This window comes from Narcine bancroftii, chromosome 3 (assembly GCF_036971445.1).
Source record: "Narcine bancroftii isolate sNarBan1 chromosome 3, sNarBan1.hap1, whole genome shotgun sequence".
NCBI classification, from domain to species: Eukaryota; Metazoa; Chordata; class Chondrichthyes; order Torpediniformes; family Narcinidae; genus Narcine; species Narcine bancroftii.
Genome location: NC_091471.1, coordinates 34,405,055 through 34,638,429, shown reverse-complemented (window position 1 = coordinate 34,638,429; position 233,375 = coordinate 34,405,055). Strand labels below are relative to the sequence as shown.

At 44.2% G+C, this 233,375-nt stretch overlaps 1 protein-coding gene across 7 annotated transcripts; it reads right to left on the bottom strand.

The window, feature by feature from the left end:
* Positions 1-14,026: 14,026 nt before the first annotated feature.
* On the bottom strand, positions 14,027-179,037 carry LOC138757061 (fibroblast growth factor receptor 3-like). 7 transcript variants are annotated; one of them, XM_069923764.1, is made up of 19 exons: positions 178,350-179,037; positions 144,468-144,616; positions 140,395-140,630; positions 99,463-99,732; positions 85,940-86,002; positions 65,234-65,403; positions 61,703-61,826; positions 59,612-59,802; positions 52,992-53,142; positions 47,779-47,966; positions 46,516-46,664; positions 46,290-46,411; positions 37,511-37,621; positions 35,329-35,519; positions 30,243-30,365; positions 29,297-29,367; positions 27,880-28,017; positions 25,358-25,463; positions 14,027-16,771 (listed from the first exon to the last, which is right to left on the bottom strand). In XM_069923764.1, exons 3-19 carry the CDS (start codon positions 140,564-140,566, stop codon positions 16,607-16,609), a joined length of 2,505 nt encoding a protein of 834 aa, XP_069779865.1. In that variant the 5' UTR covers positions 140,567-140,630; positions 144,468-144,616; positions 178,350-179,037; the 3' UTR covers positions 14,027-16,606. The 7 variants fall into 7 exon arrangements, with proteins under 7 accessions (XP_069779865.1, XP_069779863.1, XP_069779864.1 ...); XM_069923762.1 differs by lacking the exon at positions 144,468-144,616; XM_069923763.1 differs by lacking the exon at positions 144,468-144,616 and having other exon boundaries at positions 178,279-178,367.
* Positions 179,038-233,375: the final 54,338 nt, after the last annotated feature.

Genomic DNA, 233,375 nt, shown 5'->3' with positions numbered 1-233,375 from the left:
AGTAGTTGTGATTACAATTGTCAAGTGTCAGCCAAAGATCGTGATTATCTCATCACTGACAGCACATGTTGGCTGCTCACCAGTTGTCAGGCTCCAGTGAAGCGGAAAGCATTGCCAGGTTCCAGCGCAGGGATGCTTGTCATGCAACATCCCCTGGCCTATACAGATACACATGTACATACACTGTAAACACACACACCATACAAATTCATGCACACACACAGATACATACTGAAACACACACACAGACACACACACACACACACACACACACACAAACACTCATGCGCACGCACACACACGCTGAGGCGTATGTATGCACACACAGTTGGACATATTCACACACACACTCAAATGCAAGCACACACAAACACACACAAAGACACAAACATATACATACCCACATAAACACAATCAAACACACGCACACACACACATACATACTGAAACACACAATCGCACACACAGGTAAACTCGCACATGCGCACACATACACATGCATGCACACACATACTGAGGTACAAACACACATATTCTTACACAAGAACACACTCACACACACACACACACACACACACACACACACACACACAAGAGCATGCATGAGGTCACACATACAAGCGCACACTCATACAAACACACACACAAACACATGCAAATATGCAGATGTATAAAGGAACATACACAAAACACACACACACACACACGAGTGCACGTGAGCACACACACACAAACACACACAATTAGTATGCATGAGCATATACACACACACACACACTCACTCACACACACTCGTTTTGGGAAGAGTATCAGGTTTGGTGGATTCACAGAAAGACAAGTCTGGGCACAAGTGTTACAATCACACAAAATTTTAATTAACACACAGGGTACAAGCAGGGGAGAACTTTAAACAGAACTCAATTATTATTTCACTTAAGCACTGATACAAACATTCACCTCGGGCCTAGGTTGGACTCTGACAATAGTGAACCTATACTCAACACGCTCACACACTTGAATGCACACACTACAAACAGGGACTCTTACACACACCTGGTTCCCTGTACCAATGCGGGGTGCGGCTCTCTGCAAGTATTGATCTATCACAATTCTATAACTCAGCTTCAGTGTTGTGCACACTTTCCCCGTGACACTTTCAGCGATGACCACAGTAGTGACCTGGTATAGAGCAATAGCCGGGTCTTGGACCATGAGGCAGAGAGAAAGAATCTGCTGTGCGTTGGTATTATATACAGTGCTAATCTGTGCTTCTAACCAATAATGACCTGAGGTGATTTTAAATTAGCAGCTGGCAAGGTATGCACTAATGTGTTGCTGGAGTCTAACCTTGACAGGTGATATGACTTCTGAATAAGTTTCAGACAGGGAAGACACATGTCCACCCACAATACACAACATTCCAGAGAGGCAGAGAGGTCACGCTTCCTCCACACACACACACATACACACACACACACACACACACACACACACACACACACACACAGACATGCATGGACACCTACACACAAGCACTAGCACACACATGGACACATAAAGATACACAAACACACACACACACACACACACACACACACACACACACAGACATGCATGGACACCTACACACAAGCACTAACACACACACACACACACACACACACACACACACACACAGGTTATTAAATAGCCAAAACAATAGGGCTAAAATTTGCAGGAGGTGATCAATTTTTCTATGAAAGGAAATTATGCTTTCATGACCTTTGACCATCTTTCTACTGGTGAAGAAGGATTTATTTTGAAGTGTTGTCATGTCGAAGCCAATAGCCAGTTTGTGGATTATTTTATCTACTAGTGTTGACTGAGGGATGAATATCACCAGGGCATCTGAGGTAACTTACCTTCTCTTCTTCAAAATGGTGTTGCGGAACTTCTTAATTGCCCAAAAGAATAAACTTGACTTAATCTCTTGCGTGAAGAGTGAGGGGGTGAAACATTACTAAGATATGTAGGAATGCAGAGTTTATGATCTTGTTAAATGCTTTCATGTGGTTTTCACATTGCACACCCCAGAGAGATTAATTTGGAGATTGGAAAGGCATGTGACTGTTAAAATTTTGCACCTTTCCAGAACAAATCAGGAGATTGCAATGGAGAGTAATGAACCAAGGTAATGAGGGGAGAAGGGTATGGAAAATGTGAACAAAGGGAGAGGACGACTGGAACACAAAGGAGTGGGTTATTTGACTTTGGAAAATTCAGTGTTGTGGGCTACCTAGATAGGACATGAGGTACTGTTCTAGTTTGGGTACAGCCTTACCAGAGTTGTGGAGAAGACTGAGTATGAACAGGTTGATGTGGGAATGGGAGGGCATTGAAATGACATGCAACTTGAAGTTCGAGATGACCATTGTGGACAAAGTGCAGTTGCTCTGCAGTCTCTTGTATCTCCAAGGAAATGGTTCAGCTTTTTGGTTTTTTTGATCCTTCATAATGTAACATTAAATTTGAGGTAAATTGAAAGCACAATACTTCCTTTATTCTCTGCTGACCTGTAAAAATGACATCACTTGCAAAAATGACTCAATGTGATTAGAAACAGATCTTAACAGTAAGCATTCCAGTTCCATAATCCCAGTAACAGAGGAAACACATATAGACATGTTATGAAGCACATAGGTTCTTAATAAATTCCATTGCAGCTACCGTTTAGCAATGTTCAAAATAGATTAAGGGGATTAATATGAATGAACATGGGGCAGAAGTATGCTTGATGCATAATGAAAGCTACTCTTTTAGTTATTGGAACAAGCATTAAACCTTTGCATTTACGCACTTAGGGTCTTTTTCAGAGACCTGCACTGGATTTGGCTTAATGCAACAGATTGCACCACTTGTCTCGACCAAAAACTAACTTCTTTCCTACAAAAAGATTTGTTAAAATGTTCCTTTTGAAGAAGGGCCTGATTTTCCGTCATTGCTCATATTTGATAAAGGAATAAGCTGCATGATACTAGACAGGCAAATAAATAGGACATCTGCTGCTCTTCATCCCTTCAAGGTTTTTCAATGAAAAGTCCAGCCAAATTCTGTGGTAAATTAATGCAGAAACTGTATGCAGTAGGTCCAGTGTTTTGTGGCACATTAATGAACACTTATCTTTATGTTCATGATAGAATTGATAAAAACCTCACATGTTCAAATAGAGGTGGATGAAATACAATCTTCTGTCCTGAGCAAAGAGTGAACATCATTAAGGGCATTACTTATCTTAAGTAAGTGGACTCTGGAAATTTGTAACCTAGACATGAGACATGAGGAATTCAAACAATTACCGTAGTGCGTAGTTAGTTATTCAAACGCTCTACAAACTGCCTCTGGAAGTTCCAATAGCACATTCTTGCAACCCACAAAGTGGTATACCATGTGGCACAATCTTTAAAGGCACAATCATCTACTAGATTCAAGATTCAAGATTCCTTTATTGTCATGTAATAAAGACACGGAATTTCCTTGTAAGAGAGACAGACTTGCCATCGGCAGGAATTGCCTGAAGCGCCTTTTACAGTTAGAGTAAGAGAAGCAAAAGAAAGCCCTCTTAGAGTCACCGAGTGCCCACGGATTCACGTCCAGTGCTGCCACAGTCCCCGCAGCAACACAGAGTTCAGTCCCAACCCTCAGCAGCCAGAGAGATCCAGATCCGAACCTCTGACGCGGTCAGGGACCCTTCAGCGCCCTCGGGACTCTCTCACATCCCAGTTCCAATACCTGGTACCCCTTCAGCCTGTCTCTCCAGCCAGTCTCCAGCAGTCTGCAGCCTGGTGTGAAGCCCTTGACTGTAGTCACCAGCCCCAAGTTGGCAACAGCCTATGTGTTCTTCAGCCACAGAACCCCGCATTGGTTCACTGCCATGGTCACCATCCCATGGGTCGTCTCACCTGCTTCTCCCAACCAAGGGGGTGTTCTCCCCATTTTCTGGTGCCCTGCGCCAGCCATTTGCTTCCCCGGAGTCTACAACTCATTGTGGCTGCTGCTGTACATCGGCACCACAATTTTGGTTGCAGACCCTATGGTCACAGAATTTTAAAATTCTCTGCTCCATTGTCACATGAGCCTCTACTGTTCACATATGATACTGCAATGTATTCTCTCAACTAACACAAAAAGTAGATTGTATCGGTACTGTAATTATATGGCTATGGTATTATTGTGAATTCATTGGGTGACATGTTGTGTAGAATTGGGTGCTAAGTGTCTCTTTGACTTTACAATCGTGACTGGGGTTCCAAATTGTGCCTCATTAGCTTCAAGATGATTTTTACCAATATGCCCGTGATAGTTTTTTTAAATGTTTCTTGTTCTTTCCTTTGCTGACTCAAAGCTCATATTGTAAAGCACAGCATCTCCCTTTGAAATGTTACGTAAACCCCTCCCCCCACTTTTGTGCTTATTTCAAACAGAGAGCAGACAGAATTTTTTCACCAGTAACACAGTCAGCATTATGAAAAATTAAGTGGTTGTAAAAAACACCACGAAGTGCAAAAAGAGCAGAGCGTGCACCAGGGGTGTACTCTTTTACTTCAGCAATTGATGTGTATGCCCCCTTAAAATTGACTGATTTGTGACTTGTCCTTTTCCCATTCCCCACATTAGTCTCCATTAACAAAAATACATCAATCTTTAGTTTAAAATGAACAATTGGTGAATCATCTGTTGTCATTTCCAAATCTCTGAAAGATTAGACTCTAGCATGTGGGCAATGTCTGCTAGCAGAACTAATTTCTCTCCATCCATTTTATCAATTTCTATTAATATTTTGGAAATTTTCATGAAATTACACTTCGCCTTCCAAGTTCAAAGGAAAGCAACTCTAGCTTCTGTAACCTTTCCTTATACTGTCCTTCCAGGGGCCAGGTTTTATTTGTCTTATCCATGGAACATCATAGAATCATGGAGTTGTATAGCATTGAGGCAGGCCCTTTGACCCATCGATCCATACCAACCATCAAGCACCTATTCGTATTACTTCTCCACTGATCCCATATTGCTTTCTGAATAAACCCATCAACTTCTCATCTACACTCTGGGGGCAATCTATAGCACCCACCCAGCAACCCAAATGTATGTGAGGAAACTGAATCTTAGAAGATAGAACATTACAGGCCCCTCGACCCTCTACATTCCTACCAAAAAACTAAACCCTTCCTACCCTGTACCTTCTATTTTTCTTTCAGCCATATGCATGTGTAAGAGTCTCTTAAATGCCCTCAATATTCCAACCCCCACCACCCCGGATGATTCCCATAAACTTTTCTCCCTTCAGTTGTACAGATGTCCTCTGGTGTTTTCTACGCACACCCTGGTAAAAAAGTGCTTGCTGTCTACCTTATCTATGTCTCTCAGAATCTCATTCTTCTCCACTCCAAAAAGTCCCAGCTCTGCTAACCTTGCCTCATAAGACTTATTTTCCAATCCATGCAACATCCTGATAAATCTCCTCTGCACCCTCTCCAAAGCTTCCACATCCTTCCCATAATGAGGTGACCAGAACTGAACACAATAAGTATGGTCTCACTAGAGATTTGTAGAGTTGCCACATAACCTCTCGACTTTTGAACTCAATCCCCCATTAATGAAGTTCTGCATCCCATAGGCTTTCTTTTTCTCAAATATTTTATTTTTGCTTTTTATTCATCCTTAATAAGACTATATCTGCCTGTAATTTTTTTAGGTGTGCCAAGACTCATCTCCTCTTCACAGACCCATCACTATTATGTTATCCCATTAACATTAAGACTAATAAATTTTAACATTCTATCCATATTGATTTTTTTAAACAAATATTGTTTAACAATAAAACCTTTTTTGATTGTTTAAATAATAATGATCTTCCCCCTTAAAAAAAACACATACAATGTCCCTGTCCTGACGGTGACGTAAACAGGAAACCCTGAAAGCCCATAAAAAAATCTCTTGAGGAAGAAGAACCCCTCCCTTTAGCGCCATCTTCTATAGATACCCCTCTCTGGGCACCATTCTCCCCTTAGACCAGAGTATCCACCTTGCTACTACTTTTCCCAAGTTTTCTCTCTTTTCTGAGCTCTCGTGAACATTTCAATAAAATCTACTTTTCAACAATAAATGCGACATTTAAAAAAAAATGCAACTTTTACTTATTCCCATTGTTAACGTTCTGTTTTTTAAAAAATTTTATTTTTCTGTTTTTTAAAATAAACATAATCTCATGTTTGAAAACAGAATCATTTTCAACATATTTACACATTCTTTTAGTACAATTCATGTTCAAAAAATACAAATACAATGTCAGTTTACATGCAATTTCTATCCCTCCCGCAAATATCAAAAATTAATCAAAACAGAACCAAAGAGAAGAACTGGTAAAAGTAAAAAGAGAAAAAAAGAAAAACTCACCATACCAGCATACTCAGCATAGTCTTTCTGATCTATTTTCATTCTTTGAGGTCCTACACTGCTGTTGTCCTACATATTTTATGAGCTCTTTAGAGCTGTGTGTTATAATTGGGCACCAAAGTGTTCAAGATATAGTTGCCATATAAGTTCATAGGCATCAACTCATTGCACATCAAGGGTGCTTTTGGTGATATTACAATGTCTTTACCAATACAATTATTAATTTCCTTTCAGGTTCTTATAAGCTGTTTTAGAATGGGGTTATGTGTTCTTTTACCTATTAATTTGGTTTTTGTCCTATAGATGAAATCCTTTGCCACATTCTCCCCCTAACTTTGTAGTCCTATGTTAACCCATTTTGGTGGGTCACCTTCAAATAAAGATGCGAGGAACCTTGACTGGGCTGGTAAATAGTATTTCCTAAAATCTGGTAATCATAGCTACACCCCCTCCCCCATGTCAATTTGTCCATGGAGATTCTGGAGACTTTTCCATTCCAAAGAAAAGATCTTATATTTCCATTCAGTGTCTTAAACATTTTCCATGGCAGGTAAATGGGAGTGGACTAAAAAAGATACTGCAATCTCGGCAACACCTTCATTTGGATGCAGTTCACCTTGCCCATCGGGCAGGCTTCTCCATCTATTTAAATCGTCTTCAATTTTATGCAAGGATAAGAGGGTAATTTAGTTCATATAAGTTTCCCAGGTCTCTATCCATCATTATCCCTTGGTATTTTATACTACTCGCCTGCAGTTTAAATCGACTCCTTTGTTAATATCCCCCATAATCTGAATTAGTTAAGGGCATTATCTCACTTTTTACTCAATTGACTTTATATCCGGAGATTATATTGTATTCTTCCAGGGTGGCCTATAGTTTAGGCAAAGCTTCAGCTGGTTCCCTCATCATCTGAAAATAAGTTTATTTTGTGCTCCACTTCTATTCTGCTAATAATTCAATAGCCAATACAAACAATCCTCGAGACAGCAGACAATCTGTCTGCTAGACCTACTTAAGGCAAATGCTGACAAGATTTGTCCATTTGTAATAATCCTTGCTTATGGTTTATAATATAATGTTTTCATCCAATTGATACATATTTGTCCCAGTTCAAATTTTTCCATTACTTTGAATAAGTATGGCCATTCTAGTTTATCAAAGGCCTTCTCTGCATCCAGAGATATTGCCACACTGGGATCCTCTCTGGACTGTGCTAAATGCATTATATTCAGTAATCTTCTCAAGTTGTCAGTGGAATGTCTTTTCTTTATAAAACCTGCTTTGTCTGGATTTATTAATTTTAGTAAATATTGGCCCAATCTCTCAGCCAATGCCTTGGCTATTATCTTGTAATCTGCATTTAGTAACAAGATGGATCTATAAGAAGAAGGTTCTAATAGATCTTTATTTTTCTTAGGTAACATCACAACTATTGCTGTTGAAAAGGTGTCAGGGAGAGATTTTGTCTCTGCCACTTTCTAAACCACATCCATTGTGAGTGGCATCAGCAAATTTTTAATTTTTTAATAAAACTCGGGTGGAAAACTGTCCTCTCTCAGACACTTATTGGTTTGCAACAGTCCCAAAGCTTTTTCAACTTCTTCCCTAATAAAGGGGGCATCTAACTCTATCTGGTCCACTTGGCTCAATCTCAGCAATTCGATTCCATTCGAAAAGTCGTGTAATTTTGTTTGGTCTTATGGTAATTCTGATTTATAAGTTCTGCATAGAACTGTTAGAAAGTATTGTGAATTACTTTTGGATCATGAGACATTGTGTCTGGTTCCAATTGAACTGTGCTAATTGTCCTCGAGGTTTCCTCTACCTTTAATTCCTTTGTAAACATTTTTCACAGTCTTCCTCTTTGGCAACCTTAACCTCTTCGTAAATTTCACAGGAAGTCTCCCACCTTGCTCTTAATCTTGAAAAATCGTTGATTACTTCTGCTATTTCGACCCTCAGGGTCGTGGGGTATATCATTGAATATTTCAAGCTTTTGGAACGCAATTGTCTTTTTACATCATCAAGCTCTTTCCTTTGCTTCATTAAAGTAGGACTAAAATCTTGGAAAAATAGCACTTTTTTATGGTCAATCTCGGGCAGACCATTATTTTGCTTAAGAGTATTCATATGCTGCTCCCAGAATTGTTTCCTGTTCCTGGTAACTCAAAAGTCTTACTGGACCGGTCATGGTCACTGACCACCAGCCCGCTTGGTTCCAAGGACCAGGGAGTCTTTTCAATATGTAGTTTTTCTCTGAATTTGTCTTTTCCCAGCACTCACGGGACCCATGTTTTGAAGAAGTTCATCCCTCGATTCCGTCTTTCAGTTCAATAATTTGGACACTATTTTGTCTGCTAAAATTCTCCATGTGGTTATTCTTGTCCAGCAGATCTTGTCTGTCCAATTCCCATTGCTTCGTATCCTTCTCCAAAGCTTTTAGCTTATCTTGTGTTTTTACTTCTGCTTGGGCCATTCTTTCAGTTAAGTCTTCAACAATTTATTTAATTTCAGTCATGTCTCTCATTACATTTTCAATGCCAACAAATCAGTTGCTCAAGTTTTCCATTTTCTCCAGTCCTTTCCTGACTCCCCAGCTCTGCCAGGGTCCGCCGGTCCTGAGGTCACTCTTTTCTCCACTCCCTTTAGGACTTTCACTCGATGTTCCTGGCTGAGTATCTTCATTATTTGTTTTCAGCTGCCCTGGTTTCTTAATAGCTGTTTTGTCCATTTTTTTAGTGGAAAATTCTTAACTTTAAAATTTTAACCATCTTTTTGATACTCTTCACGGAGAGCTCGATCAAAGTACTTCTGCCCAAGTCCTTTATTGACCATGCCCCCTTCCACAAGCCTTAACTCTCCTATCAACCTATGCAGCAACCTTGAAGGATCTATAGATATGGACCCCCAAGGTCCCTCTGTTTTTCCACTCCTGAAGCTACTTTGTTACAGGAGGAATGTGCAAACTCCATTCTGACCGTGCTGAAGGTTGGGAATTAACCTGAGTCACTGACTGGTGTTGTTGAGGCAGCAGTTCAATTAGCTTCTCCATGGCTCTCCCCTTTCTAATCCTAATGGGAGGTCTTCTCACCATTCTGGTCCTTGGATTGACCCTACCAAGAAAGTGAAGTGTGGCATGACTTCTTCTCCCTCACACTCCAGTTTTCAGAATATGAAAATATGCGACATCAGCTTGAAGCTGGTCCATATGCACTTAATCCCATGGCTAGATAATACATTGGGTTTGAAATGAATGGTTTTGCCTTGTTAATTTTCTTGCCTCATCTCCCAAAGTTCTTGATTAACCATATAACCAGAGTCCACTGGTCTCTGGGTTATTTTCTGTATCCGTTCACATCATTTTAATGGTACGAACTACTAGGGTCACCAATGCTCATGATTTAGAAAGTACACATCTTTTTTTTATCCTTCTTCGCCCCAAAGTACATTTGCCTCCATTGAAATTCCAGTTTCCGCAGATAAGCCCATCCACTTAATCTTCAATGCCTTCATCCACACAGCCCACGATGCTGTCTATCCATGGATATAATGTTTCAGTGCCTAGATCCTCTGTCAATCTTACATGATATTCTTGTTCTGAAATTCAGAAAACATTGGAAAAAAATCAGAGCAGACCCAATGGGCCGATTGGCCTACTTCTGCTCTTATAGCTTGTGATCTTCTCTTCTTATAATTTAGCTTTTCATTTATGAAGATTAGCCCATTGGTAATGGCGGAAATATATACACATACGTGCTTTTGAAAATTTGTGTGTCTAACTCACGACTGGTTTCAGGAACTTGTTCTGTTTAACCTCCAATCCTTGGTTAAGCTGAAGAACAAGGTTGATTGGGCTCTGCGCAGTTAGTTTATTTTGTTTGCCCAGGGTCACCTGCAAAGCCTGGAAATATTTCTTAAACCAACACTGCAATAATCACCCCAAGGTGAAGCCCTTTGTATTTAAAAAGGACAAGCATTTGGCATATATGGAATTAAAGTCAAATATTTACATATATCACAAAGCTATATATTTAGCACCTTCTGCTTGACTGTTAAAGTGCATTTCCTTCGGCCTAATCACCTACATTATTTACCAGTCCTGTCACCGAAGTACATTTTCTGTTCTCTTGTCAGCTCATTTTTCAGCAAACACGTTTGAGAAGGGAACCCATTACCCCCAAGAATAGGCTCATGCACGGCCTCTGCACATGACTCCCCTTAAAGTCCAATCGCTAAGTGATAAAGGAAGTCACACTTGGAGACAGGAAATGGAGGTCAGAGCATTTCTCAGACAGGGTCAAGGATAGTCACTGTGACACCAGCTTGAAGCTGGTCATATGCACTTAATCTCATGGGTAGATAATACATTGGTTTTGAAATGAATGGTTTTGCCTTGTTAATTTTCTTGCCTCATCTCCCAAGGTTTTTGATTAACCATATACAGCACAGAAACAGGCCAGTTTGACCCTACTAGTCGGTTCCAAACAACTTCTCCCTCCTGACCTGCATTTTGGCTTATAACCCTCCAATCTATCCTTGAATATTAACATCGATCTCGCTTCTACCACTACTGCCAGAAGTTCATTCCATACCCCCACCATACTCTGCATGAAGAAATTCCCCTTATGTTTCCCTCAAGCTTCCAGTCTTGAGCTTTGATAATCCCTCGAGAGTGGAGATTTCACATCCAATGAATGTGCACTGAAAGGCTTGCATTTATAAAGTACCTTTGATATCACTCCAAACTGTATTCAATTTGTGCACAGCAAAAAAAGCCCCAGAATTTTGATAGAATAATCTGATTTAGAATTGTGGGCGGATGCCAGGTTCCTCCAAAATGCATGATGCACCAGGAGGACAGAGCCTGTGTCACCCCTGCACTCAAGTATCTATCCAAATTTTATCCTTGCAACTCTAGATTAGGACTTGAATCCAACCTGCCAACTCCCTCATGAGGGAAGTAGCAAATGAGCAAAATCTGCAAACGTATCTACTTTCCAACAGTTACTGGATGGCCATGGCAAAGAGATATCTTGGCCCTCTCATGGCCAATCCCAAGTTCAAATGCAGCAGTCATACTAATATTTTATTAATTTCACCTATCTCAGAGCACTCAGGATCAACTCAATGTGTTCTTTAGTATGGAAGGCTTGACTCTAGCAGAACGAACCTGCTGTGTTAGGAGAACAGGGCAGATTCATTATGTGGATAAGTGAAGTGTTTTCAAACATTAACCTGCAACAATTGGACAGGCAGAGGGAATTTTGAACTGCCCCAAATCTCTCTTCTTCTTTACCCATTGTTGATGTCTTGGTGATGCTCTAATAAATTGATCGAGATTTATTACTGTGATAATTAGTAAAAGGTGAAAGATTTCAAAATTATGCAGGATGGTAGAAATACAAGGAAATGTGAGATGGTGAAGATTTTCCTCCAAGAAAGACAGGCAACCCTAGGTCAAGACTTACATCCCCTGATACGGTGCTAGCAATTGCAAACCTGCATTTGTATAGTGCCTTCTTTACAGATCATTCTTCCCATCCTGGGATACAAACGGCCTTCGGAATGGGGGATGGGTCGGGTGCCCAATGATCACCTGGATCTTGGCAGCTTTAATAATATTGAGACGTCAGTTAGAAAATTTACCAAAGACTTTTATAAACTATTTTTGTATGAGTTAATTTGTATTTTGACTTTACCTTCCAGATTGTTTTTTTTATTGGCAAGAGCCATATAAATAGTTTGTATTGATCTGTTGTAGTGAACTCTCAGTTCAGGCTGCCCAACCTTTTCTTTTCTATTTTTGTTTGTTTATTTTGGTGGGTTAGATGGGGCTTTAACAATTATTTTTTTTCTCTTTTGTGAATAATCCAAATTGAAGAGAAAGGGACAATATTGTTCAATGCAATAATGTAATACGTTGTATTAAGTATTGCAATATATTGATGTTTCTGGTTTTACTATTCGATTCTGCATTCTAATCTCCTCATGAATTGTTTACTTATATGCTTAATAAAAAGGAAACAAAAAATATTTACCCAAAAAAAGTATAACGGGCACACACCAAAACGTAGAGTTGGTGGGTTAATTGGGTGTAATGGGGAGCATGGGTTTCATGGGTCGGAAAGGCCTTCTATCCTGTCGAATCCTTAAAAGTTAAATTTTAAAAAGGGTAGTAGGTTAGAAGTCAGCTGTTGAGTTAAGTCGGGCAGGTTTTCTGCCATTTATTGCTATTTAACCCTACTTAAAAGTGAAACAAGGAATGGACAAATGTTATTATCATCCTATAGCCTGCCATATTCAGTCAAGGTTCATGGATGAAGAATAGGGCAGGTATCAAGAGCTCCTGGATGGTGCGGCAGCAGGAAGGCAGGAGTACTACATGGATTAAAAAGGGGAAAAGGATGCAAGGACGAACTTAGCAAGTGTAGCCTGGACACTATCAGTCAGTGGTGAGAATGCAATCAGAAGAAATAATGCTTAAGGAAGTCATGACTTGGATATGAGCACTTTAACAAAGGAGGCTCAATGCCCATTTGTAAGGAGCAATGCTGACAATTTTAGACCATAAGGCATAGCAGCAGAATTAGGCCAATCGGCCAGTAAATTTGCTCCAGCTTTAGAACCTGCCATTTGAATTCTTCTTCTCAATCCCATTCTCAAGCCTTCTCCCCGTAATCTTTGACACTAAACAAGAAATTATCAACCTATACTAAAATACAAAAGTCTGCAGACACCGTGGTTGAAGTAAAACACAATGCTGGAGAAACTCAGCAGTTCAAGCGGTGTCCTTTATATAGCAAAGGTAAAAATACATAACTGACGCTCAGGCTTGAGCCCTTCCATCAAGGTATGGAAAGATGTTGGCAGGTATTAGAATAAAAGGGTATTGGGGATGCCTCCAAATAAAAGAGGAAGGGATGGGGGGGCGGGGGGGAGAGGCCCCAAATAAAAGGATAAGTGGAAGAGGCCCCAAATAAAAGGGTAAGGGGGAAGACAGCTGATGTTTGTGCGAGGGTTATAAGTGAGGAAGACAAGAATACAAAAGGTCAGGGACAGGGTGGCAGATGGACCATTGGATATGCATGTGGTGGATGAAGAAAGGGACCAATTGCATTACACGATAAGGGTTTAAAGGATATGCAGGAAGGAGACCCAGGGTCCATGCTAAGCATACGCAAATCTCAGAAATTGGGAGATTGTCAATAAATAGTTAAATAAATTAAAACCAGAGGTGGGAACCCAATGATGTATGGGAGGATTTTCCACCTACTGTATTCCCTCTTGCATTTGATTCCATTTAAATCAATGATTCATATATTCCTTAAATTCCACTTTGTGAATGAATGTGGCCTACTTTTAAGAATTTTCAATGACCCGATCTGCACGCTATCGGATTGGTCCCCCTCACACTGACGTGAAGGCTGCAGAATGGATTTGAAATGTTTTAAATGCAATCTTGTCTTCAATGCATGCTTTGGGATTGAAATTGCTCCCAAAGTTTGAGCATTACAACCTTTAGCTCTCAAAGCTAGTCAAGGCATCAAGGAAAACACGGATAAAAATGTAACAGAAGAACAAGAACTAGCCATTCTTGTGATTTAAAACAATATCTTTTTATTTTTGTGGAATGAAACAGTTCCATGTTAATAACAAAGCTTTGTAAAGGCAGACAGATATTGTTCAGTGCTAGTTATTATTTAACTCCAAAAAGACCATCTGTGGCCTCTTACAGGCTTCAGGCAAGCAAATTGGTTGAACGGGTTCCTTTTATTTGGAGCTCACTTCTGACCACCATGAGTGTGGAATGCGACAGGCAATGGTCCAATCTAACCATGGAACATATATCGACAATCTCAGATATTGCAAGTATTGCTTGACATAGTTAAATCTACAGAAAAGGGAACTGAATATCAAATGTTAAGTTCAGTCAAAGCTACTATATGTATATTTTGTAAAAAAAAACTCAATAAATTAGATATATATCTAAGTTCTTTTTTTGTAAATCATGCACAGATTTCAAATATTGGAAAGTTGTTTTTATGCATTAGGTACCTGGAATGTACACATCAACAGTGATCGGTAAGAAAATAATGAAGTGTCTTCTCACTTTACAAAAATTACATCACTATAAATCTCCTATGTTTGTATTAGAGTTAATAGATAACTTCAATCTATTAAATTAACTTTTCTACTGAATAAGAGCTTGATGGTCCTAAGAAAGATTAAAGGAGATTAGCAGAATTCTTGTTGATTTTAATAGGATTCCTGCCTAAATTCTTATTTGCATTTTACCTGTGGAATCCTATTTAAAATCAAACCGGACTTTATTTTTGATTCTGGATTACGTTTTTATTCTGCTTCAGACGGCTGCCTGCTACCTATTTGGCCATCCGTTTCCCCTTTTTTCGTTGTGTATTTTAACAAAAGAGGGTTTACCTCAAATGAGTTCTCTGCAAAATTGCACGTCACATTTCAATTGCACCACCTAAGTTGTACTTGTGGCACTAACCTGCATAAAGAGAAGGGAGTGACTCGCACGTCACTGATATACGAAAGGCAACAGCCGTTCTTTCTTGCACAAGTCTTCTGCAAACATTCACTATCATTGCACCCTCTCATCACAGCATTGCAAAAGTGGCAGCACAGCGATGCCCCTCTCGCACATTTGGTGCTGGCACCAGCTGTATTTAGTATCTTGGTGCCAATATACCAGGGGAAGGGGTAAGAAATAAGCAAAAAAAAACACTAAGCCAATGTGCTTTATAATGTGTGATGTGCTATTTAAGTGCGACGCACTTGATTCATTACCTCCAATTTCCGCAGGTGTGACCAGCACCTGAATCCAACCCTGTTTGCTGGGAAATGTTGTCTCGGACACAGCTCAGTTCTTGGTGGCCAAGATCTTTCACTGTGTCCTGTTCCAATGGCACTGAGCAAAAATGTCACTAATAGCCCAGCAACAAAGCCAGCATTCTTTCACGGGGCCGCTACCTGCTATACAGATACAGTGCCAAGCTTTTTGGACAGCTCCATCCAAGACATTGTATCCATATAATAGACCCACTGTTATTCACAGCCAGCACCCTTCCCTGTTGTGTCCTCATCACAGGTACAGCACAAACCTTCATTTGTTAGGAAAAGTCAAGATCTGAATACTAAACAACAGGAATAAAAAAAATCATTGCAATCTAAAATAAGAAAAGATGTGGTTAATTTTTATACGATGTTTGAAAGCTGGATGGGCTGGGCTGAAAGGTCTGCTTCCACGCTGATAACACTATGTCTCGATGCTAACGTTGTTTCCTCATTAACCTTTATGTCTAATCAGTGGGTAATAAATTAAAAATTATCACATGTAAAACTGAAAATTAAGAACCTCAGTCACTAAAGCTGTGTACAGTAATTAGTAAATAAGCTATATACTTATAAATCTCTTAACCAAAATGATATGTTAAAGCCTATGAACTTTACAAATATACAACATGCGAATCAGATTGCAAATAATTATTGATTTTTGAACTATTTTACCCTTGTTTACTACACAATGAGTTTCTTTAATAACTTCCAGATTAATACTGAATATCCTAGACTGCAATGATTTTAACTTCCAGATTGATCCTAGACTGAATATCCTAGACTGCAATGATTTTAAGGTTTTGCCTCCTCATACTTGTAATTATGTTTATATTTTTTGCTTTTTTTCCCTAAACAAGCAAATCATGACTATACAACGGTTTTTAACATTATCATACATTATTTATATATTTACAACTCTTCCAAAATCTGCAGCTTCACACAAATAAAAAGTATTTAAATGCTCTTTTGTAAAGAAAAATAATTGTCTTTTATGTCACTCCTTTCTCAGCACAACTTAGGCACAGAATGGTTCCTTTTGCAGTCAGAATGCCAGAGGTCAAATGTTTATCACATCTGGATTTCTTTTTTGCAGAACTTTCCATTTCGGTTTCTACGTTACAAAGTTTCTTCATGCCAAGCAGTATTTTTGTTTAGATGGGTACAGCACTTGAAGATATAAGGCTCAATAACGGTGGGACGTATAACTGGGAGTGAGAACCCCTCCCCCCCCCCCCCCACCCCGTAGGTGGTACAGTGTATTTCCTTCAGTGTGAGTTTTCCAGAGTTCAACAGCCCAGACTTGTGCTTTTTCTCATGTCCTGATGACACCGTTACACTGCTGGTGCTTTGGGAGGCATGGCTCATCAGGCAGAGCATCATGGGCAAAGACAGAATCGTCCCCAGAGGAGCAGGTACTGTGTGTGTCTTGGCAGGCTGGGGAATACTGTTCGAAAGGCGCCGACAGGTCAAGGTACTCCTGAAATACAAAGGAAAGGAAAAACGTTGTGAGCTCTCTGTGCTACATCTGCTGTAAGAATGTCATAGGGCTGTTCCACAAGGAGCAGGCCCTTCGGCCCAATATGTCTACCACAGCCAAGTTGGTCCATGTCCTTCTAAACACCCCCCCCCCCTTCCATTTATATAACTGTTCAAGTAAATGTCTCTTGCCTGAGCATCAGAAGATTGATAATTGCAGACCTGCTCCTGAGACCTGGCCACAAAACCAAGGCCGATCCAGCAGCATCTTACTGAGGAGGTGATTGACTCTGGGCATCATTTCACCTCATGATCCCATGTCATTAATTCAATGGGCAAGAGAGTTTTCCTGAATTAAAGCCATTGGAAAATTTCCGCAATTCAGGCTGCTTCCTTGGAGAACTGATGAGGTTTCTCTTTCCACAGATTCTGTTGAACATGCAGAGAATGCATTTAATTACAATTTCCAGCTGATGCCCTATCTTGCTTTTGGAACTTTCCAGGGTCCTGGCCAAAATTTATCTTTATGACTGGCCATCATTGGACTGAGTTTTGTTTCAGCTCCATGTGTGTAAGTCACTGTCCGAATTTTCTCTGTAACAACGGTGACTCAAATGGGTGAAGATTTTGATACTGCACCATATGATTTTAATCTCCCACTCCCTCATTCATTTCCGAATAAACTGTTCCTGTCTTGCATTCCCATGAACACCTCCTCACCCCCTGCTGATTCTCTTACACACATGTACAAATGTGGGGCAATATGCAATGGCTCGCATATCATTGGGTTGCAGGAGGAAATAGGAGCATTGGGAGAAATGCTCTTTGGTCACAGGGAAAATGTGCAAACTGTACACAGGTAACTCAGGATCGTACCCAGGTCGCTGAGGCAGCATCACTAGCGCTGGGCCACTTCATCAAAAACAGCTGAACATCTTCCTTACTTGCTTAAATCACTCCCAGATCATCAGTTAGCCTGACATGGATCAAGTCTGATGAAAGATCAAATTGACCCGCTTTCTCTCTCCATAGCTGCTGCATGCTCTACTGAGTACTTGGAGCGATGCTTTTGCTTTTCGGATTCCAATGAGCCCCTGGCCAACCCTCGGCACCGATCCTCCCCGATGATTCTGCATTTGCAGCTTTGATGATGAACGGAAGTTATTGCTGTCGGGATGCAGATTCTGCAGGCGATCTGCATCCACTGTTACTGAGAAACCAGAACCGAACATTTACCCAGAATGGGCAAGGCAGAAAGCATTGGCGGCATCGTTTCTGTTCAGGAGACATACTGGATGATTAGTCACGTGTACTCCAGAGTGACACTGTGGATCTGGTATTTACCAGGCATAACCTCATGAAGCATTCATTCTCTACAAAACTGGGGAGCTTAGGTCTAGCTTTTCTATGTTTCATCAGATTGCTGAATGGACAATGAATCAGACACTACCTCACTCTCTCACCAAATTTATTTATTTATTTATTTAAAAAGTGCAATTTATAGTAATTTTGCACCTGTAATGCTGCCACAAAACAACAAGTTTCGTGGCATGTTCAGGATGATAAATTCTGATTCTATCTGGTATTGAATGGAGGTGCAATTTTATTAAATGAGGCTTAAATGTAAAGTGGAACAGGGGAGCAGGAGTTAAAGCATCACTCGAGTGAGGGAATGAGATGATCTGCTCCATTTCAGCTACACAAGGAATCCCAAGCGGAGAGGGTGGGGTTGAGGTAGACCTGATAAGCCTCCAATTTCCCACCCCCTCACCCATCTCTTTGCTTATTCACAGAAGGTGGATAACTCCGGTCAGACCAACGTAGTCAGCACAGGCATGTTGGGCTGAAGGGTCTGTTCTTGTGCTGCTCTGCTCTTTGTTAATATTTAATGCCCATCCATTGTAAGGGGCAGCCCAACAAGCGGTCTCTCTAAACACTGCCCCCTGCTCTGGTTCTCCCGCGAACAGATGGCAGCGGCTCAGTGACAAGCATGTCGGACGAAGGGTGTCCAACCTGAAACGTTTTCCCTGCTTCTGTTGGGCTGACAAGTGTTTCCACCATTTTCTGCTTTTATTTAACATTTCCAGTGTTTGGAGGTTTTTAGGTTTGGAGCGGGATGGTGGTGGGTCTGAAACAGGTATCAGGTTGTTGCTAAGACCTGGGTAATGTGTGCCGACTCTTTGAGCTCCAACGTAAGATGAACCTGCGATTCCTGTCTACTGTTTTATTGGGCTTAAATCAGCTCACAGGGCCCCAAAACATGGAGACTGCCTGGTCAAATTATGAGCTCCCATCATCTAACATCTGAAGGAATGACAGACCTGTACTTTCTCTTTTTAATTCAGACAAACTAATATAACTCTGAGCAATTTTTGATTAATGATAGTAATTTTAGGAGCACGGCCTCTCTCCACCATAAGTACCTGGGATGTACCTTGTGACCATGAGCCGTACAATGACCATTCAGTGGGATCAGTAATAGATTTTCCACATAGTGCAGTTTGAACAGTCACAATGATTTGCATTGTACAAAATCAGGAAATTGCTTTTTTAAAAAAAAACTAACCTGAAGTGAATCCCCCAAGGTAACCACTTACTTTCCAAATTATAGCAATTAATGGATTCCTTATGAGAACCATAATGTTAAAGAGTTAAGTGTGCTGACTACAGTTCTCACATTTTACTGCCGAGTGTCCCATCTCCACCCCTACCCTCCCCCGTGTCACATGATAGGGGCAGCCCTGCAACGACACCATAAAAACACAGCAGCACTGATTACAAATGGAGTGATCCCTGTTTCCATTCTTCTCACGCCGTTAGATCAGAGTGAAAATCAGACCTCCTTTTAAGCTCTGGTCTTGGCAACATTCCATCTCAGTTTCTAAGGTCACAGGTTAACTATCCAATTGGGGCAGGTTATTGGGGGCAGGAGGGACACTGCATAAATCCTGGCGATAATGTTTTATGATCGCTAGCTGGAGATTTGGTACTGTCAATCATTTTCAATAATTATCTGTCAGGAATTTGAACAGCCCACTAAATCAGTTAGGCCAGTTGAATGCCTCTCTGTGTGTGCCTGAAACATTTTTTTAAAATTTAAGATATACATTAAACAATGTGCTTAGTGTGTTGAAGTGAGAGGCTGCACAGATTTAAAACAACTGTAAATACTGGAAATCAATAAGGGGAAAAGTCAGACCTCTGGAGCAGGAACCAGGGTGGCTGTGAAGAGGGCTGTAATTCGGCTCCTTCCCTGGGATCCAGTGAAGTGAGGACAATGGAAGGTCAGAGGCGGGGCACCTTAAGGTGAGAAACTACCTCACGTTCCCCCACGCCTTTTCTCCCATCTACAGAGTCAGGAGTAGCAATAGGGAATAGTGTCCACTGCCCGGATGCATGCAGCTCCCACAATTCTGAAGTAGAGTAATTCAATCCAAGACCAAGCTGCTGGGTTGACTAACACCCCGTCCACCATGAGAGCATTTATTATTTATTCCCTCCACACAGTGGCTGAGCTGTGAGACATCTACAAAGCTCACTGCAGATACTTGTCTCGGCCCTTCAGTAGCATCCTCCAATCCCACTACCACCCGCCCACCACCAAGAGTGCGGGCAGTGGGTGCAGCGGAGTACCACCCCTCCAAATTGCCCACCCCCCCCCCCGACTCATTACCACTGAGCTAAAGCTTGGAACTCCCCTCCCAACAAGACTTCAGCAGAAGGCCTGCAGAGGTTCGAAGAGTGTTACTTACACTGATGAGGGCAATTACAGGCACGGAATAAATTATGAGCTTTTCAGGGATACACAGATCCCGAAACAGGAATATCAAATCTTGCCCTTCACTGAATGGACAAGAATAAATTCCATCCTGTTGCCTTTCAGCCAATTAACATTAGTTGGTGGACGGCATCCAGCCCTTCTCATTTCAGCAGAACGTAGCTACTGTGTTTCCAGAATTTTCCTATTCCTTTCAAAATCAAACATGTTCCCTAAGGCAATTTCCGATTTGCTATCAGATACTATTATAAATAAAGATTTGTACAACCTGCAGCCCAGAGAAGTTTACTGGGATGGTGACGATGTGTGAGGGGGTTGCTGTTTTATCTGAATCACAGTTAAATTTTCAAGAAGTAAATATTTGATGGCTGCTTTCCCCAATTTCCTGCACCGTGCTAGTGGACTCTGGGGGACAATCTGCAGCCGTTTCCAAGCAGAAAAGGTCACCAGATAGTTTCAATGAGTTCATCTGGTGTGCAGCTGGTATGAATATGCCTTGGTTGTCTTGCATTCGGCACCCAGCCTCCACTGATTCAGCTGGGCCTTGCTTGAAGTGCTGGAGCAGGATACACGTGGATGGCTGGTACCCTGGGTTGGAAATGTACCCATGAACAGTGAGGAGCGTTAGATTCAGCTGTAACTCCCTTACAGTTCTGGACACCCAGATGAAAGAACACCACATTCACTGGGGTGACTCGGGAACAAAGAGGTAAAAGCCAAAGAGGTTCAGTCTTCTCAGAAAGTTAGTAGATGAAGGGGTAACCTGGATAAGATTTGACAGGCTAGGTAGACTGGGACTGGAGGCAGAATCCAAACAATGAGGAGGCCTCTCCTTGAAATTAGATACAAGGCAGGTGTCAGGGAGCAACGGTTTACATAGAGGCAAAAGGAGATCAGCCGCAATGGCTGAGAAGTCCTGGAGAGGATTGGGGGAGGGTGAGGGTGGTGGCCAATCAGTCCTCCATCGACTCTTATCTCCACTTCCTGCTACCTCAGGAAAGCAGCCAATGTTTTAAAGGCCACATCCCACGCCAGTCAAACTCTCCTCAACCCTCCTCCAGTTGAGAAGATACACGAGTTTGAAAACACACACCTCCAGGTTCAAGGACAGTTTCTATCAAACTCTTGAACACTTGCACTTTTTGTTTGATCTGACACTAGTCACTGGATTTTTGTTTATGTTTTTACATTACCTGTTGTGCTATGTCCAGCTAGCAAAAGGTTTTGCAGTGCACCTGACAATAATTCAGTTCAGCTCAGTTCATTCTGATGGATGACTTGAACTGTGTTAGGATGCACATGGCGGGTTGCGTCAGCACAGGTTTATGGGCAGCAGGGAGGATTATGAAGGCATATGTTAGAATTAGCAGATTGGGGAGTAAATTCACCATCTGCGAAGAGAGAAGATTAGTCTGTTTCCACAGCATTGTTTCCAAGTCAGCAAATCACACCAAAGCTGAAATTGATAGATTATTGTTGGGTAAATATATTCAGTGATTTAAAATAAAAATAGGTAGAAGGATTAAACGTTTTTCTTTGGCTTGGCTTCGCGGACAAAGATTTATGGAGGGGGTAAAAGTCCACGTCAGCTGCAGGCTCGATTGTGGCTGACAAGTCCGATGCGGGACAGGCAGACACGGTTGCAGCGGTTGCAGGGGAAAATTGGTTGGTTGGGGTTAGGTGGGTTTTTCCTCCTTTGTCTTTTGTCAGTGAGGTTGGCTCTGCGGTCTTCTTCAAAGGAGGTTGCTGCCCGCCGAACTGTGAGGCGCCAAGATGCACGGTTTGAGGCGATATCAGCCCACTGGCGGTGGTCAATGTGGCAGGCACCAAGAGATTTCTTTAGGCAGTCCTTGTACCTCTTCTTTGGTGCACCTCTGTCACGGTGGCCAGTGGAGAGCTCGCCATATAACAGGATCTTGGGAAGGCGATGGTCCTCCATTCTTGAGACGTGACCCACCCAGCGCAGCTGGATCTTCAGCAGCGTGGACTCGATGCTGTCGGCCTCTGCCATCTCGAGTACTTCGATGTTAGGGATGAAGTCGCTCCAATGAATTTTGAGGATGGAGCGGAGACAACGCTGGTGGAAGCGTTCTAGAAGCCGTAGGTGATGCCGGTAGAGGACCCATGATTCGGAGCCGAACAGGAGTGTGGGTATGACAATGGATCTGTATACGCTAATCTTTGTGAGGTTTTTCAGTTGGTCGTTTTTCCAGACTCTTTTGTGTAGTCTTCCAAAGGCGCTATTTGCCTTGGAGAGTCTGTTGTCTATCTCGTTGTCGATCCTTGCATCTGATGAAATGGTGCAGCCGAGATAGGTAAACTGGTTGACCGTTTTGAGTTTTGTGTGCCCGATGGAGATGTGGGGGGGCTGGTAGTCATGGTGGGGAGCTAGCTGATGGAGGACCTCTGTTTTCTTCAGGCTGACTTCCAGGCCAAACATTTTGGCAGTTTCCGCAAAACAGGACGTCAAGCGCTGAAGAGCTGGCTCTGAATGGGCAACTAAAGCAGCATCGTCAGCAAAGAGTAGTTCACGGACAAGTTTCTCTTGTGTCTTGGTGTGAGCTTGCAGGCGCCTCAGATTGAAGAGACTGCCATCCGTGCGGTACCGGATGTAAACAGCGTCTTCATTGTTGAGGTCTTTCATGGCTTGGTTCAGCATCATGCTAAAGAAGATTGAAAAGAGGGTTGGTGCGAGAACACAGCCTTGCTTCACGCCATTGTTAATGGAGAAGGGTTCAGAGAGCTCATTGCTGTATCTGACCTGACCTTGTTGGTTTTCGTGCAGTTGGATAACCATGTTGAGGAACTTTGGGGGGCATCTGATGCCAAAGCCCTTTCCTGCTCACGGTGTCGAAGGCTTTGGTGAGGTCAACAAAGGTGATGTAGAGTCCTTTGTTTTGTTCTCTGCACTTTTCTTGGAGCTGTCTGAGGACAAAGACCATGTCAGTAGTTCCTCTGTTTGCGCGAAAGCCGCACTGTGATTCTGGGAGAATATTCTCGGCGACACTAGAAATTATTCTATTTAGGAGAATCCTAGCGAAGATTTTGCCTGCAATGGAGAGCAGCGTGATTCCCCTGTAGTTTGAACAGTTTGATTTCTCGCCTTTGTTTTTGTACAGGGTGATGATGATGGCATCATGAAGGTCCTGAGGCAGTTTTCTTTGGTCCCAAAAAAGCTTGAAAAACTCATGCATTTGACATGCAGAGTTTTGCCGCCAGCCTTCCAGATCTCTGGGGGGATTCCATCCATACCTGTTGCTTTGCCACTTTTCAGTTGATCAATTGCCTTATATGTCTCATCCTGGGTGAGGACCTCATCCAGCTCTAGCCTTAGGGGCTGTTGAGGGAGCCGAGCGGAGAGAAGCAGGGCGCCCTCGGAGCGGGAATGGGGTCAAGGAGCGGCCTCTGGTACCGGTACCGAGCAGCGCCGGCTCCCCGCCGTCCGAGCTCGCTGCGGAGCAGATAACAGAGGATTAAACGTTTAAACAAGTAGTATATTCCTGAATGGGTTACTCCTGTGAGAAGTCTTCAGGCTCAGGGGAGGAATGATGACCAAACCAGACAGGAAGCAGAGGAGAAAATTTACTGCAGTCCATAGGACTTAGGAGCAGAATCGGGACATTCGGCCCATCGAGTCTGCTCTGCCATTCAAATTATGGCTGAGACATTTTGTTCTTTCAACTCTATTCTCCTGTTTTCTCCCCGTTCCCACTAATCAGAAGCCTATCAACCTCCACTTTAAATATACCCAATGACTTGTCCTCCACAGCTGTCATGGCAACAAATTCCACTGATTCACCACCCTCTGGCTGAAAAAATTTCTCCTCATCTCTTTTCAAAAGGGCTGCCTTTTGATTCTGAGGCTGTTCCCTCTGGTCCTAAACTCTCCCGCTAGCAGAAACATCTTCTCCACGTCCACTCCATTTGGCCCATTCAACATTCCGAATGCTTCGATGAGATCCCTCCTTATCCTTCTAAACTCTAATGAGGACAGGCCCAGCGCCATCGAATGCACCTCTCATCCCTGGCATCATTCTCGTGAACATTATCTGGACCCTCTCCAATGCCAGCATATCCTTTGTTAGATATGGGGCCCAAACCTGCTCAGAAGTCATTTCATTGATGGACTCAAGTTGAGCTCATGGGACTGAGGATAGAGGTGGTCAAAAGCTTGCTGCAACCTGCAAGAGAACTGCTTCAAGGACATGGACTGACAGCAGTAGGTCATTCATCTTTATCCTGCTTTGCAATGAAATGAGAACTTTATTTCTGTAGCATGCCTGACATGTCAAAACATTCAAAGGCAAGTTTAACCTCAGTAAGGAGCTATGAGGAGATCATTAAATGTTTGAGCATCATGAAGTAAAAAAGCAGAGAGGTTGTGGTGAAAAAAACATTCTGCAGTTTAGGATATTTGCAGCTGAGGACAAGGATGCCAGCATTAAATTTGGGGTCAGAATTTGAGGGGTCCAGAATGACAAAGGGGTTAAGATCTACAGGGAAATGGAGAGGCAAGATGACAGAGAACTGGAACATGGGATGGATGTGTTTGCAGTTGATGTCAAAGCAGGGCAATGTGAAGGTGATGGTGAATAGGACTTAGTGTGAATTAGAACATAGGTAGTAAGTTAGAGGAACAAAGTTTGCAGGAAGGCTGGGGGGGGGGGGGTGGGTTGTGTGGGAATTAATTGTCCAACTGTAGAAAACCCGGACTGTTCTGACTACAGCTGTTATTTAAAGAATGCACACATATCTCTTAAAATTCACTTTAATTAACCCACTCTCCCAGTTCCTTATGGGTTAACTGACCTCGGTTGATGTCACTGTCAGGACCCTGTCGAGATCCTCTACCAGCTGTTTGAATGTTGGCCTCTGTGATGGGATTGCATGCCAGCATTCTCTCATTATCATATACCTAGGGAAAGGTCACAGAGTGAGCAATGATTCAACTAATGTCAATTTTCTTCATTACATTACCAGCACCAGGGTCCCTGGCTTAATCCTGGAAACAAAATAAATAATAAAACAATTGGCCATTCATGCAAGGCAGAAAGCAATGCACCATGTCAGGGACTGCAAGATGCCACGAACCGAGGCACAATTCACCAGACCAAAAGAAGCAATGCATCATAGCAAGACACAATGCATCAAAACAAGGTCCAATGCATCACTGCAAGAGACCCAATGTATCGCACAGGAAACCCAACATATCGCAGTTAAAGTTCTCGCATTCCAGCAGTGCAAATCCCTGCTACTTCCTACACAAAGGATGGGACCTGCAATCCCAGTTACTCCTGCATATATCAGTGGCTTAATATCAACACCTCTGATTGAAATCTACACACAGTACCCAGGAAACAAACCATTCCATCAAATCAGGGAGCAGTGGACAGAAACAGTTCATCGATTAGAGATGTGTACGAGACACAATTTCCTTTCCAGGAACAGTCAGATATAATAGTTGATTATGCTGCAACATCAATCTCCAATTATAAAGCTCCTTTAACACAGAGAAATAGTCTTGTTTCCTGGAAGTGATAACAATCTGACTCCAAATGATAGTAGAGTTGTCTAAAATCTTAAAAACAGATTGGTTTTATGGAATGCCTAAGGGAGAAAAAAGCTGAGAGCCAGCAAGGCTTAAAAAAAAATGGATTGACCTTTTATCGAGCAGCTCAGGACACATTGCTAGGTAGTACAGTGGTGTATATAGTGGAGTTCACAGCACCAGAGTCCCTGGTTTAATCCTGACCTCAGGTGGTGTCTGTGTGGAGTTGGCACTTCTACTTTTTGTGAGCATGTGGGTTTCTTCTGGGTTCCCCAGTTTCTTCCCACAATCCTAAAACATACTGGTTGGTAGGTGAACTGGCCCTCTGTAAGTTGGTAGAATTTAGTGGGGGCTGATGAGAATAAAATAAGATTAATATAGGATTGGAGTAAATGGGTGGTTGGTAAGGACCTGGCCGGTCTACTGCCCTGTTCTGTGCTGCATCTCTCTGTGACTCCAGAACTATTAAAATGTACTGAAACATTTTCGAACCATTAAAGCAGGCCTGATAAGAATGGAGGGAATTCAGAGCTTAGCGTCTCAGAAGACATGGTGGGAACATTTGAGGTGCAGGGTGGAGACCTGAGGCCAAAGCTGGTTGTGAAAACACTCTAAAATAAAGATCTGTGGAAGGCTTTCACCAGAGTGCTGGCTTGGAAACAATGAAAGGAAACTTTTATTGTAATAGAGAATGAGGTCCTTTGAATATGGAGGAAGCTATAAGGCTGTGTCATCAAACTGTGGCTGCAAAACCATTTATCTATAGTGGGGCATTTATTCCTCATTTGGGGGGTGTTTATCTATAGTGGGGCATTTATTCCTCATTTGGGGAGGTTTTTATTTATAGTGGGGCATTTATTCCTCAGTGAGGGGGGTGTTTATCGACAGGGGCATTTATTCCTCATGGGGGGGTGTTTATATATAGTGGGGGATTTATGCCTCAGTGGAGAGTATTTGCAGTACAGCAGAAATCCAAAAATCCGGATGCCAAAAATCAGGACCATCTGAGGATTCGGACTTTTCAAAAACTCTCAAACTTTTTAAACTTAGCAGGTTTTTGTGTGCATGCGTAGTTTTTCCCCCCACCCCCTCCCCCCACCAATGGAAACAACTTACCTACCTCCATCTTATCTATGCCTTCCATAATTTTACAGGTTTCCATAAGATCCCCTCTCATTTTCTAAATTCCAGCGAGTACAGTCCCATACGACCTCATTCTCTCCTCACAATTATTTTTCTTTAAAACTTCTCGTTTTGATAAATGCAGCGTGCGGTATTTGCTAATGAATAAACTATCAAAATTTACCCGTTCATCTCTTCCTCCTTCAGTTTGAATTTTAAAAGTACTGCCTGAGAATCTGGGGATTGGTCTGGATTTTCGGACTTCCACTGTTCAAGTTGGCTATTTGTAGTGGGGTGATTGTTTAAGCGCAGCCTGAGGAATTTATCCATTATGGGTACATCATTATGTTCATGGGGCTAGAGAAGTACTTTTCTGTCGTAGGGACTCTAGGCTTTCAAGCTCCTAACAGATGGTCACAGAGGGAGGAAACTGGAAAGAGAACTCCTGGCTTAATGCTGTCCAGGGAGAATCGGCAATTCCTGCCACAGTGTGTGGGGTGGAAATTACTGGGTGGCTCTAAGCAAAGTTTAAAAAAAATCCAGTGTGGAGCCTAAGTGAAGCCAGCCATGAGCTACATCTTCTTGGGATACGTCCGACTGCTTTACCCGACTGCAGAGAAATACATAATAAGGTAGGACACTAATGCCAAGTATTGCTTACAGCTCGTGGGTGCAGTTGGCGGGCTTGTCCATTCGATGGCCTTCTTTCAGCAGTTTAAACAGCTCTTCCACTGGGATACCGGGGTAGGGCGATCCACCCAGTGTAAAGATCTCCCATAACAGCACTCCGAACGACCAGCTGCGAAGCAGGAAAAGCATGGAAACCTAATTCACTGAAGCCTTTTTAAAACCGCCCTATTCTCTGGGTGCTGCCAACCGTGTCTAACATAGTTATCAACGGCGTGACTTAATTGAATAAAGCCCCTTTTCTCTTCCAACGTGAAGTTTGGTGCTGATCCCTTCAATCACAGCATCTATGAGCACAGGCCAGTGCTGGAATTAAAATGACCAGTTAATCAGATAGCTGACAGACCGTTTATAACCTGTTGGCTATTCTGCCAATCCTCTGGAGCAGAACTAATGACTTTTTTCCCTCTCTATGCTCATTTTCTTTGTCCTAAAAAGCTTGGAGCTGAGGCACAGTTTCTCTGTCACTGACCTCCTTTAACAATAGATCTGTATTTGGCGGAGTTCAGTTGATTTAAGAAAGCCTTGGCATTAAGGGTCGTGCTTACACACCACGTTGATGGGTGTAGGCTCTGGGGAACACAGCCTCCAGTTCACTCCGATTCAATACTTGTACTCGGCTGGTCCTGCTGGGAGGAAAGGAGCTCGAAACAGGAGCATCCTGGGCTGGAAATGTATCCATGGACAGTGACAAACTGAGCGCAGGAATGGTCACCCAGCTAAACACATGCAATATTCAATGGAATTGACACTGGAATTAAAGGGGTAAAGGTCAGAGGGCAGATGGCACAGTCTTCCCTGGAACTTAGCAGGTGAAGGAGTGACCTGGATAAGATGTAACAAGGGTAAGCACAGGGGGACTGGTAGGGAAAACGAGAAAATGAGGAAGTGCAGAGGCTTCAGAATTAGATGCTGGATTGACTTCAGGGCATTCAGTTAGAACATAAGAAATAGGAGCAGGAGTAGACCATCCAGCCCGTCAGATGTGCTCTGCTATTCAATACCTGTCTTTCCTTCCCATATCTCTTAATTCCCCAACTAAAATCTACCCAACCATGTCTTAAATATATTTACTGAGGTACCCTCCACTGCTTCAATGCAAATTCCAGATTCACCACTTTCTGGGAAAACCAGTTCCTTCTCATCTCTGAACTAAATCTAGTAGCCTGGATCTTGGGGCTATGTCTTTTTGTTCTAGTAACCCCCCCCCCTCCCCACCAATGGAAACTTACCTACCTCTATCTTATCTATGCCTTCCATAATTTTACAGGTTTCCATAAGATCCCCTCTCATTTTCTAAATTCCAGCGAGTACAGTCCCAGACGACTCATTCTCTCCTCACAGGGTAACCCCTTCTGAGCTCATTTAGAGGCACTACTGATCATACTTACACATCACTCTGGTGGGTGTAAACTCTGTCGAATAAAGCCTCCGGGGCCATCCACTTCACTGGCAGTCTACCCTGTAGCCAACAGCAAGAGGGTATTTTTTATTTCAAATTGAACTGTTTTGAAAACAGGTGCCAATTATCATTGTTCACAACCAGGCCATCTAGCCCATTCTTCTGCATGAAGCACTCCACATCCCTCCACAGTCATTTTACTTCAACTCTGAATCTTTCTCATGCATTCTGCTGACCTTTCGTTAAGGGCACTATTCGGGTCACCAAAGCACAACTTGGGAGAGTGTGCCCACTTCCTTTCTGAATTGATTAGTGACAATCTTTGCATCAACGGAGTACAGTTTGAGGTCCCCAGGCCTCCTCAATTACCTGGAAGATGATTTCATGAAAAGTCACCTTATTGCTTTTTCCCCTTGGTGATAGAATAGAATTTTGTCTCATTTTTGCTCGCAGGCTGTTCAGCTTATGCTAGGATCCTCAACAGTTATCGCATGTCCAGGATCTTCACGGCATTGCATGCACAGTGCCCCAGTATCTGGTATGTGATCACACCTTGTAGTTTTAGACTGAAGTCTCGTTGCGATGCCACTTACCCTCCTCTCCCCACTCCCATTGGGCAGATGATAAACGAGTTGGAAAACACACACCACCTGATTCAAGGACAATTTCTTCCCTCCTGTTATCAGACTCTTGAATGGACCTCTCATCCATAAATTAATGCACTGTTTTAACTGACCTTTATCTCAGTTAACACTGTACTCTGCTCTTTTATTTTACTTAAAGACACACTGACCTGACTGGGTAGCATGCAAAACCAGGTTTTCCAGGCCGCAATAAACAATTTAATTAGTTTCAATTCAAAGGTTTCCCCTTTGCTCGGTATTCAGTGGGTTGGTCAGCCTCTGGCCACTGGGCTGAGCTGAACAGCCACTTACATTTGTTGTTTTCTTGTAGTAGTCAATGTTGTGCACATCCCTGGCGAGGCCGAAATCGGCAATCTTCATCACATTGTCCTCTGTCACCAGTACGTTTCTGGCTGCCAGGTCGCGGTGGATGCACTAACCGGGACAAAAAAAAAACCCATCAGGGCAATGAAAAAGATGGTCAGCAAATACCTCCACGATGTACATTTATCTGAATGTTATACCTCAACTTGTTAAATAACATGAGAGCAATTATTTATATTCTGCTACATTAACATTGAAATTACTCGATCTTTCCCATTTGTCATCAGTTCCTTGCAATTGTTGTTCTATGTCATCAACATTACAATGGATTCGGGAGGAGTCACGTGATGGAGTAGTGGCCGGACGGTGAATTCCAGCCCTCTCCAGAAAAGTCGGGAAAAACAAGAGAAAATACAAAGGCACAGAAATACAAGTTAAAGAAAAGTGAGTATAAAGGTGGAAAGAAGATGGAGACAAAAGGAGAAAAATCAAAAGCAACGGAAAGAAGAGAGGAAGAGAAGACAACGGAGGAAAAAGGTGAAGGCCTTACCTGTCCGAAGAGGCCCGCTGTGGAGAGAGGAGCCCACTACCTCAGGTCGGTAGAAAAAGAACTACAACAATGGCTCACAGAGCCGAGTAAAAGTGCGCAACCGCGCATGAAAAAAACACACCGACGGGAGGGGGGACCAGCTGGGGAGTCGATCTCCACAGCCGGCAATGACAGCTGCAGAACACCTGCAGCAAGAAGAGACCACAGAAGACAATGGAAACAAGAAAGAAGAGGAGGAAAGGGCATCAAAGAAACAACAGATGGCCAACCCAGAGGAAGAAGAAGAGGAAGAATACAGTGAAATAGATAAAGGGAAAGGCAAGGTAAAGGATATACTTGCTCTTGTTAGAGGATACATGGAGTCATTTAAAGAATGGCAAACACAGGAATTCAATGATTTAAGAAGAAGAATAAACAACACAGAAAAGAAAATAAATAAAATGGATATGACCTTAACTTAAATGGGGAAAAAAATGGACAAGATGGAAGAACGGGCAGTAGCAGCAGAAATGGAGGTAGAAGACTTAAAAAAGAAATTGGAGGAATCTAATAAAAAAACTAAAGAGACACAAGAATTACTAGCTCAAAAAATAGATATAATGGAAAATTATAACAGAAGAAATAACATAAAGATAGTGGGCCTTAAGGAAGATGAAGAAGGCAAGAATATGAGGGAGTTTATAAAAGAATGGATCCCTAAGGCCCTAGGATGTCCAGAACTACAGCAAGAAATGGAAATAGAAAGGGCACATAGAGCATTGGCCCCTAAACCACAACCACAACAAACACCAAGATCTATTGTCGTAAAATTCCTAAGATATACTACAAGAGAAAAGGTACTGGAGAAGACAATGGAAAAAGTAAGAGAGGGCAACAAACCACTGGAGTATAAAGGGCAAAAAATCTTCATTTATCCAGATATAAGTTTTGAACTCCTAAAGAAGAGAAAAGAGTTCAATACAGCAAAAGCGATTTTATGGAAGAAAGGATATAAATTTACACTGAAGCATCCTGCGGTATTGAAAATATTTATTCCAGGACAACAAAACAGACTATTCTCGGATCCAGAAGAAGCACGAAAATTTGCAGAACAATTACAAAAATAGACTGAGGGATGAAAACGGGTAATGAGAGCAAAAATGATCACGATTGATATGTATGTGGGTAAAGACAAAAATAGACTGAGGGATGAAGACGGGTAATGAGGGTAAAAATGACCACGATTGATATGTATGCGGGTAAAGAGGTATAAGAGTGAATAGAGACAATGGGCATATGTGAAAGTATCTGTAATTAGAGGAAAACATAGATAGTATAGACAAGAATTAATAAGGGAAGGTAATGGAATAGAGAGAATAAGGAGGGAATTAAAAGAGTGACCTTTGTGACATAAAAAGCGAAATCTTTTCTGGGGGGGGCTGGGTGGGGGAAAAGAGCGGTCACTGCAAAATCAGTTGACGCTTGCGAGTGGATTCGCAAATCCAAATGGAGAGGGGAGATGTGGTTGTCCGACAAGGGATAAAGGACAACTCAGGAGGGGAAGGGGAGATTGGGGATAAAGAAGATAGAAATAGGAGAATAAGGAAAATGTTGGATGTTGTAGGAATGTTGTCTGGTAAAGAGTTGAAAATAAGAAAACAGAAATGGAAAAGGAGGAAAGGTAATGATGGAAAAACGGAAAGAGAAGATAAACAAAATATAAAATGGCTACGCTGAACTATATGACTTTAAATATTAATGGAATACATAACCAAATTAAAAGGAAGAAACTACTAAATTTACTGAAAAAGGAAAAAATAGATATAGCATTTGTCCAAGAAACACACTTAACTGAATTGGAGCACAAGAAATTAAAGAGAGATTGGGTAGGACATGTAACAGCAGCATCGTATAATTCAAAAGCAAGAGGAGTGGCTATATTAATTAGCAAAAATGTGCCATTTAAAATAGAAGAGGAAATAATAGATCCAGCAGGGAGATATGTTATGATAAAATGTCAGATATATTCGGAGCTTTGGAATCTACTTAATATATATTCACCTAACGAAGAAGATCAAAAGTTTATGCAAGATATCTTTTTGAAGGTAGCTAATACGCAAGGGAACATACTAATAGGAGGGGATTTCAATCTGAATTTGGATCCAAATATGGATAAAACGGGGAAAAAAATTAACAGGAAGAACAAAGTAACCAAATTTATAATTAAATCAATGCAAGAAATGAAACTTGTGGACATATGGAGGAAACAAAACCCAAAAGAAAAGGAATACTCATACTACTCGACTAGAAATAAAACATACTCAAGAATAGACCTATTTTTGTTATCAGCTAGTATGCAGGATAGTGTAAGAAAAACAGAATATAAAGCGAGAATGCTATCGGACCATTCACCCTTAATACTGACAGTAAAGCTAGAGGACATCCCTCCAAGAATGTATAGATGGAGATTAAACCCCATGCTACTTAAAAGACAGGATTTTAGAGAATTTATTGAAAAACAATTAAAAATGTACTTTGAAGTAAATACGGAATCAGTGGAAGATAAGTTTATACTATGGGACGCAATGAAAGCATTCATTAGAGGACAAATAATAAGTTATGCAACCAAGATGAAGAAGGACTATAATTAGGAAACAGAGCAGTTGGAAAGGGAAATAATAAACATAGAAAAAAAACTGGCAATAAAGGAAGATACAACCAAAAGAAGAGAATTGGCGGATAAAAAAATAAAATATGAAACATTACAAACATATAAGGTGGAGAAGAATATAATGAAGACAAAACAGAAATATTATGAACTAGGTGAAAAAACACACAAAATCTTAGCATGGCAGCTTAAGACAGAGCAAACTAAGAAAATGGTATTGGCAACAAGGAAAAAAGACAAACAAATTACATATAATAAACATTACAATGGATTCATTACAATAGCAGTTGCCTTACACCCAATCCAGGGTCCCCCAAACTTCAATTCTCACTTCGAAGATAACAACTGGCCTTCTTTTAGAGTGAGGAGGGCCTGAAGTGGATCCCCAGGTTTCTGGATCACAGAAGGAGTCATTTTTTTCTGAAGCAGGACTGTGGCACAGAATGACTCTAAACACAAGAAACGGCAGATGCAGGAATTTGGTGCACAAGATAAACTGCTGGAGGGACTCAGTGGGTAGAGCAGCATTTGTTGGCGGGCAGGGGGGAAGGAAGGAATTACTCTGGTTGAGGCCCAGCAGCAGGACTGAGAGTGAAGAGGGAAGATAGCCAGTACAGAGTTCAATAACAGATCATTGCTGGGTTCCCCCATGCACTGCTCTAATACTGGATCATCAAATTCAAAATAACACTGGGTCACTGCAAATGGTGCAAAATATATTGCTGAAAATGTGGCTTGACATCTCTGCGTCAAAGACCAACTAAGACCCTCTTAACAGGGCCTGAATTATAAACAACACCCTGGACTTCGAAGTTAAGAAGCTGGTTTGAAGCAAGCTGTTTCACCTCTGGGTGAATGGAATTTTATGATTTTTGTGCATTGACTGTATTGGAGTGAACGGGGACTTCCTGTAGCTGGGAGGGCCTTCATCAAAGAGCTGACAGGTCACCACAAAGGTTGGATAGGCGAAACAAAACAAAGTATTCAGTGGGTCGGTCAGTATGCACAGAGATAACAATAGTCGATGTTCTGGGGATAGGTCTTTCCAACCAGAATGCGACGACTTATAGGTTTCCTTCAAGTCGCATCATTATGGGATTGTAAATGCATCTCTGACCCTTGACTAGTGCTAAATAAAAGTTTCTACCTGAATGACACTACGGGAGAACCTTCATTATAGAGATTATAGCACTTCAATAAGATAACGAGGGCATTTAATGATTGTAATTTAAAATGTAATCACAACATTTCCCAAGTTCCTGCAAAACATAAAATGGAGGCTTTCACAGCCCTTCTGGGATCCAGTATGTTTAATAAGTACAATCTCATCTGGCTTTGTTAAATGAAGAAGGTCCTTTTTAAATTAATATTTGGGCTGTGTTCAGATGTATTCTGAAATCGCTGCAGTTTGTCTGGTGAGTTCCCACAGCGTTCCAGACTTTAGATGCAGCAACATCAGTGGATGGGTGGACTATATTTCCAAGTTAGGATGGTGGTCACTCAGAGTGGAACCTGAAGGTGGCATTGCTCCCATGCACCTGCTGCTTTGCCCTTATTGACAGCAGAGTTTGTGACTTTGTGCAGTGCAGTGGGAATAATCTGGGTAAATGGCTGGAGCACACTGCAGTCTCCACGCTGGAGGGAATGAGTGGGGTACCGATCGATGGGACTAGCTGGTGTTGAGCACCTTGAGTGTTGGAGCCACACTCACCCAGGCAAATGGTTTGTATTCATCATGCTCCCTGGCTTGTGCTTTGTAGATGCTCGAAAGGCGCTCGAAATGTTAAGAGGCAGGTTTCATTTGGTCAAAGTCTGCATTGCATATAAAATCATTGCTCGGCAACACTCCTGTCCAAGACAAATTTGACAGAGTTTACCTTTTGAGAAGCCAGATATTCCATCCCACGTGCCACCTGGTAGGCACAAGACACTAGATCCTTGAACGTCAGCTGCTCATCTGGCACCTTGCAGGTGTCGAAGGAATAATCCATGCCCGGAGGCCGTCGTGCTTTGAGGTATTCCCGCAGGTTGCCTTTTGATGCAAATTCAACTATGACGTAGAGTGGACCTAGGCAGGACACAAAAGGCCACAGGCAGCATTATTGGGAGGAAACACGTGTGACAGAGTGACGAAACCTGTGCTGGTTCCAAAACATGCTATCCTTTAGAAAATAGACCAATGGGATAGGGATTCATACTAGGGGAGTGAACAACTAGTATCAAACATTAGGAAGAAAAATATAAGCAAATTTCAACCCCTCCACCTTCCCCACCCCAGCTGTTTCTCCAGCTCTCAGATCAACAACTGCTCCTGGGGTGTGGGGACCAAGCATATGAGAAGCTGGGCTGTGAAGAGCAGGGCAGAGGTGGGGTGTGAGGGTATTCGGAGCTGAGGTGATGAATTGGGGTATGAGGAGATAAGCTGTAAAGAGTGTGGGAATTGGGATGTGGGGAGCTGGGGTGGAGGGATATGGGAAGCTGGGGTAAGGAACATAGGAAGTAGGAACAGGAGTAGGCCAAAAATGGCCCATTGAGCCTGCTCCGCCATTCAATAAGATCATGGCTGATCTAATTTATGACCTAACTCCACCTACCAGCCTTCTCCCCATATCCCCTAATTCCTCTATCATGTAAAAATTTATCTAACCGAATTTTAAATATGTTTAATGAGGCAGCCTCAACCACTTCCCTGGATAGAGAATTCCAAACATTCACTACTCTCTGGGAAAAACAAATTTTCCTCCATTTCTGTCCTAAATCTACTCCCCCGAATCTTGAGACTGTGTCCTCTCATTTTAGTTTCACCGGCCAGCTCAAAAAACCTTCCTACATCTATCCCATCCATACCCTTCATAATCTTATATGTTTCTATAAGATCTCCTCTCATTCTTCTGAACTTGAGCGAATACAATCCTAGACGATTTAATCTTTCATCATAAGTCAACCCCTTCATCCCAGAGATCAACCTAGTAAACTTCCTCTGGACCATCTCCAAAGCCAGTATATCCTTCCTCAAATATGGAGACCAGAACTGGACACAGTTCTCCAGGTGTGGTCTCACCAGAACCTTATACAGTTGCGACATTACCTCCCTACTCCCGAATTCAATTCCTCTAGCGATGAAGGCTAACATTCCATTTGCCTTCTTAATAACCTGCTGCACCTGCAACCTAACTTTATGCGATTCATGCATAAACACTCCCAAGTCCCTCTGCACAACAGCATGCTGTAGTTTTTTACCTTTTAAATAATATTCAGCTCTTTTATTTTTCTTGCCGAAGTGGATAACCTCACACTTACTAACATTGTACTCCATCTGCCAGACCTTTGCCCACTCAGCCAGCTTAACTATATCCCTCTGCAGACTCTCCACATCCTCATTACAATTTGCTCTTCCACTCAATTTGGTGTCATCCGCAAACTTGGCTACACCACATTTTGTCCCCTCCTCCAAGTCATCAATGTAAATGATGAACAGTTGTGGACCTAGCACCGACCCCTGCGGCACCCGACTTACCACTCTCTGCCAACCTGAAAAACTCCCACTTATCCTGACTCTCTGCCTCCAGTCAGACAACCAATTTTTGATCCATGCCAATATACTTCCCCTGACTCCACTTTCCTGTAACTTACTGATAAGTCTCTTGTGCGGCAGCTTATCAAATGCTTTTTGGAAATCCAAATATACATCAACCTGTTCCCCTCTATCCACCGTACCCATTATATCCTCAAAGAATCCTAACAAGTTTGTCAAACAAGATCTTCCCTTTCTAAAACCATGCTGCGTCTGCCTGATTGAACCCTTACGTTCCAAAAGTTTCACTATTTCATCTTTAATGACGGCTTCAAGCATTTTTCCAACTACAGACGTCAAGCTAATTGGCCGATAATTTCCACTCTTCTGCCTACATCCCTTCTTGGGGTGTCAGGAGATGGGATGTGGGATGTTGGGGTGTGGGGAGCTGGGCTTAAAGAGTTTGGGTGCGATGTATGGGCATTGGGAGCTGCATGTAAATACACTTTCTGAGACCATGCTGAAATAACACCCCTCGGACTTACCATCCTGTGTGCAGGCTCCCAGTAAATTAATAATATTTTTATGTTTTCCAATCATCTTCATCATTTCCATTTCTGACACCAGGTCAGACAAGTCTTTGTCAGTCGCATCGTCTACAAAGACAGAGAATAGGAAGCACTTCTGGTTAAAGAGTAGTGAAGAGGTTAAACACACAGAGAACCCCTCAGACCCAGCCTCACTGCTCAATGCTGCTCGTGACAGGAACGTTCAGGGTAGCATGTCCTAGCTGACATCCTGACAATGCCATCCTTTGTGACTGGCACCACCACCTCCAGGTTCACCTCCAAGTCCCATGATTCTGCCATGACCTTCATCATCACGGGAACCCAATCCTGGTTGGTATTCCCTCCCTTCATCAGAGGGACTCCAGTGGTTCAAGTATGCAGCTCAGCACTACATTTTCAATTTGCAATTAGGGATGGGCAATGAATTAGTGGAATGAGATATAGTTTGGTTAACTGTCTAGAAGAACCTTACTGATAGTAACCTGGTGTGAAAGCATCAGCAAAATTGGTTGTATAACACGTGCCTGTCATTATTATCAGCCTTTACCTGAAAGATTTTAGTTTAAATGAGCTAACAAACACACAAATACTTTTGCAAAAGGATTCAACGCATATGTACAAATTCAACAATTAAAAAATTCCAAGTCCATATGATTAAAGATGCAGAACTAAATCTTGCTCAACATGTGCACTTCCAATTGAAGGATTGTAAATGGTAATGTCACCATTTCCCATTCATTGCGACTATGTCAACAATCACAATGTAGCTTTAAGTCCTGGCAGTTGACAGTGTGCAATAACTCTGGAACTGCCCCGCACTGACCACTCCATCTTAGCGGGTTTTTGATGATGTCGGCTTCAATGCTTGTTGCTTGCCTGCTGTACTCAAAAGTAAAACACGAAAATCTGCAGACTCTGTGGTTTCTATTTATTTATTTTTCACACTGTGAACCATATCAATCAAAATACATACAAGCATTTCCCTCTTAAATATACACAGTGGCATTTTCTCCCCTTTCCCCCCCCACCTTACCTTCCCTCCCCAATTCCCAACCCCCTCAAAACCCATTAAACATTCAACATATACAATAAAATCATTAAAAAATGTCATCACACAATGAAAATAAACAAGAAAAATGTGTCATCTACTTTTACACACTGGATCAAGTCATTTTGTCTTCTTATCATTTTAGGGGGTGGTGGTCCGAGGCAAGCCCTCTCTGTTATGTTCCATGTACGGCTCCCAAATTTGCTCAAATAATGTGACTTTATTTTTTAAATTATATGTTTTTTTTCCAATGGAATACATTTATTCATTTCCATGTACCATTGCTGTATTCTCAGGTTCTCTTCTGATTTCCAAGTTGACATTATACATTTTTTGCTACAGCTAAGGCTATCATAATAAATCTTTTTTGCTCTTCATCCAGTTTGAGGCCTAATTCTTTACTTCTTATATTACTTAGAAGAAAGATCTCTGGATTTTTTGGTATGTTGTTTTTTTGTGATTTTATTTAATACCTGATTTAGATCTTCCAAAACTTTCTCACATGCCCAAATTGCATGTACTGTTGTTCCCATTTCCTTCTTACAGCGAAAACATCTATCTGATTATGTTGGATCTGATTTTTTTTAAACTTTTGGGGCGTGATATATAACCTGTGTAACCAATTATACTGTATCATGTGTAACCTTGTGTTTATTATATTCTTCATAGATCCAGAGCATAACTTTTTCCATGTTTCATTTTTTATCTTTATGTTTAAATCTTTTTCCCACTTTTGTTTGGGTTTATAGCTTATTTCATCATTTTCTTTCTCTTGCAGCTTGATGTACATGTTTGTTATAAATCTTTTAATTATCATTGTGTCTGTAATCACATATTCAAAGCTACTTCTTTCTGGTAATCTGTCTGCTTCCCAATTTGTCCTTTAAGTAGGTTTTCAGTTGATGGTATGCAAACATTGTACCATGAGTTATACCATATTTGTACTTCATTTGTTCAAATGATAATAAATGATTTCCCAAAAAACAATTTTCTATTCTTTTAATCCCTTTTCTCTCCCATTCTCTAAAGGAAAGGTTACCTATTGTGAAAGGGATTAGTTGATTTTGGGTCAATAATAATTTTGGTATTTGGTAATTTGTTTTTTTCCTTTCTAAGTGAATCTTTTTCCATATATTGAGTAAATGCTGCAGTACTGGTGAACTTTTATATTGCACCAGCTTTTCATCCCACTTATAAAGTATATGTTCTAGTACCTTCTCTCCTATTTTATCTAGCTCTATCTTAGTCCAATCTGGTTTTTCCCTTGTCTGATAAAAATCTGATAAATACCTTAATCATGCGGCTCTATAATAATTTTTAAAGTTTGGTAATTGCATCAATTAGCCTGTTAATTTATCTAATGCTATCCTCGATTTCCCTCCTTTCCATAAAAATTTCCTTATTATTCTCTTTAGTTAATTAAAGAATTTCTCTTTTAAGGGAATTGTTAACGATTGAAATAAGTATTGTATCCTTGGGAAGACATTCATTTTAATGCATTTACTCTCCCTAGTTCTTTTTCTGTACTTACTATCTCTCTTTCCAACTGTTCTATTTCCCGATTGTAGTCCTTTTTCATTTAGTTACATAACTTATTATCTGCCCTCTGATGAACGCTTTCATTGCATCCCATGATATAAATTTGTCTTTCACTGATTCCGTATTTATTTCAAAGTACATTTTAATTTGGCATTCAATAAATCTTTCTTTGGCTTGGCTTCGCGGACGAAGATTTATGGAGGGGGTAAAAAGTCCACGTCAGCTGCAGGCTCGTTTGTGGCTGACAAGTCCGATGCGGGACAGGCAGACACGATTGCAGCAGTTGCAAGGGAAAATTGGTTGGTTGGGGTTGGGTGTTGGGTTTTTCCTCCTTTGCCTTTTGTCAGTGAGGTGGCCTCTGCGGTCTTCTTCAAAGGAGGTTGCTGCCCGCCAAACTGTGAGGCGCCAAGATGCACGGTTTGAGGCGTTATCAGCCCACTGGCGGTGGTCAATGTGGCAGGCACCAAGAGATTTCTTTAGGCAGTCCTTGTACCTTTTCTTTGGTGCACCTCTGTCACGGTGGCCAGTGGAGAGCTCGCCATATAACACGATCTTGGGAAGGCGATGGTCCTCCATTCTGGAGACGTGACCCATCCAGCGCAGCTGGATCTTCAGCAGCGTGGACTCGATGCTGTCGACCTCTGCCATCTCGAGTACTTCGACGTTAGGGGTGTAAGCGCTCCAATGGATGTTGAGGATGGAGCGGAGACAACGCTGGTGGAAGCGTTCTAGGAGCCTTAGGTGGTGCCGGTAGAGGACCCATGATTCAGAGCCGAACAGGAGTGTGGGTATGACAACGGCTCTGTATACGCTTATCTTTGTGAGGTTTTTCAGTTGGTTGTTTTTCCAGACTCTTTTGTGTAGTCTTCCAAAGGCGCTATTTGCCTTGGCGAGTCTGTTGTCTATCTCATTGTCGATCCTTGCATCTGATGAAATGGTGCAGCCGAGATAGGTAAACTGGTTGACCGTTTTGAATTTTGTGTGCCCGATGGAGATGTGGGGGGGCTGGTAGTCATGGTGGGGAGCTGGCTGATGGAGGACCTCAGTTTTCTTCAGGCTGACTTCCAGGCCAAACATTTTGGCAGTTTCCGCAAAGCAGGACGTCAAGCGCTGAAGAGCTGGCTCTGAATGGGCAACTAAAGCGGCATCATCTGCAAAGAGTAGTTCACGGACAAGTTTCTCTTGTGTCTTGGTGTGAGCTTGCAGGCGCCTCAGATTGAAGAGACTGCCATCCGTGCGGTACCGGATGTAAACAGCGTCTTCATTTGACGAAAACAGCCAGGAAATCCAGGAGCTGCTGGCAAAGAAGCGAGCTGCCCACCAGGCTCACCTTACAAAGCCGTCCTGTCCAGAGAAGAAACAAGCCTTCCGTCGCGCATGTAGCCATCTTCAGCGCAAACTCCGGGAGATCCAAAATGAGTGGTGGACTAGCCTCGCCAAACGAACCCAGCTCAGCGCGGACATTGGCGACTTCAGGGGTTTCTACGAGGCTCTAAAGGCTGTGTACGGCCCCTCACCCCAAGTCCAAAGCCCGCTGCGCAGCTCAGACGGCAAAGTCCTCCTCAGCGACAAGATCTCCATCCTCAACCGATGGTCAGAACACTTCCAATCTCTTTTCAGTGCCAACCGCTCAGTCCAAGATTCCGCCCTGCTCCAGCTCCCTCAACAGCCCCTAAGGCTAGAGCTGGATGAGGTTCCCACCCTGGATGAGACATATAAGGCAATCGAACAACTGAAAAGTGGCAAAGCAGCAGGTATGGATGGAATCCCCCCAGAAGTCTGGAAGGCTGGCGGCAAAACTCTGCATGCCAAACTGCATGAGTTTTTCAAGCTTTGTTGGGACCAAGGTAAACTGCCTCAGGATCTTCGTGATGCCACCATCATCACCCTGTACAAAAACAAAGGCAAGAAATCAGACTGCTCAAACTACAGGGGAATCACGTTGCTCTCCATTGCAGGCAAAATCTTCGCTAGGATTCTACTAAATAGAATAATACCTAGTGTCGCCAAGAATATTCTCCCAGAATCACAGTGCGGCTTTCGCGCAAACAGAGGAACCACTGACATGGTCTTTGCCCTCAGACAGCTCCAAGAAAAGTGCAGAGAACAAAACAAAGGACTCTACATCACCTTTGTTGACCTCACCAAAGCCTTCGACACCGTGAGCAGGAAAGGGCTTTGGCAAATACTAGAGCGCATCGGATGTCCCCCAAAGTTCCTCAACATGATTATCCAACTGCACGAAAACCAACAAGGTCGGGTCAGATACAGCAATGAGCTCTCTGAACCCTTCTCCATTAACAATGGCGTGAAGCAAGGCTGTGTTCTCGCACCAACCCTCTTTTCAATCTTCTTCAGCATGATGCTGAACCAAGCCATGAAAGACCCCAACAATGAAGACGATTCAATAAATAGCATGGAGTTTAATCTCCATCTATATGTTCTTGGTGGGATGTCCTCCAGTTCTATTGGTAATAACAGGGGTGAATGATCAGATAGCAATCTAGCTTTATATTCAGTTTTCCTAACTCTCCCTTGAATATGGGCTGACAACAAAAACATATCAATCCTTGAGTATGTTTTATGCCTACTCGAAAAATGTGAGTATTCCTTCTCCCTTGGTGCTGCCTCCTCCATATATCCATAGGTTTCATTTCTTGCATTGATTTAACCATACATTTGGCCATTTTATTCTTTTTGCTAGTCTTTTGTCCAGTTTTATCCAACATTGGATCCAAATTAAGGTTAAAATCCCCTCATATCAATATATTCCCCTGTGTATCTACAATCTTCAAAAAAATATCTTGCATAAACTTTTGATCTTCTTCATTAGGTGCATATATATGGATCAAATTCCAAAATTCTGAATATATCTGACACTTTATTATTACATACCTCCCTGCTGGATCTATTATTTCCTCCTCTATTTTGATTGGTATATTTTTATTAATTAATATAGCTACACCTCTAGCTTTTGAATTATATGATGCTGCCGCTATGTGTCCTACCCAGTCACTCTTTAATTTATTATGTTCCACTTCAGTTAGATGCATTTCCTGCACAAATGCTATGTCTATTTTTCTCTGGAAATTTAATAGCCTTTTTCATTTAATTTGGTTATGTATTTCATTAATATTTATAGTCATATAGTTCAATATGGCCATCTCATATCCTGTTTACACCTCATTTCCACTTCCTCACCACCACCATCCCCCTTTTCCCCATTTTCATCTGTTTTTCCCTTTTGAACTCAATGTATGACAACACATTTAAAACATAAAATACTTTAACAACTCCCACATCCAATATTCCCTTAGCCCCAAATGTCCACCCCTCTCTGAGTTGCCCCTTATTCCTTGCCGGGCAACAACTCCCCTTTCCATTTGGATTGCGAACCCGCTCGCAAGCGTCAACTGATTTCGCATTGATGGTTATTCTTTCCCACCCAACCCCCTCCAGAAAACTTTTTTCTTCACATATAACAAAGCTCACCCTCTTTTTTTTCCCCCCTTACTTCCTTTCTTCCCTTTTCTTTCCCTTCTCTCGTTCTTACATATATATTATTTTTACATCTTTATATGTATTTTATCGTTGTTCTTCATTCTTGTTATGTCTCTTCATCTCTCCTTCTGTCCTGCAGGTATTCTGCAAATTCTCGTGCTTCCTCTGGATCTGAGAACAGTCTGTTTTGCTCCCCAGGGATAAATATTTTAAGATTAGCTGGATATCTTAACATAAATTTATAATCTTTTTTCCATAGGATTAATTTTGCTGTATTAAACTCCTTCCTCTTCTTTAAAAGTTCAAAACTTAATGTCTGGGTAAAAAAAAAATTTTTTGACCCTTGTATTCCAATGGTTTATTGTCTTCTCTAATTTTATTCCTTGCCCGTTCCAGTATATTTTCTCTTGTTGTATATCTCAAAAATTTTACTAAAACGGATCCTGGTTTTTGTTGTGTCTGTGGTTTTGGGGCTAATGTTCTGTGTGCCCTTTCTATTTCCATTCCTTCCTGTATTTCTGTCATTCCCAGGACCTTTGGGATCCATTCTTTTATAAATTCTTTCATATTTGTGCCTTCTTCATCTTCCTTTAGGCCCACTATCTTTATATTGTTTCGCCTACTATCGTTTTCCATTATATCAATCTTCTGAGCTAACAACTCTTGTGACTCTTTAACTTTTTTGTCACTTTCACTTTTCTTCTTAAGTCATTCACTTCCATTTCTACAGCCATTTCTCGTTCTTCCACATTTTCTAATCTTTTCCCTATTTCTGTCATGACCAGCTCTATTCTACTCACTTTTTCTTCTGTACTTTTCATTTTTTTTTTCATTTCACTAAATTCTAATGTCAACCATTCTTTTAATGCTCTCATTTGTTCTTGAAATTTTTAAAAATCTATATTCTGTCCATCTATTTTACCTTTCTCTGTGCAAATCTTGGTCTTCTTCTTCCTCTCCTTCTGTGTCTGCACCTGTGTTTGTGTCTTCTTCTTCTCTTCCTTGAATCTGTGTCTCTTCTGACTTTCCCGATGAGTTGCTTGCCTCATTTTGCTGGGCTTCTTCTTGCTTGGCTTCTTGCTGTTGGTCCTCTTCTTCTGGGCTAGTTATCTGTTGGGCCTCCTGCTGCTGCTCTTCTTTCCTTTCACTCCCTTTCCTGTCGCTTTCCTCTTCTTCCAGCTGAGAGCCCTGGTGTCGGGCATGCCTCAGCTGGTCGCGTTGTGTTTGCCTGCTGTTCGTCTTTTCTTAATAAATCCAGTTTGATCTTGTTTTACTATTTTTGCCAATCAGTTTGCTAATAATCTTGCTATTAACTTATAATAGGCCCCCCTCCCGTTGGTGTTCTCCTTTTCTTTAGTGTGCGCACTTTTGTTTGGCTCAAAGAGCCATTTTTGCAGTCCAGCGGCCGGGACTCTGCGGGGTCGTCACCAACCTCGGAGAACGGGCTCTCTTCTCCACGACGGCTCCCTGTTTCTTCATGGAGGTAAGGCCTTCTCCTTTCTCTTCCAGCATCTTTTCTTCTTTTTTTTTCCCATTGTTTTTACTTTTTCCTTCTTGGGTCCCATTTTCTTTCTTTTCTCCACAACTTTATCTTTTATTTGTTGTGTTTTGTGTTTCTTGAACTTTGTGTTTTCTCCACTTTATTTCTTCTTTTCTGGAGAGGGGTGGTTATCTCCTACTGGCCACTACTCCATCACGTGACTCCTCCAGACTCTGTGGTTGAAGTAAAAACACAATGCTGGAGAAACTCAGCTGGTCACTGTTTACTTCATGAAGTGCTCAAGCTCAAAACATTGCTTATGTATCTTTGCTACATAAAGTCCACTGTTTGACCAGCTGCGTTTCTCCAGCATTGTGTTTTTAACCTGCTCTACTCTTAGGTCGAGCTCCTTTAATGACACTGTTCAAAGGGCCAGTAACTGAAACACAGAGCTTCAAGATCAAGATTCCTTTATTAGAACACAAAATTACCTTCTTTCTGACACAAGGCAGACAACATTGCCGCTTGTGTCCCCTAATCCTATCCCCTTACAGTATGAGAGAAAGAGAAGCAAAAGAGAGTTCCCTCAGAGTCACTGAGTGCCTCTGGATTTGCGTCCAGCGCTCCCACAGCCTCTGTAGCTGTATAGTTTCTGACTGATTTATGGGCAATCTGAGCTCCAAGTCGAAAGCTCCGACAAGATCAGGAAGCCTTCAAGGCCAGAGGCCCTTCGAGAGCCTCTAGTCATCAGCACCCTCTCGAATAGCAGTTCCAACACCTGGTCCCCAAGAGCCAGTCTCAAGCAACCTGCAGCCTGGTGTGGGTCCTTCTGTTGCTGAGCCCCTTGGTGGTCCGCTGCCGTGGTCACGATCCTGTAGGAATGTATCCTCTGCTTCTCCTTCTCAACGGTGGGGGGAGGGGGGGAACGGTGGTTGGGGGGGGGGGGGGGGGGGAGGGTATGTTTTCACTGTTTCCTGTGCCCTGTCTGCTACTCTTTGGAGTTTGCAACCCCTCGTAGCTGCTGCCGAGCACAAGCACTGCCATCTTGGGCACAGACCCCACGGGTGTAGGATTCTAGTTTTAAAACCCTGCCTGTATGGATCCACTGGTATTGGCCCGGGCAGTACCTCCGCTCCTCGGGGTCCACTCCAGCTTCACACAATGACGCAGCACTCACATGCCCTTACCTTTCAGCATTTTGACAGCGACGGTGACTGGCTTGTTCACTTTGTCTTTCTCAATCCCAATGGCTTCTGCCATGACTACTTGACCGAAACAGCCCTCACCCAGGGGTTTTCCCAGAGTTAGCCTAGGAAAGAGAAAAGATCTGTTCAGGATAAACAAGGAAGGAAAGCCACAGCGACAGTCAATACAGGCTGTTGCGGAACGGCACAGACCGCCACTCAAAGTCACCTTGGCCGTTGAAACTCCCACTTAGGATCGGCTGGGAGTTCTAACTCAGAGACGTTGGCCAACATTGGAGAATCGCTAGAAGACAGGCGGGCAATCCTCACCAAGGGTGTGTTGGAATTCATTGAGGAATTTGACTCCAAGGACACCTGCTTGAATGAAAAATGATTCAGATTTGTTACCAACTACTATAAGGTGCTGAGAAATCTCAGTATATAACTGTTGGAGGATGCAGACAGTATAAAATGCTGCCACTCTTGGGCTGTTTTTTTTATTCAATGAAGTTCCATTTCTCATTTTATTACTTGGTATTCTATCATTACTTGATTGCAATTGGAGATGCAGATAAAAGCTTGAGGCAAAGCATTCTGTTTTATAGAATAATGTCTATTGTTATTCAGTACAGTTTCTGTCATTCCATGATGATGGCCTTGAGGCCTGGTTTGCTCCAGCTGCCATATTAATCAGCTGTAAGGAGGGGGCTGGCATCAGCATCACAAGTGCCATATTAAGCACTTTAATCAATCAGATGGGTGCATTTCTGTGCAGCTTGAATGAGTGGATAGTGGTCACGCAAGGCTCAGAAGTTTGAATAACTGGTATGTTTGGGCCAGTCTTCAACTGGAGTCGGCAACCCAGACATGGTCAGTAAATCTCAGCTCCATTCATCCTACATCTGACAAGATGCAGCAAAGCCTCAGACCAATACTGGAAACAGAGAATGCTGGGAAAACTCAGCACGTCAGGCCGAGGGTAACAGCATTTAACGGCTGCAGAACCAAGAGTGAATCAAGTCAGAAGGTGAGACTAACTTGTTCAAAATCCGGATGCCAGAAATTCGGACCAGGTGAGAATCCAGACTTTTCAAGAATTGCCAAACTTTTAAAATTTAGCATGTTGTTGTCTGAGTGCATGCATACGTAAGCGCCACGGATCCACAGTGACAACAAACCACCACCCTTTTTTGTCAAGCATTGACTGTTTTTCTTTAAGGCTGCTCGTTTTGATAAATAAAGCACACTATATTTACCAATGAATAAACTATCAAAATGGACCTGTCCATCTCTTCTTTATTCCTCCTTCAATTTAAATGTAAAAAGTACTGCCCAAGAATCCGGAAAATCCGGACCGAACCGATCCCTGAGCAGTCTGGATTTTCAGACTTCTAGTGCACTCTCTTCCTGGTTCACAAAAGCTTAACTGAATTCACCTTCAAATGGCCCGAGTTACAATATGCTCTAAACTCTTGTATCTACTTTCTGTTACCTGTCGCTTCAAGGGGAACTTGGAGAGTTTTTGCACCGGGGGTGGGTTGAGAGTTTTCTTTGAGGATGTTCGCATTCTGCACATGATTACTATAATAACAGTCAGAATAATAAGGACACAACCCGTCACATAAATAAGGACGTCTGCATAGACTGAACCAGAGTCATCCTCCTTCACCAAGTCTTCAGCTGCAAGGAAAACATTGTGAAAAAACAAGTTACAAGGCTGTTTCATGGATCTTTCTGCTTCACACAATGATCAGCAATACTTGGGCATGGAAAGCTCACCTCTTAATGTCTCATTTTATAGGCAAAATGTAGCTTAATAATAGCAACCCAAAATACATTTGTACCTGTGGTCCAAAGGAAATGATGCAAACATAGTCTAAAAAAGTTGGAAATTTTTAGCCTTCTTGTAAAAACACAAAGCTGGAGAAACTCAGCAGGCCTTACAGTGTCCTTTATATAGCAATGGTAAAAATACATAACCAACGTTGAGCTTGAGCTCAAGGTATGAAAAAAATGTCAGCAGGCGTCCAAATAAAAGGTGCAAGGCAGGACTTAATAGGTGGAGAAGGGAGGGAGGAGGGCACAGTGCAAGCAAGGGGAGGGAGGGATGGCTGGGTGAATAGAAGAGGGAAGGGGGTGAAGAGCTGAGGGAAAGCAGACAGGGAGAAGGGAATGGAGGGGGAAAAGGAGAGTAGTTAGCAGAAACCGGAAAATTTGATGTTAATGCCATCCAACTGGAGAGTGCCCAGATGGAAAATCAGGTGCTGTTCCTTTAATTTATGGGTGGTGCTCAGCAAAACGATCTGCCAGTCTATGCCCAGTCTCTGTGATGTAGAGAAGGCCACAAAGGGAGCACCGGATGCAGTAAATCAGTCCTCCGGATACACAAGTGAAGTGTTGCTTCACTTGAAAGGCCTGTTTGGGGCCCCAGACTGTGTTGAGGGAGGAGGTGTGGGCACAAGTGTGGCACCCTCATTTAGCCACCAGGGAAGGTGCTGGGCCAGGGGTGGGGGGGGGGGGGGTTGGTGGGGGATGAGTGCACAAGGGAATCACAGAGGGAGCAGTCCCTATGGAAGGCAGAGAAGGGAGAGGGGAAGATGTCTGGTAATTGGATCCTGTTGTAAGTGCCAGAAATTCTGGAAGGTAATGTGTTCAATGTGGAAGCTTGTGGTGTGGTAGGTGAGGACAAAGGGAATCCTGTGTTTCTTGCATCTGGGGCCAAGGCAGATGAGTGGGAAATGGAGGACGTCCGGGTGAGGGCTGAGTTGATGATGGTGGAGGGGAAGCCACGTTTGTGGAAGAAGGCAGACATTTCAGAAGATCTGGACTGGAAGACTTCATCTTGGGAGCAGATGTGGCGGAGATGGAGAAATTAAGAAAAGGGAACAGAATCCTTGTAGGGGTCAGAGTGTGATGAAGTGTAGTTGAGGTAGTTATGTGAGTTAGTGGGTTTTTAATATATATTGGTGGAAAGCTTGTCACCTGAGATGGAGAGAGAGATCCAGAAAGGGGAAAGTGCTGTTGGAAGTTGGCCACGAAGTGAATGAAGTTGACAAGCTCATTGCGGGTGCATGAGGCAGTCTTGATGTAGACATCACTTTAACAGAGGAAGAGTTGAGAGGCATTGCCTGTGCAGGCTTGCATTCTCTTCCCTGTTCTCTAAAGTTGCTCTTGATTTCCTGGGATGTTGGAAGGGAGTGGGGTTTTCTCGGGGCAGGTCATCCACAGTGGCAAGAGTAAGATGGAGTTATTTTTGGCTCTAGAGCATATCACAGTTGTCTTGTGATCTTGTCCTCCATGCATGTATGCGAGCACGCCATATTGCGCAATGATCAGGATAGCAACTCTGGGCAACATTCACTGAGCCAATTCTACCATGACTGTGGTCTGATTCAACTCTGGTTAACAAGCAGATCCTGACTGTTATTTTCACCAGCTGCACCTGGAATATTGTGTAGAGATCTGGTTGCCAGACTATAGGAATGACATGATTAAGCTGCAAAGATTCACACATATATTGTCAGGATTACAGGATTTGAATTAGGATTGGCTGGGACTGTTTCTGCTGGAGAATGAGGGTTGACCTTGCAGAGGTTCATAAATTCATAATATTCATAGATGAAATGGATGGTCCCAAGGCAGGGGAGTTGAAAGCTAAAGGACCTAGGTTTAAGGTGAGAGGGTGCGAGAGTTAAAGGGGTCCTTGTGACACCTTTTTTTTTGCAGAGGGTGGTGAGTATATGGAACAGGCTGCTAGAGGATGTGGTAGAGCTAAGCACAAATACAATGTTTAAAACACATTTGTTCAGGTTCACAGACAGGAAAGTTTAGAGGAGCATGGGGCCAAGTGCAGGCAGATAGGACTTGCTCAGGAAGCCACCTTGGTGGGCCTGGATGAAATGCCTATTTCTGTGTCGTATTACTGGAGGACTCACCATGAGGAGGTTTCAGAGTGGGTTACTGAGCACTGCAGAGCAGGACTGCTCCAAGTGGTCAGGGTGCTATTATTGGTCTCATGTTGCTAAGGCAAAGATAAAAGGCAAGTACCTGAAATTACTTCCAGTTACTGCTAATTGAATTGGCATAGAACAGCTGAAGTATGCTTGAACATGTGGTGTTGAAGGGAGAAACAGACTGGACCTCGTTTGATAGCAGCCATGGTGAAATGGGTAGGGTGAGACAGGGTCATGGCAACGTCTAAGGAATCAGCAAAACACCCATTATGTACTTAATAGTTCAGTAAGTACAAAGGGCTCAAGGCAGTGTGTTGTTTCCCATTTGATCAACTCTCCTTGAATGTCAAAGACTAAAATATGCCTTAAAATAGACTAGGAAATGCTAGTGGAAAACATGCAATCGATGTAATTTATCCACAGGCTTTTGTGATGCCCCGGCTACATTGGAGAAAAAAATAACTTATTTTGTAGCCGGGAGAGTTTTAGTCGGTATGTTGACACGAGCCTCAGGAGCAGGATTAGCACTGTAGAGTCACAGGAGCCTGGATAGTTGGTACTGAGTTCTCAGATGTGCCAAAGTCGGTACCCCAAGGAAGCTGTGACCTCATGAAAACGTTCAGACTGCAGCTGGGCTTGGAAGTTTCGTGCGGAATGCTAACGGGTGAATGAATAGAGGTGAGGTAGTTTGATTCCTGCCATAAATGTCCATTATTATGAATTGTGAATGCCTTTTTGCAAGCACTCGCATAAAATGGTCCCATTCACATCAGATCCTCCTGGTCACCTCCTCCCAGACAATCCAGCAGAAGTTTTCAAGGACAAGGCCTTGTGTGGAAAATCATTTCATTTCACAACTGCCTTTGCTATTTGTATTTTGTTTCTTTCGCTGTTGAAGGAAAATACCCAGAGATGGCTTCATTCCTTCACTGATATTGTGCTAGGGGCACAGCTGAGCAAGAAGGAAGGTCTGCCTCTCATAAGGCAACCCCTATGAAATGCCAGCTGATTGTCACTTTACTGTCATGCAAAAGAGAGTTATTATTAAATGTGAACAGTTTGCGAACATTACATGATCTTATATCATTTTTACCACCATTAACAATAACATTTAAAAATTCAAATTTCAGTTCACATTAAGCAGCGAATTTGTGTTATGGTGCAATATCCTGCATTACCATTCAATCAATTACTGAAGACAAGCTGATAAAATCATAGCATTTGAGAAACATAACCTTGATTTGTTATCAATTCAACCAGGAATTTTCACCATCTGGATTCTCTTTGTTCAAGTCATTGGCCTGTACAGAGGTAGATAAGAGAACTCTCACTGAAGGAGTTAGAGAGCCAACGTGGTTGGAATGCCAAACACACCCAGCAAGGCAATACTTTCTCTTCAGGTCTTCAAGTGATGTCCACCTGTACCTGGCTGAGGACATAACCAATGTGTGGGCTCCCAGCCTGAGGTTCAGTAGATGGAGCTGCTCACCTCGGTGGAGATGAGCCTGGGTCTCTAAGGAAGACCACCAGTTTAGGTGGGTCATGATCACGCCAGCTCCACTGATCCTCAGACCCAAGATTAGGGTTGGCGGAACAAAGAAAGGGACAGGCTCATGGATTGAATCGTGCGTTTTGCCAAAGAAAGCAAGGAGCTGACACCTGAACCAAAAGGGTAGTGTACGGTGGGACGGAAGGACCTGCATCTTCAAAGGACAAAATCAGAATGCATTTTACAAAGGTGTGGCGGAAGATGGTGAGGACCCCTGTTTGAAGACATTGTAATTAAAACAGTACAATCTTCCCAGTTTGTGGAAAGTAACGGCAAATAAAAATCACACAAAGAATCTGAGGAAGCAGAAATACCTGCCAAAACGGACAGCCATGCAGAGTGATGCGAATACCCAATAGAATTACCAGCCAAGCAGGTGTATTCCCCTGCATCCTCAAAAGTAACATTTCGCAAGTACAGAATTTCTATTTCCTTATCCGTTGTGTTAATACCAGCAGTCTACAAAAACAAAACAGAAAGCAAACAGGATAGAAAAAAGGTGAAAGAGAAGAGGAAACCACCAGGTAAGGTGATGACCTTAGCACCTCAGTTAAAATCCCGGCACACCAAACCACCTGAAAGCAAGTAGAAGCACTCATGAAAGGTTCCACCCTGCTCCAAGGTGGGACCAAATGATAGACCTTCCTACCTCCACAACCAGTACAATGAGTCAAGAGTTCCCTTCACCAGGCTTTCACTCTCTCTGTCCCATAATTAGACATGCAAAAGCAGTTAAGTGTTTGAACCTGAATAAAAAAAAATTGACCCACAATTTGAAGGGATTGCTTCAAGTCAGGCCGAAAGAAGGTGCTTTTTTAAAGAACCGGAGGATTAAGCAGAAAGGAAAATTAACAAAGAATATATTCGATGCAGCACAGCAAAAAAGATATTTGTGAGCAGCCAAACCTTATTCAGTCCAAAGGACAGCAGGAAATTAACAAAAAGGAAAATTGGAGCAAAGAGTCAGATGTAAAAGATGGAATGCAATCCTCTTATCTTGTGGGAATTTTTTTTCCTTAGCACAGGGCAGCAGAGGGTTTTTCTTTTATGCAAAGCGAGTGAAGAGGAAAGGATTCCACTGATTGGTTGGCAGCCTTCAGCAGGTTGAGTTCAGTAACATACACAGGATTTCCATGCCCCATGGCTGGTGGATGAGAGTTGGTACTCAGCGACTCGAGGCCTGGGACAGAGGTCTGTGTTTACCTGGTTTCGGTTGGTTGACGTACAGCCAGTGCCGCTTTTCGGCCACGCCAACGAAGTTGGTGGCCCTACACAGATATTCGCCCTCATCCTGCTCTGTCACATTGTAAAGAATGAGTTTAACGTTTGCTTCAGCGGTTTTACTTATCCACGACTGCAAGAATAGATCACACAGAACAGATCAGTAGGTCAGGTCAGCCTCACTGCAAAGCTGCAGACAAGAGCAGCAGACATTCCCAACCGGAGGCCTTTGAATGGGGTGGAGTGGAGATGGAGGGATTGAGATCCAGTGTGCTAATCATTCCCCCTAATTGTTCCATCACAAGACTCAGATGGAGGGTGTTGTGGCCCCCTGTTACCTGACAGACATTTGGACACCTGTGGCAAAGATCCTAACGAGGTATGAACCCCAATAAAATGGTTCAGGCATTTAAAGATTTTGGAATTAAACTTTCTGGAATGAAAGTCTAACATTGGTGACCCTGACTGTCAAACTACTGTTGTCGAGATTCAGCTGGTTTACTGGTGTATTTAAGGGAAAGATGAACTTTGCCCTGACTCACAGCAACGTGACTGACTCTTAACCTCCCACTGAATGTCAATCAGCTCGGAGGAAACTAGAAATTGGAAATAAATACTTCCTTGGCTGCAAGCCTACATCCTATTCATGAAAAGAAAATTCTTACTAGTGTAAGGAGGTGAAAATCTCACCCAATCATTCTTTTTCCTCAATATATGCTGGGGCAATGGTGATTCCTTGCCTACCCTAACATGAGGGTGCGCTAAAGGATTTGGTGAGTTGGTCACCAAACACATTTTCACTGGCGGCCAGCTTTACAGTCAAGTTTGACAGGTAACCCACCCACAGGTCAGATATTCAGTAGGCCACTTTGAAATCCTTCTCCAACAATGCCTCAAGGTTTTCTGCTCCATGCTGATCCAATCTAAGCATTTGGGGGAATTCTGATTAGTAAACCTCTGAAAGAAAAATTTGCAAGAAATCATACATTCTAATATATTATAGGACCTCTCCTATCCTGGTCATACAACCTCCCATCCTCCATCAGGCAGAACAAACATGTGCTTGAAAATACAATCGTCCAGATTTAGGGACAGTTTCTTTCCTGCTGTGATCAAACAGAAATGGATCTTTCACTAACTTCACATACCCATCACTATTGGACATACTATAACACTGCTTTTCATTTGTTGGTTTATTTGTCCTTATGGCATTACCTGCTGTGTGCCTGGATAGCACACAAATTAAAACTTTTAACTATACCTCAGTACATGTAACAATAAACAATACAATGAATAAACAAATCAATCAAAGCCCTAATCCTGGGATACTACCCCGAAACCCTTAACTATGGAAGGAAGAAAAGAGGCTCTCGATTTTCTCCAGTTGAAAACAAATGTTACACCTTTAACCCCAGGTTCTTCGCTTCATTTGGTTGAAATGAGTAGCAGTTCAGCTTGAGGCAGTGGTCCTTTCAGGGTGACTTCCAAGTTTTGTGAATGGTAAGAGGGCAGTTAGATTTCCATCTTAATTTTTGATCTCAAGAAAGATAATATTTTCTATTAAGCAGCAAGATCAATCTGCACAAAGCTCATCTAATAAACTCCTTGTGTCATCATGCTTCTTTAACACTTGATAATTCTAAGCTAACATACTTTTAAAAATACTTGCCATTTTCCATTACTGGGCAGGGTGCGGTGGATTAACAGAGCGGGGGGGGTTGGGGGGGGAATCACTCAGTTTTTAATGGGAGCCCTGGTCCTCTTCTTTCTTTTGCCATCTGCCACGTTCTATAAAGAATCCCCCCAGCCCCAAGCAAGCCCTCTAGGCAAGAAAACAGGTGTCCACTGTCCAGGCCCACACTGACCCCCCCCGCCCCACCATCCCCCACTGCCCTGTCTCCAGCTGCACGTCCCTTTAGTCAAACCCCAAGGACTTTGCTGATTGGTTGTTTGCAGCGACTAGTTAATCGATCAAGTGTTTCTACGGCCCCAGCTCTTCGATACGAAGTTACAGCAATCAGGAAGCAAACCACATGGACTTCTGCAAAGTTTCACTGACATGTACTGTCCACTTCCAGCTGCCTTGAGAAGACTAAACTATTACGTCGGGCAGGAAAGAGTCAGCCACATCAGGACTTGGGAGTCACTCACTAATCAGACCAAGCTGGGAAGCAGGTTTAACACATTGAAAGATGTCAAGGAAACATTTTTTTGTTTGTTTACAAAATCTGATTAGTTCAAGGTCATTTAAAATGGCACCAGAGTCATTAAGAAGCTAAATTACTTTTCTTACTGTGAAGAACATGCATTTATGTACTGAGTTTTTAAATCTCTGGACACCTTAAGGTGGGTTACAACCGAATGGGACTACCTTCAAAGTTCATTCACTGTAATTTGCACACAGGACCCTGTGATCTGCTGGGTAATCTATTTTAATTACATTAACTGAGGGACAATTATTGACCAGAACCGTGAGGAAAACATTGTTACTATTCTTCATGAGTGTTATCGGATCACTTAAATCCATCTGTGATGTGATCACGATCTTGGTGTAATGATTCATCTGACAGCCTATTCAGAATCATACAGCGCTGAAGCAGGCACTTTGGCCTTCTGGGTCTGCACTACCCACCAACCACCATTTATAGTCAGCCCATTTTTATTCTGTCCACATTCCCATCAACTTTTCCCACAGTCGCAGGAGTAAATTTACAGTGGCCAGCTAACTCCTCCAACCCTTGTGCCTTTGGGATGTGGGAGAACAACTGGGGGAGCCCGACACAGTCAAAGGGAGAACTCCACACAGACGGCACTCATGGTGAGGACTGAATTAAGGTTGCTGCATCTGCTCCGCTGGCTGGGCCACGATGCTGCCCCAGTTGAGTGCTTTCTCTATATGACAATGGACCAGCAGCCTGGATTTGTGAAATTGTCCCCGGTGAGGGATTTCTGTTCTCCATCCTGTGATTCACACCAAGAGTGCTGGCAAAAACAGTCACAAAGTGTGGCGTTTTTCCTTCATGGAACAGCAATCATCTAAGGTTTTGGAATTGGCCGTCAGGACTTTTTAAGGAAAAGAGGCTTTCATGTATCGAATGTAGTGGTTTTCAACCTTTTTCTTTTCACTCACATACCAACTTAAGTAATCCCTTACTACGGCATAGGTGTTCTGAATGGAATGATCTTCTGGAAGAGGTAGTTACGGGCAAGGTCAATTCTGTCATTTAAGAGGAGGTTAGATGAGTACATGGATGTTAGGAGGTTGTAGGGTTATGGGCAAGGGAGTGGGTAGGTGGAACTAGAGGAGTTTCATGTAAAGCGGTGCGGACTAGAAGGGCCAATATGGCCTGTTTCCGTACTGTAGATTGTTATATAGTTATATGGTACGTGAGTGGAAAGAAAAAGGTTGAGAACCACTGATCTAATGCCTTTCATGTCTCTTTCAAGATGTGTTATGGCTTGATGAAGGTGTGCAACTACATCCTCCAAGGTTGAGGTGTAAGTGGCTCAATGCACTTTATCCTGACAGAGGTCCCTTGTATGTTAACCCTGAGTAGGTCAAAAACTTTTTCATGAAAATGCTGCACTTTTAAGCAAGTGGGGCCTGTATACATAACTGCTACACTCATTCCTGGTTAATAAGCTGCCTGATTTGGGAAGAGGCAACATGTTCTGTAGTTCCACAGTATCTGGAACCAGCGTTTCCGACCTAATCAGGAAACGCACTGATGTTTTACTCTTTCGGAAGGAACTGTCTTTAATTCTTTCTGACGTCTCTGTGAGAGAAAGGTCCTTAGTTTCAGTGCAATGATCCGGCAGTGATGCTAAGTTGTCATTGTTTGCTTGGGGGCAATTTGAAAATCCTCTGTGCCCACTATGCACATTCCATACATGTCCAGTTCATACCTCCCCCACATCCCTCACGCTTCACTTCCATTGTCCTTCCCGATCCCAGATTTAAATCGGACTCTGTTAAACAACGGTATAGCTCAAATCGGCTGCAAGGAATCCGCAGATGTAAGCACACTGCCGGGCCGTTCAGACCAAAGTGGACAAACAGAGGCTTAAAGTCTTTCCTGTGGCTTGTTCTGCTCTAACAACGGTACGGGGATCCTGGCCTCCACTGTCAATCTCACTGAGCATACAACTCTTTACACCGGGATAGACAGAGTCTGGTTTCTCCAACAACAATTGGATGGATCATTCAGCATGGACGAGAAGGCTGAAAGGGCTGTTTCTGTGCTGTATAGTGTTCTATAGAACATTGTGGCATCAGCCAGTGTGGAGGTTGTTAGTGTAAGCTGCGCTAACTGACTCTCCTACCACACCAGAGATGTTGCTGGAACTTATAATCACTAGTGACTGAGGATGGATTCTCTCCCCCAAACCTTTATTGCTGGACCATGAGGATTTTTATAGGTGTTCTAGAATTGGCTGAGATGGGGGGGGGGGAGGGGGTGGTGGGGAGATGAGGTGCAGGGTAATGGGTGGGGGGGGGGGTGTATGAGGTAGGACAGGGTGTGGAATGGGATGTATGTGGGTTGTAAGGGATGAGGTGGTGCAGAGTGGTGTCAGGAAGGGGGCATGGATTGGGTGCGGCAGAGAAAGGGTGGGGCTGGGAGTTGGGTGGATACTGTGGGGTGGGGTAGAGCAACAAGCGGGGTGTGGGTTAGGGATGGGATGGGAATAGGTATAGGGATTGGGTGAGGTAGGCAGGTAAGCACCGGGAACTGAGATAGCGTCTGTGGTGGAGATGGGAGATTGAAGTAGGGCCGGGTGTACAGTGTGGGTCGGGCGGGGGGGGGGGGGGGGGGCGGTGGTGTGTGTGAGTTGGGGCTGGAGCTGGGAATGGCATGGGGGGGCAGCCTGCTTGGTATGAGGTGCACCATGTGGGATGAGTAGTGATGGGTGCAGCTTTATTGGAGTGGGATGGGAGGGAGTGTTGGTTGTAGGTGCAAGACGAGATGAGGTAAGAGAGAGGAGAGGATATTCCACTCCTCAATCGCATAGTCACAGGCCTTTCCCCTGGGCAGGAGGATGTAAAACTAGAGGCCATAGATTTAAGACGAGAGGGGAAAGTTTTAAAAGGGACCTGAGGTGGTGGGTACATGGAAAGAGCTGCCAGAGGAAGTGGTTGAGGTGGACACAATTGCAATGTTTGAAGGACATTTAGGGAGGTTTGTGGTTAGGGATGGTTGGTGGGGGGGGGGAGGGGAGGGGGAAATATGGACCAAATGCAGACAAAAGGGACAGAGTTGGTTGGCATGGAATATTTGAGCTGAAGAGCATGTTTCCATTCGGTCTAGTCTTCTGACTTGGTCTCATCTGCTCTCCATGATATGATCTCACCACTTCCCAGGTAAACACTCCCTAACTCTGTGCTGAATTACTCTCTTCCCACGCACACACGAAGAATCTTTAAACTCTGCTCTACTCTACACACAAGACGGCAGATGCTGGAATCTGGGACATATAAACAATCTGCTGGAGGAGCTCAATGGGTCGAGTAGGATCAGTGGGAGAAAAAGAACAGTGAACGTTCTGGGCCGTAACCCTTCAACAAGGTTTCCTCCTCCTGTTTCCAAGAGTTTGTTCCCCATATGGATGGGAGTCCGCATCTTCACATAAGTAATGCAGAGCCAACTCGTGTGGATTTGGCGACAACCAGAAGGAGAAGACAAGCTCAGTCAATGGGAGGAAATTAAAGGCCACCACCCCCTTCCCCCCCAACCCTGTTTACTCTCTAACAGTTATTGTATGGACAAGTCAGCATTGTGTGGATATCAGCCTTTGATTCACCATAACCATGGTAACAGTTCATTAACAACTAAGAAGAAACTGGAGAGGCGTCATGGGCAGCATCCATAGAGAGAAATGATAGGCAATATCCTTTCTCGAGACTAGGATGGAAAGGGGAGATATCAAGCGTAAAGTCGGGGTGGGTGGTGGGGGGCAGCAGGGCTGGAGTGGATTGTAGAAATAGATAATCAACATTTTGGGTTGGGACCCTTTCTCAAGACGAGGATTGGAAGAGCTGATATCCACCTAGCGGTTAGCGCAATGCTGTTACACCACCAGTGACCCAGGTTGGAATCCGGTGCTCTCTACAAGAAGTTTGTACATTCTCCCCGTGTTGCGTTCCCTCTGGCTGCTCCAGTTTCCTCCCACCCTTCGAAGCGTACAAGGGTTGTAGGTTCATTGGTGTGCTTGGGCAGCATGGGCTTGTGGGTCAGAAGGGCCTGATACTGAGCTATATGTCTAAATTTAAAATCAAAGTGGGGTGGGGTAAGGGCTGGGGAGAGTGAAGGAAATGTTTCAGGTGGAACCCTTTCAGTATGTTTCATGGCCTTCTGAGTTCCTCCATTTACTCACTGTTCATTCAAGATTCCAGCATCTACAGTCCTTGTGCTTCAATAGTTTGTGAACACTCTGGTAAATGTTGGCTGATCAGACTACATCAGGCAATGAGACATAATCGGGAGGGTGCACAACTTAGGGGTCCCAGTCTACCATCGAGGTTGAAGTGTTATAAGATTGTACTCAAACCACAGTGAGACCACACTGGTGCTCAGGTGAGGTTATACAACTACCCTGCTACTTACCTTCAGCACCGTGACAAAGGGAACTCCGTCTGGACCCATCTTGCTGCCATTTACTTCCACGTGTTTGAGCCACTGGATGTGTGGCTGTGCATCGCTGAAGACCTTGCAATGAAATTCCACATCGCTGCCTACCACCACTGACTGGTTTGCGGGCAATCCTGCCTGGAGAATAGGTCGATGTGGTGACCGCTCTGTGAACAAAGGAATCATTCCCTAGGTCAGCCCATAGAAACGCGCTCAACATTGTGTTTAAGGAATGAGTAATTGAATGGTTGTTATGGTTGATGTGTAGGCATGGATCGTCAGCATTTGGAATGTTTTGCAGAAAATGGGCTTAGCTGAAAAATGCTGGAGGACGATTAGCTCAGGAAAGAAAGAGTACATCAGTCATGATTCAATGGCAGAGTGGACTTGATAGGAGTCATTCAGCCTATCTCTTATGGTATTATACAACCTTCTCAGTGCATGGATGGTAGCCAGCCCACAATGCTTTATCCACAGCTATTCAAATGGCTAAACTTGACAACTGGCCCATCTGTCTCCCTCCACCCATTGGTTTATGCTGTATTCTGAACTCAACTCAGACAACCTGGAGAAAAGCAACAGCAGGTCAACTCCAAGTGAGAGAAGTCTTTGCTACAGGTTCCTTCGGAGATCTGAGGACCAAGGTCCAGGTTGCAGCTCCACGACACTACTCAGGTTGTGCAGTGCTTGCGGAGCTGCAGTCACGTGGATGACCTTCACCCGTCAACTTGCCTTCGACTGAAAAGTGGCTGGTGTGGATTGTACATCGTCGTGACCTGTCCACTTTCCCCTAGAAGTGATCCCATCACAAGCTAGACCAGGTAAATTTGAATTTTGAGCTCATCAATCCAATTTCCAGGCTCCTGTGCCACTAACTAGTTCAATTAAGAAAACCTGATTTGTCCCCAGAGCCTTGGCCAGCCTTGACTTCTCAACCAATACCACTAAAGCAGACTTCCTGATCATGAGACCCTGGTGCAAGCGGATTGGCCAATTCCTAAATTACAATGACATCACTCCAAATGTATATCATTGGTTATAATGTTAGTCCTTAATCAATACAAGGGAAATGGCCAATACACTTTTCAAATTTATTACTCTCTCCCTCAAGATTTGAGCAATTAGATTTTCTCCAATTACCTTAAAATGTACTAACTAACAATTATCATAATTAGTGTATTTTTTTCACAATGGATCAGTACAATTTAAAGCTTCCTATTTAAACTGCTATCCCTTTCTTTATATGCCTTTCCAGTTTAGAGTGAGAAAGTCTTCAATCCTTCCACAGATCATATGGAATTCTGGTTATTATCCCATTTAGAGTCCACAAGCTCCCAGATCCCCAAAGATAAACTCTCAACATTCAACCACTCAGGTCATTTGTTTCTTCCAATGCCCAACTGTCTTGCACAAGAGTAGTCTTTCCCTTCTGTTCTCCTTGAACTGTTTTCAATTGTCAATAGTGTTTCTACTTCAATATTATTTCATTCCCTTTTAAAGCACCCCTGTTTATGCCTGGAACCAGTTTTAATTCTGGGCTTATCAGCTGGTTACTGCTTTTCAGAAAGGGTTTAAGCTGAACCACATATTTCACTCCCTGCTGGAAGTTTTAAGTTTGACCAACAGTATAAAACGAGACACAGAAGTGCTAGTGTAACCCAGCAGGTTACACAGTATCCATTGGCAGTAACCAGCATTTCGGGCCTGGGTCCTTTGGCGGATAGAAGCACTCGAATAAAAAGGGGAAGGAGGACAGGAGGGAGGAAGGGCCGGGGGGGGGAGGAACACAGTTGAGGGGGAGAGGCTAGGCTCTCTGATAGAAGAGGGGAGGGGAGGGGGGGGCGGCTGGAAGCTAGAGGAAAGGAGATAGAGGGACAGGGAAAGATGCCCAGCCATCAGGACTTCTGAACGACCGGATGTCGGATTTTGGGAGTGTTGCAGTGCTGTTCAGGTGTATCAACTGAACGTTTTCACAACTCCTGAACACGCTCGTAAACCAATATTGCATACAGTGATTTCAATCCATTATTTGCGAGGGATTTGCTGATCTGAACTGAGTTCTCTTACCAAGTACGTCCAGCTGGTAAGTGTGGCTAATGCTGCCATATTTGTTCTCCACCACACAGGTGTAATTGCCACGGTCTGAGGGAACCACGCTCTCCATCACCAAACTCCACTGCTGGTGCCGCAACTGGAGGCAGAATTAAAATACAAATCACTTTTGTCCACACGCGTTTTGCATTGCAACATGACGCTTGCAACAAGTGTAGTTTTCTCTACATTCTGCGTTATTAAATTTAAAAGTTTAAAAAAAAATCAGACCTACAGCACGGTAACCGGCCATTTCGGCCCACGAGTTCATGCTGCCCAATTTACCCCCAAATTACCTACGCCCCTGGTACGTTTCAAATGATGGGAGGAAGCCAGAGCCCTGGGGAAAACCAACACAGACATGGGGAGAACGTGCAAACTCCTTACAGACAGCGTGAGATTTGAACCCTGGTCCAATCACTGGCGCTGTAAAGGTGTTGCATTAAACGTTCCGCCCTTTATGTTTTTCTGCTTTTCTCTATGCCCTGCACCATTCGACTTATTGTAACATCACTCCTGGCGCTATTTGTTTATTTGTCATTATTGCACTATCTGTCAAACCAAAGCCTTTTACTGTATCTCGGGACACATGACGAAAAAAAATTCAATTAGATTATTTCCTGGAGCAACAATCACAACTACCAGAGGACTTCGATTTAAGGTGAGGGGGGGAAAGTTGAGGCGAAACGTTTTTTACAGAGTGGTGGGTGCCTGGAATGCATTCCCAGGGGTGGTGGTCAATAGGGACATTCAAAAGACTCTGAGATGGGCACATGGATGTCAGAGAAATAGAGGGTTATGGGTGTGAGGTAGGGAAAAAAGACATGATCGTGGAAAATGTTTACATAGGTTGGCACATCGTGTGCTGTAGTGTTCTATGCTCGATAGGTAAACATAACATTGTGCTGGAACATTAGGTATGGCTGTTGAATGATAAGGACCTGGGTTTGCAGGCTACAGTAGGCCTCACTCTGCATCTATCTGAACCACAGCATTTCTTGATACTTGGAGTCAGCAGGATGGGAGGTAGGTTGGATTTGGAGAGCATTCTCTGTGCAGATGCAGTGACCACTCCCACTTAGATTGACAGAAAAAAATTCTTGCTCTATGCACCGCAGTTTTATTTGGATTACCTGGTCTGGGAAGCTCACTCCCATTCAAAAATCCATGGGCACGTGTGCAGGATTGGGTGAAAACAGACCTTTTCTCATCTTTAATTCCCAAGGTTGGCACGATTAGTGCAACTCTATTACAGTACCAGCAACTTGGGTAAGAATCTGGCGCTGTCTGTAAGACATTTGTACGTTCTCCCCGTATCTCCAGGCACTCCAGTTTCTTCCCATCCTCCAGAAAAGTATTGGGTTTGTAAGTTATTTGGGGAATTTGGGTGGCACGGGCTTGTGGGTTGGAAGGGTCTGTTGCCGTGCTGTATGTCTGTTAAAAATACAGGGTCCACGGGTGAGGAGATGGGCGGGCGATCGACGCTTGAAGAAGCACACTAAGAAACACATTTGGAAGAGGAAGGGGATGAAAGTGACATCTCTGAACCGCTGCTTGGAAGGAGAAGGGCAAAGAAATAGTAAATCTTTTCAACAGCTTACAAGACAATCGCTGGCTTTTTTGGTGAGAGGATTAAAGCAAGCCTTGCATTCATGCAGTTAAGCATGCAATGTCACATGGACTTTAGAGGATTAGAAAATATTGCAGATTCCTAAAAGGATTTGAAAGCTTCTTTAAAGTAGGATTTTAGACCAAAAGCTAACCTGTCACTCCTGGTTTGTGTATAATTTCAAATAGGAGGGAGCATGTAACGAAAAAAACTAAACAGCATCTCAAATGGGCCAACACATGTTTATATTTGTTCAGTAGGTTTACAGCTGTCATTAAAAAGGCAAGTTGTTTGCTGGTTTAAGCTGCTGTTTTTATGTCAAGAGATTTCAGCCCATTCTCCATTAACAGTGGATAAGCCGTTCGTCCTGCCTCCTGGCAGATGAAGGGTATGGGAGAATGTTCTGAAGAAATCAGCATTTATTCCAACCTAAGGGAGATAAGGCTAGACAAGGTCTGATAGAACCATCATCCAGCCAACATGGTCATCACAGAACCCACTCAACAGGATTTCCTCTAATGTAAATCTGCCTCCTCCTCCCTCTGGCCTGTGCAAGGGCAGAAACCAGCCCCCACCACTGTAGTCGAGCTGGATTCCTTTGCACCAACTGAAAGAGTGGGTGGGTAACATCTTTATTATCTTGATCAATAGTGTGGCAGATGAGTGCAGAGGCTACAGTCACATTGCAAGCACCTCCCATCCTCCACACAAATATCAGCCCTCAAGGTTGCCCTTGCTTTCAAAGTACTGCCAATACATAGAACATTATAGCACAGTACAGGCCCTTCAGCCCACTAAGTAAACCTACTCTACAACAATCTATTTTTTCCCTTCCCATAACCCCCTAGTTTGCTTATAGAAAATAAATGTTGAGGCGTGATACAGAACTCAGAAACAGCACTGAATCTCTTCACCTCCAATTAGCCGCTAGGCCTGTGAAATATATTTTCTAAACACCATTTTTCAGCTGGAGTAGGGTCAACTCAGCTTCGGTGTTGACCAAGTGAAAGGGGGACTGATACCCTGACAGACCGCTTGGGATGCAGCACCCTCTTTTGTGCACCGGCGGCAAGAGAGATAAATTCCTTTACAATGGGTGTCACTGAAATACTGAGGAAACATTGACAGGGGTCACTCACCCCACGAGCTGGGCTCTAAACAAACGGAAAGTCTCTGCAGCAATTCTCAGGCCTTTTGGCTGAAGGCCTTATCCAGCACTTAAACTGCTGGTGCCTTTCATCATCTGTATCTATTGCTGACAAGGCCTGTCTACAGCAGCTCGGCCTCCCTCTGCTGATGCACTGCTAATCCTCTGGGATCGCCCTGACCTGCCCGCTCCATCACATCAGCCATCCTATCAGTGTCAGAGTGGCTACAGGTGTTCCATGGGGGGGTGGGGTCAAAGGTTGCAATACAGGCTGGGAAAAAAAGCGAAGGTGGGGACTCTTAATTGCTCCCAAACTGAAGCGGCAGTTAGATGGACAATAAATGCCAGCAATTAGGACAGCACCGTTAGTGCGAGGTGTTATGGGCTTCGAATCCTGCGCTGTCTGTAAGTTTGTACATTCTTCCCGTGTCTGAATGGGTATCTCCAGGTGCTCTGGTTTCCTCCCACCCTTCAGGTTAATTGAGTGCAACTGGGTGGCATGGGCCGAAGGGGCCTGTTACTGTGCTGTATGGCTAAATTTAAACCTTAAGATATTTGTACCCCAACAAACAATAACACAAAGAAACAATTTTTCTGAAGGCAAGATCCGTGGGTCTGAAATAACCTGAATGTTTACTTGCCCTTTGCACTTTGACCTTATTTGACCAATCATAAGCCTGTTGAGGAATAGGTGGATGCCACGACTGGTTGAAACCTGGCAGGTCATGGACAGTGTGGTGCGTCGACTCACCTTGATGCCTCCAATCCGGTGTTCACCCTTAAATTCCTTGCCATTCTTCAGCCAATGGATGGTGGGGGTTGGGTTCCCCGCGGCTGGGCACCGGAAACGAACTGTGTTAGCTGCAGGCACTGCATGGAGTTTCTTCTCCATCCGGTCGGGACGGGCCCAGTAGGGAGCTCCTGAAAACGTCAATGTGAGGCAGTCAACAGCTTGTTCTTGTGGCCAACACAATAACTGAGAAACGTGTAACACACATCGGGTGAATTTCTTAAGTGTTGCTGAAGGAATGAATCAGTAAATTCACGCACAATTTCCCCAGCATTCCAGAGTCCCACTTTGTTTGATCTGCAGCCTCCTGATAATTTGACTGTCTGGCCTTGCTGAATGGTGTGGCTCTCTCTCACCTGCCTGCCAAGCACCACTCAGCTCTTGATCATTTCGAAAACAGCAATTCATACATATGGCTGCTCTTCATTGTCTACAGCTCGGCCTTCAATACCATTATTCCCTCAGTGCTGGTCAAGGAGCTACAAGCTCTAGGCCTCTGTACCCCACTCAGCCACTGAATCCTTGACATTCTTATTGGAAGTCCACAGTCAGTAAGAATTGGAAAAAAACATCTCCTCCTCACTGATTATCAACACAGGCACCACCCCCTCCCCTCCCATGATGCGTGCTTAGCCCACTGCTCCACTCATTATACACTGATGACTGTGGCCATGAACAATTCCAATGCTATCTACAAGCTTGCTGATAACACCACAGTTGTCAGCAAAATCAGAAACCGCAATGAAGAAGTGTACAGGAGGGAGATAGATCAATTCGTTGAATGATGTAATGACAACAACCTTGTGCTCAATGTCAGCAAAACCAAGGAGACTGTAGACTTCAAGAGGAAGTCAGGGGAACATGACTCAGACCTCATGGACTCTTAATCAGTAGTGGAGAGGGTCAAGAACTTCAAATTCCTGAGTGTCAACATCTCCGAGGATCTGTCCTGGAGCCTCCATGTTGATGCAATCCCAAAGAAGGCTTTGTGAGGTGTCTGAGGAGATTCAGTATGTCACCAAAGACTCTCGTAAACTTCTACAGGTGTACTGTGGAGGGCATTCTGTCTGGTTGCATCACTGCCTGGTATGGAGGCGCCAACCCTCAGGACAAGAATAAATTCAGCCTGCGACATGACATGATTGGGGTAAAGGTACAGGAACCTAAAGATGAGCTCTCAGCGGCACAAGGACAGTTTCTTCCCCACTGCCATCAGATTGCAGAATAATCAATGAACCAAAGACATTGCCTTACTTTTCATGCAGTATTATTTATATTTTTTAATAGAAATGTTGTAAGATGGTTTTAATATGAATGTTTGCATTATGATGCTACCGCAAAACATGGAATTTTATGACTTGTTCATGACAATAAATCCTGATTCTGATTATCTTACACCTGGAGACAATGCCACTCCCCTTTCTCTGCCCCAGAGCTGCAGATTTCCCGCTGCCTCCTTCCCCTCTATTGCAGCTTGCTGAATAGGGTCACAGAAGAAGGCCCTTTGTTCATTTCCACACCGACCATTTTACCCCATCCACACAAATCCCATTTACCACCCCATGGCCCGTAATGTTCAAAGCCTCGCTAATTAAAATTTTTGCCTTAATACTTCTCAAATACCGTGACAGTCTGTGCCTCCCCTCTCCCCTTCAGGCAGAAACAATCATCTTATTTAAGAAGTAGATGTTCCAAACAACAAGCATCCTCTAGACTCTAGAGCAGCCATTCTCAATCTTTTTTCTGCTATGTTCCAGCCCCCAGACTCTACTCAAAGTTTATAGGCCCCCTTCCCTGTTTTCTCCCCCCGCACTTCTCTCTGAGAGACTACATAAAAAAAAACATTAAAAATATCTATGTTATGTGAGGTGAAAAGAAAACAAGGCTAAATTTTACTTAAATGTGCTGTGGCCCCTGGGCGGGGGAGAGGCGGGGATGTAGGGCCCAGGTTGAGAATGGCTGCTTTAAATTGACTTTCTGTGTGTTTGTTCCAAATCCTTAGGTTAGGATTAGGAACCAGCTTCCTCATCCTTACTCCTGAAAACCCTCAGCCTCATTCTCTGGGACTCATTCCCACAATCCCTCAGGTTCACTCTCTGGAAGTTACTCCCAACAGCCCTGCATGCCCCCTAACCTCACCCTCTCCACCTTGTTCGCTGGAAATCTTTGTGACCTTTGAATAATGTGAAAAAAACACTTGTGCTTCGTGCTTTTGATTGGTTCTCCATCCTTCCCTACTTTGCCTGTCATGCATCTTTATTGCACCCCAGCAAGGACCCTGGGGGAATGTTTCATTCAGTTGAAAGCCAGGCTGATTGCTGCTCAAGGAGGCGATTTTTCGCAAGGACAGATCTCTCTAGAGCAGGATTGGATGCAGGAGTGCAGAAAGCTCTCTTTCTCCACTCACAAACACTTGCTTTAAAAGCATCTGACAATTCCAGCTGCCAAATTCTTGATCTTATCAATGATCAAACCAGCCAAATGTTCATTGCCGGTGTCTGGAACGGGCAATTATGTTTGAGTTGCAAGTTGCGTGATTGGCGATCCAACAGCGAGGTGCGCCAATTTGAAACTTCTGTGTGTTTTAGCTATTTTTTTCCTGCAATTTCTTTGCAGGTTGCTCGAATTCCAGGATAACAGGGGTTCAGGGGTAGACTTTGCTGGAACTGGAACTGAATCATGTGGAGCTGATTAATGCCCTCCACTGCCAAATTGCCATAAGGTAAAGGTTGCCAGATCCTGTGGAAATGCACTGGACTAAGAAATCAATACTGTCAGCCAAAGAAAGGTGAACACTTAACCAAAGGAAATGGTCACACTGGTGACCATGGAACTAAGGGTGCTGATTTCTAACTTGAGCTCTCCTGCATTAGTAAAATGGCAATGAAAACTACTTCCATATTCCCTGCAGGATGCACTGAATTCCTTTTGCCAAAGAAGAGTGCACCACCAGCTAAGATCTCGTTAAAATGTGAACCTGGGATCCCACGTATACCCCTCCAAACAAACCCTGTCAAGAGCTGCTCTTGAGGAGCTCGATCCACTGACAAATCAATCTGTATTGTTTGCAATCACTGAAAATTTCATCAACCAGCTGCATCACGGTCTGATGTGGGAACACTAATATCCTTGGGTGTAAAGCTCTCCAAAATATAGTGGACACAGCCCAGGACAAGCAAAATCCTCCCCACCATCAGGAACATCTACAGGGAACGCTGCTGTCAGAGAGCAGCAACAATCATCCTGGATCCACACCACCCAGCACACGCTCTGTTCTCACTGCTGCCATCAGGAAAGGGGTCAAGGTGCCACAAGACTTGGACAGCTACACAATCCTTTATCCGAAACCGTTGGGGGACAGTGTGTTCTGAAGTTTGGATTTTTCCGGATTTCAGAACAAAAGCCAGTTGCCCCAGATTTAAGCCCACCCGAATTGTGCTGCCATATCCATCCCCTTCCAGTCGCGCTGGCCTCTCTCCCCCCCTCGCCCACCCGAGTTGCGCTGCTGTCTCTCTCCTCCCCCCTACCCACCCGAGTTGTGCTGCCGTCTCTCTCCCCCCCTGCCAACCTGAGTCACGCTGCTGCCTCTCTCCCCCCCGCCCACCCGAGTTACACTGCCGTCTCTCTCCCTCACCCACTCGAGTCGCGCTGCCATCTCTCTCACTCTCCTCCCGCCCACCCGAGTCGCGCTGCCATCTCTCTCCCACGCCTACCTGAGTAACGCTGCCCCCTCCCAACCTAGTCACGCTGGTGTCTCTCTCTCTCTCTCCCTCCACTGCACCAGCACCAGGAAAAAAATGCCAGTTTTTGGAGCTTTCTGGATTTTAGAGGTCCGGATAAAGGATTATGTACCTGCACCAGCAACTTTAGGAACAGCTGCTACCCCTCCACCATCAGACTCCTCCATGACAAACTCAATCAAAGACTCATTTAAGGACTCTTAATTTTGCACTTTATTGATTTTTTTTCTATCTTTATTTGTTTACATGTGTACTTTGAGTCAGTTTATTTTGCACTGCCAATAAGTGCTAAGTCTGGCTCACCCGCAGGAAAAAGAATCTCAGGGTTGTATGTGATGCCATGTATGTACTCTGACAATAAATCTGAAATCTAAACTTAAAAAGAAAGAGAACGTGGAGTCTGAAATGATTAATCCCTTACCCCTTTCCAAGTCCTCTACCTTCTGCACCCTGGCTCCTTGAGACTATGCTTTCCTTTTGTGTAGCCGCACAGGCAAGAGGCTGACTGTTGGCCACAAGCCTGAGGTCGGTAACATTGCCCTCTAAATGTGTGCATCTTAGGCAAGCGAAGTGATAGTGGTGGTGGGGCAGTGATAAAGGAAGGTATGGGTAAGATTCCTGTCTAACAGCCTCAGCAACACTTTCCACATTGTGCGCCTGTCATATATTGCTGGGCTCCATCACCGCTCTCCCAGCATGGAGTAGCAATGTTAAACTAATTCACTTTCCCAGCACTGAGAGCTTAATCAAAGCTTGCTGCTTTGGGCCAATGCTGGGTCACAGCAGTTCTCACTGTTAACCTTTACAGGCAAGTCAAACCAATAATGCAAGCCATTTATTTTTTCCCTGGCACTCAGCAGATATTGGCTGACAAGATTTGCAGAGAGGGAGATGTTGCTCTGCAGACAGATATAGCCAAGAACATTGTCTCCCTGACCTCAGCACTGACAGAGAACTCACTGACTGCCAACACAAAGTGATTTAATTTCACTGAACAAAAATATTTATGAGGCAGTGGGGAACAAAGTTATGAGCTGTGGGAAAAGACTACATCAGCCCTGGATCAGAGGTGTGCTTATGTTCAATCAAGCACTCACTGGGAGGCGCATTTGCATGTGTCTGTATGAGGATGGGAATGAAGGCAAACTGCCTAAAATAACTTCTTGAACTGATGATTAGGATCCTAACTTCCAGCTGCTGTGTTCAGATTTCCATTGTTGAGCAAGGCTTTCCCTTGAAACATTGGAGAACCTTTCTGGGGGTTTCTGTTCCTTGTAGGCTCAAAATGTGCCAAATTCAAACATTCCTCTCAAAGTAACTGTCACCCGCAGGGGACGTTCCAACTGCATCATTATCACATCAAAGCTCAGCTTTCTTTCAATCTTGTGGCATGCTCTCTAAACTCTTTTGTAACAGAGCTTTACTTGTGCTTTTGTGTTCCCTGGTATGACAACTGGCAGATTTAACATCTGGCATCATTTTGAGCCTTTCAGCACTCTGCTGGATTGTGACACAGGTCCCTCAGTTTATTATCACGTCCTATGAACTCTCCGTTGCATCTGATGTCCACCACTTGGCCAACGCAGGAGAAACCTTTTCCGACTAAATCTTGCAAACAGTTTGGACTCTACCTCGCTCTACGTTCTCTCCCTCCGACTGGCCAGCTGGTAAGGCTGAAATGTTGGCAATTTGCATCCCATTTGACAATAAGTTCCGACACCGTCCCACATCTGCTCCGCCAGCAGGACCTTCTTTCATTACACCGCCTGTTTAACTCAGCTTCAACTCATCTACTGTTGAAACCCTCATTCATCAGGTCTTGGCCAGCTGTCATCTTTTGTTCCCTGCCAGAAAGTCGTGCTCTTCCAAAAGATTGTTGGTCCGAAACCATGCACCCAGCCTCCTTCACCTGCCCCAGTGACCGCCTTGCCTGTAGATCTACAAAACTTCAAATGTAAAATTCTCACCCTTTACGATTCTCTATATCACCTCACACGTTCCTTTCTCTGCAATATCCTTCAGACCACCTTTCTTTCAGTTCGAACCTCCAGTCTATCACTGATCTTAATTGTTCTGATGTTGGCGCCCATGCCTTCAGCTCCTGGCACTAAATCTAAAAGTCAGGAAGTCATGTGGCAGCTGTATAAATCTTGGTTGAGACCACATTTGGAGCACTGCGTGGAATTTTGGTTGCTGGATTACAGGAAGAATGTGACGGTTTTGGAGAGCGTGCAGAAGAGGCTCATCAGGATGCTGCCTGGATTGGAAGGCATTAACTGTAAGGAGAGTTGGTCAAGACTGGACTGTTTTCCCTGAAATGTCAGTGGTTGATGGGTAGCAGATGTTTCCAAAATTATGTGAGGCATGAATAAGCTAGAAAGTCTTTTTCCAGGATGGAAATGTCAAATACTAGTGGAATAGTTTTACAGTGAGAGGGGGAAAAGTTGAAAGAAGGGTTTTTTTCACACTGAGTCTGGAATGTGGTTGCAAGGGATGAGAGGCATGTTAAAGAGGCATTTCAACAGAGGTATGACATGCAGGAAGGGGAGGGATATGGATTATGTATAAACATATGGTATTAGTTTAGCATGGCCTCATGGTTGGGAAAGGCACTGAGGGCCAAAGGGCCTGTTCCTGCTCTCTACCTCCTTGAATTCCTTCCTCTCCCTTTGACAATATTTACATGAAACTCACTGGTTTGCTCAATTGTTTGGAGTCAGCCTGAACTGCATTTTGTTTGGTAACATTTTGGAACTAGAGCAGAAGCAGGTCCTTCAGCCCATCTAAACTGTGATCCCCCCCATCCCCCCATCCCCCACAAACTTTTAGTAATTATTCTCCTCTTGCTTCCAACTGCAGTCTGGCTCGATCTTAAGCTCATCTACTGCACTTTTAATAAAGTGCGCTGGGTGTTTCACCAAGTTAAAAATACTAAAGTACAAATATTTGCTGTGATACTTAACGTTGATTTTGTGCACACTTTAATGATGTGAATGGTCTTTTCAGCCTGGCAGAACTCTAGTGCAGACGAAGGTACCTTCACCAAGAGGACTGGAGGAACTTCTCCCTGTGAGACGAAAGGGACACTGCCCAGCTTGTGACATTCTGAGTGATAAACTGTCTCTGTGACTCCTTAGCCATCAAATAGAAAAGAATCATAAGACCACAAGTATCTTCTGCTCACTCCGCTCCTTTCACCTTTCTTTCAAGGAGGCTGTTCAGCCCACCAAGTTGATGCCGTCTCACGAAGTAATCCCATCTCCCTCCCATTTTTCCAAAATTTATTCCCCCCACATTGCTATCAACGCCCCTCAATTCTATCACTCACCTACCCATCAGGGGAAACGAACAGCGGCCAAATAACCATTGCCTTCGGCATGTGGGAGGAAACTGGAGCACCCAGGGAAACTGTTAAACAAGAAAGTCTGCAGTCGCTGTGGTTAAGAGCAACCCACTAACACGCTGGAGAAACCCAGCAGCATCCACAGAAGGTAAAGGGTGACTTGCCTACTTTTGCTTATTCCCGATGAAAGGCTCAGGCCCAAAACATTGGCTACTCTTACTTCCGATGAATACTGCGTGACCTGCTGAGTTTCTCCGGCAAGGTTGTGGGTTTAGCCTGGGGAAACTCACACGGCAACATTGGGACCACTCATCTCCCTCTATTGGGAAGGTATTGTCCTAAGAATGGAAATTGCTTCAAGGCGCCGAAGGACTTTGAGGGGGAGTGTTAGCTTAATTATTAAACTCTCGGGAATCTCACAAGTAAACCAATACAATGAAACAAGGGGACTTTCGCTTAAATTCTTCTTCTCCTCCTTACTGGACACTGGTTTTTTTAACTGATTTGCCAATGACAGACCTGTACCCAGCGAGATAGACACAGAAGGACCAGAGACGTGTATTAGCTGCCTAGAGAGGTGAGCCACCATTCTATCTCGCTTACCCAGGCCTTACTTCTTCATGTGCATCAGCATTGATTGGCTGGGTTTCTGGACGACCACTGGTGGCCTGTTGACTGGATTTCAAGTTGCTATTGCTAACAGATGTGATGATTATGCAAGTGGGATAACATGGAGACAAAAAAAGTAAACAGAATATTGCAACACAAGAATCAATGGCATTTATGAAATAATGCGTGAAGCCCGCACACTGCCAAAAGAGCTGAAACCTTGTGTGATGTGATTCCCCTGTGAGTTACTGCAGCAGATTCCACACATTCCCTTACAGTACTTTTCACATCCATGCGCCGCAGCCAAACTGCCTTCAGAATGCATTCGCCGCGCTCCACAAATTCCCTATAGTTTGGTGAACTCCGAAGCTCCAAATGCAGGCAAGGACTGACCGTCGAGAGCTGCAGAGCTGGGCCTGGGAGCAGGAGTTTGGGGGGGGTGTGGGGGGAAGAGGCCGGGGAAAGTGGCCAAGGGCCAGAGGCTCTGAGCTGGCAGCCCCGGCCCAGGAGCAGGAGCTTGGGGTGGGGGGAATTGGACAGGAGAAAGAGGCCAGAAACTGGGGGAATCTGTCTGGGAGCAGGAGCTCAGGGGAAAACACCGGGAAAGAGGGTGGGGACAGTGTTTGTGGATCAGAGGCTTGGGGAGAAGGCCTGTAGGAAAGAAGGATGGGATAAGAGGGGCTGTAAGCAGTGGGGCTGGAGGCACATGAAAATTAAGGAAGTATTTAGATTTATATTGGCGTTACCACCTTGGAAGGTTCCAAATCTCTTCACAGCCAATGAAGTAGTTTTAAAGTGCAGTTCTTGTTCCGACACAGGGAAAGAAGGTGTCATTTCTGGATATCACTAACAACATGAAATTTAATGACCAATTTAAATGTTCTTTTCTATAACTTGTCAAGGCATAGGTTTTGGCTTGGAGTATAGGAACCCTTCCTGTTCCTCCCCATCAAGGAGAGGGATCAAATGGGAGTTCGGATCTCGTGCAAAATGATGACCCCCCCGTGAAATGGAGCAAACTGTTGTCACAGAACTAGAGCTTCAACAAAAGATAAACTGCTCAAGGCCGGAGAATTTAATCCACAATCCTTCCATTTTGAGGCATGACACTTTCATTTGGAAATGGTTTAACGAGCAGAGAGTGAAAGTTTTGAGTTTCTGCTCCGAGTGAAACTGTACTGAACTGGATCCCAAAACGAGGAGTAAAAACACAGAAATGCTGGAGAACTCAGCAGATAAAACATAGGATGTAAAGATCTATTACCGATGTTTCAGGCATGAGCCCTTCCTCAAAGTGACCCAAAATGGAGAGAAACTTTTAGGGAGGAGGGTGGGAAGCTTAGTTTGGCAACAGTGCAGTAGACCCACTGTATTAGGTTTATCTCTGTCAGATAGAAGGAGGAAAATTGAACCTTGCTGCATTCCTGACAAAATCCTTGCCCAGTAAGAAGTCTTTATCATTCCAACAGAAATGGTGAAGAAAGAAATCTTTCATGCAGCTCATATTGCGACAACAAAAAGAGGAAATCCTCCACTGATCTTTTACTTCTGTAACATTTGCTGACGGAGAACTTGATATTGTTACCACTACCAAGCCACATACTTTTTACCATGGTTCTGCATAAGGCCATGGATGAGCAAGGATCGGTGCATGTTGTGGGAATCACTGAAGATATGTTTTATACGGCATCACGCGCTACACTAAGACACAATTAGATTATCACCTTTCTGCTTTACTCTGAAGCCACAGTTAATGATTATGTATTCAATTTGATTAAAAAGACTCAGATCCCATTTAATAAATTAGTGCCTACCACAGATTGTGCAGTAGATGGAATCCCTGTTAATGATATAATTTGTCCATCTGATGTCTGTGAGTGCATCACCAGGTTCAATTAAAGATCAAATAGCCTCTCAATATTTAAAGGCTGAGAATCCACAGGAACCATCTATAAACAGACTTGTTTTACTAAAATGAAGCATTGTTTTTATTTGACTTGAAGTGTGATTGCCAGAAAAACATAATTATCTTCTGGTTGTGGGGAAATATTAAGCTTTAAGCAGACTTCCATTATCACTAACCCCAGAGTATGTTCTTCAGCTGTTAAGTGCGACTACAGAAATGGAGGAGCAAAACAGAAGGTTTAACTCCTTCTGTCGAAGTCAGAAAGTAGTGACACTGTCATGTGGGCTCTGGAGTAAATGAGTGCTGAGAAAGTCTGCGATGCATGTTGCCTGAGTCACCTTCATTAAAGCACAGGTACTGTAGTGTAACCAGAGACTAAGACTGTGAACTGATATCAAGAGCTGGTCTTCAAGGACATGTACAGGTACACAATCCTTTATCTGGAAGCCTTGAGGGGCAGTGTGTTCCAAATTTCGGAAAGCCACAATTAAGCCCTCCCGAATTGCGCTGCCATATCCACCCCCTTCCAAACATGCTGCTGTCTCCCCCCACTTCGCCCGCCCGATTCGCGCTGCTGGCCTCCCCCCATTGACTGCCCAACTCAAGCTGCCAGGCTCACCCCCTCGTGCGCCCAACTCGCGCTGCTGGTCTCCCCCCACCCCCCCCCCGACCACCTGACTCACGCTGCCGGTCTCCCCCCCCAACCCCCGACCGTCCGACTCATCCTGCCTGTCTCTCGCCTGCCCGACTCGTGATGCCGGTCTCTCGCCCGCCCGACTCGCGCTACTGTCTCTCTCTCCCCACTTGCCGGTTTTTGGAGTTTTCCAGATTTTAGATGTCTGGATAAAGGATTGTGTACCTGTAATGTTAATAGCCTGTCAGATGCATCAGCTCCTTGCATCTGATCTTTTAACAAGATCACTGTCTCTGCCCACCTCAAGCCTGGCAGCTTGAGTTGGGCGGTCGAGGGGGGCGGGGGGGGGGGTGGAGGCCTGCAGCGCGAATCGGGCGGGTGAGGGGGGGAGATAGCAGGATGTTTGGAAGGGGGTGGATATGGCATCGAAATTTGGGAGGGCTTAAATCTGGCTTTCCAAAATTCGGAACACACTGCCCCTCAAGGCTTCCGGATAAAGGATTGTATACCAGTACATGTCCTTGAAGACCAGTACGGCAGATCATCAGATACACAATAAATGAGCTCACAGCTTGCCTTTTCTTTCATGTTTGCCTCCTTAAACTAGACCATGAGCAAATCTTGCTCCCCTTCATCAGCATCCAGACAAGCCCATCCTCTCAACAAGCCTTCATCATTAGGCCCTTTCAAATTGGCTTGTAAATTGGGGTTAACCGGGCAATTTACTAAGTTGAAGACCGGGTACGGGGATGTCTGAAAGGCCTGAGCCAGGCAAGCCTGGTCAAAATCTACCCGAGTCCCAGACCTACCTCAGAGGTGGTCAGGGAACCCAGTAAAACTTTCCCGGGTGTCCTCCTCTGTCTATTTGAAAGGGGAAATGGCTCACCCAGTTACTCTGAAACTTTAAACAGAAAGAACACAGAGAACAGGAGATTCCCAGTGGCTGTGTAACGCATCATTCACCACATCATCGCAGGGGTGGGCTCCCCCTTAAATTTAGGCTGCTGTTTGAAAGATGCAGGAGGCACACACGACCCAGTAATCTCAACCGAGTCCCAGGAGGGCGACCCAGGAGCTGCAATTTGAAAGTGCCTATTTATAGGATCTGGGCAATGCAAACTGTACCAGTGTTTACTGTCCATCTCTAAATATCCTTCAGTAGGTTGTGGTGAGCCCCTTCTTGAACTGCTGTGGTGCCTCTGGTGAAGGTGCTCCTGGGAAAGAGTCATGATAAAAACCTGGGGATAAATTTCCAGCCCGTAACGGGGTCTGACTCGGAGAGGAATGTACTGGTTGTACTTATCTTTGGAAGAGGAGGTTGTGGGTTTGGACTCTGGAGGTGTGAGATGTACCACTAGTTCTCTTGCCTAGATAGTGATGGCGTGATCCTTGTATGAGGACCCCCCCCTCCCCCCATCTCAGTGACATCCACAGGCTCAACTTCAGAAGCACTCCCAGGATTCTTAACACACACCTTCATCCTTTGGATCCTCTTCACAGCTCTTGGCTTCACCACCTCCAATAAACCTGTCCTATAACCTGGGATCTTGTTGCCTAACCCCAACTACTACAGATCCCTGGGAACTTGAAGTCCTCCGGTGACTAGCCTGACGTTGAGTAGGCGATGGAGCCCAGGGTGCCCTGTGTGCTTTGCCTCAAAGAGTACCTTTTGTAACGTAGTCACAATTCTTAAGTCAGGCACAGTGGACGACCATAAATACCCAAAGACAGGTTCTTAATTTTTATTCAGGAAAGCATACTGAGAAATCTTTCTGCATGAAGCGTTATCAGCAAGGGAGGTATTTAGCGAAAATCAGTGTTGAATCCCTTTTGTTTTATTCCTTCTCTGCCATTTCTCAGCTATGGTACCATTTTAAGCATAACCCACAAATTAGTCCACAAATCGGATCAGATACTATTTATTGGTATGCAATTGGGGCAGCACGATTGGTGTAGCAGTTAGAACAATGCCTTTACAGCGCCAGTGATCGGGACTGGGGTTCGAGTCCCACGCTGTCTGTTAGTACAATCTCCCCATGTCTGTGTGGGTTTTCCCCACCTTTGAAAATGTACTGGGGGGTGTAGGTTAATTGGGTGTAAATTGGGCGGCACGAACTTGTGGGGCGAAATGGCCTGTTGTCTAAATAAAACAGAAATATATTACATGAAATTGCCTTGAGCAAGATTAAAGATTCACTATTAGCATTGCCCGGCATCCCTTCCAGTCAGAGAAAGGGAAGCAAAAGAGATTTCCTCCAGAGTCAATGAGTGTCCATGGATTAGCCTCCAGCAGCCTCACAAGATTTCAGTTCGGTTCAAACCATCGGCAACCTGAGCCTAGATCCAAATCTCCAACATAATGAGGAAGCTTTCAGCACCCAGGGCCTTTCGGGAGCCCTCCTTGCCCTCGACACCCTCTCAAATCCCAGTTCCAAAACCCGGTTCTCCAGCAACCCACAGCCTGATGTGAGACCTTTGACCTCAAGTCACCAGCAGCCTAGGGCCTGTGTGTGCCCTTCAGCCGCAGAGGCCCATCCCACCATGGTCACTGTCCTTAGGGCAGTCTCTCCTCTGCCTCTGCAACTCCTTCTCAATGCGGGGGGGGTTCTCCCCTTTACTGGTGGCCTACGCCAGTCCGCTGCTCCCCCAGAGTTTGCAACCTCTTGAGGTCACTGCCAAACAGAAGCGCCGCCATCCTGGGTCCAGAACTTGACAATAAAAGACCGTCAACTCCTTTAACAGGCCGTTTATTAAGCCTGCAGCGAGCCGTCGGTAGTAGAACTGGGCGGAAGGGCCCATTGGGTGGGTGCTGCCATTGCAGCAGCTCCATCCAGTAGTGCCACCATTTCTTTTAAAAGGGATTTCTTTTTCCAGCACACACGAAGAGAATCTTTCAAACCACGTCTAACATGATTAGAAATTAATGCTTTGTTGGAAGCAATAGACTTATTTGGACTGGATTAGCCATCATCTAACTACCTAATGCAACAAATTGGCTCCAGTTTCTACTAATCCCTTCTCTAAAATACTGGTATCCTGTGACAGAGCCAATGACAGTGACAAGGCAGATTTACGTCTGGGTTACATTCCGGGCATCAACAGCAGCACCACACATCCTTCCTCCCTGCGCTGCTCTTGGGCAGAGGCATCACATTACCTTCCAGGCAACCTGTGCCGATTCGGCTCCCCTTTGCACATTGAGGGAGGACTTGCCATCTCTGTGCTGGGTCTTTACTCCAGCTGTCAAAAACTAATCCCTACCGCCGTGAGCCTCCCTCTGTTTCAGCAAGATGTATGCGATATGTGGATTAACATCATAAGCTGTGCACATGGGAAGGGTTGTGTGGGCTGAAATTGGATGGTATGACTTGACAACTCATTTGTATAAGGCTCCTTTGCCATTGCCTTTACCAAAGGTGTTGTGCCATTTAGTTATAGAACCATCGGATCAGGAAGAGGGAACAGCATGGAATCAGGCCCCCAGCCTACTGAGTCCATATTCAGTATCCTAATCCTACACTAATCCCATATTTTGTTCTCCCTAAGTCCCAATAGCTTCTACCACTCACCTACACAATAGGGGCAACCTACAGGGGCCAATTAACCAAACAAACATCACTTATCTGGTGGAAACTGGAGCACCCAGGGGGAAACCCACAAGATGAACATGCGCACACCACACAGACAGCACCTAAGGTGGGGATTGAACCCAGGCCTCTATAACTGTGAGGCGGCGGCTCTACCAGCTGTCCCACCGCTGGCTCACTGCAGCTGTGGCGACGGTGGTGACACCACAACCAGCCTAAGCTGACACCTGGCTGCTCTGATTTGTGAGGCTGACTACTAGTTCCCTCCTCATCTCCAGCAAGGGCCCAGGGCTCACTGGTTGGTAGCTTGGATACACTTGGTCAAGCAACAGACCAAGGAAATACTGAGGGATTCTTTGTTACCTTTGCATGCAGATCCAGATGGGGGCGTCATCATCTGCCCCTGCTGATATCCTCCCTAATAGTCTGATCTCAGAAGCTAAGTAGGCTCAGGACTGGTCAGTACTTGGAGGGGAGACCACCTAGGAACACCAGGTGCTGTAGGTTTCTGTGAGGTGTGCTGGACAAAGGGGTGACTCTCTGTCTGCCTTACAGTAGACAAAGTTAAAGAATTCCATGTATGTTACTCTCCAAAAGGCAATGACTTAACACCAGCCAGATGCCTGAAGCCTGAGTGCATAGAAGCCCAACCTGCTTGTGGAGCCCTGCCAGTTCACTGCGACAATTCCCAAGAGCTCCTGTGTGGGGATAGACCTGAGCTCTTGGTTAAATAATAAGGTGAACCAATGCTGGCCGCTGTATTCAGCACACTGAGAATTTGAAATAAATTTTCCTAGCTGCAGTCCTGGAACCTTTCTCATCAGCAGGAACAATGCTTCTTTATAATTACCATCATGTGATCTCATCTTGTCCCAATTAATCATTAGGTGGGCCTAAACAGCTAACCGGCTGCCTCCTGTTGGGACAACCTGTACTCCACGCCACACAGGTGGCTCTTATGTTGTTGCCTTGCTGTCAACAGAACACACAGGGTGAACTGGGCAAGGTTGCTCCTGTTGCCAGGAGCAGGCCACCATTGAATACAGCAGTCAAGTGGGTAATGGGAACCACAGCCATGCCTGGTACAATACACACAACCTAAGTACCCTCCGTGGTGTCTGGGCTATCTGTTAACAGAGATGCTAAAACCACTCAGTGCCCGCTGACCCTGAGGCAGCAGCCCACACCCATCCATTGAGGAGCCATGTTCTAGTGTGGGCCTTCCGCCTGCGAGGTCGGTGAGTGGAGGAGTCACCAAGGCCAGTGTTTGATCCGTCCTCTCTGCGTTGTCTGCTGAGAAGAGAGAGTGGAGTTAGCAGTGGTAGAGCTTTTCGGGGGTTCAGGAAGAGGAGAGGACGTTTGGATTTCCCGCTCCTGATGGCGCAATACACAAATGTGATGGACAAGCTTGGCAAGACACACAGTATCCCAAATTAACCAACATTTCGGGCCTGAGCCCTTTGTCAAACAGGCTCTGCTCTCCATCCTCCAGCTGCCCACTCCCTACTCTCTGCCCTCTCCCCATCACTTCACAGCTTTTTTTTCCCTTCTACCCTCCCATCTGTCTCCACTTACTACCTCTTACCTGTTTGTCTGTGCTCCACCCACTTCCCCTTCCTCCCTCCTCTCTCCCACCATTTTACTCAGGCGTCTCCCTGCCATTTTTCTTATTCCCGATGAAGGGCTCAGACCCGAAACATTGGTTACGCTTTATTCCCATGAATGCTGCGAGATTGGCCGAGGTTTTCCAGCACATTTCTGTATTGCACTCGGCCCCAGCGTCTGCAGATTCTCTCGTTTCACTCCATTCCTGATGGTGTTTTGAGGGCTGGGAATGGTGCTGATCAACGGGGACCCCAGCAACAACTCACAGACCACACTGCACTCAGTCTCCTGTATTCTCAGCGTTTGCCAGGTCCTGATCAGTTAAAAAAAAAACAGCATTGAAAAATCTACTCCCCTGATAATATTCTGTGCTTGTCGCCATGCCAGAACCCTGCTGCTGGGCGCACAAGTACATAAAGAGACATTTTAACATTGGATGAGTGACGTTTCATGCCCAGCACCGACTGCTGGGGAAATAAACAAGATGGCAAGTCCCCGTGAAATGGAGGAATACAGAGGTTCATTTACAAGAAGGAAAGGTTCTTTAACTGTTGGAAGGCCTGCGGTGTGAAACACACTCATGTACGTTACTTATATGCATGCTCTAGTAAGCTGTGGGCCCATTACTCTGGCTGATAGAATGGCCACATTCATTGAAGTTACATCTCCTGAACAAAAAGTCAATGATATTCCACCCACTGGGAAGTTGCCTGTGTAGGTGGTGGGGGGGGGGAAAGAGAGTGACATCGTAACTGAAACTTGAACAAGGGGCAGCTATCCCTCCCTACCCCGTATTATTGGTTGTTTACGAGTCACTCGGGGATTCTCAGCATATCAGGCACTGACACCGATGCTTTGCCCGTCTACGACTATTGAGACCTTCTGGGTGAAATGGCTCGATTGGTCACAGGATGAATATTTGGTATTACAGAAGCAAGTTTCATCAAGGCCCCGCTCAGGTTCTGAGGTGCCCGCCCTGGTAGATGAACAGCAGGAAATATCTGGTTCTGAAGGAGGGTCAGGACATGCTTTTAGTCCACAAGTGATGAATGTTTACAGCTTTCCTGGCTCTTGCGAGCTGCTCCGCATTTCATCTTTGACGGATACACAAGAAAGAGTTCAAACGCAAAAATCTGCCAAGTGCTGGAAAACTGAAATGGGCAGTGCTAGCAACACTCAGCCGGTCTCAGACAGTGGGTGGAAAAACAGAGTTACCCTTTGTAGGTTAAACATGGAACTGTACAGTATAGGAAGAAGCCCTTCAACCCACGACGTTTGCACAAAACATGTTGCCAAATTAAACCAAATCTCTTCTGCCTGCAGATTCATGTGTCTACCTGAATGTGTCTCTCAGTAGTATCGTCTTTCATCAGGACTAAAAATCCACGAGATGCAGTCCCGATGAAATGCCTGCAACACTGGTTATAGGTCCTTATCTTTGCTACGTGAAGTACACTGCTTGACCTGCTGAGCCTCTCCAGCATTTTGTGTTTTTAACTTATGGTAGTTTGAAGGGCTTGCTTCAATGGTGTGGAATTCTATAATAGTTAGGGAGGAGAAAGAAGGCTGGATCTGCCAGTCACGCCAACCTCCAAGAAATGATTTTACATATGAAGAGTTCAGTTGTGCATTACAACAGAGAGGAAGAAATGCTCTGAATTATGAATTAAATTAATTTCTGTAGTCTCTCTTTCCATGTTTGAATGGTACAGTCAAAGACCAAGCCAAGTTTATTGTTATCTGATTGTTCAGCACAACCTGACAAAACACTGTTCTCCGGTCCTCGGTGCAAAAACAAGCAGACATACAACCGGTTAAAACACACATGCAGATAATACATATATGCAGGACAAGTATTCCATCTATGCAAATGAATAAATAAACATTGTTTCACGAATATGAGAGTCTCGGTTGGTTAGTGCAAGCAGTTCCTTTGGACGTTCAGCAGTCTCCCTGCACGTGGGAAGCTGAGGAGCTAACCACATGAACACTGCTGCGCTGGTGTCCCACATAACAGGAGCTTAAAATAACACTAAATTGGTAGCCTAGCTTATTACTGGTCATCTTCAGCTCACATTTCCCCAATTGGATGTGGGGCTGGTTTATTTTATTTTCCCTGTGAGTGGCATGCATTCTCAATTACAAACCAAAGCTGGCAGTGGTGGTAAGTGTAGGTTGGGGTCAACCTCATTCACGACCCAGGTGTCACTAAGGAGGTGCTCGCTGGCAACCTGGCACCATTAGAGCTGTATTTAGCATCTAACCTTCTGCCAGGAGCTCCACCGCCTCTGTCAGGTCACCAAGACAAGCAGAGTGGAGATATTGTCACCCAGGATATCCTATAAGAGTACCTGTCCTCTACTGTTAAAAATCTCTCTCAAGCTAATCGTTATCCCCATAAAGAGCATAAAGAGGTTTTCTCTAAGACATGGATTACACTCTTGCACCACACCGCATGGATAGAAAAGGCTTGGAGGGATATGGGTAAAATACAGGGAAGTGCAGCTTGGTTGTCATGGACACGTTGGTCATAGGGCCTGTTTCTGGGCTGTAGATCTCTATGACTCCATTCAATTCCTCACTGAGAGACTGCTCCAGAGGAACAGCTGATCCTGAGACCCTCTGCTTGCTCCCAGTGTTTCAGGTATATTCACCGACTGGCTCATGGCACTGAATACTGGTGAACCTGCCAACATATCCCAATAAACAATACGTGGCTGCCTGTCAAATTTCATTATATACATTGTTCTGTGCCAGAATAAAAATGATACACATTTGTAAATTAACTGATGTGTCTGGGCTATTTCTAAAAGAAGTGATAATTAGAAAAAAATATACATTGTTTTTAAATTGTCAAATCTGTCTTCATGGAATCCTTGAGCTGTAACTCACCACTGGGTATCACTGGGTAGTGGAGGCAGAGCTTCTCACCACAATTAACAGGGATCTAGACATGAATCGCCAAGGCTGAGAAGGCCGGAGACTAAGTGCTGGTAAATGGGATGGATTAGCATAGTACTTGGTATGAAAGTGGGAGGCCAGAAGGCCTGTTCCTTGTTTACATCCAAAGGTGAGAATAGGCTTCCATCACCTCACACCTCTTTCCTCCCAACCTGTGCAAACCCACTGTTGCTAGGATACAGATGCTATGGCCAAGAATGTACAGCAGCACCTTTTACTTCCTCAGAAGCCTTAGGAGATGTGGCAATGTCACCTGTGTCCCTCAGCAGCACTGCTCAAACCATCATTTCAACCACGCCCCCCCACCCCTCACCCCTGTCTCCATTGATGCTTTCCCACTGCCTTTTCAAAGATCCATCCTACCCTGGTCCTTCTCTCTTCTCCCTCCTCTCACTGGGAAGAAGATTCATGAGCATGAGATCACTCACCACTAGATTCTTTCCCACTATTATTAGAATTCTGAATAATCCTTCCACTCATAAAATTACGTCGTCATTGCTCTATACGAATTGATCTCTCACCCCAACCCTGTACTTTGTTTTACTGTCATTACAAAGCAATGTTCAACTGGACTGCTTGCAAAAGGAATTTTCTCACTGCACATTTGGCAGTAGAATTCAGATTTATTGTCAGAGTTCATATATGACATCACATACAACCTTGAGATTCTTTTTCTGCAGGCAAGGATGAATGGTAGTGTTAAAAAAACTGTACTCAGCATATACATCTAAGCAAATAAAGAACTGTAAACAGATAACGAATGTAAACAAACTGACTACAATGAGAGAATTTTTAAAGTGCAAAGTAAGGGTCCTTAAATGAGTCCCTGATTGAGGTTTATTGCTGAGGAGTCTGACGGTTGGAGGGGAAGCACCTGTTCCTGAACTTGGTGGTGCGAGTCTTGTTGCATCTATTCCTCTTTCCTGATGGCAGTAGCGCGAACAGAGCGCTTACTGGGTGGTGTGGAATAAAAGCTGAATTTGAACTTGTATTAGTTCTTCAAATGTATGCAGGAACTTGACAGGTCAATTTTGATAAACCATTTAAGGCATCAGAAGCCTAACCTAGTGTTTTATAAGATCACCATAATCTGTACTCCTTTCACACACTTAGCCAACCAGGTGCTTGTCTCTCTCTTACGTCACTGGGTGGTAACCCCAAATGGGAACCTTGGCTGCTTCAACCCCCGCCCCATACACATTGAAGGCAACTATATTTAGTTCCTCTTTCAAGTACCTGCAAAATAAATAACCTGAAGAGGTTCAGCTGAAGCCAGAAACCTCATTAATCTGCCCATACGGCTTGTACACAAATTTTATGATAAGATGCTAGTTTTATAGTTATTAAGTATAGGGATGTTATGGTGAGGTTGTATAAGAGATTTGGAGTACTGTGTGCAGTTCTGGTCGCCAAACTACAGGAAGGATATCAATAAGATTGAAAAGTGCAGAGAAGATTTACTAGGATGTTGTCAGATCTTCAGGAGTGGAGTTACAGGGAAAGGGTAAACAAGTTAGGACTTCATTCCTTGGAGCGTAGATGAATGAGGGGAGATTTGATAGAGGTTTACAAAATTACGAGGGGTTTAGACAGAGTAAATGTGAGTAGGCTCTTTCCACTTAGATTAGGAGATAAACACGAGAGGACATGGCTTTAGGGTGAAGAGGGAAAGGTTTTGGAAGAACATTAGGGGGAAAACTTTTTCATTCAGAGAGTTGGAGGGTGGTACGAGTTGCCATCTGATGTGGTAAATGCTGGCTCAATCTTAAGTTTTAAGAATAAATTGGATAGATACATGGATGAGAGTGCTCTGGAGGATTATGGATTGGGTGCTGGTCAATGAGACTAGTGGAATAATGTTTTGGCACAGACTAGAAGGGCAGAATGGCCTGTTTTCTGTGCTGTAGTGCTCTATGGTTCTATTAAGATCTGCAGTAAATTTAAGCAACGGCAAAGCACTTGTTCCTCTAAAGGACCGTCACTTTGGAGTATATGCCCAAACGTTACAACTGAAAATCAACAGGCTATCTCAGTATCTCACGCTTTCAACATGCCATGATGTGCACTGACTGATTTTGAAGTGAAGTGCTTGATTTCAGGAACCATTCTCCTCATATTTCATGAAATAGAAACAATGCAAATGACCATCTTCCATTATATTCAGCAGGAAAAGATTCCCTGCCAGAGGATCTCCCCTTGTCTTATAGATGGGGCAGGCAGCATTGTTGTTAACATCAGGAGGGGTAGGAAGAGCAGAAGGCTCCCAGATATTGGAACAGTACCTGCATCTTCCATCCCATCGTCGTCATCATCTTCATCTTCATCGTCGCCCGAAGATAAGGAATCTGATACACAAAATAAATTCCTCATTAGCATTACACAAGAGGCAACACAGAAGACTGGATACAAAAACTTGCCAAAATTTCTTCCCCGGCACCATCCAAATCCTCGACTGCTGCAGCTCAGTCGGGCTGGGGGGGGGGGGGGGGCAGGTGCACAAGAACATCATCAGCTTTGAATTTTACACCGTCCTCACGTGGCAATATCGACATTACTTTCATTAGCCCAAGTGCCTGGACCTTCCTAAACAATAGCAGGGAGAAGCTACTGCACAATAGGAAGATCAGTTTCGGTATTGCATCACTTGGGACAAATTGACAGCCTTGCTCAGTGAACCTCACGTGGGGACATCTAGCTCCTTGTATGAGATAAGGGACTAAGTAGAATTTATCATGTCTGTGCGAAAGGAGACAGGGATTGGAGGGGGGAACGGGACCGTTTTGCCCAGTCAAAAGATGAAGTGTTGTTCCTCCACTTTAAGGGTGGTCTCAGTCTGGCAGTACATGAGACCATAGACAGACACATATTGGCTGGGAAACTGGGAGAATGGATTTGCTCTTTACTAATGGCTGTCATGGGATCTGTTCCATTTGCTGGTGCAGGCCTCCATTTAACTCCCTCAGCACTAGACTAGTAGCTTAGATTACATCCAAGTTTCTGCAGTGATAGGCTTGAGCCTAGGTTCTCAGCTTAAAGACTTTTGTCTTTCATCAATACTTATGGGATGTAAGGATCAGTGGCTTAACCAGCATTTATTGTCCAATCCTACTGTCTTTACGAAGGGGGCGGTGAGCTGTCTTCTTGAACTGCTTCAGATCATCTGGGGATAATATTTCCGCTGTTCTGTTGGGAACAGAACACTGCCATTGAAAAAGGCCTTTTGGCCCATCTAGCTTGTGCCAAACTATTATTGTGCCTCATGCCACTGACCTGCACCCAGACTACCACCCTCCATACCCCCTCCCATTCATGTTCCTATACAAATTTTTCTTCACTGTCAACACTTCCAAGTTTTCAAGAGTTCCAAGATTTAGAACCAGTGACACTGGAAGACTGGGGACATTTTCTCTAATCTGGATGGGGTGCCGCTTGGAGAGGGAAGCTGTAGGTGATGCACCTGCTTCACTTGTGGTACATGTTTGGAAGGTGAGTAATTGCAGTGTATTTTGCGGATGGCACAGGCTGCACGCAGCCAAGGGTGTGTTCATCATGACGGGAATGAATAATTAAACTTCACAGAGTTCTTTTTCTGTAAGAGTTAATGAACCATCATCTGAAGGACGTAGAATTGTTTTATGAATAATTTTTATAGCAGTTTTTATGAGCAAAGGAACCAAGGATGTTAGAGCAAAGTCTGGTCCTCTCCACACAGTGAGTTTCTGTGCATGCTCTGAGCACCGAAACAGAAACTGCATTTAGCTGCAGTTTCACAGATCAGTTAAATCTGGTTCTGGCATGTATCCCACCTCCTGTTTCCACACTGATTCTGTATGAATTGAGGTTTTCAACCATGCAGTTCATATTTTTGTAGAATGAAACCTGTACAGAATCACATGTTATTGGATTCAATCTCGAGTCTCTGTTGGGTGAGCTGATGGGAAAAGCTGTATTCTCGGCTTCACTGTTAAAGCAGTTTGGATCCCAATGACTGCTTGTCAATCCCTGACGGAAAGGGACAGCAGCTGTGGGTCGGATTGCTCTCATCTGCAGTGGCCTCTGTCTACCCTCACACAAGGGAGGAAGCACCTGAGCACGACTGATTATCATCTCCACCTCTCCCTCCATTGGGGAGAAGACTTAAAAGTTTGGAATCGCCCACCAAAGGACTGAAGGATAGTTTCTTCCCTGCAGCAGTCAGGCTCCTGAATGAGCCCCAATACAGTGCTCTCATGTTGGACTTGATTTGTATAAATTCATCGTCTTTCATTGTAATTCTATACTGTGTGTTCTTCGACACAATTCTGTAAAGGATCTGTGTTAAAATTCATATCTAGGATAATTTTAAGCTATATTTCATATAAGGTATCTTAGTAAAGTAAGTTTTAGAGTTAAAATATTGTAAATGTATTCTTGGTAAGTTAGTTGTAGGCTGGTACAGGGTTACACACACCCATACAATACATTCAGAAGTGAGGTCATCTTTCAGAGTCGTGACGTCTACAAGCCAGAGTTATGAAGGTCACATGATTTCCAAGAAATTGGAGCTGGCGACTGTTCCAAGATTCTAGTACATGGTCACATGGTTTCCAAGAATTGAGATTCTCGTTGATGATGTAATATGTCACATGATTTTAAGAAATATATTGGCAAATTCTGACATTTTGATTCAGTTCAGAAGTCAAGACCCTGTGAGACACCCACAGGAGTTGGTCCCTTGTGAAAGACAGGGTGGAATTACAGTAATCGGAATATGTGTTACTCCTAATCAAAGGGTAATACAAAGTGGATTTTGAAAGGGAGACCACTTTCCGACTGCTCTTTTGAAAATAAAGAGTGCAGCCTCATCAGGGTAAAAAAACTGAAGACATAAGACAGAAGATCTAAAAACTGACATCCTGGAAAGACAGGCCTACTCTTTCAAAAGAGAAGTGGCCTCATTTGTGCCCAGATGATGGTCACTCCTGTTTAAAGAATATCTCTCTGAAAGACAGAGTTTAAAGAGATCTGAAAATATAATGTTTGAAAGTGCTTCATAATTACTTCTGAACTGTGATTTATAAGGATCCAGAAGTCAACAAGATATTTGAAATTGGACTTCAAAATTGACGTTTTCAGAATCAAGTTTAAACTTTAATGGTTTTGGACTTTAATACACATACACATTTACATTTACAGGGTTAAATTAAGAGTTAAGTTTAGAGATAAGTAAGAAATGATATGTTATTAATAGTTCAATAAAAACATTTATTTTGAATTTATCATTGATGGGTGAATTTTCTATCGCTGTTCCTTTGTTAATACTAATAAAGTTTGTTAGTTCGTAACAATCTGGCTATATGAAGAGTTGACCCGTTGGATTGCTTGTAGAAAAACCCCACTGTATTAGGTATAATGTGATAAATAAACTTAAACCTCCATCTATTTATTAAAAGTAATTTTGTCAAATCTGTGTATCACGTTTATGGCACATTCTTGCCCTTTAAATGAGCAGATCACTGAAGAAGATGCAAGGGTCAACCACCTGAATGGGTTTGGAGTCACACGCGGACCAGATATGGTAAGCCGCTGGATATGGGGTAGTAGAGTAGTGCAGCTACTGGAGATGCTGTCTCACACAAAATATGTCATACCCCGACATCCAGTACTGCCCATGTGGAGTCTGCACCACCTCAGGTTAGCCTAACTTCATTGGTTGCTAAGATACTCATGGCCATTCTTAGGGTCTCAGGGTATTTGAATGCACAAGATTAAATAGGCCAAAGTCTGCATGTTTTTTTTCCGGGGAAGATCCTGACTGACAAATCAGCTGGAAGTTATTTGAAGAAATAATGTGCAGAGGAGACAAAAGAGAGTCAGTATATGTTGTTTACTTGAATTTTCAGAAGGTTTTTGACAAGGTGCCGGCACGTGAGGCTGCTAAATAAGATGGGAACCCATGGTATTTAGGGAATGGAGAGAAGATTGGCAAACTGGCAGACGGCGAAGTGGGAATATAGGGAGCCTTTTCTGGCTGGCAGCTGGTGACTAGTGGTGTTCTGCAGGGGTCGATGCTGCATCAGCTACTTTCCCCGCTCTATGTAATGATGTAGCTGACAGAAGTGGTGGCTGTGTGACCAGGTTTGTGGACGATGCAAAGATAGATGGAGGGGCAGGTCATGTTGAACGTCGGAAGTCTTCGGAGGGTCTTGGATGGGTTGGAAGAAGTGACAACTGGATACAGCATAGGGAGGTGCATAAGGAATAGAATGCAGAGGTCCAAAGGGACTGGTGCAGGATTCCCAAAAGGTTAACTTGCAGATGAGTCAGTAGTAAGGATTATTTCCAGACTACAGGAATATAAAGGCCATGATGCAATGATGAGGCTTTACTGGACATTAGTCAGATCACTTTTGGAGAATTGTAAGCAGTTTTGCACCCCATATCTAAGGAAGAATGCGCTGGTGTGGTACAGCGTCCAAAGGAGGCTCACGAGAATGAATATTGAAAGGGACAGTGGACGTCGAGAAGATGTTTCCAGTAGTGGGAGATTAGGACCAGCAGACATCCCTTTAGAACAGAGATGAGAATCTTCTTCGGTCAGAGGATTGTAAATCTGTGGAATTCACTGCTATAGTCATTAGGTATATTTAAAGTTGAAGTTGATAAGTTCTTGATAAGTAAGGGGGGTCAAAGATTATAAGGAGACAACAGGAGAATGGGGTTGAAAGGAAAAATACATCATCCATGATTTGAGTGATGGAGCAGAATCGACGAGCTGAATGGCCTAATTCTGCTCCTACATGTTATGGTTTCCTCCAGGTGCTCTGGTGAATCCCACATCCCAAAGCTGCGTGAATTGAAAGGATAACTGGTCACAGTAAATTTCCCCCAGTGTGTACAATCTGTGTGAGTTGATACGGTTACAAGCCCAGAGGACCCCAAAACCCAGCAGCAACAGATATTCACCAAGACAAATGGTTACTTAAATAAAAGTTGCTTTTAATTATCTTTAAAAATGAAATCAGAATCACACTTTAACTTATCACTATTGAATTAACTAACCTAACTTAATCCCCTTCTAATTCAAAGAGTTCGTGTATGTAATGTGTGTGTAAGTTCAGAAAGGTTCTTTGGTTCACAGTCCAATCTCACTTTTCACTCCTCTAAGTTGACTGGTTGCAGGCAATTCTTATACTGTGCACAGAATTTAACATTTATAAAGTTCACCAGGCTTTGGTGCTTGAAAAGTAAATGGTTACCACTCAGGAAGGTTCTTGTCGGTTTTCAGAGAGAGATGGGTTGTTCCTTTTTAATCAGCCACTTCAGTGTCTTGCTGACAAAACTTGCCCCTTCAGGGTTCTCCAGATGATAACCTCTTTCTTTCAGGTCACCACAGAGTTATGAAGCAGATCAATTAAGATTTATTAACCTTATGCTGGATGTTTCGTGCCCCCCCTAGCTGGGATAGGGTAGAATTGGCTGGTATTTCTGAAACTTATTCACATCAATTTATATTTAAGTGGAATTCTGTTTTATTTCAGAGATATAATGTACCGATTTTAAAACATTTGTTAGAGATTTGGACTAAAAGGAATTTATTAATAGGCTCGAAAGGCTTCAAACCCCAATATATCAAAATTAATTGATTCCTTTTTCATTGAATAATAGATTTTTAAGAGAATGGCAGATTAAAGGAATAAAGTTGTAGTAGGATTGTTTTGAAGAGGGTAAACTTTTATCATTTAATCAACTTAGAGAGAAATTTGGAATTTCAGTGAATTCTTTGCTTGTTTATTATCAAATTAGAGCGTTAGTGAAAGATAATTTTGGAAGAGAAATGAAAATTCCTAAGTTAATGAAATTTGAGTTTATGATTTCTCATTTTTTAAATAAGGGTTTTATTTCTGAGATGTATGCATTGCCACAAGACACTATGGATAAAATAAATTTAGATAAATCTAGGATTAAATTGGAAAATGATTTAATTTGTGATATTAATCAGGCCGATTGGGAGACGATGTGTTTTGATGGTGTGACTAAATTGCTTAATGTAAGATATAGTATGATTAATTATAATTTTTTGCATCAGTTATATCTAACCCCTGAGAAATTGAAAAAATATGGATTTAGTAATTCAGAGTTGTGTTTTAGATGTGGATGATGTGTAGGAACACTTTTTCATTCAGTTTGGCTTTGTGATAAGGTTCAATCATTTTGGCATAAAATTAGGGAATTTCTTCAAAATTTGTTTAAAATCCAATTTTTGTTAGATCCAAAAAATTTTTTGTTGGGTTATACTGCTCCATTTATGGATTTGGAGTTAGATAAGTTTCAGACAGCATTTTTTCATTTAGCATTGGCTATAGCACGTAAATATGTTGCGATTTCATGGAAAGACGAAGTTGAGATAAATGTAAATCGTTGGCACAATGAGTTGAGGTCTTGTATTTATATGGAGAAAATAACATATAATTTGCATGATAATTATAACTTTTTTGTTAAGATGTGGTCACCTTATTTGAAATGTATGAATTTAGTAATATCTTAAATTGCTGTATGTGTCTTTTAAATTTTCTTAATGCTTCCCTTGTGGAGTTTGCTGAGGGTGGGTGGGAGGGGGTGGGATAGTTGTAGTTTTCATTTTTATATTATGGACTTTGTAAAAGTTTTTGTTTTGAAAATATTAAATAAAGCTTTTTTTAAAAAAGGTCACCACAAATTTCCTTTTTGTTTCTCTTATTCCAAGTGAAACATTAGACACCCAGTCCTCTCCTCTTGTATGAACCACAGGGCTTTGACCAGGCTGTCTTCCAAATGGGCTTGCCAGCTTGTCCTGTTCCAGTCCTAGCTACTTCTGCTGTCTGTAACACTGTAGAAGTGATGTCTGTCTGTCTGTCTGTCTCTCTCCCTATCAGAGAGAAAGCCTGTTTGACTGTCTCTGCTTGCTAAACCACATGACCCTCTTACAACAGCAAGCGCTCTTCCAGACAGCAGTGGCTCCAGCATGCTCTTTCATCTGTTGCCTTTCGTAAACAACAATCCATTAGTGAAGTCACTTGAGCACTCTTCAAAGCTTCTGTAAAAGCTCTGTAGCAAATCTGTTTTAAAATGTTTGCATGTGACCTACTCTAACAAACCTTTCCCAACTTATATCCCAAAAACATATTTATATACTCTGTCACAATATATAGGTGGAGAGACTACGTGGGATTAGTGTAAAACTCAACCACCCAAAGGGCTTGTTTCTGTGCATCTTTGAATGACCCTATACCCTTCCCTGAAAGGCCTCAAAAATCAGATGGTCTTCCACAAGAACCCACTCTCTGATGGCCATCATTTCTCACTGGATTTTAAATTCCACAGCTGCCATGATATCAGGTCTATAGATTACTAGTTGAGTCATCTGGATTAGTAGTCTGGTAATCTAACTGTCGCTCTACTAAACAACAACTTCCAGCCTTATCCTGTCGAATGAACAATTCACACACCTGGAGAAATTAAATATAGCAGTAGGGTCCTGCTTTATGATGACTGAGCAAAACCAATCCAAATCCACCCTCTTCATGCCTAATTGAACCATTACCTTGGGTGTAAGTCAATTAAGATCCACATCTTACGCAGGTCTTGCTGAACGAGTCACAAACATTGACCCATCATCAGTGAACTATGTCCTGTCTGGCCCTTATTATGGAAGGACGACAATGAAGGATGAAATCATGGACGACAATGAAGGATGAAATCATGGGAGTTAAACCCTGGGAGCTTGAAGGAGAATAACAAATGAAATTCTCCTTTTTTCATGCATGGAATTCTGCAACATTCCTCTTGGATGAGGTCTTGGGTTGAAGGTAAGTAAGGTCCTGGGTGAAATATGCCTTTGTGTAACTGCAATCCAGAACTATCCATTCTATCAGGCGGATGTTGTAAGTTCCAGACATCATCCTCAGACTTGGGAAATCAAAGATTTTCTGACATTCCAGATGAGGAAACCCACATAACCTCAGTGAGGTCAGACAGCACCCAAGATTCAGACTGAACCCTGGTTCCTAGAGCTGTGGGACAGCAGCACTATCTGCTGTCACTCCGTACCATACAAACACATTGAGCTTTGTCTTCTGGAGTGGAGGTAAAAACAAAGGCAGAAATCCCATGGTGTTCTGAGAAATGCAGGAGCACTGGATCAACCCGCCTGAAACACTGGATATCTTTTACTTCCTAGAGATGCTCTGTGACCTGCTGATTTTCTCCAGTACCTTTGTGCTTGGCACTACAATACCAGCTTCTACATTAAACAGAATCTTCTTCTTGTCTGATTTGGGACATGACTTTCAAGTCATGAAGTTGCTACCTCGACGAAGCCCAATTGTAGAGAGGGGGGGGGGGGGGTGGAGTGTGTTGGTTTAAGAGATGGTATCTGAGTAATCTTGGCAAGTAACTGTAGTAATTTCATGAATGCCGCACACTGGAGTCATGACGAACCAGTGAGGAAGAGAGTAAAGATTTAATACGTCAGAGGGTGCTGGTTGAACAGATTCCCAATGCCCCAGTGGCAATAAAGGAGCATTTACCCTTAAGGCTCACAAAATAGTAACAAAATGATTTGAAAATATATGCCATTTTCAACTTCTCAATGTCTTCAAATAATTCACAACCAATGAATTATTACTGAGGTGTAGAAGACATTTCCAACAACGCAACAGCTCTTCAGCACTGCAGTGAAGCATGCCCAAGATTACATGCTAAAATCACAAGTCCCCAACGTTCTGATGCAGAAGGAAATATTCCTTGTGGTGACCTTGTCTTTTGAATTGATACTGTTCCTTTGTTGCAATCAGACACAACTCTAATTCCGAATGTCTCCACACACACACACACACACACACACACACACACACACACACACACACACACACACACACACACACACACACACACACACACACACACACACACACACACACACACACTTGCTGAGCTCCCTTGAGTTTCCAATAATGTGTTTTGACATGTATTTGCTTGACAGGTGTACACTTAAATGGAGCATGAAGTGGGTGAAATATCTTTCACACAGAGAGCCCTCTTTCATCAGCCACTTGATCAAATCCAGAAATCACTCCCAGTGCCATGCACACTCCCTCAATTGAAAGCAGCTGCTTGAATCACTTAGCAAGTCGAGATGCAGCACAACGTTGTCCGGGTTATGTTTGGGCCCTTGTTCTGAGGAGTAAGTTCCCTGAAATGTGGTGATTATTGGGACAGGCATCATAGAACCCACGCACACTGACCTGCCTGCAGGTCCGAGAGGGAAAGGGAAAAAGAAGATCCATAGAAGAAAGCATGAGACAGGTCTGGGACGGTCAAGGGAAGGGTCTGGAAAAGAATTGTGGGGGGAGAGGGGGGGGAGGAAAGCCAGGGAAAGAGAGAAACAAGTTGTTGGAAGGGTGTAGTAAGATCTTGGAAGGAGGCAGGGAGTCTGATTAATTCACACGAGTTACAGAAATTAGAATTACGAGCAAGACCTAATTTACTCCAGCGGGATTCCAAATAAAAGATTAATCAGAGTACATAAAATACCACCAGCCAGATGGTTTCAATATTCACATACTACAGTTAATTACTTTTCAATCAGTCATCAACAATTGGAAACCCAAGGCTCCTCCTTGCACTTGGTAATAAATTGGTCATTAGAAGACTTGCTCTGGATCAAGTTGTCGCTCTCTGCAGGGGGCAGGTATTCCCTCAGATGTCCCAGACTCCCACAGTATGATTCAAGGCGCTTTAACAGCACGTCATGCTGGCAAGCACTCAGCACTCCCATTGGAGTTGTACCCCTGCTGTCACAGCCACAATGCCCTACATGTTGGTGGCACCTCAGGCGAACAACAACATGAGGTTATTAATTATAAACAGAAACTGCTACTAATTCTCAAGGCATCAGGCAGCCTCCAGAGAGGAAAAGAGTAAAGCCAGGTCATCATCACAACTTGTCGTCATGGACCTCCAATGCCTGCTCTGTTTCTCTCTAGACAGGAAGGCTTTAGAAGGAAATGGATCAACATCAGACAAGTGGGACTAGCCAAGAATGCCAACTTGGTCAGCATGGGTGAGTTGGGCTGAAGGGCCTTTTCCCTACTCCATGATTCCGTGACTCTCTAGCTGCTGGGTATCCCCATCATTTGCTACTTCAACTTATATTTCCACATAGGCAGTTCTTTATTTCATTTTTGTGGGGGCTTTGAATCCTTTAAAATAAATCCTGCTACAGTGAAACTGTGATAATGCAGCAGCCTTGCAGATTTCTGCACCAGAACACATTAGGTTTTATTTCGCTGTTTGTTACATGTGTAATAAATTTTCCAATGAACCTCTGAGATTAAATGGAGCGGGATACACACAAGCACTCTGGACCCTGGCTCTAGATATAAATCAGCCCACATGCCTGATCCCTGGTGTTCCAGCCTCTTGAACACACTCTGCCAAATCTTGACTGTGGCCCTGGCCACACCCTGGACCGTCAGCTTACACTCCAGGACTACAGCTCACATTTAGGACTAATTAGTGAGCCGAGCCATCGGGACTTCTGAACAAATTAGATGCTGGATCAAATGAATTTTACCATTCAGAACACAGAACATTCCAGCACAATACTGGCCCTTTGGCCTATGATATTGTGCCAACCTATATAAACCTACTCAATTAAAATCTAATCCCTCCTGTCCTCACATGCATAACCCTCTCTTTTCCTTACATCCAAGTGCCTATCTAAGCCTTTTGAATGCTCCTATGGTACCAGCTTCTACAACCTACCCCTGACAATGCATTCCAGGCACCCACCACACTCTGCATCTAACATCGCCCATAAATGACTGGTGATTGGCCGTCGCTGCCCTGGGAAAAAGGGAGACAGTTTGTGCCCAAGAAGTGCTGGACAAAAAAAAACTTGGACCAGGACGATGAAAGTTTTAATATGAAACAGTGCCACATGGATGTTTTTATCCATATCTGAGAGTGTGTGGGGGCTTAGTTTAAGGTTTGCTTCAAGGGTTCAGCCTCAATAAGAACTATTTAATTACAACTGGAATTCCCACTTTGCATTGCTGCAAATCCTAAAGATATTCCCCTGAAGCCTAATGAAGGCTGCAAACACTCCCTCTGATGTAAGCGTCCACAGACTTGTGAAATCAGTCAAGTCAAGGAATATCCCTGCTCAATGCTAGCATAACACTTCTCCACTTTGGCAAGACTTGGTTAGGAAGGGCAGGAATGACTAGTGGTCCCAAAGCATGTTTTTGTTGGATGTGAGCAGATTGCATCTTCTACATTGGAACGAGAAGACTTCATTATGCAAGACTTAATCGTAATGAAAAGAGACCATGTAAAGGAGGTAACGTACAGGATAACCAGCGTAGACTCAAAAAAGATTGAGGTAAATTAGGCGGTGCATTTTCTCCACCACCACCCCCATCTGCACAAGCCATCTAATAAATGCAGCCCGAGATATATAAAACTGCAGATGCTGGAATCTTGAGCCAACAATAAGCTACTGGAGAAGCTCAGCATGTCAGGCAGTATCCATGGGCCATTCAAAGTTTTAGGATGGGACCCTTTATCGAGATGAAGGATCCCAAACTGAAACGCTGACTTACCATTTCTACCTATAGGTCCGATGTGACCCGTTGAGTTCCTCCAGCAGCTCCTTGTTTGCTATTAAAGACAACTCTCCCCTCCAGGAAAACCTTTCCTGATGATCCAACTCGTTCAGTCCCATTACCAGTTCAGTTGCAGCAAACCAGTCTTGCAGGGTCAGGGTTTGATTCGCTGGCTTCACCACCAGCACTGACATTACCAGAAGATTCTGAAAGGTGGGGTCTGATGCCACTAACTCTCATCTTTACTGACCTATTTTACTTCAATCATTCCTGAGATGAGGCCCAGATTGGAATAGCCAACATTTATTTCCCACCCTTAGACTGGCTTGTTAGTAGACCACTGCAGAGCTAAGAGTGGACCATAGCAGTACAGGACTGAAGTCACATTAAAGCCATATATTGTGTTTCCTTCCTGAGATTCGTGAACCAGATGAGTTTCATGGCAACCCAATGGATTTGTGGGTTAGATTCCAAATTCTCAATCTGCCATAATGATATTCTATGGACATGTCCTGGACCTTTAGAATAATGAACCAACAATTAACCTGTTCATCGATTCAGCTAATGGCTATAATTTGATGTGGAAATGGGGAAAGCAGGCCCAGAAAAGGAATGGCTTGTGCAGAATTTAACTTGGGCAACTTCACAGCTTAAAAACAGGACAGGACCTACACAGTAAATAGTCGGGATCAAGAGGGGTGCTATAGAACAGAGAGATCTAGGACAGCAGTTCTCAACCTTTTATTTTTCTCCATTCACATACCACCTTAAGTAATCCCTCACCACAGAGGGCCTATGGCATTCTATGTGATAGGAGTTCTGTGGTTAGTAAGGGATTATTTAAGGTGGTATGTGAAAGGTTGCAAACCGCTGACCTAGGAATACCAGTACATAGTTCCATGAAAGTGGCTACACTGGTAGGCAGAGTAGTGAAGAAGGTATTTGGCATGCTTGCCTTTCATTGGTCAGGGCAATGAGAACAGGTGCAGGGATGTCCGGTTACAACTGTACAAGATGTTGGTGAGACCACACCTAGTGTATTGGTGCAGTTCTCATTGCTGGAGTTGGTGCAGAAAAGATTCACAAGAATGTTAGTGAGAATGAAGAGAGGCTGGAAATCTGGCCTTTCTCCTTGGTGTATAGGAGGGTGAGAAGGGAGTGGGGAGGTCTCAAGGTTAATAAAATCATGAGGGGCATAGACCCTGGAGTGCAGTTGGGGAAGGGGGGGGGGGTCCCTCACACAGGTTTACATAGGCAATAGTCAGAGTCTTTTTCCCAGGGTAAAGTGCAAATTTAAAATAAATGGGGTAAGGATTAAAAGGGAATGCAAGGGCACCTTTTTCACCCAGAGGTGGTGGAATGAGCTGGCAGAGGCAGTGGTGGAGATACAGCTGTAACTTTCAAAAGACATTTAGACACGTTCATGAATAGGTTACGTTTACATAGATATGGGCTGAATGCAGGCAAATGAAACTGGCTTGGGTTGTCAGCTTGATAGGCAGAAAGATTCCATGTCTTTATTTTTCTGAACCCAGGGGTGAAGCTAGCCATTGTTGCTGATGGCTGCCTGCAGAGAACAGCCAATTCACTGCAGCATCAGAAAACCGCATGAGAAATTGTTTGACGGGTTTAATGTATCTTAGATTCTGAACTTTAAATGAATGGGAGGGGAGGTAGGATGGGAAGAGTGGGGGGTGGGGGGGGGGGGAGAAAACGACACTGTATATATTTGAAAAGAAAAATGTATGTATCTTGATCAGTGTAGTTTATAGTGTGAAAAACAAAATAGGAGCAGGAGAAGGCTATCTAACCCATCAAGCCTGCTCCGCCATTCAATGAGATCATGCCTGATCTGATGATAGGCTCATCTCCACCTACCTTTTCCCCAGATCCCTTAACTATGTGAAAATCTATCTCAATTCATCTTAAATATATTTACTGAGCAAGCCTCCACTGCTTCACCACCCTCTGGGAAAAGCAGATCCTCCTCAACTCGGTCCTGAATCTTGAGGCTATGTCCCCTAGTTCTAGTCTCCCCCACCAATAGAAACAACTTTCCTATGCCTATATTATCTATGCCTTTCATAATTTCATATGTTTCTATAAGATCCCCTCTCATTCTTCCAAACAGCTGAAGCTACTACGTATTCAGATAAACTGTGACAGTCAACACTAACCTGCAACCTTTATTGTGAAGTTGCTCAGAACCTCATTGGTCCCCCAGAGTTTGCAGGAGTAGACTCCACGATCATCGTAGGAAATGTTGATAATCTTCAGCCATCTCTGTCCAACTTGCGTGGTGTTGTTGGGCAGGATCCTGAGTCCATCTTTCAACCACACCAAAGCTTGTGAGGAGCCTTGGGAATTGCAGGACAGGTCCAGGGTATCTCCACTGCCGAGAATGATCTCCTCCAGAACAGTCTGCTGACTTCCACCGGTGGCAGTTCCTAAAAAGAACATTTTAAAAACCTGTTTATTGAGACAATTACATCAAGAGTTACCTCGGCCTTTTTTCTACCTTCAATGCACACCACCTATCCAATAAGGTGACCTCATGCATTACACAAATTCAGAATTGAACTGCACAGAAACAGGCAAGGGCCAACTCATCCATGTTGACTAGAATGCCCATCTAAGCCAATCCTACTTACCTAGAGATGGTCCATATCCAACTAAACCTTTCCTATCCTTGTGCTATTCCTTTAGGAGGCCCTCAAAGTGAGCATCCAGGACTTCTCCATGGTGTAAGATCCCAGTGCAGAATCTATGCCAGGAGTTTACACATGATAAAGAGAATGTAAACCTTTTAGAATTAGTCTGCAGGTGAGTTTACTCATGGGCCTGTTCGTACGGCTGGAGATGTCTGCAGTGTCCCGTGGAACTCTGTAGGCAGAGCTTATTGGCAATGGCTGTCACTCGCAGTTAGGTGCCAACTATACAATCCCCGGGCGTTTCGTCGACACATCATCCACCCCTTGGATTACTGTGAATGAAGTAGCCCTTGTGTCATAAACAGGGCAACAACCTCCATCTAATCCCCCTGTCCACTTATTTCTCACAAATTGTGCAGAGGGGTAGATTTAAGACAGAGATGAGGAGGAACTGCTTCTCGCAGAGAGTTGAGGATCTGTGGAAATCTCTTCCCAAGGAAGCAGTAGATGTATTAAAGACATGGAAGGATATACTTTTGAATAATAGGGGAATTAAAGGTGATGGTGATGGCGAACAGGCAGTAAATGGACCCAAGTGGCCAAAACGATCAGTAGGCTCGTCGGACCAGATGGCCTACTCCTGATCCTATTTTTTTATGTTCTAAGAGGTGCTTCAGATTTACTTTGTATCTGATAGGTGCATCCTGTCAAAGCTTATGGGTTGCATCCATAGACCAATGATGCCCCAATGTGAGATCAATGAACAATCTTCTGTCTGTACGGATTCTGGCCTTTGGACTTAACAAAGAACTAAGCAATTTCTCTCTATCCAGAGGTGGCCGTGCTCTTCTGTTTCAGTTTCATTTCATTCTCTTCTGTCTCTAGCTGCACATTTTTCAGGTGATTGCTCCCATGATAACTTTGGTCTGCACCCTACCACTGACCTTTCCTCTGATCTCTCCATCCCTCTATCCTCTCTGCAAATTAATATGCTTGTTTTGTCATGTTTCCAGTTCTGAAGAAGGGTCCTTGAGTTAAAGACTCAAAAAACATCTGCAGGTGTACCGTGGAGAGCATTCTGGCTGGTTGCATCACTGTCTGGTACAGAGGTGCCAATGCTCAGGACAAGAAAAAACTCCAGAGTATTGTTAACTCGGCCTGCAACATCACAGGCACCAGACTTCACTTCATCAAGGGCATCTATATGAGGCGGTCTCTTAAGAAAGCAGCCTCTATCCTCAAGGGCCCCCACCACCCAGGCCATGCCCTCTTCACTCTGCTACCACTGGGGAAAAGGTACAGGAGCCTAAAGATGAGCACTCAGTGGCACAAGGACAGCTTCTTCCCCGCTGCCATCAGATTCCTGAATGATCAATGAACCAATGTCGCTGCCTTACTTTGACTTTTCGTGCACTATTTTTATTTATTTTTGTACGGTAGTTTATATGAACGTTTGCACCGTGACGCTGCCGCAAAAGAACAAATTCCGTGACGTGTTCATGACAATAAATTCTGATTCTGAACAACCCAGCCCCCACCCCCCCCGTTTCTCTCTCTATTGCTGCTGCTTGATCTGCTGAGTACCCCCCCCCCCCTACTTTCTTTGCTTATAGATTGTCAAATGCCCCTTGCATGAGTGAAGGCCTTGCAGGATTATGGGGAGAGTGAATGGGAGCAAACCAAAGAGATGATGAGGGGAAAGCACAAATCAAGAAAATGCATCTGTTCAATCTTAGTTTAATGACAGTCAAGAAAGTTATTTGTTTTGGCCCAAGATATATATATATTTTTTGAAATTCATGTTAGTTGCCACAACCATACAGGTGGCAGATGCACATCTCATGAATCTGGGAGACCTCTGATTTGATGCTCCCACCGTGCTGATGTGTCTGCTGTTACTGTACATCATAGTATGAGATTGAACTGTAAACAGGCCTTTCGAGTGGGCATCATTTATTGCACCAGTGTGTACGACTTTAATTTGGGCTTAAAATGTGTCTGTGTTAGGGGCTGGAGGGGAAATAGTTTGATAGTGTGGCACAAGGAAGAACTTAGGCATTATATGTGATGAAGTAACTCTAAATAGTTCGAAGGAAAACAGCTAAAAGCACATCTGTCAACATGTAATCACCAAGCTGTATATTTTGGCCCATATGTTCATACAATCTTACAGCTCAGGAATACGCCTAGACAAAGGAAAACAAATAAAACAGAGAGGTTACATAAAGCAGCCTTTCATTCAAGCACAATTTCCCATACATACCAAACACAGCGTCGTTGCATTTTGTATGTATTTTCTTAACAGCAGTAAGTGCTGTCTTGAAAGGGTGTAATTCTGTGAGGCGAGGTGTGGTCAAATATTTTTTATTTACCGGAATACCACTGCACTAGAAAAACAATTTTAATTTCGAACGAGCCCTTAAACCCGACGCACAGCTGAAACAGCCCATCGGACTGTGCCCACCATCATCAGTCATTCTGACAGCGACTGGCAAAGCAGCAGTCTGAGAGAGCACAAATGATTCTGACTTCCACCATCCAAATCCGTGCACTTGCACAGTGTTGCCGTGTGTGAAAGGGGAAAGCGGAGCTGCTGATACCGAGGACCACAATCCAAAGTAACCGAGGCCACACATTTTCTTGTGCTGGCTCCAGTTTCCTCAGCTGTTTTGGTGTACAACATGTACTTTTTCTGCTTGTTTTGTTTTGGACAAAGGTTCATTGATTCGTACCCCCCCCCCCCCCAATCAGCCCCATCTACCCACTACCCCTCCTTGGTACCCTCTGCTAACTTTAAATGGCACTATTGCTGGCAATGTTAGCCTCGGTCTATCACAAATCAGGGTTCGGGCCCCAACACTCAACTAATGGTAATGTGGTAACAAGAACTGGCTAAAAGCATTTATTTCTTTATCTTAATTATGCAGCCCAGTAGAAGCCCAGGCTGGCTCTTAAAACCTATGCTCAATTAACTTCCCAACCCATATATTTAGGAGGGTGGGAGGAAACCAGAGCACCCTGCAGGTCCTGGGGAGAACATACAAACTCCTTGAAGACAGCAGCAAATTCATACCCGGATCGCTGGCTCTGTAAGAGTGTTGCACGCACTGCTAAGCTGACTGTGTTTATATATCCTCATTCAAGATAAATCTGAATCCTAGCACTGAGCTGTTACTTTTCCCTCCCCCACCCAACTAAGTTAAAAAGTGCTTTATGCATGCAAAGAAAAACTTTCTTGCCTCAAAATCTTCTCCCCCCCCCCCCCCCACCATAGTTCCAATCAATAACCTGTTCATGTACCACAGCTTCCATCAGTTTAGCGGATAGATGGCTCACATTATGTTGAATTTAGCTTCTTTTCAAGGCAGGTCCTGGGCCAGACCGACTTCACAGACAGAGCCTTGGAGAAGAAGATCAGAGTGGTCGGCTATTTTTGGAGCCAGAGAGATGGGGGGAGAACTTAAATGGATTTTTTTTTGCTTCAGTTTTTGCTTCAGTATTTACTCAGGAAACTGGCACATAGTCTAAGGAAGTAAGGAAAACAAGCAGTGAGGTCATGGAACCTATACAGATTAAAGAGGAGGTGGTGCTTGCCATCTTAAAGCAAATAAGGATGGATAAATCGCTAGGGCCTGACAAGATATTTCCTTGGACCTTGAGGGAGATGAATATAGAAATTGCAGGGGCTCTGGCAGAAATATTTAAAATGTTCTTAGCCACAAGTGTGCTGCAGGAGGATTAGAGGGTAGATCACGTTGTTCCATTGTTTAAAAAATGCTCCAAAGGTAACCCTGGCAATTATAGACTAGTAAGCTGATACCTATTGAAAGGTGTCCTTAGGGATGGGTATACAAGTATTTGGATAGCCAGGGAAAGTCAACATGGCTTTGTGCGTGGTAGGTCATGTTCGAGGAGGTTACCAAGAAAGTTCACGAAGGCTGTGGATGTTGTCTACATGGACTTTTGTAAGGTCTTTGACAAGGTCCCACATGGGAGGTCAGTCAGAAAGTTCCATCCATCCATCCCTATCCACGGCCCATCCCTTCGAAAGCAAAGATGAACACGGTGCCTTGTAGCTTTTCAGCTTTAGGCACCGTTTGCCAGGGCAAGGGCTTGGAGGTGAGTGCTTGCCCAGGACAAATGCCTCCCTCTGGGTCCCACGCCACAGAGCCTGGCGGAGTGCGAGGCACGACTGCAAGAGTGATGCGGGATTGCCCCGCAATGGTCTGTTTCAAGACCATGCTCTCTGGCCGTTGTCCTTACGGATCTTCACCCGCCGAGTTTGCTGCTGCAGACCGCTATGGAAACTGTCTCCCGCGCTCTGTCACAGCTGCCAGCCCCTGCTGCCAAACTGACATGTCCTATTTGCCATTAGCTGGGGCCCTTTCCAGGGACTGACGGCTGGGAGAGCCGAGCCCGGGGATTTGAAGTTAGAGTTACCTTCTCCTCGCCTTTGCTTGAAGAGGCAAAACCTGCAAGGCAGCAGGTGGTTTGAATTCAGAGTTTACTGTCCGAAAGGTTCAGACGCTAGGTATTCATGGGGAGGTAGTAAACTGGATTTGACATTGATTACATGGGAAAACACATGTTGGAAAAACTCAGCAGGTCAATTAGTGTATAGCTGCCATAACCAACATTTATGATAGTGGATCATGCTTCTCAGACTGTGACTAGTGGTGGGCCTCAGGGATCGATGCAGAGACCATTGTTGTTTGTCATCTATATCATTGATCTGGATGATAATGTGGATTGGATCAGCAATTTTGCAGATGACACAAAGATTGGAGGTGTTGAGAAGACTTTCAAACCTTACAGAGGGATCTGGACCAGCTGGAAAAGTGGGCTGAAAAAATGGCAGATGGAATTTAATGCAGACAAGTGTGAGGTGTTGCATTTTGGAAGGACAAACCAAGAAAGGACATACGCTGTAAATGAGGAGTGCAGTAGAACACCGGTATATGGGAATACAAATACATAATTCCCTGAAAGTGGTCTCATGGGTAGGTAATTATTATTAATTGGGATGCTTTGGTAAAAGTGTACAAGATATTGATGGGGCCAAATTTGGAGTCATGTGTGCAGTTTTTGTTACCTGACTACAGGAACGATGTCAATAAGATAGAAAGAATGCAGAGAAGATTTACTCGGATGTTGCCTGAACTTTAGGAATTGAGTTACTGGGAAAGGTTAAACAGGTTAGGATTTTATTCCCTGGAGTGTAGAAGAATGAGGGGAAATTTGATAGAGGTACTTAAAATTATGAGGGCAATAGATAGAGTAAATGCACATAGGCTTTTTCCACTGAGGGTAGGTGAGATACAAACTAAAGAACTTGGGTAAGGGTGAAAGGGAAAAGTTTAGGGGAACATGAGGGCAAACTTCTTCACACAGAAAGTGATGGGAATGTGGAATGAGCTGCAAGATGAAGTAGTGAATCCGGGCCCAATTTCAATATTTAAGAAGAATTTGGAGTGGTACAGGGATTGAAGGGATATGGAGGGCTCTGGGCAGGTTGCAGGTCAGCGGGACTAGGTAGAATAATAGTTCGGCATGGTTTAGAAGGGCTTGTTTCTGTGCTGTATTGTTCTAAAGTTCTATTATGGAGATATGATATTGGATTCCAAACGTACAATGAGCAAATCTAAGTCGACTGTGTGACCATCTCTCCTAACCCCTCTGCCTTGTCCTCAATTCCATGTGGCTTGCCAGATAATGGGAAACTGTCTCTAAATGCAGGGAGGGCCAAAGCCATAACACAAGTGTGCTGCATTCATCTTGCCCCACAGACTGAACCATGTTGGAATACAGACATGCAACACAGAAAAGACTGTGCGACAGGTGTCTGCTTGCTCACACAAGGAAGAATCGGGCTGTTTACAGAATGTTCAGCAGAGAACTAAAAAAAATGTCAATAAGAAAAGGACTTTAATAAGAGCGGGTGGGCTGACCAGAGACCAAAAGAGAAACTTGCTCATGGAGACAGAGGGCAGGACTGACTTAGTGCTTTTATCTTTCTTCACCAATGAAGAAGATGCTACGTGCCATCGTAGGAAGATGCAAGTTAAGCTTTGGAAGGACTATAATTGAATTGAAATAACTCACAGTAATTAAAAAGGAAAAATCTCCTGGTTACAATCGAGCGTTCAGAGAATAATCTGCAGTGGCCGCAGCCAAAAGCTTCTAAACACCTGTGGAATCAGGGGTGGTTCCTGAAGTCTGGTGACTTGCTGATGTTACACCCAAAGTGGAAACCCAGTATCGAAAGGCCAGCACCCTCAGAAAGTGCTGGAGATAATCAACAGCTGACACGGATTGATTAAACAAAACTAACACAAAGGCAAGATGCGTCTGACTAACTTGTTTGTTTTGACGCAGTTGAGGGAAATGAGGTTGTTATGGTATATCTTCTTCTTTGGCTTGGTTTCGCGGACAAAGATTTATGGAGGGGGTAAATGTCCACGTCAGCTGCAGGCTCGTTTGTGGCTGACAAGTCCGATGCGGGACAGGCAGACACGGTTGCAGCGGTTGCAGGGGAAAATTGGTTGGTTGGGGTTGGGTGTTGGGTTTTTCCTCCTTTGCATTTTGTCAGTGAGGTGGGCTCTGCGGTCTTCTTCAAAGGAGGTTGCTGCCCGCCAAACTGTGAGGCGCCAAGATGCACGGTTTGAGGCGATATCAGCCCACTGGCGGTGGTCAATGTGGCAGGCACCAAGAGATTTCTTTAGGCAGTCCTTGTACCTTTTCTTTGGTGCACCTCTGTCACGGTGGCCAGTGGAGAGCTCGCCATATAACACGATCTTGGGAAGGCGATGGTCCTCCATTCTGGAGACGTGACCCACCCAGCGCAGCTGGATCTTCAGCAGCGTGGACTCGATGCTGTCGACCTCTGCCATCTCGAGTACTTCGACGTTAGGGATGAAAGCGCTCCAATGAATGTTGAGGATGGAGCGGAGACAACGCTGGTGGAAGCGTTCTAGGAGCCGTAGGTGATGCCGGTAGAGGACCCATGATTCGGAGCCGAACATATATATGGACTTCTAAAACCCATTTTGTAGCATCATGGATGCTATGATGTTAAGAACACCATTGCTTTTCTAAATATAACTTGGACTTTGGTGTTTACTAGGTGCAATTTGCAAACTGATTGACGACACAAATCTTGGAGACCTACGGATTATCTGGAGGGTAATAGTGGCCATCAGAATGATAGGGATTGGCTGATGAAACTTAATGCTGAACGTGCGTAGTGTTACAATAGTAGTGTGTGAGGTACTATCGAGATACAGGAGAGTGGACTCCTGTCAGCATCACTGGTCCCGGTCCCCGATGGAGGTGGACATCAACGGACAAGAACCACACCACCCTCCTCTGAGAAGTGAGGAAAGGTAAAGGATAAAATAATGAAAATCCTTCCCAGTTCAAAAGGAAAGCAATCTGCCAAATGAATTGAGTCCTGTTAATCTCCCGGCACAAGTAATGTTTCACCTTTAAGACTCGATGCCACAATCGAAATCTCAGCCTGGTGGAGGAGTTAAGGGGAGGTGATATTTCCACAGATGCAAAGTAAACTTTGGGAAACGGATGTTTTTGAGGCTTTCTTTGCACTTGCCCATGGCTCCGGTTTTGATAAATGACAGCTGCATCCCACACACCACCTGCATGGCGCATTTGTAACACTGAGGGGTCACAGTGAAAACGTCAGAGGGTGTTATTAGCAGCCACAGAATATGCTCCACTTCCAACGGCGTAACAGAATTCCCCAGACCACAACCATTAACTTTTATGGTTTTCCATTGAATTACAATTCAAATTAAACAAACACAAGTCTATAAAAGGTTATTATATTAGTCTGGTGGTATCAATGACATATTTTGTAGTCATAAAATTGGGGTCTGTGCTTTTTAAAGGACATGGCCTAGTTCCCTGGGGCTTAGTGGGGTAGTGTCTCACCTACCGTAACTCCATCCCCAATCTTCGTTGATCAGCTCTGCTTGCATCTGGCTTGCCCCAGGCTTTGGAACCATCAGTCTCTCTCCCTCCATTAGCAGGAACAGGAACAGCCCCTTCAGCCCTTCGAGCCTGCTCCATCATTCCTTTGGCCAAGCTTTTACCTGCATCCTCTGATATATTGGTATGTTTTACATTTAACTTAAAAGTCCCTCCGGTGAAAATTAGGATATTTTTAATTAAAAAGAAAAATTCAGACATACAAATGTGACCAATTAACCTACCAACCTCATCCGATTTTGAAATGAGGGAGGAAAGGGGAACACTCAGAGGAAATCCACGCACGCAGACACAGGGAGAATTTTCCTGCATTTGTGACACTACACTGAAGCATGATTTGTCGCTGTTTCTGCCATCAACATCTGGAATTGGATATGCAGGTTCTGGTGGATTTGGTCAATGGGAAGAGGAAGGATGTGGGATGTGAGTTCAGCGCATTGGCGATGGTGGATCTTGGCCCCCTGCTCTGGCTTGCCATCTGCTGAGTCCAGCTGCATGGGGATAGTTGTGCGTATCAGATGGGCCCAGCTGTTCTGCAGTAAAAGAGGGATTATCAGCATCCGTGAAAAACGTCCTGTCCACCTGAATAGGGCAAGGGGGGACAAATGGTCATGAAAAGTGAGGACGAAGAGCCCGGTGTGCTCTGTGGGGAACAAGGTAAAAATCCAGATCAGGCCCTGAACGAGCCAACATAGAGAAGGTCCAAAGCATGGACGCTCCCTGTTATGGCAGGAGAGGGCACTGTTCTCTTCTCTTCCTGACATAGCAAGGGATAGTAAAAGGTGAGGAGGGATTGATGGAGTGAGGCTTGTAGTTTGCCTTAAGAGGCCACAAAACTGGTCCTTAGAGAGCCAAACAACACAGAAACAGGCCCTTGTACAGACCCCGCTGACCACTAAGCACCCATTTTACATTAATCTGTGGTATTTCCACTTTATTCTCAACACAATGTCATCAACTTTCCCTTCTCATCTGCACACGAGAAGACAATTTACAGCAATTATTACTGCTTCTCGCTAGTAACAGCCAGAAGGTACAGAAGCCTTAAGTTCAGCACCTCTAGGTTCAAGAACAGTTTTTAATCCAACAGCTATCTGGCTCTTGAACCTCCTCTTATTATCGAACCCTAATCATAAACTAGTCCGGGACCACCCAAGATGTGTTAGCTCTATGAAACATTACCAGTTTTTCCTTACACTAAATGTTACTGTGAACATTTTTCTTTTATAGTTATCTTGCTTTCTGTCTTAGCATCTAATGGTAATTTAATATTTTAGTTGGTGTGTACCTGAGTTAGTTGATGAGTACCTGCATTAGTTGGTGTGTACCTGCGTTAGTTGGTGTGTACCTGCATTAGTTGGTGTGTACCTGCGTTAGTTGGTGTGTATCTGCATTAGTTGGTTTGTACCTGCGTTAGTTGGTGTGTACCTGCATTAGTTGGTTTATACCTGCGTTAGTTGGTGTGTACCTGCATTAGTTGGTGTGTACCAGTGTTAGTTGGGATGCTCTATACGAAGATGGACAGAGGTCGATGGCAAAAGATCATAAGAGAGAGGCCTACAGGAAGTAAACAGTGGGAAATCTCTAAAATATAGGAACATAGGAAGCAGGAACAGGAGTAGGCCAAAAATGGCTCATTGAGCCTGCTCAGCCATTCAATACGATCATGGCTGATCTAATTTATGACCTAACTCCACCTACCTGCCTTCTCCCCATATCCCCTAATTCCTCTATCATGTAAAAATTTATCTAACCGAATTTTAAATATGTTTAATGAGGCAGCCTCAACCACTTCCCTGGTTAGAGAATTCCAAACATTCACTACTCTCTAGGAAAAACAATTTTTCCTCATCTCTGTCCTAAATCTACTTCCCCGAATCTTGAGACTGTGTCCTCTCGTTTTAGTTTTCCCGGCCAGCTCAAAAAACCTTCCTACATCTATCCTATCCATACCCTTCATAATCCTATATGTTTCTATAAGATCTCCTCTCATTCTTCTGAACTCGAGCGAATATAATCCTAGACGATTTAATCTTTCATCATAAGTCAATCCCTTCATCCCAGGGATCAACCTAGTAAACCGTCTCCAAAGCCAGTATATCCTTCCTCAAATATGGAGACCAGAACTGGACACAGTACTCCAGGTGCGGTCTCACCAGTACCTTATACAGTTGCGACATTACCTCCCTACTCCTGAATTCAATTCCTCTAGTGATGAAGGCCAATATTCCATTTGCCTTCTTAATAACCTGCTGCACCTGCAACCTAACTTTTTGCAGTGAATAAAATGCATATGTTTTAATGCTAGGAGCATTGTAAGGAAGGTGGATGAGCTGAAGGTATGGATTGACAGTTGGAAGTATGACGTGGTAGCGATTAGTGAAACATGAAACATGGTTACAGGAGGGATGTGACTGGCAGCTAAATATTCCTGGATTTAGTTGCTTTAGGTGTGATAGAACCAGGGTGGGGGGTTTGCACTACTTGTTAGAGAAAATATTACAGCGGTGCTTAAGTGCAATAGAATAGAAGGCTTGTCCAGGAAGGCCATTTGGGTGGAATTGAGGAATGGGAAAGGGGAAGTTACAATTATAGGGGTGTATTATAGACCACCGAATGGGGAACGCGAATTAGAGGAACAAATTAGTAGGGAGATAGCAGATATTTGTGGTAGTGATTTTAATTTTCCGAATATTGATTGGGAAACCCATTCCATGAAAGGGCTGGATGGGTTGGAGTTTATAAAATGTGTGCAGGATAGCTTTTTAAATAAATACGTGAAGGTACCAAATAGAGAGGGAGCTGTGTTAGATTTACTGTTAGGGAATGAGATGGGTCAGGTGACAGAGGTATAGCTTAGGAAAAGGATAGATCTGGGCCCAGAGTGGAGGTTTTTGAGTGGGGAAAAGCTAGGTTTGAGGAGATGCGAAAGGATTTACAAGGGGTGGATTAGGACATTTTTTTCTGGGAAGAATGTAATAGAGAAATGGAGGTCTTTTAAAGGAGAGATTTTAAGAGTATAAAATCTTTATATACCTGTTAGGTCGAAAGGTAAGGACAAAAGTTTGAGAGAGTCATGGTTCTCAAGGGATATTGGAAACTTGGTTCGAAAAAAGAGGGAGTACTACAATAAATAAAAGAAACAGGGAAAAAAGATGTTTGGGTGCTATATTGAATGTAAAAAGAATCTTAAAAAAGAAATTAGAAAAGCTAAAAGAAGGTATGAGGTGGCTATAGCAAGCAGGGTGAAAATAAATCCAAAGGGTTTCTACAAATATGTAAATAGCAAAAGGAAAGTGAGAGATAAAATTGGTCCAATAGAGGATCAGAAAGGACAAATGTGTCTGGAGCCAAAAGAGATGGGGGAGATCTTGAACAATTTTTTTTCCTCAGTACTTACTGAGGAGAAGGATATTGAACTGTGCAGGGTAAAGGAAGCAAAGGGGGTATATATGGAAACTATAGTGTTTAAGAAAGAGGTAGTACTGGAGCTTTTGAAACATATAAAGGTGGATAAGTCTCCAGGTCCTGACAGGATTTTCCCTAGGACCTTGAGAGAAGTTAGTGAGGAAATAGTGGAGGCTCTGGCAGTGATTTTTCAAATGTCATTAGAGACGGGTCTAGTGCCAGAGGATTGGCGTGTTGCACATGTTGTTCTTTTGTTTAAAAAGGGTTCAAGGAGCAAGCCTAGCAATTAGTAGCCTGTAAGTTTGACGTCTGTGGTAGATAAATTGATGGAAAGCGTTCTTAGAGATAGTATATATAAGTAAATTGATGAAAAGCATTCTTGGTGAGGCCAAATTTAGAGTACTGTGTGCAGTTCTGGTCAGCAATTTATAAGAAGGATATTAACAAGGTAGAGAGAGTGCAGAGAAGATTTACAAAAATATTGCCTGGGTTTCAGCATCTGGAATACAAGGAGAAATTAAGCAAATTAAGTCTTTATTCCTTGGAACATAGAAGGCTGAGAGGCGATTTGATAGAGGTGTTTATGAGAGGGATAAATAGCATTGATGTGGAAAGGCTTTTTCCATTGAGAGTAGGAGAGATGGATACAAGAGGTCATGGGTTGAAAGTTGACAGGCAAAGGTTTAGGTGTAACATGAGGGGGAACTTCTTTACTCAGTGAGTGGTTACTGTGTGGAATGAGCTTTGGGGAAAGGTGGTGGAGGCAGGGTCAATTTTGTCATTTAAGAAAGAGTTGGATAAGTATATGGATGGGAGGGGGATGGAGAGATATGGGCAGAGAGCTGGTAAATGGGATTAGAGAAGGGTACTTGGATCAGTGCACACTAGAAGGGCCAAATTGGCCTGTTTCCATGCTGTAATTATTATGTGGTTATATATCTGCGTTAGTTGGTGTGTACCTGTGTTTTTTGGTATGTATCTGCTTTAGTTGGTGTGTACCTGAGTTAGTTGGTGTGTACCTGTATTAGTTGGTGTGTACCTGAGTTAGTTGGTGTGTACCTGTGTAAGAATGGAGGACCATCGCCTTCCCAAGATCGTGTTATATGGCGAGCTCTCCACTGGCCACCATGACAGAGGTGCACCAAAGAAAAAGTACAAGGACTGCCTAAAGAAATCTCTTGGTGCCTGCCACATTGACCACCGCCAGTGGGCTGATATCGCCTCAAACCGTGCATCTTGGCGCCTCACAGTTTGGCGGGCAGCAACCTCCTTTGAAGAAGACCGCAGAGCCCACCTCACTGACAAAAGGCAAAGGAGGAAAAACCCAACACCCAACCCCAACCAACCAATTTTCCCCTGCAACCGCTGCAACCGTGTCTGCCCCTCCCGCATTGGACTTGTCAGCCACAAACGAGCCTGCAGCTGACGTGGACATTTACCCCCCTCCATAAATCTTCATCCGCGAAGCCAAGCCAAAGAAGAGAAAAGGTGTGTACCAGTGTTAGTTGGTGTGTACCTGTGTTAGTTGGTGTGCACCTGTGATAGTTGGTGTGTATCTGCATTAGTTGGTGTGTACCTGAGTTAGTAGGTGTGTACCTGTGTAAGTAGGTGTATACCAGTGTTAGTTGGTGTGTATCTGCATTAGTTGGTGTGTACCTGGGTTAGTGATGTGTACCTATGTTAGTTGGCGTGTACCTGTGTTAGTTGGTGTGGACCTGTGTTATTTGGTGTTATTTGCATTAGTTGATGTGTATCTCAATTAGTTGGTGTGTACCTGTGATAGTTGGTGTGTATCTGCATTAGTTGGTGTGTACCTGAGTTAGTTGGTGTGTACCTGTGTAAGTAGGTGTATACCAGTGTTAGTTGGTGTGTATCTGCATTAGTTGTGTACCTGTGTTAGTTGATGTGTACCTGTGTTAGTTGGTGTGTACCTATGTTCGTTGATGTGTACCTATGTTAGTTGGTGTGTACCTGTGTTAGTTGGTGTGGACCTGTGTTATTTGGTGTGTATTTGCATTAGTTGGTGTGTATCTGCATTATTTGGTGTGTACCTGTGTAAATTGGTGTGTACCTGTGTTAGTTGGTGTGTATCTGTGTTAGTTGGTGTCTTCTCTTTGGCTTGGCTTCGCGGACGAAGATTTATGGAGGGGGGTAAAAAGTCCACGTCAGCTGCAGGCTCGTTTGTGGCTGACAAGTCCGATGCGGGACAGGCAGACACGATTGCAGCGGTTGCAGGGGAAAATTGGTTGGTTGGGGTTGGTTGTTGGGTTTTTCCTCCTTTGCCTTTTGTCAGTGAGGTAGGCTCTGCGGTCTTCTTCAAAGGAGGTTGCTGCCCGCCAAACTGTGAGGCGCCAAGATGCACGGTTTGAGGCGATATCAGCCCACTGGCGGTGGTCAATGTGGCAGGCACCAAGAGATTTCTTTAGGCAGTCCTTGTACCTTTTCTTTGGTGCACCTCTGTCACGGTGGCCAGTGGAGAGCTCGCCATATAACACGATCTTGGGAAGGCGATGGTCCTCTTTTCAATCTTCTTCAGCATGATGCTGAACCAAGCCATGAAAGACCCCAACAATGAAGACGCTGTTTACATCCGGTACCGCACGGATGGCAGTCTCTTCAATCTGAGGCGCCTGCAAGCTCACACATAGACACAAGAGAAACTTGTCCGTGAACTACTCTTTGCAGACGATGCTGCTTTAGTTGCCCATTCAGAGCCAGCTCTACAGCGCTTGATGTCCTGCTTTGAGGAAACTGCCAAAATGTTTGGCCTGGAAGTCAGCCTGAAGAAAACTGAGGTCCTCCATCAGCCAGCTCCCCACCATGATTACCAGCCCCCCCACATCTCCATCGGGCACACAAAACTCAAAACGGTCAAAACGGTTAGTTGGTGTATACCTGTGTTAATTGGTATGTACCTGCTGGCTGCAGCATATAAGACTTTTAGTACATCTGTACATTGTACTTAATGTGCATGACAACAAACACTCATCCATTCACAATGGCCATTCAACTGATCCAACCAACACGTCTTTGGGATGTGGGCAGAAATCGGAGAATCCATAAGAAATTTCTCTCATTGGACAGTCAAGGTCAGAATAAATGGCTTGATTTGCCTTCCTCTCTAAGGTAGGAGCCAAAGAATCCCAAATTAGATAAGGGAGCACTTAGTATAAGGGGAAGCCAGTCGTCAAACACCCAACACTGTCGCAAGGTGCAGACCAAGTAATTATCGGCCAGTAAGTTTGACTTTGGTGGTGGGGGAAGTTATGGAGAGTATTCTTAGAGATAGTATGTACAAACATCTGGATAGGCAGGGATTAATCAGGGGCACCCAGCAGGGGTTTGTGAAGGGAAAGTCATGTTTGACGAATCTTGTTGAGCTTTTTGAAGAGGTGACAAGAAAAGTGGATAAAGGTAGGGCGGTTGATGTGATCTACTTGGATTTTGGTAAGGCTTTTGAGAAGGTTCCGCATGTAAGGTTAGTAAGGAAGGTTAGTTGGAGTTAATAGAGAGATAGTTAATAGAGAGATAGTGAGATGGATTCAGAGATGGCTGGAAGATAGACAGCAGAGAGTCATGGTGGACAACTGTCAGGATGGAAGCCTGTGACAAGTGGTGTCCCCTGTTTATCATTTATATTAATGATTTGGAGGAGAGGGTGGTTAACTGGGTAAGCAAATATGCAGACGATACGAAAATAGGGGGAGTGGTGGATAGTGAGAATGGTTTTCTTGAATTACAGAAGGATTTGGTTTGTTTGGAAAAGTGGGCTGGAAGATGGCAGATGGAATTTAATGTAGACAAGTGTGAGGTGCTGCATTTTGGAAAAAATAACCAAAATAGGACATATGCAGTTAAGGGGAGGCCACTGAGGTATACAGAGGAACAGGGGGATCTTGGAGTTATGGTACAGAGTTCCTTGAAGGTGGATTCCCATATAGACAGGGTGGTTAAGAAGACATAGGGTATGCTGGCCTTCATAAATCATAGTATAGAGTATAGGAGCTGGGAAGTGATGCTGCGGCTGTTTAAGGCATTGGTGAGGCCAGGTTTGGAGTACTGTGTTCAGTTCTGGTCTCCAAATTAAAGGAATAATATAGATAAGGTGCAGAGGGTGCAGAGAAGATTTACAAGGATGTTGCCTGGCTTACAACATCTAGAGTACAGAGAAAGATTAAGGAGACTGGGAATTTATTCATTGGAATGTAGACGGTTGAGAGGGGATTTGATAGAGGTATTTAAAATTATGAAGGGAATAGATAGACTAGTCGTGAGTAGACTATTTCCCCTGAGGGCAGGGGAGGTTGGAATAAGAGGGCATAAGTTAAGGGTAAGGGGGCAAAGCTTTATGAGAAATGTTAGAGGATGCTTCTTCACTCACAGAGTGGTGGCAGAAAGGAATGATCTTCCAGAGGAGATAGTTGCGGCAGGATCCTTTCTGTCACTTAAGCAAAGGTTGAATGTGTACATGGATATGAGAGGGTTGGAGGGTTATGGGCAGACAGTGGGAGGGGGGAGCTAGTGGAGTCGTTCAAGTAAACCAGCTCGGACTCGAAGGGCCGATATGGCCTGTTTCCATTCTGTAAACTGTTATATGGTTATATACGGTTTTATCATTTCCCAATACCTAATCTGCTCAAAAGAAGGGATCGCAACTCTAAGGGATTAAGAATAAACCATTTGCTTTTCCTGTTGCCAACGGTGAATTCACACTTCATGCTGCCTTACCACCTGTGTGGGACTGTGGAGTTTGCATGGTTTCCCCATCACTGCATTGTCTTCCTCCACACATTCCAGTTTTTACCCGCATCCCAAAGCCATGAGAACTTTTTCCTTAGCTGGGCACTGTAAATTGTCCCTACTATGCCAAGGAGGGAGGCTCTGGGGAGAATATAATGGGATTAACATAGTATTTCTGTAATGGGTGCTTGGCGGTCACTAAGGATCTGTTAGGTTGAAGGCCAGTCTCCGTGCCGTATGACTGGACACAACTGGTGCACAATTGTTTGATATGAAGTCACACGATTCACTGAGAGGGTGAATGAGCTGCCAAAAGAAGCAGTAGAGGAAGGAAGAACTGTCATGTTGAAAGGACATTACACAGAAAGGAAAGGTTCAAAGGGATACAGGCTGAATGCTAGGTATGGGACTAGATTAGTTTAGATGGACGTTGGACCAAAGGCCGTTGAAGTCTGTGACTTATACTCCAACTTAGATCTGAAAGCAAATTCCTGATAATGCAGGGAGTCTAGCTGATAGCAATAGTTACCGGATCTTGTTTCAAAGCCCTGTTGAAGTGTAACAAAGGGGAAAAACACAGGGCCAAATGCCCCCACAGTGAACTTGTCTCTCACTCGCCGTGCTTTAAAAGGCTGTCAGAAATACCAAAAGCACTTTAGAATGACAGGGACAACCACTTAAAACCTCTGTGCAGGCACTCACAGCGTCCAGTCACACACCATCCACTCTTTATCTCTTTGTCTGTTTCTTCTTCAGGGAGAAAGTGGGAAGGAAGCAGAGCAAACACGGCGGTCAGAGGAAGAATGCGCAAACTCCACACAAAGGGCAGCCAAGGTTAGGACTTAACCTGGTCCTCTGGTGCTGTTTGCCACTATACCAACAGGATTTTACATCAACTGCGAAGCTCTGCCCTGTTTCAATATCATAAGGCAGCATCTGGTATGGTACTGAACCATACAAGTCAGGTTGGCAATCAGGTGGTCACAGCATTTGTGGAGCAGAAGGTTTGTACTGTTCTATAATAATGGAAAGATGTGACCTTGACTTGGATATTCCCACAATGCCATGCACCACAAGAGAGATAACCAACAGACGCAGCCAATCCTGAAACATGAAGTTAAATGCAAAGATTGATCTTCTCTGACGTGTTCCTGAAAACCCTTACCAAACCACCACCCAACCCGATCCTGTTCCTGAGCTACAGTGCTTGTCTTGGAACCATAGAACACTACAGCACAGAAAACAAGGCATTTCAGCCCTTCTAGTCTGGGCTGAATCATCATTCTGCTAGTCTTGTTTAAATCACATCTGATGGTCCATTACCCCCAAAGAGAAGGAACTCGTGCTCTAGAAACTTTGTGATGAATAGGTCAGCACAAGTGGATGTTTTGGAAGTTTTTCCTTTATCATGGTGAGATAGACCCATTCTACATGAAGTTACTCAAGGATATAAGTGCTCTTTTTCTGATTGGTGCTCAAACAAGAGCTTCCAAATGAGTGCAGCATCTGGGTTCCAAAAGCGGACTAAGGTACCCCCACTGTACACTCGACAGCTGAAGCCTTCCTTCCGATATGCAGCAAACCATCTCCAAATGATGCATGTCCTTCACCTCCAAAAATCACAGTGTCTGGCCTTCTTCCCGTAACCTTTAATCAAGAACCAACTGTAATAATCTCTGCCTTAAATACACCCAATGACCTGGCCTCCACAACTGCCCCTGGCAAGAAATTCCACAGATTCACCACCCTCCCGGCGAAACCCTTCATAGTTCTGTTCTGAGCGGGTACCCTCTAATCCTGAAGCTGTACCCACTTGTCCGAGCTCTCCCACCATAGAAACAACCTTTCAACATCTACTCTGTCCATGCCTTTCAATTATTCAAAATGATTCAATAAGACCCCCCTCCATTCTCCTAAATCCCAACGAGTCCAGGCCAAGAGCCGTCAAAAGCTCTGCACAAGATAAGCCTTTTAATCCCAGAATCATCCTAGTGAACCTCCTCTGAGCTCTCTCTAACATCAGCACATTCTTTCTTAAACGAGGACCCCAAAATTGATCCCAATTCTCCAAGTGCCTTGTAAAGCCTCAACATTATATCCCTGCTCTGATATTCTATTCATCTTGAAATAAATGGCAGCATTGCATTTGCCTTCTTCTTGACCGTCTCAACCTGCAAGTTTACCTGCACGAGGACTCCCAGGTCCCTTTGCATCTGAAACTGTTCAATTTTCTCCCCATTTAGAAAATGGTTGGTACACACCAACTAAATTATTAAATTACCATGAAATGCTAAGACAGAAAACAAGATAAATATAAAAGAAAAATGTTCACAGTAGCACTTAGTGTTAGGAAAAACTGGTAATGATTCATAGGGCAAACACATCTTGGGTGGTCCTGGACTAGTTTATGATTAGGGTTCGATAATAAGGGGAGGTTCAAGAGCCAGATAGCTGTTGGATTAAAAACTGTTCTTGAACCTAGAGGTGCTGAACTTAAGGCTTCTGTATCTTCTGACTGTTACTAGTGAGAAGAAGTAATAATTGCTGTAAATTGTCTTCTCGTGTGCAGGTGAGAGGGGGGAAGTTGATGAGATTGTGTTGAGAATAAAATTAAAATACCACAGATTGATGTAAAATGGGTGCTTAGTGGTCAGCAGGGGCTTGTACAAGGGCCTGCTTCTGTGTCGTTTGTCTTTATAAGTACCAGTTTTGTGGCCTCACTCCATCAATCCCTCCTCACCTTTTATTAAAAGGCCGTCAAGTCCATGCCAACTACTGCGCACCCATTAAAACTGATCCTACACTACCTCCATTTGTAGTCTTCTCATATTCCCATCAACTACTCCCACGTTTCACCACTCAACTACAAATTACAGAGGACAATAAACCTACAAACCTGTACACCTGTAAGATGTGGGAGAAAACCGGAGCAGCTGAAGGAAACTCAGCCGTCACAGGGAGAAGGGCAAACTCCACCCAGACAACACCAAAGGTCAGGACTGAACCCGGGTCTCCGGTTTTGTAAAGCAGTGGCTCTTCTAGTTGTGCCACTGTACTATGCAAGCCTTATCTGAATACCCAACAACGCAGACTGGACAACCGCTTTGCTAAACACCAACGTTCTGTTTGTGGGACTCAATTTGAGTTTCCTGTACCCAAACAGTTTAACTCTCCCAGTCATTTCTTTTGAGACACATCTGTCCTTGGCTTCATCCATTGTGAGGATGAGGCTATTCGTAAACTTGAGGAAGAACACATTATATTCCTCCTGGTCTGCCTTAAACCATTGATTTTTCTCATTTGAGTTAAGTCCCACCCCTATCAGATTCCACTGTTTCCATCTCTTTTGGGCTTCATTGGTCAGGGGTTTGAGTTCAAAGTCATGCTGCAACTCTACAAATCTCTGGTGAGACCACACTTAAAGAATATTGTGTTTAGTTCGGGTCACCTCATTAAAGGAAGGATGTGGAAGCTATGGAGAAGGTGCAGGAGATTTCTGCCTGTCCCCAAATCTTGCTGTCAGCATATTGTGGAAAGTACATAATCATCTAAAAGAGAGGGTTGCATTTCCACAGTGTCACTCGTTCTGTCCCACTGAAAGGAACCTATCTCAAAGTGTGGAGACTGCATTCAAGTAGCAAATGTAACACCCTGCTCAGCAACTGCTGGGCAAAAAAAAAAAAATCACAGCATCGTTGGGACACATCCAAATGGAGTTAGGGGCTGAATCCACTATCTGTTGTGTGGTTACCAAGCAGCCTTTAGCCTTCTCCTTGAAATGCACACAATCAAAATAGCTTTAGCTGCAGATGGAATTTTGATATTTTAGTTTGCAAAACTCATTAAAGCTTTCAATATCCATGATTAGGTAGTTAGTTATAATCTTGATGACAATGTTGCAAAGGCTGATTCCATATTGGTGCTCTATGGTTAGTAAGGGAAAACTTAAAGTGGGGAGAAAAATATGGAACCTCTGCACTAGACTCTGGTGCTTAGCCGAGACCAATAACAACAGAGGGAACGGTTGCAATGAACCAATTAATTCAGAGCAAAGGGACCCAGCCCATAAATCAGATTGCTTTCCACAAGGAACATGATGTTATTTTTTTAATATATAGCCTGAAGAAAACTGAGGTCCTCCATCAGCCAGCTCCCCACCATGACTACCAGCCCCCCCACATCTCCATCGGGCACACAAAACTCAAAACGGTCAACCAGTTTACCTATCTCGGCTGCACCATGTCATCAGATGCAAGGATCGACAATGAGATAGACAACAGACTCGCCAAGGCAAATAGTGCCTTTGGAAGACTACACAAAAGAGTCTGGAAAAACAACCAACTGAAAAACCTCACAAAGATAAGCGTATACAGAGCCGTTGACATACCCACACTCCTGTTCGGCTCCGAATCATGGGTCCTCTACCGGCATCACCTACGGCTCCTAGAACGCTTCCACCAGCGTTGTCTCCGCTCCATCCTCAACATCCATTGGAGCGCTTTCATCCCTAACGTCGAAGTACTCGAGATGGCAGAGGTCGACAGCATCGAGTCCACGCTGCTGAAGATCCAGCTGCGCTGGGTGGGTCACGTCTCCAGAATGGAGGACCATCGCCTTCCCAAGATTGTGTTATATGGCGAGCTCTCCACTGGCCACCGTGACAGAGGTGCACCAAAGAAAAGGTACAAGGACTGCCTAAAGAAATCTCTTGGTGCCTGCCACATTGACCACTGCCAGTGGGCTGATATCGCCTCAAACTGTGCATCTAGGCGCCTCACAGTTTGGCGGGCAGCAACCTCCTTTGAAGAAGACCGCAGAGCCCACCTCACTGACAAAAGGCAAAGGAGGAAAAACCCAACACCCAACCCCAACCAACCATTTTTCCCCTGCAGCCGCTGCAACCGTGTCTGCCTGTCCCGCATCGGACTTGTCAGCCACAAACGAGCCTGCAGCTGACGTGGACTTTTACCCCCTCCATAAATCTTCATCCGCGAAGCCAAGCCAAAGAAGAAGTCATGGAGTAATTAGTGAGAATTGAAGCTATTATTTAAGTACTGACTTCAAGCACAAAGTGAAGGGCAAAAATATTAGGTTTCGCTTTCTACTTAGTTGGATTTTAGGTAGGTCTTAGCTCCTTGGAAATGTACCATTCTCAACACTCACCCACCTGACTCCAGTGCAAACATGCAGCCTCCCTTTTAACCAGCGCCACTTACACTCGGTTAGTGTGCTTGTTCATTATTCAGCAACATAACATATTTGGCCAGAAGACTGGTGGTTCTCCTGACCATGGCTTTGAGTGGATCTGTTAAGAATCCAAGGTATGTCAGAAAAATATGCACAAGAGAATTTACTTGATTGAAGTCTGTATGTCAGACACCACAAGACACCAACATCCACATGAGGTTTCACTGGCAAATGAACAGAAAATCTGACTCAATTGTTGTGTGTTATTGGATACCTGGTGGAGAGGGTTTAAAAATCCACAGTAAACAGATCAAATTCCAGCAGGAAATTTGGTTGCTTCCAGGCATGGCTTCGCAATACAACAATATTGTATATTTATGTGGCCTTTCTAAAACATAGCAGAAGATTCCAATGAAGGCAAGAGACAAGCCAGCTGCAATTCTTTAAATTTTAATTTTAATTTTTTTTGTACACCTCCATTAAGTCACCTCTCATTGCTCCAAGGGGGAAAGCCCCAGCTCGCTGAATCTTTCCTCATAAGACATCTTTTCTAATCCAAGCAACGTCCTGGTAAATCTCCTCTGCAATCTGTTGTAAACATCCACGTCTTTCCGATAATGAGGCGACCAGACCTGATCACGATATGAAGTGTGGTCTAAGGAGAATTTTGTAGAGCTACAACCTCACCTGACAGCTCAAATTCAATCCCCCTTCTTAACCACCCTATAAAGTGATGGGTCTTAATTTGGTAAAGAGTATGTACCCTTTAAAAACTGGAGCAACCAACTATATTCAATGTATACTGCAATATTGTTTTGGGGAACCTTGCACAATGGCCTACCTTCACAAGTAAACATGCACCCTCTCTTCCTCGCTCCAAATTATTATCCTTTACCCAGCCGTCCTCCAATACCTTGGCAAGTAATAGGGTATTTCAACCTCTTTCCCACTCAACCTGTGCCAACCACCAAGCATCTGCTTGCACTGATTCCCTTGATCCTACCACTACACACACACACACACACACACACACACACACACACACACACACACACACACACACACACACACACACACACACAGCAGTGACAATCAACAACAGCTCATTAACCTGCAAACCTTCCTGATTTTGGCTCATGGGAAGAAACTGGAGCATCCAGAGCAAGCACACACTGTCATGGGGAAAACGTGCAAATTCCACAAGGGCAGAACTGGAGGTCAAGACTGAACGCAGGTCGCTGGAGCTGAGAGGCAGCACCGCTGTACTACTGGTGCGCTGCTGACTTAGGTGGGAGGTGGTGTTCAGCGTGGACTAGAAGGGACGAACTGGCCTGCTTTAATGCTGTAATTGTTATATGGTTAACATTCTTCTCTCTCAAGTAGTTGAGAGACTCCCTGTTGAGACTTGAGCAAGCACAAGAACAGCCCACATGTCTGTGCAGAACAAATCAAACCCAAACTCTGCTCCACTTGACAGATATCCCTCCCTTGCACACCGAGATGCTTGAAAGTTCCAGTTCCATTGAGGAATTTTCAGTACAAATGCAAAATTTGAACGGACACATCTGGTGCAGTATTGAGAGAACGCTCTGTCAGCAGGTAACACCATTCACCATCAACTACTGCCAGTCACTTTGCCACCCAAGCTCTACTACCACCCCAAGCTAGGTGGCTGTGAAAAATCCTATGGTACTATTTCAAAGAAAAATAAGGGTACTCTACATCAGGCAAACTGGACGGAGACTGGGAGATTGCTTCGTTCAGCACCTTCACTCTGTCTGCTGTGACGGCGAGGACCTCCCAATTACAGGTACCAGCCACCTCAATGTCACACTGACATGTCCATCCATGGCCTCATGCATGGCCAGGGCGAGGCCATGCTTAAAGTGGAGGAACAACATCCTGTATTCTACCTCAGTACTCTCCATCAATATCGTCTTCTCCAATTTCCTGTAACCCGTAGATCTGTCACTATTCCTCATCCCTCTGACTCCCTTCCTCCAGCACCCCAGGCCCTCCCCTACCAGAGAGCATGTCTCCTCCCTCCCTCGTCACTTTTTGACTCCTTTCTCTTCCTCTGCCTCCCACCTATATCTATCTGCTGGGCCTGTGCTCCTCCTTCCCCTCCCCTCCTGTTTACCTTTTACAGGTACGTGATTTTTGGCACACCTGAAGTAGTCCAACAACACTCAGTAATTATAATCTATTAGGACACATCAAAAAACTTTACACATTACATTTAAGACAATGAGAATTACTTCAATTGGACAGCTTGCTATCAATGTCGTGTTTGAATGAATAATTAATTGCATTGTTTGGATTCGTGAGTCTTGAGCAAAACTCAGTAAAAATCACGATGGGTTTCTTACGCAAGAGAGAAAGGAATTTTGAAAAATAAAAGCTGGGAGAACCTGCCTCTGCAGCAACTCAATCAAAGATTTAGCATGATGAGACGCATTGATCGTGTAGATAGTTAGAGGCTTTTTTTCCCCTGGGCTGAAAGAGGACACGGGGAGTAGTTACAGAGGAGATGTCAGGGTGAAGTTTTTTACGCAGAGTGGTGGGGGCGTGGAAAAGGACTGCCGGCAGATACGATAAGGGTCTTTTAAGAGATTTTTGGATAGGTACATGGAGGTTAGAAATATAGAGGGCTATGGGAAACCTGAGTAATTTCTAAGGTAGGGACATGTTTGGCATAACGTTGTGGGTCGAAGGGCCTGTACTGTGTTGTGAGTTTTCTACGTTTCTACATCCAGTGGTATTTTACACCCAGTAGAGCGACTTGGTGATCTGACTATCCTGGTTCATCCATCTAATTGGCTGAAGTGACAGAAGTCTATGGGATTTAATTGGCTACATTTCTAAGTAAATGTTTGGAAGAGAATGCTTTAACCCTTAATTATTGCTGAAGAGTAATCAATGTGATTAGTACATGGTCACAGGGAACAACTTTAGGTGGAGTGCAAGCAATAATTCGTATCTAACACATCAAATGGGGTAACTATTTTGACTTACCTTGCCCTCTGGGAACAGTATCTCTCTGACCTCTTCCCTTTCATTTTAAATATCTTAATAAAAGGCCTATCCCTCAGCCTTCTGATCAATTAGGAGGGAATTATGGCATGCCTTGATCTTTACTTTATACAAATGCTGTTCGACCCCCTCTGCTTTCCAAAACAATTGTTAATTCTCCTCGTCTTGCCTCATACCCCTCCAGGGTGACCGTGCTCCTCTAATATTGGACATTTGGGCTTCTTCAGATCTACTATGCACATCATCAGTAGACATGCTTTCAGCTGCTGCATCTCCCAAGCTTTGAATTCCCTCTGCTCGGCGGCACACTATCTGCACTTGCTCAGCTTGGTATCAAACATAAGAGGCTTCAGAGTGAAACTCTCTTTCCTGAGCAGACGCTGAGCTCCACAGTCACTTGGTATCTCTGTTATAGCCACCGCTTTAATAGTGTTTTGTCCAGACCAGTGGTTCTCAATCTTATTTTTCTGACTCACATACAACCTTAAGTAATTAAGGTGGAATGTGAGGGTGTCATAGGTGCTCTGTGGTTATTAAGTGTTTAGTTAATGTGTATGAGTGGAAAGAACAAGGTGAACCATGTCCAGAATGGTGCAGGGGGTCAGCAATGAAGGGGTTAACACTTTCCCATTTACAGATGGCCAAACAATCTCTAATCTCCTGTTAAGGTGACTAACTTGCCCCCTGATTTTAGGCCTGGTTAAGATTTAGGGAAACAACACCTACTGTCAACATTTTGCAAATTACTCAGCTCTGGAATGAATTTTGCAATTGAGTTAAGCACCATCATTTGAACTTCCTTACGACTTCCGAAAGGATGTGACCTTTTCAATGGAAGTCATTTCCTGTGTTTCAAGTGATACTGTTTTAAGCATTCTTTGCCACAAGAATGTGTGGACACTCTTGGGACGCTATGGCTTATTTGATTGAAAAACTTTATGGTCATTAAGACATTGTCTTTGCGATGAAAACTCCTTCTCTTTGAGCTTTCAGTACCTTTTTTTCCTCAAATAATTTGCTCAAACGATTGCTGACTTGAGTTGCCCTTAAAGTTAAATCGGCTGTGGAGTGAGCTGCATGCATAAGTAGGCTAGACCAGGCTGCAGGGATGGCAAGTTCGTGTCCCTGAAGGAAGTTGGTGAAGCAGCTGGACTTTGCCACAATCCAGCATCACAGTCTGGTGTCTAACACAAATCCAACTGCTGGAATGCTTGTTCGGTCACAGGCCTACTGAACCACCACAAACAACCAAGACAGCTAATTAGATCCAGCACCACAACATTCTGAGGTGTTCATTGTGCAACGTTGTAACCAGAAATAATCACACGAAGGGACATTTCCAGCTGATGAAACTGCCACTAGGCACTTCCTTGTTTGATTCCTGTTAGGTATCTGGCGTATTCATGCTATTGGTAGGCAGCTAATTACACCATTATTCATGCAACACCCATTTCTGCCTGTAACGACTGAAAGTGGAAATCAAAGCGCCACTTCAGCTCTGTCCGCCGCAATAGCGTGGATCTCCCCGTGGCCACCCATTTCAATTCCCCATCCCATTCCCTTGTCGGCTTGTCTGTCCATGGTCTCGCGTATGGCCAGACTGAGACCACCCGCAAATTGGAGGAGCAACACCGTAACCTTCCGCCAAAATCCCCTTATTGTATCTCTCTCTTTTCAATATTTTTACTGTTTTATAAATAATTCCTACATAGGTAATAATAAGTATCCAACAAAGTAGATATACTATTACCCTATGGCTACAAATAATCTATGATACATTGAAAAAGACAAAAAAAATGTAAAAATTATGCTCATAATCTAACCCTTCCCTTGTGAACTATTGGTTGAACATATGTGTTCCACTACTGTAAAAGGGAAAACAACCAAACCACAAAACAGGATCCAAGTAATCTTATAAATTATGAAAATAATTCAGAAAAGGATCCCATATACTTACAAAGTTCACTTCAGTAGTAGAAAATCTAATTTTTTCCAAAGTCAGGCAGGCCATCACATCAGATAGCCATGAATATGAGTAGGAGGGACAGCATCTTCCCATCTCATTAATATAGCTCTTCTAGCAAAGGCTAGAATGGGATTATAGCCCAGACAAATTCAAGTCAGTTGGCTAACTTGTTCCAAACAGGGCAAGAAAAAGATTAGGAGTCAAATTAATATTAAGAAGACCAGGTACGAAAAATACTTTCCCAGTAGATGGGCCAAAACATATGAAACAATGTACCTTCTTCAGTCTTACATCTGACATGTTTTGAAGAAATATGAGAATAGAATTTAGCCACCCTTATTCTTCCCTCTTTCTCTCCCCAGTCTTTAATTCAGATGCCTGCGTGAATTTTGCGTATACCTTGGGGAAGGGCTCGGGCCAGCCAGAAACATCGGTAATATTTCTTTATCTCCTCTGGACGCTGCAAGACTGAGTTCCTCCAGCATTTCTGTGTTTTGACTGCATTCACAGCGTCTGCAGACGCTGTTTGACCTCAACCATCAAGGAACAGACTCATTAGAACTAGATGTGGATGATGCTAGTTTGTTGCTCTACAAAATGACACCTTGATGGCGTTAGGTAACCTGAGGGCACTGATTTAGAACTGACTGCAAGCTACTGATTTTCCTTCCAAACCCAGTTTGTCACGACTAATCTTGTTACTCTGCTTTGACCAGTTTTTCTGTGAAAGTGGCAACTATTTTTTTTAAAAAGCACTCAAATCTAAGACTTTCACTGTGTCTCAGTACATGTGACAATAAATTGAGCTCGAGATGCTCAGTATTTAAACTGGCACCAGTGTTTGCTGATGAACTTAGCTGCTGAGATACTAATTAAATAGATGCAATGGTGACACCACTAGTGACTCTCTGTAACTGCAGGCTTCACTGTGACCATAACTTGCCATGCAAATGAATCGGTTTAGGATATCAAGGACGGGGAACCCAGTTAAGATTACCTAGGTCTCGCCCATGGCCAATTTGAACAGGAAAATGGCCGACCCCCTTATTCCGGTGACGTTAGCGTTTGTGTGTGTGTGCATCATCAGGCAGCCAACATCTGAACATCCGGCAGTACATCGCTGGGTTGGCGATTTAATGGGTAGATTCTCCTGTGATTTGAAAGGTACTTCCAGCACCTTTGCCCCAGTAATCACACCAGGTCCCAGGAGGGCTACTCAGGTGCCGCAATTTGAAAGGGCCTAGTGATGAGTCCGCTCCCACTGAGTCTTCATAGGCACGGCATTTTGTTTAGAGGTTGTTGTCAATGAGAAATTTGGGGCGGCGTGGTGGATGTAGCGGTTAGCACAATGCCTTTACAGTGCCAGCATCGGGACCAGGGTTCGAATCCCACGCTGTCTGTAAGGAGTTTGTATGTTCTCCCCGTGTCAGCATGGTTTTCCTCCCAACACTTAAAAAAAAATGTATGAGGGTTGTAGGTTAATTGAGTGTAATTGGGTGATAGGAGCTCTTGCCTGAAAGGGTCTATTACTGTGCTGTAGGGATATATTTAAATAACGAATAAAGGAACGTTCAGTGTGGTATTGAAAACGTTCGTTCAAGCCCTTAATTGGAAGCATAGAGAAGCTGAGCTCAAAGTTTGGCAGTTAGAGTAACAGCGCAAAGCTGATCAGTGCCAGCGAACAGGGTTCGAATCAGGCACTGTCTGTCGGAGTCTGTACCTTCTCCCTCTGTCTGCTTTCCTACGGGTGATCCAGTTTTCTCCCACCCTTAAAATGTATGAGGGTTGAGGGTCAGTCGTGTGTAAATGGGTGGCATGAGCTCATGGGCTGAAAGGGCCTGTTACCGTGCTGTATGTCTAAATGTAAATCTGATGATGGGCCTTACTATTACTCCTGCAATGGCCGATTTAAATTACCTTAAGCTGTGACAAATGGATTGGCCAGCTCTGCAAGAGCTTATTTTTCATCTGGAATTTTCTTATCTGACAATGTTTGGATCCATAACTGATGACTAGCTATCTCCTTTCATAACATTCACCACCACACCCTTTAACAGCGGGATTAGCTTCACCCAATGACAATTACAGATGTCTAGCAGCTGGAGCTAACTTACCACACATCTGGATTTCTGTAATTCCACAAGAGCTGTAATCAGTTTAGTGTTGGGGTGCAACACAAAAGTCTAGGGGTGCTGTGATTGCAGTAAAAACACAAAGGTACTGGAGGAAATCAGCAGGTCTCACAGTGTCCGCAGGAGGTAAAGATACAGGATATTACCGGTTTCGGGCCCTTCTTCAAGGTATGGAAAAAGCAAACAGCGAAAGAATAAGAGATGGTAGGGGGGGTGGGGGTGGAGTACAGACCAACAGAAAAAAGGTGATAATTGATATGGAGAAGTCAGGAGAGAGGAAAGGTGAGAATTGATAGGAGTAGGGGTTAGTTTGGCCCTGTGAATGCAGAGCTGAGGTAAAGGAGATAGAGGGAAAAGGGAAGAGAGAGGGACAGAGCTAGAACAAAAGAGACATGGGTGGGGGTGGGGGCGGCGAAGAGTGAGGGTGGGGTCCGCTAAATGTTGCGTTGAACCAAAAGTGCCATTTTTTCTCAGGCTACAAAATAGTATGTTTTCAATTACTAAACATGGACAACAACAGGTTAATCAGCCCCAGATGGATGATGAACCCATGAATGGGATCTTGAGAGAAACAAAAGTTTAGGATGTGAGGAGAAACTGTAGAAACCGAGTTTAGGGAGGACATTCCAGAATCCAGATAGATATCCATGTATTGCTAACAGCTGGATAATAGGAGAAGGGGTGGGTATTGGTCAGGAGAGTGCCATGTGGAGAAAGAAGATACAGAAGAGTTATAGTTTCATGGTGGGGCGCTGTTGGAGCCCACCAAGATATGGAGGTGAGGGCTATAATAGGGACTGCGGGGGACTATGGGGCGCACGCATGCACATACTGAAAATCCCGCTAAGTTTAAAAGGTGAGAGATTTCGATAAATCAGGATTCTTGGGGACGGCTGCCCCACCCCCCCTGGCTGCCCCAGGCCCTGTACTCCCCCGCCAGCTACCCCAGCCCTGCAGTCCCGTGCCGGGGGGGGTTGTCAGGCAGCGAAGAGGGGGCTGCAGGCAGTAGAGTGACGAGCTGTTAGACTGCTGCCCCCGCCCGGACTCAGGATCGGCGTTTGCTCGGTGGCCCCTCTCCCCGCTTCAGACCTTTCAGATGGCAGAACAGCTCCTTTAGGGCTGCCATCTGAACGTCTCTTGCAGCCTGCTCCGGAACCCCATTCTCCAGGCGATTCCACCTGAAAGCGGCTCTTGAGAAAATGGTTGCGAGATACCTTTTTGAGCAACTGCAATCCTTCTGTCATGATGCTCTCATGATGCCCTCATGATGCCCTCATATACAATTTCCTATAGCTATCGATTGTTTTTTTCTAAATTTCTGCAGACTTGCTTGCAGTAACTGAATAATTATGGGACCACGGACATATATGCTGTCGAATGGTGCCCGAACGGACATTTAGCAGTGCATACAGGTATGCACCGTGTACAGTTGTTTTTTTTTGCATTACCAGTAAGTGATAATTCTGCCTCACCCGCCGGAAAAGGAATCTCAGGGTTGTATGTATGTACTCTGACAATAAATCTGAAATCTGATTCATGGGAAAATAAGGCTCCACTTTCAGCCATGGCTACTCCAGTTAAATTCCAGATCAATTGTGATGCCCAGATTGATGTGTTTCTGTGAAGGTCAAAGGGACATTCTTTAGAGATAATCATTGCTTGGAACTTGAGTGCCACAAATGTTACTTCCTAATTACCAGACTATGCCTGTATGATATCAAGGGCTTGATACATGCAGGGACAGAATTACAGAATTCTTTTGTCACCGAAGGAGATTTTTCAGCCCATCATATCTCTGCTGGCACCTCGAGGGCAATCTAGCAAGTTCAATTCCTTTGCTCCTTCCCTGTAGCTGCTGTTTTGCTTGTGCCTGCCTAATCCCGCATCGGACTTGTCAGCCACAAACGAGCCTGCAGCTGACGTGGACTTTTTACCCCCTCCATAAATCTTCGTCCGCGAAGCCAAGCCAAAGAAGATATCAATATATACAATAAGTTCCAAACCATAAATACCTTCTGCATGCATTTTTTTCATATTTCCCTTCCATCTTTCACACCAAATTTTACATCCACGTCCGTGGTCCTTCTATAGACAAATGTACTCATTAGGAGCAGGAATGACCCATTGGCCCCTCAAACCTGCTCCATCGTTTGATTATGTCATGGCTGATCCGTCTGTATCCTCAACTCCACATTCCCTCAAACGTGTGGTAACCCTTCACCTTCTGTTATCAGGAAACTCATTGAGCCTGTCTTAAAAATATTCAAAGCTACTGCTTTCAGCACCCTTTGAGGAGGAGAATTCTAAAGACTCATGACCCTGAGTGAAAAAAAGCCTCATTTCTGCCTTAGAACGTAGAACACTACAATACAATACAGGCCTTTTGGCCCGCGATGTTGTGCCGACCTTTGTTTTCACTACCTTTTCTACAGATCTTGAGCAGAGCAGCTCACAGACCAAGTTGTGATGCATCCAGCATGCTTTCAATGGTGCACCTGTCAAAGTTGTTGAGGGACAAGGGGGTCGTGTCAAACTTTTTCTAGTCTTCTCAAGTCATCTATCTCTCTTCTAAACCCAGCATTTGCCAAACACTCTGATGGTTTCATGACCACCACAAATAATAGCTGTTTTTGTAATGAATTCAGGATCATTAACTCAATTTAAATTCCACAGATGCCATGGTGGGATACGTGTCTCTAGTCCAGGCCTCAGGGTTACTTCGGAGTAATTCAACTGTTGCATAACCATCATACATCTGATCATCAACTACTGGGAACAGTTTGTCTCTATCTAAACCTCTTTTCAATCTTCTTTGCTGTAGGACAATAGAGAGAAGTGTCTCAGGAACAGTCAACGGGGAGAAGGTTACTGGAACATCAGAGAACAATCCACGTCTAACCTAGACACGTGGTCATTATGAAGCAGCGGAACATAGTTAAGCCCAGGGCATTGCCTTGTCCAAGGACAGGGTTGAATGACTGCCAACAAGCATGACCACCTTCCTTTGTGCATGATGGGACTCCAGCTACCAGTTTTCCCCTTGATGCCCACTGATTTCAGATTCACTCGGGCACCTTGATGCCACACTGCAATGTTTGGTCCAAGGACATCATGAGGAATCCAGTCTGTACTGTGGTGCGAGATTTACTGGTGATTATGTGTCGTGCTGACCCAACCCTGCACTGTTCCATAGCTTTCCTTCTGAGAAACGTATGCAGTGCATCTCTATGACTTCTTGATGCTGAGGAGTATGAGCCAGATCAGCCACTTGAGAATGGTTGTAAATGCTCCAGCCTTGTTCTTTACCATGCACTTGCTGGTCCCCACCAACTTTGCATTGGGATGTTTTCGGAGCCTTCAGGAAAAGCTCCAAAAACCACCATCCAAAGTTGAATGTGTCAAGAATGCAGAGGTTTGAACTGATTTAGTGGGTGTGGGATCACGTGCCCTCCTGTTCCAAGTATGCCCTTTCTGCAGTTGGGCAGGTGAGCAGTCCTGTGTGTCAGCTTGCCTTGTTGGAACCTCATCTTCAGGATTGGTTGGTGTTGCCCCTGCTTGTTGAACCTTTCACCGCATTGGAGTTGGACCCTGATTTGACAGTAACAGAAAATGGGACAAACGGAGGTACAGACAGTGGTAGTGCTGTTGATGGACCCCCACTCAAAGCTGCTAGATCTGTTCCAAATTCATCATGTTCAGCGCCCTCAGGCCAATCGAAGATGCTGGTTTTGGCCTGAGTTCAGTCCAAGTTACAGGCATGAGTGCCCTTTGTCTGGGCTAAATTCCTCTGTGACTCGCTGAAGTAGGAGCAGGTTAGATGTTCCTGAAGGCGGGGCGGGTGAATATTATTGGGCCAGGCATGGACTCTCGTGTCTGTCCTTGAACGCCATTCAGAACAAGCCCAGCACCTCCTACCATCTCCCTGTAACAAATTTAATATTCCCTCACGTCCAAGCAACCTCTTCCTTCCTCCTTCCACCTTCCATGGAGCACAAGTCTCCAAAAAAGCTAAGCTCTTGAAGTTATCTTTAGTTCAGTGAAGATTTTCGAGAAAAGTTCCCAAGCACAAAGCTGCACTCACTTAGATGTCAGTGGAGCCTTAACTTTACTTTACAGTGTGTGTGAGTGTATATGTGTGTGTCTATGTGTCTGTGTGTGTATGTACATCTGTGTGTGCACGTGCACACATGGTTCGTGTTTGTCTGTGTATGAGTGTGCGCGTGGGCACGGTGTGTGTGTGTGTGTGTGTGTGTGTGTGTGTGTGTATCTCTGATGAAGGCTCTCTTGACAGGAACTCCTTCCACATACTAGAAACCTCAGGAATAGACCGCATCCAGCACAATCTGCTTCAATAGAACTCCAAAGCTCTTGGGAGAGAAACCAAGGCTCCAGCCCTAATCAGAGGAGTCTTTATTTTCACCTCCAGCAAATTTATCAGCTACTACATAGGATCTCCATAAATCAACCCATTTAACTGCAGAAAGTAAGCTGCGTTGAGTTACAGTTAGTATATATATTTTATTGCAGATTTCTTGCTGACAATAAACAACCTCGGCAATGATTTATGGTGTTCAATAAAGCTGGGGGGCATGCAGGGAAGGAAGTTAGCTGGAGTCGGAGGGATGGTGGTGGTTTGTATGGGAGGAGAAGGGAGACACCTATAATTCTTAGCACCACTGGCTGCCTCACCTCAACACAAGAACGATTCAGAAACATCTCTTCTAGCTTATAAACTTTTGCTTCCTTCAGGAAACGAGCAATGTGCCACTTTCCATGATATGACTTCAGTCATTTCCAGCTGGTGAATTATACTGAGCATTTAGAGCAAGGTCAAGATGTAGAGGGGAATGAAATCTACAGAGGTGGGGGGAATGGGGTTGGGAGAGAGCAGCGGGTGCACAAATATAAGAGGAAACAAATGCAGCAGATAAAAAGATGGAATTTTGTTTCTCCTTTATTCAATGAAGTTTGAGATGGATCACCAGCATGTCACTCCGAACAATCTCCCTGAGTTCAGGAACCATCATGTGTACACAAAAAGCTGTAACACGATGGAATCGACTACTGAGCGGTTGCTTGATCAATATAATTCTGGACCAGGACTGCAGCACTTGAATGGGAAGCCATGATATGAAATAGGGTCAGACCCGGGGAAGGGCATTTTAATTAAGCCACAATGGCTGCTGGTGTTGGGGGAACACAGTGGGACACAGTTAGAGCTGTTAATGTCGGGTAACACAGTTGGACACAGTTAGTGCTGTTAATGTCGGGGTAACACAGTGGGACACAGTTAGTGCTGTTAATGTCGTGGTAACACAGTGGGTAACACAGTGAACCTCGCTGCCACGTCCCAGCTTGCTTGGCCACGGCACACGAACCATGGGTGTAAAGGGTGGGGCCAGTACTGCGCGCATTGCACTCCACCTAAAAGCTCCTTTGCGCAGGCCCGAGGACAGGTCCACGTCCTCCCCCTCCACGTCCTCCCCCTCCACGTCCTCCCCCTCTACGTCCTCCCCCTCCACGTCCTTCCCCTCCACGTCCTTCCCCTCCACGTCCTCTCCCTCCACGCCTTCCCCCTCAAAAGATGCTCACAAACTCAAGCTAGCATGCTGGAACATCAGAACCATGCTAGACAAGGCTGACAGCCACCGACCTGAACGTCGGTCTGCCCTCATTGCACATGAACTCCTCAGACTTGACATCGACATAGCCGCTCTCAGTGAAGTCCGCCTGGCAGATGTAGGCAGCCTCCAAGAACGCGGCGCGGGCTACACACTCTACTGGTCTGGCAAGCCTTCGGATGAATGACGCCTATCTGGTGTAGGCTTCATGGTCAAGAGCTTCATTGCCTCCAAACTCGAAAACCTTCCGACAGGCCTCTCGGACCGAATCATGTCCATGCGACTCCCCCTTCAGAACAAGCGTCACATCACCCTCATCAGTGTCTATGCTCCAACCCTCCAGGCGGAACCAGCAGAAAAGGACAAGTTCTACACCGACCTGCGCAACCTCATCCAACGCACCCCTACAGCCGACAAGGTTGTCATCCTGGGCGACTTCAACGCTCGTGTCGGCAAAGACTCAGAAACCTGGCCAGGAATCCTGGGCAAGCATGGCGTCGGCAAGTGCAACGACAATGGGCGCCTCCTGTTGGAGCTCTGCGCAGAACAGCGGCTTGTCATTACAAACACCCTTTTTCAGCAGAGGGACAGCCTTAAGACCACCTGGATGCATCCCCGATCCAAACACTGGCACCTCCTGGACTACATCCTGGTGCGAGAAAGTGACAAACGAGATGTGCTCCACACCAGGGTCATGCCTAGCGCGGAATGCCACACTAACCACCGGCTGGTTCGCTGCAAGCTCAACCTTCACTTCAAACCAAAGCCCAGGAACAATAAAGCCCCCAGAAAGAGGTTCAATGTTGGAAACCTGCAGTCAGACGAAGCGAGAGGAAACTTCCAGGCAAACCTCAAAGCAAAGCTCGACGATGCAACCCGCCTCACGGACCCGTCCCCTGAAACCCTCTGGGATCAGTTGAAGACTACCATACTGCAATCCACTGAAGAGGTACTGGGCTTCTCCTCCAGGAAAAACAAGGACTGGTTTGACGAAAACAGCCAGGAAATCCAGGAGCTGCTGGCAAAGAAGCGAGCTGCCCACCAGGCTCACCTTACAAAGCCGTCCTGTCCAGAGAAGAAACAAGCCTTCCGTCGCGCATGCAGCCATCTTCAGCGCAAACTCCGGGAGATCCAAAATGAGTGGTGGACTAGCCTCGCCAAACGAACCCAGCTCAGCGCGGACATTGGCGACTTCAGGGGTTTCTACGAGGCTCTAAAGGCTGTGTACGGCCCCTCACCCCAAGTCCAAAGCCCGCTGCGCAGCTCAGACGGCAAAGTCCTCCTCAGCGACAAGATCTCCATCCTCAACCGATGGTCAGAACACTTCCAATCTCTTTTCAGTGCCAACCGCTCAGTCCAAGATTCCGCCCTGCTCCAGCTCCCTCAACAGCCCCTAAGGCTAGAGCTGGATGAGGTTCCCACCCTGGATGAGACATATAAGGCAATCGAACAACTGAAAAGTGGCAAAGCAGCAGGTATGGATGGAATCCCCCCAGAAGTCTGGAAGGCTGGCGGCAAAACTCTGCATGCCAAACTGCATGAGTTTTTCAAGCTTTGTTGGGACCAAGGTAAACTGCCTCAGGATCTTCGTGATGCCACCATCATCACCCTATACAAAAACAAAGGCGACAAATCAGACTGCTCAAACTACAGGGGAATCACGTTGCTCTCCATTGCAGGCAAAATCTTCGCTAGGATTCTCCTAAATAGAATAATACCTAGTGTCACCGAGAATGTTCTCCCAGAATCACAGTGCTGCTTTTGCGCAAACAGAGGAACTACTGACATGGTCTTTGCCCTCAGACAGCTCCAAGAAAAATGCAGAGAACAAAACAAAGGACTCTACATCACCTTTGTTGACCTCACCAAAGCCTTCGACACCGTGAGCAGGAAAGGGCTTTGGCAAATACTAGAGCGCATCGGATGTCCCCCAAAGTTCCTCAACATGATTATCCAACTGCACGAAAACCAACAAGGTCGGGTCAGATACAGCAATGAGCTCTCTGAACCCTTCTCCATTAACAATGGCGTGAAGCAAGGCTGTGTTCTGGCACCAACCCTCTTTTCAATCTTCTTCAGCATGATGCTGAACCAAGCCATGAAAGACCCCAACAATGAAGACGCTGTTTACATCCGGTACCGCACGGATGGCAGTCTCTTCAATCTGAGGCGCCTGCAAGCTCACACCAAGACACAAGAGAAACTTGTCCGTGAACTACTCTTTGCAGACGATGCCGCTTTAGTTGCCCATTCAGAGCCAGCTCTTCAGCGCTTGACGTCCTGCTTTGCGGAAACTGCCAAAATGTTTGGCCTGGAAGTCAGCCTGAAGAAAACTGAGGTCCTCCATCAGCCAGCTCCCCACCATGATTACCAGCCCCCCCACATCTCCATCGGGCACACAAAACTCAAAACGGTCAACCAGTTTACCTATCTCGGCTGCACCATTTCATCAGATGCAAGGATCGACAATGAGATAGACAACAGACTCGCCAAGGCAAATAGCGCCTTTGGAAGACTACACAAAAGAGTCTGGAAAAACAACCAACTGAAAAACCTCACAAAGATAAGCGTATACAGAGCCGTTGTCATACCCACACTCCTGTTCAGCTCCGAATCATGGGTCCTCTACCGGCACCACCTACGGCTCCTAGAACGCTTCCACCAGCGTTGTCTCCGCTCCATCCTCAACATCAATTGGAGCGCTTACATCCCTAACGTCGAAGTACTCGAGATGGCAGAGGTCGACAGCATCGAGTCCACGCTGCTGAAGATCCAGCTGCGCTGGATGGGTCACGTCTCCAGAATGGAGGACCATCGCCTTCCCAAGATCCTGTTATATGGCGAGCTCTCCACTGGCCACCGTGACAGAGGTACACCAAAGAAAAGGTACAAGGACTGCCTAAAGAAATCTCTTGGTGCCTGCCACATTGACCACCGCCAGTGGGCTGATATCGCCTCAAACCGTGCATCTTGGCGCCTCACAGTTTGGCGGGCAGCAACCTCCTTTGAAGAAGACCGCAGAGCCTACCTCACTGACAAAAGGCAAAGGAGGAAAAATCCAACACACAACCCCAACCAACCAATTTTCCCCTGCAACCGCTGCAATCGTGTCTGCCTGTCCCGCATCGGACTTGTCAGCCACAAACGAGCCTGCAGCTGACGTGGACTTTTTACCCCCTCCATAAATCTTCGTCCGCGAAGCCAAGCCAAAGAAAGAAACACAGTGGGACACAGTTAGTGCTGTTAATGCTGGGGTAACACAGTGGGACACATTTAGAGCTGTTAATGTTGGGGTAACACAGTGGGACACAGAGCTGTTAATGTCAGGGTAACACAGTGGGACACAGTTAGTGCTGTTAATGTTGGGGTAACACAGTGGGACACAGTTAGAGCTGTTAATGTCGGGGTAACACAGTGGGACACAGTTAGTGCTGTTAATGTCGGGTAACACAGTGGGACACAGTTAGAGCTGCTAATGTCAGGGTAACACAGTGGGACATATTTAGTGCTGTTAATGTCAGGTAACACAGTGGGACACAGTTAGTGCTGTTAATGTCGGGTAACACAGTGGGACACAGTTAGAGCTGCTAATGTCAGGGTAACACAGTGGGACACAGTTAGTGCTGTTAATGTCGGGTAACACAGTGGGACACAGAGCTGTTAATGTCGGGGTAACACAGTGGGACACAGTTAGAGCTGTTAATGTCGGGGTAACACAGTGGGACACAGTTAGTGCTGTTAATGTCGGGGTAACACAGAGGGACACAGTTAGAGCTGTTAATGTCGGGTAACACAGTGGGAGACAGAGCTGTTAATGTTGGGGTAACACAGTGGGACACAGTTAGAGCTGTTAATGTTGGGGTAACACAGTGGGACACAGTTAGAGCTGTTAATGTTGGGGTAACACAGTGGGACACAGTTAGTGCTGTTAATGTCGGGTAACACAGTGGGACACAGTTAGAGCTGCTAATGTCAGGGTAACACAGTGGGACACAGTTAGTGCTGTTAATGTCAGGTAACACAGTGGGACACAGTTAGTGCTGTTAATGTCGGGTAACACAGTGGGACACAGTTAGAGCTGCTAATGTCAGGGTAACACAGTGGGACACAGTTAGTGCTGTTAATGTCGGGTAACACAGTGGGACACAGCTGTTAATGTCGGGGTAACACAGTGGGACACAGTTAGAGTTGTTAATGTCGGGGTAACACAGTGGGACACAGTTAGAGCTGTTAATGTCGGGTAACACAGTGGGAGACAGTTAGAGCTGTTAATGTCGGGGTAACACAGTGGGACACAGTTAGAGCTGCTAATATCGGGGTAACACAGTGGGACACAGTTAGAGCTGTTAATGTCGGGTAACACAATGGGACACAGTTAGTGCAGCAAGCTCACAGCTCCAGTCACCCAGTTCAATCCCAAACACCAGTGCTGTCTGTTTGGGGATTGTGCATTGACCATGTTTTTGTGGGATTCTCCTGGATACTTCAATTTCTGCACAATTTCTGATGGGTGAATTGGTCAGTGGGAGGGTGGTGAATTGAGTAATGAAGGGGGGGGGTACTGAAATGATGGGGATGCGATAGAAAATAGGTTACTGAAAGGCAGAGTGGGAAGTGGAACCAATGGAATGAGAGCCAGCATGGACATGATGGGCCAAATAACCTCCTTATATGTTGTAAGGAAACATGGAAATTATGACCAGCTGTGGCTGAAAAGTTGACCACCTCCAGCAAGGGAAGGAGGCTGCTTCCCAAGGACTTTATCCTCCTATTTTAACTTTTTAAAAAGTTAAATTTAGACATATAACAGAGTAACAGACCATTTTGGCCCACATGTCTGTGTTGCCTAATCAATACCCAATTAACCTACATGCCCGGTAAATTATTTTTGAAGGGTGGGAGGAAACCAGAGCCCCCACCCAGGGAAAATCCAAGCAGACATGGGGAGAGCGAACAAACTCCTTATGGACAGTACAGGGTTCGAATCCTGGTCCCGATCGCTGGCACTGTAAAGGTGTTAAGCTAAACACCATGCAAACCATGTCACCCCGACTCTCAAACACCAGGATGTGAATTAGTGGGGGTGAACTGCACTCGTATTAGTTGATCAAAGGATCTACAAGGCAGGATCCAGACCATTTTCCAACTGTTCACATTCTTTTTCCCCACAGGAATCATACTGTTGTCAGATGGAAATTCCAGAATAATATAATCAACCAAGATAATAAACAGCTTTACATAATCATGAATTTATTTGCAATTATGACAATGTCATGCATTTTGGTAGCACTTTTAATGTAACTAAACACTTAGTGTATTTTTACAAGAATGTCAAACAAAATGTGTGGAGAGATAAAGGCAAATGACCAAATATTCGGCCAAAGAGGAAGATTTTGGAGGAAAGATTATCCAGGCTTCCAGAATGTGGCCCTTCTTAAATGAAGAACTAGCTGGCAATGCCAAACAGATTTAAATGAGGAGGCATGAAAAGCTCGGATTGGAGGAAACCTCATACTGTTCCAGAACGGAAGGAGAAGTCTGGATTTTTATGTGTGTTGGGATATGAGCTCAGTTTTACTGTAGATGGAAGGAAGGGCGCACTACCAGAGCCAGTTCCGGAGTAACAGCAGCATGTGCCTATGCTATGTTCTGTTAGGACGTTATGCTGGGACCAGCTCACTTTTTCTCTTCCTTTACAGGAATCGATAGAAATTTTTGCACCTGTAGTGGTGCCGCAAAGCAACGAATTTCGTGACACATGTTCGTTACGGTAAATTCTGATTCTAACATCTTAGCCTCCTTCACACAGTGAATTAATCTGAAGAAACAAGTTAAACAGGAAAGTCTGCAGACGCTGGGGTTGAGTACAATACACAAACATGCTGGAGAAACTCAGCAGGTCAAGCAGCAGGTACAGGAAGTAAAGGGTTACCAACAATTTGGGCTTCATGAAGGGGCAAGGCTCGAAACTTTGGTTCCCCTTTACTTCCCATGGATGCTGCGTGGCCTGCTGAGTTTCTCCAGCATGTTTGTGTGTTGCACTCTGAGTAAACACTGGCTTCATTGTAAAAGATGGACTCCCAGTGAATTTTCGTCTTAAAACACTCCCGAGCCGAACTGAGGGAATACTTTCAAACCAAACACTGCGTGATTGAAGAAGAGCTTTCCAACACCTTCTCAAGAGCAGTAAACTCTGGCCTTGTCTACATACCCCAGGTCCACAGATCGATCATTTAAAAGTTGAGTGAAAGAATCAAACACACGTGCACACACACACAAATGTTAATTCTCTAACCTCTTCCCTTTCATTCCCCTGCAATGCCAAGCAATGAATTGAAAAATGAAATAAATCAGTTGAGATGCTTACTTGGGGGAGAGCGTGTGCTGATCTTTGCTTCAGGGTCCGAGATGCGGAGCTTGGCTGCTGGGATGCCGGTGGTGGTGACTAAACAGGCACAGAGTGTGTACCACAGGGCGATCATTCCTCTGCAGCTGCTGCTGGTCCGACTGCTAATGTCCTGACCAGCCTTGGACATCATCTGTGTGCGCCCCTCACAGGCATGGGCGTTCTGCTTGCATTGCCGACTGCTGTATCCCTGAGTGCTGCAGAAGGAAAAGAGGTGTCAGCACGAGAGCCAGACAGACATCACTTGACGTGGGCAAAGGCCCTCTGACGCGTTCTGCTGAATGAGGTTTGCACTAAACACCCCCTAGAGTCACGGTTATACATCATGGAAGCAGGCCCTGTATTCAACCAGTCTGGGTTGACCATTACACCGATCCTACATAGATCTGCAGAAGATATGTATGAATGAAAACACCAACCTCCAAATTCAAGGAGAGTTTCTTTCCTGCTGGTGGCCAACTCTTTTAATTTTTCTCTACTGCCTACACTATTTGGGTAATTTTTTCTAAGCCCTACACCCTTTGACTACGCTAACAGAGCTCTCCACGCCGCTGTCTTATTCATTTGTGTCTGTTATTATGGTATTACCTGCTGTACAAGTTGAGTTTCCCAAACAGCGCAGAAAATGAAGCATCCGACTATTCCAGTGCACGTGACAGTAAAACAATGCAATGTTTTTATTCTCCTGACACTTTCATCAAATCTGCCCAGATTCTATCACTCACCTGAGCATTAGGGGCAATTTGCAGAGGCCTAAAAAAGTTACTACATCTTTTGTGATGTGGAAGGAAACCCGGAAAAATATCCATACGTGCACAAGGGCAATGTGCAAATTGCACGCAGACAAGACCCAAGGTCAGGATCGAACCCGGGCCTCTGGTACCGAGGAGCAGTTGCTCTTCTCACTCCACCACTGTGTTGACTTCAGTCAGGAGAGCACAGCCAACCAGAAGAACCATTCGTGAGAATCACCAGTACATTTCCCGCACATGACGGAAAACTTCACAGCAAAGCTGTTGAAGGTTGCTCTGAGTATACTTAGCTGCAATTGTAAAGATCAGATAAATTATTCTCAGATAAATGATCGTCGACCAGCAGGAAAACACGCCCTGGAACCAGATGCCAGATGATTCTCTTCCTTCACCATTCTCCAGCTCCGTCCCCTAGTTTAGTGGGACGTTGGGTCACCACACCAGCTACTTGCCACTCTCCCTGTTGCAATCAGCAACCTGGATACAGCTACCTAGTCAGAGGAAGGGATTTATTTAACCTGCAAAGTTCACACCACTCAGTGCTCTGTTGACACAGCAATTGATTCCACAAATGATGTAATAATGTAACCAAGGTTTCAAGCGCTTGTACAATAAAGTTTGAAGAATATAGAAGCCGGCCTGTCTGCCTTGGAACCTGTTTCAGTACTCAACTCAATCAACACTGATCTGAACATCATTTCTGCCTCTCCTCCATTGAACCATTGCCTTGCCAACTCTTGCCTAACAGAAATTCGGTGAAAACTTCAAATGACACCCAGCACAAGGAGCAGTTTTTCACCTCCCCTTCTGTGAAAGATTGCCTCCTGATCTTTAAGGCTGTGCCCCTTACTGTGCATTGCCTCCACCTTTTAGAAACGCAATCATCTCAATCAGATCTCTGGTCAATCTGCAGTAGGTTCCAGGCCAATCATCCTGGAGTCGAAGTCGGCTGAAAATGCACATAGGTAGGAGTGGGCCTCTGTCTGCGGGGTATTAAAAATGACCTCATGTAAACTTGAACAATGAGACTGCAGAGTTAATAATGGAACGTAAAGAAGAAATAATTATGAGAAACACAAGATGCCGGAATCTGTGAGGTAAACTAATGGAGCTGACAGCTTAGATCCTCAGATCTCAGTGGAAGTGGGCAAGTGGCCGCTGTGACTGTGGATGCATCGGTCATAATCCACCAAAATTCCTTGAATTCTGGAGGGGCCCTGGAGGACTGGAAAAATGCAATTGTAACACCATACCATTCAAGAAAGGAGGGAGACAGAAAGCAAGACACCGTAGGCCCTGTCATTGGGAAAATGCAAAAACCCATTATTAAGGAGCTAATAATAGATGTTTAGAAAAATATATAGCAATCAAACACAATTGACATAATTTTATAAAAGGGAAATTTGCTAGGGCTCTTTGAAGAGGTAACACATAGGGTAGATAGAGGGAAAGCCAATGCATTAATGCATTTGGCGTTCAATAATTTATCACATCAAAGGTTATTGCACAAGATCAGAGTGAATAAGATGGGGCAAAATGTTTCACTGGACAGAAAGTGGCTCATGAAAAGAAAAGTAAGAAAATAACTGGGGTCAGCAGGGATCAGTCATAGAAATTTAACTATTTATGATCTATATCAGCCATATTATGTGTGTCATAATTCTACTCCCTGGCAGACAGGAGAAGGGACAAAGTCAGGCCATTGGTGCCTGACAGGAGAAGAGGAACTTTGAAATCAGTTGCTCCAGGTAGATGAGCTTGTTAACCACGAATGGTAATTCATCTAGAAAAGGTGAAACTCCAATTTCAAATGTCCGCTGCCTTGTGGCCATACCCGCTCACGGGAAAAGCTGTGGGAGTTAAACCCCCTGAGGAAAAATATGGAGTTGGAGTCCTGAAGGCGGCTGACTGCTGTTCCCAGCACCAGCACGGAAACTCCTGCGATGCTGCTGGCACCAAACTATCGACTTTCGGGGGTCCTTTTGGCCTGTCATTAGTATGGGGGGGGGGTGTTCCTCTGCAACGGCAACAGATGGATCTCCAGATCAACTCTGCCTTGGCTTGCACCTTGGAAAGGCCACTCCAAGGGCACAGTACCCATGGTCGACCATGACTGACAGAGGCCACATATCAGCTATTCTCAATGGAGCCAGACAGGGGCCACAGCACATTTAAGGGGGGAACCACAGACTAACATCATAATTTTTCTTAATGTAGTCTGTGGGAGAGAAGAACAGAAGAAACCAAGTAAACAACTGCTTCACAGGGAAACTTTGAGCAGAGATCTAAGGGCGCCACAGCCAAAAAAACAGTTGAGGATGGCTGATCTATAGTAATGATTTGAAAGAAGGAGGAGATTATACTGCTGTCAAGTTGCTGGTTACAATGGACAATGGAGATTTTGCTCTTGAACACTTTCGGGTGTATTTTATGGCTCCTAATCATGAGAATTTTCCTATCACTTACCGTTTTTTTTTAGATATGTGATTTCCTGTCATATTTTAAGTCTACTTCAAACCGTAAAGTGCAACATGTCATTGAAAATTCATATTCTGCTTTCACACTTGGGACTTCCCTGCTGATCTTGGTGCAGTGACAAACTTGGTGAAAAGTTTCACTAGGACCATGGAAAAGCAGTATCAGGGCAACTGGAATCCATCAATACTGCCCGTCTATTGCTGGACACAACACGAGAGGCATCAAATGCTTAGTACCAACAAAAATGAGAGGCAAAACATTTTTAACAGTTAAACTCATGCAATGTGTCAGCCTCACAATTCAATTAAACATGCTAATTTCAATAAAAGTTAATTTAATATTTCTCCAACTTCCTACGTGATAGAGCAAATCTGAAATGATCTTTGTGTTCAGCTTGAAATTGTCGATCATAATCCCCCATTTGTTTCAGAAAGCACGTTGCTGTCCAGCATTATACAAGGATAGGTGGGTGAGTTAATTGTGGGAAGGGTTGGACCCAAAGTGTTAACACAGATGATGCCAGACCTGCTGAGTGTTTCCTGTCCATTCTGTTTTATTTTTCAGATTTCTACCATCTTGTTTTCCAATTTCCAGTCACTGAAATTTATGACATTCATTTTCGTAGTCAGTTACGAGGGTGAGTGATGTAGGCAAGGCGTTGCACTCTCACCCTCTGGAACTTCCTGAGCCCCTATCCCACAAGAGGACTTCCAAGCCAAAATCACCCTGAGCTGGATGCAATCATAATTCTGCCACTGAAAGGCCCTGCTATTTATTTGCAAATCCAGGATTAGTGCATCTCACCCATTTACTGCTGGTGCACGTGGTAGAGTTGTTGCCTCACGGTTTGAGTGACCACGGATTTGTCCCTGACCTTGTGTTATCTGTGCTCATTTTCCCCGGCAACTGTTTGTTTCAGTTCTGGTCACCTCATTATAGGAAGGGTGTGGAAGCTATGGAGAGAGGGCAGAAGAGATTTATCAGGATGGAAAATGAGTCTTAGGGAAGGTTAGCAGAGCTGGGAGTTTTCTCTTTGGTGCGTAGAAGGATGAGAGGAGACTTAATAGATTATGAGAGGCATAGATAGGTTGGACAGCCAGTGCCTGTTTCCCAGGGCAGGATCAGCACACACCAGAGAACATGCATACAAAATGAAGGGAGGGAAGTTTAGGGGAGACATCAGGGGTACGTTTCTATGCAGAGAGTTGTGGGTGCCTGGAATGCCTTGCTAGGGATGGTGGTGCAGGCTGAATCATTAGGACCATTTAAGAGTATCTTAGACAGGTACATAGATGAAAGAAAAATAGAGGGTTACAGGGTAGGGAAGGTTTAGTAGTTATTTTTAAGGAATATATGGGTCGGCACAACATCAAGGGCTGAAGGGCCTCTACTGTGCTGTAATGTTCTATGTTCTGTTTCCTACGGTGGCTACGGTTTCTTTCCACATCCCGAAGACATGAGGGTCGGTAGGATAACCAGTCAATGTATTTAGCCGGTGATGTAGTGGTGAGTGGTAGGACCTTGAAGGAAGGAGATGACTGAGGAGGATTAGAGTAAGTGGGCAGGTCATGATTGGTGTTCAGAGTCCATACTTGAACTTGCAAGGACCCACAACCTCAATGGGCAAGTAGTTTACAACCAGATCCAGGCCTTGGAAATAGGTGTGGGGGAGGGGGGTGTGTAAAAGAGGTGCTGCCCCTCAGAGCAGAGTGAGTTAGTATCCCACCATGTGTACAGCTGTCCACACATCAGTCATGGCTAGAGTGTGGAAAGTCTACTGACTGGTTGCATCATGACCTGAATTGAAGCATAGCAGGACGCAGAAAGTGGCAAGTTCATCGCTCACACTGACCTCCTGTCCACTGAAGACAACCCACCTCAAGATGAAGCCCAACGTCATGAAAGACCTTCACCATTCTGGTCACGGACTCTCCTTGTTGCTACCTTCAGGCACAAAGTACCTGAACCAACATCTATAGGTTCGAGAAATCCTTTTCCAAAGCTATCAAGTCCTTGAACCTTCCTGTATTACTCTCACCAGAACACAACTCCAGGGCCAACATGCACTAAAGACACAGCTCATTTTCTACACAACCAGCCATTAATGAATATTTATTTGTATTTCCTCTTGTTATGTATTATTTATATTTGTATTGTCATTGGTGTGCCTGGGAATCTGCAACAAATAGACTTCTATCTGTATATTGTATTTATGAACATAATGACAAACTCTATAAATTCATTCATTCTCTTACACAGAGAGCAAGGCAGAAACAAGGAATTTATCTTTCACAGAAGCAGTCACAGTAATCCAGAATACCAGCCCTGCTCCAACTTCCTTTCAAAGAGTAACTGAATCTATTCTTAAACAGTAACAGGGTCTCTACTTCAAAGTCCCACTCCTGTGCTGCAGTGTTAAACGTACTGCTGCTGGAGATCCCAGCCAGCCCATCTATCCCTTTCGTTTCAGCTGCCTGGCCTTCCTCTCAAAAAGGCACAAAATATGGAAAGAAGCCCTTCAACCCAAAAGGTCTATGCCGGTTTTCCAACAAAGACTTACTTTACACTAATCCCACTTTATTCTCCATGCCCATGATTAAAACTGATCTCTTTTTAACACAAAAAAGGGTGGAGAAATTCAGCAAGTCATGCAGCAAAGATAGATACAAAACCCACGTTTCAGGGACCTACTGATGAGACGCCTTCTTGAACCGCTGCAGTCTTTGAGTTGTGAGAAACCCTGCCACAGCAGGAGCAGGGACAGCTTGATGGGAGGCTAGGTTATCCACTCTCGGGCACCAGGGAGAAGATGCTTAGCCTGGAGCTGAGCAGTTCCCTCGCTACCACCAATGGCAATTGAATATTCTTTTAATTCTAATTTTTAATTTCAAGATGCAGCAACACCTTGTCCGGCCCACGAGCCCGCACCCCCCAAATACGCCCATACATCCAATTAAACTACTAATCCCGCACGTCTTTGGAATGTGGGAGGAAACCGGAGCACCCGGAGGAAACCCAGGCAGACCCGGGGAGAACGTACAAACTCCTTGCAGACAGCAGCGGATTTTAATCCGCAAATAACCACGGAGGTCCGTGCTCTGGATAGCGTGCCAGCGTTTGGCAGTCCAGACCATGAGGCTTGTGGCTCAGGGATCTGTGGACCGTTGTGAGGTACCAGAGCAGGAGACCAACCCTCTACCTGCAAGGAGGAGCCTGGTTGAGGACCCCATGGGGAAGATGAACTCGGCATGGACTCCGAGGACTTACATCAGGTTGCGGATTGCTGGAGACAAGCTCATAAGGATCAGGTATCGAGGCTGGGATTCAACATGAGGTGGCCCATGGAAAGAGGGGGTCTTGAAGGACCTCGAGTGTTAGCAGCTTTCTGATCATATTGGAAATTCGGAACAAGGAGCCTGAGATTACCACTGGAGTGAAAAGGAAGCAGAGCGGCTGTAGTAGTTACGAGAGCTCAGCAGGTGCATCCACTCTAAAGGGACTCTTAACACTGAAAAGCTGTGTTATTGCCATATACACGACCTGTCTCTGGAAGCCGGCTTGCTTGTTCACACAGAATAGATGGAAAGCCAGGTTGGTGAGCCCTTTTACACAGCAGGCTGGCTTCCCGAAGCAAAAGAAGAGGGATGTGTAGTACAGCCCCGCTCCACCTCTGACACTACCTACCTTGGCAGATTAAAGCTGGGTAAATTTAGATTCCCCCCCACCTCCCATAGTCTGCCTTTGATGCGTTCACATAGCTAGGTAATGCCCAGCTTTAATTGTCTGTGTAAAAAGGGACATCTTTTTCTTATTGATGGGGGATGCTAGGCTATTGGCATCTCTCTGTGTACCTTTACAGCAGGGGAAAGTTGACAAACTTTGTGAATTTATACACGTGACAATAAAGAATCTGGAGAGTATGGCAGAGGTAGCTTGTAAGAATTACTGAAATAAATGCTGGAGAAACTCAGAAAGTCTCACAGCGTTCATAATAGGCAAAGCTACATATAACCAACATTTCGGGCCTAAGTCCTCCAAGGTTATATACGTTGGTTATATAACTTAGCCTCCTATTGTCGCTATGTGACCTGCTGAGTTTTTCCTCCCCTTTTGTGTATTTCCGGCATCTACAGACTTTCTGGTTTCACAAGGATGACTGAAAACTGTACCAACATATCTAATCATCTGGCCTAGAGCAAGGGAACACAACATGCTCTCATATACATATCTCATATCCCCTTCTCTAGTAGATGCACTCCTTCTGTTCCAAGTGCACACAGATGTGGCAATCTACTCACCAGCTTGAGATTTCCTGCACTGGGGGCCTTTATTATATACCAAACTTCTGCAGGCTCAAAGTGCATTTAGTAAAGCATGGATTGTACCATAGTAGTCAATATATCAGCTTGAACCGCAGAACGTTCACCCAACTTTCCAGCTGTATATAACTAATTTCAATCATTTCCTTCTGCTGATGAGCTGGCTGAATCTGTCCATTTTCATACGTGTAGTTTGTAACAGGCCCTTTTGGCCCAAGAGCCCGTGTCCCCCAAATGCACCCATTTACCTGCAAGCCCTGTATGCTTTTAAGGATGGGAGGAAATCCGGGCGCCCAGAGGAAACCCACGTAGACACGAAGAGAATGTTAAAAACTGCTTACAGACAGCACTGGATTTGAACACCAGTCGCTAGTGCTGTACAGCATTGCTACGCTAACTGTGCGGCCCTTTTCACTTTTGAACACTGTTCATGGCTCGACGATGAGGGGAGGAGGTGGGTGCGAGATAACATTGTGCATGCCTATTTTAAGCATTTTCACATTCATGTGTTTATTTTGTATTATCTTCAATGGTCACATTTCAGGAATGGGTAACTGGCCAATGGCAATTGCAACTGTGCAACTCCCTTGAGGAGTAGGGATGCATGAATGATACATCTGTCCAGAAAATATCAAACCCTCCGTCAAGAAAATAAAATCCTTTCATTTCCACAGTTTTTTTTACAACGTTCCAAAATCTGGCACGTTCAGTTTCCTCTCGCTGCAGTTATGTGAACACACACATTGCTAATTTGTCTGTTTCTGAACTCTCCGGAAGGGTATAAATTTCCTGAGTGTCAACATGTCTGAGGATCTGTCCTGAAGCCTCCATATTGATGCAATCATGAAGGCTCACCGGAGGCTATACTTTGTGAGGTATTTGAGGGCATTCAATATGTGACCGAAGACTCATAAACTTCTACAGGTGTACCGTGGAGAGCATTCTGGCTGGTTTCATCACTGTCTGGTGTGAAGGCACCAACTCTCAGGACAAGAATGAACTCCAGAGGGTTGTTAACTTGGCCTGCAACGTCACAGGCACCAGACTTCACTCCATCGAGGACATCAACAAGAGACGGTGTCTTAAGAAAGCAGCCTCTATTCTCAAGAACCCCCACCACCCAGGCCATGCCCTCTTCTTTCTGGTTCCATTGGGGGAAAAGTACAGGAGCCTAAACACAAGCAAAGACACTGCCTTACTTTGACTTTTCCAGCACTAATTTTATTTATTTTTGTACGGTGGTTTATATGAATATTTGCAATGTGAACAACAAATTTTGTGACTTGGTCATGACAATAAATTCTGACCCTGATTCTAAATCAATGATTAATTCCATTTTTTTAAAAATTACTTAATTGTTTGCATCATTACCGGGAAAAAATGAATAAAACATTAATCAAAGCGAATGATACAAAAAACTTTTATATTTTTCTTCCCATCCCCCCACCCAAAAATAAGAAAAGAAACACCTACCATTTAATATACAATAATATTAGTATAGACAATCATTAATTGTTATTAAAAATTACTAATTAAGAAGAGAGGATAAGAGAGGAGAGGTGGTGGAAAATTATCCATTAAATCCATATATGGTTTCCAAATACCATAAAAATTTTCAACTCGATTCTTTAAACTATACGTATTTTTTTCCAAATGTACACAATTTCACATCTCATTATACCATCTACTTAATAACACTTCTCCATCATCTTTCCATGATATCACTATACATTTCTTTGCAGTTGCTATTGCAATAGTTAAAAATTTTTCTTGGTATTTATCCAATTTCAATTTTAAATCCTTTCCATAAATATCTCCAAATAAAAATATTCTTGGATCCTTTGATATCTTTATCTTCATAATTTGCCCTAACAATAAACTCAGTTCATTCCAAAACTTTTCCACTTTTTCACAAGACCACACCGAATGCAAAAAAATAGTCTCTATTTTTTTTGCACGTCGAAAACACTTATTTGAATAATTAGGATCAAGTTCATTTAACTTATGTGGAGTATAATACCATTGGTGAAGAAAATTATATCGAACTATTTGATATCTAACATTTACTGTATTCGTAACACTTTCATAACATAATTTGGACCAAATCTCCTCCTGAATTTGTATATTTAAATCTTTCTCCCATTGGATTTTTGATTGATATAAATTTTTTTTGTTAGTCTCTTGTACATATTAGTAATAAATTTCTTAACAACAAATGTGTCTGTTATTATATCTTCAAATTGATTTTGTTTAGGGAGTCTCAAATCTGCTCCCAGTCTTTTTTTTAATTGATGATATGCAAAAATTCCATTATTATATATAGACCCCAACAATGAAGACGCTGTTTACATCCGGTACCGCACGGATGGCAGTCTCTTCAATCTGAGGCGCCTGCAAGCTCACACCAAGACACAAGAGAAACTTGTCCGTGAACTACTCTTTGCAGATGATGCCGCTTTAGTTGCCCATTCAGAGCCAGCTCTTCAGCGCTTGACGTCCTGCTTTGCGGAAACTGCCAAAATGTTTGGCCTGGAAGTCAGCCTGAAGAAAACTGAGGTCCTCCATCAGCCAGCTCCCCACCATGACTACCAGCCCCCCCACATCTCCATCGGGCACACAAAACTCAAAACGGTCAACCAGTTTACCTATCTCGGCTGCACCATTTCATCAGATGCAAGGATCGACAATGAGATAGACAACAGACTCGCCAAGGCAAATAGCGCCTTTGGAAGACTACACAAAAGAGTCTGGAAAAACAACCAACTGAAAAACCTCACAAAGATAAGCGTATACAGAGCCGTTGTCATACCCACACTCCTGTTCGGCTCCGAATCATGGGTCCTCTACCGGCACCACCTACGGCTCCTAGAACGCTTCCACCAGCGTTGTCTCCGCTCCATCCTCAACATCCATTGGAGCGCTCACACCCCTAACGTCGAGGTACTCGAGATGGCAGAGGTCGACAGCATCGAGTCCACGCTGCTGAAGATCCAGCTGCGCTGGATGGGTCACGTCTCCAGAATGGAGGACCATCGCCTTCCCAAGATCGTATTATATGGCGAGCTCTCCACTGGCCACCGTGACAGAGGTGCACCAAAGAAAAGGTACAAGGACTGCCTAAAGAAATCTCTTGGTGCCTGCCACATTGACCACCGCCAGTGGGCTGATAACGCCTCAAACTGTGCATCTTGGCGCCTCACAGTTTGGCGGGCAGCAGCCTCCTTTGAAGAAGACCGCAGAGCCCACCTCACTGACAAAAGGCAAAGGAGGAAAAACCCAACACCCAACCCCAACCAACCAATTTTCCCTTGCAACCGCTGCAATCGTGTCTGCCTGTCCCGCATCGGACTGGTCAGCCACAAACGAGCCTGCAGCTGACGTGGACTTTTTACCCCCTCCATAAATCTTCGTCCGCGAAGCCAAGCCAAAGAAAAAATTTATCTTTTAATTGATCAAAAGTTAAGAAAAAAGAAAAACAATCCTTTATTCTCTGTATACATTCATTGTACCAATTATCAAATAAAGAATTATTCAAAGTAGAAGGAAGAAGTTGATTTTGTTTTAACAACATTTTTGGTCATTGATAATTTTTAATTCCTCTCTCAATCACCAATTTCATTCATGTCTATTTGAATTCAAGCTGGTTTTTCATCCCGTTGATAAAAGGAAGACAAAAATCTCAATTCAGCTGGTTTAAAATAATTCTTAAAATTTGGTAGTCTTAGTCCACCCTGATCAAATTTCCACATTAATTTTTCTAAACCAATTCTTGACATCTTACCTTTCCAAACGAATTCACGTATTATTTTATTCAAGTTTCAAAATAAAAATTCTGGGACTTGAATGGGCAAAGATTGAAACAAATATATTCTTGGGAAAATATTCATTTTAATACAATTCATTCATCCTATTAACGTTATTTGTAAATCTTTCCATCTTTTCAAATCCTCTTCCAATTTTTTTTAACAATGGCAAATAATTTAGTTTAAACAAATTACTTATCTTTCTACTAATTTTAATTCCTAAGTATTTAATTGCTTCATTTTGCCATTTAAATTTTGTCAATTTTTTACACTGAGAGTAATCCATATCCACCATAGGCATTACTTCATTTTTATCAACATTCACTTTATAACCTGATACTAACCCATACTCTTTTAATCTCTCATTCAACTTATTTAATGATATTTCTGGTCTCAGTAAATATACTATAACATCATCAGCAAATAAACTAATTTTATGTTCTTTATTACCCACTTCAAATCCTTTAATTTCATTATCAATTCTAATTATTCTGCCAATGGTCCAATCACTCATGCAAAAAAAAAGTGATAATGGACAACCTTGTCTAGAAGACCTTTCAAGTAAAAAGGGTTGTAAGATTTGTTTATTCATAATCACTTTTGCTTTTGGTTGATCATACAATGCCTTTATCCAGTTTATAAAAATATTTGGAATCCCAAAAAGTATTAAGTGTCTCAAATAAAAAAGCCCATTCCAATCGATCAAATACTTTCTCTGCATCTAATGCTACTGCTACCATGGGAATCTTTCTATTTTGTGCTATATTTACCAAACTTAACTATGTTATCTGCTGCTTTTCTATTTTTAATAAAACCAGTTTGATCTAAATTTATTACTTTTGGCAAAAAATCAACTAGCCTATTAGCTAACAATTTCAATACAATTTTATAGTCTGTATTCAATAATGATAGAGGTCTATATGAATAAGGTTGTAAACAATCTTTCCCTTTTTTTGGAATTACAGTTAATAATGCTGTTTTAAAAGATTCAGATAGATCATAAATCTCTTTCATTTGACCTAATACCTCCATCAATACAGATATTAATAGCTCCTTAAACTCTTCATAAAATTCTGGTGGTAAACCGTCTTCACCTGGCACCTTATTATTTTGTAGAGACTTTAGACTATCATAAAACTCTTTTTCTGAAAAATGCTCAGACAGTCTTATCTTTTCATCCTCCTTTAACACCAGTAATTTAATTTGTCTCAAATAATCTCTTATTTTATTATCATCTCTCCTAGACTCTGAACGATAAGGATTAGCATAAAAGTCTTTAAAATTATCATTTATTTCCTGCATTTTATGTTATCTGTCCTGATAATTTCTTTGTTGCAATTATTGTTCTAGAAATCTGTTCCATTTTTAATTACCATGCTAAAGCTTTACACCCAACTCGTAATATTTTTGTCGTGTTCTCATTATATCTCTCTCCACTCTGCACAGAGTGAGGAATTAAGTCTGCATAGCATTAACTCTTAATTGCTTCAACTCTAACAATTTTCTCTTCTCCTCCTCTATCTACTTGAATTTCCTTCTCCAATTTCATTATTTATCTAATTGAGTAATTTCCTTCATATATTCTTTTTATTTTTGAAGTATATCTTTTTATTTTTGAAGTATATCTTTTTATTTTTGAAGTATAACTTATTATTTGACCTCTCAAATATGCCTTTGTTGAATCCCATAATGCACATTTACTCGCAACTGAATCCTTATTAATATCTAGAAAAACATTTATCTCTTGCCTCATAAAATCACAAAATTCTCTTTTTTTCAACCAAATAGTATTTAACCTCCATCCATAACCTACCTTTTGTTCTTCTTACAATTGAATAGACAAAATTAAAGGTGAATGATCTGATAAAACCTGTGCATGATATTCCACTCTTTGTACTCTATATTGAAGTTGTGCAGAAATTAAAAACATATCTATCTGCGAATATGTTTTAAATTGAAAAGAATAAAAAGAATAATCTCTTTCATTTAGGTGGATTTTTCTCCATATATCCACTAAATCTATATCTTTCATTAAATCTGTTATCATTTTTGCTACCTTATTTTTCATTATTCTATCTCCCGATCTATCTAATTTAGAGTTTAAAGCAAAATTAAAATCCCCTCCCAATATAACATTTCCCTTGGCATTTCATAAATTCATAAAGACATCTTGCATAAATTTCCCATCATCTATATTTGTTGCGTATATATGGTCCATTGTTTCCAATAAATCTGACAATTCACCATAACGTATCTCCCCGCTACATCTATATTAATATCCAATATTTTAACTGGTAAATTTTTATTAATTACTATTGCTGTACCTTTAGCCTTAGAATTTAAAGTTGATGCTATTACTGTTCCTACCCAATCTCTTTTTAATTTTTAATGTTCTTTTTCCATCAAATGTGTTTCCTGTAAAAATATAAACTAATATTTTTTTCTGCTTTATTTGATTCTGAATCCATTACTATTTAATACTAATAAAATGAAATTTATCAACAATCTAAACTCTCATAAAATCCAATAACCGTCCAACTTTCTATCTCCACTCCTCTTACATCCAAAATACTAACTAAATATTTCATAATAAAATTATTAAATTTAGGAGTATTAAAGAGAAAAAAGAACAGAAACCCTACCCCCAACCCCCCCAAAGGCGAACATTTTTATATCCCTGATCTATAGGAGTTGTGATCGAAAACCACATCCACCCACTAGATTCTGTGGAGACCAGGCTCATTCTCTCAACGAACTCCCCCGAAATTATACTATCTCATGCCTCAAAAATCTACTGAAACATACAATGATCAATTCATGTTTTACACAGATCTATTGGGTAAAAGCTGTCCTCTCTAATATTCTCTCTTCTCCTAAAACTTATCTCATTATACATCCCCAATGGCAATCTTTCCTCTAACTCTCTCTCTTCAGCTATCTCCCAATTCTCGTCTCATTTTCTCAGGCAGCGAACCTGCAAACACTTTCACTTCATTCTAAGTGTGGTCTTACCAGAGATTTGTAGAGTTGCACCATGACTTCGCTTATCCTGAACTCAATCTCCCCCATTAATGAAACCCAGCATCCCATAGGCCTTCTTAGGTATTTCTATCGGCCTGTGCGGCGTCCTTGAGGGATGTATGGATTTGGACCCCAAGGTCTCTCTGTCTATTCATCTACAGATTCATGTCCAGATCATGTATAAACCCCCCAAATCCTACACTGAGAAACACCTTACTACCAGTTGGTTCCCAGATAACTGTCTTGCCTTCTGAGATCCAACAATGAAAGTTACCAAAAATAGCTGGAGCCAAGTGACTTGAATGCCATAATTTTGTGGACTCCCCTTTTACAAAGGCTTGTTTGTCAGCACTTTGCAATGGTGGCCCCGTGATACAGCTGTTTGATTGACAGCAATTAGCTCTTTTTCTTTTCTTTGGCTTGGCTTCGCGGACGAAGATTTATGGAGGGGGTAAAAAGTCCACGTCAGCTGCAGGCTCGTTTGTGGCTGACAAGTCCGATGCGGGACAGGCAGACACGGTTGCAGGGGAAAATTGGTTGGTTGGGGTTGGGTGTTGGGTTTTTCCTCCTTTGCCTTTTGTCAGTGAGGTGGGCTCTGCGGTCTTCTTCAAAGGAGGTTGCTGCCCGCCAAACTGTGAGGCGCCAAGATGCACTGTTTGAGGCATTATCAGCCCACTGGTGGTGGTCAATGTGGCAGGCACCAAGAGATTTCTTTAGGCAGTCCTTGTACCTTTTCTTTGGTGCACCTCTGTCACGGTGGCCAGTGGAGAGCTCGCCATATAACACGATCTTGGGAAGGCGATGGTCCTCCATTCTGGAGACGTGACCCATCCAGCGCAGCTGGATCTTCAGCAGCGTGGACTCGATGCTGTCGACCTCTGCCATCTCGAGTACTTCGACGTTAGGGATGAAAGCGCTCCAATGGATGTTGAGGATGGAGCGGAGACAATGCTGGTGGAAGCGTTCTAGGAGCCGTAGGTGGTGCCGGTAGAGGACCCATGATTCGGAGCCGAACAGGAGTGTGGGTATGACAACGGCTCTGTATACGCTTATCTTTGTGAGGTTTTTCAGTTGGTTGTTTTTCCAGACTCTTTTGTGCAGTCTTCCAAAGGCGCTATTTGCCTTGGCGAGTCTGTTGTCTATCTCGTTGTCGATCCTTGCATCTGATGAAATGGTGCAGCCGAGATAGGTAAACTGGTTGACCGTTTTGAGTTTTGTGTGCCCGATGGAGATGTGGGGGGGCTGGTAGTCATGGTGGGGAGCTGGCTGATGGAGGACCTCAGTTTTCTTCAGGCTGACTTCCAGGCCAAACATTTTGGCAGTTTCCGCAAAGCAGGACGTCAAGCGCTGAAGAGCTGGCCCTGAATGGGCATTGCCCAATTAGCTCTTACTGAATTCACAAATCACTGCCTAAAATTTTGAGATACAGAATAAAATTTGCTCTCTTGGAAATTATGTGAAAGAAAAAGTAAATACAGGATTTTTTTCCCCAATTCGCTTTTCTTGGCAAATTGGCAGATGGTACAGATTCATGTTACAGTTTGGCCCATTACTAACGTGTACCTCTGAATTTGAATTAAAAAAAACACCACGGGGAACATTTTCGAGGATTGTGGCCCTCCCCCCTGCCATAACGTCTTTGACTCTTTAAGTAAAATTTCCCTCAGGTGTCCTTTTGCACTTCAAAGCTCTTGCCAGCAGAATAAATCTGCATCCCATGCTTAATACCACCACAACCAGTGCTGCTCGCATAAAATTAGAGGCTTGTCCCTCAGGCTCTATGATAACAGTATGCTTGACATACGACACCCACCTGCGGGCAATGGGGGACTGAGGTCCCTGGCTTGGTTTACTGAGGAAAAGAAGGAATGCAGAATTGGCAGTGACACGCCTATGCTGGTTGCAGTACAAAGATTACAGAACAGTACATATGGCCCATTATCACGTCACTATATACCATCATCAGAAATATTTTAGATGGTCACTGCCACCTCCATACAATACTTCAACTTGCAATTTATTCAATTAAACCACTTTCTTAGATCATGCTCACTTCATAATTATAGAATTTTTTTTGGTGTACAGTCTAAGAATGGATGATCAAACATGTGTAATTTTCTAATAGCAACTGTTCCTAAATTGTTGCAGTTACTGTAACCGAGGGCATGGTACACAAAGTTCTGTGTTCCAGTGAATAAGATACTTGACCAGGCTTTCAATGTAGCTGGTGATGAATGAACTAACAGATTGAATCTGGGGAATTGTGACCATGTCTGAAACAATTGTTCACACAGAGACATGAAACCATTAGGGTCTTGAGTCGGGGCATATGGTATTCATTGGTAAGGGAAAAAAGGATGGTGCTTTGTTTGGTTTGCGAGAAATCCATCTGGGCTCAGTGTTGTGGTTATATGACCCTCGGTGTTGTGCTGACCTGTTAAAAACCTACTCCACAATCAACCTAACCCTTCCCTCTCTTTCAGTTCATAACCTGGCAATGCACTCCAGACACCCACCCTCTGACATCTCCTCTAAACTTACCTCCGCTCAACGTAAACAGGTGCCCATTGGCAGTTGTTGCCCTGGGAAATCGATGCTGGCTGCCCACTCTATGCCTCGCGCAATTGTGTGCGCCTCTATTAAGCCACCTCTCAGCATGGAGACCAGAAGGCTCTCGGGTGTGATTCCTGGTAGCGCAAAGCTTTCAGCAGACCACTATAACAGGTTGCAGATAGCCTAATCCCGCTGGTCATACCTATTAGAACGTGTCCAACAGTTTGTGCCTGCTTCATTATTGTCCTCTCCTTCACAAGGTCAGAAGTGAGAATGTTCACCAACAGTTGCCCAATGTTCCATTTATTTGCAACTGTCTACACTGCGTCGATGATATTCAGCCAAGTGGTAAATAACATTCACTCACAAAGGGGCCAGCAATGACCAGTTCCAACAAGATAAGTCTAACCACCTAGACTTGGCATGCAAGGCCATTACTTTTGCCAAGCCTCTCACCACTTGAGATCCTTGGGTTCCCTAGCCACACAAGTCCCAGGTCAAGGTCTGGGTATCCTGTGCCATCTCATTCGCCTTCTGTCAACCCTAAAGCCTTATCATCATCTTAGCAAAGAAATAAAAGTTTCTTTGGATCAGGCCTGTTAAGAGCTGGGCAATAAATATTGAGCTTGTCAATATTGAAACATAGAGATGCGGTCTTAACTGTGGGGATGGAGTAACAGGCAGGGAAATGATTCTATCAGCGGCTACGTTCTCAAGCGAAGAGGTCCTCTGTTTATGGCTGAAATAGAAAGAAATTCCTTTGGAATAAATGGTGAGGATTCTTTGGAGGATTCTAACAATGGCTCCCTGAATGTTCACAACAGGCTGCATGGCTGATGGGTAAATTGGACCCATAACACTTCTATTTCTTATGTTCTGTGTCCAATAGCAACGGGAAACTCGAGATTAGGATCGAGCACACGCAGGCAAGTGGTTGCTGACACAGCTCACCCCAATAATAACCATAGAACACTGCAGCACAGAAAACAGGCCATTCAGCCCTTCTAGTCTGGGCCAACCATTATTCCGTTAGTCCCACATTGACCTGTTCCCATTCCATAATCCTCCAAATCTCTCCCATCCATGTATCTGTTCAAAATGGTTTTGGGAAATTTATATACCAGCAACCAATCAATACTGCACTTTCAGGAGATGGCAACAGATGTGTTGCATCAACAGACAAGAAGATAAATAATGACAAAACTACACTGTTGTGATATAACATTCAACTGCACACCAACAATGGGCAAGGCCTGATCTAAACTGCAGGATGAACTTCAAGGAAATGTGGCCAAGATGTGGACAAGAGAGAGCATATTAAGGAAAAATGAAACTTATTAATTGTAGTTGTTGGCAAAGGTCAGCAGGCTTTTACATTTTGATGGAGGGAAAGTGCCATACCTGCAAAGTGCCTTATTTTGGCATCTTTCTTTTCCATGTGTATCTGAGGGTGCACTGCAGATCAGTGCTGCATTCCAGGGATGAGATTAGGATTGCTGCAAAAGTAGGTGGACTGGGCTTGTGGTCGGGAGGGCACATGGCATGCCTGTGAATGATCCAGGCACCCCAGAAGTGGACCACAGGAATGGGCCACAGTCCTCAGGAGTGGTCCATGGGAGGACAGAGACTCCAAGAGATGGAGGGGGTCAGATAGTCCAGCCCAGTGATTAATCCATAATTTACACCAATATTGCAGTCTAGGGAGGACCTTAACAAGATGGCAATTCAGTTAATCTGCTGTTTTTTCAACCTAGACAAACCAGAGGCAGATGCCTGATTTGAATGGCAGGTATATCAGAAAATGCTGTGGTTAATTCAATCTGATTTGGTTTCAACAATCCGACCCTATCGACAATCTGACCAGCTATCAACAATCTGACCATCGTCAATCTGACCACCAATCAACAGTCTGACCAGCCATTGTCAATCTGACCATCTATTGACAAGCTGACCAGCCATCGTCAATCTGATCACCAATCAACAGTCTGACCAGCCATTGTCAATCTGTCCATCTATCGACAAGCTGACCAGCCATCAACAATCTGACCAGCGACCAACAATCTGACCATTGTCATTCTGACCACCTAACGTCAAATCTGACCAGCAATCAACAAATCTGACCAGCAATCAACAATCTGACCAGCAAACGTCAATCTGACCAGCAATCAACAATCTGACCAGCCAACGTCAATCTGACCAGCAATCAACAATCTGACCATCTATCGACAATCTGACCAGCAATCAACAATCTGACCATCTATCGACAATCTGACCAGCAATCAACAATCTGACCAGCCAACGTCAATCTGACCAGCAATCAACAATCTGACCATCTATCGACAATCTGACCAGCAATCAACAATCTGACCAGCCAACGTCAATCTGACCAGCAATCAACAATCTGACCATCTATCGACAATCTGACCAGCAATCAACAATCTGACCATCTATCGACAATCTGACCAGCAATCAACAATCTGACCAGCCAACGTCAATCTGACCAGCAATCAACAAATCTGACCAGCAATCAACAATCTGGCCAGCCAACGTCAATCTGACCAGCAATCAACAATCTGACCAGCCAACGTCAATCTGACCAGCAATCAACAATCTGACCAGCCAACGTCAATCTGACCAGCAATCAACAATCTGACCAGCCAACGTCAATCTGACCAGCAATCAACAATCTGACCAGCCAACGTCAATCTGACCAGCAATCAACAATCTGACCAGCCAACGTCAATCTGACCATCTATCGACAATCTGACCAGCCAACGTCAATCTGACCAGCAATCGACAATCTGACCAGCCAACGTCAATCTGACCAGCAATCGACAATCTGACCAGCCAATGTCAATCTGACCAGCAATCGACAATCTGACAAGCCAACGTCAATCTGATCATCTATCGACAATCTGACCAGCCAACGTCAATCTGACCAGCAATCGACAATCTGACCAGCCAACGTCAATCTGACCAGCAATCGACAATCTGACCAGCCAACGTCAATCTGACCAGCAATCGACAATCTGACCAGCCAACGTCAATCTGACCAGCAATCGACAATCAGACCAGCCAACGTCAATCTGACCAGCAACCGACAATCTGACCAGCCAACGTCAATCTGACCAGCAACCGACAATCTGACCAGCCAACGTCAATCTGACCAGCCAACGTCAATCTGACCAGCAACCGACAATCTGACCAGCCAACGTCAATCTGACCAGCAACCGACAATCTGACCAGCCAACGTCAATCTGACCAGCAACCGACAATCTGACCAGCCAACGTCAATCTGACCAGCCAACGTCAATCTGACCAGCCAACGTCAATCTGACCAGCAACCGACAATCTGACCAGCCAACGTCAATCTGACCAGCAACCGACAATCTGACCAGCCAACGTCAATCTGACCAGCAACCGACAATCTGACCAGCCAACGTCAATCTGACCAGCAACCGACAATCTGACCAGCCAACGTCAATCTGACCAGCAACCGACAATCTGACCAGCCAACGTCAATCTGACCAGCAACCCACAATCTGACCAGCCAACGTCAATCTGACCAGCAACCGACAATCTGACCAGCCAACGTCAATCTGACCAGCAACCGACAATCTGACCAGCCAACGTCAATCTGACCAGCAACCGACAATCTGACCAGCCAACGTCAATCTGACCAGCAACCGACAATCTGACCAGCCAACGTCAATCTGACCAGCAACCGACAATCTGACCAGCCAACGTCAATCTGACCAGCAACCGACAATCTGACCAGCCAACGTCAATCTGACCATCTATTGACAAGCTGACCAGCCATCGTCAATCTGATCACCAATCAACAGTCTGACCAGCCATTGTCAATCTGTCCATCTATCGACAAGCTGACCAGCCATCAACAATCTGACCAGCGACCAACAATCTGACCATTGTCATTCTGACCACCTAACGTCAAATCTGACCAGCAATCAACAAATCTGACCAGCAATCAACAATCTGACCAGCAAACGTCAATCTGACCAGCAATCAACAATCTGACCAGCCAACGTCAATCTGACCAGCAACCGACAATCTGACCAGCCAACGTCAATCTGACCAGCAACCGACAATCTGACCAGCCAACGTCAATCTGACCAGCAACCGACAATCTGACCAGCCAACGTCAATCTGACCATCTATTGACAAGCTGACCAGCCAACGTCAATCTGACCATCTATCGACAATCTGACCAGCCAACGTCAATCTGACCAGCAATCAACAAATCTGACCAGCAATCAACAATCTGACCAGCCAACGTCAATCTGACCAGCAATCAACAATCTGACCAGCCAACGTCAATCTGACCAGCAATCAACAATCTGACCAGCCAACGTCAATCTGACCAGCAATCAACAATCTGACCAGCCAACGTCAATCTGACCAGCAATCAACAATCTGACCAGCCAACGTCAATCTGACCAGCAATCAACAATCTGACCAGCCAACGTCAATCTGACCAGCAATCAACAATCTGACCAGCCAACGTCAATTTGACCAGCAATCAACAATCTGACCAGCCAACGTCAATCTGACCAGCAATCAACAATCTGACCAGCCAACGTCAATCTGACCAGCAATCAACAATCTGACCAGCCATTGTCAATCTGACCATCTATCGACAAGCTGACCAGCCATCAACAATCTGACCAGCGACCAACAATCTGACCATTGTCATTCTGACCACCTAACGTCAAATCTGACCATCTATCAACAATCTGACCAGCCAACGTCAATCTGACCATCTATCGACAAGCTGACCAGCCATCAACAATCTGACCAGCGACCAACAATCTGACCATTGTCATTCTGACCACCTAACGTCAAATCTGACCATCTATCAACAATCTGACCAGCCAACGTCAATCTGACCATCTATCGACAAGCTGACCAGCCATCAACAATCTGACCAGCGACCAACAATCTGACCATTGTCATTCTGACCACCTAACGTCAAATCTGACCATCTATCAACAATCTGACCAGCAATCAACAATCTGACCAGCCAACGTCAATCTGACCAGCAATCAACAATCTGACCAGCCAACGTCAATCTGACCATCTATCGACAATCTGACCAGCCATTGTCAATCTGACCAGCCAACGTCAATCTGACCACCTAACGTCAAATCTGACCATCTCTCGACAATCTGACTTGGCTGCATCTTCTCATGCATAAAATCAGGACTGTGGTATGTGGGTTTAGAGGGGTGCAGAGCTGCAGTGTCCTAGTAGGAGCTGGGAAGTGTGTGCACACAGTTCCTTCTCCCCCACTAACATGACATCAGGTTTGTAGCAAGTTAAAACAGGTCTGATCCACCTACAGTGCAATTTGCAAACCTGGGAATTCTCCAGAATGGGGATGGGTTTTTCTGGAAACCATGTAAATGGTAAAAACACAATGCTGGTCAGCAGGTCCAATAGGGTCCATTATATAGCAAAGATAGATACATAACCAACGTTTTGGGCTTGAGCCCTTCATCAAGGTATCCATAGCTCAAAATTTTAGTTATTGATACCTTGATGAAGGGCTCAAGCCCGAAATGTCGATTATGTATCTTTATATTTTGCTCTATAGAGTACTGTTTGACCTGCTGAGTTTTTCCAGCATTATGTTTTTACTTCAATCATGGTGTCTGTTTCACTTCCAAATGTCTTAACAGTGGCATTTTCTCTGTGCGGGAAATAAATGAGCATTGAATATACCACAGACCTCAACATTCCGGATTCCAGGTCTACATTTGTTGGGAGGTGAGATTGTTACAGTTGAACTCAACACCCTAAGGCTAGGGAGCGATCAATAATATTAGCCAATTACCAGCAATGACATTTGATGGAAAGTATGCGTGTGTACATGCCAAATAATGACATGATTGGGTGTGCCCCTCACTGCCAATCCCTACCAATCCACACCACCAATGCCCTGCCCCCAACACTTCCTCATCAAACCACCACTTCCCAGAGAAACACAAGGACTGCAGATGCTAGAATCTTAATTAAGCAACCAATGAGAAATTGGGGGGGCTCGGTGGGTCAGGCAGCATCCACGGAGAGAAATCATCAATGTTTCGGGTTTGGAGACCGCTGAAGTACGGATTGACCATTGTTCCTCATAGAAGCTGTCTTTGCCCACTGAGCCCCACAATTGTTAGCCCACCACTTACAGCCTTTCCTTAAACCCTTCCCCTTCCACTCCAATATCTATTATATAGCAGTCTTAAAATAGCAAAATACTCAAGGCACCACCTCACAGGAACATCCATGTCGATGAGGAGTTTGAGGAGATTCGGTATATCACCAAAGACTCTCAAAAACTGCTACAAGTGTATTGTGGAGAGTATTATGTCTGGTTGCATCACTATCAAGGTTCAAGATTCAATTTATTGTCATAGTAATAAAACAGTGTCGTATTACATGAAATTTCCTTTTGCCTCCTGCAAGACAGACAGATTCGCCACCAGCAGGAATTGCCTAAGCGCCTCTTACAGTCAGAGAGAGAAGCAAAGGAGAGTCCCCCCAGAGTCACCGAGTGTCCGTAGGTTCACTTCCAGTTCTTCCGCAGCTTCAGAGTCCAGTCTGAACCTCCAACATGATCGGGAACCCCTCAGCACCATCGGCACCTCCTCATATCCCGGTTCCGAGTTCCGATACCTGATACCACACCAGCTAGTTCAGCCAGTCTCCAGCAGCCCACAGCTTCCACGGGTTCCTCGCCTCGAGTCGCCAGCAGCCCACGCATGCACTGGTCCTTCAGCTCCAGAACCCCTTAACTGCTCTGTCGCTGTGGTCACCGTCCCCTTGGGCAGTCTCCTCCGCTTCTCCTCCTCAGACGGAGTGTGATCTTCCTGTCCTCTGGTGCCCTGCTCCAGTCCTCTGCTCCCCCCCAGTCTGCAGCCCCTCATGGCTGCCTCTGATTAATAGGAGCCGCTACCTTGAGCGCAGACCTACAGTTGCAGGATTTTAACTAAAACCACCGTCATATCCCTTAATGGGATGTTCAAGGCCTGTGCAGAGCCAACGGCAGTCAACTGGGTGGATAGACCCCGCGGGAGCACTGTACCTCCGCTTCCTCGCTCCCCAAGGGTCCGCCTTAGTGGCAGCGCTGCCGCTACAGCGGCCCTGGCAGCGCCTTCATCTTACTGAAGATACAATACAATACTTACCTAACTGGTACGGAGATGCCAACGTACATGATTGGAAAAAACTAGAGTCGTTAACTCACCCCAGCGAGGGCATCTACATGAGACGATGTGCCAAGGACCCCCACCACCCAGGCCATATCCTCTTTACTCAGCTACCATCGGGGGAAAAAAGGTACAGGAGCCTGAAGACAAGCACAAGGTCAGCTTCTTCCCCACTGTCATCAGATTCCAAAGACATTATCTTACTCGTCTTTTTCTTTATCTTGCACTATTTTTATTTATTTTGTATGGTGGTTTATATGAATGTTTGCTGCGAAACAAATTTTCGTGGCTTGTTCATGACAATAAATTCTGATTCTGAAGTGCTTTTGAAATGCAACTGAAAGCAGCTCAAGCAATCAGGCAGAATTCATGGACAACTGGATGTAATGTGGGATCAAGACCCAATGGGCTGATGAAGAGGTTAGATGGAAATGGGATGACCCTTTTACTTTTGATCCAAGGGACCCGATGAGCAAAACACAGGATATATCCAGGGCTGACTTTGCTCTCTTGTCATTAAAGAAAACAAAACCCTGGGTGCTCCAGTTGGCATTAATTCAGAGAATAAACAATCCCAATCTGCACATCAAAGATTCTTCAGCTGCATATGAAACTCGACCTTTGCATTTCTGCAAAGAAGCCACACAGTCTTCCATTGCTGTGTCTTGTCTCTGTTTCCATAGAGTCAGGAGAGTCCCCTGTCTCACTCGGCAAGAGGCACATTTGTCTTCCCTTGTTTGGGCCATCTGCTCATTTCAGTGGCCTGTCTTGTCGCTCTCAGGGCTCCTTTATCTCTTCCGCAGCCTTCTACCACGGCACCTATACTTGAGGTCAGTGACATGATTCTTTGTCCTGGGATTTCCTGCAGTGAGCTCCACTACAGATTACTTAAGAGCAGAGATCTGGCAATGAAGTAAGGATTGACAAGAACTCTCTTCCAGGAATCGTCCATTCAAACACTCCGAAATAATGTTTAATCCTCAGTGATCCTTTCTCTAGAGCCATTTCTGTCAGACAAGTCTTATCTAAAACTCCTACTACGAAAGCTTCCCACAGCAGATATTTGAAATACCTTCTGCACGGTTTCACAACTGCATTATAAATTATGCAGGATTTTTGTTTAAAAACTATCTTATTGGATGTAATATGATCTTTATTGACAAAGATCCAATCCCCCAGGATTCACAGCATGAGATTATTACCAATTAACAAACCCAGGCGAAAAGCACTCCTAATCTAAACAAACTTTTGTATCTAAAGAGTTTCAGAGCCTCTTAAGTGTTCTAGTCGAGTGGATTAGTTTAATAGCTAATGTGAATTTAAAATGTTGGTTGGCAATTAATGTAAAACAACATCATATAATTGTAACTTCTCGAGCCATATGGCTAATTTTTAAATGGAACTGAGATAAGAAGAAGAAAGAATTATGGGTTGGAATAATCATGCTTATGGTGGGGTTGGGGGGTGGGGGGGGAGGGCGCGGGTGAATACTGGTGATCCCAGGGAAACTCACCACTCCAGAATAAGCTCCTCTAATTCTGTAATGCTGACTTCGGTGAATGGATTCATTGCCACTCAGTCGGTGTTCACTGGGTAACATTTCCACAAGCTCTGGAAACGTTCAGATTTCAGATTTATTGTCACAGTACATACATACATGACATCACATACAACCCTGAGATTCTTTTTTCCTGCAGGCGTGGCAGAATTACCACGAATAGGTTGTGCAAAAAATAAACTGTACACAGCATAAATAGGTAAACAAACAAAGAACTGTTAACAGATAATGAATATAAACTGTGCAATACAGAGAGAACAAAGAAAATCAGTATAAAATGCACAAGTAAGAGTCCTTAAATGAGTCTCTGATTGAGTTTATATAACATATAACAATTACAGCATGGAAACAGGCCAATTTGGCCCTCTAGTCCACACTGATCCAAGTACTACCCTCCTCTAATCCCACTTACCAGCACACTGTCCATATCCCTCCATCCCCCTCCCATCCATATACCTATCCAACTCTTTCTTAAATGACAAAATTGACCCTGCCTCCACCACCTTTCCCGGAAACCCATTCCACACAGTAACCACTCTCTGAATAAAGAAGTTCCCCCTCATGTTACTCCTAAACCTTTGCCCGTCAACTCACATCCCAAGACCTCTTGTATCCATCTCTCCTACTCTCAATGGGAAAAGCTTTCCACATCAACTCTATCTATCCCTTTCATTATCTTAAACACCTCTATCAAATCCCCTCTCAGCCTTCTACATTCCAGATGCTAAAACCCAGGCAACATTTTCTCTGCACTCTCTCTATCTTGTTAATATACTTCCTATAAATAAGTGACCAGAACTGCACACGGTACTCTAAATTTGGCCTCACCAATGGCTTGTACTGTTTTATCATTACTTCCCAACTCCTATATTCTATACCCTGATTTATATAGGTAAGCATACTAAAGGCCTTCTTCACCACCCTATCCACATGCGCTCCTACCTTCGGGGAACAATGCACCGTTATTCCTAGATCTTTCTGCCCCACTGCATCCTTCAATGCCCTCCCATTTACCACATATGTCTTGCTTTGATTATTCTTTCCAAAATGAAGCACCTCACACTTATCAGCATTAAACTCCATCTGCCATCTTTCTGCCCACTCCTCTAAACAGTTTAAATCCCTCTGCAATCTTTGAAAACTCTCCTCATCATCCACAATTCCCCCTATATGTGTATCATCTAAATATTTACTAATCCAATTTATCGCCCCATTCTCCAGATCATTAATATATATGACAAACAACAACGGTCCCAATACCGAAGTCTGAGGTACGCCGCTTGTCACCGGCCTCCATCCTGACAAACAATTATCTACTACTACTCTCTGGCACCTTCCTTCCAGCCACTGTTAAATCCATTTGAATATCTCCAAATTAATACCCAAGGACTTAGTCTTCCTAACTAACATCCCATGCGGAACCTTATCGAAGGTCTTACTGAAATCCATATAGACAACATCCACTGCTCTACCCTCATCAACATTCCTAGTCACCTCTTCAAAAAATTCAACAAGATTGGTCAAACATGACTTTCCACGCACAAATCCGTTTAGAGTGTTCCTGATCAGACCCTGTCACTCCAGATACTTATATATACTATCTCTAAGAACGCTTTCCATCAATTTATCTACCACAGACGTCAAACTTACAGGCTACTAATTGCTAGGCTTGCTCCTTTAACTCTTTTTAAACAAAAGAACAACATGTGCAACACGCCAATCCTCTGGCACTATACCCGTCTCTAATGACATTTGAAAAATCACTGCCAGAGCCTCCGCTATTTCCTCACTAACTTCTTTCAAGGTCCTAGGGAAAATCCTGACAGGACCTGGAGACTTATCCACCTTTATATGTTTCAAAAGCTCCAGTACTACCTCTTTCTTAAACACTATAGTCTCCATATTTACCCCCTTTGTTTCCTTTACCCTGCACAGTTCAATATAGCTTCTCCTCAGTAAATACTGAGGAAAAGAAATTGTTGAGGAGTCTGATGGTAGAAGGGTAGCATCTGTTCCTGAACCTGATGGCGTGAGTCTTATAGCACCGATACCTCTTTCCTGATGGAAGCAGTGAGAACAGAGCGTATGCTGGGTGGTGTGGGTCTTTGATGATTGCTGCTGCCCTCCAATGGCGGCGTTCCCTGTAGATGTACTCAATAGTAGGGAGGGTTTTGTCTGTGATGTCCTGGGCTGTGTTCACTACCTTTTGGAGGGCTTTACGCTCAGGTGTTCCCATATCAGACCATGATGCAGCCGGTCAGCATACTTCCCACCACAATTCTCTAGAAATATGCCAGGGTTTCTGGTGTTACCTCATTTGAATGGCCCCTCTTTGTTTACAATGTTAGATAGGGTGCATTTAAATGGTTTTCTAAACCGTCTTCACCAGTGCCCATTCAAGCAGCCTTTCCAGTAGGCGTCAGTAAACAGCAGCTGTGGATGGACTTTGTGGGTGACCTTGACTTCCACAATCTGAACTAATGGGATATTCTTCAAACTTTTTTTTGCCTTTTGCAAGCATTTCTAAATGTGGAATCCAACATGATCAGTGCAATTAACAATAACCCAATGCTGGCTGGCACTTGTCATCCTGCTTATCCAAGCCTTTACAAGTAGAAGCTAAACATTAGCTTGTGTGGCATGTATCTTAGGTAATTTTTAAACCCAAAATACAGCACTAGTGTTTGATAAATTCATACAGTGAAGCCGTCTTTCCTGGTTTCTTGGCATAACTTGAAATAACTCCTGAATGCACCCATATATTCCAAGCATACCACATTGATAAATGTGAACAGTATGATATGGTGAGTTCCACATAAAAGAACACCTCCCTGCTTTTTAGAAATTAGAAAGTATGGCGTCTCCAGCAAGAGGCAAGAAATGAAGGCTGAGGGCAGACCAAGCACACTGTTAGAGAGATAGCATGAACAAATTCTGTAGACTTCCAAATGTGATTGGCCAAAGAGCCAAGGTAACTTTTCTCACACAAGACGTTATCACCACTTCTAACCTGGAAGAAGATTTAATCATCGCTTCCAAAAGGGAATGGACAAATGCTGAGAAGAGAAAATAGATTTCTATCTATGAGAATGAGACTGACTGGATTGATTCTGCAGAGAGCAGCACAGTCATGATGGGCTAAATGGCCTCTTTCCATACTGCAATGATTCCACAATTCCATTAACACCTTGTCCATCTTAATACATGCCTATGAAAGGCATTCACTGTTTTAATAAAAACACAATGCTGGAAAACTTCAGCAGGTCAAACAGTATAGTTTAGATTTCAGATTTATTGTCAGGGTACATACATGACATCACATACAACCCTGAGATTCTTTGTTTCCTGCGGGGCAGGCAGAATTACCACTTATTGGTAAAAAAAATTGTACACATGTAAGCAAATTAAAAAATGTAAACAAACTGACTGTGCAATACAGAGAGAAAAAAGGTCAATGAAGTGCAAATATAAGAGTTCTTAAATGAGCCCCTGGTTGAGCTTGCTGTTGGGGAGTTTGATGGTCTGATGGTGAGATTTTATAGAGCAAAGATAAGGATACATAACCAATGTTTCGGGGCTTGAGCCCTTCATCAAGGTGTGAGCAAAATGTAGACAGGTGCCTGAACAAAATGGTGGGGGGAGGGGCAGGAGGAGGAGGAGGAGCACAGTCCCACAGACAGGAGGTAATTTTACTCCTATATCGATGAAAGGCTCAAGCCTGAAACATTGGTTATATATCCTTATCTCTGCTATATAAAGTACACTATTTGGCCTGGTTAGTTTCTCAAGCATTGTGTTTTTATTTCGATCACGCTGTCGACAGACTTCCTTGGTTTACTCCATTTCACTGTTTTAATGATAGCTATCTTTGGTATCACGAATTCTATGGAATACCATGAGATGACAGTTCAGTTAATTTGTCTTTGTTGAAATAATGTTAAGTGACAAAGACCACCCCCCCTCCCCCGAGGAGAACTCAGGGCTCTGTGTTTGAATGATAACGTTACCTCTCTATCCAAAAGTGTGGAGCGTTATCACAAAGTGACACCACTCTGAAGGGCAGAGCGATGTCTTCTTTAGTGGTAAAGGATGAGTTGGGGAAAGGGAAGTATTCTGTGGGCGTCAGGTTCCCTGAATAAATCCAGTTATAAGAGGCTTGATGGATTCAACGTTAAGTAAACAATCAAAAGATGAAAGATTTTAATGATTCAGACCCACACAATATTTCTCCATAATTGGTAGCAAGCCAATAGATTAAAAGAAAGCTTGGAGGGAGAAAAAAAATCTTTTAAAACCAGAACCAAAATGTAAATCATATTCTGATGTATCACATATCCTTACACAGAGCAGAGATGCAACCCTGTATTTGTTTTGCAATAAAAATGTCATAAACTTGTGATTCAGATTCGGCTTGAGTTTCTAACCAAGAAGCAGGCACAAATGGCCTGAAGAAAAGATTCCTTTGCAGTATTTCCTTCTGAATTTTCCCTCATCCTCTGTTGTAGGATTTGCCTCTTCATTATAGGAGGGAGGGATTCCTCTGGCACTGGCCTTTGGTGTCCAGCAGAAGCACTCCACAATCCAGACAGTGAATGCTGGCAGCCTAGAGAGGAACTCTTTGATGTCAGCTGCAACCTTATCTGATGCTCGTCAACATCATATCATTGCTTGAAAAGGAGAAATAGTGAAGCACATCGAAGGAGAAGGATTAATCAAGTTTGCTCAGAAGTAGAAAGTAACCAATACAGACCAATGGAGATGAAACAACTTGCTGCCAATGCGCGGCGTTACTTGATTACAAGTGTCCCCAAACACCTTCCAGCAGGGGCCGCTAGATAACCATCAGGACCGGGGGGAAAGGAGGCTGCAGATGTCCTTCAGAGTTAAAGGTGCTATTTAAATGCATGTGTCTGTTGTTAATGGTTCTCCTTCACTGGCCTGGAAACATTAAGTTGTGATGCTGTTATCACAGATAGATGAGTACAAGCCAGTCACGGATCCCAGGTCAGCCACAGGCTTCAGATACTATTGTGAGTCACTAAGAAACACTTTCATAACTTAATGTCAGTTCATGAGAACTCCCAATAAATCACTCGTCATGCATGGTTAGATATTGTTAGATTTAATTAAACGATTGAAGAAATGTGGTCAAAACGTGAACCACCAAATCTGATTGATCATTACCATTCTCAGATAAGAGTAATAAAAACACAGAAATGCTGGAAGTACTCAGCTGGTCTCTCAGTGTTCAAAGGAGGTAAAGATACATTACTGACATTTCAGGCCTGAGCCCTTCTCCGAAGTACAATAAAACCCCTGGTGTCCGGAATCTATGGGAATTGGTAGATGCTGGATAAGTAAATTTTCTGGTTACGTGTTGCTTGAATGGTGAACTAATGGTGAGGCACGTCAATGTTAAATTTCCTTAATTTTTACCTATTTATTTTCCGTAATACTTTTTGCCGGTTGCGTGAGGCGTGTTGGTTGTTCGAATTCCGGATAACAGGGGTTTTGCTGTATAAGCAAAGAAGCAGGCAGGCACTTAGATAAGGATAATGTCCTCTCAGGTAAGGGCAATGTCCAACCTTAGGGTTTAGACTAATGGTTCTCAACCTTTTTTTTCCCACTCACATACCACCTTACCTAATCCCTTATTAACCACACAGCACCTATAACATAAAAAAAAACAGTTGAGAACCACAGTATGATTTAAATCAGTGATCCTCAACCTTTTTCTTTTCACCCACTTTAAGTGTTCCCTATGCCATAGATGCTCTGTAATTAGTAAGAGATTGCTTAAGGTGGGTGGAAAGGAAAGTTTGAAAAACACTGTTTTAACCATTCCTAATTGACTCGTTATGTGCACGGTTTCAAATCTCCAAAGGAAATGGGCCAATGACAATTTTTCTCAAGCAAAATATTTCAGTAACAATTGGGTCTAGAGCAGTAATTCTCACCTTTCCCTTCCCACTCGCACACCACCTTAAGCAATCCCTTACTAATCACAGAGCACTGATGGCATAGGGATTACTTAAAGTGGCATGTGAGTGGAAAGAAAAAGATAGAGAACCACTGAATGATCCTTTGATCCAGTCGATATAAATGTGTAGCTAAGCCAATGTAGCATAACTGCAAAAATCCTTCACCGGTTATAAGGTATTCTGGGATACCTCTTAAGCATACACGGTCTTAGTTTTACCTGTTTCTTTTTCCCCATTTCATATTGAATCTGTCAAATCAGTTTCACCTACCTGGATTAAATCGTTTTCTTCCCTCCATGCCTTTGCTAAAGAAGATGACTGCGCTGCCGCTGTTGCGGACCCGTGGGGAGCAGAGATGTAGCGCTCCCACGGCGTCCAGCTGCCCAAACGATTGCTCTTGGCTCCGCACACGCTTTGAACAGCCCGTTGAGGGAGATGACAGTGGTTTTATTTGAAATCCCACGATCGCGGGTCTGTGCCCAAGATGGCGGCACGTATTAATTGACAGCAGCCACGAGGGACTGCAGACCCGCGATCGCGGGATTTCAAATAAAACCACTGAAGCAGGGCACCAGAGGATGGGAGGATCATGCACTGTCTGAGAGGGAGAAGCGGAGGAGACGACCCGCGGGGACGATCACCGAGGCAGTGGACCAGTGAGGAAGTTCTGCGGCTGAGGGACCAGTGCATGCTGTGTGTGGGCTGCTGGAGAGTGCTGTCAGGAGATTCGCGCCAGGCAGTGGACTGCTGGAAACTGGTTCAAACTGGCTGGAGGGGTACCAGGTATTGGAACCGGGATGCGAGGAGGTGCCAAGGCCGCTGACGGGTCCCTGACTGTATCGAAGGTTTGGATCTGTAGCTCAGTTGCCAATGGTTTTGACTGGACTCTGTGTTGCTGTGGAAGTGCTGGAGGCGAATCTACGGACACCCCGTGACTCTGGGGGGTCTCTCTTTTGCTTCTCTCTCTCTGACTGTAAGAGGCGCTTAGGCAATTCCTGTCAGTGGTGAATCTGTCTGCCTTGCAGCAGGCAAAAGGAAATTTCATGTAATCGACACTGTTTTATTACTATGATAATAAATTGAATCTTGATTGACAGGTCAGCAAAGTTCTGATGTCTATGCAGTATAGGCACCCCTGCTGAGCCCAACCTGCATGCAACGAATTTCTAAACACACAAGCTTCCCTAGTTCTTCCCCCCTCCACCCTGTTCCTTTCTCTGCATCCTGGCCCAGATCCCCGCCAAGGCATCAGGACAGAAAGCCATCTCTCCATCCACCGAGCTATAAAACGCCCACCGACACCTCATCCAATAGCAGATGACTCAGTGAAACTTGGGGACTTGGGCTTAGTCTTCTAAGATCTGTTCGGGTCTGGAATGTGTTCAGCGCTGCGCTTACTCAGTACGATGAGAGAGGAACTCTGAGCAAAGGCCGCATAGTCCCTCAGGCTCAATGGTGTTCCTGAAAGTATCATTACCTGTCTATATGATTCAAGGAGAAACAAGTTGCTGCAGAACCACAACAAAATGTAAAGACAGCCTTCAGTTCATTGCGGGTAGTTCTCAGATCTTTTACCAACATTATCTTTATTCATTTTCCGTCACCAACACATTACCAGAACGCGCTTAAGTTATAGGGAGAGGCTGTTTAGCATGGATCTTTATTCCCTGGAGCACAAAAGGCTGAGGAGTGGCCTTACAGAGGTATATAAAATCACGAGGGGCATGGATAAATTGAACGCTTAACAGTTCGTTTGCCCCAGAATAGACAATTCTGGAACTAGAGGCCACAGGTTTAAGGTGGGAGGGGAGAGATTTAAGCGAGGCCTGAGAGCCACATTTTCACTCAGAGGGCTGTCAGTGTGCGGAACGAAATCCCAGAGGAAGGTATAGAAGCGAGCACAACCGCTATCTTTTTTTAGTGAGCACATATGGCTCAGATGTCTTCCTCCATTTACACACACAATTAGACAAAAAGGGATAATTTCTCTGTTGCAAAAGGAAAACTGCCTGATATATGTTCTGTCCGATAAAGCAGGGGAGAACTAAAATATATGCAGCTGCTCATTCCCATTATGGGCTGAGACTGTCAGTAGCACTATCGACCAAATCAAGGAAGCTGCAAATGAAGAAAAGATATGACTAAATGTTACTAAAACTTTGAACCGTGTAATAAACCCTTCATCAGAGGATATTTGGAACTCGTGGTAATATCTGAAATCGTCAGGCCATCCTCACATACAAAAATTTCTTTGGGACATTTTTCTTTGTGGTGTACTTGTTAAATTGATGAAAAATGGTGGTGCTGCCGAAGCCTGCTGCCACGGCAGCGCTGCCGCTGTTGTGGACCTGGGAAAATGGGGCACGTTGCAGCTCCGAAGAATTTAACCACCCAGTCCGATTTAACAGCCTGTTAAAGGAGCAAACGGTGTTTTTATTTCAAGACCCGCAGCGGCGGGGTTTGTGCCCAAGATGGCGGCACCTGTGCTCACCAGCGGCCACGAGGATTTGCAGACTCCATCCGGGGAAGCCACGGGCTGGCACAGCGCACCTGAAATGGACGAAACATCCCCCAGTTGAGAAGGAGAAGCAGAGGAGGTGACCATGGCAAGGGGCCAGCGAGGGGCTCAGTGGTTGAGGGAGTCACACAGGCTGTGGGTGACATCGTCGAAAGGCACGCATAGGCTGCTTGGAGAAGGGCTTAGGGGAACTAGGTACCGGAAACCGGGATTCAAGAGGGTGCTGAGGGCAAGAAGAGCTCCCACAGGACCTCGGATGCTGAAAGCTTCCTGATCATATCAGAGATTTGGAGCTCAGGTTGCCGATGAATCAACAGAAGTCCGTGCAACTGCAGAGGTTGCAGGAGGGCTGGAGGCGAATCCATGGGCACTTGGTGACTCTGTAGAGACTCTCTTTTGCTTCACTTTCTCTTGTACCGTCAGGCAACACCAATGGTGACTGTTTGTACTTTTGTTTGAAAAGCCTATAATAAATAAAGGGTGTTGGTAGATGACATTTTTTCCAAATGCTATCCACTAAGTCCTCTCCTGTTTCAACTGAAAAAGCATTTGCAAAATAACAAACAAATCAGTAATGTGGAGCTTATTAGAAAGGGCCAAATTATCCTTCACTTTTTACAGTACGTATATAGTCATGTTTTAAAACGAAAACTCATTTGCTTGTTATTCATCCCCTGGAAAGTTGCCTTTAGCCAACAGTACAGTTGCCAACTGTTTTCTTTCTGAGGTGCGTCACTCTACAATCCTGTGATTCTTTAGCTGTTTTCCAAACATTGTGAGCTGTTAACTGGTTAATTATTCATTTACCAGCTCAACTCAAAGCAGCCTGTGTCATTAATCTCAGGTACCACAAACAGTCGTATTTTTGTGACTACAGCAGAATTTAGTTCGACACATATGCCTTTTTTTTCACTTACAGTACACAACCCTCACTTCTCAACACTGCTCGCAAATGTGTACAATATTGTAGAAAGTGCCTCACAGGAGTGCACTGTAGGTCAGGAAGAATGGCATTCTGTGTAATCAGAAAGCTGAATACGACACTAGGGAGTTGAAATATGCAGAGCATATTAAATAGGTCTTCAGTCTCCTCCAACACTGAGCTCCCTTTTCACAAGTTTCTTAATATATATTTTCCAACTTGAAAGACATGGCTCTCCTGAAACTTAAAAATGTAAACTGCTGCAAATCTATGCGAGAAGGCAGCCAACATCATGAAGGATCTCCATAATCCTGGTCACAGCCTCTTCTCGCTGCTGCCTTCAGAGTGAATGAAGACTGCCACCTCTGGGTTCCAGACCAGTCTTTTTCCAACAGCAATCAGCCTCTTGAACTCCCTGAATTACCCTTACCATAACACTACTCCGGGACCATCTAAAGAACCATTTGCACTGATGAAACCTCACTTCAGTTTTACACCAACTGCAGCTGTGAATATTTATTTGTCTACTTTTTCTGCTTATTAACTTTTTTCTGTCTTGGCTTATTGTGGTAATGTCATTTATACTATTGCAGTTGCTGTATCTTGTGTACCTGCGTGGCAACAAGTGTGAATCTTTGTACATCTGTCCATAGTACTTTTGCCCATGGCGATAATCTTTAATTTATATAAAACATGTGAATGCTGCGTGACCTGTTGAGTTTCTCCAGCACTTTTGTGTATTAAACTACAATCACAGCGACTAGACTTTCTTCTTTAAGCCCATATGTAACAGATTATTCCAAAAGAGGGTCCCAAAGTCTTTCACTCCCAGTGAAAATGCAAACTTCTTTTAATAAATACAGTATTTTGCACTGAATTTTTTCACAGGTATGTCTATTTTCCATTTTTAAAATATTTCTTCCTCTACCAGTTTTGAAAGTTCAATTCAGAAAGCAGTGCACATCACAAACTATATCGGCCTCCCATGACTAAGTGCATGATTTTTCTCTTGAGAGGTACTGAAGATCGACCAAGTGGCTTGCGACCCTCTTGGTTGCAACATCTGCATTCCCTTTACACCAATGAACGTGTTGACGGGACCCATATTTAGTTCTCGTACACAGGACAGTTGCTGTCCACGGGGCATCGCCAAGGTCAGTAGCATTAGAAGGAACAAGGGCTCCCCAGCCTGTTCCGACGGGGATCCCGATGGGGGTTCGCCAGTAACAAGCTGGCGGTGATTTTTAGGAAGGGGGACCACGGATTCCTCCAGACACGCACGGACTCGACATGCAGCGCAGCGGGATTCCCTGGCAGTGTCCCCCTCTGCCCAGCGCAGGGCTGATAATATATACATCCAGTAACTAGAAGGGCTTGACCGAAACGATCCTAAATGTATCCACGCTGGGGCAGTTCGCGATGAGGGCGAAGGGGAAGAGAGCTGCAAGATATTTTAATGACATAATGCCCTTCATATGTCAAGAAATTTGGAAATGCATGTTTGATTTCTGAAAAAAAACATTAAGCTTTCGCAAATGAATTTCCAAAGTTCTCAAATCCAGGGCGAAACTTTTAACTTCATCGCACAGACACAAACGCGTTCAAAGAGGATAACATTCTGTCAAGTGTTTGGGGCATCTACTGGGGATATGACAATTAACCGAATTCCCGGAATATTTCCGTCCTTTCGCTTACAAGTTGCCCATGGGGTGAGGGGAAGACTCCAAAATTGCATTTAGCCGTTGCATTCAGCAATGCAGGGGAGCACAACCTGGGAGCAAAGCAATATTCTCATTTACTCCCTAATCCGACAGGACAGCCGCATCTCACTCACATGACAGGGATTTTAGAAGTCACCGCTTTAATTTGAAACTTGAAACAACAACAAAAAATGTGGAAAGCCTCACTCGGTTTACTGTTCCCAGTTCTGACCCCGTAACATTCAGCAAACAAATCAATGGGGGGACCTTGCAGCCGCCCCATCGTGAGAGTATGGATCCTGCCCGCCGCTCACCCACTCGAGTTAATCATTGCCCAGTCCCGCTTGCAGAGGTGCACCAGCCACACTCTGCAAGGTATGCTGTTGGTTTATACGGGAGAGGTGTAGGGTACTGCCAGGAAAATAAATCACCGAACGCAGCGCCGAAAACTGTCCACGCTGCTGTCCAGCCTAAAAAAAAACATCAGCTCTCCGATTACTTGTACGGGCTTGGATCAAATGAAAAATGATGCACACTTTAAGATCTGACCGCCAATGGTAACTTTATATTGCAGGATCCTTAATGCAGCGGGTAATCTCTCACTCTCTCTGCCTGTTGTGGGTTTGCAACCAGCTCGACTCAGCTGGGTTTTCAGAATTCGCCCCAACAGGACATGATTTATAAGTGTGTGCACGCCCATGAATATTATACATATGCACACACACACACACACGGTCAGACAGAAACCCTCTGCTCGCTATTCAGGCAAAGGGACCTTTTTGCCAAACTTCCCTCTTTCCTGCTGGATTCAGGAAACGTGCAGCGACTTCACAGCCTCCCGACCTCCTCCAACTCAAGCTTGTACCTCCGTGATTGCCTCGCTAGTAGCTCCCACTTCCAGCCAGACTTCAGAGCCCCTCCGAGGCAAAATGCAAGGCAAACGGGTCGACCCTGCTTTAATAATAAAAAAAAAACCACCAAAGCAGACAGAAACGGAGAAAGCGAGAACCTCTTACTGACCGGGAGACGCGCAAAGAGAGAGAGAGAAACCCCTTGGATGTTTCCAAGTAGAAGTGCGAATTTCGACTCACTCAGGAATGCCTCAGGTCCACGCGGCAGAGTTTCAAGGGTTTTCTCCAGCGGCTTAAAGCGATGATGAAGACGAAAAAAATAAAGGCTTGCTCAAAGTATTCAAGTCATTTGTAAATCCAGCGTGAAACCCAGAAATGAAAAGTAAGTCGGGGTTGCTTGTCAACGCCTGCAGGAATGGCAATCTCTTGGATTCAGTTTAGGAGCTTCTGGGATGAGCTAAGCAGTTTGTGGACCTTTTCTTTTTCTGTTGTTTTTGTTTCATGTAAACTCTTCTGTTGTCCCCTCTCGGAGCAGTGGGTTGTTGGAACAGAAATCTTCCTCCCGGGACGCCCAGTTCAAAGAGAGTTCCCTGGATTGTGAGCTCAGCCGCGGAGTTCTTTCCACGCCGGGTTGAAACCCTGGTTTCCAGAAGCGCTGCGTCGGTCGTTTGCTCGCTGAGCGGTGTCTCTGTGTGTGTGCGCGAAAGCTGGGCTCGTCGACTTGAACGGCCAGTGGCAGAGCGAGAGAGAGAGGGAGAAAATTAAAGGAGATCAGATTTCAGCCTCTGCGGTGACGCGCAGAGAGGAGTGAGCAGGTTTGGAGGGGAGGGCAAAGGCGTTTCAAACCACCAACTCCAGCACGGGAGCTCCTCCCAATTTTGTTTGAACGCGGCCGGTGCTGCTCGAAGTTTTAGAACTGATCGATCCGTGACGCTGTCTTCTCCAAATGAAAGCTTCGCTGCCTTCCCCTCCTCGTCTCCATCCCCGCAGCCTCCCCTCCTCGTCTCCATCCCCGCAGCCTCCCCTCCTCGTCTCCGTCCCCGCAGCCTCCCCTCCTCGTCTCCGTCCCCGCAGCCTCCCCTCCTCGTCTCCGTCCCCGCAGCCTCCCCTCCTCGTCTCCGTCCCCGCAGCCTCCCCTCCTCGTCTCCGTCCCCGCAGCCTCCCCTCCTCGTCTCCGTCCCCGCAGCCTCCCCTCCTCGTCTCCGTCCCCGCAGCCTCCCCTCCTCGTCTCCGTCCCCGCAGCCTCCCCTCCTCGTCTCCGTCCCCGCAGCCTCCCCTCCTCGTCTCCGTCCCCGCAGCCTCCCCTCCTCGTCTCCGTCCCCGCAGCCTCCCCTCCTCGTCTCCGTCCCCGCAGCTTCTCCTCCTCGTCCATCCTCGTCTCCGTCCCCGCAGCTTCCCCTCCTCGTCTCCATCCCCGCAGCTTCTCCTCCTCGTCCATCCTCGTCTTCATCCCCGCAGCTTCCCCTCCTCGTCTCCATCCTCTCCTCGTCTCCATCCTCTCCTCGTCTCCATCCCCGCAGCTTCCCCTCCTCGTTCAAAGCCTCGCCCCAACTTTGTTGCACTTTTTCCAATGAGGGGAACAGGACCAAATATTTCCCGTCGCCACAAACTTTGCCCACAAAGTTGGCGCGGCGATCACTGCTGGACCTTGAACCGGTCCAGGGGTTGTGCCCAGCTGCGGTTTAAAAACGCCGGGGGGTGGGGGGTTCAAGGCTCCCGCGGCGCTCCATGTGCGCGATCACACGCGGGAGGTGCGGCCACCAGTTACCGTGTCGGGCAGCCGCGGGACCCAAGTCCCTGCTTCGCTGTCACGAAGCGGACTGGGGCGGGGAGGGGGGGCTGAGCGGTTGAATTCAGGTCCAGCAGGGAACGAGTCGGTTTAACATCACTTGACTTATTTTAACAAGAGTCTGCAGGTTTAAGTCTCGCTGAAACCCGGTTCCAGCTTATCTCACGTTTGAACATTTTGGGGGCTTTTCTATGTGTGTGTGTTTCGGTCCTGGGCGATTTGCAAAGCTGAGCCCGGTCTTCCGCCAGTTTAAGCCTTGCACCAGATTACAATCACTGCAATAAAATGATAATTTAGAAATTTTCGATTGACCAGCAAAACAAATGAGATTGCAGCCATCTTAAATTGCAACAAAAAACTGCAAACAAATTAACTGCGAGCATGGAAGGCAGAGCCGTCTATGTTTGATGCCAGCGTTTGCCTGTCTGTTAACCTGGCCACTTCGAAGAGTTTATAGAGTAACAGCTGGTGACACAGGATTTGATGCCTATCACCCCACCCCCCCCCCCCCCCCCCCCATTCCTAGTGGTGTCCATCACAGAAGAAGAAAGACTGGTATGCATGGACATAGCACCTTTGGCATCGCTTTTTGGGACGTCCCATTTCGGTTGTGAAAGCTGCAATGTAACCGTAGGCAGATGTTACGTAACGACTGTTTAGAATTAAGGGATGAATATCAACCGAGGAGAATTCTTCTGGTGCCACTGATGTGTACTGGGCAGAGGAGTTTAGGGAGTGAAATCTAGCAGCACAGCACCTCCAGGGTACACCTCCAGCTTTGATGTGATGCCTCTTGAGTGGTATTGCCCTGCTGAGAAAGGCCCCCCCCCCCCCACCGTCAATTCTGTGCTGGATCATGTGTACTTTCAACATGGGTAATCAGAATTTACTGTCGTGAACATGTTGTGAGATTTGTTGTTTGCATCACGCCGCAAACATTTCTATAAACCCCATTTCAAAATAAATCAAATAGTGCAAGAAAAAGATAGAGTGAGTCTGTGGTTCATTGATCATTCAGGAATCTAATGGGAAAGGGGAAGAAGCTGTCATTTTGCCTCTGAGTACTCATCTTCAGGCTCCTGTACCTTTTACTTAATGGTAGCAGAGTGAAGAGTGCATGGTCTGGGTGGTGGGGCTCCTCGAGGATAGAGGCTGCATTTTTAAGACACCGCTTCTTGATGAAGTGAAGTCTGGTGCCCGTGATGTCGCAGGCTGAGTTAACCACCCTCTGAAGTTTATTCTTGTCCTGAGACTTGGCACTCCCATATCAGACAGCGATTGCTCTCCACAACTTCTACACCTGTAGAAGTTTTTGAGAGTCTTTCGTGACATACCGAATCTTCTCAAGCACCTCACAATGTATACCCACTGGTGAGCCTTCTTCATGATTGCATCGACATTGAGACTCCAGGACAGATCCTCGGAGATGTTGATACTCAGGAATTTGAAGTTCTTGACCCTCTCCACTGCTGAACCCTTGATGAGGACTGGGTCGTGTTCCCCTGATTTCCTCCTAAAATCCACAATTACCTCTTTGGTTTTGCTAATGTTGAGTGCAAGGTTGAGGAGAGTTAGGCTTTGCAGGAACAGAATACAAATTGGAATGAACTGTACCTCAAACTGCTCTGGTGAGCCTCTTAGTGACTGACTCTTCCCCCCTCTTCAACTCCAGAAAATGGTGAACCGTGGAGGAACACAGGAAGGAAGGGACCAAAAGACTAACATTCATGATATTTTAAACAACCAATGGTTTCTTTAGCTCTTTGCCAGAAAATAATAACTTTTCAAGAACCTAAGACAATACATTTGGTGGAAGGATATTATAAAGTTGGAAAGGGTACAGAAAAAGTTTACAAAGCTATTGCTAGGATTAAAGAAGGTGAATTGTTCTGAGAAACTAGAAAATCTTGGCCTGTTTTCCTTTCCTTGGAGCAAAAGAGGCTGAGAGGAGATCAATTTGAACATAGAGCACAGTACAGGCCCTTTGGCCTTCGATGTTGTGACAACCCATAAATTACAAAAAACAAGTACTAAACCCTCCTTACCCCATAACCCTCCATTTTTCCTCCATCCATGTACCTGTCTAAAAGTCTCTTAAATGTCTCTAATGTTTGAGCCTCCACCACCATCCTTGGTGAGGCATTCCAGGCACCTACAATTCTTCATACAAAACTTACCCCTAAAGTCTCCTCTAAATTTACCTCCCATCACTTTGTACTCATGTCCTCTGGTGTTTGCTATTCTTGCCTTGGAAAAAAGTGCTGGCTGTCCACCCTAACTAGTGTCTCATAATCTTGTAGACCTCTATCTAAAGTCTCCTCTCATCTTCCTGCATTCCAAAGAGAAAAGACCCAGCTCTGCGAACCTTCCCTCATAAGATTTGTTTTCCAATCCAGATGACATTCTGGTAAATCTCCGCACCCTTTCCATAGCCTCCACAACCTTCCTATAGTGAGGTGACCAGAACTGAACAATATATTCTCAGTGTGGTCTTACCAGAGATTTGTAAAATTGCAACATGACCTTGCTACTCCAAAACTCAATCCCCCTATTTATGAAGCCCAGTATCCCATAGGCCTTCTTAACTATTCTATTAACCTGTGCGGTGACCTTGAGGGATGTATGGATTTGAATCACAAGGTTCCTCTGCTCATCTACACTCTTAAGTAACCGACCACTAAACCTGTACTCAGCCTTCTGGTTTGTCCTTCCAAAATATATCATCCGGATTGAAGTCCGTCTGCCACTTTTCTGCCCATCTCTGCATCTGTCTATATCCTCTTGTAACCTTTGACAACCTTCAGCTCCATCCATAACTCCTTCAACCTTCATGTCATCTGCCAACTTACTGACCCATCCTTCCGCATCTTCATCCAGGTAATTTTTAAAAACTGCAAAGAGCAGGGGACGCAGAACAGATCCTTGCAGCACTCCACTAGTTACTGACCTCCAGGCAGAATACTTTCACTACTACCCTCTGCTTTCTTTCTCAAAGCCATTTTTTTAATCCACACATCCAAGGTTCCACTGATCATGACTTTTTGGATGAGTTGCTCTTGGGGATCTTGTCAAATGCCTTACTAAAATCCATGTAGATCACATCTACTGCCCTACCCTCATCAATTTCTTTTGTTACCTCCTCAAAATACTCAATTAGGCTTGTAAGGCACAACCTTCCCTTCACAAAGCCATGCTGACTATCCTTGAGTAGATCCTATCCTTAAGAATCATCTCCAATCATTTGCACACCATTGACGTGAGTCTCACTGGTCTATAATTCCCAGGATTCTCCCTATTACCTTTTTTAACCGAAGGGACTACATTGGCCATTCTCCAATCCTCTGGCACCTCCCCTGCAGCCAAAGAGGATTCAAAGATCATAGCCACTACCCCAGCTATCTCTTCCCTCACTTCCCACGACAACCTGGGGAATTTAGTATCTGGCCCCGGGGACTTATCAATCTTAATGTTTTTAAGAAGATCCAACAGTTCCTCTTCCTTAATCTCCACATAGTCCAGCACACAAGCCTGCTCTATTCTGACCTCACCCTGATCAAAATCCTTTTGTGAATCCTGAAGCAAAGTATTCATTTAGGACCTCCCCAATCTCCTCCACATCCAGGAACATGTTGCCTCCTTTATCTTTTAGCAACCTAACCTTCATTCTCATCATTCTTCTTTTCTTCACATACACATAGAATGCCTTGGGATTCTCCTTAATCCTGCATGCCAAGGACTTATCATGGTCCCTTTGAGCTCTCCTAAGTCCTTTCTTAAGCTCCTTCCTGGCTACCATATACTTCCTGCTTCCTATATCTAATATATACTTCCTTCTTCCCCTTGACTAGTGGCCTCATGTTTCATCAGCCACAGTTTGCTTTTCCCATCTTTTGTTTCTCCCAAGAGGACAAACCTATCCCGAACCCAGCATAAGTGGTCCCTAAACTTCCTCCACATTACTTCTGTGCTTTCACCCTCGAACATCCGTTTCCAATTTACTCTTGTTAATTCCTGCCTCATCCCTTCATAATTAGCCTTTCCCCACTTAAGTACTTTTCTATTTTGTCTTTTTTTAATCCTTTTCCATAGCTTTGCTGAAGCTAAGGGAGTTGTGATCACTCTCACCAACATGCTCCCCCACTGAGAGGTCCACCACCTGACCAGGTTCATTACCCAGAACTAGATCCAGTATGGCCTCTCCACTCATCGGCTGGTCCACATCCTGTGTCAGGAATCCTTCTTGAACACACCTGACAAATTTATCCCCATCTATCCCTCTTGGAGTCAGAAGGTACCAATCAATACGAAGGAATTTGAAATAACCCATAACTACCACCCTGTATTCCCTGCACCACTCTAAAATCTGCCTGCTTATGTGCTCCTCGGTGTCTTGAGTGCTGTTTAGGGGTCTACAGACTACTCCCAGCACAATAATTGCTTCCTTCTTATTTCTGACTTACACCCACAGTGACTCAGTTGACATAGCCGTGATGCTGGTCAGGACCAGTAATGCTACTCCACCTCCCATCCTATTCCTTTTATAACACCTAAACCCCAGTACCTGCATCACCAATCCTGCTCTTCCTCCAGCCATCTCTGTAATGGCCACATCATTGTAATTCCATGTACTGATCCATATTCAAGTTCATCCCCTTGTGGGGGGTGGTTAGACTGATTTAAGTTAGGTCATTAATGCTGTGTTGTAATAATTACTTTATTTTTATTTTTATTTAAATGTAATTTTTTTTGTTTTATTCATGTGATAAAATCTTTAAATAAAGTTTTTAAAAAAAAGCTCATCCCCTTTATTCCTAATATTCCGAGCGCTGAAATAGACACATTTCATCCCCTTGAACTGGCTACATTTATCTTCTGTCTCCTGCCTGTCCTTCCTCACTAACTCAGAACACATAGCATCATGTTTTTGACCTTCTGCCCTAATCTCTGCACTCACATTCTGATTCCCACCAGGTTATAAAATCACGAAGGGCCTAGATGATGTGAGTACTGACAGCCTGTTTCATAGAGTAGGAGAATCCAAGAGAAGAGGGATTTAGAAGGGACGTATCAACAGGATAGTTTGTTTACTCAAAGAGCAGTAGGAATATGGAAAAATTGCCAGACAAAGTGGTGGAGGCAGGTACATTAGCTTCCTTTAATTACATGGATGGGAGAGGATTGGAGGGATGTGGGTCAAATACAGGCAAGTGGGACTAAAGAGGGAGGGCATGTTGTTCAGTGTGGGCAAGCTGGGCCTAATATGGTCATATCAATGACACATTAATCACATTTCATATGAGCTATTAATGCTTTCCCTAATCGTAAAGGTTTGTGCGGTCGTTATGTCAGGTTGGATAAGAGCAGAACACAATCTGCCGGAGGAACTCAGCGGCACAAGCAGCTTCAGAGGGAGTAAAAGAATTTCGGGACAGAACCCTTCATTAAGATTAATAATGGAAGGTTTGGGTCTTGATGAACGGTGCCAACCCGCAACGTCGGCCATTCTTCCTCTCCCGCTGATCCTGTCTGAGGCGCCGAGATCCTTCTGCAGATCGCGTTTTGCCCCAGATTCCAGTATCTGCAATCTCCTGCGGGGCTCCTGGATAGCAATCACCTTTGAATGATGCAAAAAGGATCCTAGTTGGGCGGTCTAAACGAAACTGGAGAAGTCATCAGTACTGTGTGCAGTAATGGTCAAAGGAGCTCACAGCAAAAACAGATCGTAAAGGACAGTGGGCTGTCCCTCAAGATCATAGCAGACGGCCCCTGCCACTCTGAAAATCAAACTCCTCCAGTAGACTTGTGTGCAACATTAAGCTGAAGGCATTCAAGCAAATGCAGTCTTTCAAACAACTCATTCCCTTTTCATTTAAACATCCCTGTAACAGGATCTAGACCCAACCTTACCTCGGTGTGATTAAAATTGACTAACAATTTTAAAATAAAACCAGATACTCCTGTTCTTTTGGAGGAAGAATGGGGGGGGGGGGGGGGGTTAAAAATGAATGAATGTGGTTTAATTTCCCTGTACTTTTCTTTGTCAGAGCACACACAATGGCCAAAGCCTAATTAGCCAGACTACTGTGAGCAGACAGTGTCTTTCCCCATGGATGAAGGGGGTGCGTGAGATGGCAATACCATCAACAGAGAAGGGAGTAAGAGGGGAGAGTGTCACAAACAGCTTGGCATTAAAACGCTGAGCTGCCATTAAATGACAGCTTTACAGGCTTCCCAACAATGAAGAGAAGCTTTGCATTAATGGACAGATTGATGAGCCTAATTTAGGCCGCTCCGCTTCTCTGACCCCCCCTGCTGCTCCGGGGAGCATTGGCCCTCTTCTTTCTTTCCCCTTCGACATTATTCTGGCGGCTGAATAAACTTATCAGCCACAGTAACTCCATTCTGAGGACTGAGAAACACCTTTGTCACACCCACAGAAGAAAGGCACTGCTTTGCAAGACAAAAGGTGCCCATAATCTCCTCATTGTCCCTCATTAGGATGGCAGAAGCTGCCTAATTGGAAAGTTATAGGATCCAACTAATACTCCTTAAATTAACCTGCTGGGTAATAAAGAAATCTCTCTCAACCCAAATACATATGTGACAGGGTTAACACATAGTCTTTGTTTCCATGCACCTCCATCGTCTCCATCACCCTTTCCCTCCGTCTGAAACTGATTTAAGTTTTAGGTTTTCTTTTACATTACAGCTGCTGATAACTTTGTATAAATTAAGTAGTCACCACCAGACCAACAATTCAGGACAAAAAGGAAGAACTTATCCTCACATTCCACCTAATTGAACACCCAGGCTATCACAGAAAACTGGAGTGAAACACACAAGTCTGCAGAAGCTGAGATTGTAGTAAAAACACACAGAAACGCTGGAGGAACTCAGCCGTTCTCGCAGCATCCTTAGGAGGTAAGGATAAATTACTGACATTAAGGTCAGGCCCGAAACATTGAAATATATCTTTGCTTCCTATGGACACTGCAAGACCGGCTGAGTTCCTCCAGTGTTTCTGTGTGTTTTTACCTCACCGAACACTTTCTATCTTTTTTTTTCTTTCTGGAGTCTTTCTTTTGCCAAACACACAAATGGCACAGCAAAGTTTCACAAATAAAAGTAAATTAATTGGCTTTATTTTAATTTCCATGACACCGTTTCAAAATCAAATTTTACAGTCTGAATGTAAAAATGAGAGCATCATTCTCTCCCATTACTTTGCTGAACTATTAGTATAGATTACATTCGGACATCCGTGAATGGAGCTTGAATCCAGCACATATACAGTTTGATTTTGGAGGAAAAGGGGGACCCAATGAAGTCAGGTTATCTCAGAGAGACGTGATTGATAGTTCATTCAGTTACAAATCTTCAGGTTCAATTGCCAGCTTTGTACTGAATACGTGCCCTGAAGGCATTGAAGACACAGCTTGGAAACAGGCTCATTGGTTCACTGAGTCCATGCTAACCACAAACAATCGATTTACACTAATCATACATCAATCTCTTTCTTTATTCTCTCCACATTCTCATCAACTCTTCCCCCACCCCCAGATTTGAGTCAGTTACACACTAGGGGAAATTTACGGTTGTTTATAAACCAGCACATTTTTGCAAGGTTGGAGGAAACTAGGGCATCTGGAAGAAAACCATGCAGGTCACAGGAAAAATGTTCAAACTCCTCACAGAGAGCACTTGAGGTCAGGATACTAGTTCTGTGAGGCAGTGACTCTAGTAGATAAGCTGCGGACTCAAGTCAAGTCAAGTTTATTGTCGTCTCATTGCACAAGCACAACCTGACAAAATAACATTCTCCTGTCCTCGGTCCAAAACATGCAGACACACAAGCAGACATAACACACATGCAGGACAAGTATTCATAATATATATATAGTCTCAGATGGTGAGTGCAAGAAGTTCGTTTGGTTATTCAGCATTCTCACTGCCCGTGGGAAAAAGCTGTTCCTCAGCCTGGTGGCGCTGGCTCCAATACTCCTGCATCTCTTTCCTGACTAGAGCAGCTGAAAGATGCTGTGTGCGGGGTGAAAGGAGTCCTCAATAATTTTCCATGCCCTCTTCAGACAATGATTCCAGTAGATCACGTTGACGGGGGAGGCTCCAATGGTCCTCTTGGCCACTCTTGTGGTCCTGCGGATCGACCTCCGATCCATTTCTCTTCAGCAACCGTACCCCACTGTGATGTAGATGGCTAAGGAGTTCTCGATAATAAAAGGTTGACGTAATGTGGCTGGTAGACGTGTCTGCTTCAGTCTTCTCAGGAAGACTGTGATAGGCCCCTGGAACCAGGGGTAGTGGTGGACGAAGATACTATAATGGCATTTAAGAGGGTGTTAGATATATGAACATGAAGAGAATGGAGAGGTATGGATCGTGTGCAGGCAGAAGAGATTTAATTCAAATTGGCATCGTGCTCGGTTCAGACATGGTGGGCCAATACACCTTTTCATGCTGTATCTTCAATTTTTTTTTAATTTAGAAATTTACACAACACGGTAACAGGCCCTTTTAGTCCATGAGCCCGTGTTCCCCAATTACACCCAATTAACCTACAACTTTGATACGTTTTTGAAGGGTGGGAGGAAATCCACGCAGGCAGATGCAGGGAGAACATACAGACTCCTTACAGACAGTGCTGGGTCTGAACTCCAGTCCCTGGTGCTGCAACAGCATTGTGCTATCTACTGTTCTAACCGTGCCGCTCTGAAGAACTACTATTCTGTGTGGATACATTTTTTCACTCAGAGGGGAGTGATCCTTTGTGTTTCCTGGCTCCAGAGGACTGAGGAGGCTGAACAAATCAAGAGAAGCTGGAGGGACTCAGCAGGACAGGTGGCAAGCATGGATGGAAATGGTCCATCGACATTTTGGGTGTCAGGTCCATCTATCAAGAGTGTTGAGTTCATTCAGATCTGAGGTTGATGACATCTGGGAATCACAAAGACAGGGATAATGCGGGGCTGAGGTAGAGCCTTGCCAATGCGGGGCTGAGGTAGAGCCTTGTCAATGCGGGGCTGAAGTAGAGCCTTGCCAATGCGGGGCTGAGGTAGAGCCTTGCCAATGCGGGGCTGAGGTAGAGCCTTGCCAAGGCGGGGCTGAGGTAGAGCCTTGCCAAGGCGGGGCTGAGGTAGAGCCTTGCCAAGGCGGGGCTGAGGTAGAGCCTTGCCAAGGCGGGGCTGAGGTAGAGCCTTGCCAAGGCGGGGCTGAGGTAGAGCCTTGCCAAGGCGGGGCTGAGGTAGAGCCTTGCCAAGGCGGGGCTGAGGTAGAGCCTTGCCAAGGCGGGGCTGAGGTAGAGCCTTGCCAAGGCGGGGCTGAGGTAGAGCCTTGCCAAGGCGGGGCTGAGGTAGAGCCTTGCCAAGGCGGGGCTGAGGTAGAGCCTTGCCAAGGCGGGGCTGAGGTAGAGCCTTGCCAAGGCGGGGCTGAGGTAGAGCCTTGCCAAGGCGGGGCTGAGGTAGAGCCTTGCCAAGGCGGGGCTGAGGTAGAGCCTTGCCAAGGCGGGGCTGAGGTAGAGCCTTGCCAAGGCGGGGCTGAGGTAGAGCCTTGTCAATGACGCACAGGACCAGTTTATTTATTTCTGCTCTTAATTCTTATGCATCATGCAGCTAGAAAATGAGTGGTTACTTACAGCAATTTCAATGTTCCCGCTCAAGAGGATCAACTGTACTCAAATTATAAAGAAAAGGATTTCCTTGAATATACAGTAAACCCCTGGTATCCGGCACCTGTGGGGATTGGTAGATACCGGATAGGTGTACTTTCCAGTTGTTTGAAATTGTGTGTTGTGTGAACTAATGGCAAAGGCTTCCAATTTTAAACTCATAATTTTAAACCTTTGTTTATTTCCTCAATTTTTTTGCCAGTTGCTTTAATTCCAGATAACAGGGTTTTTACTGTATTCAGTATTCAGTGCAGATTTCTGGAGCAATATGTTTCAGAATATGCCCGAGTGTGGAGACAATGATAAGTTATGAACCAATATCAGGTCACAATAGATTGCAGGTGCATGAACCTGGAGCATAAAACAAGCTGCTGGAGAAAATCAGTGAGTTGAGTGGCACGGTTAATGAAGAGGGTGGCATGGTTAGTGTAGTGGTTAGTGAAAGGCTATTACAGCCAGCAACCTGGGTTCATATCTGATGATGTCTGTAAGGAGTTTGCACATATTCCCCCATGTTTGGGTGGGTTTCCTCTGGGTGCTCTGGCTCCCACCCACCCTCCAAAAACGTATTATGGGGTTTGTAGATTAATTGGTGCATTTGGGTAACCCTGGCTCATGGAATGGAAGGGCCTGTTATCATGCTGAATATCTAGAATATCTTTGTTTTAAGTTAATAATCTGTGCAGGGAGGAAAGGAATTGTCGCCATTTTGTATCACAACCCCTGCATCAGGTCCTGAGAACATTCTTTAAGGTCAGAAGAGACTTCACTGCGCTGGTAGCACAATGGAGACACAAGAGACTGTAGATGCTAGAGTTTGGGGTGGAAACCAAAGTGCCTGGCTGAATCCAGTGGGTCAAGGAGCATCAGTGGAGGAAGGGAAGAAAATCTGAATGTTATGGGTTCGGACCCTGCATCAGAAACATTCTTTACATATCGGACTGTTTGATCTAACCAGTTAACTTACTTGGTCCTGATGCAGTGGATTGCGACCTGAACCGCCGACAAATCCATCCCCCCCCCACCCCCCCCCAACCAGATGCTGCTCGACAAGTTGATTTCCAAGCAGCTTGCTTTAGTTAAACAGCAAAACAGGCAGGGAACGTTTACAGTTAAATAGTGGGAAATATTCCAAGAAGCATTTTGCCTGAGTTAAATAAATACTCAGATTAGAATTAAGAAGTTAATAGCTAAAAGTTCTGCAGAAAGGAAAGTAGAAATCCAGTGCGAGGGAGTCGTTGGTAGAATTGAAATGCAGAGAAAGTAAGAGATTGGAGAGAACGTAACAAAATTTGCAATGGATTTCCAATCTTGCAGCAAATGATTTTGAAGAGAGAGAGAGAAAGTGAGTGGTCACGGACCAGTGAGCACACTACAGCTTGACTGAGGAGGGACCCACCCACCAGGCTAACTTGTTTACTGAAGACTTCACACCTGTTTCCACAGAAAAAGGGAGCAGAATACCAACAGCCTGAGGGGCGGAACTTGGCAGTTCCAGCCAGGATCCCTGGAAAAGAACCAGGAGTGAACATGCTGGATTATTTTCGCCTTTCAATTCAGGGGTATCGAGCTCTGGCTTCAATTCTGGCTGTGACCAATAACGTTGGTGCTGACTATCTATCAAAATGAGATGTTTCTATTCTTTTGGCCTTCAGTTATTTCGCAAACCACTGAGAGGAAATTTGTACTAACGTTAATTTTGACAGAAACTAAAATGCACTGATTTAACTGATGGTGTGGAGGTAAATACAGAACAATTTACTGTGTTAAATAATTTTTTTTCAAGGTTTATGTGAAGGTACTTAGCAAAGCCCTTGGATCAGGCCTGATTTCAATCAGCCACAGCCAATGCAGTTTTTGGCATCTTGATGTTAATCAGAGACCAGAACTGTAATCAGTCCAATATGTAACAGATCAAACTGTCCAGGTATCTCTGGTGCAGTGTGTATTTTCAGGAATCTTTGTCTTCTCAGCTAATCTCTTGGGGTTGAGGAAGATTTGCTTCCACAGCTCCTCAGCCATGATGTAAATTCATTTAGTCGAGGTGCTTGGTGCGCATCAACCGTTGCACATTTGAGATGGGAAGAGGCCTTGGTTTAATGGGATGAGGTCCAAGGCAACTGGAGACCAGTCACTGCTGCATAGATTTAGCGCACACAATTAGGTGGACAAACACATTTTCTAAGCCCAAGTATGTGCATTCTGCTCTCACACACACACACTCACACACACACACACAGGCACATACATTCTGATCTCACATACACAAAGACATGCATTCTCATGTTAGCAACATGAAGCTGGAGAGACTCAATAAGTCAGGCAGCCTCCGTATGGTGACTGAAGTAAGAATGCTAGGCCAAAACACTTGCACGCTCCAAGGTACAACAACCAGTAGCCAATCATTTTCATTCCCACTCAGAAATGTCTGTAAATGTCTGCGCTTGGCCTCATCCATTATCAAGGTATAAACTTGAAGATTAACACATCATTTTCTTCCTGGACAATTATAAACCCAAAAGGTCATTTCATGTCGGGCCTCCGCCTTGAGACCATCTATGGAGCAGATGGATAAATGGGAACTTACTTTTCAGACAGCATCCCTAAAAGGCTGCTCCAGCCTTCATTCATATCCAGAGACGCCTCATAACGCCCTCCGGATCCGAGGTGGGGCAACTGGTGCCGTAGCACCACCCATCATCAATACGCAGTAGAGCAATGGCTGTCTTCCCTACCCATAATTCCCCAGGCAGCTGAAACCACTTTATATTTCTCAGAACAGTTCCAGCTGCCTGGGGGACTATGGGTAGAGAAGACGGCCATTGCTCTGCCACGTTTTGAGCCGCAGAGAGCAGTCCCGAAGGCCGAAGCAGCCCAGTGTGGCTGTTCCAGCTCGCACTGGCTTCCCCCTGACAGCTCCTGCTGCCCCACTGGTCCCCACTGCCCTGCCAGTCCCTTCTGCCCCACTGGTCCCCACTGTCCTGACTCTCCCCACCAGCTCCTGCTGCCCTGACAATACCCGCTGCCCTAATGGACTCCGCTGACAGTTCCTGTTGCCCTGACTGCCCCGAGGCCTCCCGGTGCCCCATCGCCCCTGACTTGGATGGAGAGGAGTGAGTGTGGAGATGGGTCGCAGACAGATGGCATCATCAACCTGCTCCTAAATAGCCAGTTAGTGCAGCTGTACATTATGATTGATTGGCAGAGGGCTGCGCTGTGGAGATGATCCCTCTTGGAGAGAGGATGGAATATGTGGCTTGGAGACTGCCTCCGCACATTCAGAATGGTAGGTGATTATGCATTTTGGCGGAGTTTCTCCCCTTTACATCTCAACTTTTGGGCTATCTGAAATAGCCTAAACAGCTATTCTTCTCTTCTTCCGTTGTTTTAGACGCAATAGGACAGGGTGGGGTGGGGGGAGGGGGAGTGAAAGGGGGAAGAGCAGCATTGCTCTTCAGGGAAACTATCACAGCTGTGCTTAGGCAGGACTTGTCTACTGATACTATATAAGTGAAGCTGAGTAACGGAAAAGGTATGACCACACTCATGGGGTTACATTATAGACTGTCCAATAGAGGAGCAAATCTGCAGAGAGAATGCAGATAATTGCAGGAAACAAAGTTGTGATAGTAGGGGATTTTAACTTTCCACATATTGACTGGGATTCCCATACTGTAAGATGGCTTGGAGTTTATCAAATGTGTTCAGGAAAGTTTTCTACATCAATATATAGAGGTACCAACTGGAGAGAATGCAATACTGGGTCTCATATCAGAGAACGAGACAGGACAGGTGACAGAAAAACATTTGGAGGGGAACATTAGTTTCAAGTTAATTATGGAAAAGGATAGGTATGGACTTTGGGTTGAATTTCTGTTGTGAAACCACCATTGAACATATTCGTTATATATAAATAACATGACCTTTCCTGGTTGACCCTGCTCTCACTGGCTGGCTCATTACTCCTCCCCTTTCTTTCCCATAAAGGCTGTCATGCCCAACCCTGTCCCCAGTTAGAGTCTGGGTCAGTGTGAGTGACCAACACAGGGATGCTGCCCATCCCTTGGACATAAAAGGCTTCAGTTTTGGCATTGATTGTGTAATTGATCGTGCATCAATTTTATTTGCAAGATTTTTTTTAGGAACATGGACAAGTACATGAAGTTGGATCACCTGGAAATCAACCCAAGAGAACCCAAGGCAGCTGATAAATTCGGGCTCTGGCACCACTGTTTCAAAAAATTCCTCACAACCTCCACATAGTCCGGAACTGCGAGACATGAGGAGCCGCAATGGACACTGTGAAGGACAAGTATAAAGTCCAGGTGAACGAGGTCTACGCATGGCATGTACTCCACTCACACAGCCAGTATCCGGGGGAAACCTTCAATTACTTTGTCAGGGCTCTGCAGGAACTTGCAAGGGACTGCAACTGCCAGGTTGTGAGTGCAGAACAGCACACACAGCAGCTGATCAGAGATGCCTGCGTAACAGGCATCCGATCTGTCTACGTGGGGCAGAGGGTACAAGAACAGAGACAACTGAGCCTACCTCAAACCATCGAACTGGCGAACACACTAGAGGTAGCCATCCACAAGGCCGAATCGTTCTTCAGCAAACACCCGGCCATCTCGTGGGGAACACAGGGGCAGTCATCTTGGGAGGTGGGATCGCAAGCCTACTCCCATCCTGAGCTGGCTACCACTGCCGTTAGCAACCACCCGATGTGCTACTTCTGCGGGCAGGCTAAGCACCTGAGGAAACGCTGTCCTGCCAGGGACACCGTCTACTCCATCTGCGGGAAGAAAGAACAGTTTGCGAAGGTCTGTAAGTTCAAACAAATCCAGAGTTCCAGCAGCACTGAATATGAGCGGGGGCAGCCATCTTCGATGCTTTGATGCAGTCACTTCTGGGGACCTAGAATGGTTGTAGACAGTCACCATGGAGACCGCTGTCCGCAATGACATCACTTCCGCCTTCCACCCTTTCTCTTCCGGTGAATGCCACTATCTCGGGCGCCATTTTATTGGACCACCGGCAGCCAATGGAACTCCTCAGACGACGAGCTGACACTGGCATCGCTAACCCTGGATCAGGACAGACCCAATCAACTCTCCTCCAGGTCCATGATGGACATACAGGTAAATGGCCACCCCACTGCTTGCCTATTTGACAGTGAAAGCACTGAAGCTTCATTCACCCAGACATTGCACAGCACTACTCCCTTAGAGTGAAGCCTGCGAGCCACCATGGAGTCCAAATGCCACTCAGCAAAGATACGTGGCAGATGCACAGTAACACTGACTGTCCGAGGCATGGTATCTCGTGACTTTACCTTCTTCATATTACCGCAGCTCTGTGCACCCATCCTACTTGGGTTAGACTTCCAGTGCAACTTGAAGAGCGTCACCATAGAGTACGACGGGCCCCACCTCCTCTTATGGTCTGCAATGAGCAGTTTTTAAACCGCCCCCTCCCCACCCTCACCAGGTGACCGACCAGCAGCCCCAAACCCAATCACTGCATCTGACATGTGGTCTCTCCACACTCCCGATCTCTCTCCCACCCCTATTCACCAATCTCACCCATGACTGTAAGCCCATTGCCACTAAAAGTTGGAGATGTAGCGTCGGAGACAGGGCATTTATTAAATCAGAGGTGAGACGCCTCCTCGCTGAGGGGGTGATAGAACAGAGTACGAACTCGTGGAGAGCCCAGGTAGTGGTGATGAAGAGTGGGGAGAAACATCGGATGGTCATCAATTTATCCCAGACCATCAATAGGCTCACCCGGCTAGATGCATACCCTCTGCCCCGCATAGCCAACATGGTGAACCAGATTGCACAATACAGGGTGTTCTCCACCACAGACCTTAAGTCTGCATACCTCCAGCTCTCCATTCACCCCAAAGACCACCAGTATATCACCTTTGAGACAGATGGTGGGCTTTACCATTTCCTGAGGGTCCCTTTTGGAGTCACGAATGGAGACTTGGTCTTTCAAAGGGAGATGGATCGGATGGTGGACAAACACGGGCTGCAGGACACTTTCCCATACCTCGACAATGTCATCATCTTCAGCCATGATCAGCAGGACCATGATAGAAACCTCCAGAAATTCCTCCACACCGTGAAATGCCTCAATTTGACATATAACACAATGGAAATGTGTCTTCGGCACATGCCGCTTGGCTAAAATAGGCTGCATTGTGGAGAATGGAGTCATCAGCCCTGACCCCGACCACATGCAACCCTGCTAGAACTCCCACTCTCCCACTGCCTCAGACATGTGGTCTCTCCACACTCCCGATCTCTCTCCCACTCCTATTCACCAATCTCACCCATGACTTGAAAAGGTGCCTAGGCTTTTTCTCTTATTATACTCAATGGGTCCCCAGCTATACGGAGAAGGCCTGATTCCTCATCAGGGCCACCATTTTCCCCTGTCGCAGAAACCCATGAGGCATTCAAATGGATCAAAGCCGACATTGCAAAGGCCATGATGCATGCAGTGGATGAATCCATCCCATTCCAGGTAGAGAGTGATGCATCAGACTTTGCCCAGGCCACCACACTTAACCAGATGGGCAGGCCCGTAGCATTTTTTCGTACACCCTCCAGGGCCTAGAGATCCAACACTCTTCCATCGAGAAAGAGGCTCAGGCTATCGTTGAAGCAGTACGGCACTGGAGACATTACCTCGCCGGCAGCATTTTACCCTGCTGACTGACCAACAGGCAGTCGCCTCTATGTTTAATAATCAGCAGTGGGGAAAAATCAAAAATGATCAAATTCTGAGGTGGCGAATCGAGCTCTCCATCTATAATTACAACATACAGTACCAGCCCAGAAAGCTCAACGAGCCCTCGGGTGCCCTTTCTCAGGGGACTTGCAGCAGTGCGCAGATGGACTGACTGCAGACACTGCACGATGACCTCTACCATCCTGGGATCACCCATTTTTTTCACTTCATAAAAGCCTGTAATCCTCCCTACTCCATCGAGGACATCAGGATACTGACCAAAAATTGCTGGGTCTGTGTGGAGTGCAATCCGTGCTTCTACTAGTCCGACCGGTCACACCTGATCAAGGCCACTTATCCTTTTGAACATCTAAGCATGGATTTCAAAGGACCCCTACCCTCCACGAATTGCAATGTGTATTTCATCAACATCATCAATGAATACTCGCGGTTCCCCTTTGCCATCCCCTGCCAGGACATGACTGCAGCTACCATCAAAAGGCTCTGAACAATCTGTTCACCATTTTCGGATACCCCTGCTACATCCTCAGCGACAGGGGTTCGTCCTTCATGAGCAACGAACTGCATCAGTATTTGCTGTCCAAGGGCATCGCCTCTACCCAAACCACCAGCAATAACCCCAAAGGGAATGGCCAGGTGGAGCGGAGAACAGGATGGTCTGGAAGGGAGTACTACTGGTCTTAAAGTCCAAGGTCCTTCCATTTTCCCACTGGCAAGAGATCCTCCCAGAGGCACTCCATGCTATCCAATCCCTACTATGTACGGCCACCAATGAGACACTTCATAAAAGACTGTTTATATTCCCCAGGAGATTGGCGTTGGGAATCACCTTACCTACTTGGCTGATGTTCCCTGGGCCAGTCCAACTCCATAGGCACGTAAGGACACACAAGTCCAACCCTCTGGTCGAGAGGGTCCAGCTGCTCCATGCGAACCCATAGTACCCACCGGATAGTGCGAGGACATGGTATCTATCTGGGACCTGGCACACACGAGAGCATCTGGACCACAACCCAACCAGTTGACAGGTACGCCCAGCTGTAGCTCTCCAGGGCCCAATTTCCCAAACCCCAGCACCTCTACCAACCTGACAGTCGATACACACACCCCCAATCCCCCGGCCCAGCCAAGTACCCCTGCCAGGCCAAATGGGATGGATCAGCTGATATTGACGGATTCTGCTATGAACCCCCGGATGGGGACTCACTGGTCACAATGCCAAAGAAGACTGCTGGACAGACTGAAATTATGATCACACCACACACCCCAAGACTTTCTTTTAAAAGAGGGGATGAATGTGGTGAAACTACTATTGAACATATTCGTTATATATAAATAACTTGACCTTTCCTGGTTGACCCTGCTCTCACTGGCCAGCTCATGACTCCTCCCCTTTCTTCCCCATAAAGGCTGTCATGCCACAAGCCTGCCTCCAGTTCAAATCTGGATCAGTGTGAGTGACCAACACAGGGATGCTGTCCATCTCTTGCAAGTAAAAGCCTTCAGTTTTGGCAACTTTCAGTCTTTGTGTAACGGATTGTGCATCAGATTCTAAATTGGAGAAAGGCCAATTTTGAGGAAATGAGAAAGGATCTAGAATGCGTGGATTGGGATGTTTTTTTTTGGGTAAGGAGGCAAGTGTGAGATAAGTGGAAGATCTTCGAAGGTGAAATTTTGAGAGTACAGAGTTTGTATGTTCCTGTTAGGATCAAAGCCAACGTTAGCAGGCATAGGGAATTGGGGATCTGGTTTGGAAGAAGAGAGAGGTGTATAACAGGTATTGGCAACATGGAGCAAATGAGGTACACGAGGAGTATAAAAAATGCAAGATAAACCTCAAGAAAGAAATCAGAAAGGCTTAAAGAAGACATGAGGTTGCTTTGGCAGACAATGTGAAAGAAATACCTAAGGGTTTCTACAGGAATATTAAGAGCAAAAAGATGTAAGGGACAAAATTGGTCCCATTGAAAATCAGAGTGCTTGACTTTGTATAAAGCCAAAAGGGATGGGGCGATCTTAAATGTTTTTTTTTTCAGTGTTTTTCTTCAGTGTTCACTCAGGAAATGGGCACAGAGTAATGGGAAGAATGGTAAGTAAAACAAGCAACGTTCATGGAACCTGTACAGATTAAAGAGGAGGAAGTGCTTGCTGTCTTGAAGCAAATAAGGATGGATAAATTCACAAGATATTCCCTTGGGCCTTGAGGGAGGTAAGTGTAGAAATTGCAGGGGTTCGGTCAGAAATATTTAAAATGGGTGTCGCACCAGAGGATTGGAAGGTAGCTTTTGTTGTTCTGATGTTTAAATAAAAAGCTCCAAAAGTAACACTGGAAATTATAGGCCCGTGAGTCTGACATCAGGTAAATTATTGGAAAATGTTCTATGTGATCGATTATACAATTATTTGAATATCCAGGAACTGATTAGAGATAGCCAACATGGTATGAGCGTGATAGGTCGTGTTTAACCAATTTTGTAGAATTTTTCGAGGAGGTTACTGGAAAATTGGCGAAAGGCTGTGGATGTTGTCTACGTGGACTTTAGTGAGGCCTTTGACAAGGTCTCGTATGGGAGGTTAGTCAGGAAAGTTCAAATGCTGGGTATTCATGGTGAAGTAGTGAACTGGATTCGATGATGGCTGGATGGGAGAGCCAGCCAGAGAGTGGCAGTGGATGGTTGCTTCTCAGACTGGAGGCCTGTGACTAGTGGTGTGCCTCAGGGATCAGTACTGGGACCATTGTTGCTCGTCGCCTATGATCTGGATGATAATGTAGTAAATTGGATCAGCAAGTTTGTAGCTGACACTAAGATTGGAGGTGTTGTGGACAGTGAAGAAGGTTTTCAAAGATTGCAGAGAGATCTGGACCAGCTGGAAAAATGGACTGAAAAATGGCAGATGGAGTTTAATGCAGACAAGTGTGCAGTGTTGTATTTTGGAAGGACAAACCAAGAAAGGACGTACATGGTAAACAGTACTTTGTTAAGGAGTGTGATAGAACAGGTGGATCTGGGAATGCAGATACATAATTCCCTGAAAGTGGCATCACAAGGTTGTAAAAAGAGCTTTTGCATATTGGCCTTTGTAAATCAAATTATTGAGTTTAGGAGTTGGGATATTATGCTAAAGTTGTATAAAACATTGGTGCGGCCAAATTTGGAATATTGTGTGCAGTTTTGTTCTCCTAACTACAGGAAAGATATCAATAAGAGGGAAAGACTGCAGAGAAGATTTATTAGCATGTTACCCGGTCCTTAGTAATTGAGTTACAGGGAAAGTTTAAACAGGTTAGGAATTTAATCCCTGGAACGTAGGAGAATGAGGGAAGATTTGATCTAGAGGTATTTAAATTATGGTGGGGGGGATAGACAGAGTAAATATAGAAAGGCATTTTCCACTGAAGGTAGGTGAGATACAAACCAGAGGTCATGGGTAAAGGGTGAAAAGGGGAGAGGTTTAGGGGGAACATGAGGGGGAACTTCTTCATACAGAGAGGGGTGGGAGTATGGAACCAGCTTCCAGCTGAAGTGGTGAATGTGGGCTTATAGCACGGTCACTACGGTCGGTTATAGCTCGAGGTAGGAAGAAGCCTCGCACACCAAGGGAATGTAATCGACATGACTTTATTGGGCTGGAGCTTTGCCTTTTATAGGTAGCTGGCCATGTCACCACTGGGGCGTGGCTTGAGTGAGGCCAGCTGCTGAATGGCTGTCTTGGATGTGCGGGCCCGGACTGGACCCATTGAGATCTGCTGGCTGTGATTGGCTGATTCAACTACTAGTGGTGTATAGGAGCAGGCGTCTCATCCCCCATGCTGTCTGCCTGATCGTCGTGTTCGACAACAGTTTGCGTATCGGCCTGTGGAGTGGGCCCGGGCTGCTCCATGCTCAATTTTAAGATTCAAGAAAAATTTGGTCAGATGCATGGACAGGAGAGGTATAGAGGGCAATGGGCTGGGGTGCAGGTCAGTGGGACTAGGAAAAAATATGGTTTGTTACAGACTAGAGGGGGCGAGGCGGCCTGTTTCTGTGCTCTAATTGTTCAATGGTTCTAAAATTAGGTCGCCTCCACCTTGATCTGGCTCCACTATTTACACCTCATCTTTATTTACCCTATTCTTCCTCTTTCTTTTTCTAACCCTTCCCTACCTCCCTCTGTCTCCTTTATTCCACCTCTCCCACTTTCTGTTCCATACTCTGTTACCTCTAACCCCACTGCACTTTTTTATCCCAATAAACATTGACAAAACATTTCTCTCCAGGGATGCCGCGTGTCCAGAAGAATCCCTCCAGCTTCTCATTGTGTCCATCAGGATTCCAGCATCTGCAGTTTTGGTGTTTCTCTGCAAACATTCTGATTTAGCACAGACACAAAGACGTTCTGATCTCACACACACACACACACACACACACACACACACACACACACACAGACACACACACACACACACACACACACACACACACACACACACACACAGACACACACACACAAGCACACACACACCCACAGACAGACAGACACACAAGCACACACACACACACCCACAGATAGACACACACACAAGCACACACAGACACACACACAAGCACACACACAGACACACACACAGCACACGCACACAGACACACACACACACACAAGCACACACACACACCCACAGACAGACACACACACAAGCACACACAGACGCACACAAGCACACACACAGACACACACACACACACAGACACACACACAAGCACACACACAAGCACACACACAGACACACACACACAAGCACACACACACAGACACACACACATGCACAGACAGACAGACACACACACAGACACACACACACAAGCACACACACACAGACACACACACACTCATACACACACAGACACAGACACACAAGCACACACACAGATACACAAGCACACACACACACACACACACACACACACACACACACATTTTGGTCTCCACACACGCACAAGCACACACATACACATTCTCGTCTCACATGCACACGCACACACATATATTCTGATCTCTCTCACATGCACATACATTCTGGTTACACAGACACAGACACACACACAGACACACACACAGACACACACACAGACACACACACACACACACAGACACACACACACACACACACACACACATACCGACACTTGATCTTCTCCACACTCTCTTCTTTGATCCCTTTCTGTCACCACCCCTCGATCTCACCACTCTCTCATTGCTCTTCTGTTAGACTCTCACCCTAAGTGCCCCTCCCTTGATAGTGACAATGAATTAATTGCCATCCGCACAAGTGCAAAGTGCATGTGCACCAAAATTCTTACTTGCTGCAGCCAAACAGGTAATTTTGTTAAAAAAAACTGCAAAGTTTGACATTAAATTACCCCAATATGGAAAGAGATAATAGAGATAGATTATAAATATTCTCAGATACTGTCAGTGCAAGAAAAAAATGTTTCATTATTGCAGACGGGTCTTTTTGTGGGGCCAAATAGTTAAGATAGTAAGGGAATGTTCAAGAGTTTGATAGCTGTTGGATAAAAACTGTTGTTGAACCTAGAGGTAGGTATTGGACTTCAGGCTTCTGTATCTTTTCCTGAGTGTAGCAGTGAGAAGAAGTTGTGACCAGAGTGATGGAGATCCTTAAAGATGTTGGCTGCCTTTTTGAGAATGGGAGGTCAGAACCTGTGAGGGTCTTGGCTTCTGTAGCCTTCTGTGTTCTCGAATTCCCAAACTAGACTGTGCTGCAATCAGTCAGTGTACTTTCCACACAAAGAGCCAATCGTTCAAGGATTATTGGGAATATACATTCATTAAAGACCTAATTTTCCGTCTCTGGATACAGAAGGGGCAAGGCAGGAAATGTCAACATCAATGCAGCCCAGTGCCTTCAGGAGAGCAAGATAAAAGGAAATTGGGTAAAGAGGCTAGTACTGTCAGATCACTGGATGCTGCTGTGGTACTTCTAAACACTGATCTATATCTGAATTAAGTGGTGCATTTTTAAAATTCTCTCATGCAACAAATCCCACAACATTCATATTAAGTACACAGCACAGAACACAGTGTTATGAGCCCAGAGGACCCCAAAACCCAGCAGCAATAGAAATTCACGAAGACAAATGGTTACTTAAACAAAAGTTACGTTCAATTATCTTTAAACATGAAAACAGGATCAAACTTATTACTATTAACTTAACCTAACTTAACCCCCTTCTAATTGTAAGTGCACGTGTATGTAATGTGTATATAGGTTAAAAAAAAATTCTTTGATTCACAGATCCATCTCACTTCTCATTCCTCCAAGTTCACTGGTATCAGGCAATTCTTATACTGTGCACAGAATTTAACATTTATGAAGTTCACCAGGCTTTGATGCTTGAAAGGTAAATGGTACTGCTCAGGAAAGTTCTTGTTGGTTTTCCGAGAGAGATTTGTTGCTCAGTGCTCCAGCCTCCTTCTCCCCCCGCTGGTGCGCCAGCCTCCTCCCCCGCCGGCCACTCCACCCCCGTGAATGGGGAGAGAGTGGGGCAGCGGGATCAGTGTGGGGACCTCCCACATGGGACATCCCCACGCTGACAGCCCGTGCTGGCCGCCCCACAATGTGGGGACTGAATTCGTGAGTGGGGCAGTGGGAGCAGCGTGGGGATGTCCTGCGCGGGATGTCCCTGCGCTGATAGCCCGCGCTGGCTGTCCCAGCTTACAGCCAGCCACCCTGAATTGACATCCCAAGAGAGAGGAGCCGGAATGCGCTCAGATGCTTTCAACGCTGCCACCTGAACTGCAATTTAAAGGGTCGTTTCTGCTTCTTCAGGCGCATTCTTAGTGGAGAATGCACCTGAAAAAGCCTTCTCTCTCTCTCTCTCTCTCTCTGAGAAAAAAATCACATGACCCTCTTAGAACAGCCAACTGCACTCCAGACAGACTGTGACTCCGGACCTAATCTTCTGAGTTCTTCATCTGTTGCTTTTTTCCAAAACAATAATCTATGTCCAATTAACACCTACTTGTGAAGTCCTTATAGGCAGTCTTTGTCACAAAGTTTTTGCAAAGGCACCTGAACTCTCTGGCTTGAGCAGAACTCCAGCATTTTAAATGAGATCTGTTTTGAAGTGTTTGTTTGTGACCTAAACTGAAAAACTTGCCACAATTTATCTCCTTTAAAACATATCTATATACAATATAAAATATAACAATCTGTCACAACAGCTCAACACAAGATTCCACCCCCCACCCCCCCCCCCCCCCCCACTTTTTCTAACCCCATTAATATGGAAATAAACTACTGATGGCCCATCCAGAGATCAAAGACATGCTTTGGTTCTATTAGGACCAAGTGCAAGCTGGATCTTGTTTACAGAGACAGTGTTGGGTGGTGGAGAATTAATGGCCCACAGGGCGATGAATCCCTACTGCTGGGTTATACTCACCCTTTCCTGCCCAAGGCCCCTGAATGTGATAGCACATTTTGAATATTAATGTAGCACAAGAAAATACTTGCCTTTGTGTAGCATATTTAATATTTAAATAGTTAGGCCATGAAGATCAGGGGTGAAGGACAAGCAAGATTTGACATGGGAGAGAGTGAGGACAGCAAACATTCAGACAAGCTGAACGAGAGGGTGGGAGGAAGGCAAGAGAGCAATGGATCGAGGGAGACTGGAGAGATTTAGATATGGATGGGAGGCAGCCCGGCCCGGTGATGGATTGCTCTATAGTGGAGGTGGCTTGTGTTATAAAGCTGAAAGCTGAACTTGTCACAGGATGGTCTAGTGAATTGCCAATGAAGTCAGCTTTTGGCTGGTGCAATCAAAATGACAGCATTCACTGGGTTTCTGTGTGTATTTTTATGTGGAACTGGTTGCACAGGTTAGAACTTTTTACCCAGTCCATTTCCAGTGCAATTGGTTTAAACGAGTGTGCAATCTGGCAGGATCCAACGATCCAATGGGCATGCATTTATGAAATTCCTCGTGAGTTTCATAGAGCACAACTCGGCATGCAAGTGAAAAAGGCCGCTTGGCTTTGGAGGATGTCTTCCTCCTGATGTTGGACTCTGGCAAGCCCTTGGGTGGTTTGGATCTTTATACATCAGCTGCTGGACATGGCAGTGTTTCAGGAGGAAAAGAGAGCTCTGAAATGGCCAAAAGAAAGACTCCTCACACAAGGTAAAGACTGAACGACAGGCTTTAATCCACGAAGACTTCCACAGAGCCAGGTTGGCTGTAGCTGCAGTAACTCTGAGAGACTTTGGAGGGCGGCGCAGGCTTATATCCCTGAGGGTGATTGACACTCGACCGGGTGGGGCTTGATCCATTCAGATCGACTGATTGACAGCCGGCCACGTGTAGTCCTGTCCCCTTTATTCTCCTGCAGGTACAGAGGTTGCCCCTTGCAGTAGGCCGGTGGTGTACCACCACATCCCTTTCTCACCACCGCCATTTGGAGCCCCCAAATAACCAGTGAAATCCTACCACTAAACACAGGATGTTGTCTGCGCTGGTCACTTATAGGGGGAAACATTTAAAAAAACCTGCAAAAACTGTGAGAGTTGAGGGACGAGTCAGGTTTCCCACAACGTTCTGATGCTTGCAGCAGAAGTGTAGTTAATCCACACAACATCTGGACTTGAACTCAGCTTGAGAATCAAGTCAATGAGAGAGTATAACAGTAATCTGCAATGCACACACTGAAAAAAACGTGGAGACTAATTCCACAACAAGGAATTGGATGTGCACTAAGAAGGTAAGTAAGGAGTCTGCAGATGTTAGAGAAATAGAGCAATACACAAAAGTGCTGGTGTAATTCAGCAATAGGCACTCAAGGTTTTGAGCCTGAATTCTTCATCAGGAATGCCAGGATTGGGAAAATGATGATGGTGGGGGGGGGGGGGGGGGAGGAGGAACAGAGGTTTACAGGTGATGGGTGAATGCTGGTGGGAGGGGGAAGAAAGGGAAGGGAGTGGGGAGCTGGACGGACAGCGGAAAAGGAAGGAAAGGGACGAGGGAAAGTGAGGGGAGAGAAAAATGGTGGGGGAAATGGAGCAGGGGATATCAGAAATTGGAGCTCGATATTGATGCCATTCAGTTGGAGACTACCAAAATGGAAAATAAGGTATTGTTCCTCAAAGAAACTGCAGGGCTCCAGGGAGATAAGGTAAGTGAATTATTTTGAAGAGATAGCAGGGGCTAACAGGATGAGTGGTCACTATCCCTTCAGAGTGGAGCGTAACTTTTGAACCAATATTGCAGGTATCTGTAGAGGCGTAAGATATTGCAGCTGCTGGAATCCGGAGTGAAAAATGGCCCAGTTCACATAGTGGTTAGTGCAACCCTTTAATAGAGTCACGCACCCGGGTTTGAATCCAGTGCTGACTGCAGAAAGTTTGCACATTGCCCGTGACTTGCATGACTTTTCTTCAGGTGCTCCGATTTCCTCCCAACCTCCAAAGCATACGGGGCTGATTGGTTAATTGGGTGTAATGGGGCAGCAGGGGTTTCATGGGATGGTTGGGCCTTCTGCTGTGTTGTATTGTTAAATTTTCATTTTAAATTGAAAACCAGGTTTGGAGGAACTTAATCTGCCAAGTTTCTCTAGCCAGGGTCACACAGGATACTGCAAATGCTGGAATCTGAAGCCGAACATAATCTGTTGCAGAAACTCATTGGATCAAGCAGCATCAGTGGTAGACACAGAGGGGGTTGCAGTGAGAGAGGGGAGCAGAGATGTCACGAACGAGAACATAGAACATAAACCATTACAGCACAGAAAAGGCCCTTCAGTCCATGATGTTTTTCCAATATATTCCACAACAATCTACCTGAATAGTCAGGGTATGATCTGAATAGTCAGGGTATCAAAGGTTATGGGGAGAAGGCAGGGGAGTAGGATCTACTGGGGGAATGGATCAACTCATGATGGACTTGATGGGCTGAATGGCCTACTTCAGCTCCAATATCTTATGAACATGGCCTAATCTAATTTTCCCTACCATATACACATAGCCCATCATTTTTCTTTCATTCATGTGTCTATCTAAGGGCCTTTTGAATGTCCTTAGACCAGCCTCCACCACCATCCCTGGCACTCCATTCCAGGCAACCACTCTCTGTAAAAACTTAGCTCTGAGGTCTCCCCTAATCCCTCCTCCACTCACCTTAAACAGATGTCCTCTGGGTATTTGCTATTGTCTTCCCAGGAAAAGGGTGCTGTCTGACCATCCTATCTAGGCCCCTCATAATCTCATATCTTTATCAAATCACCTCTCACCAGATGGTGGGGTGTGGCGTTCACTGTCTGCAGGAATGTAGGAAGCAGAATCACAACATTTTACAAGTATCCAGATGACCATTTGCTGAGTTGTAACTGACAGGGTGGGGAAGGGGGAATAGAGTAGCCTGTCATCTTTGTTCTGCACTGGGCCAAGTGACCTTATTATGAGCAGCAAATTCCCATATAACTCAAGAGAGTTCAGTCAATGTCAGGGTTGCTTTACCTCTGAATTTTCCACACACCACAAGAACAGTGGGAGCAGAAGCTAACAGCTTTCCCCGCAAATCTACCCTGTCATTCACTATTCTTACAGTTGATATGTATGGGCCTCCTTTGCGCCAGTTCCTTACAGCCCCGAATTCATACACCTTTCGATGGTTCATCTGCCACCCATTTAAATACCTCCTGTGATTTGTCCTTCATGGCTCTTAGGGGTAGAGAATCTTGGTCTTAAATGACACCCTTTCTCTTATTACTATGCCCATTCATTTGAGACTTTCCCACTAATGACAACAGCATCTATCCCACTATTCCCCGTTAGGTTCTTGAATAAATTAACATGATCACCCCTTATTCTTCTAAACTTCACTTCTTTAGTCATTAGTGATAGGACAAGGATCAGCCTGAATGAATTTCCAACGCCTCCTCAATAATACTCCAATAATCTACTAATTGACTATTTGTAAATCCTGATGGCACGATATCTCATTCACCTCAGATATTTCCCTCCTCCCCAAAATCCTCCAGGGTCCTGGTATTCACGTTTCTCTAAAACAGCTGGTTCTTAGTACCGGTGGTCACCAGGACTCCAGTTCTAATGGCTCCCTGAAATTCACCAGGACCCCAGTTCCCCTACTCCCCCCTGAAACCCACCAGGGGCCCAGTTCCCCTACTCCCCCCTGAAACCCACCAGGGGCCCAGTTCCCCTACTCCCCCCTGAAACCCACCAGGGGCCCAGTTCCCCTACTCCCCCCTGAAACTCACCAGGGGCCCAGTTCCCCTACTCCCCCCTGAATTTCACCAGGGCACCAGTTCCCCCTAAGCCCATTAAAACTCACCAGCGCCCCTACTCACGTGTTCCCCATCTCCCCTGAAGTTCACCAGGACCCCAGATCCCCTGAATCCCACAAAACTCACAGGGCCCTGGGTCCCTTGTTCCCCTAAAATTCACCGGAGCCCCTGCTTCTGTGCACCCTTTAAACAATGGATAATTTATTACAGTTCTGTGTAACTTCTGAAAAAAAAGATTGTTTGGAGATATTATCTGGACCAACACCCATTTGTTTATAAAATCTGCTAGAATGCCAGATTGCCAAAGTTTTTCTGCACAACTTTTCTTAACTAAAGCAAAAGTGTGTGCAGTGTTCCTGGCTCGACTTCACCAATTGAAACAATTGTAACAAAGTGCCTCTATTTGAAAGTTGCACCTCTCCAGCAGTAAATGCCAATATGCCATCTGTCTTTTCAATGAAACCTGAAAGCCCATTACATTTAATGCACAAGAACACTTCGATCCTTCTGTACTTTACTCATTTGCAAAATTTCTTCATTTAGATAATAATCTTCCTTTTGAATTCCTCTTGCCCAAAAAAGTGCATGACCTTATTAAACTCATGCAAATGTTGTCCACTCACTCAATTTAACTAGATTCTGTACCAGAGACCAAATATCCTCAATGCAGCAACCTTCACACATATTTTCCTGTCACCTGCAAACATGAATACTTTAAAACCAATCGGGTGAGAGGTAGGGAGTTGGAAACTCAATGGGTTGAGCAGCATCAATGAAAATGAATGGCCGAAGCTCTTTATCAGGGCTTGCACTTTAAATTGTGCCCCCTCCTCCCAGTTTTATTTATCAGTTTTAATTTGTAACGATAGACCTGGGCATGAGAATTTAATTTAAAAAAAAATTAGACATATAGCTTGGTGACAGGCCCTTCCAGCCCACAAGACCATGCTGCCCAATTACACCCCATTTGACGTACAATCTTCATACTTTTTGAAGGGTGGGAGGAAACTGGAGCACTCAGAAGAAACCCATGCTGACGGGAAGAATGTACAAATTCTTGATGGACAGCGTGGGATTGTAACCTAATCCGCTGGCACTGTAGTAGTGTTGTTCTAGCCACTACGTCAACCGTGCTGCCCCACAGAATTGGAGGCCTACCCAGAGAGGTGAAAATAAAAGTCGGTGCTTTTGGGAGATGGATCGTAATCGCACGGAAAAAAAAAAACCTGTGGGTGGAGGACATGGCAAAACAAAGATGAAAAGTGGCTTGATCCTGGGATTGAGAAACAGCAGACCCCAAATTACTTTGGCCATCAATATTGTGGCCTGTCACATTCACTTTCATTCACAGTTTACATTGGAACCATGGGGACCTGGTTTGTGTCTATCACATGAAAGGTAGATTTTTTTTTTAAATCATCTGAAACAAAGGCCTCCTTCTGTCACCCTTTGGTGACAGCAGCTCCTTGCACTTCAAACCCTGCTCATAATGATAACGTCCAGGGCATTTACATCATAGAATCACAGAACGTTACACCACAGAAACAGGCCTTTCAGCCCTTCTGGTCTGTGCTGAACTATTTTTCCGCCTAGTCCCATTGACCGTCACCCAGTCCATATCCCTCGATGCACCTCCCATCCATGTACCTGTCCAAATTTTTCTTAAATTTTAAAATTGAGCCCACATTCACCACTTCAGATGACAGAACATAAGAAATAGGAGCAGGAGTAGGTCATCCGACCCGTCAAGCCTCCTCCGCCATTCAGTGTGACCATGGCTGATCTGATGATGGGGTGATCTCAACCTACCTGCCTTTTCCACATATCCTTTAATTCCAACTTTGTCTTAAGCATATTCACTGCTTCAATGGGCAGTGAATTCCATAGATTCACCCCACTCTGGGAAAAGCAGTTCCCTCCTCATCTCCACCCTAAATCTAGTACCTTGGATCTTGAGGCGATGTCCTTTAGTTCTAGTCTCATCCATGACTTACATAATTGTATATGTTTCTATAAGATCCCCTCTCGTTCTTCTAAATTCCAGCAAGTACAGCCCAAGATGATTCAAACTCTCCTCATAGGCTACCCTCTTCATCTCTGGAGTCATGGTGAACCTCCCTTGTACCGCTTCTAAAGCCAATACATCCTTCCTCAGGTAAGGGGACCAGAACTGCATACAGTACTACAGATGCGGCCTCACCAGTACCTTGTGCATAACCTCCCTGCTCCTATATTCAATCTTTCTAGCAATGAAAGCTAACATTCCATTTGTCTTCCTGATAGGCTGTTGCACCTATACATGCACAAGTACTCCCAAGTCCTTCTGCACAGCAGTACGCTGCAATCGCTTTCCATTTAAACAATATACTGATCTTGCATTCTTGCTTCCAAAGTGGATGACCACACATTTACCAACATTGCACTCCATCTGCCAGACCCCTTGCCCACTCACTTAACCTCTCTTTATCTCTCTGCAGACTCTCGGTATCCTCTGCACAATTTGATTTTCTACTCAATTTAGTGTCACCAGAAACTTAGATATACTACACTCTGTCCCCGCTTATAGATTGTTAATGTATATCATAATGCAGCTCGTTCCACCCTCTCGCCACTCTCTGTGCAAATAATTCCCCCCCCCACCCCCCCCCCCCCACCACAACCCTCACTGAAGCACAACAGAGAGAGAGAGAGAGAGAGAGAAAGAGAGCTGGAGGTTAGTTAGTCTCTCCCTTCCTGCTTTGCCTCGTCCTGAGGCTTTCCGGAGTGCGGAGACCTGAGAGAATTGAGGATGTGTCGGGGAGAAACGAGGCCTCAACAAACGATGTGACAGCAGCCAAAAGCTTCACGTACAATGTAAAACCCCTCGCACTGTACCTGTGAAAGACAAGGTAAAGTAGCACGAGCAGTATCTGTGGAGGGATATGAATTATTGACCCTGCACCAGGAGGCAACGGGCAGCATAAAGGGGAGAGGGGGATGGTGAGGCAGGGGCTAGAAGGTAACGGATGGATCAGGGTGGGATGAGGGATGATGGGCAGAAGGAATCAGTTGAAGGTGGTGGAGGGAGGAGGGAGACAAAGGCTGGGAGTAATAGGTGGAAGTAGACAAGGGCAGGAGAGGGGGCAGTGGAAATAAAGAAAGCAGGTGAACCAGAAGTACAAAAAGTGCATAAAGGGTTTCAATTTGCAAACGTCACCCATTATCTTTCTTCCACTGGTGCTGCTTGTCCCACTGGGTTCCACCAGCGGAGTGAGTTTAGAATAAATAAAGACTTGGTCTCTAAGGAACAACCTCATCTACGGGTCACCACAGAGTTAGTTCGAAGTGCAGTCACTGTGGTTCTGCCTTGCATTCTGCAAACCTGTGCAACCAACTGTGAGGTAAGGGCTCGGATTGCATCCTGAAGGGCAAGGAGCAAATGCCGGGGAGGACATAAGAGGGAAGGCACCACTCGTGCACCTGGCCAGACAGTTGGTCCCTAATCTGTGAGCCACCACCTACCTCATGATGTAGCATTGCAGTTCGTCAGTAGTGACTTCTTGACAGCAATGCCGAAAAAATTGTACATAAATGAACATAATTACTCACCTTGTGGTCGTTTAAGTTCCTGTGCACGTTAAGTTCGGGCGCTGTTCAGTGGAGGAACGTGGCCTGGAGCCATCAGCTGGACGTCGGATTCAAGAGGTGCGATTTAGACTGCGGGCTTCCCCCGGAAAGTAGTAGGGGGTCAGGCAGGATAAATCGTGGTGCAGGAATTGACCCCCAAATTCCTGCCCTCTCCACTGCCCGTGGAGCGGCAAATTTCATTGATGGTGCCGTTACATGGCTGCAGGCTATAAAAGACCCCTAACTGGGAGCTTGGGAGGATTCTGCATTCGGATCACTGGGGTGGACCACTGATTCAGGGGTACAGCCAAGTCCCCTGGGTCACGACAGCTCATGATGTCAGGCCCTTCAGTCTTTCTGATCTGTGCTGAACTATTTTTCCGCCTAGTCCCACTGACCTACACCCAGTCCATATCCTTCCATGCACCTCCCATCCATGTACCAGTCCAAATTTTTCTTACATTTTAAAATTGAGCCTACATTCACCACTTCAGATGACAGAACATAAGAATGTTTGCAATAATCTCTCGGGTTCACCTCCTGATCACCATCTTATCAAGCAATATCAGTAATGGGGGGGGGGGGGGGGGTGGTTGGAGCTGACCTTCCTGATTTATCTAATTGGAGTATTTCTCATCTGTCTCCTCACTGACTAAGCTGCAAAAGGATCCTCCTCTGTCTATTAATCTCAAACCGCTCATGGAACGAATAATAACAGCGTCAGCTTCAACTCAGTAACTGCTGGAATTGCTCACTTCCCCCCGCCCCCCCCCCCCCATTACTGATATTGCTTGATAAGATGGTGATCAGGAGGTGCACCCAAGAGATTATTGCAAACATTCTTATCAGGGGACATTAGCATCACAGGTATTTTCAGATGTAACCTGCTGGGAAAGGAGCCGCCAAGATTGGACTGCAATGCCCTTAGGGCAAGAGAGGGGAGGAAAAATTAACTGGAACTCCTGCTTCTGAATTGCTTTCCAGTGACCCTTGCTATGAGGGCACATGGACGTGAGCAATGTGATAAGGGTTGAATAATATGGTGCTTTCCTTGCCCCAGCCTTTGAGCTCCGCCATGGTAAAAAATGATCGTAAAGAAACACTGCCACAATTGTATTTACTTGTACCCTCAATGTCACCAAACCCAAGGAGCTGATCATTGATTTCAGGAAGGGAAAACCAGTGAACCCTGGGGAATCAGAGGAGGTGAGAATGAGCAAATTTAAGTTTTCAGATGCTGCTTGATCTGCTGAGTTTCTCCAGCACATTTGTGCATTGCTTTTCTTTTTAATGTTGATTCTTTGAGCCATAATTCGGCTTCCAACTCAGGACCATTTTCCTGTACTATTCCTCTATCTTTTGGTTCCCGAATCATCTAGAACACTTTTGTCACCTGACAAGCCGAATTAGATCAGCAATAGTGAGGATGAATACATGAAGGATGTCTGGTGCCTGTGAAAACTGGAAACTGGTGCGAATCAGTGGCTTCTGGAGAGAGGAAATCAAGCAATGGTCCTGTATCTCAGGCAGAGGGGTTAAAATCAGTCTGTCTCTGTGACAGAAGACAATGCTCAGGGTCTTACCTCTCTGATAAAAATAATACTTTCCAGGCAGAATATTTTAAAAACACATTAATTCTGCACTTGGGAATAAAATTATTTAAATCCAGTTAAATTCAACTGAATAGTTTACTCATTTTACTTCTGATGAAAAATGACCTTAAAGTATTCCACTATAAAACCAAATGCAAGGGCAGCAAGAACTATTCATGTAGCTTCTATCAGGCAAGATCACAACTATCTCTTGAGTGAAACATAGTGATTGTCATAAAAACTCAAAAATGTTGGACTGACTCAGCAGGTCTCGCAGCGTCCACAGGAGGTAAAGATATATTACTGATATTGTGGGGCTGAGCCCTTCCTTCAAGGTACTTCATACATTGAAGAAGGGTTCAGGCCTGAAACGTCAGGTATATATCCTATCAACGCTGCAAAACCTGCTGAATCACTCCAGCATTTTTGTGCTTTTATCCAATTTTTTTAACCTAAAAAATATTTTATTTACAATAAATTATATAGAAACAAAAAAATGGTTTGTCTTTTTAGACTCATAATCTCAGTTATATCTGTACATTTTTATCAATGTACATTCGTTCGACTTGTCAGTCACCAACGAGCCTGCAGCAGACGTGGACAGACCCCTCCATAAATCTTCATCCGCGAAGCCAAGCCAAAGAAGAAAAGAAAGAAGGATTCTCCTCTCTCTGTTGGTTGTTTTTATTGGAACTGGACTGGACTCAACTAGACCTTTCTGCGCTGCCCTCTCACCTCTGCATCTGAAATGCTTTCTGACAGGATGTGGGTGCTGGCAACCATAGCCCTCCGAATCGGAAGTTCCCATGGATACACACCCGCTGAGGGAGCTACTTCCTCCTGCTCTCCATCTTCCATCCCTTAAACTGGGACTATTCAGATTGCCAGCCTGCTGCTGCCCCCTTCCAGATTCAACCTTTCAATATCTACTTTTTAACTCCCATAACATCATCAGCAAACAAATTCCTCGTTCACTTTAATTCCATTAATCTTAGAATCTTGTCTAATAAAAGTTCGGCTAAAGGTTCAATTGCTAAAATAAACCAAGCTGGAGACAAATGACAACCTTGTCAACTTGATCTAGTTAATGGAAAAGAAGCAAATATTTTTTCCATTAGTAATCACTTTTGCTAAAGGATTTTTATATAAAGCTTTAACCCAATTTATAAACGAAGAACCAATACCAAACTTCTCCAATACCTTAAACAAAAAATTCCATTCTAATCTATCAAAAACATTTTCCACATCCAGAGTTACTGCTCTCTTTTGCAATTTAAATGGTGATTCTTTCTTAAACTTTGTGAAATCCGCATTATCCATTGGCATCGCTACACTTTTATTTGCGTTGATCTTGTACCCTGATACTTCTCTGTATTCCTTCAATTTCTTATGCAATTATTTTATTGATAGTTCTGTTAAGCATACTATGACATCATCTGCAAATAGACTGATTTTATATTCCTTTTATTTTATCGCTTTTATTTTCTGTTCTTATCAGTTCTGCTAAGGGTTCTATAGCTAAAACAAACAGTGAGGGAGATAGTGGACATCCCTGCCTAGTGGACCTTGGTTCTCTCTGATCCTCTCTTTTTTTGAATTAAATTATTAATCTTGCAATATTATCAGTTGAATATCATTTTTTTAATAAAGCCTGTTTGATCCATATGTATTAAATTTGGTAAACATTTAGATAATCTATTTTCTAAAATTTTTGCAAAAATTTTATAATCCACATTCAATAAAGATATTGGATGATAAGATGCAGGTTTCAACAAGTCTTTATCTTTCTTTGATAATTATCGCTGTTGAAAAAGAATCCGGTAAAGAATGAAATTCTGTCGCTTGCTTTAACACCACCATAAATGGAGATATTAAAAGATCCTTAAATTTCTTATAAAATTCAGATGAACTAAGGATTTCATTAATTTCTCTTATTGTCAAAGGACCATCTAAATTTCTCTGATATTGATATGTCAAGCTAGACAGATTTATCTGAGATAAAAATGTATCAATCTTAACTTCATCTCCAGTAAATTCTGATCTATACAAATCAGAATAAAAAACTTTAAATACATAATTAATTTCTCTAGGATTATAAGTAATCATCTTTGAACATTTCCTAAGAGCATTGATTTTTCTATACAATTGCTCTGTTTTTAACTGCCAAGCTAAAACTTTATGAGCTCTTTCTCCTAATTTGTTATATCTTTGCTTAGTTCCATCAATCAATTTTTCCAACCTATATGTCTGGATTGTATTAAAATGAAACATTTTCTTTATTAATTCCTTTCTTTCTCATATAACCATTTACGGAGTGGAAACAGGCCATGTTGGCCTTTCGAGTCCGCACCGGTTCACTGATTTTGTGTGCCCTCTTCAGGCATTGGTCCCGGTAGATCTTCATTCAATAACGATGGGTGAATTCAATGCAGGTGGAATCAGATAATAGCAAAACTATGAGCAAACAGATTGGCTGTCTGTGTACCAAAAATAGTAAAACTTGACAAAACTGGATTTATTAAGAAAAGACAAACAATGCATAATATCTCTGTTCATTAACTTAATCTGTGCAGTACAAGGAAAGAAGACTCCAACGGCGGTGGTTGCTTTTGATGCAGAGAAAGCCGTTGATAGGGTAGAATGGAATTATTTATTTAAAGTACTACAGCAGTTCAACCTACCAGAGAAATATATTAATTAGATTGAAGGATTATATAAGGGATCATTGGTGAAGGTGACAGTAAATGGATATATAATCGAACCAAGGTCATCAACTAGGCAGGGATGACCACTATCTCCCTCACCGTTTGTTTTAGCTATAGAACCCTTGGCAGAACTGATAAGAACAGAAAATAAAAGCGATAAAATAAAAGGAATATAAAATCAGTCTATTTGCAGATGATGTCATAGTATGCTTAACAGAACTATCAACAAAATAATTGCATAAGAAATTGAAGGAATACAGAGAAGTATCAGGGTACAAGATCAACGCAAATAAAAGTGTAGCGATGCCAATGGATAATGCGGATTTCACAAAGTTTAAGAAAGAATCACCATTTAAATTGCAAACACAAGCAATCTGGTACCTAGGTATTAGACTAGATAATTTATTTTGTATAGATGGCCTAGATTATTATTAGCCATTAATGAAGAAATTACAAGATGAGTTAGAACATTGGAAAGATTTACCACTAACACTGATAGGAAGGGTAAATTGCATTAAAATGAATATATTCCCAAGGATACAATACCTATTTCAATCGTTACCAATTCCCTTAACAGAGAAATCCTTCACTGAGCTAAAGAAAATAATAAGGAAATTCTTTTGGAAAGGGGGGAAACCGAGGATAGCGGTAGATAAATTAACAGAATGGTACAAACAAGGGGGCTTACAGCTACCAAACTTTAAGATTTATTATAGAACAGCACAATTAAGATATCTATCAGATCGGACCAGGTTAGAGCTAGATAAAATAGGGGAGAAAGTATCAGAACATAAACTTTATAAGTGGGATGAAAAACTGGTGCAACAAAGAAGTTCACCAGCACAGCACCATCTGCTCAACATTTGGAAGAAGATTCACGAAGAAAGGAAAAAAAAACAAATTACCAACTACCAAAATTATTATTGATGCAAAATCAACTAATCTCTTTCACAATAGATAACCTTTCCTTCAGAGAATGGGAGAGAAAAGGGATCAAAAGAATAGAAAATTGTTTTTTGGGAAATAATTTATTATCTTTTGAACAAATGAAGTACAAATATGGAATAACTCACAGTATAATGTTTGCATACCACCAACTGAAAACCTACTTGAAGGACAAATTGGGAAGCAGGCTGAGGTTACCAGAAGGAAGCAGCTTTGAATATGTAATTACAGTCACATCTGTAGGTTTTTTCTGTAATACCTTTTCCAAATCCTGTATTTCTCTTCCCAACTGATCAACCTCTTTTGTATAATCTTTCTTAATTTTTGATGTAAAGCTTATTATATGTCCTCTCAAATATGCCTTTAATGCATCCCACAGAATATATTTATTGAGAACAGAATTAGAATTTAATTCTAAAAACTCCTGAATATGCTTTCTTATAAAAATCACAAAAATCTGCTCTTTTTAACAATGTTGAATTTAATCACCATCTATAAACCATTTGTTCCTTTTCCAAAAACAAATATGTAATTAAAAATGGCGAATGATCTGATAAAATTCTAGCCTTGTAGTCCACATTCATAACATTTTTCTGCCAAACTTAAAAATAAATCTATCCTAAGAATCATGTCTATGAGAATAAAAAGAATAGTCCCTTTCTTTAGGATTTAATCTCCTCCAAATATCTTTTAAATTCAGATCTTTCATTACATTCAAAATTGCTTTTGCTGCTTTAGCTCAAATAACTGATTTGGTCATTTTAACTGAAACCGGATTCAAACAGCAATTAAAATACTCTCAAACCACCTTCATCATCTATATTTGGTGTATAAATATTCATGAAAGTCTAATTCTCAGAATAAATTTGACAATTTGCTAATACAAACCTTCCCACAGGTAATGTTTTCTTAAATAAAATTTAGAGTTAAAAGTTGAAGCTTCCACTTGCCCAACCTAATCTCTTTTCAATTTTTCATGTTCCTTCTCAGATTGATGGGTTTCCTGTAAAAAAAATATCAACTCTAATGTTCTTCAAATAAGCTAACATCCTCTTTCTTTTTGTCTGATTATTAAGCCCATTAACATTATAACTTAAAAAATTCAAAGTTTTACTATTTGCCACTACACTAAATTCAAAAAATTAATTACTCCCCTCTGCCTTTCCTCTTGGACCTCCCACATCACAAAATCATTAATTAGACCTGGGATCTCCATCAAGAGAAGATACTGTCAAAAAAAGCAACTCTTGCTGCTGGGTGGCACATAGCTAGGGAAGGAGAAGGAAAAAGCTCCTGCCTCCCCAGAGAGAAAATTAAAAAAAAAACAATTTTTAAATAGCCATTATCATCTTCAGGTAAAGGTGGCTGGTTCAAGGTCTCTGTTAACTTGATCATTATCAGCAAGATGAGTAAATTCCTGCTGTAACATCTCCTTATCTAACATTGACATCATTTCAATTTGTGGTGTATCTACTGTTAATAAATCAACTGGTTGAACCATTTTATTATATGGAAGCTAAAGCTTCCATTTTATTGTCGAAGAATTTCGCCTGATTATTTCCAAAAAACACTTTAAGTATTGCTGGGATTGCTGGGTGGTGAAAAGAAAATTTATGTCCCTTTTTCCAAAGCACAGATGTTTCAGGATTAAATTCCTTTTTTCTTCTCCACCACATTCACACTAAGATCTACATATACTTTTTTAAAAATCAGCCACTATCAAAGGACCTTGAAATTGATGAGCTTTCTGAGCCGCTACTCTCAAAATAGTCTCCTTGTCTTGGTAACGAAGACATCTAATCAAAACTGAGTCCAGTAATTGACCCGGCAACGGTTTCTTTCTAAGTTCCTTGTGTGCCCTCTATCCAATTCAAGTCCATTTGGAAAATTTTCAAAATCTCCGCGATCCATTTTTGAAAAAATCGCAGAGTTAGGACCTTCAAAACCTTCTGGCAATCCAACAATCTTCACATTATTCCTCTCACTATCATTCTCTAATGTAGCAAAAGTTCTTTTTTCTCAACACTCCAACTTCATTTCTCCTTTAACATATTCAAATTGAATATTCACATCATGCCTACTAGACCCTTTTAAATCTATTTTCTGACTCATTGCTTGCAGTTGATTCATCAATTGCCTGCCCATGCCTTGCCCTTTAAATTCAGGTAACTTTGCCTGCAAAGCTTCTTCCTGCAATTGAGCCTGTTGATATTGTTCTTCTCCCTCCTCCAGTTGTTTCCTTTGGTCTTCAACTTCCTGCTCAACATCACTGATAGATTAAAAAGTGCTTCTTGCTCTGCTTCTGAGTACAAAGGGGACAGATTTTGAAGTTCGATGCTAGTGAGAGCTGGGTTATCCTGTCAATCCGTTCCACGCATGTGTGAAAGTTCGCGCATGGACGCTTGCTCTTGCAAATTTTGTAGTTCTGCAGTCTTCTTTGGGACGCTGGTACCATCTTCTTCGGCTCCCCAAAGAAGTGGTGCCAGGGTCACTTGAACTCTTGTCATTCGCGGAGGAGGAGAAAATCCAGCCCGAGGCCCCGAGATTGAGATAGGCCCAATTCTTTCAAATCTTGCGACTTCTTTTAGAACCAGTTTTCTAGTCGTTGGAAGCTTTCCCTTTCTCACAGCCATAGTTAAAACTGTGCAGGCAAGACTTACAATAACTTTTAACTAACAAAAATTTTTTCAAAAACTTTTTTTTTGTTCAGTTATTAATTAATTCTCCCATCGGAGGTGCTTTCCCATGTCTTTCGCTCACACCATCACATCATGCCACCCCGCCCCCCCCACCACCAAGTTTAAAGGCTTTGATTCAATTTGTTGTATGATGTCGACCTGTCAGTCACAGTGACTTGATGCTCTTCTAGCTCAGCTCACTTTTACCAGGTTTATCTGGAAATGAATTGATCTACACGTGGCATTTCTCCTTGGGTTGTAGGTGGTCCTGGAATTCACTTGCTCAAAGTCGAAGCCACTTGGAACATCATCGTTGACACATTTCTGTCCATTTTAAAGAAATGCCACAGAATAAGTGAAAGTTCACTATCAGAAAGTATTTTTTTACATATTGTTGTAGAAATTATTCAATCTCAGGCTAGGTAAGACTGGCAGTCTTAATCTGAAATTGACCCCAGTTACGTGACCAGGAACTTATTGTTATTCCATTGATACGGGCCAATGCCAGACTATTTTGCGCCCTAGGCTGGGTTGAGCATGGGAGGGTGCTGACCAGGCTGAGTGTGGGGAGGGGGGTATTGACTGTGGTGGTGCTCGGGGTCCATCAGGGTGGACCAGCTCCACTTCCCGCAAGTGGGACGCTGCTGCTGCTGTGCTACTGGTGCCCAGTAGCACCCGCAGTACCGCAGCCGAGCAGCTCCGGGTATAGGGCGACACGGTGCATGCCTTGGGCTGCATCTTGATGCTGGCTCTGAGCTTCAGCAGCAGAGCACAGAAGAGCCATGGGTAGGGACTGCTGACACCCGCAGCACACTCCCGGTTGGACAGTATCTCCTTTAGGGTGCAGACAACACTCAGGGGCTCCAGGATCATGCAGACAGTGGCACTGCAGCGCGGTGGGGCTCCGGCCTCCGGCTCCAGTCTCCAGTCTCCAGGCACAAGCGCTCATCCAAGGGATTGAGCAGCAGGTAGATGATGGCCATGGCCAAGCCAGTGTTGCTGGCCAGTGAGCGTCAGATGTGGTGGGTGTTGGTGTCAAAGGGCAGCAGAGAGAAGAGAAGGCAGGAGATGGCCTTGGCTATATTGTGCATGGCCAACATAGAGATGAAGTGAATGATGGAGAGTCTGACCTACTCTCCAACCATCCACTGCAGGTGCACGGACAGCACCTTAAGGCTGCCATTGATGTGGCCCCGAAGAGAGGAGCCACAGGATGGGACGTTGACATTCATGACAGTGGATGTGGCTCCAGTGCAGTCAGGAAAATGGTCGTACAGCCCCTAAAAGAGGAGAGGGCTGATCTGGTGGTGAGGGAGTAGTTCGGATGCAGCTTTGGCAAGCTCAGTGCAGAACTGCAGGAGGAGCAGGTCATTGTGGTGGTGGAGCTGGGTGCCGGCAGCTTTCAAGCACTCCACCAGCTCATTGGGCCTGACCTCGGGCACATCTCGGCAGCCCAGCTGGATGTGGAAGAGGGCACTGATGCTAGCCATTTCCGAGGCTCTCACCCTGGATGCTGGGTCCAGTAACACACCAGATGTCTGGCCACCCTGTCTGAAACACTCTGAGGTCTGTGCCCTAGGCAGATGCCTAGTTCACCTAGTGATAATCCAGTGGGATAATGAGTTAGGATGTGAATTGTTATACAATTGATGGAATAATTACACTTCACAAAATCGGAGTTGGGGACCTGTTCATTGGATGACATTATCAAATAATTTAATAGCTGTGTCTTTGCTCAGACATATGAAGCGCCTGGAGAAACATCAGCAGTAAAAGAGTTGGACGTGGGCTTGTGGAGCTGGTATCTGTGGGGCAATGGATGAAGTACTGCAATTCAGGCTGAGGTTCAGAAGCTCTTTCTCGACTGCTACGGACACGAATGGCCAAAAGTCATTGTCCAGAGCCCTAACAGTTTTAACCGATTTTATGTTCTATGTTTCTGCAAAAATATTTCATGAATGCTATCTCACTTATTTCAAATTAAACCTATACATCACGCTGCCTGATACATGGGATTGACTGTATCGCGTCACTATACATTTACGTTCAAAAAGGTAAAGAGGGCTGTGCACTTATTGGTGCTATGTGAACGAATAAACAGGAGCGAGATGGACAGAAGGGTAAAGATTGCTTTAGCTATTGAATTCCAACCAGCAATTAGAAGACCAAGTGTGTCACAATAATCTGATGCGAAACTCACCTTTGCTAATGTGCAGTATAGCTTATTTGGATACATTGCCTGAAATTATATACAATCAATAAAATATTTTGAAGTGACATTTTATTAGACATCTCTTATTAGATTCAAACACCTGTAAATTTACAGCTGAACTTTTAAAATCACTCCAACATCTCCAACTGCATTTCAATTAACAGTACATTTAGGCAGGAAATTTTTATTTAAAGCCTATATTTTAAGAATTATTTGACAGCATTGAGCTGCTCAATCTATTTAGCATTCAGCATTACAATTAAGAGCTGCCATGTCATTGCTACACAGTATTCATTAACCCCTTTGTCACGGAATACCTGCAGTGCAGTTCAGTTCAGACACATTTCCGTTCCTATCCTTTTACACAGACTGCGTTCTGGAATTTTGGGAATAATTTTCTGGAACGCAGTGGCTATGTTAAAATCATAACTTGTCTCACCTAACCTCGGTGGATAAAACTTGCTTGCACTTATTCTATCTTCTTCTTCTTTGGCTTGGCTTTGCGGACGAAGATTTATGGAGGGGGTAAAAAGTCCACGTCAGCTGCAGGCTCGTTTGTGGCTGACAAGTCCGATGCAGGACAGGCAGACACGGTTGCAGCGGTTGCAGGGGAAAATTGGTGGGTTGGGGTTGGATGTTGGGTTTTTCCTCCTTTGCCTTTTGTCAGTGAGGTGGGCTCTGCGGTCTTCTTCAAAGGAGGTTGCTGCCCGCCAAACTGTGAGGCGCCAAGATGCACGGTTTGAGCCGTTATCAGCCCACTGGCGGTGGTCAATGTGGCAGGCACCAAGAGATTTCTTTAGGCAGTCCTTGTACCTTTTCTTTGGTGCACCTCTGTCACGGTGGCCAGTGGAGAGCTCGCCATATAACACGATCTTGGGAAGGCGATGGTCCTCAATTCTGGAGACGTGACCCATCCAGCGCAGCTGGATCTTCAGCAGCGTGGACTCGATGCTGTCGACCTCTGCCATCTTGAGTACTTCGACGTTAGGGATGAAAGCGCTCCAATGGATGTTGAGGATGGAGCGGAGACAATGCTGGTGGAAGCGTTCTAGGAGCCGTAGGTGGTGCCGGTAGAGGACCCATGATTCGGAGCCGAACAGGAGTGTGGGTATGACAACGGCTCTGTATACGCTTATCTTTGTGAGGTTTTTCAGTTGGTTGTTTTTCCAGACTCTTTTGTGTAGTCTTCCAAAGGCGCTATTTGCCTTGGCGAGTCTGTTGTCTATCTCATAATAAGCATACCTCTATCAAATCTCCCCTCATTCTCCGATGGTCTAAAGAATAAAATCCTAACCTCTTTAACCTTTTCTTGTAACTCAGTTCCTCAAGCCCCAGCAACATCCTTGTTAATCTTCACGGCACTCTTTCAATCTTTTTTATATAATTCATCCATTTATCACCCTCCATTCCATAGGCAAGTCCTGTTAATTCCTGGCTGCAGTCACATGGCTCCACCTTACTGCTTCCTTCCTTCAACCCCACAAGCATTCACCATCCATTTGGGTGGATGAGCTGAGGCACACCACCCCCATCGACCCGCCCCGCCCCCCCCCCCAGCAACTGATCCTTGCCAAGGACCTCACTACCTGCACCCTGCCAAATTTTCATTCTTTCGCTTTCATCTCTCCTATCACCAATCCTCAAGGCATGCTGTTCAACAAGAAAATCTGCAGATGCTAGGGTTGTTCAATAGACAAAAGTGCTGGAGAAACTCAGCAGCTCACGCAGGAAGTAAAAGGAAACCAACATGTTGTTATGTTCCCTTCATGCTATCCACCAAATGTTTGTAAACTCCTCTTTCTGCAGGCAATTTATTGAAAGATTTTGAAGATCTGAATTGTTGCATCCATGCAGCATCTGTGACAGATGTACAATTACACCCTGCTTCTGACCCACACATCACCATCTTTTAAACATCCCTTTACCATATCAGTAATAAAGGAACAACAGATTTCACCTGATATCAGTGCAACTGGTTTGAAGTGGTTTTCATGCTACTTTCAATTTGTGGCAGGAAATTAACTCTTACCTTTCAATCTGCTTGGGCCATTCTAAAGACTGAGTGTTAAGATTTATTTAGCTTTCAGATATCATAAACCTGTAGAAGCACGAACAATTTAAATCACACAATAAACTAAGAGAAAACCCAAACAAGCAATGACAGGGAAAAAAAATCTTGCCCCCTTCCCATTAGCATGTAGATTTGAGTCAACCAGCAGAAGGTGGAAAACAGACAGCACAAAGCCCTTGAGTGGTCCATTCACACACCAAATGCTGAGAAGCTCAGAGGTGCTATTTTGTAGTTAAAACATCCAAGTATGTTGGATTGCATTATGAAAATAATTTGTTGCACTTTTGGTGAAGATATAACTAATCCATTCAATTCACATTATGGAGTCAAGGAGCTTGCTGATAATCTCTCTCTCTCTCTCTCTCTCTCTCTCTCTCTCTCTCTCTCTCTCTCTCACACACACACACACACACACACACACACACACACACACACACACACACAGATAGAGATAGAGAGAAGGGGAGAGAGGGAAAGGGAAAGAGAGGGAGAGGGAGGGAGAAGAAGAAACAAATAGGGATAGAGAAAAGGCCATAAGGTATAGGAGTAAAGTTAGGCCACTTGGCCCATCAAATCTGCCCCACCTCATGACTTATTTACTATTCTTTTCAATTCCTTCTCCTGCCCTCTCCCAGTAACCCTTGATTCCCTTCCTGATTAAGAATGTATCTACCTCCGCCTTAAATGCTCCCCAATGGGATATTGGCCTCCACAACCATCCATGGTATCGAATTCCACAAATTTACCACCCACCCTATGGGTAAAGTAATACCTCCTCATCTCTCTTCTAAAGAGACATTTTTGCATTCTGAGGCTGTGCCCTCTGGTCCCAGACTCTCCCTCCAGAGAAAGCATCATCTTCACATCTACTCTATCCCATCCTTTCAGTATTCAATAGGTTTCAGTGAGATTTCACTCCTCCCATCATTCTTCTAAACTCCAGTGAGTATAATCTCAGTGCCTTCAAATGCTCCTCACGTGAAAACCCTTTCACTCCGGAGATCAGCCTTGTGGACCCTTTCCAATGTCAATATGCTCTTCCTTAGATATGGAGCCCAAAACTTCTCACAATATTCCAAATGTCCTCTGACCAATGGCTTACAAAAGCCTCAACATTACATCCCTGCTTTTATATTCTATCCCTTCTCCAAATGAATACCAGAAAGAAAGAAAGGCAGAGGGAAAGATACTTGACGAGAGAGAGAGAGAGAGAAAGAGAGAGAGAGAGAGAGAGAGAGAGAGAGAGAGAGAGAGCAGCAAACAACATGGACAGCAGATCAGATAGGGATACAATAATAATGAGTTAATTTTCACATACATTGTACAATGTACATATGCATCCAGACTCTTGCTTGCTGCAGCCAAACAGGTACTTAAAAATGTAATAGTAAACTTAATTGAATTGAAAAAGTCAATAAATACAGAAGAGAGATTATAAATATTCACAGTAACCCCAGTGCAAAAAAGTGACAACCAATGGATTGCTTTTCTTAAAGCAACACAGAGATGGACTGACAGAGAGACTAAAGTACAGAAAATGAGATAGCAAGAGAGGAAGACATTAATTCCACATTGATATGACTAAAGTTAAATTTCAATGCTGTCGAAATTAACAGAAAATGACCAAATCCAATGTTAATGCGACTTAAAAAACAGGGAATAAACTGAGCAATGCCTGCAATACTTAGCAGCCCCATTGGCAGCTAAAAGGGGGAATTAAATATTTTAGGTGTTTTTTTGTGCGAGAATTGGTGCCAGAGTTTACAGTTAACAGGTTCACTTTTTCTTTTCACAGTTGCCAAAGAACCTGTTGAGTATTTCCTGCATTTTTGGCCTTCTTTTGAATTTAGATTCACAGTTGTGTTTCTTTTCATATCAAAGAATAACCCAGTGCCCTGGTTTAATGAAATCTCCCTAACTGTTGGGATTTTAATCTTTGGATAAACAGGAATTGAACTTTGTAAAGAAATGAGCAGTTGGCGAAAACTAAACACAGGGCTTAAAATAGTCTGAAAAAAATTCCAGAGGTGATAAAAAAAAAGTTATATGGCATGAGGATCCATTTACCAGAAGATTGCTGTTAAAATTGCAAAACAGAACTCCCCCCACAACCCCCTCCCCCCCACCCACCCCTCCCCCCCACCCACCCCTCCCCCCCACCCACCCCTCCCCCCCACCCACCCCTCCCCAGGAACTGGCACTGTAGAAAAAAGATACTGGAGTGGGAAAATAAGAACAAAAAAGGAAAACCAAACTTAGCTGGTAACATCTTAGTGTGGAGGGAAGGAGCAGGAAGTCCTATGTACATCAGTTTGTGAGGGTGACTGACCAGGATGACAAAGCTGTTAGAAAAGCATAACAGGATCCTCGAGTTCATAAAAACAGACATGATGAAACAAAAATATATTTAGATAGTGTCTTTTGTCTCCATTCCCAGCAATGCTAAACTGCTTTATTGCCAATGAAGACATGTTTCTGCTGTTCTATTTTGACCATACTGATTTCTAAATGCTACAGTGCAATGAGCTGAGAAAACAGACAGCACAAACATAAGACTCAGCACCTTCAGCATGAAGTGTTGAAACCTCTCGGCTGACTTAAACTCACAGCCTTCTGACTAAAGAGGTGAGGGTTTTAATCCCAGAGCCACAAATGCCTTGAATCTTAAGAACAAAAGGGGCGGCACGGTTGGCGCCTTGATAGCGCCAGCAATTGGGACTGGACTGGGTTTCGAATCCTACGCTGTCTATAAGGAGTTCACATTTTCTACCAGTGTCTGCCTGGGTTTTTTCTGGGGGCTCCGGTTTCCTCCCACCGTTCAAAAAGAGTACTGGGGCTGTAGGTCAATGGGGTGTAAATTGGGCGGCACGGTCTCGTGGGACAAAAGGCCTGTTACCATGCTGTAAACAAAAAAAAACCCAAAAAAACCAGAAGACCTAGGAGCAGAAATAGTCTATTCAGCCCATTGAGTCTGCCCCACCATGAGCTAATCCATTTTCCCACTCAGCCTCACTGCCCCGGCCTTCTCCCCATAATCTTTGATGCCCTGGCTAATCAAAAACCATGGAAAACAGCTGTTCTACATCTACTCCATCCATGCCTTTCAACATTCAAAATGTTTAAATGAGATCCCCACTAATTAGAACTATAGAACCATAAACATTGCAGCACAGAAACAGGCCATTCGGCCCTTCTAGTCTCCTAATTTTCCTAAATTCCAACAAATACAGACCAAGAGCTGTCTCACACTTATCATATGATAACCCTTTCATCCCCAGAATCAGCCTAGTGAACCTCATTTGAACTCTCTCCAATGTCAACACATCTGTCAAAACAAATGAGCAAAAAGAGAAAATGCTCAAGTAATTGTTCATGGAGAAAAAGAGCTTGCATTTCTGGTTAATGGTCTTGATGTAAAGTCAAAGTGTTCACCTTGTTTCCCTCTCCATTGATGCTGTCCAACATGCATTTATAGCAATTTCTGTTCTTTCCATGGGCAGTGAAAATGCTGAAAGATCAAAGGAACTGCTCACAGTAAACATCTGAATCTCTCATTTGTACAAAACATTATTTATTTAATTAGTTTTAAAACCGGAGAACCAGGATACTGGAATTTAGTTTTGCAGTCAGAGGGAGGTAGAGAGAATGAGCTAATGGAGGAGGACAACTGCAGGAGAGGGAAACATGCGTATTGTGGGAGGGCTGCGTTTCCAGAAAACAGTCCTCATTTTGATTTTCAGTTCAGGTGAAGCCACACTATTCACAGAGGTGTCAAGAAATTTAAATTGGAAAAAAAAATGTTCATTTATTTGCTTTTCCTTCCACAGAAATTCTATAAGAGCGAATTTTATTCTGTATCTCAAAAGTTTGCATCACAACTTATGAATTCCGAAAGGGTGATTTTCTATTACCAGTACACATGGCGGGGAATGCTTAGGACATGCTGCCGGCCACTGTGGTGGAGACAGGTATCATAGGATGTTTTAGAGACTATTAGATGGGTACATGGAATTTAGCAAAGAGGAGGATAATGCAGTCGGGAAATTGTGTTACAATAGGTTATTAGGTTGGCATAGGTCCTAGGTTCTATATTACTCTGGGATCACCTGGACTTTGGAAGATTTTTTTTCCTCAGAACAGAGAGAAAGATTTAGTAGGAGCCTTCAAAATTCTTGAAGTTTTGATGGGTCAAACCTGTGGGACAGAGGTGGGCAGTGAAACATGCTGGAGAGGTTCCTCGAAGGTACGAGGGGCTCTGTGCTTCAGAGACTGGGTCATCTTCATGCTCCTACTCTGGTGAACTCTGTGCTGATCTTGTCTCCATCTCAGACATTCCTGTTGGGTTTTCCTTACTCTACAGCCAAGCTTTGCACTGACCAGCCACATGATGGGGGTCATGAGGGAATTTAGCGCAGTCTGCTATTTGTTCTACTACTCTTCACCTCAGCCCTAGCCCTGCCAATCCTAGCCACCACTGGCAGGGTAATCAGGAAACAAAATAAACAAATATAAAACCTGCTGCAAAGTTTCCTCTCGTCTCGGCCGGCCTGCCGCAGCTTCCGAAACAAAATGGCTTCTGATTGCTTGGCCCCGCAGTTCAGCCAATCTGCTGCTGAGACCCATTTGCCTGCTCCCTTTGAGCTTCATTTCACTTCCGATTCTGCAGCATTTGAGCGGCCCTTATGAAAGCTCGGGAATGCCTGGTTGGACAGAACCGCAGATCCCAGTAAGACACGAGACACAGATTTTTGCCTTTGGAGCTCAGGGAATGCTTTTATAGAAGCTGTTTGCTGTAATAACATGATCCCAGGCAGAAGCACAAATGCGAGGAGTTCCCCTGCACTTGGGGGAGGGGGGAGCGGGAGGGAGATATCGTGAACGAGAGAACATATTCAATGCATTCAAGCAACCCTTTCACCTTTGCTGAATTCATATTTATTATTGAAAGTTCTGGTTCAATTCGAGCCTTCTTAAATTTCCCATTAATGGTTCAGAGGTCAGTTTGATAATGAGGCATACATAGCAGGATGGTCTCAGATTGAATTCTTGTCACATGCATTCAAAGGCCTCTGCAACATAAATTGTTCAAGTCATCAGGTCACACAGCATGGAAACAAGCCTTAAGCCCACTTCATCCCATTTAATTCTCCTTACATTATGATCAACCTCCTTCAGTTTCTAGGTTCAAGAACAATTGTGTTCCTACAGCTATTAGGTCTTGCACCTCCACTTGTTACCCTAACCATGGACTACTTCGATAACACAAAAGGACCGTCTCCACAAATGTAAAAGCCACTTTTTTTTTCTTGCTCTATGGTAACTGAATATTTATTACCCATCAAACTTCTGTATTTATTGTCTCTTGGAACGCAGCAAGAGCTTCAGTGCACATGAACAATGTACAATATATGTGACAATAAAATCTTTATCTTTATCGGGAAAAAGGTACAGGAGACTGAAGACTTGGAACGACAACTCCTTTCCCTCTGCCATCAGATTTCGGAATGAACTATAAACCACAGACATGTTTTCTTCTTCTTGCACTATTTTATTAATTTGAAATGGGGTTTATAGAAATGTTTGCACTAAAGATGCTGCTGCAAAACAACAAATTTTGTGAACTATTCATGACAATAAATTCTGATTCAGATTCTGACCGTTATCGTTCCACCCCTCACCCACTCACTAAGAGCAATTTTCCGCAGGCATTTAACTTGCAACCTTGCACATCTTTGAAAACCCAACCAGTCTGAAGGAGAATGTGTAAACGCCATACTAACAGCAACAGGGGTCAAAACAGTCACTGTTAAGATTCACAAAGAAGAACTCCCATTCAGATTTTGTTAAAGGCTGTCGCTGTTGGCAGAACCCTATATCCCAGCAGGAATCAAAATCCAGATCAAAGTTTGCACCAAGATAAAAACTGGAAATATTCAGTCTGTCAGGCAGCATCTGAAGAACCAGAAATGACAGCAATGTTTCAGGTCAATGATCTTTCAGTAGAGCTGCAAAAAGGTTGGGATAAAACAAAACTTAATTGGGGGGAAGAGAATGAAAGGGCAAATGTGTAATAGGGTGGAGGAGAGATTACAACGCAAAAAGTGCTGTTGTTGTAAGGGATTGCTTAAGGTGGTATGTGGGTGGAAAGAAAAAGTTTGAAAACCACTGTTTTAATCATTCCAAATTGATTCGTTATGTGCACAGTTTCATAACTCCAAGGGAAATGGGCCAGTGACAATTTTTCTCAAGCAAAATATTTCAGTAATAATTGGGTCGAGAGCAGTGATTCTCAACCTTCCCTTCTTACTCACATACCACCTTAAGCAATCTCTTACTAATCACAGAACACTTATGGCATAGGGAATACTTAAAGTAGTATGTGAGTGGAAAGTAAAAGGTTGGGAATAACTGTTGTAAGGAAAGGTGGGTGCAAATGGATTAAACAATAGACCAAAAACATGGGAGTGGGGGCCAAACATGGAAAGGCCAAATTGTTATCAGACATTATTGAACTTGATCATTATGTCAGGCTCCAATTTTTGAGAAGAAAAAAATTATTAAAAGATTCTGATTTAGATTTCAGATTTATTGTCAGGGGACATGCATGACATCACACACAACCCTGAAATTCCTTTATCCTGCGGGCGTGACAGAATTACCACTAATTGGTAGTCCAAGTAATAAACTGCACACAGCTCAAACATGTAAACAATCAAAAGAACTGTAAACAGATATTGAATGTAAACAAACTGACTGTGCAATGCAGGAAGAGCAAAGAAAATCAATGAAGTGCACAAGTAAGAGTCTTTATATGAGTCCCTGATGGAGTTTGTTGTTAAGGAGTCTGATGGTGGAGGGGGAGCAGCTGTTCCTGAACCTGGTGGTGCGAGTCTTGTGGCAACTGTACCTCTTTCCTGCTGGCAGCAGCGAGAACAGAGCGTGAGCTGGGTGGTGAAGGTCTGATGATTGGGACTGGTGATGATTGTGGAATTAGCTATCCCTTTTCCATCTCATGGTATATTGAAATAATCATTTAATTAATACTACTGTTGTTGTATCTTACGTGCCTGTGTGGCTGAAACAAGTAAGAATTTTGGTGCAGCATTGTATATGACAATAAACACCCATAGCCATACACATATGCTTTCCACTCAAGAAGCAGGAGAAAGCTTTGTGATGGTAGAGTCAGAAGGTTGCAATATTTGCAAGTGAAATATTAACAGATGGATAATGAAGCTTTCTCCAAAATGGGCTGCTCGATTGACTCCTGCTAATACCGTGTCAAAAATATCTTATCACAACCTGAACTGTCAAGTAATCAGTAACTAAAGTGGCACTAATAACAGCTACAAAGCATTCCTTCCAAAAATGAAATGCTGGCAACAAAAGGCAAACTGTCTGCAACTGAGAAGTGACCAGGGTTTCAATTTAATCAGATAACTGCAGGACAGGCTATGAACTAAGCCAACCCCTCCTCCCCACCATAAATTACATGAGGGAAGCCTCTTTTCTTTGCATTTTGAAGTCCGGAGACAAAGGCCCACCTCTCCCAGGGAAGCCTTTCTAGAGGATTAAGCAGCCATTGTTGGCTAAACATAAATTACAAGTGCTTTACAAACCACCCCACCCTCTCAGCTGGGACCCTGATTCCCCAGGGCCTGCCTCCAGCCTTCCACCTTATGAAGAGCTCAGGCTGAATCCCAAAAGCAGTTAGAATTTGAACGCATTATCAGCTTCTACGTCTCAGAAGGGAATTGTTTCTAGAGACCAGGTTCCAACAAAGCAAAGGGACACTTTAAGTGCAGGGAGGTAAGCGTAGAAGTGAGCGCAATGCTATTACAGTACCAATGGCCCGAGTTTAAATTCAGCAGGAGTTTGTTCGTTCTCCCTGTGGCCGTGCAGGTTTCCTCCAAAAAGTAATTTAATTGGTGCACATAGCTGGCACGGGTTCGGGGGCTGGAAGGACCTGTTACCGTGGCGCATCTCTAAATTAAATTAAAATTTCACGGCCTTGGAATTTGAAGAAACCGCTTCTATCTCTGTGAGTCTCAGCAAGATGACCCTATTTTATTAAAAATGCCCCATCAGTCCACTAGAGGGCAGCTCAGACAACAAGCTGCTGGATAATAATCCAAGCATTTTTAATGAGCTTTCATCAATTAACATTCTTCCACTGAAACCAAAATATCGGCAAAGCAGCTGATCATAATGATGACCAGTGGTGGATTATTCTGGTTTGAGTGAAAGAACGTTCCAGAATCTTGCTATGATCAGACGTATGGCAAGTTTTAGAATTATTAAGTCCTTCGAGCTCTTCTCTCACTGCTCTCCTGTGTTATGTGCACACCTTCTCCGGGCAAGGGCAGTAACCGCCATTAGCAACCCTCCACGTGCGCAATGCCAAACACATTACATGATGAGACATTCATCCAGGATTGTGGGCTGCCACACCTCAGAAACTATCGGAGATGGTCATGATAGTGGCCCCATGGGTTGTCTGTATGGTCAGAGGGGAACAGTTGTCGCGCTCCCAGTTTGGGTACCTTGATGCGAGGAGGCAACTTTGTAATCATCAAGGTGGTTGGGGGAACGTCTCCACGTGATGGTCCTAACGTACTGCGACATCCCATCTGGCTGATCAACGTGTACACCTCGCCTGTGTGGACTCCCACAATCGATGGCGATGTCTAGGCTGGTTGCTCTTGCTGGTGTCTTCAATTGCATCCTCAATGGCCGGTGGTGCCGGCAGCAGACTGGACAACTCCTCCAGACTCCTGATGGAGATGGTAAACGACACATCGATGTGTGATGTCTTCAGCAACCCTGCAAGAAAAGCACAGTTGCAGCCCACCTCATTGAGATAGGTCAAATCAATCCAGTGTCAGACTGACTTGGTCTTTGTGTCGAAGACTATCATGGTCAGAACCACCGACATCACGTTAGTGTTCTTCTCTGATCACTGCCTGCTTCGTGCCTCCTGTCATCTATAGGAGGGTCAGAAGGCAGTAGGGTCGGAATCCACAGGCATTGCCCCCCCAAATAAGGTACTGTGCCCCCTCATACAGATTACGACCATCGCTGGCTGTCAGACCCGCCCCACTCCCTCTCGCGTCACTAGCGTTACGTTGACGTATGCTAGTAACTCTTCATCCTGTCCTGGCTGCGTCACTAGGGTGCGTCGAGCTTGATGCAATAAAAAGAGTGCTCTCTTGTCCCACGTTGGATGGTTGGCCTCTGCTACCGACCTTGGAAGGTAGGCAGGGAAACGTGGAAGCTGAATGTGAAGTTGCTGACCCCAGAGAATGCAGAGGAACTAAAGAAGGAGTACGCTGGTTGGAGAACCGTGAAACCCTTCTTTGATTCCTTATCCTCAAAGGTGTTTGAAGGGCAAGGCAGGGGCAGAAGGAACTGAGCCAACTCCAGACTTCTTCATTCAAGAGGGATGGATGTGAGGGTGAGATGTGAGAGGTGAAAAGCCAGCTGAATCTGTCAGAAAGGATGAGAACATAAGAGGAGTGATGTTGCCAGGCAGTGGAGGCACTCAGGTCACGGTGTCCGTGTCAACAATGACCGTGTCAGACATCCAATAGGACTGCAGATTAATCTGCATCTGTGACCATTTTGAGTCTGCATCGGGCACCAGGGAACATTGAAAAAAGAATGAGGCAATGTTCTTTGGTAACTGGTCCAATGGGTCTACCATTAATCAGGTCTGACTATCTGAAGGTGTTAGAGATATGGTTTGGAGGCACCAAATCATGTAACCAGAATTGGTCGGAGTGCATTGCAAAGGTCTACTAGAAATTCAGTCTATGGGTGTGGCATTCCCTCTCAACGACAGGGAAGATGCTCTTGGTTCTGCTGTATGTCATGGAGGTGTTGCCCATCCCCTGCATCTCCACCCTGGCAGTCTTCAGAGCTTCTTT

Excerpts from the sequence above, each read along its gene's own strand:
- LOC138757061 (XM_069923758.1), bottom strand. The coding sequence starts at position 166,148 with ATGAATCCATTCACCGAAGTCAGCATTACAGAATTAGAGGAGCTTATT. Across the intron at positions 59,803-61,702 it reads TTACCAGCTGGACGTACTTG|AGCGGTCACCACATCGACCT; the intron begins GTAAGAGAACTC and ends CTTTGTTCACAG. Across the intron at positions 25,464-27,879 it reads GCCAACTGCACCCACGAGCT|GTATATGATAATGAGAGAAT; the intron begins GTAAGCAATACT and ends ACCTTTCCCTAG.